The sequence below is a fragment of the Saimiri boliviensis genome, chromosome 16 (genome assembly GCF_048565385.1).
Source record: "Saimiri boliviensis isolate mSaiBol1 chromosome 16, mSaiBol1.pri, whole genome shotgun sequence".
Classification (NCBI taxonomy): domain Eukaryota; kingdom Metazoa; phylum Chordata; class Mammalia; order Primates; family Cebidae; genus Saimiri; species Saimiri boliviensis.
The window spans coordinates 68,375,575-68,593,114 of record NC_133464.1 but is presented as its reverse complement, the minus strand read 5'-3'; the positions used below and the strand labels follow the sequence as shown (position 1 = coordinate 68,593,114).

General features: G+C 39.5%; 3 protein-coding genes, 1 non-coding gene and 2 pseudogenes across 15 annotated transcripts; 2 read left to right on the top strand and 4 right to left on the bottom strand.

Annotated features, from left to right (window-relative positions):
* Positions 1-37,780: 37,780 nt before the first annotated feature.
* On the bottom strand, positions 37,781-47,518 carry LOC141581651 (protein SGT1 homolog). 2 transcript variants are annotated; one of them, XR_012514419.1, is made up of 4 exons: positions 47,058-47,309; positions 46,763-46,974; positions 45,884-46,002; positions 37,781-39,221 (listed from the first exon to the last, which is right to left on the bottom strand). XR_012514419.1 is itself a non-coding variant. In XM_074387806.1 (4 exons), the coding sequence occupies exons 1-3, from the start codon at positions 47,093-47,095 to the stop codon at positions 45,979-45,981; spliced, it is 270 nt and encodes an 89-aa protein (XP_074243907.1). In that variant the 5' UTR covers positions 47,096-47,518; the 3' UTR covers positions 37,781-39,221; positions 45,884-45,978. The 2 variants fall into 2 exon arrangements, 1 of the variants encoding a protein (XP_074243907.1); XM_074387806.1 differs by having other exon boundaries at positions 46,763-46,970; positions 47,058-47,518.
* A 12,669-nt stretch (positions 47,519-60,187) lies between these two features.
* On the bottom strand, positions 60,188-166,397 carry ELF1 (E74 like ETS transcription factor 1). 10 transcript variants are annotated; one of them, XM_074387799.1, is made up of 11 exons: positions 141,596-145,265; positions 129,022-129,223; positions 125,301-125,452; positions 100,283-100,581; positions 76,483-76,663; positions 73,269-73,376; positions 71,806-71,973; positions 69,152-69,235; positions 67,918-68,110; positions 65,816-66,265; positions 60,188-62,149 (listed from the first exon to the last, which is right to left on the bottom strand). In XM_074387799.1, exons 4-11 carry the CDS (start codon positions 100,352-100,354, stop codon positions 61,546-61,548), a joined length of 1,860 nt encoding a protein of 619 aa, XP_074243900.1. In that variant the 5' UTR covers positions 100,355-100,581; positions 125,301-125,452; positions 129,022-129,223; positions 141,596-145,265; the 3' UTR covers positions 60,188-61,545. The 10 variants fall into 10 exon arrangements, with proteins under 10 accessions (XP_074243900.1, XP_074243906.1, XP_074243903.1 ...); XM_074387805.1 differs by lacking the exons at positions 125,301-125,452; positions 129,022-129,223 and adding an exon at positions 98,328-98,361 and having other exon boundaries at positions 141,596-145,267; XM_074387802.1 differs by lacking the exon at positions 125,301-125,452.
* On the bottom strand, positions 108,928-125,293 carry LOC141581650 (regulator of G-protein signaling 17 pseudogene; annotated as a pseudogene).
* LOC101029377 (large ribosomal subunit protein uL23 pseudogene) lies at positions 109,359-109,900 on the top strand (annotated as a pseudogene). The gene has a single exon (XR_012514418.1). The product of XR_012514418.1 is annotated as a large ribosomal subunit protein uL23 pseudogene (transcript).
* TRNAE-UUC (transfer RNA glutamic acid (anticodon UUC)) lies at positions 165,612-165,683 on the bottom strand. The gene has a single exon. It is a non-coding gene; the product is annotated as a tRNA-Glu (tRNA).
* Positions 166,398-166,422: 25 nt separating the features above from the next.
* Positions 166,423-188,693, top strand: WBP4 (WW domain binding protein 4). The gene is made up of 10 exons (XM_039473149.2): positions 166,423-166,564; positions 167,519-167,591; positions 170,173-170,235; positions 170,321-170,444; positions 175,597-175,773; positions 178,196-178,242; positions 179,444-179,519; positions 182,103-182,296; positions 185,410-185,573; positions 187,433-188,693. Coding segments are annotated over exons 1-10 (1,131 nt in total). The 5' UTR covers positions 166,423-166,562; the 3' UTR covers positions 187,644-188,693.
* The last annotated feature ends 28,847 nt before the right edge of the window (positions 188,694-217,540 follow it).

The following is a 217,540-nucleotide window of genomic DNA, read 5'->3' as shown; positions in this document are numbered from 1 at the left end:
AAATCACTCATTTGGGAAGATGTTAAAAGGAACTAGTAACAACAGCCAAACTTATTTTATTTAAATGTATAAAATTAATTCCAAATATTTAAAAAATTGGTGAATATATTTGTAATCTTAGGATAGTAAAGAACTTTGAGAATAACACAAACAGCATTAGTCATTAAAGTACCAATTATATTTGAACACATGAAGCTTATTATAAAGTTCTATATAAGGTTGCTATATTTTACCTTAAACATCAAATGGAAAAACTTGTTAGAGATTTGCCACATAAAACTGACATGTGACCAATTTATTTGAACAACAAAATTTCTTGAATCTAAAAAATAAGGTAAATATGACTTAGCTCAAGATTTAATGGAAATGGAAAAACTTGTTAGAGATTTGCCACATAAAACTGACATGTGACCAATTTATTTGAACAACAAAATTTCTTGAATCTAAAAAATAAGGTAAATATGACTTAGCTCAAGATTTAACTTTTTAGAATTTTAGAATCGATGTCCAGAAAACTATTTTCCCATGAATAATTCTGAGACTGAATTTCACAAATCTGAATTCCTCCCATCCCCAATATATATTATGACATCACTTTTCATTGTTGGCTCCAGCACAGATTTCTGATGTCATTGAGATCAGTGCAAAGGATTTAAAGGCAACTAAAATAGTAAGAAACAACATAAATTCATACACTATTTTTTTTTTTGGTTCAAATTTGCTATGATTGCATTACAAATCACAGTGTGCTGTCCCTTAAAAATTCTCATATAAATCTGTTATTTGGACCCTGGTACTTCATTTTTCTCTAGAATGAAGTTATTATATGTTGGTAATAAAAATTGTTTAGGACTTTCCAAGAAGTTTAATGAATCAAGATTTAAATACAAGCCTTTATTACTGAACCTGATCATCACGTGTGACAGCAAATGGAACTTAAATTTACTTCCAATTCATGTTCCATTTGTGCGCACACATTGTTCTTGCCCAGTTTGATTTCCTAATTCTCAAGTCCTTCCACCACCTTCATGCTTTTCATGAGTCACAGATACCTTTTCTTCCCCTCAAATGGGATCAAGTGACCAAACCTGAGGCAGGGGCTCCATCCAATGTGATGATGGCTTTGGGTTTGGGGCACAAGCTCTGTAGGGTGAGGGACAGACACAGGGTCTCTTAGCTCCTTTCCTTTTCCTAGGGCTCCTCTGCTGCCTGTCCAACACTACCACCGTGTTTCTCTAAGTAGGATTCTCTCCTCCCTTGGATCGCTGTTGACAGAGTCTCACACACAGGCTTTCTGATAGTTTCCTAAGGGCTTTGACTACTAATTACTAAGGGTCACAAACAAACTTTGAGTACCAAGTGTCTCTCTTCTGACCTGATCTTATATTTTCCACTTAGGTTCAAAAACAATGTTACCTAAAGATGCTGATGGTCTCATGGAAAGCTCTTATTGCCACTGATGCTCCCTGTATTTTCTACCTGTTAGATCAGTCAACTCACCCATTGTTGTCAGAACATACAGTAGAAGCCGTTGATGAATCCATAATTCTACCAAAGAGTGAAAAAACACATACAAAAAATAAAGTCAGATATTTTGGAAGGCAATCAGGATGTTAATCTCAACAGTATTTCAGGACACGAAAAATTAAATCAGAGGAATTTTGACAAGAACTAAAGAAACAATTTCAGGGTCCAGCACTAGTACTTCTGAGACAGGGTGTGTATGTGTAAGAAAGGACACAGAAAAAATAAAGAAAATGTCAGAATAATGAATGTTCCTATATAAATGACTAGTTTGTGAACTGAAAGTAGATTATATGTTCAGAATGATTCTGTTTTCTTTTGGTCTGGATTCATTTTTTTAAGTTACGTGGCTATATTTTACAAAATCAAGGCTTCCAAAATCTTCTAAACCAGTAGCTGCAGATAGGACCATATGAGGATCAAGCCTTGGGTGCCATCTCTAAGAATACATTGCAGGCCACACTCATTTTTTATTCTGTTTATGCAAGGGTGGGCTGTCTCCAAAACACTTTAGCTATTCTGCAGTAGGAGTAGAAATATCAAAGCTCTCAGTCTACCACCTTGTGTTCCAGAGATGTGTCCCAAGCACATGAACATGAACCAGGGCAACCCAAGGCAGAGCTGCATTTCTGGGAGTTTTTCTCTGTAAGCCCTGGACCTGCTTACCTGTAGGCCAGACTGCTTCAGAGGCCACTGCCGCTCAGAAGAGCCTGGGGTCAGTTCAGCCGAAAGAATGACACAAGTCTCAGGTCTTGTGTCATCGGTACAAGTTTCTCTAAGAAGGAGAAATTTATTCAAGATCCTGTTAGCAGTTTTTATCTCCTGCTGCCTTTCGAGGTTATGGCTTTTCCTTTTTCTATTTTTTAATTTCTGAAAACCAAGTTTGTTAAATCAAATCTTTACCCAATTCCTGGCAAGTAACAAGGTTACTGCTATTTGGCCCTATACCCACTAGGTGTCCTCCAGTACTATGAGGATAAGGGGACTGTGTGACGTCCCTGGGAGGGAAAAGGAATGTCAATTAGTGATCTCTGCAGCTGGGTATAAGCAAACTTTCCTGTCTATGGGCCCCAGAGACTTCCATCTAGTTCCCCCACCAAAACTTTACATGATTCTAATTCTCCTGATGAGGATAAGAGGGCATTATTAGCCAACAGAGAGGGCAGAGCCTGGGATGGGACTCCCTTGCTCAGAGACCCTCACCTCTAGGTCTTTAGCTTACCTTGTATTGAGAACCAGTATTGGGATAAGAACTCTGTGTCCATGGCATCCCGAAACAGAATCCTGGTGCTCTTGAGATTCTCGCAGAGTGGGGAATAGAACAAGCTGGGTTGAAGACTGCAGAGACTTAAAAACAGATGCTCTTCCATCACACACACAGATACTCATTAAAGATGAGGGAGAAGGGCATGGGGTAGAGGAGAATGTACCAAAACCAAAGACCCCAGGGTAATAACCTCAGAGCAGAGATTCTCTCTCCAGTTATTTTTTTCTTTTTTATGTAATGGAGGGGTTTCTTCTTATTTACCCTGATGAAGACGGTTACATCAAGGGTTCAGCTTCCTTTGTGGATTAGAGAGGATAACCAGAGGGCTCAATGTTTTCTAGACAATATTAAATTTGACTAGAATTGGCAAAGTTGATAGGACTGTGAGAAAACGAATAGTTGTACATTTAAAATACACTAATATTCTAGCTAGAAGAGAGAATTTTGAGTGTTTTTAAAGCAAAGAAATGGTAAATGTTTAAGGCAATGGATATGCTAATTACCATAATTTGATCATGATACAATGTATAAATGTACTGAAACATCACATTGTACCTCATAAATATGTGCAATTTATTGTGTCAACTAAAATTTTGATAAGAAAAAATAAACTTCAATTGTAAGAAAAAAACCCAACTTTTAAAAAATGTACAAAATATGTGAACAGATACTTAACTAATAAAGATTTGCAACTGGCAAATAAGCAAATGAAAAGATGGTCATCATCACTAGCTATTAGAGGATTGCAGATTAAAACTACAATAAGAAACCACTAGATATCTATTAGAGTATCTAAAATTAGAAAGATGGAGGGTTGACAGAGATAAACTCTCGTACAATGCCAGGAATGTAAAATGCTAGATCCACTTTGGAAAAGAGTTTTGACAGTTTCTTAAGAAGTTAATTAGGTCATTTTGTTCCTAGTTCAACATGTAGAGAACTTGGAAGTCATCACTCCCATCTTCACAACAGGAAAAAAGATAATCAAACTGAAAATCAACAACTTTTCTTAGATCTGTCAGAGAATAGAGGTCACAGGGCAAATCACTTGCTCAAAAACTAGAGAAATGGGTGACTACAGAAAATCACAGTTTACCTGACAGCAGAAGCCACTAGAGCCAGTAATTGGAAGGAACACTTAAATGGCAATCAACAAATTACTGGTGGCTGAGTGTGGACTAGCTTGCGAGTTAAAAACTTGCCGGAGTCCCGTTTTGGGGACCCCTTAAACCAGGTGTCCCCAAACTACGGCCCGCGAGCCACATGCAGCCCCCTGAGGCCAATTTATCCAGCCCCCCGCCGCACTTCAGGAAGGGGCACCTCTTTCATTGGTGGTCAGTGAGAGGAGCACAGTATGTGGCGGCCCTCCAACGGTCTGAGGGACAGTGAACTGGCCCCCTGTGTAAAAAGTTTGGGGACGCCTGCCTTAAACTTTCATGAATTTTACTTCCAGGAACCTACCAGGTTCTCATGATGAAGGCTGAAGAAAATTTCCTCAGGCTTTTTAGGCAAGGAAAAGGGAAAAGCAACCATTTCAAAATATGCCCTAACTGGGGGACAGAGAGAATGAATGGGTATAGCAACCATTTTGAAGTATGCCCACAGCATTCTGTTCTCTGTGTAAAAGGCCTGCCCTAAAGAAAGACTGCTTTATCAGGGTCTTGTCTGACACAGGGGAAAAGCAACAAGACAACTCTAAACCCCTCTAGTTTTCCTGTCCCACAAAAAGAGAAAGGGAAAAAAAGAAATAATTACTAATTCAATAGCATAAAAATTCACGCCTATGTTTTTGTCTAAGAGTATAGTTTGGGATCTTCACTTAGATATTTTCTATTGGAGGTTAATTTTTCTGTATGATGTGAGGAAGAGATCTACCTTCATTCATCTGTATGTGGATCTCCAGCTGTCCCAGCACCTCTTGCTGAAGAGACTGTTCTTCTCCACTGGATGGTCTCGGTACCCTTGTGGAAAATCAACTGACTTCAAATGTATGGATTTACTTCTGGACTCTCAATTCTATTCCATTGATCTACATGTCTATCCTTATTCTAGTACTATTTTAACCACTATAGCTTTATCGTAAGTTTTAAAATAATAAAGTGTGGACTCTGCAACTTCATTGTTCTTCAAGATTGTTTTGGTTATTCAGAGTCCCTTGCATTTTCCTTTTTTTTTTTTGAGACGGAGTTTCGCTCTTGTTACCCAGGCTGGAGTGCAATGGCGTGATTTCGGCTCACCGCAACCTCTGCCTCCTGGGTTCAGGCAATTCTCCTGCCTCAGCCTCCTGAGTAGCTGGGATTACAGGCACACGCTGCCATGCCCAGCTAATTTTTTGTATTTTTAGTAGAGACGGGGTTTCACCATGTTGACCAGGATGGTCTCGATCTCTTGACCTCGTGATCCACCCACCTCGGCCTCCCAAAGTGCTGGGATTACACGCTTAAGCCACCGCACCCGGCCCGTCCCTTGCAGTTTCAAACAAATTTTAGGATCTACAAGTCAATTTCAGCAAAAGAAAAGCTAGGATTTTGATAGGAATTGAGCTGATTATGTAGATCAATTTGTGGAGTACTGTCATCTTAACAGTTTTTCTTCATTCAGTGAGTACTGGATGTGTATCCATTTATTTAGGTCTTAATCACTTTCAATAATATTTTGTAGTCTTACATTTCTTTTGTTTTATTCTTACTTATTCAGTGCTGTGATAAATAAAACTAGTTTCTTAATTTCATTTCAGGATACTCATTGCTAGTATTTCTAAATACAACCAGTTTTTGTACATTGATCTTGTACCTTTGGTGAACTAAATTGTTAACTTCAGCAGGTTTGTTGTTGTGGATTCCTTAGACATTTTACATACAAGATTATCTGCAAAAAATAGTTTTGCTTTTTTCATTCCAATCTAGATGCTTTTTTTTTTTCTTTGTTTTGCCTTGTTTTGTTTTGGGTTCAATTATCCTGACTAGAACCTCCAGTACAATGTCGAATAGAAAAAGCAAGAGCAGGCATCCTTGTCTTTTTCCTCATCTTAGGAGAAAAACTTTAAGACTTTCACCACTAAGTTTAATGTTTGCTGATGTTTTTTCATAATCTTTACTAGATTACCTAAAGGTTTTTTTTGTTGTTGTTACTGTTATTTACTTAGGGTATTTACCATATTTTTTAGTTCTTTTCTTTTTTTCTTGATCAGTCTAGCTAAGCTATCAATTTTGTTGATTTTTTCAAATAACTTGGTTTTGTTTATTTTCTCTATTGTTTTTCTGCTTGCTATTTATTTTCACTCTAACATTTATTATATCCTGGCTTTACATGCTTTGATTTGTTTGCTCTTCTTTTTCATGTTTCTTTAGATGGAAAGTTATGTTATTGAATAAGATCTTTCTTCCTTTCTAACATAAGAATTTACATCTATAGGGCCAGGCGCGGTGGCTCAAGCCTGTAATCCCAGCACTTTGGGAGGCCGAGGCAGGTGGATCATGAGGTCGAGAGATCGAGACCATCCTGGTCAACATGGTGAAACCCCATCTCTACTAAAAATACAAAAAACTAGCTGGGCGTGGTGGCGCGTGCCTGTAATCCCAGCTACTTAGGAGGCTGAGGCAGGAGAATTGCCTGAGCCCAGGAGGCGGAGATTGCGGTGAGCCGAGATCGTGCCATTGCACTCCAGCCTGGGTAACGAGCAAAACTCCATCTTAAAAAAAAAAAAAAGAAAGAAAAAAGAAAAAAAAAGAAAAGAATTTACATCTATAAATTTCCCTTTACGCACCGTATTAGTTGCATTCCTTAAGTTTTGTGATGTGGAGTTGTTGTTTTCATTCATCTCAAAATATGTTCTGATTTCTCTTAGATTTATTCTTTGTCCAACTGATTATTTAAGAGTATACTGTTTCATTTCCATATATTTGTGAATTTCCCAAATTTCCTTCTCTTTCTATTCTAACTTTGTTTTATTGCAGTTGAGAATATACTTTGTATTATTTAAATATTTTAAAAGTTATTGAGAGTTGTTTTATTGCCTAGTATATGGTCTTTCCTGGAGAACGTTCCATATGAACTTATAAAGAATGTATACTCTGTTGTTGTTGGATGGACTATGCTATAGATATCTGTTAAATCTAGTTGGTTTATGGTATTATTCAAGTCTTATATTTTATTATGGATTGGCTGCCCAATTGTCTAGCTATTATCGAAAGTGGGGAATTGAAGTGCTCAGCTATTGCTGAATTTTTTCTTCCTTCAAGTCTGTCAATGTTTTCTTCATGTATTTTAGGACTCTGTTACATGTTTTTGATGGACTGATCCTTTTATTATTATAAAATTCCTTTGTTGCTAATAAAAATTTTTGCCTTTAAGTCTATTTTTTTCTGATTTCATATCATGATTCCATCTCTTTCTCAGCTCTTTATTTCCTGCGGATTTGAGTTACTACCTATTATTCTTTCATTTCAGCCTGAATGACTCCCATTAGTATTTCTTACAGAGATATCTTCAAGCAACAAATTTTTTTAGTTTTGTTTACCAAAGAATGTCTTATGATACTTAACGTCTTATGTTTTTCCTTCAGTGTTGAAGGGTATTTTTGCTAGAAACAGAACTCTTGATTAATAAGTCTCATTAGACCCTTAGTAGCCATCTTGATTATCACACCAACTGACATGGCATCACAGGGGTTGGTTATCACACCAACTGTCATGGCATCACAAAGTAACCCTTATTTCACTTCATAATTGCCCCAATATGCAACAGCAATTACCCTGGCAATTTGGATATACCAGAGAGAAGCCATAATATGTTTCCTTTAAGTGAAAAGATGAAACTCTCTGACATTTTAAGAAAAGAAAAATATTACAGGCTGAGGTTGCTAAGATTTACAGTAAGGACAAATCTTCTACCCATAAAATTGTGAAAAAGAACAAAGAAGTTTCTGCTAGTTTTGCTGTCATACCTCAAGCTGCAAAAGTTACAGCTACCATGCATAAGTGCTTAGTTGAGATGGAAAAGACATTAAATTTGTAGGCAGAAGACATGAACAAAAATGTCTTCTCTAAGCAATTAGGTTTGGTACTCTCAGCATTATTTTTTTGTTTTGTTTACATTTTTGTTAGCATATTGTGTATCTCAATTTATCTGTGCCTCAGGTAGCCATGATATTCAGTAATTGCCTCTAATTGTCTTCAACAAATATCCCCTGAACAAAGGCTGAGGGAACTCCAAGTCAGGCCAATAAAGATAGTCTTGTGAGTGGGGTATTCCTGGGACCTCTTAGTCAGGTCAGACAATGATGTTTCTCTGGGAATAAGGCTTTCAATGAGTCCCAACCCCTTTTTGTTCCTTTCTATGGCTCCCAGGAGCTTGTTTTTCACCAAGATTGTAGGACATTGACTTTCAAGGCTACCATGGATCTGGGAGGATGTAATAAGCATAGAGCAAATAAGAACACTACAAAGCTCAATATTCTCACCAAAATTCACCAACATTCCTGAATAAATGCTCCAAGGTTGCAGCAAGTCTTTGGATATTTTCCAGAATTCTGAAAAAGTTGCTTCTATTTTTCCCAGTTGATTTTATGAAGAAAGAAATTTTTGAAGGTTCCTAGCTTGCCATTTTTACTGACATCACTTCCAAATACACTTTTGTTGTTGTTGTTGTTGTTGTTGTTGTTGTTGTTTTTGAGACAGAGTCTCACTCTGTTGCTCAGACTGGAGTGCAGTAGGGTGATCTCAGCTCACTGCAACCTCTGGCTTCAAGTTCAAGCAATTCTCCTGTCTCAGCCTCCTCAGTAGCTAGGATTACAGGTGTGCACCACCATGCCTGGCTAACTTTTATATTTTTAGTAGAGATGGGGTTTCACCAAGTTGGCCAGTCAGGTCTCGAACTCCTGAATTCAGGGTATCCTCCCACCTTGGCCTCCCAAAGTGTTGGGATTACAGGTGTGAGCCACTATACCTGGCCCCAAATACACTTTAAATACATTTCTGAACTCACAAAATTGTGAAGAAAATACAAAATGATTATACACACACACACACACACACACACACACACACACACACACATACATACACACAATCTATAGGAGAAACTAATGTCAAAACTAAAGTCATCAGTCAACATAGAAGCCAGAGATGCCCTGGAAGTATGCCAAAATGAAAAACCTAGAGCTTTGTTAGTTAACATTTTGGCTCCCTTAGGTAGTAAATCAAAATTGGGCAATCAATAGGAAAATTAAAATACTTTTGTTTTAAAAAGCTGGGAATGAGATGTCAGTAGGGGACTCTGAAATGCTCTGACACATACTGACTGAGAATCTAGAATTTTTTCGGATTGACTAGTAGTATTTGAACTGACAAAGTAGGGAACTGAATCTGAGAACTCTACATAAATCCAGGCACCAAAATCAGCTATATATTTAGCAGAAAAGACAAAGTTTGAAGGATATGACAAGTGAACCAATAAACAAATCAGTCTCTGCAGGCAGTAGTTTAAAACATCAATAACTTGATTAGGCTTCCCTAATGTTTTCTAATCAGCTTTACTCTCATGCTGGAATGTGAATTTATACCATACTCATAGTCCAAGAAACCTCAAACCAATAAATCAAACTAGAATGGTTTCTGATTGGTACTACTTCCAGAGCCAAGCAGAAACCGAGCAAATCATCTCAATTTTGGTCTCTCAGGATATCCAAAGTTAAAGTTTAGACAAATGTGAGCTATCTATAAAATTTAACAAAGAGTTGAAGGGTCAAACTACTATAAGCAGGAGTCAACAGAAACCATAAAAAGAAGAACAAGACATAGAAAAATACAAATATTAAAATTATAACAAACTTTATACTCAGGAAGTAGGTTGAAAAGTATGTTTAAAGTGAAAAGATAGAGATCAACACTACAGGGAGCATTACAAAGGGCCATTCGTCCACTCTGGAACTTCAAAGTAGGAAGTCTCATGATAATTTTGTTTTAGGTAGTCTGCCTTTCAGTGGTAAGGAGAGAGGGGCCACACTAAAGTGTCAAGGATCACTTTAGAGGCTACGACAAAGCTTAGGTGAGAGATATTAATGGCCTGAAAACCAGGGTGGTAGTAAGAATTGAGAGGAGAGACAGATTTGAGAAACAGCAGAAAAAGTTAGCACAACTTGTAATTGACTAGCTATGTAGAGGACAGCCAAAGCAATCCCATGAAAAAGATGAAGCTGGAGGTGCACGCTACCCGACTTCAAAACATCTACAAGGCTACAGTGACCAAAACAGCATGGCAGTGGTACAAAAACAGACACATAGGCCAATGGAACAGGTTAGAGAACCCAGAAGCAAAGCTGCGTAGCTACAACCATCTGATCTTCGACAAAGCCAACAAAAACAAGCAATGGAAAAAGGACTCCCTACTCAACAAATGGTGCTGGGAGAACTGACTAGCCATATGCAGAAGACTGAAATTGAACCCCTTCCTTTCACTACAAACAAAAATCAACCCATGATGAACAAAAGACTTAAATGTAAAACCTAAAACTATAAAATTCCTAGAAGATGCCGGGCATGGTGGCTCACACCTGTAATCTTAGTCTGAGGCAGGCAGATCATGAGGTCAGGAGTTTGAGACCAGCCTGGCCAACATGGTGAAAACATTTAGTAGATATACTAAATATCTACTAAAAATATAAAAATTAGATGGGCATGGTGGTACACGCCTATGCATGGGCATGGTGGTGCATTCCAGCTACTGGGGAGGTTGAGGCAGGAGAATCACTTGAAGCCAGGAGGTGGATGTTGCAGTGAGCCGTGATCATGCCACTGTACTCCAGCCTGGGTGGCAGAACAAGACTCTGCTTCAAAACAAACAAACAAACAAAAAACTACGAACTCTCTGGAAGATAACCTAGGAAATACCATTCTGACATAGGACCTTGCAAAGATTTCATGAAGATGCTGAAAACAATTGCAACAAAAACAAAAACAGGCCAGTAGAAACCAATTAAACTAAAGAAGAGCTTCTGCACAGCAAAACAAACTATCAACAGACTAAACAGACAGCCTACAGAATAGGAAAAACTTTTTGCAAATTATGCATCTGACAAAGGTCTAATACCCAGAATCTATAAGGAACTTAAACAAATCTACAAGCAAAAAACAACCTCATTAAAAAAAAGAGGAGAGCAAAGGACATGAACAGACACTTCTCAAAAGAAGACATACACACAGCTAACAAACATGATAAAATGCTCAACATCAGTAATCACTAGAGAAATGCAAATCAAAACTACAATGAGATACCATCTCATAATAGTCAGAATGGCTATTCTTAAAAAGCTAAAAAATAGAAACTGGCAAAGTTGCAGAGGAAAGGGAATGCTTATACACTACAGGTGGGTATGTTAATTAGTTCAGCCATTACGGAAAGCAGTTTGGTGATTTCTCAAAGACCTAGGGAATTACCCTGCGACACAGCAATCCTGTTACTGAGAATATACTCAAAGGAATATAAATCATTCTACCATAAAGACACATGCACGCATATGTTCTTCACAGTACTATTAACAATAGCAAAGACACAGATTTAACCTAGGTGCCTGTCAAGGAATGGTGAACTGAATAAAAAAATGTGGCACACGGACGCGCACGGTGGCTCATGCCTATAATCCCAGCACTTTGGGAGGCTGAGACAGGTGGATCACGAGGTCAAGAGATCGAGACCATCCTGGTCAACATGGTGAAACCCCGTCTCTACTAAAAATACAAAAATTAGCTGGGCATGGTGGTGCACGCCTGTAGTCCCAGTTTCTCGGGAGGCTGAGGCAGGAGAATTGCCTGAACCCAGGAGGCGGAGGTTGTGGTGAGCCGAGATCGCGCCATTGCACTCCAGCCTGGGTAACGAGCGAAACTCCGTCTCAAAAAAAAGAAAAAAAACGTGGCACACATATACCATGGGATACTATGCAGCCATAAATTTTAAAAAAGCAAGATCATGTCCTTTGCAGCAATACAGATGGAGATGGAGGCCATCCAGCTATAGCTTAAAAATTATTCTAAGCAAAAAAAAAAAAAAAAAATTATTCTAAGCAAACTAACACAGGAACAGCCAACCAAATACCACATGTTCTAACTTTTAAGTGGGAGTTAAACATTGAGTACACATGGACATAATTATGGAAACAACAGACAATTGGGGCTTACTTGAGGGTGGAGATTGGGAGGAGGGTGAGTACCAAAAAACTACCTATAAGCTACTATGATTATCTGAGTGACAAAATAATCTGTACATCAAACCCCCATGACACACAACTTACATATATATAACAAACCTGCACATGTATCCTTGAACCTAAAATTAAAATTAAAAATTAAATAAAACATGCACACGAAAAAACAAACTGGATTTAGGCATGTCTACTTGTATATAAAAATTGAGCTACTGGCACAGTTATGAACCAACTGAATTATATCTCAATAGATCAAAATGGCTTTTTTTTGAGATGGAGTCTTGCTCTGATGTCCAGGCTGGAGTACAACGGCATGATCTTGGCTCACTGCAGCCTCTGCCTCCTGGGTTCAAGTGATTCTCTTGCCTCAGCCTCTTGAGTAGCTGAGATTACTGGTGCCCACTACCACACCTGGCTAAGTTTTACATTTTTAATAGAGATGGAGTTTGGCCATGTTGGCCAGGCTGGCCACAAACTCCTGACCTCAGGTGATTCACCTACCTCAGCCTCCCAAAGGGCTGGCATTACAGGGGTGAGCCACCACGCCCAGCCCAGATTTAGGATTTTACATGAAAATTATCACTGTTGGAAAACCAACGGATTATATGTCAGACGGATCCCAGGAGATGTGTGAGGACTGACACAACGTGGAATAAACATTAAAAAAAAAAAGCTTCAACAACAGACTAGTTCAAGCAGTATAACAAACTTCAGAATGTGAAGACAGATCTTTTAAAATAACTCCATCAGACAAAAATCAAGAAAAAAGGAATGAACAGAGCCTACATGACATATAAGACACCATAAAGCAATCAAACATTTGAATTTTCAGTGTCCCAGAAGGCAAAAAGCAAACCAAGGGGATAGAAAAGCTATTTAACAAAGTACTAAAACTTTCCAAGTCTAGCAAGAGATTTAGACATGCAGATAGAAGAAGCACAGATATCCCCAAACAGATAGAATTCAAAAAGATATTCTCTATGGCACATTATAATCAAATTTTCAAAAATGAAAGACAGAAAATTCTAAAAACAGCAAGAGAAAAATGTCTAGTCACTTATAAGGGAAGCTCTATCAGACTAACAGTTGATTTCTCAGAATAAGCCTTACGGGCCAAGAAAGAATGGGGTGGTATATTTTAAGTTTAGAAAGAAAAAACTGTGCCGGGCGCGGTGGCTCAAGCCTGTAATCCCAGCACTTTGGGAGGCCGAGGCAGGTGGATCATGAGGTCAAGAGATCGAGATCATCCTGGTCAACATGGTGAAACCCCGTCTCTACTAAAAATACAAAAAATCAGCAGGGCATGGTGGCACATGCCTGTAATCCCAGCTACTCAGGAGGCTGAGGCAGGAGAATTGCCTAAACCCAGGAGGAGGAGGTTGCGGTGAGCCAAGATCACACCATTGCCCTCCAGCCTGGGTAACAAGAGCGAAACTCCATCTCAAAAAAAAGAAAAGAAAGAAAAAAACCATCAGCCAAGGATACTACATCCAGAAAAGTTATCCTTCATAAATGGAGATAAAATAATGTCTTGCCCAGAAAAGCAAAAGCTGAGCAACTTCATCACCGCTAGACCAGCTATATAAGAAATGTGTAAGGGAATCCTATACCTGGAAGCAAAAGGGTATCTAGCATCATGGAAACACATGAAAGTATAAAACCCACTAGTAGAGCAAGCACACAAATAAGAAAAACAATCCAAAGGTTATCACTAAAGAAAACCACCAATCCACAATGATAAACAATAAGAGAGAAAGGAACAAAGGATATATAAAGCAACCAGAAATCAATTAACAAAATGACAGGAGCCAGTTGCAGTGGCTCACACCTGTAATCCCAGCACTTTGGGAGGCTGAGGCGGGCAGATCACCTGAGGTCAGGAGTTTGAGACCAGCCTGACCAACATGGTGAAACCCCGTCTTTAAAAAAAATAAAAAGTAAAATGACAGGAATAACCCTCACATATCGAATATAGTCTTCAATATAAATGGATTAAACTTTCCATTGAAAAGATAGACTGGCTGAAAGGATTTTAAAAATAAACATGACCCAAATATATGCTGCCTACAAGAAACTCACCTCACCTGTGAAGACATAAAGACTGAAAGGAAAGAAGTGGAAAAAGATAATCTGTGCAAAAGAAAACCAAAAGTGAGCAGGAGTAGCTATACTTATATCAGATAAAACAGACTTTGAAAACAGTAAAAAGAGACAAGGATGATCATTATATAATGACATGGGGATACATTATTAAGTGGATGTAACAGTTCTAAACATATATGCACTCGATACTGGGATACCCAGATATATAAAGCAAATACCATTATATCTAAAGGGAGAGATAGACTCCAGTACAACAATAGATGAGTACTTCAACACTCCACTCAGCATTATACAGATAATCTAGACAGAAAATTAACAAAGAAACACTGATTTTAAACTGTACTTTAGACCAAATAGACCTAACAGACATTTATAGAACATGTCTTTCAACAGTTACAGGATACACATACTTCTTCATCAGCACATGGAATATTCTCCAAGTTAGATCATATGTTAGGACATAGAATAAGTCTCAACAATTTTTTAAAAATCAAAATCATGTCAAGTATCCTCTCAGACTACAGTGAAATAGGATAGGAAATCAGTAACAAAGAAATTTTGGAATCTGTACAAATACATGGAAATTAAACAACATACTCCTGAATGACCTTTAGGTTAAGGAAGAAATTAAAGAGGATATCAAAAAACGTCTTGAAACAGGCCAGGTGTGGTGGCTCATGCATGTAATTCCAGCACTTTGAGAGGCCAAGGTGGGTGGCTCGCTTGAGCACAGGAGTTTGAGACTGCCCTGGGCAACATAGTGAGATTCTGTGTCTACAGAAAAATATGACGGTTAGCCAGGCATGCTAGTGCACGCCTGTAATCCCAGCTACTCGGAAGGCTCAGGAAGAAGGATCGCTTGAACTCAGGAGGTGGAGGTTGCAGTGAGCCAAGACAGCACCATTGCATTCCAACCTGAGCAACAGAGAGAGATCTTGTCTCAAAAAATAAAATGTCTTGAAACAAATGAAAATTGAAACACTACATACCAAAACCTATGGGATACAACAAAAGCAGTGCTAGGAAGGAAGTTTATAGCAATAAACACCTATATTTTAAAAGCAGAAAGATTTCAAATAAACAAACTGATGCACCCCAAAGAACTAGAAAAGCAAGAACAAAACAAACCCCAAATTTGTAGGACAGACATAATAAAGATCAGAGCAGAACTAAATGAAATAGATTTTAAAAACAATATAAAGAATCAATGAAATAAAAAATTTGTTTTTGAAAAGGTAAACAAAATCGATAAACTGTTAGCTAGATTAACCAAGGCGGGGGTGGGGGGAAGATGGCCCAAAGAAACAAAATCCAAGATGAAAAAGAAGACACTGCCAGGCACCGTGGCTCATGCCTGTAATCCCAGCATTTTGAAAGGCTGAGGCAGGTGGACTGCTTGAGCTCAGGAGTACAAGACCAGCCTGGGCAACAAGGCAAAACTCCAACTCTAAAAACAACACAAATATTAGCTGGGTATGGTAGCATACGCTTGGACTCCCACTACTCACCAGTCTGAAGTGGGAAGATTGCTGCGGTCCAGGAGGTTCAGGCTGCAGTGAGTCATGATCACACCACTGCACTCCAGCCTGGGTGACAGAGCAAGACCCTATGTCAAAAAAATTAACAAATAAAAGTAGACATTACAGCTGAAAGAAATACCAAAAGTCATCAGACACTATTATGAACAACTATATATTAATAAACTAGAAAACTTAGAGGAAATGCATAAATTCCTTGACACATACAAGCTCCCATGATTGAATCAGGAACAAACAGAAAGCCTGAACAGACAAATCATGAATAATGAAATTGAATTCATAGTAAAAAGTATCCCAATGGTGAAAAGCTCAGGACCCAATGGCTTCACTGCTAATGATTTCACTACCAAATTCTACCAAACTTACAAAGACAAAATAACACCAATTCTCCTCAAAGTATTCCAGAAAATTGAAAAGGAAGGAATTCTTCCTCATTCTACTAGGCTAGCAGTACCCTGATACCAAGACCAGATAAAGAATGCAACAACAAAAAAGATAGCTACACTCTAATATCCCTGATAAACATAGATGTAAAAATCCTCAATAAAATACTAACCAACTGAATCCAACAGTACATCAAAAAGACAACATACCAGGATCAAGTAGGATTTGTCCCAAAAATGCAAAGGTGGTTCCACATACACAGATCAACAAAGATGACATATCACATCAATAGAATAAAGGATAAAAACCCTATGCCATGCGCGGTGGCTCAAGCCTGTAATCCCAGCACTTTGGGAGGCCGAGGCGGGTGGATCACGAGGTCAAGAGATCGAGACCATCCTGGTCAACATGGTGAAACCCCATCTCTACTAAAAATACAAAAAACTAGCTGGGTGTGGTGGCATGTGCCTGTAATCCCAGCTACTCAGGAGGCTGAGGCAGGAGAATTGCCTGAGCCCAGGAGGCGGAGGTTGTGGTGAGCCGAGATCGCGCCATTGCACTCCAGCCTGGGTAACAAGAGTGAAACCCCGTCTCAAAAAAAAAAAAAAAACCCTATGATCATTTCAAGAGATGCAGTCTGATAAAATTCAAAATCTCTTCATGATAAAAACTCTCAACAAACTAGGCACTGAAGGGGTATATTAACACCTTGACATAATAAAGGCTATATACGACAAACCCACAGTTAACAGCATACTATCATAGCTTTCAGCTTTTCCTCTAAAAACTGGAACAAAACAAGGATCTCTATTTTCACCACTCCTATTCAACACAGTACTGGAAGTCTTAGCCAGTGCAATCAGGCAATAGAAACAAAAGGCATCCAAATTCGAAAAGAGAAAGTAAAATTGTTCCTCTTTGCACATCTGCACATGATCTTGTATCTAGAAAAATGTAGACTCCACCAAAAACTCTTTGATTGGATAAATAAGTTCAATAAAATTGTAGGATATAGCCGGCCATGGAGGTTCATGCCTGTAATCCTAGCACTTTAGGAGGCCAAGGCAGGAGGAACACTTAAGGTCAGGAGTTCAAGACCAGCCTGACCAATATGATGAAACCCTGTCTCTACTAAAAACAGAAAAATTAGCTGTGCATAGTGGCATGTGCCTGTAGCCAGGAGCTACTCGGGAGGCTGAAACAGGAGAATTGCTTGAACCCAGGAGGCGGAGGTTGCAGTGAGCTGAGATTGAGCCACTGCACTCCAGCCTAGGCTACAGAATAACACTCCATCTCAAAAGAAAAAAAAAAAAAAAAGTTTTAGTATACAAAATCAACATACAAAAATTAGTAGCATTTCTATATGCCAATAATAAACTAGCTGAGAAAGAAATCAACAGGAAATCCCATTTATAATAGCTACAAGAAAATAAAATACCTAGAAAAAGAATTTAACCAAGTAAGTGAAAAACCTTTACAATGAAAACTAAAGAACATTGATGAAAGAAATTGAAGAGGATATAAAGAAATGGAAAGACAATCCATGTTCATAGATCAGAAAAAATTAATATTGCTAAAATGACCATACAACCCAAAGCAATCTACAGATTCAATGAAATCCCTATCAAAATACCAATGTAATTTTTCACAAAGTAATCCTAAAATTCATATGGAAAAAATCCTAAAATTCATATGGCACCAAAAAAGAGCTCGAATAGCCAAAGCAATCCTAAGTAAAAAGAAAGCTGGAGACATTATACTATCTGACTTCAACATCTTATTACAAGGCTCTAGTGACCAAAATAGCATGGTATTGGTATCAAAACACATATAAAATGAAACAAAATAGAAAACACAGAAGTAGATCCATACATTTACAGCCAACTGATTTTCAACATGGTGTCAAGGACATTTAATGGGGAAAGGACATTCTCTTCAATAAATGGTCCTGGGAAAATTGGATATCCATATGCAAAAGAATGCAACTAACTCCTACCTTTCACTATGTACAAAAATCAACTCAAGATAGATTAAAAGCCGGCGCCGTGGCTCACACCTGTAATTCCAGCACTTTGGGAGGCCGAGGCAGGTGGATCACAAGGTCAAGAGATTGAGACCATCTTGGGCAACACGGTGAAACCCCATCTTTACTAAAAATACAAAAATTAGCCGGGCGTTTGGCACGTGCCTGTAGTCCCAGCTATTTGGGAGGCTGAGGCGGAATAATCACTTGAACCTGGGAGGCAGAGGCTGCAGTGAGCCGAGACTGTGCCACTGTGCTCCAGCCTGGCAGCAGAGCAAGACTCCGTCTCAAAAAAAAAAAAAAAAAAAAAAAAAAAAAAAAAAAAAAACAAAAAAACGTGATTAAAGACTTAAACATAAGGCCTGAAACCTTAAAACTAGTAGAAGATAACATAGGAGCCGCATTTCAGGATACTGGTAAACATTTTATGGCTAAGACTTCAAAAGCACAGGCAACAAAAAAGTAGACAAACTAGACTATATTAAACTAAAAAGCTGCTACACATCAGAGTAAACAATGGAGTGAAGAGACAACCTGTTGAATGGAAGAAAATATTTGCAAACTATTCATCCAACCAAGAATTAAATCCAGAATACACAAGGAACTCAAACACCTCAACAGTAAAAAATAATAATAATTCCATTTAAAAGTGGGCAAAGGGTCAGGCATGATGGCTTTTGCCTGTAATTCTAACACTTTGGGAGGCTTATGCAGGTGGACCACTTGAGACCAGGAGTTTGAGACTAGCCTGGGCAACACAGCAAAACCCCATTTCTACAAAAAAATACAAAAATTAGGCTGGGTCTGGTGACTCACGCCTGAAATCCCAGCACTTAGGAAGGCCAAGGCGGTAGGATCGCTTCAGCCCAAGAGTTCAAGACCAGCCTAGGCAACATAGTGAGACCTCATCTCTACCAAAAATTTAAAAAATGAGGTGAGATGATCACTTGAGCCCAGGAGGTTGAGGCTACAATGAGCAGTGATTGCACCACTGCACTCCCATCCGCATCTCAGAAACACATGTGTGCGCACATACACACACACATTAGCTGGCCATAGTGGCACGTGCCTGAGATCTCAGCTACTCCAGAGGCTGAGGCAGGAGAATCATCAAGCCCAGGAAGTGGAGGCTGCAGAGTGACTCATGGTTGCGCCACTGCACTCCAGCCTGGGCAACAGAGCAAAACCCTGACACCAATCAATCAATCAAGAGTGGCCAAAGGACATAAATAGATATTTCTCCAAAGAAGACATACAGGTATATGAAAAAATGCTCAATGTCACTAACCATAGGGAAATGCAAATTAAAACTACAATGAGGTATCATCTTCACCCAGTGAGAAAGGCTATGATTAAAAAGACAAAATAGGCCGCACATGGTGGCTCACACCTGTAATCCCAGCACTTTGGGAGGCCGAGGCGGGCAGATCACCGGAGGTCAGCAGTTCAAGACCAGCCTGACCAAAATGAAGAAACCCCGTCTCTCCTAAAAATACAAAAAAAAAAAAAAATTATCCAGGTGTGGTGGGGCATGCCTATAATCACAGCTACTTGGGATGCTTAAGCAGAAGAATCGCTTGAACCTGGGAGGTGGAAGTATAACAGAGGAAACCTGGGCCTTAGATTCCAACCCCCCACCCAAGCCACGACAGCCAGTGCCTAGTGGAGGTTCAACAAACAGTAGTCTGTATTATTACCGTTTTATTACCAGTCTCTCCGTGGAGTTCCAGGAAGGAGGGGTTCCACACCTCGTCAGGGACCAGTTCCCGAGCGGGGGCTCCGAGCACCCTATGGAGGCGGTGGTGCAAGGGCCCACGGGGGGCTCTGAGGCTCCTCCCGGGCCTTGTGGGCCTTCACAGAAATGGCAGGGCATTGGCACAAGCTCTTGAGGCTGCACAGCCTGAAAGGTCCCTCGGGCATCCAGAAAGCTCGCCTGACACTCATCGGTGAGGTTAGGCCCCAGCTCATCTCCATGGAGGTGGAATTCCGTTTCCGTGGACGAAGCCGACCGAAGCGGCCATTTTGAAGCCTGAGCAGAGCTCCCGTCAGGCCCTGCGCCGGCGTGGGCCCCGCCCTGGCGCCAGGCTCGCTGGGCAGGATCTCCTCAGAGGTCCCTGTGGTGGACAGTTCTTTCAAAATACCAGGGAGGGGCCGCGCACGGTGGCTCTCTCCTGTAATCCCAGCACTTTGGGAGGCCTAGGAGAGTGGATCACTTGAGGTCAGGAGTTTGAGGCCAGCCTGGCCAACATGGTGAAACACCCTCTCTACTAAAAATACCAAAATTAGCTGGGTGTGGTGGCGACACCTGTGGTCCCAGCTACTAGGGAGGCTGAGGCAGAAGAATTACTTGAACCTGGGAGGCAGAGGTTGCAGTGAGCCGACGTGGCGCCATTGCACTCCAGCCTGGGCAACAAGGGCCAAACTCGGTTTCAAATAAGATAAAATAAAAGAGAGAAAAGAATGTATGGAATACAAATTTTACTGAAGCTGTGATGCTGTAAAGGTCCCATCTAATGGTTTCTAGTTCATCTGTGAAGCGGGGCAAATTTTTGAGGATAATTGAGAAGCTATTCAATTGATAATTGAAATAGTCTTGAGTAGGATTAAAGAGAAGGTTGACTAAGGAAGTCTCCGTGAGGCAAGTAGCTTTCTGTGTTTTATCTTAAGTACAATACCTAACACCTGGCAGGTACTTAATACATATGGATTGAATGAAGTGAATGAATAAATAATTTCCACATGGCCATGGAGCTGATGTTAGTGTTGACCAGGAGTTTATTGTGGTGGCATTAGTAACCTCATTGTTCTATGACCAAAAAAGGCTGTACCATTCATTTCCTAAGGGGTAGGTCTGGAAGAGGCAGAGTTGGGATTTTGCCGGACGGGAATGATGAAAAGGGAATGGGGTGGAGATATTTAAGATGTAAGTTAGGGCCAGGCCGGTGGTTCATACCTGTAATCCCAGCACTTTGGGAGGCCGAGGCGTGGATCACCTGAGGTCGGGATTTCAAGACCAACCTGACCAACATGGAGAAAACCTGCCTGTCTCTACTAAAAATACAAAATTAGCCCAGCATGGTGGCGCATGCCTGTAGCCCAGCTACTCAGGAGGCTGAGGCAGGAGAATTGCTTGAACCTGGGAGACGGAGGTTGCAGTGATCTGAGATCATGCCAGTGCACTACAGCCTGGGCAACAAGAGAAAAACTCCGTCTCAGGAAAAAAAAAAAAAAAAAAGATGTAAGTTAGGTGGCAGGTCTTAAAATTTTCCACAGACAGGGAGAAAATGAATACAAGTGATTGCTGATGGGCAGAGAGTAAATGAGAAGGATAGGTTGAAGATTCTGACCTTGTTTAACAATTGGCACATTAAGAAGATAGGCTGGAAAGACTGGGGGTTGAGATTAAAGGATGAGATGTCAGACCATCATTTGAGAAGACAAAGCTGTTCCAGGTAATAAGGTCTAAGAGTATCCATAACTGAGTTGGAATGGATTTAAGTATTCTGAGATGAGGAGGTCTATTCATTGAAAGGCAAGGTGATTGGATGGTCCAATCACATGGGTGTTGAGATATCTGAGAAATTTTCATTCTCTTCAAGACCCAATCCCTGGGACATACCCCAGCCCTACTCCCCTTACAGGACCTACACAGGATTTGCATTCACACTTCATTCTAAGCTCCAGAGCCTGAAGGGACAATGGTATGACTCTGGGCCAGAAGACAGGAGCAGGGCAGTGAGAGAAGAATGCAGTGGACGTCCGTTTTATTTTTATTTTGACACCCAGCATTTATTCTCCCTTCTGGAAATGGTATCTCTATTGTCCTCCAGGAAGTAGTACAGTGAGAATTACTCCTCTTCCTCAGTCTCAGTCTGTGTGCAGACTTAGAAAGACTTACACTCTTTCTTATTACATTCCTACACCATGGGTAGCTATGTGATTCAGGCCTGGCAAAAGGATCCTTCCATTTCTCTACCCCCAGTGCTTGGCTAATAAATGGGTATGTGACTCAACTGGAGCTGGTGAGGCACAATAAGATTTTTGCATGGACTCTGGAGTAAGGCATCACATTTTCAGCTGCATTTGAAGCTGGGAAGATAGTGCCCTGAACTTGCAGGCAGCCATCCTACCACCATATAAAACCTGAGAATGAAACCAGCACAGAAGACAGGGAGCCAAGAAATGGAGACATACTGAATCCTGATGATGTCAGTTGCACCCTGTATTAATCTTGCTGCCTAAAGCCAGTCTGTATAGAGACTTTTCAGTTACATGAGTCAATATATTCCCTTTTGTGTTTAGCTAAGTTGAATTGTATTCTACATCACTAAATCCAAATTATTCCTCACAGTGCTAGGGGGGTTCTCCATTCCTGGCTCCTGCTTCTGAGTTAGCTCACTAAATGTGTGTTAATTTCTCTGTGCCTCAGTTTTTCTTTCTGTCAAAGGGATTGAACAATATATAGAGTTGTAAGATTAACTCGTTAATAAATTTTAAAATATGAATCTGCTCTATAATATTGAGGCAAAAGAAACTTCACATTAATCTTTCTAAATCAAATCTGGCTTTTGCCCTTGGTGATGAGGGTGGGCAGACATCGTTTATCAGTCATTATTGGAGACATTTTTCCCTCTTTAGCATAGTGTATCTTTTCCAAAAAGACTGAGGAAAGAGCCTCTAGTCTTCAATTCATTATGGTTGACCCCAAAGTTTCCAAATTCACAAAATATAGTAATTTCCTTGGCCAGGTACAGTGACTCACACCTATAATCCCCTCACTGTGGGAGGCCAAGGCGGCTGGATCACTTGGGCCCAGCAGTTCAAAACTAGCCTAAGCAACATAGTAAGACCCTCAGCTCTACAAAAAGAAATAAATTTAAATTTAAAAAATTTTTAAATATAGTAATTTCCTGAATTCAGGAATGAGAATCTGAGTTAGGAATTCCTAAAATCATAAATTGTTCTATAATTTTATAAAATTTTGTTTGTATATGTTTAATAAAGTAAGAAATGTTAAGCTTAGTAAGATTTCAAAAATAACTGTGGGCTGGGTGTGGTGGCTCACGCCTCTAATGCCAGCACTTTGGGAGGCTGAGGTGGGCAGATCACCTAAGGCCGGAGTTCAAGACCAGCCTGGCCAACATGGTGAAACCCCGTCTCTACTAAAAATATAAAAAAATTAGCCAGGTGTGGTGGTAGGCACCTGTAATCTCAGCTACTCAAAAGGCTGAAGCAAGAGAATTGCTTGAACCTGGGAGGCAGAGGTTGCAGTGAGCCAGGGTTGTACCACTGCACTCTAGCCTGGGCAACAGAGTGAGACTGTCTCGAAATAAAATAACTGTGGCTTATAACAAATATTTAAACAATAAATAATTGTGTGAACAGCACTCATGAAATCATCTGTCAAAATTGCCAATGTAAGGCCAGGTGTGGTGGTTCACGTCTGTAATCCAAGCACTTTGGGAGGCCAAGGAAGGCAGATCACTTGAGGTCAGGAGTTCAAGACCAGCCTGGGCTACAGGGTGAAATCCTATCTCTAATGAAAAAAAAATACAAAAATTTAGCTGGGCGTAGTGGCAGACACCTGTAATCCCAGCTACTCAAGAGGCTGAGGCAGGAGAATGGCTTGAACTTGGGAGGTGGAGGTTGCAGTGAGCCGAGATTGTGCCTCTGCACTGCAACCTGGTCAACAAGAGTGAAACTCTGTCTCAAACAAAACAAAACAAAACACAAATTGCCAATTTAAGTACTTGTTTACTTCTAAAACTTGTGTTTTTGGCAATGTCACTCTTGGGATTTGCGTAACAAATAGTGTGTGTATAAATTTACTAATTTTTATTTTATTTATAAGAACAACTCACTCTTAGCAGATAGGGGCATGAACTCTTCCTTATAACAGCTATAAACAAAGACTGTTTAAATCATGACTACTCCTATAGTAAGTAGGTAAAGAAGGAATACCTAGGAGAGAAATTATTCCTCCAGTTCTTGCTAGCTCAGACTTCCTCCCATGCTAAATTATTGTTATGGCTCCTCCTTAAGTTTTCATGATTGTCTGCCACTCAGTCCCCAGTAGAAAGAACAGAACTTGAATCTCAGAGACAGTGATCACAAGTCCCTGAACTGCTACTTGGCTTCCCCAATAAAAACTCAAACTTGGCCAGGTGCGGTGGCTCACGCCTGTAATCCCAGCACTTTGGGAGGCTTAAGGCAGGTGGATCACTTGAGTTCAGGAGTTTGAGACCAGCCTGGCCAACACAGTGAAACTCCATCTCTACTAAAAATACAAAAATTAGCCCGGTGCGGTGGCACGTGGCTATAGTCCCAGCTACTCAGGAGGCTGAAGCAGGAGAATTGCTTGAACCTGGGAGATGGAGGTTGCAGTGAGCCGAGATCATGCCATTGTACTCCAGCCTGGGGATGTTTCAAGACTCTCTCAAAAAAATTAATTAATTGAATATAAATAAAAACTTGTTCTTGTAATCCAAGGCAACTGATAGGCTCATTTAGGCTCTGGTTTCCAGTGACAATGAGTGCTAGATGATAAGCCTGAAAGAGAAGAGCCCCTCTGACTGTCTGGGCCCCTGCCCTAAGCCTGCAAACTCAGGTTTGGTTCTCACTGATAATCACTGCCATTCACCACTGGTGATTAACTCAATCATCACTCTGGAGATTCCAAAGACTTTAGGAGCTGTGTGTCAGGAATTAAGGACAAGGACCAAATATTTATTTATTATATAATAATGTTAATAGCCAAAAATTTCAACACCCTTCATCGAATTCTCTCATCTTTCACCACTGAGTTCTGATGCCATGAAAATTTATATTTTCATATATTATTGGGACACTTCCTAGGCTCTCTTCCACTTCATTAGCTTTTACATCTATCTCTGCACTAGTCACACACTGTTTAACTTTTTCATGATTATTTAAATCTGGTAGAAGTTTCCCACTTTAGTGCTTTGTTTTTAAACATGCTTTTCCTCATGAATTTTAAGATTAGCTTTGTTTAGTATGCTTAAAAAAATCCTCTTGAATTTTTATTGGAATTGCATCAAGTTTATAGATTAATTTGGGGAGAACTGACATCTTTATGATTACATAACGATTATGTTGTTATATAACGATTATGTTATTTTTAATAATGCTACTTTTTAAATTATGTTTTCTGGTTTCTGGTATATAGGAATGCAATCTTTAAAAAAAACTTTAAATTTAAAAAAAAATTTAACTGAGTTTGTTAAAAAAAAAAAATTAAACAATTCTAACTATTATCACCACCAGTGTATCACAAAAGCACTTCCATGTATTAAGACAAGCAGGAGCATCATGCCCAGATACCCCATTCCATTCCATTATCACCAGGATTCTTTAACATATATATATATTCTTCTCTGAACATTAAGAAAAGGGATTCACGGCCTGGCATGGTGGCTCACACCTGTAATCCCAGCATTTTGGGAGGCTGAGGTGGGCAGATCACAAGGTCAGGAGTTTGAGACTGGCTTAGTCAATATGGTGAAACCCTGTCTCTACTAAAAATACAAAAATTAGCCAGGTGTGGTAGCCTGTAATCCCAGCTACTCAGGAGACTGAGGCAGGAGAATCGCTTGAACCTGAGAGGCGGAGGTTGCAATGGGCCGATATTACACCACTGTACTCCAGCCTGGGAGACAGTGGGAGACTCCATCTTTAAAAAAAAAAAACAAAAAAACCAGGGGGGATTCACTTTGAAACTTCGCAAATTTTAGTAGGTGAAGAGAAAAGGAGACTATTTTGTTTCTAAGACATACATTTTTATTTCTCACAATTCCAGGCTTTCACATTTTATATTGTATAATATAGAAAAATTACTCTGACTAAAAATAGGAATACAACATTTCCACAAGGGCAAATTTACCTCAAAAGACTGAGAATTCTAATTCTTAAAGAGAATAAAAATTAATGCCAGATGTGGTGGCTCACACCTGTACTCCCAACACTTAAGGATGCCAGGGCAGGTGGATCATGAGGTCAGGAGTTCGAGACTAGCCTGCTCAGAATGGTGAAACCCCTGTCTCTACTAAAAATACAAAAAATTAGCCAGACATGGTGGCATGTGCCTGTAGTCCCAGCTACTTGGGGAGGCTGAGGCAGAAGAATTGCTTGAACCCAGCATGCAGAGTTTGCAGTGAGCCAGTTTCATGCCACTGCACTCCAGCCTGGGTGACGGAACAAGACTTCGTCTCAAAAAAAAAAAAATTAATTTTTAAAATGAGTATTTCACAATACAAGTGACACTAAAGTCACGGTTCTGAGACTGTGACCAGAGAACAGTGTCATGAAATTAGCAAGATGAAATTTAAAGTATTATAGTGTCTTAATTTCTAAAAAATTAATAGGCTCACATGAAAGGTGATATTCAGTAAAAGGTAGAAATAACGATCAGAGATACTGAAAAAAATATGAATCCTGGCTTGGAAAAACATATTAGATATTACAATGCAAAATAGGTAAGAAATACTATTTCATTAATTTCAGGGTTTTACCTCTTTCTCTTCCTACTTTCATTGCAAATTATATATCACTCAAATTAATAACAGTTAACTGCTGACTATACATGTATATGCAACATGCATTCAACCTTGAAGGTGGGAAAGAAAAGAGAATTCTCAAAAGCATAGAAATCACCTTTTTAAGCTACAAATTTTACAGAAGCTCTAATACTAAGCAGATTCTCCCCAGCAAAGTGAATCTGTTCTCAGTTTACAAAGGTCCAAGATATCTGAATACATGAAAAGCAAATTATTCTAGTACTGCTCTCTCTCAGTGTCCATAAAGCCTCAGTAACCCCCCGATTTTATTTTCAGTATGCTAATATTGTCTCCCTCTACTACATAAAGAAGGAAATCGAATGATTTTTATGCTTATTTCCCTTAAGACATAATTAAGAAAATGTCTTTTGTTTTCCCCCAGATAATTTTTTTTTTTTTTTGAGACCGAGTCTCACGCTGTTGCCCAGGCTGGAGTGCAGTGGCGCGATCTCCACTCACTGCAACCTCTGCCTCCCGCATTGAAGTGATTCTCCTGCCTCAGCCATCCAAGTAGCTGGGATTACAGGCACCCACCACCACGCCCAGCTAATTTTTGTATTTTTTTGGTAGAGACGGGGTTTCACTATGTTGGCCAGGCTGGTCTACAAACTCCTGACCTCGTGATCTGCCCACCTCAGCCTACCAAAGTGCTGCGATTACAGGCGTGAGCCACCGCGCCCTGCCCCAAATAGTTTTGTTAGTAGTCTAACAAGATCGTGTGTGTGCGTGTGTGTGTGTGCGTGTGTGTGTGTGTGTAATGTATAAAATATGGAGATTCTAGGGTAGGGACAAGAAAAATAATCATCCTTTAGAAGAAACCTTTAGAATCTAAGTTCTTCAATTCAAAACTTAGAAAAAACTAAGCAAAGACGCACTAGTTTGGTTGGGAGTCAGAAGTGTATGTATGTCTCCTGGGCCAGGCTGAGCAATTTAGTTAACTAGGTAAATTTAGGAAAATATTTAGAGCCCATTAACCTCAGATTTTTTTTCCACTTGCAAAACTAAGAATAAAAATACTCTGCCAATGTCACAGGACTAAAACAGAACCCAATTTTGATTCATTCACTGAACTAAGCACCCACTGTGCAATGCACACGGCAAGGGCTGCCAGGTTTAGCAAATAAAAATACAGTACAGAATAATAGAAAATTAGGCCAGGTACGGTGGTGGCAATCCCAGCACTTTGGGAGGCTGAGGTAGGTGAATCACTTGGGGTCAGAAATTTGAGTCTAACCTGGCCAACGTGGTGAAACCCTGTCTCTACTAAAAATATAAAAATTAGTTGCGTGTGGTGGCGCATGCCTGTAATCCCAGCTACTCAGGAGGCTGAGACAGGAGAATCACTTGAACCAGGATGGCAGAGGTTGCAGTGAGCCAAGATTGGGCCACTGCAGTCCAGCCTGGGCGACAGAGTGAGACTCTCTCAAAAAAAAAAAAAAAAAAAAAGTATTCCTTGTTTATCAGAAACACAAACTTAATTGAGCATGCTGTACTTTATCTGGGAACCCTAACTGGGGCATATACAAAAATACAAATAAGACATGCTTCAGATCCTCAAAGACTTACATAGAAATGGGGGATATAAAATGTATATATAAATGAACTACTATACAATGAAGAAAAGTAGTTACTTAGCATTTAAAGAGGAAAGGGGAAGAAAAGGCAAATTGAGAACATAGTAAGTAGGGTGAAAGAATGGTTAAAATCAACAAATGCAAGATTCAAAACAGAAAAAAGAATTAGAGATAAGAGTGCCTAATTACATTCTCAACTCTAGCCACGCAGATCTGTGTATTTACGACACAGGGTATTCTTCCACCAGTCTATGAAATGGCTCAGTAATACAAATTCTTAAGTCATTTATCATTCATTCACACTCAATTTAAATTAGTTCAAATGGAGATGCATTAGCAAGCTCTTGATAGATAGGTACCAAAAATATCAAATTCATAATTTTTGGAACTATCTCTCAAATCTACCTGGAGTTTTGTGCTTGATTACTGAAAATTATTTTATTAAACAAATTCTACACTATGTAGATAGGACCACAGACAGACCAAAATCCTGAAAAGGGCCAGGCACGGTGGCTCACGCCTGTAATCTCAGCATTTTTGGAGGCTGAGGTGGGTGGATTTGAGGTCAGGATTTCGAGACTAGCCTGGCCAACATGGTGAAAACCTGTCTCTACTAAAAATACAAAAATTACCCAGGCATGGTGGCACACGCCTATTATTACCCCACCTACTCAGGAGGCTGAGGCAGGAGAATCGCTTGAACCTATAGGTGGAAGTTGCAGTGAGCTGAGATCGTGCTGCTGCACTCCAGCCTGGGCAACAGCAATACTCTGTCTCAAAAAAAAAAAAAAAAAAAAAAAAAAAATCCAGATAAGATTTCATCCATTTTCTCACTTTCTATTGTCCCAAGCAGCTCTTTCATAAATCTGCCTTATAATTAACCAGCTCTGTTCTTGACAATCTTTAAATAAATAAATCTGCAGATCTTTTTAACTAGATTCAAAAAACGACTTCACTTTGCACTTCCTGCTCCAATCCTCTAAAGTTGTCTCCTTTCTGCAGGCCCAGTTACCATTCTTCATGACACAGGTCAACCCTGATCCTATTCCACAATAGGAAACCTCACATGTCCTTAGAACTTCAACTTAATAAATAGTAACACAGTATGCTGCAAGACTTATATAAAAATGGAGTAGTGGCCGGGCGCTGTGGCCCACACCTGTATTCCCAGTACTTTGGGAGGCCGAGGTGGGCAGATCACTTAAGGTCAGGAATTCAAGACCAGACTGGCCAAAAATGGCAAAATCCCATCTCTGCTAAAAATATAAAAAATCAACCAGGCATGGTGGTGCGTACCTGTAGTCCCAGCTACTTGAGAAACTGAGGCAGGAGAATCACTTGAACCCAGGAGGTGGAGGTTGCAGTGAGCTGGGATTGCAACACTGCATTCTAGCCTGGGCAACAGAGCAAGACTCTGTCTCAAAAGTAAGTAAATAAATAAAGCAGTAGTAACGGAAAAAGTCTACCTATATCATTTATTCCCCTTAGCTAATTTATCATTATACCTCATATAATTTTACAGCTAGGACTCCAGAGCTCATTTGGTTCACAGCCCTCCTTTCAAAGGTACTGAAAATTGTCATAGTCATTTTGTGCCTAGACTAAATTCACAGGGCAAGCAAAGATCCAGAGTCAGATTTCTTGATTATCAGTTCAGTACTCTGCTTACTAAATTACACTATTGTCTACTTTTTTTTTTTTTAATTGAGGCAGAGTCTCTCTCTGTCACCCAGACTGGAGTGCAGTGGTGTGATCTAGCTCACAGCAACTTCTACCTCTTGGGCTCAAGTGATTCTCCTGCCTCAGCCTCCCAAGTAGCTGGGATTACAGGCACATATCACCACACCTGGCTAATTACTGTATTTTTAGTAGAGACAGGGTTTCACCATGTTGGCCAGGTTGGTCTTGAACTCCTGACCTCAGGTGATCTGCCCGCCTTGGCCTCCCAAAGTGCTGGAATTACAGGCATGAGCCACCTGTAATTCTATCTACAAATTTTGAATGATATAGTTAAATATTCTCTGAATATTAATTCTATTGTATATCTTTCTTTTTGAAAATATAAAGAAATCTAAACTTAGTTACTTAAACTATAATTTAAATTATCCATTGTTCTCTCATTATAAAGTAACCTAAAATTCAGCTTAATTAAAAAACACAACAAAAAAGCAGATTCATCTTTATAGTAGTTTGTATTTTCAACTGTATGAGGTAAGATGAGAAAAGTATTTGTACGTCAAAACAGACCAAACTGACAAGTTCAAGAGAAGAGACATTGTCAGTATCAAATCTTAAAAACAGGCCGGGCGCGGTGGCTCAAGCCTGTAATCCCAGCACTTTGGGAGGCCGAGGCGGGTGGATCACGAGGTCAAGAGATCGAGACCATCCTGGTCAACATGGTGAATCCCCGTCTCTACTAAAAATACAAAAAATTAGCTGGGCATGGTGGCGTGTGCCTGTAATCCCAGCTACTCAGGAGGCTGAGGCAGGAGAATTGCCTGAACCCAGGAGGCGGAGGTTGCGGTGAGCCGAGATCGCGCCATTACACTCCAGCCTGGGCAACAAGAGCGAAACTCCGTCTCAAAAAAAAAAAAAAAAAAAAAAAAAAATCTTAAAAACAATCTGATTATTATATCTATCTTTTTAAAAAAAAAAACAAACAACTCTTTATGAAAAGCACTATATCTGTATTAGTAAGTGCACAAATACCACATAAGCTAAGTGGATTTTTATACTTTACTGTGCAAGAATTTGAGAGGTAAAATAACCCTGGTAGCAAAAAATTATCATTCTTAATTTCTGTCCCTTTTAATTTATAATATATGTGGCTCAAAGGATCTACAATCTTATATATGTATGGATGATTAGTTCATGAGTATTTCTCTAATTCTGAAAATATTACTAGTAACAACTCTTTTCAATTGTCTTATCTTTGTTGAAAGTACTTTCAGTGTGCTCTGTTCTGGTATCATAGAATGAAGGAGCTTCAGTTTCAAATTGTAATCCTCTCCAAAGGAAGTTTAAGTAACGCAGACAAATAATGAGCACAAAATTAGCATCGCATTTTGTAAATTTAAATAATTAAGGGTAAACAAGTTACACAAAATAATTACAGAACTTCAATAATGTTACAAATTATTTTAAACACTATTTATGGAATATTAGATTTAAGATCCTCATAAGGTTCTCAAAGATTTAAGAACCTTTTTTTCATTTGGTATCCTTCATATGAATTCTTATATACATCAATAAATAGCAGAAAAGAATACATTTCATAATATTTATCCTACATTTAACCACATCTATTTAACATTTATATCTCAAGAAAACAAAATATACAAGCAAAAATGATATATAACAAAAAGCTATTCATGTGCAAAACATACAGTTCTATCACTACCTCTTTTAAAAATTATCTATCGCAAGTTTCTCTACTAAATGGTAAGAAAGAAAGTTATTAAAAGTCATACTCGGCCAGGCGCGGTGGCTCACGCCTGTAATCCCAGCACTTTGGGAGGCCGAGGCGGGTGGATCACCAGGTCAAGAGATCGAGACCATCCTGGTCAACATGGTGAAACCCCGTCTCTACTAAAAATACAAAAAATTAGCTGGGCATGGTGGCGTGTGCCTGTAATCCCAGCTACTCAGGAGGCTGAGGCAGGAGAATTGCCTGAACCCAGGAGGCAGAGGTTGCAGTGAGCCGAGATTGTGCCATTGCCCTCCAGCCTGGGTAACAAGAGTGAAACTCCGCCTCAAAAAAATAAAATAAAATAAAAAGTCATACTCATGGGGCTAGGTGCCATGGTTCACACCTGTAATCCCAGCTCTTTTGGAGGCCAAGACAGGTGGATGACTTGAGCTCAGGAGTTTGAGACCCCACTGGCCAATATGGCAAAAGCCCATCTCTATGAAAATACAAAAATTGGCTAAGCCCGGTTGTGTGTCCCTCTAGTTCCAGTTATTCGGGAGGCTGAGGCAGGAGCACTGCATCAACCCAGGAGGTGGAGGTTGCAGTGAGCTGAGAAGGCACCACCACACTCCAGCCTGGGCAACAGAGCAAGACTGTCTCAAAAGAAAAAAAAAAAGTCATGTAAATTTAACATGGTTACTCAATTCTAAGACATGTGTGATCACAAAAGTAACCAGACCGTTTTCATGAAGTATATCATACAAGAAAAATCAAATCACGTTATCTTACTAATATAACCAAGTTCTGCTTTGTATTTCAAATCAAAAGAAAAAATGCACATCCAGCTATAACCTACAGCCTACATTTTCTTATCTCAAAGCAATGGCTTCAGATTTTACTAAGCATTTTCTACATCATCTCAGAAAGAAATGGCATTTACCTGATAAACTGTTATAGATTATTCTGTAATATGATTAATTCGCAAATAATAGTAATCAACATTAAAAATGATTCAAAGACTAATGACCTCTTTTTCTGAAAATTCCATATTTATATCATTCTGAAAATTCTTGATCATAAGTGTAATCACTACTTGAGATTCTGTTTGATACTGGTCATAACTGTTAAAAAAAAAAAAAAGTTTCTTATTTCTTTCTTTCCTTCCTTCCTTCCTGTCCTATCTATTTTTTTTTTCAAGGAAAGTTCACACTTCTCATTTCCTTCTTTTCCTCTCTCCTTATCTTTCCCCTTTCTTTTCCTTTCCTTTTCCCCGCTGCAACCTCTGTCTCCCAGGTTCAAGCAATTCTCCTGCCTCAGCCTCCCAAGTAGCTGGGGCTACAGGCTCATGCCACCAGGCCCGGCTAGTTTCTTTTGTTTTCTTTTCATATTTTTAGTAGAGACAGGATTTCACCATGTTAGCCAGGAAGATTTCAATCTTATGACCTTGTGATCCGCCCGCCTCAGCCTCCAAAAGTGCTGGGATGACAGGCATAAGCCACCGCGCCCGGCCCACTCCTAATTTTCCTTTTGTTTAGTTTTCTTTTCTTTTTTCTTTTTTGAGATGGGAGTCTTGCCGTATCGCCCAGGCTGGAGTGCAGCTGTGCGATCTTGGCTCACTGCAACCTCCGCCTCTCAGGTTCAAGCAATTCTCCTGCCTCAGCCTCCCAAGTAGCTGGGATTACAGGCGTGGGTCACCATGCTGGGCAGATTTTCTTAAAGCTGTTGTCAAAACAAAAATTTGCCTGATAAACAACAAGAGCTCCACCTTGAGAAACAAAACAATAAAACAGCTATTGCTTCACAGAAACAACTTTATATAGTACAGTTTTTTATGATCTGTATTAATGGGGGGAAAAAAACAGTAAGGCAGATGATGCTCAAACCTTTCCAGTGGACTTAAATACTTACATGATTTTCTGGGTTCTGACTCGTGTCTGTAGCACTGTTGTGGTTACTCTAATATTAAATATTAAAGATGTCATTTACTTTAAACAGCTAACATTTGTATGCCATCAACAGTTTCACACTCTCCTTTCATCCAAATACTAAAGATAAAATAAACACTTAAATTCCTGTTTTACAGATGAGAAAACTTAAGCACAGAAAGGTGAAGCAATAAGCCAGATAGAATTAAAATAATATAAAGTTTAACTAATTGTGTCAGGCACATTATGTACAATACCTTCCTTCAATCTTTAGATGCATGAGAAGACTAATGAATCTAGATGACCTCAGGTGATCCATCCACCTCAACCTCCCAAAGTGCTAGCATTACAAAGGAGTGAGCCATGTGCACCTTTTGCACTGAAAGCTTTAGAAATGTAAGAATTCTCACTTTCAAATTAGACTAGATTGAAAGTGCCCCGAGAGCAGAGCTCTTTATCTATTCTACCACTATTACTTTCCCAGGACCAAGCACAGTGCTTGGCACACGTATATTAAGTTGGATGTTGGATTTTTGTTTTGTTTTCTGTTTCAGACAGAATCTCACTGTTACCCAGGTTAGAATGCAGTGATGCAGCCTCTACTCATGCCACCACTACTTCCCAGGTTCAAGCCATTCTCCTGCCTCAGCCTCCCAAGGAGCTGGGAGGTGTGCACCACCATGCCTGGCTAATTTCTGTATTTTTCATAGAGACAGGCTTTCACCATGTTAACCAAGCTGGTCTCAAACTTCTGACCTCAGGTGATCTACCCACCTCAGCCTCCCAAAATGCTAGTATTACAGAGGAGTGAGTCACTGTGTCTGGCCAGATTTTTTTATGTCCCAAACACCTTAATTATTATTTGATGGTTATGTGCCCTAGCTCTGCTGCTGCCACCAGGGCAAATCAAAGTTCCTTATCTATTGGGTACTTGGAGTTTCATCCTGTATCTCCCCATGATGACCACTAATACATTATTTTTTAACATTTCGCAGCCATTTTACGTAATTATATCAAAAAGCACCTTGATTAAAGAAATGAAATTTAAGAGTCTCAGTTTCCCTTTGCAATTCAGTAAGGATGCAAAGCTCCAAATCAATGGCTTGTGTTTCTTTCTGAGAATATAAGCTGTACACAGGCTAATTATAGTTATAGTTATAGTTCTGAGAATATAAGCTGTACACAGGCTAATTAATAAGTAAAAATAAAGTCAAAGACTTGCTAGTTGCTTATTCATTATTATAACTGCCGCACTCAGCAATATTAACTTCCAACTCATGAAGAATGTTCCTATGAAAAATTTACTCCAAATATTAAAGGCAGGGAAAGTTACAATTCTGTTAAGCCTAATACTAATTTATTTACCTACGTAGTAACATCAATTTAACTGGAAGAGACTCCTTAACATATGGAAAGCTAACATAATACGAAACCAAGTAAGGCAACTTTAAAGATTAGAAATGATTTGAATTTAACTTAAGTATAAATATTAATCCTTAAACAGCTTTAAAATTAGTTTTACATAGGCTGCAACACAATTTTCAAAAACAAAGTAACACTTAAAATCACATGGTAAGGATTTGTTTAAACTACAGGGCTTTTCCCCCTTTAGACGTATTTATCATTCATTGTCTTATGAAAAAGAAATACTTGATTTTTGACTGATGAATCCATTGGGATGCAGATTGATTCTATCAAGTTGAAAGAAAAAGATACTTACAAGTCAGTTTAGCACTGATATATTAAAATGCATGTTATTAATTTACCCAACACTGCAGTGATTTTGATATGAAATAACTACATGAAAACTCTTCAAAGCATGGTAACTGTAATTGTTAAATAATACTAGTCTTTGCAAAACAATTAGAATGTTCAGCATTTAAAATATTTTATTAGTTTCAATTAAAAAAGAGATTTTTTCCCTCTAAAATAACAGAACTTTAAATAACAGAAAACTTCTAAAAGTGTGATTACAAAATGCATGTTATTAATTTACCCAACACTGCGTGATTTTGATATGAAATAACTACATGAAAACTCTTCAAAGCATGGTAAGTATAATTGTTAAATAATACTAGTCTTTGCAAAACAATTAGAATGTTCAGCATTTAAAAAATTTTATTAGTTTCAATTAAAAAAGAGATTTTTTCCCTCTAAAATAACAGAACTTTAAATAACAGAAAACTTCTAAAAGTGTGATTACAAAATGTTACTTATATAAAATGGCCAGTTCTAAGATTCAGCAACTCAAAAATAAAATTAAATTAAAATAAATAAGTAAAAATTGGGCTGGGCGCGGTGGCTCAAGCCTGTAATCCCAGCACTTTGGGAGGCCGAGGTGGGTGGATCACGAGTTCAAGAGATCGAGACCATCCTGGTCAACATGGTGAAACCCTGTCTCTACTAAAAATACAAAAAATTAGCTGGGCATGGTGGCGCGTGCCTGTAATCCCAGCTACTCAGGAGGCTGAGGCAGGAGAATTGCCTGAACCTAGGAGGCGGAGGTTGCGGTGAGCGGAGATCGCGCCATTGCACACTCCAGCCTGGGTAACAAGAGCGAAACTCTGTCTCAAAAAAAAAAAAAAAAAAAAAAAGTAAAAATTGTGTTATTGTTTTTGTTTTTCAGACAGAGTATCGCTTTGTTGCCCAGACTGGAGTGCAGTCGCATGATCTTGGCTCACTGCAACCTCTGCCTCCCAGGCTCCAGGGATTCTCCTGCCTCAGCCTCCTGAGTAGCTGGGATTACAGGCGCCTGGTGAATTTTTGTATATTTTAGAGAGGCAGGATTTCATTATGTTGGCCAGACTGGTCTCGAACTCCTGACCCCAACTGATCTGCCCAGCCTCAGCCTCCCAAAGTGCTGAGATTACAGGTGTGAGCCACCGGACCCAGCCTAAAAAGCGTTTTAAAGAAATAGAATATATTAGCAGGCTTGGTGGGGTGGTATGCGCCTATAGTCCCAACTACTTGGGAACCTGAGGTAGGAAGACTGCTTGAGCCCAGAAATTTGAGGCTGCAGTAAGCTACGATGGGACTACTCCACTCCAGCCTATATAACAGAACAAGGCCTGTCTTAAAAAATTTAAAAAATTAGAAGTTACTTCTATTCTGGGAGGCTGAGGCAGGAGAATTACTTGAACCTGGGAGGTGGAGCTTGCAGTGGGAGGCTGAGGCAGGAGAATTGCTTGAACCCAGGAGGCAGAGGTTGCAGTGAGCTGAGATTGCGCCACTGTACTCCAGCCTGGCACCTGGTGACAGAGCGAGACTCTGTTTCAAAAAAAAAAAAAAAAAAAAGTTACTTCTATTCAACTCCATCATAATTTTTAATACTGAAACGACTTGAAGGTCTTCATGTCCAAAACAATAAACATTACACTGAATTAGGGATAAACATTTCCAATTTTCCTTAACTTTTGTCTTAGCTTATCATAAAAAGCCCTGCAAGTGATTCAAACTGTTGGACCTAAATAAATGTGGTAAGGTTTTAGTAAGGAACAGATAAATAATCATCTTGACCACCAAATCAATTTTAACCACACACTAAATTCATTGAAATAGCCTAATAATTTTCATGACTAGAAACTTCTATATGTATCAAAAAATGATTTTATTTCAGTTCCTAGAGGAACCAGTACTTAAATGGAATTGCTTAATATTTAACTGACAGCTCAATCTGAGTCCTGTCTCAAATATTTTTGGTACTTGAAATTTAATATAAGTAAATAAAAACATGAAAAATGAAAACTCTGGACTTACCACCTCAGATTCTGAGCCTATTAAAACATAAAAAGAAAGTGTTTTCAGGTAACAGTATATTTATAGGCAAAGTTATTTATATGATTTCTTTTTTTTTTTGAGACAGAGTTTCCCTCTCTTGCCCAGGCTGGAGTGCAGTGGCATGATCTCAGCTCACTGCAACCTCTACCTCCTCAGTTCAAGTGATTCTCTTGCCTCAGCCTCCTGAGTAGCTGGGATTACCAGCATGCATCACAAAGCCCAGCTAATTTTGTATTTTTAGTAGTGACAGGGTTTCACCAAGTTGGCCAGGCTGGTCTCAAACTCCTCACTTCAGGTGATCCTCCTGCCTCGGCCTCCCAAAGTGCTGGGATTACAGGCATAAGCCACTGAGCCCGGCCTTATTTATATGATTTCTATTGCACAAACATACTGATTAAGCAAGCCAATTCTCCATACCTTTCAACCAAAGAAAAGTGGCTACATTTTGCCTCCTGAATTGAATTCATTTTAGATTCCTTTGTAATTTCTTTTTTTTTTTTTTTTTTTGAGACAGAGTTCTGTTCTGTGGCCAGGCTGTAGTGCAGTGGCATAATCTCAGCTCACTACAACCTCTACCTCCCAGGTTCAAGTGATTCTCCTGCCTCAGCCTCCTGAGTAAGTGGGACTACAGGTGTGTGCCACCACACCCAGCTAATTTTTGTATTTTTTTAGTAGGTACAGGGTTTCACCATATTATCCAGGATGTTCTTGATCTCCTGACCTTGTGATCTGCCCGACTTGACCTCTCAAAGTGCTGGGATTAAAGATGGGTTTTCATCAGTTATTTACAGATCCTAATAAATACACACAGAATACGAATCAGTTTTAGATTTCTAAGTTTTTGAGTTGGTAGAAACACCAAATGGTTTTAAATTAGGAAAAGCTAATCCAAGACAGAATTCAAATAAATATTACTCTTGTACCTTCCTTTCGGCTTAACATTTAGCTTCCTTCTTAAAGCTCTTCAGGAAGTGAATAAAGCTGTGTCACAAAATTCATCTCTTTTTCTCATTAGCATCATCTATATAATTTGATTGGGTGCAGTGGCTCATGCCTATAATCCTAGTACTTTGGGAGGCTGAAGTGAGAGGTCAGGAGTTTGAGACCAGCCTGGCCAATATGGTGAATCCCCATCTCTGCTAAAAATACAAATTTAGCCAGGCATGGTGGCATATGCCTATAGTCCCAGCTACCAGGAGGCTGAGGCAGGAGAATTGCTTGAACCTGGGAGGCAGAGGCTGCAGTGAGCTGAGATTGTGCCACTGCACTCCAGCCTAGGCAACAAAAGCAAAATTCTGTCTTAAAAAAAAAAAAAGACATTCAGTTTTTCCCTCTCCAGATTCTTTACCTGAATAATTTTTTAAAGTAACACAATACAAAAATACAGTATTTCTTAATATAGATTAATAGGGTCTTGCTATGTTGTCTAGGCTGGACTCAAACTCCTGAGCTCATGTGATCCTCCTGCTCTGGCCTCACAAAGTGCTGGGATTACAGATGTGAGCCACCATGCCTGGCCACATTCTTTTTAATAAAAAAATACAAACAAGAGCATTTCATTTTAATACTCTGTCAAATAGTAAATATGATACTATTCTTTATCATCCTACCCAATAAGTATGAATGAAATCTATATACTGAAGGAAAAAGAGACATCCATAAAATTTAAATAGGTGTTGCTCAACATGCATGTCACACTTTGAGCTACTTTACCTTACATGAAAGGCCAATTTAAAAATCCTCAAAGACAACCTTTATTTGATTAATTTATCATGAGTAAAATGTATAAGTAACTTATTAAAAAGGGGCAATATACTTTGTAAGAAAAATTAGCATAGTAATTTCCAAGAATGTGGCAAGCAATAAGCTCTTTGACAATAACATTGTGCATCATCTGGTTTCTGTTCCAACGTCTTAGTCAGCTCCTATAAAAACAAACATGTTGAGTGTCAGTAAAAGTTTTTAAAAAGCCATCAAATTCTAATTAAAACATAATTTTTAAACAAATAACTTATTATCAGAAACTATTTGGAAGAAAGATAACAGGGATGTAATCTTGGAGTTTTTCCTAAGAGGATCTTCCCTTCTCCTGCCCCACCTCCCAAAAGTAGAAAATCTAATGTAGTATCTCTGTACTGTAAAGCATTTAGCTCCTGGACTATAGAACTCAATAAATGGCAATTATTATCACCTCACATATTCTGAAGAGTTTAACTGATATACATTAACCATTACAGATTTTTTCCTTCAATTTGGAGAAGATTCAAATACCATATAGATTTGAGATTCCAGAAAATGTGAAGCTGTCCAATAAAAAAAGACTAAAAGTTAAATCTAGAGCTCAGGGAGGTTAAGACAATCAATACATAAACGTTCAAGCTAACCGGGCCCTTTTACCCTCTATCAATAGCACACAACGCTAATAAAATGCAATTAAACATTCTGTTCCAATACAGAATGTTTAGCCCAAATACAATCTAATAGATAGCTATATCAACTGATCAAGAGTTAACATTAGAGAGATTAAAACTTTTTCACGCGGTACAGTCATAACCTATAGGTGTGGAAGCTGGAAAAATAATGATGTAAGAGATTACACAATTAGGGAAATCAAGGCTAAGTCCAAGAACACTTTTATTTTCTGCCAACTATCTACAAACTCTAGGGATTTGGTAGTTTTCTTAAATGGGACAATTATTTCAATAGCCACATGTGTCACTGACTTGGCTTTAACCTAGCAGCATAATTCTGACAAAGCAATGAATACAGATGCCCCCTCAACGCACATGGGGTTACTTCAATCAACACAAAGTGTGGCTCAAACTAAGGGAGCAAAGAAGCTGTAAGATGCGACTTCAAGGGCCTCACTGTGTGCCTTGCAGGCTGTTATAAGGAATTTGGACCTAAGGTGTAATGGAAAGTTCATTGTTAGTAGGAGAGAGATATGGTCCAATTTATTTTTTTAAAATGTCATTCTGGTTGCTGCATGGTGAATACAATACAACAAATCAGGACTGGAAACGGAGACTTCTTAGGAAACTACTACATTAAGTCTAGGCTAGAAAAGGATGTTAGCCACAGAGGTGATGAAGAGAAATACAATGAGCTGGAATATATTAGAACCAGCAAGACTTACTAATGGGTTGAACAAGTGAGATAAGAGAAACTGAAGATCACCCCAGGGTTTTGGGCTTACTTAGATATATATCTGGCATCTAGTAAGCACTCAATCGAAAGTATTGATTTCTCTCCTTGCAGACTTTTTTCAGCCTTTTCCATATCTCTACTTCGACTGCATCACCTTTGCCACAAAATATAAAAATATATGCCTCTTGGCCGGGCACAGTGGCTCAAGCCTGTAATCCCAGCACTTTGGGAGGCTGAGGTGGGTGGATCACAAGGTCAAGAGATCGAGACCATCCTTGTCAACATAGTGAAACCCCATCTCTACTAAAAATACAAAAAATTCGCTGGGCATGGTGGCACGTGCCGGTAATCCCAGCTACTCAGGAGGCTGAGGCAGGAGAATTGCCTGAACCCAGGAGGCGGAGGCTGCAGTGAGCTGAGATCGCACCATTGCACTCCAGCCTGGGTAACAAGAGCGAAACTCCGTCTCAAAAAATAATAATAATGTTTTCCACGGGCTCAGTACTTAGACTTCCTCCCCTTTTAGAAACATTCTTTGACTCTAAGTAGTATCAGGGGCTTCACATACATCTTGTTTTTTGTTTTTTTTTTTTAAGACAAAATTTCCCTCTTGTTGCCCAGGCTGGAGTGCAATGGCGTCATCTTGGCTCACCACAACCTCCACCTCCCAGGTTGAAGCGATTCTCCTGCCTCAGCCTCCTGAGTAGCTGGGATTACAGACATGCACCACCACATCCAGCTAATTTTTTGTATTTAGTAGAGATGGAATTTCACTATGTTGGTCAGGCTGGTCTCAAACTGACCTCAGATGATCCACCAGCCTCAGTCTCCCAAAGTGCTGGGATTACAGGTGTGCACCACTGTACCCGGCCCGCACACATCTTGAATCATGCTAATGACTCAAGTCTATCTTGGGTGCCTAGACAGTGCTTCTGAGCAACATCAGCATAGTTTTCTCTAGACTTCACTCGAAATGTCCCAGAGGCAATTTATGTACAAATATTCAAAATCTAACACTACTTCTTCTCTTCAAATCTATTCCCCCATGCTGAACACAATCTGCAAAGTGCTATCACCCTAAGTGCTATATAAGTGAATGGCACCAATTCCTACTACATTCCCCCAGCTAGAAACTCGGGAGTCATCCCTTATATTCCAATTATCACCAAGACCAGTGCATTTTACATGAAACAACTCCCCTCCATGCCCTCAACCACCGCCCTACATGAAGATACTCATCTTTGACCTGTTCTGTACCATAATCTTCCTTTTATCCACTATCTCTTGTGCCTCATCCAATTCATTATCTACTCTGCTTTTAAAGTAGCTTTTGTAATTCAGAAAATTTCATTTCCTTCCTCCAAATTCTTTACAGATCTCCATGATCACATGATAATACCAAAAACAATCTGCGAGATTTAATGCCTTTGATGGCCTGGCCTCTCTCCACTTGTTTAGCCTTTGTCTCCTAGCACTTTCCTCCTCACATTTTATGTTCTAATACTACTGAACAACTTATATTATTCCCAAACAGAACAGTTATGTAGTCTTTACCATGTGCCTGGCACTGTACTAAGCAAATAATACACGGTACCTCACTTATCTTCATAATAACTCTTTCAAGTAGGCCCTATTTGTTCCCATTGGACAGATGAGAAATCTGCTCTCGAGTGATAACAGGAAGCTTACTGAAGCTACACAGTTATCATGAAACCAAAATTCTGACCCAAGAGTCTCTGACTCCAGAGCCTGGGCTCTTAACCACCATGCATACTGGGACTTGAACGATTCTCAGAATTCACACATTTTCTCTCTATACTGAACTGCGACCTCCTCTGTAAAGTGTTTAACTCCCTCAGTAAGATTCTATTCTGCCACACTCTTTTATATACAACTCCATTACAGTAATTACCTTATATTTTAACCATCTGTTGACTTGTCTTTCCAGTAGACTGATAACTCACTCATTGCAGTTTTCTCATCTTTAGATTCCTGATTTCCAGTACAAGAATCACTACTAATGTCCATTCTTTGTCGTTGAACAAAAAATGTGAAACAGCATATGTGATAAGAATATTTTATTCCTGGCCGGGCGCGGTGGCTCAAGCCTGTAATCCCAGCACTTTGGGAGGCCGAGGCGGGTGGATCACGAGGTCGAGAGATCGAGACCATCCTGGTCAACAAGGTGAAACCCCGTCTCTACTAAAAATACAAAAAATTAGCTGGGCATGGTGGTGCGTGCCTGTAATCCCAGCTACTTAGGAGGCTGAGGCAGGAGAATTGCCTGAGCCCAGGAGGCGGAGGTTGCGGTGAGCCGAGATCGCGCCATTGCACTCCAGCCTGGGTAACAAGAGCGAAACTCCGTCTCAAAAAAAAAAAAAAAAAAAAGAATATTTTATTCCTAAGTGGATGACTTTATATAAAATGTATACATTTTAACTCACACAATACCAAGTGACCTAAATCCCAAATGGCTGTTAAAGTGACCCTTGGGAAAAATCCAAGAGAAATACACTCACATTCATCATGAAGGTTTTAGCCTCACTTATCAATACCAATTTAAAAGTTTACATTGACCTGTTCATCTTTGTGAGGTCATCTCACAGTTTACAAAGACCATTTCTTCTTGACACAGCTGGTTGTTATCGTGATCATCCTTCCCACAACCAAGGTTTCTGATTCTGGGTCTGTGATGGGTCCTGAGAATTTTCTAGGGGCAGGCATGGTGGCTCGCGCTTGTAATTACAGCACTTTGTGAGGCTGAGGTGAGTGGATCATTTGAGGCCAGGAGTTTGTTACCAGCCTGTACAACATGGTGAAACCCTATCTCTACTAAAAATATTATCAGCTGGGTGTGGTGGCACATGCCTGTAATCCCAGCTACTTGGGAGGCTGAGGCAGGAGAATCGCTTGAACCTGGGAGGCAGACACTGGAGTGAGCTAAGATTGTGCCACTGCACTCCAGCCTGGGTGACAGAGTGAGACTCAGTCTCAAATAAAGAAATAAATATATAAGTATTTGCGTTTCTAACAAGTTGATGCTGCAGCTCATCTGGAGACCACCGTGGAAGACCACTGTTCTACAGCACTAGACTAACATTTGGAAAACCTGTGCCCTGAGGCCCCCCTTCTGCCTGTAACTGGTGTGTCTCTATGACCAATCATTTGGATTTACTTGGGTCTCAGTTTTCTTTTTAAGAAACAGGGTCTCTTTTTGTTGCCTATGCTGGTCTTGAACTGCTGGTCCTCTAACTCTTGGTCTCAAGTGATCCTCGCATGTCAGCCTCCCAAAGTGGTAGGATTACAGGCGTGAGCCACCATACTCCACCAGGTCTGCTTTCTTATGTACACTGTGAAAAGGAAGGGTAAGAAGTCCTGGACTACATGAGTCATAAAGACTTTTTTTTTTTTGAGATGGAGTCTTGCTCTCTTACCAAGGTGGTAGTGCAATGGTGTGATCTCGGCTCACTGCAACCTCCGACTCCTGGGTTCAAGTGATTCTCCTGCCTCAGCCTCCCAAGTAGCTGGGATTACAGGCACCTGCCTACACACCCAGCTAATTTTGTGTATTTTTAATAGAGACGGGGTTTTACTATGTTGGCCAAGCTGGTTTCAAACTCCTGACCTCAGATGATCCACCCACCTTGGCTTCCCAAAGTGCTGGGATTACAGACGTGAGCCACCATGCCTGGTCCATAAGGACTTTTAATAAGAATGTGCACTTCTAATGAATTGCCAGGTGATGCTGATACTGCTGGTCCAAGAGCCATACATTAAAAACCAAGGTACTAGAGGTAACCACATATCTATTCTATGCAATTCTACTCCTAGGTATATACAATCAAAGAAAGAAATGCATGTGTTCACCAAAATACAGAAGCTTTATTTATGCTAGCTAATAACTAGAAATAAGCCAGATGTCCAGTTAGAATAAATTGCACTATATTTACATTTATACAACATATGTTCATACAATTATACAATGGAATACTACACAGCAATGCAAAAGAACTACTCCCTCACACAATATGGATGCATACTCATGTAATGACTAAAGCAAAACTAGACTGCCTACACTGAACAAACCACCTACTACATGATTCTGTTTATGAGTAAAGAACAAGCAAAACGAACTGATGGTGATGGAAATCAAAACAGGAGTCAGCGGAACAGTCCAAAGAATTGTTAGCTGGAAAGGAGCATGAAGGAGCCTTATGAATGGAGATGCTCTATATCTTGATCTGGATGGTGTACACATACCTAAAACTTATCAAAGTGTAGACCTAAAATCTGTGTTATTTACATATCTCATATATGTCTCAATAAAAAATTTAAGGCTGGGCATGGTCATGCCTGTAATCCGAGCACTTTGGGAGGCTGAGGCAGCAGATCACCTGAGATCAGGAGTTTGAGACTAGCCTGGCCAACATGGCAAAACCCTGTCTCTACTAAAAAGTACAAAAACTAGCTGGGCGTGGTGGTGTGTGCCTGTAATCCCAGCTACTTGGGAGGTTGAGACAGGAGAAATCGCTTGAACCTGGGAGGCGGAGGTTGCTGTGAGCCAAGATCGTGCTATTGCACTCCAGCCTGGGCAACACAGTAAGACTCCGTCTCAAAAAAAAAAAAAAAAAAATTAAGATGTAAAATAAGATGGAAAGCGACAATGAAGTTCATTTTATTGATATTCTTTAAAAGCAACTTTTTTAAGTTGCCTGGCTTTCTTTTTTTGTATTTTTGGTAGAGGCAGGGTTTCACCATGTTGGCCAGGCTGCTCTCAAACTCCTTATCTCAAGGGATCCACCCTCCTCGGCCTCCCAAAGTGCTGGGATTACAAACATGAGCCACCATGCCCAGCCTAAAAGCAACTTTTATATAAACTGGATTTCCAAAGGAAGCACTAGGCCTAACATGGCACTTAAGAAAGTAAATTCAAAGTAATCAGTATCTAATATAAGGAATTATAAAGGAAAAATTCTCACTGCTTCTTGTAACATTATCCCAAAACGGATCCCAGGAAATCTTATTGCTGGTATCTAAAGGTCTATATATTTAGATTCAAAAAGCATACCTGGACCCTAAAAGACCTTACAGGACCTGCCTCCTCATCTCCTGTGCAAGCTTATCTCTTAATCAAACGAGCCCTCTAATAAAAAGCCTTGCTGCTCCATATACAGGCTAACTTCATCTCTGCACTGGCTCTCGGTCCTGCCGGGAATGGTCTTTCCCCAGAGCTTCCAGGCTAATTCTCTTGTTTCTTCAGGTCTCCGTTCAAAGACCACCTCAACGGGGGCTCTAGTGGTACATTCCTTATAAAAGTCATAGCTAGAAAAGATGCTGTCTTGCCTCAAATTGTTAACCTTACTTACGTTAGATTATAATAACAAAACAGGGTTTCCTTGTTTCTGTGCTTTAAATAAAGCAAACAACAACAACAACAAACCTGGTTAAATTCTGTGACCCACAGCATCATTTATCTTTAGGCTCTTCTTTAACTCTTATTACTTAACTCTTGCTCTTTTACATTCCTTTACAGCTTCACAGTTCGTCTTCACTGCACACCTACAAGAAATGATTTCTGAGTTGGCTAAGTATGTAACTAAGACTAACACATAGCAATCAGCGCCTTTGCACACAGCAACTCCTAAAACATTTTTTGATTAATTAACAAATGAGTGAATCATGAACTGTGACAAGACATCTGGAAAGTTTCGGGGACGTGAGGGAAAAGGTTTTTGTTCCAGTAGACTGACTTCAGGCCGACACTTTTACATAAGAATGGCAAGAATGGGCCGGGCGCGGTGGCTCAAGCCTGTAATCCCAGCACTTTGGGAGGCCGAGGCGGGTGGATCACGAGGTCAAGAGATTGAGACCATCCTGGTCAACATGGTGAAACCCCGTCTCTACTAAAAATACAAAAAATTAGCTGGGCATGGTGGCACGTGCCTGTAATCCCAGCTACTCAGGAGGCTGAGGCAGGAGAATTGCCTGAACCCAGGAGGCGGAGGTTGCGGTGAGCCGAGATCGCGCCATTGCACTCCAGCCTGGGTAACAAGAGCGAAACTCCGTCTCCAAAAAAAAAAAAAAAAAAAAAAAGAATGGCAAGAATGATTGTCAAACGAAAAAGTTAATTTCATAGAGCCCAGAGTCCCCTTTTCTCTGCTAGTCATAAATGCCATTTAAAAAAAAAAAAAAATCCTTTCAGCCCAACTACAGATGCCAACCATGCTCCCAAGAAATAGAGAAGGTTTTTCTCAGGAGCTGTAGGAATGCAAGAGTCTGGAAATGGAAAGGGCAAGATAGGAAAGAGTAACGCGGCTACCGTGGGACAGAGAACGGAGACCGAGAATCTCAGTACTGGGGCTGAGACGCAGCATCGACAGGAGCCTGGGTCCCAATCAGGCGGTGCGGGAAGGAGGCGGCTCAGCCGGGAGTGGAGGAAGCAGAAATAGGCTCTCTCATCTCTAACGTCACCTGGCGGGGGAGGGGGGTCCTCGTCGATGAGCGCATCCGAGAAGTTCTGGAAAAACCTGTCTGGAAAACAACAACTTCAGCAGACTCCACTAGCCAAGGAAAGGGAGATAAAATAAATAGCAAAAGGAAAGAAAAACACGCACCTCTGGGACGTTGCGGGTCCTGCTGCAGCCGTCGCCATCCCTCGCAGTCATTTTGCTGCCGCCAGAGCTTCTACTATCACGCTGATCAGCTCCGCTACCGCCCAAGGGGGAAAATCCGGCAGAAACACCAACCGACTTTCCCTCCTAAGTAACCAACGAGCAGCCACGCCGCGTGCCGCTAGCGCGACGGGAGGGACACGCGGGCGCGGGGCCGGCTGGGACGGTGGAGGACTGAGTTCTCCCAGCCTGCACCTCGGCCCGGGACCTGCGCTCCCAGCCCCGCCCCTCGCAGCCATGGTTACGGAAGCCTTGGCCCACGCTTTCTACCCCTCTTCCACCGCGCCCAGGCCCGCGGGGGCTCCCACAGTCTCCAGGAGCGGTAGCTCAGAAGCACTTTGATAACACACTGTTATCCCTCAGGAACGAGCAGCGGTTAGGGGCGTTCGCCTGTCCGTTAGTAACCCAAGCTACTTCGAGCTCCGTTTTCCCTAGGTTTTATCATGGCTGCCACAGGTAGCCGAGCCCTTTCGCCTCCGTGATGTCACTGGCGGCTGCGTGGTCGTTTCAGGGAACGGAGGCCTGGGTGGCGCCTGGATTCCCGTGATCGTTGCGCTGGGACTCAAAAAGGGCTGGCTCGCTGGAAGTGGTTCTGAGCTAACAGCCGCTAAAAGCCTTCTGGTTCCTGGGGAAATGCAAAGGACTTAGAATAGCCAAATCAGCTTTGGAAAATAACAGAGTTGGAGAGATAACACTACCTGATTTCAAGACCTGTCAACCCTGTGGTACTGGCACAAAAGTAGACTGATTAATGGAACAGAGAATCCATAAATGGATACCTACCATATGTGGACAGATGATTTTTTAAAAAGGTCCAAAGGTTATTCAGTGGAGAAAATATAGTTGAAAATGATAGACTTTTCAATAAATTGGGTACGCATATGCCAAAAAGTAAGCTTCAATGCATATCTTGTACCATATGCAAAAATTAACTCAAAATGGCTTATGGACCTACAACTATAAAACTTCTGGAAGAGGCGGGGCGGGGTGGCTCATGCCTGTAATCCTAGATCTTTGGGAGGCCGAGGCAGGCAGATCAACTGAGGTCAGGAGTTCAAGACCAGCCTGACCAACATAGGGAAACCCCGTCTCTACTAAAAACACAAAAAGAAGTGGGGCGTGGTGATGTGTGCCTGTAGTCCCAGCTACTCGGGAGGCTGAGGCGGATAATGTCTTGAACCTGGGAGGTGGATGTAACAGTGAGCTGAGATCACACCACTGCCCTCCAGTCTGGGCAACAGAGCGAGACTCTGTCTCAAAAAAAAAAAAAAAAAGAACTTCTAGAAGAAAGAAAATCTTTGTGACTTCAGGTTAGGCAAAGATTTCTTAGATGCCACACGGAAAGCGTGATTCATAAAATAAGAAATTTATAAATTAGACTTCACCAAAATTTAAAAGATTCTACATTATGAAAATATTTATAATCATGTATCTGATGAAGTGCTTGTATCCAGAATATATGAAGATATTTCAAAATTCAGCAGTTATAAGTCATTAGGGAACTAGAAATTAAAACCAAAACCATATAGCACTACACAACCATTTAAACGGCTAAAATGAGAAAGACTGACCACGATGGCAAGGATATAGAGCAACTGGAAGACTCATACACCAAGGAACATAAAAAGGCACAACCATAAAATGACTTGGCCAGACCGCTGCTACCCAATTAGCACCCAATAGACATGAAATACCATGTTCATGCGATGTTTGCACAGGAATGACTGTTTATAGCAGTTTCAATGGATAGGAATTGAAAACTAGAGGCCGGATGCAGTGGCTCACACCTGTAATCCCAGCACTTTGGGAGGCCAAGACAGGCAGATCACCTGAGGGTCAGGAGTTCAAGACCAGCCTGGCCAACATGGCAAAACCATGTCTCTACTAAAAAAAGTCGCTGGTCATGGTGGTGGGCACCTATAATCCTAACTACTCAGGAGGCTGAGTAGTTTGAACCTGGGAGGCTTGTTTTAAAGACAGGGTCTCACTCTGTTGCCAAGGTTGGGCACAATAACAGCTCGAACCTGGGAGGCAGAGGTTGCAGTGAGCAGAGATTGCACCACTGCAGTCCATCCTGGGCGATGGAGAGAGAGTCTTTCTCAAAAATAAATAAATAAATAAATAAATAAATAAATAAAGATATTTGAAAACTGGCAACAACCCAAATGTACATCAATAGGTGAATGGATAAACAGTGCTGCAGCCATGCAATGGAATACTAGTCAGCAATAAAAGGAATGAAGTATTGCTACACACTACAACATGGATGAATCTCAAAATTATTATGCTAAGTGAAAGAAATCAGACAAAATAATACATATGGTATAATTTCATTTCTATAAAATCCTGGAAAAATTTAAAAACATCTGTATGACAGACAACAGATCAGTGGTTTACTGTGTGGGGGTCCAGAGATTGGAAAGCAAGGAGGAATTTCAAGTATAAAAGGCAACAAGGAGACATTTTGGGGTACAAGGCATGTTCACCATCTTGATTACAGTGATGATTTTATGAGTGTAGACATATCTAAAACTTCAAAGTACACTTTAAATATGTGTGGTTTGCTGGATGTCCGTTAGAGCTCTATAAAGCTATTTTTTTAAAAACTGGTTTAGAGCTATAAATAAGAATTGATGGTCATCAGCATATGGATGGTGGTAAGCAACATGAGAACATGGGCATGAAACCAGACAAGGAGGGTGGGCGCAGTGGCTCACACTTGTAATCAGCACTTTGGGAGGCTAAGACAGAAGCATTCCTTGAGACCAGCCTGGGCAACATGGTAAAACCCTGTCTCTACAAGAAAAAATTAGCTGGTGGTAGTGGTGGTACATGCCTGTAATCCTAGCTATTCCTGAGGCTGAGATGGGAGGATTGCTTGAGCCCAGGAGGTTGAGCCTGCAGTGAGCTGTTATTGTGCCCAACCTTGGCAACAGAGTGAGATCCTGTCTTTAAAACAAAACGAAACAAAACAACAACAACAAAAAGAGACTGGGTGTGTTGGCTCATGCCTGTAATCCCAGCATTTTGGGAGGCTGAGGCGGTTGGATCACCTGAGGGTCAGGGTTTGAGACCATACTGGCCAACATGGTGAAAACCCAAAATAAAAAAGAGTTAGCTGGGTATGGTGGCCTGTGCCTGTATCCCCAGCTACTTGGGGGGCTGAGGCAGGAGAATAGCTTGAATCCAGGAGGCAGATATTGCAATGAGCTGAGATTGCGCCACTGCACTCCAGCCTGGTGATAGAGCGAGACTTGTCTCAAAAAGAAATGAAGAAGAAAAAAACAAGGAGAATATGTAGTTTTCTCATTAATAAATATCAAGTACCTACTGTGTATAGATATTATGCTAGGGACTGGGGATACTAAAATGGCTGCAATCTTGGTGCTTAATAATCTAGTGTTGGAGTCATACATATCAACAGGCATTAATTATAATGTTATATATGGCCAGGCGCGGTGGCTCAAGCCTGTAATCCCAGCACTTTGGGAGGCCAAGGCGGGTGGATCACGAGGTCGAGAGATCGAGACCATCCTGGTCAACATGGTGAAACCCCGTCTCTACTAAAAATACAAAAAATTAGCTGGGCATGGTGGCACGTGCCTGTAATCCCAGCTACTCAGGAGGCTGAGGCAAGAGAATTGCTTGAACTCAGGAGGCGGAGGTTGCGGTGAGCCGAGATCGTGCCATTGCACTCCAGCCTGGGTAACAAGAGCGAAACTCCGTCTCAAAATAATAATAATAATAATAATAATAATGTTATATATGTCCAAATGGGAGAGATTAAAGAGGAAGCAATGTCTCAGTTGAAGCCTGAAGAACATGCAGGAGTTAACCAGCATGAGATAAACTGGGCAAAGCAGAGGGGCCTGGAAAGCAGAGCTAACAGCGATTTAGGAAGTAGAGCTTCAAGGCTGTTCATTTGGAAAAGCCCCTTCAAACCTTCTAATTTGTTGTTAGAATTTTGAATGTATTTTCCCTAAATAAATCCCTTCCCCACTTCCACAACCCCACCAAACTGTGTAAGTTTTGGCCCCACAAAAATTGGATTTGCCCTTAAGTAGGTCTTTCTTTTGGACTACTTAGAATTTAGCCCCTTCTTACGTTTGGGGAATTCCTTGAGTCTTCCCACTGAAACAGTCTCTCTCTATGAAGGCTGAAAATGCCAAACAACTTAAGGTGAACTTGCTTTTTCATCTTCCCTTGGAGTAAAAGGCATGAGCACTTAACCTAGGCTCTGCCAATCACGTACTTTAAAATTGGTAGCTAGTTAACAGCAAGAAATCAAGGCAGGACCTTAGTGCATCCTCTCCACGTGCAGTAGCACATACGTCAAGAACAAACTCCCGACACAGCAGATAGTGTTACAGAGTGTGTCAGTGTTTGGCAACAGTGGCTACAATTTCCTCACCCAACCAGTTATGCAGTAGAGTTCTGGGGTTTATTCCTAGCTGTGTGGCTCAGATTGATACTCATTTTCTAGTACTTTTTGGCCATTCTGCGAGTGGCAGAATATTTTTCTAATACAATTTATCTTATGCTGAAAAGCAGAATCCATCTCTGTTACTTCTGACTAAGAATCCAAACTGATAGACAACTGAGTATTTAGAAGTGGAATGCCCACTGCAGACCCAGAATGGTGTGTAACGGGCCAGGTGGGAAAGGCAGGATGGAGGGCATTGAGACACAAGTGTTTCAGGCTGGGAAAATAGTGACTGAGGCAGGACATCAAGCTCGCACCATCAAGAAATGTACTCTAGGCCTGGTACGGTGGCTCACGCCTGTAATCCCAGCACTTTGGGAAGCTGAGGTGGGTGGATCACCTGAGATCTGGAGTTCCAGACCAGGCTGGCCAAAATGGTGAAACCCCATCTCTATTAAAAAATGCAAAAAAGGCCGGGCGCAGTGGCTCAAGCCTGTAATCCCAGCACTTTGGGAGGCCGAGGTGGGTGGATCACAAGGTCAAGAGATCAAGACCATCCTGGTCAACAAGGTGAAACCCCGTCTCTACTAAAAATACAAAAAGTTAGGTGGGCATGCCTATAATCCCAGGTACTCAGGAGGCTGAGACAGGAGAATTGCCTGAACCCAGGAGGCAGAGGGTGCGGTGAGCCGAGATCGCGCCATTGCACTCCAGCCTGGGTAACAGGAGCGAAACTCCGTCTCAAAAAACAAAAACAAAAACAAATGCTGGGCATAGTGATGGGCGCCTATAATTCCAGCTGCTTGGGAGGCTGAGGCAGGAGAATTGCTTGAACTTGGGAGGCGGAGGTTGCAGTGAGCCGAGATCGTGCCATTGCACTCAAGCCTGGGAGATGGTGCAAGACTCTGTCTCAAAAAACAAAATAGAACAAAATAAAGAAATACACTCTAAGGCTGGGCACAGTGGCTCACACCTGTAGTCCCAGCAGTTTAGGAGGCTGAGGTGGGTAGACTGAGGTCAGGAGTTTGAAACCAGCCTGGCCAATATGGTGAAACCCTGTATTTACTAAAAATACAAAGATTAGCCAGGCATGATGGTGTGTGCCTGTCGTCCCAGCTATTTGGGAGGCTGAGGCAGGAGAATCTCTTGAACCCAGGAGGTGGAGGTTGCAGTGAGCCAAGATTGTGCCACTGCACTTCAGCCTGGGCAACAGAGCAAGACTCTGTATTTAAAAGAAAGAAGAAAGAAAGAGAGAGAGAGATAGAAAGAAAGAGAAAGGGAGAGAGAGAGGGAGGGAAGGAGGGTAGGAGGGAGGGAGGAAAGAGGAAGGAAGGAAGAAAGGAAGGGAGGGAGGGAGGGAGGGAAGGAGTAGGCTTTAGAGTATTCTTCCCAGTGCTCTTATCAGATGTGGCTGTAGAGGACAAGACACCAGAGAGCCACAGCCACCAGTTGAAAAAGAAGACCGCATATCATACCAGAGATCTTAGACATGAAGCTGGATAGAGTATCCAGATGAGACTCTGGCTGATTTTCTTTGGGAAATAAATACATTTTTCATATGGACATGAGCATTTTTAAGTGTATGTATAGGAAGATGGATGTATATATGTAACAGTAGGATAATTCATTCTTCCCTTCCCTTCTTCCTTGCTAAGGAGCCCGTTTTTTTTTTTTTTTTTTTTTTTTTGAGACGGAGTTTCGCTCTTGTTACCCAGGCTGGAGGCTGGAGTGCAATGGTGCGATCTCGGCTCACCACAACCTCCGCCTCCTGGGTTCAGGCAATTCTCCTGCCTCAGCCTCCTGAGTAGCTGGGATTACAGGCACGCACCACCATGCCCAGCTGATTTTTTGTATTTTTAGTAGAGACGGGGTTTCACCATGTTGACCAGGATGGTCTCGATCTGTTGACCTCGTGATCCACCTGCCTCAGCCTCCCAAAGTGCTGGGATTACAGGCTTGAGCCACCGCGCCCGGCTGGAGCCCCAGTTTTGATTCTCCAGCACATAATTAAGTGATTTATAGTAATCCCACATGATCGGCCAACAATATGGTTTAGGAAGGGGTGACTAATTACGACTAATCTAGCCAATGAGCCATGCATGAGATGTCTGCTCAGGGCTTCCGGGAAAGGTCTCTTTATTGATCAGCAGAAACACAGAATAAATTGCTGCAGCTACCTTTAGGAAGAACCATCCTGGAAGACCAAACCGGTATCCCAAGGAAAGTGAAAGCAGAAGGATGGAGAAACCTGGTTCCTCAGTGTTACCAGTGAGCTCCTGGATTAACCAACCCAGAAGCCTCTAAATTCCAGACGTTTTGTCTTGTATAATTTAATAATTTTGAGTAATTGAAAGCATCCTTATTCTAATCGATATTATGTCTTGGAGAGCAGAATTTGATGATCAGGCTGATGAGATAAAGAAGTGAGGCCACGCAGGGCCTCAACTCCGTCCTCAACTCCGTCTGAGATGAAAGAACCACCAAAGGCTTGACATCATAGATTGATACTCCTATTGCCCTGGGGAGAACAGATTGGAAGGGGACAAGGTGAAAACAGAGAATAAGAACAGTGACCTTTAGATAAAATTTGGGGGGACTCCAATCTTTGAAAAAGTCTCTGGAGCAGCCCAAGGGGAACATTAGAAAATTATTCTTCACATGATAAAAGGGGGAAGTATTATAGAAGCAGGAGGATAGGGGAGTTGGGCACTTCAGATTGGGCAAAACTGAAGGCAACAGAGAGTTTAAAGGAAAAGAGAGTTATGAAAGGTTATCAATTGCTGGAGAGGACCAGGAATGGAGGGAAGGATGGAATTTGGCAATATAGAGACTAGTTACTCTTAGTGACCTTTGTAACAATAATTTTAGGGTAATAAGGCAAATGCAATACTACAGAGGGTTAAAGCATAAACGGAAAGTGAGGAAGGCAGCAGGTGGATAGGTTAGGGATAGTGACAGTAGCATCACAGGTCCTTCCTTAATAAACAAGTTTGAGTCAACGATTTGGTGTGGAGAGGCCTAGTACGGACAGCCATGTTCTGCTCAGGAGTTGGTGACTTGGTTTTGTTAGGACTAGAGAGAGTCAAGACATAATGTAATGACAGAGCCATGGAAGTGGACGATCTTGTCAAAGGAGCATGTGCAGTGGGAAGAGAGCCAAGAGTGAAATCTTAAGAAATACCAGCACATAAGGCAGAGCTCCCCAACTAATATATCATCAATGGGTTATGGGTGTGCCCAAAACATTGATCCCTTTATTCTGAATGGATGGTGAGAGCCACTGGCTGGTCACATGCAGCAGCAGTAAGCAGTTTCATTCGTTAATCCTAGTGTGTCTCTGGAGGGTAGACATTACACCCTTTCAACTCTGTACGAGTTCCATGACTATGTGAAGCCATACTTGATACCCTACTCAGTAGGTGTTGGTTGAATGAATAAATGTAGAGCAACCCTGAGGGATAAGCTAAAAAGGATAGGCTGGGGCTAGACCAATGATTCTTAAACTTCAAAGTGTACATTAAGATTACCTAGTGCTTTTCAAACTTGAATGTCTATATTATTTCTGATTCATTATGTCTGGAGCAGGGTCTGGAGTTCTGTATTTCTAAAATGTTTCCAGAAGATGCTGATGCTAATTTAGGACTACTCTGAGTAGCAAGAAATAAACAATACGAGTTGAAAATGCAAATTGTATAGGTTTCCCATGAGATGCCAATTCAGTAGGTATGGGGTGGAACCAAAGAATTTGCATTTTAAGAAAAACATCAGCATTGCCGGGCGCGGTGGCTCAAGCCTGTAATCCCAGCACTTTGGGAGGCCGAGGCGGGTGGATCACGAGGTCAAGAGATCGAGACCATCCCGGCCAACATAGTGAAACCCCGTCTCTACTAAAAATACAAAAAATTAGCTGGGCATGGTGGCACGTGCCTGTAATCCCAGCTACTCAGGAGGCTGAGACAGGAGAATTGCCTGAACCCAGGAGGCGGAGGCTGCGGTGAGCCGAGATCGTGCCATTGCACTCCAGCCTGGGTAACAAGAGCGAAACTCTGTCTCAAAAAAAAAAAAAAAAAAAAAAAAAACATCAGCAGGGTGCAAGGGCTCACACCTGTAATCAGCATTTTGGGAGATCCCTTGAGCCCAGGAGTTGGAGACCAGGCTAGGCAACATGGCAAAAACTTCTTTCTATAAAAATACAAAAAAAAAAAAAAAAAAAAAAAGTTAGCTGGGCATGGTGCATGTTGTGGTCCCAGCTACTCGGGAGGCTAAAGTAAGAGGATTGCTTGAGCCCCAGGAGGCAGTGGTAGCAGCAAGCCAAGATTGTGCCACTGCACTCCAGCCTGGGTGACAGAGCGAGGCACTATCTCAAAGAAGGAAAAAAAAAAAAAGAGTAACATTAACTCTGAAATAGTTGGCCTAGGAACCCAGTTTGATGGAGGAATTTGAATGTTAAGCATTTTGGATTTTATTCCACAGGTAGAAAGGTATCAAGGAATATCTTTCTTTGGAATATCATATGGAATATATAATGTTCCATATGTGAACATTATATATTCCCAAGGGATATTTTTATTTGATTTTTTTGAGACAGGGTCTCATTCTGTCACCCAGGCTGGAGTGAGTGGTGTAATCACAGCTCACGGCAACCTCAACCTCCCAGGCTCAAGAGATCTCCAACTTCAGCCTCCCAAATAGCTGGGACTACAGGCTCTTGCCACCATGCACTGCAAATATTTTTACTTTTTCTGGAGATGGGGTCTCACTAGGTTGCCCAAGCTGCCAAGGAATACTTTAGAAGGACAATTCTGTAAGTAGGTGCATGATTGTGGTAAGATAAAGACATTTGTTTTGCTTTTTATCCCTAATTCCTGACACAGCTTCTAAAACCCTTGGCATTTAGAAGGGGTGATAGGAGCATCTTTTGTTACATACCAAGGCCCTTTCAACCATACCTGAGTTTATGCTAATAAGGTGGACACTTCATGGGTTCCCAGATAGTTTCAGGATGGGAAATGATTTCCAGAGGAAGCAACCACGTAATTAGAGTTGGAACTGTCAGTCCCACCCCCAGGGAGTAGAGAGGGTGTGGAGATTGAGTTCAGTCACCAGTGGCCAATGATTTAATCAGGCATGCCTACGTAATAAAAGCTGAATTAAGAAACTCTTAAATGGTGTTTGGAGACCATCTGGGTTGGTAAACACTTGGAGGTGCTCGGAGGGTGGCACCTTGTGAGAGGGGAGAGCAGCTCTGTTCACTTCCTCTCTCACTGTTACTTCTGCATCTCTTTCATTTGGCTGTTGATGAGTTGTATTCTTTATAATAAACTGACAAGAATGTAATCCAGTAAACTGGTTCCCTGAGTTTTGTTTGCTCTTCTAGCAAATTATCCAACCTGAGCAGATTGGGGTTCATGGGAACCCCTGATTTATAGCCAGTTGGTCAAAAGTACAAGTGGAAACCTGGAACGTGCAGGTGACATCTGAAGGAGGGACAGTTTTAAGAGACTAAGCCCCTTAACCTGTGGCGTCTGTGCTAACTCCAAGTGGTTAGGGTCAGAATTGAACTGAATTGTAGGACAAGGACACCCGGTTGGTGTCAGAACTGGGTGTGGGTGTGAAAAAAAATCCCACGCTTTTGATGTCAGAAGTGTCAGTAAAAACAGTTCATATTGATAAACTAAGAGTTCACAAGCAGGAAGTCACTTGAGAGGCTACAGCCTGTTTTGTTCATTGACTTATCTCCAGCACAGAGAATACTGCCTGGCCTAGAATACACACTCATATATTGTTTAAATGAATAAACTGTGGCAAGAATAACACAGAAAAGACTAAAACTAGGATGGTAGCTATAGATATAAAAAAGGAATATATGGACACATGACATTCTAATGGGGAAAAATAGGTTCCTTAGTAGCTGGTACTTAGTTCCAGTGATTCTGGACCAAAATACTAATTAAGACTTTGAAGTTTTAAAGTTCTTACTACATGACTTTCTTCCTTTCTTTTTTTTTGGACATAGCATCTCACTCTGTCAACTAGACTGGAGTGTCGTGGCACAATCATGGCTCATTGCAGCCTCCATCTCCCTGCCTCAAGTGATCCTCCTGCCTCAGCCTACCAAGTAGCTGAGATCACAGGAGTGCATCACCACACTTGGTTAATTTTTAAAATTTTTGTAGAGATGACATCTCACTATGTTGCCGAGGCTGGTCTTAAACTCCTGGGCTCAAGTGATCCTCCCTCCTCGGCCTCCCAAATTGCTGAGATGACAGGTGACAGCCAAGGCACCCGGACTTCTTTTCCCTCTTTAAAATTTCAGTGTTCATGGTAATTGTACACTATGTCAATAACTTTAAATAATAGTGTCTCTAAAAATTCTTTATTATTATTTTTGAGATGGAGTCTCACTCTGTTGCCCAGGCTGGAGTGCAGTGACGTGGTCTTGGCTGACTGCAACCTCTGCCTCCTGGCTTCAAATGATTCTCCTGTCTCAGCTCCCAAGTAGCTGGAATTAGAGGCGCCTGCCACCATGCCTGGTGAATTTTTAGTAGAGATGCGGTTTCACTATGTTGGCCAGGCTGGTCTCCTGACCTTGTGATTCACCCACCTAGGGCTCCCAAAGTACTGGGATTACAGGTGTGAGCCACCATGCCCAGCCTAAAAATTCTTATGCTATACCTTTTAAAGTAAAAAAACAAAAACAAAAACAAAAACTAAAAAACTACATACAATTTAAATGGTGTTACTAATTGTTATAAATAAAAAGTTTATCTGGTATCCCCTATGATAAGGATAACTGATTCAAAAATAGTGTAAGATCCTTAATTTTTAACAACCATTATGTACTGTATGCTATGGCTGGAACGTTTGTTCCCTCCAAAACTCATGTTGAAATTTAATTGCCAAAGTAAAGGTATTGGGAGGTGGGGCCTCGTAAGAGGTGATTAGGCCAGGAGGGCCCCACCTTCATGGATTGGTTTAACGCCTTAATAAAAAGTCTCATGCCTGTAATCCTAGCACTTTGGGAGGCTGAGGCAGGTGGATTACCTGAGGTTGGGAGTTCAAGACCAGACTGACCAACATGGAGAAACCCCATCTCTACTAAAAATACAAAATTAGCCAGGCATGGTGGTACATGCCTGTAATCCCAGCTACTCAAGAGGCTGAGGCAGGAGAACCACTTGAACTCCATTTGAACTCCGGAGGCAGAGGTTGCACTGCATTGAGCCAGTGCACTCTAGCCTGGGCAACAAGAGTGAAACTCTCTCTCAAAAATAAATTAAGTAAATAAATAAATAAATAAATAAAAAGGCTTTTGGAAGTGGAAGGGGTTGGGGGGGGGGCTCGCTTTGCTTTTCTGTCTTTGCCTTTGAAGACAAAGTGTTCTTTCCCTCCAGAGGACACAGTGTTCAAGCACTGTTTGGAATGAAAATCGCCAAACCTGCTGGTGCATTGCTATTGGACTTCACAGACTCCAGATCTGTCGGCAACTGAATTTCTGTTCAATACAAATTAGCCAGTCTTGGCTGGGCAAGGTGGCTCACACTTGTAATCCCAGCACTTAGGGAGGCAGAGGTGGGCAGATCAAAAGGTCAGGAGTTTGAAACCAGCCTGGCCAATACGGTGAAACCTTGTCTCTATTAAAATGCAAAAAATTAGCTGGGTGTGGTGGCAGACGCCTGTAATTCCAGCTACTTAGGAGCCTGAGGCAGGAGAATCACTTGAACTCGGGAGGCGGAGGTTGCAGTGAGCCTGGGTGACAGAGCGAGACTCTGTCTCAAAAAAAACAAAGAAACAAACAAAAAAAATTATCCAGTCTCAGGTATTGTTATAGCAGCAACTAAGAAAATGAAATGAGACACTGATAGTCACTATGTGGTGAAAAACCACAAAACTAACTTATCTAGTTAAAAGGTTTTATTTAACTGGATTTTGGTATACTAATATAATGTTATACGGCCTTTAAAATCACATTTTGGAAGAATATTCACAAACATGAAGAAATGAGTAAGTGAAAGTTACTTCTGGATATAGGGCTATTGGATTATAGATATTTTAATTTTCTTACATTTTTATAGTTTCCCAAGTTTAACTATTTACTGACCTAGTTTCTAACTAGAAAACTGGTTTTCAAAAGTCTGTTTAGGCAGGGTGCAGTGGCTCATGCCTGTAATCAAGAATTAGAGACCAGCCTGGCCAACAGGGTGAAAGCCCATCTCTACTAAAAACACAAAAAATTAGCTGGGCATGGTAGTGGGTGTCTGTAATCCCAGCTACTAGGAAGGGTGAGGCAGGAGAAGCTTGAACCGGGGAGGCGGAGGTTGCAGTGAGCCAAGATCGAGCCACTGCACTCCAGCCTGGGCGACAGAACTGAGACTCCGTCACACACATACAAAAATAATAAATAAAAATAAAAACAAAAGTGTGTTTAATATTATTGCTGGGAATATTTTATTGTTTTCTATTTCTAATTTATGCAACTTGGTAATCCATTGTTTGATAATTAGAAACTGCCATTTGGCCAGACAGAAAGGAAAAGTGAAAGGATGATATCCTTTCTGACTAATGGAGTTTATTTATAAAACATTCAGTAATGCTAGCAATATGCTCTGTACACTTATTCTTTCAAGAAACTTTCGCCTGAAAACAGAAACACTGAGAATTTTTACATGATTTATTTAATAATAAACCAATTAAAGATACAAAAATGTTTAGAGGATTCCAAAATTTAAATTTTTGTTTAAATACAAATTCACTCTGTAATATGAAAACATAACATTAGACCTCTAAACATAATTTTTTCATCTACAAAAATTTGTTATGCTAGAAAATTTGCAGAAGACAATTTTTCTTGTGACATTAAATGTACATTATCTACAGTTGAAAAAGTAATGTAAAAACATCTCATTTCAGAAACTTGGATATATATGTTATCTTTGTATGCAACCCCCCCCAAATCCACCCCCAATAAAAAAACAATCCAACATATAAAGCAATTATGCTTTTATAATTGACTACTCAGCCAGATTAGCCCAAGGCTCAAGTTGCTTTCTTGGCCCTTAAGAGCCTTGACTCTCTCAAAATAGCAGTATTCTGTTTAGCACTTAGCAATGTAAGTTTGCTAATGAACTGCAAATGGCACAGTGGTCTAGAGTTAGTAAACAAACTATTTAGGAATAATTTATGGCTGATCTTACCCAAAACAGATGAATAAATTTTGTTCAGCCACTTATTTTTCAGCAACATTTTAGCTATTTTTACATTAGAAAATAACCTGATTTTTTAATTGACATAACTTGAAAATATAGGTATTAGAATTTAAAAAATTAGAACTAGAAGAGAAAGTGGAGATCGTCTACTCTAGTCCAATACATCTCTTCCTTTTATGAGAAGAACTAAGGCCCCAAAAGGTCAAGGTGACATAACTGGTTAGTGGGAGTGCCATTCATAGGCTGATGCTTTGACACTATCCTCCTTCTACAACAGGTCAGTCATACCAGCGGCACCTCCAATTTTTCATGTCATTTCACATATTCATCGTTCACATAGTGTAGCAAACTAAAGTCAGTCTAAGTGACATCATAATTTTAACAAAGCATAAAATAGGTTTTTTGCATTTGAAAGAGTCAAGACTTATAAAAGTGGAATGAAAATAGTTCCTATATAAATTTCCTGTTGCCTTATATTTAAGTTCTGTATTTACAAAAGAATCAGAAAACCTAATACAATGTAAAATTAGAAAAGAAACTTTAAAAATGCTTATGATATAACTGAAAAAAGATCTCAAAAGAATGTCTTCATAGTGTAAAATGCCTGTTCCTTCACGATTGAATTCTGAAACATTTAGAGAACTAACAGAAACACTTGAGTTTTCCTCCCTCATCTACTAAAGTCAAAATTAACAATGATAAAAGTAGGAACCTCAGTAGAATTTATCTTAGAATCAATCAGTTTGCATACAACTGAAATGTTCAATTAAAAAACAATTATTCTTAAGCTTTGGTAGATTAACTAAAAAGAGTTGGGTTCCAGCAGTTCATTTTGTTTCATAGCTACCTGAGAAGTAAATCCATTAGAACTGGACACTACCATCACATAAGGCTGTGGCTGCTGCTCCGTTTTCTCAGTGTCCTCTTTTAAATGATCTTCAGACTCCTTTTTCTCTACTTCCTGTGTAAGAGTTTTTGTTTCTTGAGTTTTGATAACTGAAGTGATTACAGTGCCAGGTGGGTGAGCAACCAGCTGTGAACTTCGAGGAGAAAAGGTCACCACAGGTGCAGTAGCACTGAAGGATGGAGATGAAGCCATACTGACGGTTCCATTGCAAATGGTCTGAACATTGCTAGTAAGGACTTGCTGTACCTGGGCAGGGCCCAAGACAATTGAAGGAGGAGAGCCTGACTTTTGTGACTGCAGCATGACATTTTCTTTCAGTACTGTCATGGGCTGTGATGATGGAATGGCTTGTAAAATAAACTTCTGAGATCCAGTACCTGCTGATGGATCTGTGCTGGCTATCACTGTTGTCAGTGGCACTGTCTGGAGTGTTACTGTATGCAACTGCTGATTTCTAGGAGACACAACCACTGGAACTTGGGTTGGAGCCTGTATAGTCCTATTAAGATTATGAAATTAAAGTGAGACAATTAGCATATTCTATGGCATTTAAAACTTTACACTTGAAAGTCATTTGACAAAATACAGTTATACGTTTCAAAATACTACTTCCCATATTTTCAACACCACATGACCAACGTCGTGCCAGACTCTGTATTAAACATTACATACAGAGATGCCTAACACAAAACTCTCAGGCCATTCACTATGATACCATCTGCTGAGTGCTATGGAAGAAAGGTCTGTACATAGTGCCACATTAACACAAATGAGGAGCTAATTTTGTTGGGGAAGGAGAAGGATATTAAAATGTTCGGCAAGGAAGTTTGCATAAACTTCTTAAAATTAGGAATTTGAAAGCAAATCTGTTTGATTCATTCCTTTTTTTTTTTTTTTTTTAAGATGGAGTTTTACTCTTGTTGCCCGGGCTGGAGTGCAGTGGTGTGATGATCTCGGCTAACTGCAACCTCCACTTCCCGGGTTCAAGCCATTCTCCTGCCAGCCTCCCAAGTAGCTGGGATTACAGGCATGTGCCACCATGCCTGGCTGATTTTTGTATTTTTAATTGAGATGGGGTTTTGCCATGTTGGTCAGGCTGGTCTCAAAGTCCTGACCTCAGGTGATCCACCCACTTCGGCCTCCCAAGTGCTGAGATTATAGGCGTGAGCCACTGTGCCCAGCCTACTAGTTTAATATTTGAGAGACAATGTTATCAACAGACTCATCCACACTAATTACCAAACTTACCAACCTGTTTTTACATATAAAGGGGGAAAATCCTTAATTAATGAAAACAAAAAACCCACCTCAGTCTTAAACATGTGACAGAATTCTTTTTTTTTTTTTTTTTTTTTTTTTTGTTAGACAGAGTTTCGCTCTTGTTACCCAGGTTGGAGTGCAATGGTGCGATCTCGGCTCACCGCAACCTCCGCCTCCTGGGCTCAGGCAATTCTCCTGCCTCAGCCTCCTGAGTAGCTGGGATTACAGGCACGCGCCACCATGTCCAGCTAATTTTTTGTATTTTTATTAGAGACGGGGTTTCAACATGTTGACCAGGATGGTCTCGATCTCTCGACCTCGTGATCCACCCGCCTCGGCCTCCCAAAGTGCTGGGATTACAGGCTTGAGCCACCGCGCCCGGCAAACATGTGACAGAATTCTTAGAATTTTACTAGCTCACATTTCATGTCATATTTTATTTATTTATTTTATTTTATTTTTTTTTAGAAAGACGGGTTTTCAGCATGTCGGTCAGGCTGGTCTTGAACTCCTGACCTCAGGTGATCTGCCTGCCTTGGCCTCCAAAGTGCTTGGATTACAGGCGTGAGCCACTATGCCCGGCCTCATGTCATATTTATGTGAAACAAGCTATGATTATAATTAGCCTGTGAGCGTTCTTGGGCTGGCAGAGAAAATATGGCTAAGTTTTGGAAAAATAAATAGAAAAAACATGTTTCAGCAGTTTTCCAGGTTCAAATAATTTTTACAAATTTTGGTTATAAAGCTACAGTTTAATATAAAATGCTTTAATGCAAAATCTAGTTTATGTAGGTTGTTAATCCCACTCATTGAAGAAAGACAAAGTTACACAAATGATATTATGAGTCAATCTAATTTTAGAAGTTCACAGCTCTGAAATTTATAGTTATGGTTATTGTTAACATAGTATAAAAAATGCCATTGAAAAATCTCAGCATCTGGATGTCAACTGTTTCCTCTGAATTCTGTAAAGTTATTTAATGAAAGATATTTGCTGCTATTTCAAACAGCTAACAGCTAAATTAGTCTCCATAAACCAAGCATTAAATATTACCACTAAATTATTAAAGCTACATTTTGAAAGTTAGTTATATTTCTCATATGTGAGAAATAAAATCGTAGAGGAGAAAAACAAATTGGCTTGATGGAAAGATGAAACAAAGACCCAGCGCAATTCAGGAGAGGTTCAAAAGAAGTGGGAATACAGATACAGGATGACTAGAGCTTGCCCATTGAAGCAGGATATGGAGTACCAAACTTAGATAACCACCCAAGGCTAATGTAGAGTATTATGCAGATAACTGATACTCAGAGTAATATGACATCTAATACAATATCTACAATTTAGTATCTTTCAAAGCTAGAGGTTTTTTGTTTTTATTTTATTCTCACAGTCTAAAAAGAATATTTTGAATACAGATGCTAAAAAATTCCATAGAATCAGCTGTGGTCATTGTAGGTCTCCTACCAACACAAATGCAAACAACAAACAGCCTAGAAACCAAAGGGAGAAACCACCCACTCCCAACTAGACACTCAGTCATCACGTGTAACCCATAGGGCCTAGAGAAATATAAAACATTAAGGGGAGAATACAGCCAGTAAGAGTTAAATAAGTACCCACTGAGTATCCCAAATCTGAAAATCTGAAATCCAAGATGTTCCAAAATATGAAACTTTTTGAGTGCCAATTTGATGCTGAAAGGAAATGCACACTGGAGCATTTTGGATCTCAAGATTTTTGGATTGGGACACTGTGCCAGGTAAGTATAATGCAATGATTTAAAATCTGAAAATATTCGAAATCCAAAATATTCCTGGTCCCAGGCATTTTAGATAAGGGCTACTCAAGATACACTCCTTTAATAACAGTTAAAGATGTATCACCCAATTAAAAATTTAAAAGTCATCTTTGCACTCATTGCAAATCAACTGAAGATTTAAGAGAACTGTATTTTCCCAAGGTCAAACATTTTAAATTGACTATACAAAGAAGACTGAATCATCTAAGTCGTCTGTCTTGATTCTAGGCAATGTTATCTTACGTCAAGATCAATTGAACAACAACTCCACATTTATATTCTGGAATATAAAAATGTAAGACTAAATTTTGCTAATAAAAGTAATCAAATAATAATTTTTGTTGGCTTTGAAAGGCCTGCTAGATTTTATAATTCATGTTCTAGAAATTCATGACAGTATAAACAGAAAAATGCTACAAATATCCATATAATTTTCTGCCTTCCTCCCACAGCCCCATTCTAAATCAGCTGAGACTAGTCCTAAATTTTTTCAGATGATCAGTCTAAGGAAGACAGGTTCTCTCAGTTAATTTGTTGTTTAGCATCTTTTGCTGAAGCAAATCTGATTTAACTAAAAAAAAAAAAAAAAAAAAAAACTACAAACTACTTTTCCACCTTCTGCCATTGCCACTCTAAAAGCCTGAAAAAGAGGACCTTCGATTCTTGGCCTCCCCTTCTGTTTGAACTGTAGAATTGTTCCAAGATAGGATCTTCCAAGGAATAATGTTTATAGCTTGGAACTCTGTGCACTCTGAATGTCCTATGTTGAAATTTTGGTGCTTCTGACTTGGCTTGATTAAAGATTTGAAACCATTCCCTGGATTTTCTCACATCAGATAATTTCTTATATGGATCAATCCAGTTATACCAAGGTACAGTGAACTATACTTAAACTGACAGAATAATGTCAAAATGTAAATATAAGGGACTAGTGGCGTAATCAGAGGACTGACATAATATATACTGCCCCTAAAAAATCTGGGAACCAAGAGCTCTATCTTGAAATTTATCTACTTCTGTTTTCATTTCTGAATTTTGATCCACTTAACATATAATGCCTCTGGTCAGAAACATATTGAAGATTAGTAGTTTGGTTTTCTCACCTAATACTCTGAACGGAAGAATTTATAGTTTCATCCTGCACGTTACTGGTTCTAGCTGCTTCTCCCTCTGGGACAGCCTGTACTGGCTGTACTACATGAACAGTCCGGAAGAGCTGGGTAGGATACGGAGCCTGTGTGGGCTGCACTGTCCTCAAAACTTCTGATGGCTGTGCAACTTCCACAGGATCTTTGGGTTTTGCAGCTTTAGAATTCCCTGGTTTTAGAACTGTAGTGGCTCCTCCTTTTACCCCTGGACTTGAAGATACTCTCGACCGGCTGGCTTGACTCCTACTTGAAGTGGTTGTTGAAGATAGTGATGGATCTGAAGACTCTATGCTGGAACTTGGATCCTCATCATTTATATATATAAGATCTTTTGGCATTTCTTTAAACTGATACACCAAGCGCTGACCTTCCACTTTTGCCAGAATACCCCTTTGGTAATAGTACCTATTCAAAGCAGACAATTTCATCAATATTTTATTCAATCAAACATCAATTAAAATAATATTCAACAAAATCAAATTTCCCTAATCATAAACAAAACTTTAAAGTTGGAATCAAACTAATGAGAAAAGAATTTCTAAATAAAGGGCATTTATTTCACATAAGATACACATACATTTATGAACAGAGAAGTCCTTATTACCAACTAAATCTAAAACTAACGCTGACTGGGGGACTGCTGATAGAGTATTTGGAAACTTCTGGTCTTTCACTTTTCTTCCTCTGTCTTTCTGCTAACTTACTTACTTAATTGTTTAGAGACAGAGTCTTGCTCTGCTGCCCAGGCTGGAGTGCAGAGGTATGATCATGGCTCACTGCAGCCTTGAATTCCTAGTTTTAAGTGATCTTTCCACCTCAGCCTCCTGAGTAGCTGGGTCCACAGGCGCATGCTACCACATGTGGCTAATTTCTGCATTTTTTTGTAGAGACTAGATTTTGGCATGTTGCCCAGGCTGGTCTGGAACTTTCTAGGCTCAAACAATCCTCCCTTCTCAGCCTCCCAAAATGCTGGGATTATAGAAGGCAAGCCACCACAGTTGGCCCCTTTCTGCTAACTTGTCAGGATAATCAAAACTATGAAAAACCTCAAGAAATGGTTTCTCCTCCACAGCTTCCTAGAAATGTTCCTACTAGGCAAATCCTATCAGTTTAAATTTGATTCAGTAAATTTAAATTGGCAAATTTATCATTTTAAATTTGGTTCAGTAAATTTAAATTGGCAAATTTATCATTTTAAATTTGATTCAGTAAATTTAATTGACTTGAGTGTAAAATTTAATGATGTGCAATAGAAGTGACCCAACTTTTGTCATCCAGTTTAATAAAATCAGTAACCTAAAAAAGTATGTTAAAAAAAACAAAAAACTGTAAAGGGTTCTAGTTTAAGACTGCCAAATTTTATACCTATATCTATCTATTTTTATATATATACACACCATAAAAGTCACTCCGATCATTCTTATTTTTAATAAGTCTTTCTGAAATACATGCATATCTTAAACAATAAATGACAGAGTCACCGAAAAACAAACTAAAAGTGAGCTTAACAATAAAATGGTACTCTTGCTCAAAATTTTCACGATGTCTAGTAGTAGTCTTGATGCACTAATTTATTCTACCATAATAACTAACATATCATACCTGAAGTTCATGTTTGAAAATGTAACCTCTTTTTTTTTTTTTTTGAGACAGGGTCTCACTCTGGTTGCTCAAGCTGGAGTTCAGTGGCGAAATCTCAATCATTGCAGCCTTAAACCCTGGGTTCAAGTGATTCTCCCACCTCAGCAGGCCGAGTAGCTGGGACCACAGGTGCACGCCACCATGCCTGGCTAATTTTTTGTATTTTTAGTAGAGACAGGGTTTTGCCACATTGCCCAGGCTGGTCTTAAACTCCTGGACTCAAGCAATCCACCGGCCTCAGCCTCCCAAAGTGCTGGCATTATAGGTGTGAGCCACTGTGCCTGGCTGAAAATGTACCCTCTTATTACGTACTTGCATTACCACTATTGGTACTTGCAGACTTGAACCTTGATATATTTTTCTAGTATTTAGGAAACGATATTCTTAACACAATAAAATACCAAAACTTCAAATACCTGAGTGCTCTTCCCATGGTTTCATAATTCATATCAGGTTTGTTTTTGTGCTTCCCCCACAACCTGGACACTGCTTTAGAATCCACCAATTTAAAAATGCCTTTCTCACGCTGGGTCCATTTGATGTATTTAGGACAAGTAGCCTTGTCCTGGAGCAGCGCCAGTAAAAACTCCCAAAGATAAATTGTGTTTCCTGAAACAAAAACAATTTCTTTCTAAATGACCAAACTTTCATTTAAAAGAACACAATAAAAGACAACTGAAAGTCTTAGAAGTACCATTCATATTTATATAAAAATATTACATATTTTAGTATTGGTGACATAATTTAGTTAGCATGAGTGATACAATGGTCATAATTCTTTTTTTTTTTTTTTTTGAGACGGAGTTTCGCTCTTGTTACCCAGGCTGGAGTGCAATGGCGCGATCTCGGCTCACCGCAACCTCCACCTCCTGGGTTCAGGCAATTCTCCTGCCTCAGCCTCCTGAGTAGCTGGGATTACAGGCACGTGCCACCACGCCCAGCTAATTTTTTGTATTTTTAGTAGAGACGGGGTTTCACCATGTTGACCAGGATGGTCTCGATCTCTTGACCTCGTGATCCACCCGCCTCGGCCTCCCAAAGTGCTGGGATTACAGGCTTGAGCCACCGCGCCTGGCCAATGGTCATAATTCTTAACATCTAAAAAAGATCTTTTTATTAGTCCCATATAAAATGTGTGAACAAAGCAATCTTGTCATAAGATTTGTGATGATTCAGGAGAAAGTACTCTGAGATCATTTTTTTCTGTCTCTTTGCGAACCATCATATAGAAGAAACATGAGAGTTTGTATGAAACCTTTCAACAGTTGCTCTCTTTATACTTCATATAAAGGTCAGCCATAAGTTTTCTTCAAATTCGGGCAACAGTTACAAAAATGCTAGAATTTCAAGACAGCATATTAAAGGGTCTGTGAACTGAAAATCTAACCTGGTTAAACTCTTTCAAGAGTCTCATTAGTAAATGAATAGATTATGTTGACAGGTAAGTGAAAATCACTCAAATGAGCTTCTTGGTCTATTTTATTATCAGTTTCTTTACAGAATTTGGCAAATGTATCTAATAAGCATGTGGCAGCAATAAGATCCATTTCAGTAGATCAGAAAGCGTGTGGTTTCTAGTTATAATAGGCAGACACTACAAAGCAATCTGTTATTTGACCTAAATTACACAGAAATCACAATAGCACTTACCCTTTCCATCTTTGTTTTTCTTCTTTACAGATATATTTGGTGTAGTGGCTGGGGAATCTGGTCGTGGTGGTTTAGTTTTTCTCCCTGAAATAAAAACAGCTCTGCATAAATATTTGCCTTCAAAAGTGAGAGAAAATGGATAATTTAGCTGTTTTGTCATTTATCCTAAATTTCAAGTGCTAAATGTTTTATATATGAGTCACATATACTGGTTTCTTAAAATCCTGTTTACTAAAAGGAAAACAACTTTAATAAAACTTGGACATTAATGCAGGTTAAACCATAAACACATTTATGTAAGAAATGATACCTCTGACACCTCTGTTTATACCTGTAAAGATGAAATTAATTTAAAATATATAACAGCTTGATTTTGAAGTACCCACATTGATAGTGCTTTCTTAAACTTTTGAAGAATGCTCTTGACATTGTTAGAACTTGGGCTCCAAAAATAAGCCATACAGCTTTGTAGACCTATTGATTATACAAGCTTTTTAAGGTAGGAGAAGCGGATTTTCAGTTTTTTTCTCTGATAAAGCCATGTTGAAGGTGAACTAACATTTTGGGATCACAGAATACATGAGGAAGACACTTTCTGAGTGAGAAGCAGCAGACATTGGAAACCCTAGTATTCTCTAAGAATCAAATATAACAGAATTATTAAATATAAACTTTATGTGAGTATTAGAGTTTTTAAAGCAGAAGAACAAAAAACATGGTCAAAGAATAAGGCTATTAAAAAAGACTAGGTGGGAACTTCCTCTTCTGGTCAAGAGAGAATAACAGAACATAAGATTTATACTCCCACCTGAACAATTGAAAACACAGAAAAATTATGAAACAATGGTACTGAAGAAATTGGACATCGGTCAACAAAAGTCAGTCACCCCCGAGAGACAGGAAATAAATGAGGCAAGTCCTATGATTGCCCCACCTTAATACATGGAGAAAAGAAAATTTGGAAAGCAGTCAGTTTCTGAAAAATATTTAATGTATACTTAACATGTGATCCAGCCATTCCGCTACTAAGTATTTACTCAAAAGAAGTTAAACCAGAATTTCTCCACTCAGAGCCCTGGCTGAATGGGACCTAAGCTTCCTTGACATCCGTCTCTGCCAATAGGTGGACTTTTTCCCCTAAGAGGGTATATCCCTTCAAGGGTCCCAGTTACATGCTGAGGTCTCTGTCCAGTACTCCATCTTGCATAGCCCAACACCTAAGCTTCTGCCTCAACACTGGCAATAAAACCAAGCCCCTAGGCATATCCTTCTCAGTCCTTCTGAGCTGCCGCAGTCTCGGCTCATGTTTAATGTTTTTATTTTCCTCTTCATTTTCGACTCTTGGAATTTCCCTTACTTTCACATGAACTTAGGTTTCTGGGTGGGTGGTGATGCTACTAACCAAGATATTATACTCAAAATACTAAACAAGCATGAATAGAATCAGAAGGCAATAAAATGGAAAAGGTGTCAGACTTTAGAATGCAAGTGTGGTGGTCCTAACGGGCAAAAAGTTAAAAATTCCCATTCAATACATCCTAACATATTCCTCTTCAATTACTTACCAGCTGATTTCCAACCTATTGTATGTTTCCAACTGGAGTCTTATGCTGGAATCACCAGTACAGACTAAACTATACCCCCTGGGAGGAAGCCAACTAGCCCTTACCCTCAAGCTCTTTATGAGCTTGGATAAGATGATTTGGATAACAATTTGAGGCTTTAAAAAGTTGGAAAATCCCTTTTCTGTAAGATAGATCAAATCTTTTAAAAGTATAAAATAATTTAATTAAAAAAATTTTTTTTTTGAGACAGAGTTTCACTCTTGTTGCCCAGGCTAGAGTGCAATGGTGTGGTCCCAGCTCACTGCAACCTCTGTCTCCTGGGTTCAAGTGATTCTCCTGCCTTATCTTCCCAAGTAGCTGGAAGTACAGGCATGTGCCATCATGCCCAGCTATTTTTTGTATTTTTAGTAGAGATGGGGTTTCACCATGTTGGCCAGGCTGGTCTCCAACTCCTGACCTCAAGTAATCCACTCACCTTTGCCTCCCAAAGTGCTGCGATTACAGGTTTGAGCCACCACGCCTGGCCCAATAATTTTTTCAAAGAAATGACTCTACTATGAAGAAACACCTCTTTTTCTTGTTTGTTTATTCATTTATTTATTTTTATTTCTTAGAGATAGAGTCTCACCCTGTTGCCCAGGCTGGAATGCAGTGGCATGATCTCAGTTGGCTGAAACCTGGAATTCCTGAGCTCAAGGGATATCCTCCCATCTTGGCCTCCGAAATATCTAGGACTACAGGTACCCACTGTGCCCAGTTATTTTTTAAAAATTTTTGTCTTTTTGTGTGTGTGTGCCCAGCTGATTTTTTTACATTTTTTGTAGAGATGAGGTCTTGCTTTGCTGCCCAAGCAGGTCTCAAACTCCTGGCCTCAAGCAATCTTCCCATCTTGGCCTCCTAAAGTGCTGGAATTACAGGCATGAATCTCTATGTGTGGCCAAGAAATACCCTGTAATTTCCATTTTGTGCCTTCAGTGTTTTGCTTATGTAAGTTTTAACTGCTGCAGAAATGAACTACGTAGAATAAAAATGGTACCTAGACTTCACATCAAGACTTGACTGTGTGCCCTAAATGAAGTAACCACCTACCTTTCTTTCTCTTAGGCTGTTCTGGTGATGATGCTCCCGGTGAGTCTGCATATTTTTCTTGTACCTGTTGTGTTTCCATCACTTCAGGAATCCCATCTAATGTGACGGATACATGGGTGACTGGGGCAACAACCATGTCATCTTCAGGTGAACTAAATATATTATTATCTAATGAAAAAAATCAACTAATTATAATCTACTGTGTATTATGAGTAAAAAATGACTGATAAAATGTCTTGTTTCTATTATGACTAGAAGATTAAAGTAGAAATAAAATGTTGAAATCTATTCCTGCTTTTTACTTTCTCTTCCCTAAATCAAGTACCCTAAACCAGCCCAGGCATGGTTGAGCTATTTCAACGTCTTTCTTACTTGACTTCCTATTACCAGCCTATCTTATCTCTCCTCTTCATTATTCATACAGCTGTGAAAGTTATTTTGTGAAACCTAAGTCTGACTTGACCATACTCGTCTACACAAAAACTTTACACCCTGAAAATTAGGCCAAAAAAAAAAAAAAATTGACGTATTTTTCCGTAGTTCATAGGGGAAAAAAAACCCATAAGCACAACTGATCTCTGTAGCATGCCTTACAAAGTTTCTGTAACTTAGCTCAAAACCTACCTTTTCTATCTTATTTCCTACCCACCATAAAGCTTATATTTCAACCACACCAAAACATTTTGATCTCAAATATTTCATTCATTTTTTTAAAAACAGATTTGTGTCTTGTATCTTTGGCTCAGTTCCTTCTAGCCTGAGTGCCCTTTCATGTCTCTTCTACCTAGTAAAAGCTTATTTGTCATTTACAGCCCAGGTCAGAATACTCCTTCAATGAAGCCAGTCTCTGAGATTCTCAGCTATAATACTCACTGCTTCTAGGGCAATTTGCTTTCACTCTTGCGGCCTTTAGTTTTGGCTTTGTAGTTATTGACATTAAGTACCTGTCTTCAAAATTCAACTGTAAGCTTGAGGAAGGAAACAATATCTGCTCATTTGTATCTCATGTTACTGCCTAATTATTGCTGCTGTGAATATAGCAAATATTCAATATTTTGGACTGATTTAGTAATAATTTATGAATCTGCTTGCTTTCTTGTCAGAAAAGTCCACAGAACATGAATTTTAAAGCAGATCAATAATGTGGCAGTGAATTTTACGCCATGATGTGTTAGTAAAATTTTATTTGGGCCCTTGATACTCTAATACTTTCATCAATATGTTAAGAGAAGAAATTTAGCATGATCTACTGTTTGATAACTAATAAACTACTTTTTTGTTGTTCCTAAAGGCTTCATTCTCAAATTAAAATGTCACCTTTTAACTGTATGTTTTTGCAAAGGTACCTCAATTCCTACTATACCTTAAAAATGTGCTTGTAACAAAAAATATATATAACATCATTTCTAATCTCTTGATTTTACTATCTAATAGAGAAAGACGGCAAGAGTAACTTTACACACTCATTCGTTTTTCATCCAGCATAGGGCCAGGAGAATCCATATTGAGGAGTGCCTCAGCAGCCTCAATAGTTTCAATTGTTTCATCCCCATCATGACAAGAAGCTTCAACTGCAACACATTTAAAGAGAAAATTAAATTAGCCACAAGACATCTGTTACTCTGAAATTCACACACTGCTTATCTCTAGAACTAGAATACAATTATTTAATATTTTAGCTTACATAAACTATAAACATATAAAATTATACTAAACCTGGCCAGGTGCAGTAGCTCATGCCTGTAATCCCACATTTTGGGAGGTCGAGACAAACGGATTGCTTGAGGTCAGAAGTTTGAGACCAGCCTGGTCAACATAGCGAAACTGCGTCTCTACTAAAAATACAAAAAAATTGGGCCGGGCGCGGTGGCTCAAGCCTGTAATCCCAGCACTTTGGGAGGCCAAGGCAGGTGGATCACGAGTTCAAGAGATCGAGACCATCCTGGTCAACATGGTGAAACCCCGTCTCTACTAAAAATACAAAAAATTAGCTGGGCATTGTGGCGCATGTCTGTAATCCCAGCTACTCGGGAGGTTGAGGCAGGAGAATTGCCTGAACCCAGGAGGCGGAGGTTGTGGTGAGCCGAGATCGCGCCATCGCACTCCAGCCTGGGTAACAAGAGCAGAACTCCATCTCAAAAAAAAAAAAAAAAAAAAAAAAAAAAAATTAGCTGGGCATAGTGGCACACACCTATAGTCCCAGCTACAGGCTGAAACAGGAGAACTGCTTGGACCTGGAAGGTGGAGGTTGCAATAAGCCAAGATCACGCCACTGCACTCCAGCTTGGGTGACAGCAAGACTCCGTCTCAAAAAAAAAAAAAAAAAAAAAAAAAAAACTACACTAAAAAAATATCAATATTTCCTTAATATTAAATAGCCAACTAGCATATAAATTTCCAATTGTCTTTAAAAAAATCATAAATGGGGTGGTACAAGGACAAACAAGACAATTTTTTGTTTAAATAAAATTAAGTCTGCATATTTCGATTGACTGACAACATTTCTTAACTTTCTTTTCATTTCTGAGTTGCCATTCATCTCCCTAGTTTTTTTTACTTTGCAATTTATTTGTTGAAGAAATCAGGCTGTGTATTCATGTAGGGCTTCCCATAGTTTGGACTTTGCCAACTGTATTCCTTTTGTGTAGGTTAACATGTTTTTCTATATTCCCTGTAATTGAGTAGTCCTATCTAGAAGCTTGATAAAATTCAAGTTTATTTTTTTTTTGCCAAGACAAAAAAAAAAAAAAATTATGTATTCTGATGACAGCTCAAAATACAATCTAATATAAGACTCAAATTTCACAAAATCATTAAATCTTTTTGGTTTGGCTTTTTTTTTTTTTTTTTTTTTTGAGGCAACTTGTTACCCAGGCTGGAGTGCAATGGCATGATCTTGGCTCACTGCAACCTCCGCCTCCTGGGTTCAAGCAATTCTCCTGCCTCAGCCTCCCAAGTAGCTGGGACTTCAGGCACACACCACAATGCCCAGCTAATTTTTTGTATTTTTAGTAGAGACAGGGTTTCACCATATTAACCAGGATGGTCTCGATCTTGTGATCCACCCACCTCAGCCTCCCAAAGTGTTGGGATTATAGGCGTGAGCCACGGCGCCCAGCCTGGTTTTGCTTTTTTTTGAGACAAGGTCTTACCCTGTCTCCCAGGCTAGGGTGCAGTGGCTCAATTTTAGCTCACTGCAACCATAAACTCCTAGGCTCAAGCAATCCTGCAAACTCAGCCTCCCGAGTAGCTAGGACTACAGGCTCAGGCCACCATGCCCAGCTAATTTTTAGAATTTTTTGTAGAGACAGGGTCCTGCTATGTTGCTCATGGTGGTCTTGAATTCCTGGTCTCAAGGAATATTAACACTTTATCTACCCTATAAGATGTAAATAGTTTTATCTATTTGTCATGTGCCTGTTTATTTCAGTTATATTGGTTTTCAACATAAATTGATCAAGTTTTCAATATTTGTTATCCAAGTCAATCCATCCTTTTCTCTTAATTTTTATCCTTAGAAAATCCTTTGTTACTTTAAAATCAAATGTCTTCTAAAGTTTTAAAAGATGGCTTTACTTGTTATATTAAAATTTAAAATCAGTCTGGGATTTAGTCGTGATGTTCTGGAGCATGATTAAGGTGGGAATCTAACCTTTTTTCTCCCCCACCAGATGGATACAGTCATTCTTCCTTTCCCTTGATTTAAAATGTTACTATATCATATATTAACTTCCTAAATAGACCAGAACTTACCTTTAGACTTACTATTTGGTTATAAGGCATTTGTTACATGCTAAGGTAAAGCTGAGAACAAGGCAGGCCCAGTACTTGCCACCATGAAATTTACAGATATACCTCAACATACCTATTTCAGATAAACTTTCTTTTATGAATAAAGATGCAAATATTTGCTTCCAAATAGTTTTCTCAAATATTCACAACATCCCTGGCCAAGATATATGAATGTAAATGCACAAAAAGAGAAAGCATGTACAAATTTCGAAGTGATGAAAGTATCAATACTACAATCTCACATTGTGTGGCCTACTCTTTGAGTTTAAAATGTCTTACTAGTTCTGACTGAACTAGAAAAGAAATCTACATTTGGGTCATGGCCCACTATTTCGCTTCCCGTGGAAGTGGTAAGAAAAGAATATTCCTCTCTCTTTCCCTACAAACAACTCATTTTGTTCACAGGAATATGGAGGGAGGCACATAAGAAAGTATTCAGGTGAGCTGAGTGGGGTGGTGCATGACCGTTGTCCCAGTTACTCGGGAGAGGCTGATGCAGGGGAATCATTTGAGCCCTGAAGTTCAAGTGAGGGCTCAATGATTCCCCTGCATCTTACCTGGGCAATACAGTAACACCCCTATCTCTATTAAAAAAAAAAAATGCTCAGTGAAGACTTGATGAATTGAGTAGACCTGGTGCCTTTTACACATGCCTCCTGTTTTATCACATTCATCTCAGTATATTTAGGAAAGAAGAAATAGGAGACGACAAAGTCCAGCAGATGAAACAGAAAATGTAATTTTCTTCTCCATGTAGGGTTCTAGCTTCTGCAAGTAATAAAGTTCAAAACCAAGTTAGGGGTGTTTTATGCCCCACAACCTCAGGATGAGGACACCGACTAAAGTGTGGTGCAGCAAGGTCCTATTGGGTGGAGACACACGCACCTGTAAGGGTGATGTCATCATCATCGTCGTCTATGATTTCTTCTTCAGCAACATCCAGTGAACTCTCAGTAATCATGTCATTGGGCTCTTCCACGCAGGCTAGACCGGCATAACTATTGAGAATATCAGCACCAGGAACATGTTCCACAATTACAGCAGGAAAAATAGCTGGATCACCAAGCTAGGAGGTGTCAGGGAGAGGTAAATGAAAACAAAAGATTAACACAGTTTTGTTTTTGTTAAATACTGCTCAAAACTATTTTATACTAGCCAATCAATTTAGTTTTTAGATCATCAGGCTGTATCTCTACAATCCTTCTAGGCTTTAGGTAATTATATCTATTGCAACCAAATAAACCTTCATTACTAATACTGTGTTTTAACCACTAAGTTTTCATTGGGTAATCCTATAAAAGTACTTTTAATGACATTAAAATTTAAAAATGAGTAAGATATGATTAACGCAAAAGCATAAACCAAGAAGTAACATACAAATAAAATGTTAATTAAATAAAATCTCAGTAAAAGTTTCTTTGGCAAAATAAAAAAACAATCTGTGAGCTTAATATTACATTGTCACTTGGCACAAAGGCCATGTTTTAATAACAGCTTTTGACTTAAGTGTGAAAATTAACCTTCATTTTCCATTATTGTCCTTTTCAAGTACGGCTATATTAAGAGTATAAATTATTACTACTAATGACTAGTTATAACATCACAGAATTTTAGAAAGGACCCTTACAATTTAATGTAAGTCATATAGATGAGTAATGTAATCTAGTGAGGGTTAACAACGTACTTAAAAATCAGTTAATTAATGGCAAAACTCATTAAACTACTATCTCCTTTACCATTCTGAAATCATCTCAGACTTATAAAAGTTGCAAAAACAGCACAAAGAATTCCCATACAACCTTCACCCATATTCCCTCAGTTCTAACATTTAATCACATCTATTTATCATTTTCTTCCTATATGATTATTTTCTGATGTGTTCGAAAGCATTAGACATATTGCTTCTTTAACCCTAAATATTTTGTGTTAATTTCCTAGATATAAAAATGCTACCTAATCCAAAGAAAGCATAATTATCAAAACCAGGAAAATAACATTAATGTAGTATTATTATCTAATCTTTAGACATTATTCAAATTTCCAGTTGTCCCACTGTTGTCCACTTATTTATTTATTTATTAAGTTCTGGGGTACATTGTGCAGATCAGTCAGGTTTGTTACATAGGTATACACATGCCGTGGTAGTGGTTTGCTGCATCCATCACCCCTGTCATCTACATTAGGTATTTCTCCCAATGCTATCCCTCCCCAACTCCCTGCTATTCCTCCCAGTGTGTGATGTTCCCCTCCCTGTGTCCATGTGTTCTCATTGTTCAACACCCACCTATGAGTGAGAACATGTGATGTCTGGTTTTCTGTTCTTGTGTCAGTCTGCTGAGAATGATGGTTTCCAGCTTCATCCATGTCCCTGCAAAGGACATGAACTCATCCTATTTTATGGCTGCATAGTATTCTGTGGTGTATATGTGCCATATTTTCTTTATCCAGTCTATCATTGATGGGCATTTGGGTTGGTTCCAAGTCTTTGCTATTGTGAACAGTTCTGCAATAAACATACACGTGCATGTGTCTTTGTAATAGAATGATTTATAATCCTTTGGGTATATACCCAGTAATGGGATTGCTGGGTCAAATGGTATTTCTAGTTCTAGATCCTTGAGGAATCTCCACAGTCTTCCACAATGGTTGAATTAATTTACACTCCCACCAACAGTGTAAAAGTATTCTTATTCCTTCCACATCCTCTCCAACATCTGTTGTCTTCTAATTTTTTAATGACCGCCATTCTAACTGGCGTGAGGTTGTATCTCATTGTGGTTTTGATTTGCATTTATCTAATGACCAGTGATGACAAGCTTTTTTTCATATGTTTGTTGGCTGCATAAATGTCTTCTTTTGAAAAGTGTCTCTTCATATCCTTCGACCACTTTTTTTTTTCTTGTAAATTTGTTTAAGTTCTTTGTAGACTCTGGATATTAGCCTTTTGTCAGATGGGTAGACTGCAAAAATTTTTTCTGTTGGTTGCCGGTTCACTCTAAGGATAGTTTCTTTAGCTGTGCAGGAGCTCTTTAGTTTAATAGATCTCATTTGTCTATTTTGGCTTTTGTTGCCACTGCTTTTGGTGTTTTAATATGAAGTCCTTGCCCGTGCCTATGTCCTGGATGGTACTGCCTAGGTTTTCTTCTAGACTTTTATGGTGTTAGGTCTCATGGTTAAATCTTTAATCCATCTAGAGTTAATTTTTATATAAGGTGTAAGGAAGGGATCCAGTTTCAGCTTTTGCATATGGCTAGCCAGTTTTTCCAACACCATTTATTATCTAGGGAATGCTTTCCGAAATAAAGCGTATTTGAATAGGAAGAGAGGATGCTAAATTGTTCCTGTCTGCAGATGACATGATTGTTTATTTAGAAAGCCCCATCGTCTCAGCCCAAAATCTCCTTAAGCTGATAAGCAACTTCAGCAAAGTCTCAGGATGAAAGTCCAGTTTCATCCAGGTCCCTGTAAAATCGCAAGTATTCTTATACACCAGTAATAGACAAACAGCCAAATCATAAGTGAACTGCCATTCACAATTGCTACAAAGAGAATAAAATACCTAGGAATACAACTAACAAGAGATGTGAAGGACCTCTTCAAGGAGAACTACAAACCACTGCTCACGGAAATAAGAGAGAACACAAACAGATGGAGAAACATTCCACGCTCATGAATAGGAAGAATCAATATCATGAAAATGGCCACACTGCCCAAAACAATTTATAGATTCAATGTTATCCCCATTAAGCTACCAATGACTTTCTTCACAGAACTGGAAAAAACCACCTTAAACTTCATATGGAACCAAAAGAGAGCCCACATAGCCAAGACAATCCTAAGCAAAAAAAAAAAAAAAAAAAAAAAAAAAGCTGGAGGCATCATGCTACCTGACTTCAAACTATATTACAAGACTACTATAATCAAAACAGCATAGTACTGGTACCAAAACAGGGATATAAACCAATGGAACAGAACAGAGGCCTTAGAAGGAACACCACACAACTACAACCATCTGATCTTTGACAAACCTGACTAATGTCCCTTTAAAAAGTTAAAAAAAATTTTTTTTGGTTGTAGGTTTCATTTAGTAAATATCATGTTTCTTAATAAACCCTTTGACTTGAAACAGTTTCATCTCCTTTAAGAAGTTCTTTGATCTTTGTCTTTCACAATCTTGACACTTTTGAAGAGTACAGGTCATCTGTTTTGTAGAATGTCCACCCATCTGGGTTTGTGTATTTCCTTATAATTAGATTCAGTTTGCCTTTTTGGTAGAAATACTAAAGAAATAATATTATGTCCTTTCAAATATGTCAGGGGGGGTCTAAAATATCTATCTGTTCCCCCACTGCTAGAGATATTAATTTTTAATATATATTTACATTCATATTATTTATTGAGACAGGATCTTGCTCTGCTGCCTAGGCTGGACTCAAACTCCCGAGCTCAAGTGATCCTCCCACATTTGCCTCCCAAATAGCCGGGACTGCAGGTGCATGCCTCTGTGGTTGGCTTAATTTTGCTCACTTAGTATTAAGGTAGTGTCTACCAGGTTTCTCTATTAATCTTGGCTCACTGTAATCTCTGCCTCCCACGTTCAAGCTATCTTCTTAAATGTAAGAAAAAGTTCCTGCTCATAGATAATAATGCCAGGCACCTTGGTATTTTCCTTAAATAAGCCTGCTATATTTAAAATATTATTTATGGTTTTATTATAACTAAGCAGCCTCAGTCTTTCAAAATTAATGTTTACAGAGCTACACACAGGTTAGATATTACTTCTATCATAAGGATTTAATTACCTAAATTAAATATGTATCATAGATACTAAATATCCTTGCCCTCAAGAATGCTCTGTTCTGAAATTTATGGTTAATAACCCCAAAACACATTTGGATCGTTTTATTTCAAAATGTTTCTTCCTGTTTCAGAAAAGAGGAAGCTAGCTAGAAAAGTAACTGGCTGTTCAAACACTAAAACAAATTTTAAAACAGAAACTGGGAGGAAGTTCAAAAATTATACTATAGAACTCAGGCACAGGTGGCATGTGCCTTTAGTCCCAGCTACCTGGAAGGCTGAAATAGATGGATGGCTTGAGCCTAGGAGTTCAAGGCTGTAGTGTGCCATAATCACATCTGTGAATAGCTACCGACTTCGGCCTGGGCAACATAGCAAAACCCTGTCACTAAAAAAAAGAAACAAGAAAAAAAATTATACTGTAACTCACACAAATACACTTCACACATAATAGAGAAAATACATAAAATGTCCAAAGCAAAGTACAGCCTTCCCTTTCCCTTTTGTTGACAGGTAAATTGTAGAGATGTAATCCAACCTAGCATGAACACGCACTTGTTCAAACACTTTTCCTTTTCTTCTCTTCTAAAGAGCTCAGTTAAGCTCCTGGTCTTCTAACAAAGCTTAGCCCAGAGTTAAGCACTTTTATGCTGCAAAAATCCTATGTACAAGGGAGGAACAGGGCACATCACTTCATCCACTGATAGTAAGGTCGCCTACCAAGTCAGAAACAGGCATGTAAAATGCAATTCACAGGAGCAGTTCTCACCCAAATGAAACCAAAATATTCTTCCCTATCCAAATCTATTTGGCTCCTGCAGCTTGGGTAGAGTGTGCTAATGTGTGCATTAGGTAAGAGGCTTGAATCTGTTTACACAAAATACATCTAGGTAACACCTCTCAGGTGACTAGAAAGACTCTTCCCCCTCTACTACCATACATAGAAGGAAAATGCACACTCTTGAAACTCCAGCTGCTGATCTGGGCTCATGATAAACTGCTTTGTAAACTGGACTGACTAGTAACTAGCTAAAGTCTGAGTCACCAAGAACCTAAGAATTCTATAACCACACATTCTACGATTCCTTCCAGAGAACTGGTTCCCAACCTCTTAAATAAAGAAATAGTAAAATTTCAAATGCTGAATTTTTCTAGGTTTATATTTTTTAAATAAGTAAAATATTGGGACTTATATTAGTTTGCTATGGCTGCTGCAATAAAGTACCACAAACTGGGTCTCTTAGCAGAAACGTATCGTCTCACAGTTCCGGAGGCCGTAAGTCTGAAATCAAGGTATTGGCAGGGCTGGTTCCTATTGCAGACTGTTGGGGAAGAATCTGTTCCAGGCCTCTGTCTTTGGCTTGTAGATGGCTGATCTTCAGGTTTACATGGGTTCTATGTCCAAATCCAAGCCCACCCCGGCCCTCAACCTTTTTTTAAACTGAGACAGTGTGGAGTGCAGTGGTGTGATCTCACCCTTCCCTGTGTTGCCCAGGCTGGAGTATAGTGACGCAGTCTCAGCTCATTGCAACCTTAGCCTCCTGGGCTCAAGTGATCCTTCCATCTCAGCCTCCCAAGTAGCTGTGACTACAGGAACGCGCTATCATGCCTGGCTAATTTTTAGATCTTTTGTACAGATGGGGTTTCTCCATATTGCCTAGACTGGTCTCAAACTCCTGAGTTCAAGCAATCCACCCAACTCGTCCTCCTAAAGTGCTGGGATTACAGGTGTGAGCCATGGCACGCAGCCCAAATTTCACCTTTTTATAAGGACACCAGGAAGTGGAGTAAGGGCTCCTCTCTACTGTAGTATAACTGCTTTACTAATTATATCTGCCATGATCCTATTTCCAAATAGGTTACACTCTGAGGCTGGAAATTCGATATGTGAATTGGAGTGTGTGTGTACACATGCACAATTCAACCAATAACAGAACTTAATTTAATTTGCTTTAAGTCTATCATCTGACGATTTGCTCCCTCTGCCTGAAGTAACTTCTATAAACTAGTCTTTTCATTGTTTCCAAATTGAGATTGGATATTATTCTTCAGGTTCCTTTGTTGAAGATCATAAAATCTTACCCACCTCAGTTATTTCTACACAACTTCAAACAGATCGTTTCCCAAGATTTATTTTAAAAATGGCTTCATTGGCCAGGGGCTGTAGCTCACACCTGTAATCCCAGCATTTTGGGAGCCGAGGAGGGCAGATTACAATGTCAGGAGATCGAGACCATCCTGGCTAACACGGTGAAACTCTGTCTCTACTAAAAATATAAAAAAATTGGCCGGGTGTGGTGGTACACACTTGTAGTCCCAGCTACTCAGGAGGCTGAGGCAGGACAATTGCTTGAACCTGGGAGGGGAGGCTGCAGTGAGCTGAGATCGTGCCACTGTACTCCAGCCTGAGCGACAGAGCAAGACTCCATCTCAAAAAACAAAACAACAACAACAAAAAAAACGGGCTTCAGGAAGATCACAGATATTCATAAAATAGCCACACTCCTAATAGTTAGCAATACGATGTTACCTGCTTTTAAGAAATGAAAGTGTCGGCTGGGCGCAGTGGCTCACAACTGTAATCCCAGCACTTTGGGAGGTCGAGGAAGGTAGATCACCTGAGGTTTGGAGTTTGAGACCACCCTGGTCAACATGGAGAAACCTCATCTCTACTAAAAAATATAAAAATTAGCTGGGCATGGTGGTGTGCGCCTGTAATCCTCGCTACTCAGGAGACTGAGGCACGAGAAGCTTAAACCTGGTAGGCGGAGGTTATAGTGAGCCAAGATTATGCCACTGTACCCCAGCCTGAATGACAGAGCGAGACTTCATCTCAAGGAAAACAAACAAACAAAAAAAGAAATGAAGGTTTCAATGCTTCTTTGACACCTTAACAAAAACATTACATTCCACTTGACTGTAAAAAATGACCTCCCAAACACTTCTAAAATCTCTCATCATTTAAATAATTAAATTAAGCATCTTTCCTATCTTTTATTTGAATCAGGAAATCTAATTAAATTCTACCAGTGCTTATCAATTTTCACTGTACACGTGGAGAAACATTTAAGAATATCAATATTTGATCCCACATAGGATAAAATAAATCAGACTATTTGGGAGTGTGACCAGAGCCTGATATTAAAGCTCCCCAGGTGGGTGCAATTTGCATCCAGGCTGCAGGACCACTGCTCTGAAGAATGACAACATTCAAAACTGCATTCCCTCAGTTGAGTTAGCTCTAATTATTCTTGCCAAGATCTGAGATATTAGTAATCCAAACAATTATATTTTTATATTATTAGATCTTTTGCTGTTTGTCACTTGCAGATTATTTTCCCCTTTGGCTTTGGAATAGAACCAAAATAAACCACAAACCATGGGGACAAGAGAGGGAAGATCTCCTGGAATTAAAATCTATCAAAGATCAGAGTTTCCAAAGCTTCAATATCTAATAGAAAATTAAACTGTAGCGATAAAGTGATTTTCAATTGTTTTGTAACTTTCTGGAAGGTCTTAATAGCTCCCAAGTGATTTCCCCTTTCTATTAATTATAGAATTTAGGATATATGTTGAAAGCAAAATTTTAGCAAACATTTTTGCAGCAATAATAATATTCAAACCAGTTTTAGCAGAAGAGAGTCAGGCAGTTCCCCAAATTTCAACACTGTCTACAATACAGTTTCCACTTATTGTGGTTGATCACGTATGTGGCAATACCATCAAGTTAAAAAGAGAAGGCAAGTGACCAATGTAAGCAGTACAGTATGTGACTCCCCTAACTGGGCTTGCTTGTTCCTTCAATATACCACAACAATCCAAGGTCCTACATGGATATTTCAGAAATTATGAATCATTCTTCCAACTTTATTAATAATTTTGTTCATCAGGGTTTTGGGTATCAAAAAGAACAAAAACTTTCATATAACTTGTTTGCCAAGTTTCTCTAACAGCAGAACTCAATCTGGTAGATGCTGATTGTGAAACATCCTGTCAAAATCCTCTATAAAATAGCTTAAAATGAAATATCTATGAAATATTTTCCCAAAATAAAAAGCAAGTTAAATTTAGTCTTTAGCATTTCTCCAAGAGCGGACACTACTCTTTAAAGGCAGGTGCAGTACATAATGGGCACACCTTCAAGTAGTTCATGCAGTGTCTTTGCACTGAGGCAAGAAAACACTGAGAGGGGTCTGGAGCCTTACTCCTCCCGTGAGTCTTCAATGGCTCCCCTGGCTCCAAAGCCTCTCCAATAAACATACAAATTAAACACTGCACTTGCTGTGAAAACACATCTTTGAGACACATTCCTGTGCCCTGCCTTTGAATCAGACTGAAGCCCCAAGGCCTTATCTTGTGAAGACACTGCTTTGAGAACTTCTGAATTATTCTTGAAATGACTTCCTTTTACATTTGGTTTAAAAAAACAAAAACCCAGCACCTCGTTCTATTACAACATGATCTGGCAATACTTTACCATGTAGCAAATGTACTACATATACACATGATGAACAGGGTGTAACAGTAAAAACTCAGATTCTTATTTAAGGTGGGACTCCACCATGGCCTCGGTATTTGAACTCAGGAAAGTTATCCAGCCTCTCTAAGCTCTAGTTTCTGCGTCTATCCAAAATAATAATATCTTCTGGAGTTGTTTTAAGAATAACGTGTAAATAAATCATTTGTTATAACGCATGGCATATAGTAAGCAATAAATAAAATGTTTTGATGATTAAAGCCCTTCAACATTTGATATGGACAGAAATAAACACTCTCAAAAATGGACTTACTACAATCTCATATGTACAGGCATGGTTTTGTTTTTATTTTTTTTTAGACGGTCTTGCTCTGTTGCCTAGGCTAGAGTGCAGTGGTGTGATCACGACTCACTGCAGCCATGAACTCCTGGGCTCATGCAATACTCCTGCCTCAGACTCCCAAGTAGCTGGGATTATAGGCGCATGGCACCATGTCTGGCTAATTTTTAAATTCTGGTAGAGATGAGTGTTGCCCAGGCTGGTCTTGAACTCCTAGGCTCAAGCAATCCCCTCTCACGTTGGCCTCCCAAAGTGCTGGGATTACAGGTGTGAGCCACTGTGCCTGGTCTTTTTGTTTATCAATTTTTTTTTTTTGCTTTATTTATTATTTATTTTGCTTTCTTTGACCTTTAGGCTCTGTTGGGACTTGATTTGTTTTATTTTTAACGAGAATAGTCTTTTTGGAACATCAGTGAACAAACCTTAACCAACTACACTTAGCAACAACATTTAGCTTCAACTAAAAGCAAATGTTGATACATACATGTGTTCGCTTTGGGAAAATCCATGAACTGTATGCTCACTACCTATGACTATATTTATATTTATACTACAATAAGAAGTTTAAAAAGAAGAGGTCCACCTCTTGTGAGAAACAAAACTTCAAAACATCTTCACAATACTATGATGGTATTCCTTCATTATCTCATATAAACCATGATAAAATTAAAGGAAGTCTCTGCACACAGTGCATCTACATAGATAAACACACAAAAAACTAGGGTGACTGATAAAGAAAATGAAAAGTTGAAATCCTTTCAAAAAATCCCCATGGCACATTTTTAATAATTATCTTTGGGAATAAATGATATGGAACATATTCATATTCCAAGAGTATAAAACATCACTGCTTCCTTTCTATATAGTGCCCCTCCTCAATGGTTTTCACTGTTACTAATTTCCAAAGTGTATTTTAAATGATTTCAGGAATTGATGTATTACACAAAACAAGCTAGGATTGTGCAATAGATCTCCAAGGCCCAGTACAAAGTTTTCTGCGAAGAATTCTTCACAGCCAAATTCTCCACATACTTTAAAAAATCTGCCACTATAACAGTTCCAAATATTTCTGTTGATTAACTCAAGCTCCCTATAAACACTTTCTATTCTTTTTTTTTTTTTTTTCTTTCAAGACAGGGTCTTGCTCTGTTGCCCAGGCTGGAGTGCAGTGGCACAATCACAGCTCACTGTAGCCTTGACCTCTGGGGCTCAAGCAATCCTCCCACCTCAGGTGTGTGCCACCACACCCAGCTAATTTTTGTGTTCTTTGTAGAGACAGGGTTTTGTCATATTGTCCAGGCTGGTCTCGAACTCCGGGGCATAAACAATCTGTCTGCCTCAGCCTCCCAAAATGCTGGGATTACAGATGTGAGCCACAACACCCAGGCGTTTATTCTTTACCATAAAATAAAAAGCAGTTTTAGCAACCAGGTAGAAAAGTCTATGTAGTTGTAGTTGCCACTGCTCAACACACTGATATAAATTATAAGAACAAGGCCGGGCACGGTGGCTCAAGCCTGTAATCCCAGCACTTTGGGAGGCCGAGGCGGGTGGATCACGAGGTCAAGAGATCGAGACCATCCTGGTCAACATGGTGAAACCCCGTCTCTACTAAAAATACAAAAAAATCAACTGGGCATGGTGGTGCGTGCCTGTAATCCCAGCTACTCAGGAGGCTGAGGCAGGAGAATGGCCTGAACCCAGGAGGCGGAGGTTGCGGTGAGCCGAGATCGCGCCATTGCACTCCAGCCTGGGTAACAAGAGCGAAACTCCGTCTCAAAAAAAAAAAAAAAATTATAAGAACATCATAGTTTTACTGACTACAGGTGTAGTACATGAATTTAGTTCTTAAAAATGTAATACATAAGTGTATTTGGGAAAAGTTAAAAAAAAATTATACTAATCCTTGATATAATCAATATAAAAGACAATTTACTTAACAGTCTTCCATATTCTCTTTTTCCTTTATGGTTCTTTTTTTCTCTTATACCCTAGCATAATTGTTAAGCGTTTGGGCTCTCTCAAGTCAGAGAGTCAATTTCAAATCAAGTGTCACTTTACAGTTGTGCGTTTCTAGGTAACATGCATTCCTTCAACCTCTTTGATTTCTCATTTACATGTTTTTCTTACTTGTAAAATGGGGATAACAAGACTTGTCACACCATACAGGCTTATATAGATAAAAACATAAAATGCATATCATGGCCAGGGCCTGGCAAGGGTAAGAGACAATAAATGTTCATTCATTATTAAACAACATATTCCTTTTTAGACTAGCCTAGTGTTTATATGGTGTGTATGCACATTCTGCCAGGTTTTGGGATCAGTGTTACGTCAACTTTGTAAAAATTGATTGGGAAACTCTATCTGAAGTCAAACTATTTAAATTAGTTCATTAAATTTTTTAAGACAAGGTCTCTGTCAGTGAGACTCCAGGCTAGAGTGCAGTGGCACAATCATCATTCACTGCAGCCTCTACCTCCTAGGCTTAAAATCCTCCCACTTCTGCTCTCCAAGTAGCTGAGACCAGAGATACACGCCATCACATCACACTAATTTTTAAATGTTTTTTGTAGAGATAGGGTCTTACGATGTTGCCGGGGCTGGTAAAGTTGAAAAATAACTTACCCATGAAACTATTTGGGCCTATTGGTTTCGTGTACGTGGCTATTGTTCCCTGGCAATTTCCTCAGTTTTTTTTCATTGTTACTGGCACATTTTCATTCAAAGAAAAAAAAACTACATTATTACCATTCCGAAAACATAAAATATTCCAATGCACGAGCTCAAAATCAAATCCCTATACTCTTCTGCATTATTCCACCATCCCTTAAAATATAAACAAACAAATCAAGTATTGTCAAGATTAAGGAGGAAATTAATGACAGCTAAAAGACAAATTATCCTCTAGTTAATACTCCAAAAGAGTGTTAGTAAATCAGAACTGGAATCCAGACTTATTTAGTAATTCAGCTAGGTTACTTTGAACAGTGATTATTCTGGATGCCTTTGTAACCCTGCCCTACAAGTCTATCACAGGTGAAAGATACGAATACAGGTCTTCTAGTCAGAAATAAATTCAAGATAACATTATATTATAGAAAATGGGAAGAATACATTCTCCATCATACAGTGACTTATAAGAATCCACTACAGACCTGTACAAGACGTTAGGCAGTCTAATCTTCACACTGTATTCAAGACTAAGGCAAGTCATGTGTTCTTGGCACAGAGGTTAACATCCCAAGCAGCATCTTTGGATGTTAACCTCTGTGCCAAGAACACATACGTTTCTCTATAGCCTCCTCATTTCCCAGTGGCATTTATTCTCCAATATCGTATTTTTTTTTTTTTTTTTCAGACAGAGTCTCGAGCTGTTGCCCATGCTGGAGTGCAATGGCACAATCTCAGCTCATTGGAACCTCTGCTTCCTGGGTTTAAGCAATTCTCCTGCCTCAGCCTCCCAAGTAGCTGAAATAACAGGTGCCTGCCACCATGTCCTGCTAATTTTTTTTTGTATTTTTAATAGAGACAAGGTTTCACGATCTTGGCCAGGCTGGTCTTAAACATCCAATATCCTAATTTTTATGGTTTATGTACCTGCTATAAATGGCACATAGATAAACATGTGGCTTAATTAAGGGGAAAAAATGATTCATGTGTCTGGTCCTTGACACAGTACTTTGAACTAAAAAAACTCACTACAGCACTGTGTAAAAAGTGTTCTCTAGTCTCTGTCTTTGGGAGTTCTTCAATATAATAAACTATAAAATAGAATAAAGTGGTACTCCTAATGTGGTGATGATGACGGAAGCAGCTGCTATGTTAAGAGCATTATATGGCTTTATCCACTTAATTCCCACAACAGTAGGCTATGTATTATTAAAACTTTCTAGTGAACCAGCCAGGAAGAGCTGAAATCTGAACCCAGGCAATCTAACTCCAGAGTTCATAAGTTTAACCACCACCAGTACAGGATCCTATAGGTACAACACTTAGAATGCATTACTAAGTCATAATCAAAGTCTCATCTATATTAATGCTTGTATAAAAAATACATATATAAATTGATAGTTCTTTTCTAAATGAACACTGTCTATAGACCTACAGCTGAAATAAATTTGTTTTACTTTTCTCCTTTTTGAGACAGGGTCTCATCTGTCACCCTGGCTACAGTGCAGTGGCAGGATCACAACTCACTGCAGCCCCCACCTCCCAGGCTCAACTGATCTTCCCACCTCAGCCTCCTCAGTAGATGGGACCACAGGCAGGCACCAAAACACCTGGAGATATACATATATATGCATATTTTAAATAGAAATGCAGTCTCCCTATGTTGCCCAAGCTTGTCTCAAACTCCTGGGCTCAAGCGATCTTACCACCTTGGCTTCCCAAAGTGTTGGGATTACAGGCATGAGCCACTACGCCTGGCCGCTTCTGTTGGCTCCAGTCAGAAGGAGTGTTTCTGAAAAATCCCAGCTTCTCTCTTGCACAGCACCATCAAAAACATAAAGGTCTAAGTAAAATGGTCTTTTCTCCAGAATTCCCCAAGATAACGTTTGAGGTTCCATTAAAAACCCCTGTAGAGTTGTTTTTAACAAAGTCAAATCCTATTGTAACTGTGTCATAAAAATTGGCTTTCTTTAGTCTTTGCCTAGATTTCTCTTTTTGTAGCCAGGATAAATTACAATTTGTCCATGCATGTCAAAAACTAAGAGGCAATGAGAATAATCTGTTTTTTTTTTTTTGTTTGTTTTTTGTGTTTTTTTTTTTACTGGAATGCCCACTTTAAAAGCTTAATAGTATTGGTAGATTGTCTGTGTGCAGCTATATGTGAACAGAATTAGTTAAGAAGTAAAGAAACAGGTAGATTTGGGGGGTGGTGTGCAGTAAATTTTAACCAGGTATAAATGTTTACTTACGAACTAAGTAGATTAGTAAACACCACAGTAGTCACTACCAGTTTGTTAAGTGTTTTAAACATGAAAATTCTGTATAACTCAAAGATTTTAAATAAAATCATAAAGGGGGAATTTCTGCTACTGGAAGACGGACTTTGACAAGAATCTTATACAGTATGTACATAGCAAAGAATAAAATGAGGCAAGGCATCCTTGAATAAAGGCAGTTTAGCTACAACAGAGCCTCCACCAGAATGGAAAATTCATGCTACCTGCTCACAGGTATGAGGGAAACTAGTGGTACTCCAAAAAAACTGAACAATGCCAGAGCAAACTAGGTCAAAACAAATGTTAAGGGAAAATACTCCCTTATAGTATAAGTCTACCAGATTTTTAAAATCCCAAGTCACAAGTTTATTGGCTTACTCTAAAATCAAGCCAGCCATTCTAGATTATCGAAGGAAAATTGAAAACAGAGCAAAACAAAACAATCTGAATGAATTTGTGTAATTGGTATGCAAGTCCCCAAAATAATTTTCATCATCTCACTTACCCAATTGGGTAACAGAGATTATCCAGTGGAAGACAAGAGCTATTAAAGCTTTTTCTTGATTTATCTCATGTCGTTAATATGAGGACTGTGGAACCAACGGCAACTGCTTTAACTATTGACTACTTCCACGTGCCATGCTATAGGTAAATGCATTCCATAAACGTTTAATGTTCATAACCTTGGGAGGTAATTCTGTCATTTTGGTGAAAGAAATAAAGCTCAGTGACATTTAAAAACTTGTCTAAAGTCACACAGCTACAGCAAGGTTCCCAAATTGAAGTTTTTTTATGCCATATCACACAGACTCTTGACTGATAAACATCAATTTTCATGATTAAATAGCATATCAAAGTTGCAGGCAGTGGTCTGAACACATACTAATTAGTCACTGTTTAAATAATCATCTCTCACCCAAGTCTTTAAATAATAAATTATTTTCAAGTGTGTGCACTGAGATAGGACAGGGGAAGGAGGAGATTACAGTTAGTTGGGCCTCCCAGTAGCTCCACGGAACAATGGAAGTTTGTTCTAAATGTTCCCGTTTTTATTTTGCACATGCACGCGCACGCGCGCAGACACACACACACACACACACACACACACACACACACACACTCTTTTCATCAGTACTCTATGTTGAAAATGATCCTTTTTTTAAAAAAAGACCAGTAACACTACCTGTTTATATAACTGCCTATCTTTTATATGCTATGTGTTAACTGAAATGGAAAGACAAAAATCTTCAAGGTCACATAACAAAACTAAGACACATCAAAGGTGTCAAATGTTAGAGAGAAATTTTTTTAAAAAGTTATATTTAGAAGCAACAGAGGTACTAACTTCCTTTTTTCAACTCAGCAAGGCTATTCTACTTTTTTAACCCAGCAAGGTTAGGTGATTGATTTTCTGAAAGAAGTTGCCAACTCTATTTCCAACAAGAAACTGATCAACACAAACCTCATTTAAAAAATAGCATTCTCTGAAAACGTGTGCAGAATGGATAAAATGTGGTACATCCTTATGATAAAATATTATCTACAGTAATAAAAAGAATGGAGTAGTGATACATGGCACACCACAGATTAACCTTCATAACAGGATGCCAAAGTAAAAGAAACCAGTCACAAGACAGCACATATTCTATGATTCCACTTATTATATCTGAATTGTCCAGAAGAGGCAAACATACAGAGACAGAAAGTGGATTAGTAGTTCCCAGGGGCTAGGAAGAGTGGGGAAGAACAGGCCATGATGGCTAACAGGTACAGATTTCCCTTTGGTGTGATAAACATGACCTAAAATTGATTATGGAGATAGACATGCAATTCTGTACAAACTAAAAACCATTGATTTTTACACTTTAAGTAGATGGATTATATGGTATGTGAACTACATTGCAATAAAGCTGATTTTTTTTTTAAAGGTATGCCAGGTTTAGCTGGGCATGGTGGCACGTGCCTGTAATCCCAGCTACTCAGGAGGCTGAGGCAGGAGAATTGCTTGAATCCAGGAAGCGGAGGTTGCGGTGAGCCGAGATGGTGCCACTGCACTCCAGCCTGGGTAACAAGAGCGAAACTCCGTCTCAAAAAAAAAAAAAAAAAGGTATGCCAGGCATAAGAACCACCTACCTGCAATTATACTAACAAATTAGCTAGAATTAGTAACACTTTTTGGCCAAAATCATAAATGCAGAATATAGTAAATCTTCCACATTTTAAACTACTTTTCGCCACTTACATGTTGCAGTGGCTAGCATTATTCAATTAGTGGTTGAAGGCACAGGCTGGGTTACATTTCCTACCTTTATCACTTAGTAGCTATGAAATTACAGGCAAGTTACTTCCCTTCTCTGAGCCTCACTTGACTCTTTTGTAGTGAGAATTACGAGCACTTACTTCTTAAGATCGTTGTAAAAAATTAAATAGGGCAATTCCTATAAAGCACAGTGCATGGGCAAGATGCTCAGTAAACAGTAGCTACTAAAATTCATCACTGAAAGTTTCTGGAGCCCATCTGGTTCATGTCCTACCCTATACAATGATCTCATCTTATTCATTTAAGGACATTATCCCTGGGCCTCTGTGGAATGGCTGGGGAGCAGTTAAAGGAAGATTTTGCAAAAAAAGAGTAGTAAGTTCCTACTCTCCACACTGACTCCTCTTTCATAACAACTATCAGCTTCCTTGCTGCCAAGAATGGGTGAGGAGATAAGCCAAATGTTAGACCACAGGCAGGGCTGTCCCTTCACTTAACCTGAAGTGGGCCTCAGCCCTCAGCAAAGCCAGATCTCCCCCAGAAGGCAATCAGGCTTGTACCTGCAGGCTCTAAGACATAACTCCTTTGATAAAGGCTTTTTCAAGTGTGCTGAAAAGAAACAAGCAACCTCTGTATGTTAGTTTCAAAATGGCCAAGCTTATAATGGATGTCTTAAGTCCAATATGACAAGATCTAAAAAGAAGGCAACCCAAGCAGACAGAACGTGAAATTTCAGGCAAATAACAGAGGATCCACTGAGTCCTTACACCAATCAATAGCCACATTCCAGCGTCCTGCCCTTCACATCACTGGTGCTGAGTAAGTTACACATTAAACACTATGAACTCATTCCTTTTACCTTACTTTATGAGGTATACCTAATCTCTGACCTAACAGAATCCTATCATTCTAGTTGAAACACGGCAGGTTGGTGTGACTTATCCTCTTAGGTACAGGAAAGAGTACATAAGGAAAGAGGAAAGCTCTATATGAATGTTAGTTTCTCTGATTTTTTTTAGAAAAACAATTTCAATATACAACAGAGTAGACAGAAAAACAAGAGCATCCACAGGCCTACAACCAGATTTAATGTGAACAACTGTCATTTAATGATTTATGTACAATTTCAATGACAATCTTCAAAAGTTATTTGAAGTGTCTTCCACTAAAGGTACATCAGAATGTTCCAGATACTTTAGAAAACGGATTCTATGAACATCTGTTTCTGGTCTTAGAACTGTAACGACATGGCTACACTGTCCCTGTACCCAATGAGAATGTGGTCAACAGGTCCTGGGAAAATGTATTCTGTAGTCAAGATATCATCCTCTTATCATTCAGAGATCTTCTGATATGATAAGGACCATAAGTGAACACATATATATCCCAGATCATCTACCAACAGGTAAGTTATATCTATTTTATAGAAGAGATCACTTATTCCACAGATTTTAAAAAGAAAAAAAAAATAAGGCTGGGTGCGGTGGCTCAAGCCTGTAATCCCAGCACTTCGGGAGGCCGAGGCGGGTGGATCACGAGGTCAAGAGATCGAGACCATCCTGGTCAACATGGTGAAACCCCGTCTCCACTAAAAATATAAAAAATTAGCTGGGCATGGTGGCGCGTGCCTGTAATCCCAGCTACTCAGGAGGCTGAGGCAGGAGAATTGCCTGAACCCAGGAGGCGGAGGTTGCGGTGAGCCGAGATTGCGCCATTGCACTCCAGCCTGGGTAACAAGAGTGAAACTCTGTCTCAAAAAAAAAAAAAAAAAGAAAAAAAAATATTTCAGAGAATGCAATGATATTAAATGCTTTGGTAATATTAAGGAAAAAAAAGACAATCTCTTTCTTCAAATAATTTAGCACTTATTTGGGAAAATTAGTAATGTATATATGAAAATTTAACATGGCAAATGTGAGACTGATAAGCAGCATAGAAATAACAGGATAAAGTTGTTAATTCTTGAAGGAATGATTTCAGGATGAGTTCCTGGAAAAAGGACATTTTGTTCTAAAATCTTGAAAGATTATTAGACTTAAACATGCAACAGGTATGAATGTGGGAGATCATTTCTGTGCAAACAGAGGGGAAGCAGGAAAGCATTTTGGAAAATTACATAGTGTGAAACAGGAACACTGTAAAAAGCTTCTAACTGTAAGTTAAGATGTTTGGACAGATAATGAAGTCAAGAGAATCCGTTAAAGGTTTTGGTACACTCTGCTGCTCTGGAACACCTCTTCTTCTTCATCTGTCAGATAAATTCTAGAGATGCAGTTCAACGTCCATGGTGATGCATTCCCAAAGTTACAATGCAGTCAGTGGCTCCATTCTCAGTATCCACAGCACTTTGCATTTATCTCTATTATATTGAATAGTGCTTCCCAAACACTGCATGAAAAAAATCACTGGGCAGCTTGTATAAAAGACAGCAAAGCACTGTTACTCTTGTTTTTTTTTTTTTTTTTTTTTTGAGATGGAGCTTCGCTCTTGTTGCACAGGTTGGAGTACAATAGCGCAATCTTGGCTCACCGCAACCTCTGTCTCCAAGGTTCATTCGATTCTTTTGCCTCAACCTCCCGAGTAGCTAGGATTACAGGCATATGCCAACACGCCTGGCTAATTCTGTATTTTTAGTAGAGATGGGGTTTCTCCATGTTGGTCAGGCTGGTCTTGAACTCCCAACCTCAGGTGATCTGCCCGCCTTGGCCTCCCATTGCGGCCTCCCAAAGTGTTGGAATTACAGGCGTGAGCCACTGCGTCCGGCCAGCACTGTTACTCTCTGAGCTTCAGGAGTTAGCAGTCAGAAGAAGCCAATTTACACAGGGAAGTGCTAACACTACTACTGGTTAGACAGGGAAGTGCTAACACTACTACTGGTCGTAGAACTGCAGTAACATGGCTACATTGTCCCTGCACCCAATGACAATGTGGACAATCTTATATTGTGATGAGAGTCTATACAAATTTGTTGTTCCACGTGTTCATTTTCTCCTTGTCACCAAACTTCTCTCTAGACTTAAGTCTATTAAGCATAAATGATTTGCCAGAAATTCTACTTTTAAAACCAATGACTGAAAAAAATACAGTTTTTTTTTCATATAACATGTCAAAATTATTAAATAAACTTCTGGAACATTCTTTAGAAACTTGTATCCATAGACTTCTGCTTGCTTCTTATTCTCACACATTCACCGCGCTAACACGCTTGTTAAGGTCAAACCAAAGCACCATTGCATAAAAGGATATTGTACTCAATACTGATGGTGTTGCTCTACTACGGAAGTGCTTCATTCTCAGCTGCAAATATTCCCAGTTTAGAAGAGACAGCAAGAACAGAGTTTTAAATTGTCATCATCAACAGCATTGATATTTCCTTTCCAACACCCCCCCATGACCCGTGCCATCTCCACTCAAGAGTGCCAAGCAATTCTGAAAAAGAATATGAACTGAATATGGGAAAATGATCAAAATGCTGGCAACCATATTAATAGTGTCAGTTTCTTTAGACTAATATAACAACTTAGGCCATAACTGAAAACAAAAAATACGTTCTAATCTGGTGCCTTCAAACAGTAATTTTATAAACAGCCAAAATGGAATATATTATTTTAAAAGTCATAAATCCTTTTTAACTTTAAAAAGTTAAAATCCCAGCAAGATTTTAATTTAGCTTAACAAGCTAACTCTAAAATTAATTCAAAATCCTATTCCAATTTGGGGGGAGGAGGATATCCTATCGGATATCAAATCTATAAAATGATTCTAATGAAAACAATGTGATACTGGCACAATATAAAAACAGTTCAAGGAAGGAGAATACACTAGGAAGTTCAAAACTGAAGCCTGTACACAGGGTAATTCAGTATTAACAAAGGCAGCCGTTTAAGTGTGAAAAACATAAAACATTCAATAAATGGTGAAGGGTTAACACCACTATTTGGGGGAGTAGGGAAGGAATCTTCAGATCATGAATATCTCACATCATACAAAAATAAACTTCAGATAGACTGAGGAGCGAAAAATATGAAAGATACTAGAAGAAAATGCAAAGAGAATATATACTAATTTTAGAAGTGAGGAAAGCTTTCCTAAGCAGCAGGCAAAAAAGCCCCCCAAATATTATTAATTTGTAATATTGATATATTTTATTAAAAACATTTAAAATTTCTACACAGCACAAGATATCACATTGTTAAAAGATAGCACTAGACTGGGAGAAAATATCAATGATTCTCATGTAATAACCATAATATTTAAAGCACTCCCACCGGGCAAAACGATGTATTAGTAAGTAAATCAAAGAAAATTCTAATTGAGAATAAATAAAATTTATAAATAATAAACTACCTCACCACTAGTAGTCAAGGAAATGCAAATCAAAACAGTAAAATGTCATTTCCACCCTAAAGACTGGCTCCCCCCACCAAAAAAAAGATTTCTGTTGATAACAGTTTGGGAAATACACTATTAGTAGTAGTAGAAACTAATACAGTCCCTCTCTTCCTCACTAACTTTTACTTTAGATTCGGAGGGCATCTGTGCCAGTTTGTTATATGGGCAAATTGCTTGTTACATGAGACCTGAGGTATGATGGATCCCATCACCCAGGCAGTGAGCACAGTACCCAATAGTTACTTTTTCAACCCTTGCCTGCTTCCCTCCTTCCCCATCTAGTAGTCCCCCGTGTCTACTGTTTCCATTTTTATGTCCACGTAACACAGCCTTTTAATAGAATTATCTGTGTTTATATTTTTAGTAAGCTCAGTAATTGTTTTTAAGTAACCCTACAGATACAATCATGTAAGTGTATGAAGATACACACACACACACACACAAATGACAAAATGATAGTACTCAGTAAATATTAGCTATTAGCCAGAGATGTTTCTAAGAGCTTTAGAAACATCAACTCACTTAATTCTCAGAGCAATCCTATAATTTAAGTTCCATAATTTTCATCCCCATTTTGCAGACAAGGAAACCAAGGCACAGAAAGGCTGAGTAACTCGCCCAAAGTCACAGAGATAGCACTCATCGGAATCAGGATTCAACCGAGGCATTTTGACTTCAGTACCTGAGCTCTTAACCATCACTACCACTAGGTAGATCTACTGCCTTCTAAACAAGGATGTTCACTGCAATACTGTACATCATGGCAAAATGCTGGTAACAGCCATGATCAGCAACTGTAAAATAGACAATGGGCTGCTCATCATGTAAAATAGTAAATGATGTAGAATCAACACACCCACAAATATTTACAATACATTAAGTGAAAACAAATGAGACACAAAGAAGTAGCATAACTTCATTCTTGTCTTAAAAGCAACCTCTGTATGCAGTTTTGTATGTATGTCTATTGTTCATTTGTTCAGACAATTGTTTAAAAAAATCACACACAAAATATTAATACTTAATACTAGTTTCTTCTGGGAAGGAGAACAGGATTAGGGAGTAAGAGTGAAGAGAGGTTTTCACTGGTTATTTATGTATCGTTGTGTTAGGTGACTTCTTTTATTAATATAAATGGCAAGTTATTGCTTTTCTATTAAAAACAAATTAAGCTAATAAGCAAACAGAAAGGCAGAGCCCCAGGTGGGATAAGATGCTAATATCATCAACAGCACTGATCTACTCTCCTCTAAAGCAATTACATTTCCTATGCTGATGGCCACAGACTGAAGACGCCAAACCTCAATAAGAATTTTAAACATTTCGATGTTGATTATAACACAGTAAGACTGTCACACGTTATTGCAAGAATATATAAAACATCATTAGTGAGAAATAAACTGGCTGAGTTCAAATTGTGGCTCTACTATTTAATAGCTGTATGATTCCAGGAAAGTGATTTAACCTCTTGATATCTCAATTTCCTCATTATAAAATGGAGATATTAGTATTTACCTTATATGGTTAATACTTGTAAAATCCTTATTACCTGCACAAAATATAGATTCATTTTGTTAGACAAAAATAACTTAAGAAAATGCATATATATACAAGCCGATGTTAAGCTAACAGTACCATCTCCCTTTCCAAAGACATAAATAACCTCTGCAAAACAAACTAAATGTATCACACATAGTAAGTGTATAAGTGTTGTTGTGCAAAACTGTTTTTTGTTTTTTTTTTTTGAGACTGAGTCTCACTCTGTCACCTAGACTGGAGTGCAGTGACATGATCTTGGCTTACTGCAACCTCCGCCTCCCGGGTTCAAGCAATTCTCCTGCCTCAGCCTCCTGAGTAGCTGGGACTACAGGTGCAAACCACCACGCCTGGCTAATTTTTTTATTTTTTAGTAGAGATGGGGTTTCAACATGTTGGCCAAGATGGTCTCAATCTCCTGAACACAGGATCCACCCTCCTTGACCTCTCAATGTGCTGGAATTACAGGCATGAGCCACTTTGCCTGGCCTGCAGAACTTTTTTTAGGCTATGCAGACATATGTATGAATGTGGTACCATAATGTAAAATTCACTTCTCATGGTCCAAAGAATATCGCTATATTCTTTGAGCATATCGGTGAGTGGCTTAGGGCTCTGTCCTCTGCTGCTGCATCCCAAGATCAAATCTCACATGAAGCCTGGCATCTATAACAGCGTCTTTCACTTAAGAGGGCTGCAAAGTAAACACTCTGTTCCAACCTTAATATATGCACAAACATCCTGTCTTAGAACAAATTCAAAACACCTTTCTTCCTAAAGTATCTTTTCTATTGTCTCTAGATTAAATCCATTTCACTATTAATATATTTTTACTAGAGACCAAGCAATCCTCTCCCTGAAACTTTTATTCTCCCTAGTCAAAGCTCATCCTGATGTTAAGGCAACTTAATCTAAATCCTCACTGTTTGTAGGTTTATTTATAAACTTTTCGTTCTGTCACTTCAATGGACAACACACCTAAAAAAATTTTAATTTTATACAAATCATTAAATTCACTCTGCCAAAAGTAAGAATTTTATTATTTGTAGTAACTACATTTCCAGACTAAAGGCATTACATATTATTATTGGCCTATTAAAATTAGGTGTTTAGTATTAGGCTTATTTCAGTAATAAATCAACTTTAAGCTGGTTCCCAAAATATTTTTCCTAGTACCCTGCCTGAGTCTCTCCAACACATACACTCTTTCTCCCGTATCATGTCTGATATTCCCCATATAACTTGTTTAAAAAAGAAGTTAATTGTACTCTAGCCTTGTTCCAGTTCGTGTGTGTGTGTGTGTTGGGGAGAAGGGGGAAGGAGACTAAAATTAATCTTAGATCTTTTACTCAGTATCTCCTAGATCTTTTTTATATACTGAAAACAGTAATTTGCACATCTTGTATAAATTCACTGAAAGCCAATTTAGAAATTCTTCAGTTCAATCCTCTAGTTCTACGGATGATGAAATCTAGATCTAGAGAAGTTAAGTAACTTCCTCAGAGTCACATGCTTTGGACTGAAATGTATGATTATGTGACCGCTAACACTGTCCCATCTACTTGAAGAAGTGGCCCACGATTACGAACATTAATTAACCACATACATTAAATGGTGGTATATTCCCTAGAACTTTTCAAAGTACTTACAAATAATTACTTAAGGCATTTAGTGTTAAGTCTCATTTTACAGAAAAACAAGCTAAATCCTAAAAGTATTACTTCCTTGTTACTATATCAAAGTAAGGATAAGATTTATTCTTAATGAATTAACTGGTACTTAAAACACAGTATCGTACTTCCTCCAAATATTTCATTTCTCAATTTTTACTTTAATAAAGTTTCTCTTACTGTCTTTTTAAAAAATAATTTTCTGATACTAATATTAAAATCATAATACATTCATTAAAATAAAATTTTCTCTGGATCTCATACCTGTCGTTCATCCTCCATGACGTTACTAGCAAATTCAAATACGAGGTCGTTCTGTTGGACAACAGCAGCCATAATAAAGCATTCCCCTTAGAGCCACATGAGAAAAATTCCAAACAGGTTCATGTATCAGGCAGCAAAATCCAGTGACCAATTTGGGTAAAAACCCTCAGCTCTGTCTGTGAAGTTACTGTATACTCAAGTTTTCTTTAGGGAAGGTGCTTCAGTTTTCTTGGTTCATTGATATTCTAGTCAAATTCAGACAATTTTTCTGAAATGTTTCTTCTCTCAAGCTTCTTGGCCTAAAAAAAGAAAAGCTTAAATTAGTTATGAAAAAGCAATCCCCACTTAGAATATAATAACTGATACAGAGGGCAGTATCGCCAAAGCATTTTTTTGTTAGTAATATTTTTAAATAAAATCAACATGACTAATGAACATATTGCTCTTTTTAAAAAGTTACATATTTTCTTTGAAGACTTTGCTCCTGCTAAGATCATCTCACACTACTGAAAATTATGCCTCTCTCCCCCAATCCCCAGTTAAACTACTGTTAAAATACTCAATTTTTTAAAAAAAGCCTACCAAAAAAACCCAACAATAATAATGAGGGTTGTCATCGCAATAAAGGATATATAAACAATTTCCTTCTTTTTACCAACTCAGCAGAGCACATACACAGAAACTGCTACCCCATGAGTAATTTCATAACGTATATATATTTTTTCACCTTTAATAGAGGATTTATATAAGGATTTAAAATCTAATACATTTAAAGTTTAGTAAGAACTATTTTTAAATCTTTTAAAAATAAGCAGAAATTAAAGCCCACTCTTTCTGTTCTTTAAAAAGGCTTCTGATAAGTAGAATGTTTTAAAAATTACCATGCTAAAGTCTGTCTTCAGTGGCTTCTTTTTTAATGCACTGAAATGTATTCTTATCTCTAGCATAGGCTTGCAAGCAACAGGAAGGAAACAGCACTTGACCACGTCATGGCAAATTAGAACATGCAAAGAACTGCACTTTACAATAGTAGAAAAACAGAAACGCAACTTAGCAGTGAAAACAATTTCACAACGAAGACAGAAAGGCTTTTAAAATATTGACCAAAGATGTTTGCCTATTTTTTAAAAAAGTTATAAATACTAACAGAAGGAAAAGGAAAAAATTCTTTAGGTGTTTATCACAATCTTATTAAATTTTCATCAAATGATTATGGCCATAACGGGGCAGGAAAAGACAAAGATATAAAAATAATCACATTAAGTAACATCTAGTTCTTTGAACTACCATTTATAATTTTAATACAAACACTTTAAAAAAGAAGTTGACTCCAAGGAAAGGATGGCCAGTAATTTCCTAATAATTTAAAGAGCCAAGTTTGAGGATGAAGCTGACCTGGTGAATCGGTTTCCCTGAAAATGTAAATCCAGCTAGTATGTGCTAGCCAAATCACTTAATCATTTCCTAATTTCTGTAAAGCAAGTCCCTATGTGTTCTGGGCTTTCACGGCCACCATGTATGATTGTGATTTTCCCAGTAGGAACTCAAAATAAAGTAAGAATTAAGAATCCAAGTTAGATGATATTTCTACTTACTACACCAAATTCCAATCCAGCAAATTTCCCACTCTCATCCACTCCCTTTTAACAGCAAGTTCAACTCCAAATGTATTTTTAGCACATTCAGGTGGTTTCTGAGCAATGTACCATATCTTTGAGAGAAAAAAAGTGTTTTGATCTAAAGTGATCACTGATAAGACATATCTGGCCTTATACAGGTATTATTTACAATACCTTTTTCCTTAAATTATTATCCAACCCAATTCCTCTATAGCAGGCCTGCCTAATGTTCCTCCACACGAACTATTCAATCTTGCCTCTTTTCTCAACTTCTGTTATTTCCCATGCCTGCAAAACACACCCACTTCTACTTGCCAGCATTCAATCCCATCTTTTCCGCTCAGTACTCAAGCCCCATTTATTTCACAAAGCCTCCCAACACCTCTGCCTCAAACTATAAGGGCTGCGCCCTTCAAAAACACAACAATTACTGCCCATACAACCAATCTAGGATTCACTGCAGTACACTGTCTCAAATTTGAAAACTGTGTCCCCTTAACTCAAGTGAATACATGTTTGAGTGCCAATTATTTGCAAGGCAATGTGCCAAGCACCAGACAATTGAAGCAAAACCTCTTCTTGGGAAATAACCTTTGTCTAAAATTTCTTCTGTATTTCCCAAACCTGTGTGCCCAGAGTGATGACAAAAAGGATTACACTGATAAGATACTGTTTTAAATATCTTATCAGGTCAGGCATGGTGGCTTACAGCTCTAACACCAGAATTTTGGGAGGCTGGTAGGGAAGAAGTCACTTGAGACTAGGAGTTTGAGACTAGTCAGGGCAACATAGCAAGACCTCATCTCCACAAAAAAACAAAAAATTAGCCAGCTGTGTTGGTGTGTGTGCACTTGTGATCCTAGATACTCAGGAGGTTAAGGCAGGAGGCTCGCGTGAGCCCAGAAGTTCAAGGCTGTACTGAGCCACGATTGCCACTGCACTCCAGCTTGCGTTACACAGTGAGAGTCTGTGTTTAATAAATAAATATCATTAGATATTTAAACTATTTCTACAAATATCCTTTATTTAAAAAAAGAATAACTGACATATTCCTGATAAAGAGGAAACTATTATTGTAAGTTTGAAAAGTCATAGTACGAAAATATAACCAGAATCAAGGGATGTTTGCTGATACAGAAGTTTCTCTGTAAAAGATTAGGTTCCAAAAGGCTATTTCAAAACCCATTTGTTCATAAATGCAAAATGACATTGTCCCAATGGCCAATGTGAATACATCTATGGAAATTTAAGTTTTACTTTCTTTTTGACTGCTATCATGTGCTTTTTTGTATCAGCACTTCCACACTGCTACTGTGCTTTAAGAGTTGTCTTTCAGAAATCTCAAAAATCAGAATAAGCAATCAATATACCCACACCTCATAGTATTAAAAACCAACAGTAATAAATCAAAACTGAAAATGGCTCCCCACAATCACAAGCCGCTTATTGAGGCAGAAAAAGACACCTTTGCTCCCATGTAGCTTTTGCTCATTTCTATAGAGAAGTCCATAAACTGAAAATGTGTTAAGTAAAGAAAAGCATTTTATTGGCTTAATCATGTCTTTGAGGCTCTGTCATCTTTTCTGCTCCTCTTCCTCTCCCCTGTGTACTTATATACCCTACAGCAGCAAGGAGATTCTTGAGAATACATTTTCTGATACCTGATCCAGAGGGAACACCTGTAGATATCAAAGATACTTAAATTACAAAGCTCAGGTATCTTACAATTTTCTTCAGTTATAGACAAGACTGAAGATCTAAATTAATGATTCCATTTTTCATTAGTAAACTGGGGTGGCCAAGTTCTTACAGTCTACAAGAAAAACAGAACTAAAACTAGAATTCTTGTTTCCTAAATCAGGACTCTCTAAAACTATACAGCCAGGCCTCTAAATCCACCAAAGTCCGTTCTGCTATAACAGTTTATAATACATATTAAGTAAATATATATGTCAAAAAAATTTTAAATCTCCATCTCTAGGTTCAGCTTCTGAGCTCCAAATCCAGTCACCAAATTGTCTATCAGACAAGCCTACATCAGTGCCCCTTGAAGTCAGTGTGTAAAAAACGTGTCCAAAACTAACTACATCATCTAATTCTTCAAATATGCTCTTAGATGGGAAAAATATATGGGCGCTCAGATTAGAAAGAGGGCATCCAGGCAGGCATCTATCAGATAAAAAATCTCAGGCTGGCTCAAATGTCTCTTAATTGGGTCAGGACCATATTTTATTCTCCAAGGAGACATGCCACAGGAACACTTATCAACAAGGTTCCTAACCTCTCATCCCCAAAACAAGCTTTGTAGTTAAGGTAAAATAGTAACACAAAGCAGTTCAGAGAACAGGCTCTGGAGTCAGACTGCTTGGGTGCCAATCTTCTGCAGTGTGTCCTTGGACAAATTACTTACTTGGTGTCTCAGTCTCCTCATTCCATAATATAGGTAGTATCAGTCTCAAGTTTCCTCCTTCTGTAAAATGGATAAAGTAAATAATACCAAAACCTAGAGCTATTTTGTGAAGATTAGATGCAAAAATGCATGTGCAGAATACTTGACACATAATGTGCACTGAATTAACATTAGCTTCCTTAGCGCTGTAAGTATATGCAAGAGATATGTGTAACAGGTGCATGCCAGGTTAACTAATTATTCCTTAAGTCTCATTTCTGTACTCCTTGGAAGTCTCCATTACCACAGCTATTTGCTAGACTCCAACAAAAAGAACATCATAACCCATCATCAACAATAGTATAATTCCATTCCAGTGCTTAAAAGTTAGGCGTGTTTTTAATAAATCTGTCTCTTCAAGGCCAGGACTTCACTCTGGCAAGCTTCCCTAACACAGAGTCCCATTATGCTCCATTCCAAACAAAGTGACTTCACTGACTGTAAACACAAAACCCACAGCCACATTACTAGCTACTATAACCAATTCAAATGGTTACTTTTTGTTTAATCTATTATAAAAGATTTCAGGTGCTAAAAAAAAAGTGATAGTCAAAATTGATCACTGATTCAATGTAAACTTAAGATTCCTTTAAAGGGGTTTTTAGACACAAGGATATTAAACTCATGAATTCATAAATATATTTTTAAAGAATCGTTACTCTCCTTTTAGGTTACTCTGGTACCAGCTGTTTATGGTGAAAATTAATAAATAGACCAGGCACAGTGGCTCACAACTGTAATCCCAGCACTTTTGAAAGGCCAAGGCGGGTGGATTACCTGAGGTCAGGAGTTCGAGACCAGCCTGACCAACATGGCAAAACCCTGTCTCTATTAAAATACAAAAATATTTAGCTGGGCATGGTGGTGGGCATCTGTAATCGCAATACTTGGGAGGCTGAGGCAGGACAACTGCTTGAACCCGGGAGGTGGGAGTTGCTGTGAGCTGAGATATGCCACTGCACTCCAGTCTAGGCGACAGAGCAAGACTCCGTCTAAAAAGAAAAAAGAGAAGAATAAGAAAGAAAATTAATAAAGAGAATCAATCAAACAAGCAAAAATATTTTAGATCAGACAATTCTGGGATAAAGATGATGAAATATACCAGCTTAGAGCAATGAGGTGATTGAATGACTTCTCTAATGAAGTATGTAATTCAGACTGTGTGTGTGATTATGTATATATATGCATGTTTGTAGGTTGGCAGCATCTAAAAAACTGGAATGCTACAGTAACTCTAGATACCAAGTAACTGAACGGAAAGAACTTTCACAAGATGTGGTAACCTAATAAAGGGCCCTTTTCAATATATACAGATAGCCATTATGAGAAATGCAACATATTTGGAAAAACCATTAGAAGAAACACAACAGAAATGAAAGAAAACAGAACAAGAAAAGTGAGAGAAGAGAAGCTATACAAAGTAGAAACGAGAAACAAGCAATAAATCCATAAACTGTAATGACTGAATTCCTGTGTGATGGACCATAATTTGGCCTTTTAAAAAATCTGTTTTCTATTACAATATAGTAGAATGTCTGTATTAGCTCCCAGCAGAAACGAAAAGTCAGTGGTATAAAGATAAATTCCACAGTCTTCCAAAGTTTGCCAATTCTCAATCTAAAAAGGGTGAAATCACAGGATCTTAGAGCTGAAAAAGATCTAAGGATTACCTTGGACAACATATTCACTAAAAAGATGAAAGAATTTAGGACTAGAGCATTCTGATTTGTCCAATGACACACAGCCAGTTAGTGGCAAAGAAAGCAAAAAAAGCCCAGACTTCCTACCGGTACCTTTACATCTATATTAATAGAACTTAATTAATATTTTTTCCTTAGCAGAATATCTGGAAAAATAAGATATCCTTTAGACAAATACCTAGCAAAAGTACCTTACCATACCCCAGGACGATTGTTAATTAAAATGCTTTTATATATTATGCAACCTCTTGATACTTGGGATAAATCATTTTCAACCATATTTTTAACTGAAACAACTGGTGCAGAGGGTTTGTAATTTTCCTATTTATTGCTTTAAATCTTAAAATTTTACTATTATCTCCCAAATTAATTATATCATATCATCTTGCCTCACATTTTCACTCAGTTTAAAAAGTAAAAAGGAAATATGTATAAGCCTTTTTAGGGACTAACACAACTTAATAACTCATTAAAATACTACAAGATAGATTTGTAGTGACATTTTTCTTTCTAGTTCTTTTTTTTTTCTTTTTGAGCCAGAGTCTTGCTCCATTGCTCTATCGCTCAGGAGTGCACTGGCATGATCTCAGCTCACTGCAACCTCTGCCAGGGTTCAAGCAATTCTCATGCCTTACCTTCCTGAGTAGCTAGGACTATAGGGGTATACCATCACATCTGGCTAATTTTTGTACTTTCAGTTGAGACGGTGTCTCACTATGTTGCCCAAGCTGGTCTCGAACTCCTGAGCTCAAGCAATCTGCTGGCCTCAGCCTCCCAAAGTGCTGGCATTACAGAGTTAGCCACTGTGCCCAGTCTTTCTAGTTATTTCAAACACAGTAGCATTGCTAGAATTTACATTAAAATATGTGGATATGGAAAAAACAATAAAGAAACATCCCAGGCCGGGCGCGGTGGCTCAAGCCTGTAATCCCAGCACTTTGGGAGGCCGAGGCAGGTGGATCACGAGGTCAAGAGATCGAGACCATCCTGGTCAACGTGGTGAAACCCCGCCTCTACTAAAAATACAAAAATTAGCTGGGCATGGTGGTGCACGCCTGTAGTCCCAGCTACTCGGGAGGCTGAGGCAGGAGAATTGCTTGAACCCAGGAGATGGAGGTTGCGGTGAGCCGAGATCGCACCATTGCACTCCAGCCTGGATAACAAGAGTGAAACTCCAGGCCGGGCGCGGTGGCTCAAGCCTGTAATCCCAGCACTTTGGGAGGCCGAGGCGGGTGGATCACAAGGTCAAGAGATCGAGACCATCCTGGTCAACATAGTGAAACCCCGTCTCTACTAAAAATACAAAAAATTAGCTGGGCATGGTTGTGCGTGCCTGTAATCCCAGCTACTCAGGAGGCTGAGACAGGAGAATTGCCTGAACCCAGGAGGCGGAGGTTGCGGTGAGCCGAGATCGCGCCATTGCACTCCAGCCTGGGTAACAAGAGCAAAACTCCAGCTCAAAAAAAAAAAAAAAAAAAAAAGAGTGAAACTCCGTCTCAAAAAAAAAAGAAACATCCCAAAATGCAGGTATACTTGGGAGTATTGATTTGAACTTTGATTGATTTGGAAAGATTAGAACTTTCCCAAAAAAGAGTAGTCATACTCTCTCAGTTCCTGCTGAGTTCCTATTTCTCTGAATACACAAAATTGAAGGGAAAAAACACAAGTTAATGTCACAAGGCAAACAAACCATTGCATTTTGCATTCAGTGTTCTCATAATTGAAAAGGAAAAGGTTTAATTTAAAATTTTCATTTAAATTTTTTCAAATATTCAACAAATTTAAGAAGGTTGAGAGAAAGTTTAAAACTGTGTTTCTGCAATCTAAACAGGTACCATATATTTACTATATTTTAGGTAGCTATGCAAGATAGCTACTTAATATTAAGCATTCTTTTATTTTTAATTATTTTTTCAATGTTGAATTATTTATTAATTCAAAACATTTTAAGAAAGTCAGCATAGCCGGGCACGGTGGCTCAAGCCTGTAATCCCAGCACTTTGGGAGGCCGAGGCGGGTGGATCACGAGGTCAAGAGATCGAGACCATCCTGGTCAACATGGTGAAACCCTGTCTCTACTAAAAATACAAAAAATTAGCTGGGCATGGTGGTGCGTGCCTGTAATCCCAGCTACTCAGGAGGCTGAGGCAGGAGAATTGCCTGAACCCAGGAGGCGGAGGTTGCGGTGAGCCGAGATCGTGCCATTGCACTCCAGCCTGGGTAACAAGAGCGAAATTCCGTCTCAAAAAAAAAAAAAGAAAAAAAAAAAAGAAAATCAGCATAATGCATATGGATTTTACAATAACATCCATAGGTTTCTATAATACAGTAAAATGAAAACGGCTGTATTTTGATTTACTTTGAAAACTCAAAGAGAGATATCTAGGTTTGAGACTTCTGAATTATTTTATATTACTGTCATGCTCAAATTCTATTACATGGTGAAAATTCTAGCATTTTTCCAGAAGTATATTACTGTACATAGGTAAAATGAGAAAACTGATTATAGGAATGGGGAATAAAAAAAAACAGAAAAACTTAAATTGGAGGAAACATAATCTGGATTTATCCATTCAATTTATGAGTATCCACCATTATTCTGGCATTGCAAAATAATCAAGTGTGGTGCCTCTTAAGTTGTATTCATGCATTCAAAACTTCTTTATTGTCCACCAATAAATACTGGTGGAGTACAATATATGGATATCGATTATTAAGTATGATGAACACGATAGTAAAAAATTATACACGTTCGATATGTAAAAACAATACCAAACACATTGAAATTATTTTTAATATTTAGCAAGTATTTAAAAGTCATATACAAGAATGTATTTATGACAAGTCGGTTAAAGCTGGTGGGAAATATATCAGGTCTTTTATATTATTTCAATATTCAGTGTTCATTGATTAGTGGAGGGCAATATAAAAATGAACTAAGCAAAATGGTTAGTTTAAATTTAAATTTAGATTACCTCTTATGACAATTAGTAAGACTAATCTTTAATATCCAAAGTATGTGGAGGATTACTGTAATTAATTACGCAGGTAGTTCAAGGGAAAAATTCACTTTCATCTCTATTAGGTGAATATTCATGCTAGGTGAATATTCATGCTAAGACAGGTGAATATTTAGGCTGTCTTTTGGAGTTTTATTTTTCCATGTCACTATAGTTTCTTTATAGTATTTATTAGTAATCACTTAGTGGAACCTAATATTAGTGTTGAGGAATCTGCTCAGAATTTGTCTGACTCAATGTAAATGTCCAGATAATTTACCTTCAATATAATCTCTTTAAAAATGTGTTACTTGCCCTTTTCGCAAGATGGCGCCGAAAGCGAAGAAGGAAGCTCCTGCCCCGCCTAAAGCCGAAGCCAAAGCGAAGGCTTTAAAGGCCAAGAAAGCAGTGTTGAAAGGTGTCCACAGCCACAAAAAAAAGAAGATCCGCATGTCACCCACCTTCCGGCGGCCCAAGACACTGCGACTCCGGAGGCAGCCCAAATATCCTCGGAAGAGCGCCCCCAGGAGAAACAAACTGGACCACTATGCTATCATCAAGTTTCCGCTGACCACTGAGTCTGCCATGAAGAAGATAGAAGACAACACCACACTTGTGTTCATTGTGGATGTTAAAGCCAACAAGCACCAGATCAAACAGGCTGTGAAGAAGCTCTATGACATTGATGTGGCCAAGGTCAACACCCTGATTCGGCCTGATGGAGAGAAGAAGGCATATGTTCGACTGGCTCCTGATTACGATGCTTTGGATGTTGCCAACAAAATTGGGATCATCTAAATGGAGTCCAGCTGGCTAATTCTAAATATATGTATATCTTTTCACCATAAAAAAAAAAAATGTGTTACTTTACAGAGGAGAAGCATAATAGATAAAGTGATAAAGGTTAACATGAACAGCTAAGAGTAGCCTAAAGTTTGAGAAACTGTCACAGCTAAGAGGAGTCCTGATGATGGCATGTAACTTTGATATTATGTGATAAATAGAGGTGAAAGTGGCACTTTACCTTTGTGTTCTTCCAAAAACCAAAAACCCGTGTCTAGTCATGAGAAAAACATCAGACAAATCCCCACAGAGGGACATTCCACAAACTACCAGTTTATTTCTCAAAACTGTCATTGAAAGCAAGGAAACTGTCACAGTCAAGAGAAGCCTAAGGAAGCATGACAACTAAATATAATGTGGTAGCCTGAATGGGACCCTGGGACAGAAAAAGGACATTAGGTTAAAAACTAAGGAAATCTGAATAAAGTATGAACTTAATGATCAACATTAGTTCATTAATTTTGATAGATGTCCCACAGGTATATATGGGACCTCTCTATTTGCAGTTTTTCTATAAATCTAAAACTAAAATAAAAGGTTTAATGGACACATTACTATTTTAAACTTTATTTTTATTTTAAACATTTTATATTTTCTTAGAATCAGGGGTCTCACTTTGTTGCACAGACATGTCTGGAACTCCTGGGCTTAAGTGATCCTCCCGCCTTAGCCTCCTAAAGCGCTGGGATTATAGGTGTGAACCACCATCACTGCCTTTTATTAAGTTTTTATTTTCGTTGTAAAATTGTTAAAGAAAATCATACTACCTTAACATTAAAAAGTGTTTTCTGTCAATCTCTCATAACTTAGCCTTAGCCCTGTAACTCATTTATATATTTAACAAATAACTTGATATTATTTTTTCCTTGGGAATGTTGTTTTATTTCCTTTGGAAATAGCATTTTCAAATGATTTCTCTTATTTAAACTTAAATTTTAACTTACAATTGTATATGATCTATCTACATCATTGAGAGAAACATTTCTACAGATTTGAGGTGATGGTGAACTGAAAGTAGTGAATTGGGATCACATTATTGAGCAAAGCAATAACACTGATATAGTGTTCCAACTTAAAATATGATTGTATGTTTTGATGAATAGCTAAATCAGATGTTTAATGTATGTTTTGGAAAACAATAGGGAAAAGTGCATTAAAATGACATTTAATACAAGCATAAAATAACAATTATTGAGTTGAAGAACTTTGATAAAATACTAATGTATGTCATGCTTTATTCTTTTCATGTTTATTTAATGCTCATAGCCATCCTGATAATTAAGTATTTTATCTGTCATTTGCAGATGGGGAAATGAACTCAGAGAAGATAAACGATTTGCCCAATGTCACATGAGACAGAAATGTAACTTGAAATCAAATTTGTAATTTTAAGTTCTTGATGTTTTTACACTATGCTCCCTAAGTGAATCCATGGACATACATTTCCATTAGTAAGCACTGTATGTAGCATTCTTTTCATACAGCAATAAGAGCTACATCTTTAGAAAGGAAATGTATCCAAGCTTAGGACAGAAACACAATGTTTATTATACTAAAATCTTTATTTCTAATTATTTAAAAGCTGTAATACAGTGACAGCAGTTAGGTATAAGTCAACAGTTTTAAAATTCTGAAATTTCTGAAATGAGATTTAATATAAGAAATGAGGGGGAAATGAATTTCACATTGCATATATGACATATTAAAAAATATATTTGGTTATTGTCATCAATGCTTGATAGTGTTCCTTTTCCCTACTCATCTTAGAGCTTTTGTCGTAGGAATAAAATCAGTTCCCAACTGGGACCTTCTATCAGTTAGGGCAACATTTTGCCTTTTGAAGTGTTTTCATTAGATTCAAAGTCTTGAACATCCCCTTGAATTCATCAGAAAATATGTCACTTAGGTCTGGAGAGGACTATACGTGTGAGGATCGGGATCCAACAGATGTCTACTGATTATCTCTCTAACTCTAGAATCAAGACTGACCTCTTTTGGTGATAATATAGAAATGTAATCTTCATATATCATTCTCGCCTTTTCTTCAATTACTTTTTTGTTCTGCTCTTTAAGTCTTCACAGGCAAGCCAGAAAAGTAGGTTCTCTTCGCTGTATTCCGTTTGGAGGAACTCTGAAAAGGTTTCTTCCTGCTGGGGCCTTCATCATCTTGTCAAAATTTTGAGACCAGGACAAGATTCCTCTGCAGGGGGGTTTTGGCATTCCTCTAGGACTTGATACTCTCCATTTCCGTAGTGCATGTGGGTCTTCCCGCATTTTCCCCTCTCTTCGTCCCTAACAGCGAGGCAGGAGCAGCTGCAACAACGGCACCAACAAAAGCTAACGAGTGTTGTTGGGCCTCTGGTTTCCAGGCGCTTGAGACACACAGCAGGTGTTCCTTCATTTTGGGATTCCTGCCTTTTTCGCATTTCAGCTACTTCAGGACCCAACTGGCCTGTCACCTGGAGGTGGGCAGCACACCGATGGGCCCAGTTTGCGGGGGGTGGGGGGTGGGGGCTCCGCGGCTCAGTCCTCTAGTGGAGCTGGTTTGCTGCATCCGCCCAACTTCAGCACCCAGTGGGCAAAGAGCAAGCACCAAGAGAGCAAGGAGCTAATTTTTATTTATTTTTTAGGGACAGTGTCTCGTTATTGCCCAGGCTGGAGTGCAGTGGCATGATCCTTGCTCACTATGGCCTCGAACTCCTGGCCTCAAGCGATCCTCCCACTGCAGGCCCTGAGTAGCTGGGGCTATAGGTGTACACTACCATACCTGGCTAATTTTTCATAATTTCCTTTGTAGAGAAGGGGTCTCACCATCTTATCCAGGCTGATCTCAAACTTCAGAGCTCAAGCAATCCTCCCACCTTGGCCTCCCAAAGTGCTGGGATTATACAGGCCTGAGCCACTGCATCTGGCCAGGTTCTTTAGCTTCAATTAGGTGTTTTTTTTAATTGAGGGGGAGTAAGCAGAGGGAAGTACTGAGGACTTTATCAAAAGTATAGTTTTATTTTCATGTAATTAAGCACAAATCGATGATTTTTGTATAGAATGTCTCAGTAAGGCTTCTGGTGACGTAAGCAAACCTGACACAGGTCTTGGCTACTTGTTCAAGCTCACATTAGCTTCAACTGTGATAATAATAACAATAAAAATCAATACGATCAAACTAAACAGACTGACTTCTCTATGTATTTGCCTTTTTGCTGACACCCAGGTGAATAGTTCCAGGATTCTGAAGGCAGGGCCACAATTACTCACTACCCAAACCTGAAATTCCAGTTCTTTCACATAGTTCTTCACTTCCTATCATTGGCCACTTGGGCTAACCTGGTATCAGAATACACTCAGGCAGCATTTATAGCACCCGGCAAAACAGCCAAACAGACTGAATACCTAGACCTGTCCATACCTGCGGTCTCAAGTTTAACTCTTTTTTTGAGCATGTTCTGAAAACAACAGAATTCAAAATCAAAAGAGAAATACTGGCCGGGTATGGTGGCTCACATCTGTAATCCCAAGACTTTGGGAAGCCAAGGAGGGCAGATCACTTGAGGTCAGGAGTTCAGGACCAGCCTGGCCTACATGGTGAAACCTCACCTCTACTAAAAATACAAAAATTACCCAGGTGTGGTAGGGCACCTGCAATCCCAGCTACTCAGAGGCTGAGGCACAAGAATCACTTGAACCCGGGAGGTGGAGATTGCAGCGGGCTGAGATTATGCCACTGCACTCCAGCCTGGACGACAAAGTGAGACTCCGTCTCTGAAATAAATAAACGAGAAATATCTTAACAGTTGTCACATACTGTTTTAATTCTGTTCATTAAAAAGTAAACACAACCATGCTAAAATGTCTTTCTCAGCAAAACCTGTTCAGGCAGTTAAAAAAATTTCTCTCTCCAACAAACAAGACTTAACTTGCAAGGAAATTCTGTTTCTTTTCTGTGGCCCTTTATTCTCCTCGTTAATATTTCCATTTTCTTAGAAAAGACATGCTCTAATGCCATGGTTCCCCCATCTGAGAATACAGCAGATTCCCACTAGTAACAGTGTTTCATGCTGGCACTAATTGGGGGTGAAAAGCCAGGTAAATGCTGTTTCAAAGTTCCCCAGGAGATTGTGCTATATGACCCACCTCCCCCACCTCCAATTCGCACACAGCATAACTCTCTCTTCTGGTAGAAACGTATTCTTTTATAAGAAGTTTCACTCTTACATGGAGGCACATCATCAACTGAAAGCAAAACTTAAAGGCCATCTAAATCACTTCATGCTCATGTACTGCATTATGAGGTGATACGCTCTTTCACTCACTTATTTGATGGGCCCTTATTACCTCTATTCTAGCCCGACTCCTGTGGCTCTTCAGCCTGGAGTAGAAGTTATTTACCTAAAGTGAAAAGATGATCAACTTACTTCTCTGACAACTAATTAATGGCTTCCATAACCTACAGGCAAAACTCCAAATCTATTAACAAGGCTAAAAAAGCTCCTCATGATGTGGCAAAGGTATGAGGAAATGGTAGTCAGATTTATAAGACAGGATGTCTGAATACCTGAACTGGAGGAGTGAATGGAAATATTCTATGCATCAAGCTTAAAAGTACACCTATAACCTATAGTAATCAAGACAGTAAGGTACTGATGAAAGAACAAAATAGATCAATGGAACAGAACAGACAGCATAGATAATGGCACCACATTAATACAGTCAACCATCTTTGTCAAAGGACAAAAGCAATACAATGGAGAAAAGACAGTCTTTTCAACCAACAGTGGTAGAAAAACTGGACATCCATATGCAAAAACCAAAAAGAATCTAGACACAGATCTTATACCGTTCACAAATATTAACTCAAAATGGATCTTTAAGCCTAAATGGAAAATGGAAAACAATACAATTCCTAGAATATAGCACAGGAGAAAAATCTAGATGAACGTGGGTCTGTTGATGGCCTTTTAAGATACCAAACACAGGATGCACGAAAGAAGGAAATGATAAGCTGGACTTCATCAAAATTAAAAATTTTTGCTCTTTACAAACCACAGATGAAAGGACTGTTATCTAAAATATACAAGGACCTCTCAAAACTCAGGGAAAATAGCCTGATTTTAAAATGGGCCAGCTGGGTGCGGCAGTTCATGCCTGTAATCCCAGCACTTTGGGAGACTGAGGTGGGTGGGTCACCTGAGGTCGGGAGTTCAAGACCAGCCTGACCAACATGAAGAAACCCTGTCTCTACTAAAAATAAAAAATTAGCCAGGCGTGGTGGCACATGCCTATAATCCCAGCTACTCAGGAGGCCAGGGCAGGAGAACTGGCTGAATCTGGGAGGCGGAGGTTGCGGTGAGTGCCACGGCCCTCCAGCCTGGGCAGCAAGAGTGAAACTCCATCTCAAAAATAAAGAAAAAAATACAATGGGCCAAATACCTTAACAGACACCTTAGCAAAGAAGCTATACAGACTAGCATATGAAAAGATGCTCCACATCATCTGTCATTGGGGAAATACAAACTAAAATGACAATGAGGTGCCACTACAAACCTATTAGAATGGCCAAAATCCAGAACACCGACAACACCAAAAGCTGACGAGGATGTGGAACAACAGGAATTCTCACTCACTGCTGGTGGGAAAGCAAAATGGTACACTTTGGAAGACAGTTTGGCAGTTTCTTACAAAACTAAAGATACTCTGATATCACAGAGCTGTGCTCCTTGGTATTTACCCAAAGGAAGTAAAAACTTATGTCCACACATAACCTGCACATGGATGTTTATAGCAGCTTTATTCATAATTGACAAAACTTGTAAGCAACCAAGATGTCCTTCAGTAGGTGAATTAATAAACTGTGGTGCATCCACATAATGAAATACTAATCAGCACTAAAGAGAAATAAGCTGTCAAGCCACAAAAAGACATGTGGAAACTTAAATGCTTGTTACTAAGTGACATTTGCCCAAATCCACAAAATGTACACCACAAGTGAGCCCTAATGTAAACGATGAACATCCAGTGACAATGTGTCAGTGTAGGCTCATCAACTGTGACAAGTGCACTGCTCTGGTGCAGACACTGATTAGCAGGAGGCTGGTAATGGGGAGGTTATGCATGTGCAGGGGCAGGAGATGTATGAGAAATCTTTTACTTTCCTCTCAATTTTACTGTGAATCTAAAATGGCTCTAAAAAAAGTCTTTATAATTTTTTAAAAAGTATAGCTACAACACGATTTTATTACTCTTCCCTATCATCTCAAAAACAATGTTCCAGCATTTCTGCATTTTATAGTTCCCCCACTTCCCCATTCCATTATTAAAGAAGCCAAAGTCAGCCCTGACTTAATCCCACCAAGAACTCAACAAATACTACCTTTTTCTAGGCTTTCTGTCTGTACTCACTGCCACAGAATCAGACCTTTCCGACTATTCTCTGACAATCACAACCTTTTGTTCCTGTGACATTTTAGGATCCTCTTTCAAGTCACAGTGCAACCAGGTATTAGGACATAATCTTAAGGGAAATAAACATTTCCAACTTTTCCCAAGTTACCAACCCATTTGAAAGACTTTAAGATTCCTTGTGCACAAAACTTCCTGCTCCCCGTGTGGAAAAACAAAACAAAACAAACAAAAAAAACCCCTGAATAATCTCTTTTGACAGTCTACCTCTTTTCTTTTTTATTATTTTAATCTCTCTCTTTTTTTTTTTTTTTTTTTTGAGATGGGGTCTTGATCTGTTGCCCAGGCTGGTCTCAAACTCCCAGGCTCAAATGTTCCTCCCACCTTGGCCTCCTAAAGTGCTGGGATTACAGGTGTGAGCCACCACACTCAATTTCCTTTTTTCCTTTAAATGGTATAAAACTATTTTAGATCAGCTTGGATATCATAAAAGAGTTCTGATGTTTCATTTCAGGATCTTTAAAATGGGATTCTTCCTATAACCATTTTTATAACTGTCTGGCAATTACCTAAGCTTCTAAACTAAAACGAAACCAAAAAAAACAAGAAGCAGGCAGGGCGCAGTGGCTCATGCCTGTAATCCCAGCACTTTGGGAGGCCAAGCTGGGCAGATCACTTGAGCCTAGGAGTTTGAGACCAGCCTGAGCAAAAAGGTGAAACCTCATCTCTACAAAAATACAAAATTGGCTGGGTGTGGTGATGTGAGCCTGCTGCAGTCCCACCTACTCGGGAGATTAAGGCGGGAGGATCACTTCAGCATAGGAGGCGGAGGTTGCAATGAGCCAAGATAGCATCACTGTACTCCAGCCTGCGAGACAGAGAGACCCATCTCAAAAACAAAAACAAAAACAAAAAATGAAGCAGCAAAACCATAAGATGAGAAATAAAAATGTGGAAGGGCATGGGCTTAGTACTGTGAGATATATACGGTCATTTGCCACATAACAACATTCTGGTGAACAGTGGAGCAGATAGGGAAATCAGATGATAATGCCATGTTTTTACTGCACCTTTTCTATGAGTGTTTAAATACACAAATACTTGCCATTGTGTTAAAATTACCTATAATATTCAGTACAGTAACATACTGTACAGGTTTGCAGCCTAGAAGCAACAGGCTATACCATATAGCCTAGATGTATAGAAGGCTACACCACCTAGGTTTGTGTAGGTACATTCTGTGATTTTTTTTTGCAAAAGGACAAAATCACCTAATGATCCATTTCTCGGAATGTATCCCAGTCATCAACTGATGTATGCCTGTACTTAGTATTTATAAATTATACATTAATTTTATATTTTACTATTGTGCCAATCTTAGAAGCAAACTTTACCACTAATAAGTAAAACATATACAGAATAAAGATTTATACTTTAATCTTCCATAATAAAATTTCTCAATAAATTTTTAAATCATTTGAGGCCATTTCAGTTACTGTTAACTGAAGTACATCAAATACCCTAGCATTAGGTTTTCTCTAATAGAAAACAGTTTTATGGAGGCCAAGGCAGGCAGATCACTTGAGGCCAGGAGTTCAAGATCAGCTGGCCAACGTGGCAAAACCCCGTCTCTACTAAAAAATACAAAAATTAGCCATACAGAGTGGTGCACACCTGTAGTCCCACGTACTCAGAAAGCTGAGGCACTTTAGCCTGGGAGACAGAGCAAGACTCCATCTCAAAGACAAAAAGGAATAGTTTAGTTATGCTTATTTAAGGCATATCTAGAACTAATCAAAAGATCCTAAATATCTAATTTTAGAGGCACTTCTGCTATTACTGATTAACTTTGTGGTAAAAAGTTAAGTATTTATTGAATTTCCCCTAGGCTCAGCACTGTGGAAAATGTAAAGATAATACATGGCTCTTGGTCCCATGAAATTTACAATCTAGTACAGAAAACAAGACCAAGAGGAAAAACTAAATGCCCCAAGGTTGTATTAAGTGCTAAAAAAGCTGGACAGTATTTCAGAAGAGGAGATGGTCAAACAGGTAAAGAAAACACTTCACAGATGACGTGGGAACTGCACAAGGAAGGTAGGAGTTGGAGAGACTAAAGGGGAACGGAGAAGATAGTAAAACATACTGCGGTACGTGAATGCCAACACAAAAGAATGCAGAGACTCAAAAATGACCAAAGTTTAGAGATTGTTAACAGCCTGATTAAGTAAGAGCTGTTAACTCTTTTCACAATGGGAAATAAAAAGGCAGGCAGTGGAATTCAGGCATGATTTGAGAAGTAAAACAGTTCCTGGAGGTTATCAAACTGGGCTGCAACAACAGGGTGTGATCTATGACTACAAAGCCCAATGCAAGTCATGTAAGTAAGATACGGCAATCACCACCGAAAAATGATGACAGTTTAAACAAACATTCCACAGCTTGACTGCTACATTGAAAACTTCCCATCACTAATGCGTATACTGCCCTCCTACATTCTTCATTAATTACTTAAAACAGAGATTCTCAACAGTGGTTTTTATTCTGCTCAGGGTGTGGGAAAATTCTTTTTTTTTTTTTTTTTTTTTTTTTTTTTTTTTTAAGGAGTTCCACTCTTGTTGCCCAGGCTGGAGTGCAGTGGTGCGATCTTGGCTCACCGCAACCTCTGCCTCCCAGGTTCAAGCCATTCTCCTGCTTCAGCCCGCCAAGGAGCTGGGATTACAGGCACGCACCACGACTCCTGGCTAATTTTTTGTGTGTTGTTAGTAGAGGCAGGGTTTCTCCATGCTGGTCATGGTGGTCTGACCTCAGGTGATCTGCCTGCCTCGGCCTCTCAAAGTGCTGAGATTACACGCATGAGCCACCGAACCTGGCCTAAAATTCTTTAAATCACTTAATTTATATCATGTTTTTGTTCTTCACCTAAGAATTGGAAGAGGGGAGAAATAGGAAAATAAGATTTTTAAAAATGTAGACCAAATACCACATAACCTTCTTACAAATTATTCCACTGAACATCAAAACTATCTATGATTCACTTGAACATCAGTCTAACTTTGAAATATATGAACGGTTGCATCTTTGGATGACTATATCTTGGTCAGTTAGTATTAAGTATTTTGCATGATGATGCTGGCTTATTCAATGAAGAAAGATGCGATATAAATAACAGATCCGCCTTTCTTTCTTTGTCACTGAAATAGAGACTATCACTAGCATTCACAAAATCTTTATTTTCTTACAAGATGACATTCGGAAGATGCTTCTGTGAAAATATTTAGTTGACCAAATGAGGCTGCACTGAACCTGGCTTTGTTTTGTTTTGAGACAGTCTTACTCTGTTTGACAGGCTAAGCACAATGTCACCATCTAGGCTGACTGTGACCTCTGCCTGCTAGGCTCCAATGATTCTCCTGCCTCATGCTCTGGAGTAGCTGGGACTACAGGTGTGCCACCATACCCGGCTAATTTTTGTATTTTTAGTAGAGACAGGGTTTCACCATTTTGGCCAGGCTGGTTTTGAACTCCTGACCACAAGTGATGCACTTGCTTAGGCCTCCCAAAGTGTTGGTCAAACTTGGCTCTTTATTAGAGGTGTTTTCTGCTTTACGGATTAGGTTTTCTGCTTTACTCTTAGAAAGTTCAAGAATTCAAAGTTGTCTTAGTAGATTTAACAGGCACTTACTAGATTTTAAAAAATACTATAAAGTACTATAAAATACATCAGGAATTGTACAGTATCACAATAAAGCTTATTTATATTATTATTTGTTAGTGATAGCTAATGTCTAATAAGTTCTTTATGGTTTACAAAGTAAAACATATACGGTATACTGCTTTTTATTTAATCCTTAAACATCTCTAATAAACTACTGATGTCTCTGCATAGATACAAAAATCTGACACGTCCTCAAGGAGATTAGGAAAGAGATGATGCCGGGTGCGGTGGCTCAAGCCTGTAATCCCAGCACTTTGGGAGGCCGAGGCGGGTGGATCACGAGGTCAAGAGATTGAGACCATCCTGGTCAACATGGTGAAACCCCGTCTCTACTAAAAATACAAAAAATTAGCTGGGCGTGGTGGCGCGTGCCTGTAATCCCAGATACTTAGGAGGCTGAGGCAGGAGAATTGCCTGAACCCAGGAGGCGGAGGTTGCGGTGAGCCGAGATCGCGCCATTGCACTCCAGCCTGGGTAACAAGAGCGAAACTCCGTCTCAAAAAAAAAAAAAGAAAAAAGAAAAAAGGAAAGAGATGATAATAATAAATCACAAAATAAATAATTAGATACTACTCAAAGCAGTCTACATATTCAATGCAATCTGTATCAAAATATCAAAGACATTCTTCACAGAAATAGGAGAAACAATTGTTTTTAAATTTATATGGAGGCTGGGCATGGTGGCTCGTGCCTGTAATCCCTGCACTTTGAGATGCCAAGATGGGAGGATCGTTTGAGACCAACTCAGGCAACATAGTGAGACCCCCATCTCCCTTTTTTAAATATGATACTTTTTTTAAAATTTGAAAAAATTTTATATGAAACCATAAAAGATTTCAAATAGCAAATAACAAAGCTGGAAGCACCACACTACAAGACTTCAAGATATACTACAAAGCTATTATAACCAAAACAGCATGGTTGGCATAAGAACATACATACAATGTGTGAGACCCTGTTCTAAGTGCTGGGAATACAGCAGTGAACAAACCAACCAAAATTTCTGCCCTTATAGGGCTTAGAATCTAGTGATTTTAATCACAACATTCTCTTCTCCCTCAAAATATTCTGCTTTAAAAATGTGAAGCCAGGTGCAGTGGCACGCTCCCATAGCAGGGGGATAAAGCAGGAAGACCACTTCGGCCCAACAGTTCAAGCCCAACACCATGCCCTGAGATCACACAGCCACTCATTCCAGCCAGGGCAAAACAGCAAGACTTTGTTTCAAAAAAAAAGTTGGGGTGGGACTGTCAGGCAATATACGCTGTTATCTTAAAACCCATGAATAGAAACTTATGTTTCTCTCCTTTAATATCTAACTCCTAGTCACACTCCAATTCCTGACAACTAGACACAGAAAATGTGACCTCTCCTGTACTAAGAAGGGTTATAAAAGTTGTGGGGAAAAGTTTTTTTGCTTGTTTGTTTTTTGTTCTTACCTTTCAGAGACAATCTGTGAGTGCATAAGGTGAGGGGAAGGCAAAATCTTGGGAGGAAATAGATAAAGATAAATCCCAAAGCAGACTGTTCCAGGTAAAGCTGATTTACTTGGGGGTAACCTCAAGGCCTTCATTTTGATTTAATTTGATTTTGAGCCAACTGAAATATGACAACAAATAAAAGTGTACTGGGATTTTATAAAACATCCTTGGAGGAAATACCTTGGAGAAGAAGAACTAATTCTTTCTCTATTGTCTTTTCCTATATAATAATAGTAGATGGCCTTCAGAAATCGTATCAGGGCCAGGTGCAGTGGCTCATGCCTGAAATCCCAGTACTTTGGGAGGCCAAAGTGGGAGGATCATTTGAGGCCAGGAGTTTGAGACCAGCCTGAGCAATATGGCGAGATCCCATTTCCACAGAAAGTAAAAATTAGCTGGGCATGGTGGGATGCGCTGGTTGTCCCAGCTACTTGGGAGGCTGAGGTGAGAGCCATGATGGTGCCACTGCACTCCACCGAGTGACAGAGCAAGACCTTATCTCAAAAAACAAAACAAAAAAAACAAAAAAGCAAGTCTCATTTCAAAAAAAAAGAAAGAAATCAGTGTTGTCTATATTCTTTAGGACAAGCACTCTTTAGGGACCTATCTGCTGGAGAAGGGTAGGAAAGCAACAAGTGGCTAAGAAGACTTTCCCTACAGGCGATCACTATCTATCAACTAAGGCAAATGCAAGTCACCGTAATATGTATGCTATAGCAGAAATGGGCACAAAGTTCATTCTCCCATGTAATTCAGTAATTATTTACTATATCCTGTCTCTAAGATTATAAGCTTGAAAAAAAAGACACATAATAAATTTTTTCATAAGTTATTAATAAACACAATTTAAAAGAATATTAAGTACAGTGTGTGTTAAAAAGTCAAACTAGGTCGAGATTAAAGGACATTTTATTTTCTTAATAAAAATTTTTGCTTACTAAAAATTCTTCATTAAGACGGTAAAATATGTGTTTTCTACATTTGTTTTAGCATTCTATAGAATTTCACAGGATGCGCTTGCTTCTCAGAACCAACTGGTGGTTAGCTAAGCTTCACTGACTATCCTCAAAGTGACATACATACATGTATTTTTCTGATTCAAACTTAGAAATACATCAACACCCCCCAACAGCACAAAAAAGGGAGGTCTCACATGTAAAAGGACACTCGAAACCTTAGAAACGATTTTTCACATGTCTAAGTTTTAAAAAACAAAATAACTATTTGGTTATTCTAAAACTCCTTAAAAATTAAACTCATATAGCTTGGTAATTTTTCCTTCAATCTTTAAAAACTTAAATCCTTAGATTTGACTTTGATCAATTAGATTTAATTGTTTTAAAAATACAGTAACTTCTATCAATTTTCAGCCGGAAAGACTGTTAATATGGAAACTTTATAAGACATTCCTGGAATGGGCAGATCTAAGCTAAAGTCCTACTTGTGAAAATTATTGCTCTGTTGACAAGACCACTGCAATTTATAACCCTCCAATCACCGAAGAACAAAAAATTTGGTGACAAAAGAAAATAATATAGGGAGAAGCAAAAAGTAGTAAAGAGAATTATTCTTTCCATTTATTCAGTGGAGATATCAAGACTAGAATGAAGGTCTAGACATTTTTTTCCAGATTAAAGCCAAAAGTGAGAGATTTTTGATGCTTAGCAATCTAAAATAATTAAGCTCTACACTTTTAAATGGACCAATATATTATCTCCACTTCTGACTAGGATGAAAACACTAATACTTTCACTAAGATATTTCATTTCCATAAACAGCAAAAACAAACTGGGGGTGGGTAGGACTGAAGCAGGCAATAACTTTTATAATAAAATTATTTCTTAAAAATAAACCATAAAGACAACTTGTAGAAAAGATGCACATTATAGTTCTTTAGCCAGCTTATGATTCTAGAAAAAAGAAAATAAATATCAGGCATGTATTTATTCTTCCAACAAGTATTTATGAAATCTATATGCTATGTACTGGCTAAATAAAAATAAAGATAAATAAGATATGATCCTTGACCCAAAGTGGTTCAATAGCTAAAAAGAAAAAATGTAAACAGATAACTACAAAACAATGTAAATAAACGGGTCAACCGAAAGATGATGGAATAGAAAAGAATAAATCCCTGTGAGAACCTGAAAAAACTTCCTAAGAAGTGACATGTGGGCTATTTCTTTAGAAATAAGTAACATCTATTTTTTCTAAGGAGAGAGAACATGATAGGAAAAGGGGTGGGGGATATTCTAGGAAGAATAAGCAGAGGTGACCCTAAAAGTTAAAATGACTGAGAAATAGGTAGAATGGTAATTTAATGAAAACAAACCTTTTCCCTAATATTAGGAATATAGGATCTGGCATCAGAACACCTGCATTCAAGTTGTAGTTTTGTCATTTACTAACTGTATTTACCAACTGTATTTAGTTACAGAGAGAAGTCAACCTCTATAACTTTCCATTTATCTTTCATTTTGAAGTTGTACCAAGGATTTACTTCGTAAACTACAAAATGCTTTGAAAGTTTTACAGAATCCTGATATAATAATATATAAAAGTTAATAATTAGATACTAAAATTTCAAGATCAAAATATTAATCTAACATTTTACAGTGAATTTATACAAATACATACAAATTCAAATGCCAATTTTTTTATTGCCTAAAAAACGTCACAAAAGTAAATACCTTTTAAATATGTAAAAGATATATGTACCTATTAGGTGCTATAGCAAACATCTAATTGCCACATGATGCATACGATCCATATAATACCAAACAAGCCTACAATGTCCTTCGAATCAACAAGTGACAAAAGTTTAATGAAACAAGCTTTTTGCTTAACTGGTCTCCCCAGTGGCAAATTAAAGCAGCAATTGTACATCTGTGTCTCTGTTCCTCTCGTCGTGGTTTAACTGACAGGAAGCAGAGAGTAAGATATGGCACACAAATGTCAAGCATTTCCTGCCTTCTCTGTTACATCTTTATGTCTTGTTTTATAAATAGTTCAATAGTTTGTATGAAAATATATCGAAGTACAGTAGCAGAAACAAATGGTGAAGAGTGTTTATGAAAACAGAGCCAATAGAAAAGGATTCCAGTGTTGGGATCTAAGATTCAATATGCACACAAAGACTCATTTACAGTCTTTTGAAGAAGTATTCTTAGGAGCAAACACCACACAAACTAAGATTTGAAAACCACATGACTGAGTAAAAAACCAAGTGTCTAAACAACAGAACAAGCCCTCAAACTATTTTACTCAACTGTTCACAGAAGTAACGCTTGTCCACCTTGATATAAGGTCCCCCACACTCCTGCTGCTATACCTATTAAAAAAAAAAAAAAAACTACCACAAAAAAAAACCACACACACACACACAAAACCTTTAAGCAACTATCAACAGAGCAGGACTGATAACTTGCACCTTTGATCTTTGGTCATTTTTACTATAGCTTCTTATCAGCACTCTCCTGGATTAAAATTTGTATCCCCCAACCAAACTAGCTCTACTCCCTTCTCATTTCCTATATGCCAAACTTGGCTCATGTTATTTACTCATATATATTCAACTATACACAAGCCAGATAGAACTCTGTTCTCCACAGGTCAATCCTGCCTCCTTAAGTCATGTTAAGCAGACTTCCAGTTAATTGTAACTAAGGGGTGTTCACTTTTCATCATGCCAAGCTGCCTCCCAAACTAATAATCCTTAATAAATTCAATTCATTACTCACATGATTCATATTCTATATCATAAACTTGGGCAAAATGAAGCTATCTTATCCATTCATATTGGTCAATATTTACCTAAGTTATAATAAGCATAAGCTGCCGCAATCACAATTCCACCAGGGGTTAGTGCTATTCCATTCCAGGTCAATGTCCAAAACGACTCTTCATATTTTACTGCACGTTAAGTCCGTCTTGAGCTTCCTGTGACCTCTCCTTCCTAAACAGAACTGAACATAAACCTAATAATCAGCTGTAAGCATGGTAGTAGGCTCCTGAAATAACATTTATTAAATGAGTGGCTTGGAAAAAACAATTTCATTTTCACCCAGTATTTTTCAACCAGAAGGATCTAGCTCATTCTTTATAGGAGTCTAAGAGTTATCAGTGCCTTCCTAGCATATCTTTAGTACATCTCTGCTCTCACTTGTAAATATATTAGATAAATTGTCCCCATTATCTAGGGAATAAGAAGTAAGTGTTCCCTGAACCATGAAGCAAGAATGAAGGAAATCATCCATTTCCTTATACATTGGCTCCCCTGCCCTATCCTCTGGCTCTGATGCTTAGTGAAATAATCCTAAATTGGGACAGGGTGGGGAGGGAGTGGAGAGAGTGGAGGAGTCTCAGAGCAGCTGTGGAGAACCTAGTGTCCATCACCTACCCAACAATCAAACACAGTTAACGACGTGTAACTGTTCTGTTCTACCAAGGGCAGATAAGTGTTATATCTTCCTTTCAGTTTATTCTTAAGACTAACAGGTTGTAAATTATCATATAACAATATGCAAGTTTTTCTCTGATCTATTAGATCAAAAGATCAGACACAATGTCCAGTTTGCAATGCTCATACCATGAAAACATTTTGAATAAAATAATTTATACAATATATCTTGCGTCTAAATACAAACTGTTTTTAAGTTGGCCTTCAAACTAAAACACATATAACATTAATTTGAATTAATTATTCAAACTTAAATATAAAATCTTCAAGTTATTTTTCCTTATAATTTAGTATATATGTACATTTTGTGTAGTATTTTTTTTTTTTTTTTGAGACGGAGTTTCGCTCTTGTTACCCAGGCTGGAGTGCAATGGCGCGATCTCGGCTCACCGCAACCTCCGCCTCCTGGGCTCAGGCAATTCTCCTGCCTCAGCCTCCTAAGTAGCTGGGATTACAGGCACGCGCCACCACGCCCAGCTAGTTTTTTTGTATTTTTAGTAGAGACGGGGTTTCACCAAGTTGACCAGGATGGTCTCGATCTCTTGACCTCGTGATCCACCCGCCTTGGCCTCCCAAAGTGCTGGGATTACAGGCTTGATCCACCGCGCCCGGCCTCATTTTGTGTAGTATTTTTAAAAACTTTATATACATAGCATACAGTATACACTCTTCCAGCATACTTTAACAAGTTTATCTAAAACATTAAATTCTGAATAAACACAATGGCTATTTGGAAAGGAATTTTAAACATCAAACCCTCCCTAGAACTTGGTGCTTAGAAAAATGTTAAACCTTACTCAAGACAAGTCATGATTATTACTAGGCATCCATTATAACAAAGAGAAATAACTCAGATACACAAAGCAGCCTATCTTCAATGATGTGGCTCACAAAGTGTTCCTCCCTGCTGCAGAGTACAGATAATACACCTCAGGAACACCCTGTGTGGAAGAGGTCTTAGCAGGAAGCCTGAGGGGCTCAACTCAACAGTCTCCTTCTAACCTACTTATAACTCACTTTTAAAATTCAGGCTGAAGCTAAATAATATGCAGTAACTGAAAGCTCTTTCAATTAAGAACACAAACAGGAAAAAGTAAATCAGAAAATGCCTAAAGAGGAACTGAGTCTACTGGAGGAACTTCATTTGATTTCACATATTATTATTATAATAAAGCATCTAAAAATGATTGATACCATTGCCAACTCCTTTTACTATTATTTAAAAATAAAGCTGCTGTACAAACATCCCTTAGCCTACTGGAGAAGAGAGTAACTGCCGCCTTCTGCCTTTCAACTTCCCTTTTCTTAATGACAAAGGAGTCAACTAAATGGAAGCACTGAGGCTCAGAACCAACGCCTTCGCTTTCTTTGAAGAATGTTGATTTCCTCATGAGAGAGGTGACCAAAACAGAAAAATATTGTGTTATAAGCTTATATTTAACATGAACTTTAGTAAAATTATATTTTTGCCACATAATTGTGTGGCTATACCATCATTTATTTAATTGACTCCTCATTTTTAGGCATTTGTATTATTTCTAATGTTGCACTATTAACGGTAATTCACAAAATGTAATCCCCAGACCCACAAAAGATCCAGAGACCCTTTCAGGGGGCTCCCAAGATCACAACTCTTTTCATAATAATGCCAAGGTATTATCTGACTTTTCCACTGTGTTGACAATTGCACCGATGATGCAAAAGCAAAGATGGATGAAACTGTGAGTGCCTCTACCCTGACCATGGCTATACCCTTAAGCTACACAAGTCTACTCCTTATTACTGGGCACTCACGTTTTAAAAAGGCAGCTTCACTTAAGAATGTCTTTGGGCCGGGCGCGGTGGCTCAAGCCTGTAATCCCAGCACTTTGGGAGGCCGAGGCGGGTGGATCACGAGGTCAAGAGATCGAGACCATCCTGGTCAACATGGTGAAACCCCATCTCTACTAAAAATACTAAAAAAAATTAGCTGGGCATGGTGGCGTGTGCCTGTAATCCCAGCTACTCAGGAGGCTGAGGCAGGAGAATTGCCTGAACCCAGAAGGCGGAGGTTGCAGTGAGCCGAGATTGCGCCATTGCACTCCAGCCTGGGCAACAAGAGCGAAACTCCATCTCAAAAAAAAAAAAAAAAGAATGTCTTTGAAGAAGAGTAAAAATGATTTATGTTCTTGAATCTCAACCATTAAATACGTATCTTTTTAATATTCTGATTGATAAAATGGGAAGTATAAATAAAGCACTACTTCTGGCAAACATAGAAATAGCATCGTTGTCTTGAGGAGAAGCATTTATGCTTTTATTCTTTGATCTGTGAGGTGAACTAGTTGCTGCTTTCATGAAATATCATTTTTAATTAAAAGAACTGGTCGGGCGCGGTGGCTCAAGCCTGTAATCCCAGCACTTTGGGAGGCCAAGGCGGGTGGATCATGAGGTCAAGAGATCGAGACCATCCTGGTCAACATGGTGAAACCCTGTCTCTACTAAAAAATACAAAAAATTGGCTGGGCATGGTGGTGCGTGCCTGTAATCCCAGCTACTCAGGAGGCTGAGGCAGGAGAATTGCCTGAACCCAGGAGGCGGAGGTTGCGGTGAGCCGAGATCGTGCCATTGCACTCCAGCCTGGGTAACAAGAGCGAAACTCCGTCTAAACAAAACAAAACAAAACAAAACAAAACAAAAAGGAACTAATTATTATTCAGAATTGGATATCTAGCAGCAATTTTTCCAAAGATGAATAAAGCAAGCCCATGACTTCAAGGTAAAGAACCAAAAGCAATTGTCGCCAATTATAAAATGCAAGCTTTCAACTGAAAATCAGAATTTTGGAAAACTTGTATTTATCTGCCACTTTGACTCCGTTGGCTTCTCAAAACACTTAAAAGGCTTTTCTGATGAGTTTGGTGTGATTTTGATATTATGTCAACATTTGGAATACCCAAATAACTCACACATGATGTTACAAAATATTGCTTAGGTTAAAAAAAAATCAATGCATTCAAAGTACAAGACAGACCATAAGGATTTTAATGTTCCAAAAAGTTCATTTATAGGTTTTCAAAATTTCATTGTACTGACCTTTAAAAGAAACTAGGATTTGTTGATGAGCTTTGGTGTAGTATCAAAGAATATCCAGAATTATCTCAATTGGCCACTAAAATACATCTACTTTTTGCAATTACACATTTGTGTAAGACTGAATTGTCTTCATATTCTTCAACAAAAGCAACATATTCCAACATATTTCATGCAGAAGTAGATATGAGAACATAGCTGTCTTCTGTGAAGACAAAAATAAAAGATTTGCATTCTTCTCCGTACAGCTTTTGTTTTGGAAAACATATTTGTCTTTTTTGTACTGTGTTTTGGTTTTTTTTTTTTTTTAAACAGGGTCCTGCTGTGTTGCCCAGGTTGGACTTGAACTCCTGGGCTCAAGCAAGCCTCCTCCCTCAGCTTCTCAAGTAGCTGGACTATAGGCTTGGGTCACCGTACCTGGCTCAAACTTGTCTTTTATAAAAATAATTATGTTAACATGTAATGGGCTTATCATTTTTAAATAAATAAATTAATTTGTTCAAGTTTGTTTTTTAATTTCTAACAGTTATCATGAATCAAAGCTCTTTGGGAGCCTCAATTTTAATAGTATAAAGACAATATAAAGAGCATAAGGTTTGAAAAAAAAGTATAAGGTTTGAGAACTGCTACACAATCACAACCAAGGATTCACATATCCTTATAACGAAATCTTTGGTTCCATCCTTAAATTTTCTTCAGGATACCTACCAAGAACTGGATTCTATCAAAAGGCACGTAGATTTGCAAAGCATTTGATATAACAATGTCATCTGCCCTGCAGAAGATTTTTCCAGTTTATACTGTTAGCAAACAGAATACCTGCATAGACATTCAATGCCATTTGCAACAACCCACAAGACTGGAGCTACTGTCAAACAAAGGGGGGTTATTTCACTTTAATTTGCATTCCTTTGCTAGAAGGTTTAATATTTTAATTTCAAATGTAATAATTTAATATTCTTCCCAATTTTAAAGAATTGGTTATTCTTTGTGGAAAGGGCTAGGAGATACAAGCAAATTAATGGTAAACGTGATAGTCTATGATTTTTCTCATTGGGAAGAAGGAACTTCAATTTATTGTTTTTACTCTAGTTGTTTTGGCTTAGAAAGCTGTTTTTTTTTTTTTTTAACTTCAGTTTAATAATATAAAACTCTATTTAAGAATAATATTTAAGTTACTGGTTGCCATAGCACAGCAGTTCTCAAACTTTTTGGTGTCAAGATCCCTTTATATACTTAAAATCTATTGAGGACCACAAAAACCTTCTGTTTTCATAGGTCGTATTTATCAATACATAAATTTTTACTTATAGGCTATTGTTATTTATTATATGCCCTTTAAAGGAGTCTTTTCTCAGAATAGCATATTGAAAAAAAACTCTCTGAGATAATTGTTTTTTCCTTGGTAAAAAATAATGCTGTTAAATACCTATGTTTTGGGCCAAGTATGGTGGCTCATACCTGTAATCCCAACACTTTGGGAGGCCAAGGTAAGAGGATTGATTGAGCCCAGGAGTTTGAGACCAGCCTGGGCAACAGAGCTAGACCTTGTAGCTAACAATAAAAAGAAAGAAAGAAAGAAAATAAACAGAAAGGAAGATATTTGTGTGGCATAGTGATATGCACCTGTGATTCTACATGGGAGGCTGAGGCAGAGGATTGCTTGAGCCCAGGAGTTTGAGGCTACAGTGAGCTATGACTCTACCATTGTACTCCAGCCTAGGCAAGAGAGCTACACCCCTATCTTTAAAAAAAAAAAAAAAAAAAAAGGCATACATATAGGTGTGGGGTGTATGTGTGTGTGGTGTGTGCTACATGTGATCTACTAAGGCAAGGTATACTTTCCTTGCCTTAGTAAATCACATGCAGCACACTGAAAACCACTAGTTTATAATTTTCTCTAATACTTACATACATTATAATAAATTTTTAAATGGAAGTGAATTAGTGCAATATATGCATATATTTATGAAATTTTTATATTTTGGTTCATTGTTATATCCCAACATCAAGAATATGTAACAGAAAATAACTGTTGAATGAATCAATAATAATACAGATCAAAAGATATATAATAAAAATTTAAGAGACATCTGAACTACATGACTTTAAAGGAACCCTCAAGACAAGGAAATCTTAAGACTTCTATTTCCATTTGTTCTTTGCCCATGCCACTGCTTATACATACATTGTGGGAAATATTTCAGAAAAGAGAGCCAAGGGATGATGAAAGTAAAAACCTGGGTTAAGATCTATGTTTTCACTTTTTATAGCAATTCCCACATTTACATTGTTAAATTTTGAAAGCTTTACCTGAAGAGTTTATATCTGGTTTACAACAACAACAACAACAACAAAAATCACTAAAGATGCAGGAATTGCTATTATTACAGTAAGAATTCTAAGGAAGCTACATGAAACACTGGTCAGGAAGCAACATGAAACATTGAATATGCCAATAAATCTTGTTAGATACAACAATTTATTAGCTACTTAAAAGTTCATGGGTGTTAATACTGTATTAATTATTTTATGAATCTTTTCATATTGAAATGTGTTTTTGAAAAATATTTGAATGTGGGATAATTCTAAAGATGAAACCTAACTAAATTACTTCTGGGTAACTAGAACTCCAATTTGTTCAATTTGTTAATGGATCCCAACTGGAAATTACCATTTATCCATCCAGAAGTATGCCTAAATCTTCTTAGTTACTTGGGACAGACACACAGTTTTATAACACTTACATTGCTAATTCCCTTCAGTGAAATAGGCAGTTAACTTTTTTTTTTTTTTTTTGATACAGGGCCTTACTTTGTCGCCCACACTGGAGTGCAGTGGCACAAACATGGCTCACTAAAGCCTTGACCTCCTGGACTCAAGCGATCCTCCCCCTCTCATCTCCCCAAGTAGCTGGGACTACAGGCATGCACCACCATGCTGGGCTTAGTTTTGTATTTTTAGTAGAGACGGGGATTTCACCATATTTTGCAGACTGTTCTTAAACTCCTGGGCTCAATCGATCCACCTGCCTTGGCCTCCCAAAGTGCTGGGATTACAGGCTTGAGCCACCATGCTTGGCCCCATTTTTAACTGATGCAGAGTTTTTGTTTTTTCAGATAGGAGGGTCTTACTATGGGCAACATAGTAAGACTCATATCTCAAACTCCTGGGCTCATGCATTCTTTCCACCTCAAGTTCCCAAGTAGCTGGGACTACAGGTGCATGTCTGTGCTCCTGGCTCAGATGCAAAGTTTATTTACAACTTTTTTTTAAAGTCAACTTTTACTACCAAATTAAACATTATTTCTCAAGATACCTATAAATGTGGGGCAAAAATAAACTATAGCTTACAGATAATAATGTATTATGAGGCTGGGAGTGGTAGCTCATGCCTGTAATCCCAGCACTTTGGGAGGCTGAGGTGGGCGGATCACTTGAGGTCAGGAGTTCAAGACCAGCCTGGCCAACAAAGCAAAACCATCTCTACTAAAAAAGTACAAAAATAAATTAGCTGGGGGCAGTGGTGGGCACCTATAATCCCAGCTACTCAGGAGGCTGAGGCAGGAGAATTGCTTGAACCTGAGAGCCGGAAGTTGCAGTGAGCTGAGATTGTGCCACTGCACTCAGCCTGGGTGACAGAGCAAGACTCCATCTCAAAATAAAAAAAAAATTATGAAACAGTTCCACCAAAGAGGAAGAAGAGAATACATTTGTCTATCTACCACCTAGCTTTACATTAACATTTTGCCATAGTTTGTTTATGTTGTTTTTTTTTTTTAAAGAAAAAAAGGTCATCTACAGTTAAAGCCTCCAATATCCCTCTCCAGTTTCATTTTATCCCTTGTTTGACTCTTCTAAGTTTGCTTTTCTTTCCTACTGGTTTTTTTTTTTTTCCTTTTTTTTTTTTAAGAGATACTTGTTCTGTCACCCAGGCTGAAGAACAGTTGTACAATCGTATTTTACTGCAGCCTTAACTCCTGGGCTCAAGCAATCCTCCTGCCTCAGCTTATCGAGTAGCTGGAACTACAGGAGTGTGACACCACGCCTGGCCAATTCAAAAAAAGATTTCTTTTCTACTTGTGGAGACAAGGTCTTGCTATGTTGCCCAGGCTGGTCTCAAATTCCTGGCCTCAAGTGATCCTCCCACTTAAGCTTTCCAAAGTGCTCAAATTATAGGCATAAGCTACAGTGCCCACTCCTCAACTATTCTAAAATCGATTTCTTCCCTGTTACATATTTTTACAACTTTACTAAATATGTATCAATATGGTAGGATTGCTTTTATATGAATAATTGGGAACATGTATTTATTCTATCAAAATTTATTTTTTATTGAAATTTATGTTTGAAATAACTGAACTCTAGTTAATAAACGACAAGCATACTGAACTGCTTTAAGGGTCAAATACATTGATGTCTACAGCTTACTCCGAAATGCATCAAATGCCCATCTGTTTAGGGTCCTGGAGGATTTTATACCCCAGGGGAATACACCATAGATAGATTATGAATGGGTAAAAAGTCATCACTGGCAGGTAACTGTTCCTAGGAAAGATAATGAGGAACTCTAAATTACATTAAACTATCCATCCTCTCCGTACTCGCTGCAAGGCCTTCACATCCCTCTATGTGAAGATACTGCCCTAGTGAACCTCTAAATTTATGGTCCAGGGAACCATGTACAAGTGTTCCCAAGCTGAAATAATCTAATGCCATCAACAAAAGAGAATAAATACATTATGGTATAGACAAACAGTGGAATACTATATTGCAATTAAAAGTAAGATAAACCATGGAGCTGAATGAAAGCAGCAAAGTCACTACAGAATACATGGTGTGATTCATGTGTTTAAAGTTCAAAGATGTAAAACTATAAAGAAAAGATTATCACAAAAGTCAGGATAGTAGTTTTGTTTTTTTATTTTTTGAGGCTGAGTTTCACTCTTGTTACCCAGGCTGGAGTGCAATGGTGCGATCTCGGCTCACCACAACCTCCGCCTCCTGGGTTCAGGCAATTCTCCTGCCTCAGCCTCCTGAGTAGCTGGGATTATAGGCACGTGCCACCATGCCCAGCTAATTTTTTGTATTTTTAGTAGAGACGGGGTTTCACCATGTTGACCAGGATGGTCTCGATCTCTTGACCTTGTGATCCACCCACCTCGGCCTCCCAAAGTGCTGGGATTACAGGCTTGAGCCACAGCGCCCGGCCAATAGTAGTTATTTTTTAAAGGAAAAAAATATGAATAGGAGTGGGTAATAGACATACTCTATTTTTCTTAACCTGGTTGTTTCTCAAGATACTCATAAATGTGAGGCAACACAGTTTAAATAAAATTATAAAATGTTTATGCATGTTGTAACACTTTATAATTTTATTTAAGCTCTATATGTTTTACATATTCTCCTACATGCACATTTCATTTTTAAAGAAAAAAGAATGAATTGCCCCATTACAATACTAAACTTCCATTTAGTATTTTCATATAAAAAATAAGATGTACATACATTATTAACAGACACTTTTCAAAAGAAGACATATATGAGGCCAAGAAAAATATGAAAAAATGCTCATCATCACTGGTCATTAGAGAAATGCAAATCAAAACCACATTGAGATACCCTCCCATGCCAGTTAGAATGGCGATCGTTAAAAAGTCTAGAGACAACAGATGCTGGGAGGATGTGGAGAAATAGGAACGCTTTTACGCTGTTGGTGGGAGTGTAAATTAAGTTAAATCATTGTGGAAGAGAGTGTGGTGATTTCTCAAGGATCTAGAAATAGAAATTCCATTTGACTCAGCAATCCCATTACTGGGTGTATATCCAAAGAACTATAAAGCGTTCTACTATAAAGACACATGCACACATATGTTCACTGCAGCCCTATGTACAATGGCAAAGACCTGGAACCAAGCCAACTGCCCATCAATGATAGACTGGACCAAAAAAAAATGTGACACATACACACCATGGAATACTACGCAGCCATAAAAAAGTATGAGTTTGTGTCCTTTCTAGGGACTTGGATGAATCTGGAAACCATCATTCTCAGCAAACTGACACAAGAACAGAAAACCAAACACTGCATGTTCTCACTCATAGGTGGGTGTTGAACAATGAGAACACACGGACTGAGGGAAAGGAGCATCACACAACTGGGGGCTGTTGTGGGGGATCTGGGGGGACAGTGGGGGGTGAGGAGGGATAAAATGGGGAGAAATGCCAGATATAGTCAAAGGGGGAATAGAGGCAGCAAACCACCTGGTTATGTATGCACCTATGCAACAACCCTGCATGACCCACACAATGTACCCCAGAACCTAAAGTAAAATTTAAAAACATAGGCCAGGCGCGGTGGCTCAAGCCTGTAATCCCAGCACTTTGGGAGGCCGAGGTGGGTGGATCACGAGGTCGAGAGATCGAGACCATCCTGGTCAACATGGTGAAACCCCGTCTCTACTAAAAATACAAAACATTAGCTGGGCATGGTGGCGCGTGCCTGTAATCCCAGCTACTCAGGAGGCTGAGGCAGGAGAATTGCTTGAACCCAGGAGGCGGAGGTTGCAGTGAGCCGAGATCGTGCCATTGCACTCCAGCCTGGGTAACAAGAGCGAAACTCCGTCTCAAAAAAAAAAAAATTTTTTTAAATAAAAATAATAAGATGTACATAAATTATTAAATCAATACCTCTTTTTATTATAAAATTTATAGTTTTACTATTTATAGGATGTTTTCTAAACCCAGAAGCTAATTTTCTTCAATTATATTTAGATTTTTTAAAATTGTACCATATAACAGCAAACATAACGATCACTATATGACAGGGCACCTATTAATATTGCAGCGTGTAAAGTCATACTGGTGCCTGCTACTTTGAAGAGCTTTCAATATAGAGAGTAGAACACAGGACAAGGACAAATCACATGAAAACACAAACTTAAAAAATAAAAATAACTTCTCTAAGTGGTTACCTTTGGGCAGAAGGACTGAGAGCAAGAAGAGGTAGAGGAGGGAGGCTGCTTTTCCTTACAGACCTATCAATTACATTTTGAATGGTGTGCCTATATCACTTTGATAACTTTTTAATATAAAAATTGTTAAACCAATCTTCATACAAACTATAAAAGGCAAGAGGGCTCTCACTATAAGGATATTAATAGCTGGAAGTGAAGGAATCAAAACGTTTCTACATAGAAAATATATATCCAAAGCTCAGCTGCATAATTTCTCGCTTTCTGACAACAAAGCAAATAGCACACAATGAGTTATTTTTCTCATATAATAACTTAGGGTGCTTAGAACCATGACCAGAAAAGACATTTGTAGTACTGCTCAACAGCCATTTTTATTATAGTATACAGCTCATCTGACAAGACACAAAATACTCTTTTGTAGGTTTTCCATACTAATGGAAGAAAGATTGTTCAGATGGTTGAAAACTGTCCTAATCGTTGGAGTTGACTCAATAATGTTACTAATTTAATTTTAACCATTTATATGAAGCAGCTCCTAAGTAAAGGAGCAAAATATTCTGGCTAATTTTTTTTTTGGAGATGGAGTCTTGCTCTTGTTGCCCAGGCTGGAGTGCAGTGGTGAGATCTCAGCTAACTGCAACCCCCACCTCCTAGGTTCAAGCAATTCTCCTGCCTCAGTCTCCTGAGTAGCTGGGATTACAGGCATGCACCACCATGCCTGGCTAATTTTTCTATTTTTAAAAATAGAGACAGGACTTCTCCATGTTGGTTAGGCTGGTCTGGAACTCCTGATCTCACATGATCAGCCCACCTTGGCTTCCCAAAGTGCTGGGATTACAGGCATGAGCCACCGTGCCTGGCCTATTCCAGCTAATTGACGGAAGCAGTGATTATCTTCAAACAGTTCAACTGAGGGGACTTTTCTTCCCATTTATACAGATCGGTAAATACCTAACAATGTCCCATTAGATGAGATGTAATATTAGGCAAAACCTACAAACATGCAATCAATGCATGCAAACAAGCATTATATGGTTAAAAAAAAGTTATGTCCTCCCTGACTTAAACAAGTACATACTATCACATTGGTCTTTAAGTCCCTGCCCCCCACCAACAAAAAAAAGAAAAGAAAAATATTACAAATAATAAGTGTATGTCTCAAGAGAGAAGAGCTTTCAAAAGACTGAAAATGCCACCCTAAATCGGTAAGGTGATGTTTTCCTAGAGCCCCAGGAATAAGGGGATGAAGAGGGAAACCAAGAAGCAACAAGTGGAACTAAAACAACATTGAAAGAGTTCACTGAGAAATAAAAATAGGTTAATTACATTAAAAAAAACAAAAATTACTTTATTATGGACAATACGGCAGTAGGTTCGGGAGTGGATCAGAGAAAAAGAAAGTGGGCCCGCCCTATAGTTGAACAACACATAGCACAAAAAAAAAAAAAGGACTAGAGAAAGGGATAACTGGGATGGGAAAGGCGCCTAAATGGGTTCTAATACTGAGAATAAAGTACCCTAGTTGCTTTCCTTCCTTTCTAGAGGCTATGGGCTTCAAAAGAGCATTGATGCCTAACACTTCCAAATATTTAAATGCAAAATAACAAATTCCTCTTCATATCCTTAAACTTGTAAACTCTCTTTCTGAAAGTGTGGTGTATAAACACCTCCTTCATGATCATCTAGGGTACATAGTAAAAAAATGCTGATTGTTTAAGCAAATGCTAGACTTAATGAATCAGAATTGCTGAGTTAAAACTGGATGACTCTTTGTTAAACCAAAGGCTGACAATTACAGCTTTAAAGGTCATACTATCACATAGATGTTATTTTTTTCTTTGAATGGCTACAACATGCAGACACCAGTCAGAGAGCCACACACTTTTCAAAGATGTGTGATCTTTGGCTGGAAGCAGTGGCTCATGCCTGTTAATGCCAGCACTTTGGGAGGCTGAAGTGGGTGGATCATGAGGTCAGGAGTTCAAGACCAGCCTGACCAACATGAAGAAACCCCATGTTGGTTTTGTAATTTTGGAAAAATACAAAATTAGCCGGGTGTGGTGGCACATGCCTAGAATCCCAGCTACTTGGGAGGCTAAGGCAGGAGAATTGCTAGAACCTGGGAGGCAGAGATTACAGTGAGCTGAGATCATGCCATTGCACTCCAGCCCGGCAACAAGGGCAGAACTCCACCTCACAAAAAATAAAAAATAAAAAAAAAAGATGTGCGTCTTTAACTTCAGAAATATGGCTAACTGAATTTGTCATATAAGATAGCTAAAAAGAATAGCCAAAGGTTTAATACAACAAATAATACCTGTCTACTTGTATGTGCTTGGTACTTTGTCAAAGGTTGAAAAAGACAGAAAAACAGAACAAAACCTCTCTTCTCTCAAACAGTTTATATTCTTATTCTTATTGATGAAGACACTCTTCTTCACATAGATAAATGCTGCCTTCAACATTCATCATTCCTTCAGGATAAACTCTCCTGAATATTTTAAGTTTCTGTCATCCTTAATTTACCTAGTCAGTGATTGGTTCTATTTTTTACTTACTTTGCTTGTTAACAAGCCCTGTTTTCCCAACAAGAAGTGACGTTTATGAGGATAAAGCCCATGTTTCTAGCCTTTATTGCTTTTTGTCACTCAGGACAATGATGGCCACACTGTGGAGGATTTGATATTGAACTAAGCTAGGGCACTCAGAAATTCTGGAGATTGAGCAGTTATGCATAAACTAATTTTAAAAATCCAAATATCAGACCTAGAAAATTTCCAACCGTGCCAGTAAAACACACCAAAAAGTCAACAGACAAAAGATTTTGTATATACCAACAATTCTCTTCTCTGAAAGGAGGAGGAAAAGATATGACAAAGACAAATAAAATGAGATTATTACCTTCTAATAAGGTCAAATTTAAGGTAAGTATAATGTTAAAGCTTAGATACCTCTGGATTTTGTAAATTCACATGCAAAGTTTTACATACACATACTTTAGTACAACAAGGTATCACATTAAACAATATTTGCCCTCCTAAAATAATGAGGCAAAACTAAAGCAGAAATAAAACTGTCTTTTTATGTAGAGGCTCAAATTAAATTCCCAACTTCATCTAAAGCTGTCTTAAATAAGCAATGTCATGAACAAAAAAATTCTAACAGTGAAAAACAAAAAGTTGTAGAAATAAAATGAATGCCTCATCTTTCTGATGAAAAATAAAACTAACCACATTGTCAAAATCATGGGTTGATCCATTTGGTTGCAACTTATCACCAAGATTATCACCAAACATCTTAATTAAGGTTTTATTTACTCTTAAGGAAATACAGAGCATTTCAAACAAAGCATCACTTGTGGACTGGCACAAGCAGTTCCAGACTGGGAAGCCCAGTCACGGACGTACTGCGTGACCCAGAGAAAATCACAGGACCTCTGTGGGCCACTGTTTCTTCACCTATAAAAGTGAGGTAGTTGGACAACCTTCAGTCACTTTCAGCGTTAAAATTCTATAAATTGGTAATTCTAAATTTAATTCTGACGACTCGGTTCAAACTTACATTCAACCTTATGGAAGCAAAAAAGTGGGGAGGCAATTACTTCTTAAGTTTTTCTGGTCTTTTCTTGCTTCTCTCCTCCCCCCGCCCTTTTCCCTTCTCCTTGAAGCCCCACTTCAGTCTTTATCACATAAGAAAATATATGAAAAATATCTATTTTATTTAAACTGTACCAGCTTCTTAATTTTAAGAAATCAAATTCTGGCCGGGCGTGGTGGCTCAAGCCTGTAATCCTAGCACTTTGGGAGGCCGAGGCGGGTGGATCACAAGGTCAAGAGATCAAGACCATCCTGGTCAACATGGTGAAACCCCGTCTCTACTAAAAATACAAAAAATTAGCTGGGCATGGTGGTGCGTGCCTGTAATCCCAGCTACTCAGGAGGTTGAGGCAGGAGAATTGCTTGAACCCAGGAGGCAGAGGTTGCGGTGAGCCGAGATCGCACCATTGCACTCCAGCCTGGGTAACAAGAGCGAAACTCCGTCTCAAAAAATAAAAAAATAAAAAATAAAAAATAAAATCAAATTCCTCTACTTCTCTTTATTAAATAAGATCTTAATTATGCCGCCTATTTATGTGTCTCTTGATTTTTCTCTTACAGATCACCACCTTTAAAAATTAAAAAAAAAAAAACAAAATAGAAAAGTCTTCATTAGATTTTTCACACAGACCAGACTAGAAGTAAATACAGCCTTTGCTTACTCAAAGGCTGACTAAACCAGCAATATGCAAACAAAGATGATAGCAAATGGCTCAGCTGAATTGGTAAAATGTCCGCTGTGCCTTTCTTGTAAGGCCGCAAAATTGAGATCTGTTAATATCAACAATTCTTAGAAAAGAGTAAGAAATAATAACTGATTGCCTTTCTATCTTCCCTTTAATATGACAGGCCTTCAAGCAATTAGAAAATGTATAGCAAATTCTCAAAGGACTAGCTAAATATTATTTTGATCAGTAAGAAATGATTTGGCAAGTTTTATATCCAAAAACCTTATTTTTTGGAATAATTGCATATTCTGATTTTATCTTCATAAATACGTTTCAGAAGTAAAATACTACTGCACTCAGCTTTACCGAAAGCCTAGAACTTTAAGGTACACCAGGATGTATACTCGCCAGCCAAAATCTCATAACTACAATGACAAGTACTTCAGGTACAGAATGAGCAATCTTTTCATTTACAGAAGGTTTTTAATTCAAAGCAAGCACATTTTAAGAACAGTAATACAGAAGGAAGGCCAGTACTCATCACTTTTTCTTTTTATACAAAATTGAAATAACTATGTTTCCTTACAAGACAGCTTTAATTCTAAGGTTGTTACTCAGAACAAGTTTCTAGTGTGAATTATAATGAATCATTCTAGTCTTTCTTCCTCTCTATTTAATATGCACTTTTACTTATTATCTACATAATCTAATATTCACTTTTACTTATTATCTAAATAACCATTCATTTTACTTAAAACTTCTATTTGGTTTCCAAAATGAAATGTTTAATATAATTTCACTAACTTTAAAAATCAGAGAGAGGGGGAAAAAAAAAACAAGAGAATAGTCAATAAGCAACACCTATGACTGAGTTGTCCCAAAACTTCACCCTTAGCTAAAATGCCAAAACAAAGCCACTGCCCCCAGATTTTTAACATCCATATCACACAGGAATAATACGGTTTACTTAACTGGAACTTCAACCCCCCAAAATACAATTAGATTTTTAAAATTAAAATTTGACCTTAGTTTGCTATGTGGTATTAAAAAAACAAAACAAAACAAACACCTCTTTTATTCTTAAATTACACAGAAAAGAAAAAAATCAAACAAGGCATACAAAATGCTTTAACAAGAAGATCTAAAACTTTCCAGAATTTCAGTGCTTTGTTTCCCCCTAGTAATTAAGTTCAATCAGGCATGTGACTGACTGCACACATTTTATCAGAGAGTTAAAGAACACATTCAGCCATGTTCTTTCACAGGTAAGAACGACCCTCTGTTTATCAGCTGAAGAAACAGCCAGAAGCAAACATACAAAATCATAACAAGTTACCTTCAAGTATCCTTTCTCTGTAGATATCGCCTTTTGGGCTTGAGAATAAAAAGCAATCCGACAAGTTTTAGTTGTTAAAATGGCTCCTGTAGATTGGGGAAGTGGTGTCTGTGCTTCAGCTTATGAGTCATACATGAAACCAAGTGTTTCTAAGGGAGGCACGCCCATGTTGCTGTGGACCCAATTATTCTGCTAGGTCAAACATGCAAATCTGTAGGTAAAAACGGTATAGGAAAGTGGGGAAGAAGACTGAAGGAGCAAGATCTACCTTGATTACACCATTACTAAGCTCATATTAATTGTCATAATTTAAAACTAACAATAAAATAGAGTAAGAATCTACAAGGGAGCAAAATTAAAAACTATATATTGTTCTAAAATATAAAAATCTCAATTTTTAAAAGTTATTTTACTATATCAAATAAAACTGTGAAAGGAAAGAAGTATGAGAGGGGATGGAAGGGAGATGGCAAACTCTGTGGTTCTTAATGTAACAATGGACTAGTGAGTGTAATCTGGCTACTCATTAACCCTTATATGAAAGAGATATACTGCTATGTAATCTGGAAAGGCTCAGCAAACTACAAAGCCAGATGCAGATCTGTAAGTTCACTAAACAGATAAAATCCACTAGAAAATTCAAAGTTCAGTGGAAACATACGTGTGAATTACACTGGTTTACAGAATTTTTTAAAACCCACACCCCAATGTTAGAAAGGAATTTAAAGTCCAACAGAGCAAAATGATTTTAAATAAATTGCAAGCTTGATAAAACCCTCTTAAAAAATTATCAGTACGGTCATAGTTCATAACTCTATTACTTCCAAATGAGAGCCACAGTTTGATTTATCTTTCAAGCAAAATTTTCCACGTGTATTTCAAGACTCTCTTGTGCCAAGCAACCTGTTACAGCTCCACTGCACTTGCACAAGGCCGGCCTAAGGGGCCAACAACTGTGTCCAGTGAAGCGCTGCCTTCCAAGTCACAATACATCAGACAAAGTGCCTAAGCCACTGAAATATTACTATATATTACTATACCTACTTATCCTGGTCTCTGGATGAATACTTAATAATTTTTTCTAAGAGCTTAAATTAATCAAAATGGTTTGAAAGCACTAAGTACTTCCAAAGCGCTTGAAAGGATGAATGCGACTCAATACATAGCCTTCATCCTAGTATCTTACAAAAAGTACACAGGATTTAGCAAGGTTTTCTCCCTTTAGTTAATTAGTTGAGTGTTTATTCTGGCTTACCAGAGGCACAGATGATAGCACAAGCTGTCACTGACTTAGGAACTTTACAAACTACTGCAAAACAGCAATGATTGTGAAATGACTTTCTGCCCATTAAGTGTCTATTTATTCCTTACACTGAACATTGCTTGGTTTATCGTTTTACTGAAAAATAATCTCCATGGTTTTACAAATTGCTAATTAAAAATTTGTTTAAAAGAAATACAGATTACGTTTTCTCCTGTCAGATGTCATATTTAGCTTACTTTAGCTCATTTGCAAAAAATGACTATTCCGAGCCCATGCACCAAGAAACAAGGGCCTCTGAGTAGTCATAGGAGATTCACTTGTTCACTGGAAAGTTCCCCCCAAGTAATTTTCCATATCTGAAATTTATTTTAGATAATATTAATGTAAACCTAACAATTTATCTTCTTTTGGCTAATTAGAAATAAAACTTACAACAGGTAAAAGAGGGCAACAGTATTATAAAAGGTGAAAGAGCTGATAATGACATGACAAAAAAAAAACCACCTTATAAAACATAAAACTAAAAATAAATTTAACTTTAAAAGTACTCAGATCTGAAGCCATTACATAAAGTCAGTAAGTTGCAATATATTCCCTAAGTATATCACCATACGCCAAGTGTCTCCAAGTCAGCATTAGCGTAAGACAGGCCTTCAAAAGACAAAGTGAGTATTATTAAATCTGTGAGATGTTTTATGAAGAACAGATACCTAAAAGGATAAGCTTCTGCTATTCAGAAAACCCATTTATAGAAAGCACCTCATTACTTAATAATGGCAAATATTCCAAACATAATTTAAATGAAGTACTCCGGTCACCAGTAATGTGAAAAGACTTAAAGGGGAAATAATTACACCTCTTCAAAAGAAACAAATATCTTAGCTGTTCCTAAGGAGATGACTCCAGAGTTGCCATTACAATATTATCCCTTTGCACAGGAGTGTCCCCATTAGCATTATTCTAACACCTACAGGAATTGGATCCTTTTCCATTCACAGCCCTCAGAAGTCAATCTCTGCATATGAGAGTATCAAAAGCAAAAAATAAAAAAATAAAAAAATAAATAGGCAAACAGTTTGGCACAGGTTCTAGTCAATCTACTTGGGTTCAAATCCCAGCTCTGCTACCTATTAGCCTGGTAATCTTGGGCAATTACTTAACAACCCTGCATTGTAACTTATTTAGCTATAATTTAGCCTAATAGAATCTACCATACAGATTATGAGGATTAAAATAAGTCCACATACTGCTATCCAGACTACAAAAAGCACTTTCACAACTCAAAAATAGGAAAACAATCACTTTTTTAAATGGTCAAATCTGAATAGACACTTCACAAAAGAAGTAATACAGATGGCATAAAAAGTACATGAAAAGATTTCAGCATCAATACTCAATAGGGAAATGCAAATTAATGTGACAATAATACAGTGAAACAAACAAACAAACAAAAAACACCGATAATACCAAGTGTTGATGAGGACACAGAGCAACTACAACTCTCATACATTGCTGGTGGAAATGTAAAAGTTTAGCCACTTTAGAAGACAGTTTAGCAGTTTCTATAAACATACGCTTATCACATGATCCAGTAATCCCGTTCCCAGGCATTTACCCAAGAGCAATGAAGATCCATGACCATTTTAAAACTTCTATGCAAATACATATAGTAGTTTTATTCATTCACCAAACATTGAAAACCCAAGTAATGTCCATCAATGGGTGCACGGATATATCCATATACTGAAATGCTACTCAGCAACAAAAAAGGTCTGAATTTCTGATATATATGACAACATGGATGAGCCTAAAACCATTAGGCTGAACAAAATAAGACAGACTCTATGACTTCATATGATTCCATTTATATGACATAATGGAAAAGGCAAAACAAAAGGCACAGAAATCCTATCAGTTCTGAGGGAAGGGGGATGACTACAAAGGAAGACAAGGAACTGTTTAGGGTGACAGAAACATTCCGTATCTTGATTGTGGTACTGGTATATGACTTATATAAGTTGTCAAAATTCATAGAGCTATAAAACTAAATAGGGCAAACTGTACTGTATATAAACCATACCTCAATAAACCTGACTTTAAAAAAAAGAAATCCAGGCCAGGAGCTGTGGCTCATGCGTGTAATCCCAGCACTTTGGGAGGCCGAGGTAGGTGGATCACTGAAGGCCAGGAGTTTGAGACCAAGCTGGCCCACATGGTGAAACTGTGTCTCTACTAAAAATACAGAAATTAGCTGGGTGTGGTTGTAGACACATGTAATCTCAGCTACTCGGGAGGTGGAGGCAGGAGAATCGCTTGAACATGGGAGGCAGAGGATGAAGCGAGCCAAGATTGTGCTACTGCACACTCCAGCTTGGGTGACTGAAAAAGACTCCATTAAAAAAAAAAAAGAAGAAAGAAAGGAAAGGAAAGGAAGGGAGGAAGAGAGGAAGAGAGAGAGAGAGAGAGAGAGAGAGAGAGAGAGAAGGAGAGAAAGAAAAAGAAAAAGAAAGAAAGAAAGGAAGGAGGGAGGGAGGGAAGGAGTCAATCTAGTTCAGGTATATGAAATACACTTACGTACTGTGGGTATGTTTATTTATAAAATTAGATATGGATCAAGTCAGTATATACCTTACTATAAAGCTTTCATGTGTGTTTGTGGAACTGTCAACATGTATATGTGAACTACTAGCTGAGAGAGACTGAGTCAACTAAATTTATTAAATGCCAACTAAACTTCAGATACTATTTATTTCCTCCACTAAAACACAATTTATGAAAAGAATTTATTGTGTGAGCTGGGGCTCATTTTTCCTTTTTATTGTTACCTCTTTTCTTTGAACTCAAATCTGGAAACTTCTAGTACAAAAATATAGAATATTCTAATTTCCACATCCAGGAAACTTGGGCTACAAAATGCTTTGTTTGAATCCATCCCACAGGTTGGGAGCTAACACGCTATCACTATCAGAGACGAAAAAAAAAGATCACACCATTAAAATGACAAATGACCAAAATAAATGTTCTCCATTATTTAAATATAAAAATAAAATTTTAAAGACTGAGATTGTTACAAATCTTTCAATCACAATTTATTTTGTTGATGGTAATGCCTCTAAAAAGTGTGATCCCAGGTTCCAAGAATTGTGTAGAATTTCTAAATGTGAGCTTAAATGTAAAACATATTTTCTATTTTCTATCACCAGCTTTTTTAAACCCAATCCTCCTTCCCACTTCTGCACAGACGGGTAACTAGGTGGTACTTTTTACCATTCATAAAAAGCAGGCCTCTTAGACAAGAGTCTATGTATTTTCAGGGGCTTATCAAAGGCAAAAGGGGCCATGGCTTCTGTCTGCACTATATTTTCATCACCTAGGACAGGGCCCTAAACTCAGCAGAAACTCGGAGACGCAAATTAGCAACTTTCCTAAAACTGCTCACTGAGGGGAAAAATACATAATTATCAGGATTTTAGTACACACTGAAATATCTTTAAAGGCATGTCTGGCCCTATGACTTGATCACCTTTCTCCTCAAGATACCATACGGATCCATTATATCAATGACATGACGCGCACTGGACCTAATGAGCAACGAGTAGCAACTACTCTAGGCTTAGTGACAACACATCACATGTCAGGGGGTAGGAAATAAATCTGACTAAAATTCAAGGGACTTCCACTTCGGTGTAATGTCTAGGGGTCTATTGGTATGAGGCATGTATGTCATAATATCTCTTCCAGGGTAAAGGATAAATTGTTGCATCTGGCCTCTCTTACTACCAAGAAAAAGGCACAAGACTTAACTCGCTTATTTAGATTCTGGAGGCAACACATTCCTCACCTGAGTGTGTTACTCCAGCCAATTACCAAGTGATCAGAGAAGCTGCTAGTTTTGGGTGGGGCTCAGAATAGAAGGCTCTGTAACAAATCTGCTGTGCAAGCTGCTCTGACACTTGGGCCATATGACCCAGCAGACCAATGGTACTTGAGGTATCAGTGGCTGGCAGGCTCCTCTCTATAGGTGAATCACAGCACAGGCCTGTAGGATTTTGGAGCAAGACGTTGCCATCATCTGCAGATAGTACTTCCCTTTTGAGAGACAGCGCTTGGCCTGCTACTGGACCTTCAGTAGAAACTGAACATTGACCATGGGCCATCAAGTTACCATGGAATCTACTTGCTTATCATGAAGTGGGTGTTACCTGACCCACTCCAAACCATAAAACTGGGCGTGCATAGCAGCATTCCATCATCAAATGGGATAACATCAAATGGGTAACATATATGTGATTGGGCCTGTGCATGTCCTAAAGGCACAACTACATGAAGTGGCCCAAATGCCTATGGTTCCTGGTACTACACTGCCTTTTCTCACCCAGATTGCACCTATGGCCTCATGAGGAATAGTTACCATCAGCTGACAGAGCCTTGTTTACAGATGGTTCTGCATGATATGTGAGCACGACCCTATCAGACAACTGCAGCGCTACAGCGCCTTCTCTGGAACATCCAGTTGTGAAATCTTCCTGGTAGGCAGAACTTAGGGTAGCACAGCCAGTTGTGCACTTTGCAGTGAAGGAGAAAACGGTCAGACGTGTGATTATACATCAATGCACGGGCTGTCGACAATGGTATGGCACGATGCTCAAGGACTTGGAAGGAATACAACTGGAAAACTGGTGACAAATTTGGGGGAAGAACAGATCACTCCTAACTGAGCAAAGAATGTGAAGATATTTGTCTCATGTGAATGCTCGGCAGAGGAGGGTTTTAATAATCAAGTGGATAGCATGACCTGTTTTGTGGATACTAGTCAGCCATTTTCCCCAGCCACATGTCATTGCCCAGGGGGCTTATCCTGGACATGCTGGCAGGGATGGAGGTTATTCACAAGCTCAGCAACATGGACTTCTGCTCACTTCAGCTCACCTGGATATGACTACTGCTGAGTGCCCAATCTGCCAGCAACAGAGACCAGCATTGAGCCCCCAGCATGGCACCATTTCCTGGGGTGATCAGCCAGCTACATGGTGGCCAGTTGACGTTAGGCTGCTTCCATCACAGAAGGGGCAGCAGTTTGTTCTTACTACAATAGACACTCTAGATACAAATTTGCCTTCCCTGCATGCAATGCTTCTTCCAAAACTACCATTCATGGACTCACAGAATGCCTTACCTACCATCATGGCATTCTACACAGCATTGCTTCTGACCATGGAACTTATCTCAGAGCCAAAAAAGTGTAGTAATGGGCTCAAGCTCACAGAATTAATTGGTCTTACTATGTTCCCTACCACGCTGAAGCAGCTAGCTTTACAGGATGGTAAAAGCGTCCTTAGAAGACGCAGTTACATTGTCAGCTAGATGATAATATCTTGCAGGTCAAGGGCTAAGTTCTCCAGAAGGCTGTATATATTCTGAGTTAGCATCTACTACATGGTACTGTTTTTCCCACAGACAGGATGCACAGGTTCAGGAAACAAGAAATACAAATAGGAATGGAACCTATTCACCATTACCCTTAGTGACCCACTAGCAAAATTTTTGCTTCCTGTTCCCACGGCTTTATGCTCTGTTGGCCTAGACATCTTAGTTCCAGAGAGAGGAACGCTTCCACCAGGAAACATAGCAGTATTTCCATGGAACTGGAGTCAAAACTACCATGCAGCCACTTTGGGGCTCCTCATGCCTCTGAGTCAACACGGCTGGGGGTGATTAATCCACACTAGGAATGGGAAGTTGGACTACTAACTCACAGTGCAGGTAAAGAAGAGTATGTCTGGAATACAGGAGATCCCTTGGGGCATCTCTTAGTATTATCACACACTGTAATTAAGGTCAATGGGAAACTATAACACCCAATCCAGAAAGGTATACTAATAGCCCAGACCCTTTAAGAATGAAGCTTTGGGTCACTCAACCAAATAAAGAATCACGACCAGCTAAGGCGTTTGCTGAAGGCAAAGAATACAGAATGCGGATATACAAGAAGGTAGTTATCAATGCCAGCTATACCCACGTGACTAGTTAGGGAAATGAGGATTTTAACTGTCCGTGACTATGTTCTCCCTGTTTTGTTCAGAATACATTTGTTGTGTATATATACATAGATAGAACAAAGCAAATACCTGTGTGCTCTTTTCTCTTCTTCCTTTATTATGTAAAATAAGATGTATTTACTTTATGTCAGTATTTATTGTTGATTTTACATCATAGAATTAAATTGTGGAATTAATTGAGAACATTCAAGAACGTAACCTCTTCTGGGGAGAAATTAGTGCATTTTCAGTTGTATGCAGGGTAGTTGTACCGTTTCAGGCAGAACTACGATCTTGTAAGTGTGTCTATTTGGCAATTAAGCATGGTTTAAGGAGATGCACATGGGTGCCATACAGGTGCCAAGTTGACAAGGGGTGGACTTGTGATGGTTAATTTCAGGTGTCAACTTTACTGAATCAAGGAATACCCAGATGACTGGCAGAGTATTATTTCTGGGCATGTCTGTGAGGGTGAGGGTGTTTCCAGACAGACTGGCATTTCTTTTTTATTTTTTTGAAACAGAGTCTCGCTCTGTTGTCCAGGTCTGAGTGCAGTGGCCTGATCACAACTCACTACAGCCTCAACCTCCCAGGCTCAGGTGACTGATCCTCCCACCTTAGCCTCCAGAGTAGCTGGGACTACAGGCACGCACCACCATGCCTGGCTAATTTTTATATTTTCTGTAGAGATGAGGTTTCGTCATGTTGCCCAGGCTGGTCTTGAACTTCTGGGCTCAAGTAATCTATCTGCCTCAGCCTCCCAAAGTCCAAGGATTACAGGCATGAGCCAACATGCTCGGGGAGATGAGCATTTCAATCATGGGACTCCATAGGAAAAATAGGCCCTCATCCAATGTGGGTGGGCACCATCAATTGGCTAAGGACCTGGACAGAACCCTGAAGCAGAGGAAAGGCAAATTCTCTCTTTCTTGGAGCTGGGGCACCCTTCTTCTCCAGCAACTGGAAAGATTGTAGTTACCAAACGGAGACAGGAAAGAGGATAAATGGCAATGGTCTGAGGTAGAGAAATATCGGAGTTTAGTTCTGAACACATTAAGTTTCAGATGCTCACTAGTTATCAGACTAGAGACACCAAGTTGGATATGCAGTCCTGGAATTGAATACATAGTCCCAAAGCCTGGGTTAGAGGTGTGGGCTACAGATAATAAAGTTGGGAATCATTTATATAGATATAGATATAGATATACACACACACACATACACACACGTATACATATATATATATATATATATATATATATATATATGTATATATGATATTAAAGCTATAGGTTAGAAAAGTAACAATGACAGACTCTTGGGACACTCCATCATTTAGAAGTAGAAAAGATGAGGCATAACTAACAGAGAGGGATAAAGAGGAGTACTCAGAAACGTAGAAAGAAAACAAGACATGTGTGTTTCCAAGAAGAAGGAATGAGCAACTGTGCCAAATGCTGATGGCAGATCAAGTTAGATGAGGTCTGAGAAAAAAATGACAGTTGAATTTGTCAATACGGAGGTCACTATTGGTTTTGAAAGAAAAGTTTTCATGGTATAGCAAAATAAAAACAATTAAAAAACGGATTAAAGTATAAGAGAGAATAGGGGGTGATAAACTGAAAACAGAAAGTAATTTGGGGTCAGGTGTGGTGGCTCACGTCTGTAAACCCAACACTTTGGGAGGCTAAGGTAGGAGGATCACTTGAGCTCACAAGTTTAAGACCAGCCTGGGCAACATAGTGAGAACCTGTCTCTACGAAAAATAAAAATTAGCTAGGCTTGGTGGCGTGTACCTGTGGTCCCAGCTACTGGAGTGGCCGAGGCAGGAAGATTGCTTGAGCCCAGGAGATTGAGGCTGCAGTGAACCGTGATCATGCCACTGTACTGCAGCCTGGGTAGGAGTGAGACTCTGTCTCAGGCACATAAAAAGAAAGTAATTTTGTTGTAAAAGGGTCAAGAGAAAGCTTTTTGATTTGGGTCTTCTTTGTTGTTGTTGTTGTTTTGCTAGGGAGGGAGATAGAGAAGTGAGGAGCCTGTTTAAGAAAAGTTGTCTCTGGCTAGGCATGGTGGCTCATGCCTATAATTCTATCACTTTGTGGGGGCTGAGGCAGGTGAATCACTTGAGTCCAGGAGTTCAACACTAGCCTGGGCAACATGATGAAACCCCATTTCTACAAAAAATGAAAGAAATGAGCCAGGCATGGTGGTGTATGCCTGTGCTCCCAGCTACTCGGGTGGCTAAGGTAGGAGGATCCTGAAGCCAAGAGGTTGAGGCTGCAGTGAGCAATGATAGCATCATTGCTCTCCAGCCTGGGTGAAAGACTGAGGAAAAAGAAAAAGATAAAGAAAAAAGAAAAGCAGTACCTTTACTATCTGTAACATTTCATTTTGTATTACTGTCAATTTTACACAGGTCTGTTTCTACACTGATAAACCAGTAAGCTACCTGGGAGCAAGAACTATTATCATGCAACTTCTACGACTAACTATAACTGTGGACAAGTTATTTCACACTACTATGGGATCGCACTTTCCGTTTTTTATAAAATATTGGGACAATCTAGAGACCTGATAATTTTGAAGATCCATTCCAGTTATGACATTTGATTTTATAGCCTCTCCAAGTTCTCAGAATAGTATTTGCAGAACTGAGAACAAAAATCAAACTAAGGCTACATTTAAAACAAGTCTCCTCATCAAATTGTTATGTAATTTGTTAAGGTAACACGTCAAGGTACCAGATACCCAGAATAACATCAAAGTTTCATAAAATCCATAAAAATTTAACCACATATATTATACTCACTAACAAAAGGTAGAAATACTACACCAACATTCTAGAAACATTCTTTTAAAAATTTAACCACATATATTATACTCACTAACAAAAGGTAGAAATACTACACCAACATTCTAGAAACATTCTTTTAATCTTATAGCACTAGAATATTTCAGCAAATGGGCTGTTAGCACACAAGTTCAAAAAGGGTCATCTTAAATACACCAAAATTTTAGTTCTTTCAAAAAAAAAAAAAAAGACAACTATCTTTGTCATTACTAAAATTTAAAGCAATTATCACAGAAGGCAACCCTCTTATTTTAAATTAGGCTGATTTGGACTGCCTCTCTATTTTTAATGGATATTTATTAGTTGTCTGTAAAACAAAAATTCTATTTACAAGGAGATTAAGAAAAAACAGGGCCGGACACCGTGGCTCATGCCTGTAATCCCAGCACTGAGGTGAAAGGATCACACTATGTTACTCAGGCCAGTCTCAAATTCTGGCCTCAAGCAATTCTCCCACCTCAATCTGCTAACATGCTGGGATTACAGGCGTGAGCTGCCAGCCCAGCTGAAGATATTTTAATTCAAGTTTTTCCTTTAAAAAAAAAAAGAGGCCCGGCGCGGTGGCTCAAGCCTGTAATCCTAGCACTTTGGGAGGCCGAGGCAGGTGGATCACGAGGTCGAGAGATCGAGACCATCCTGGTCAACATGGTGAAACCCTGTCTCTACTAAAAATACAAAAAAAATTAGCTGGGCATGGTGGCGCATGCCTGTAATCCCAGCTACTCAGGAGGCTGAGGCAGGAGAATTGCCTGAACCCTGGAGGCGGAGGTTGCGGTGAGCCGAGATCGCGCCATTGCACTCCAGCCTGGGTAATAAGAGCAAAACTCCGTCTCAAAAAAAAAAAAAAGAAAGAAAAGAAAAAAGAACCCGAATTGGCACCCCGTGACACACTGCGACCCCAACTACTATTCATTCTCAGTCCCTGCTTTTCATAGCCAAATTTCCTCAAAGCTGTGTGTACACCTAACGCCATTTCTTCATCTCGCCACTCATTCTTCAACCCAGCCTAATCTAACTTCATCCTGACCCTATTATGCCACTAAATCTAATTAAGTCAATGACCTCCCAGGGCTAAATCCAATGAACACTTTCAGAACTTGTTTTGTTAGGCCTATCACTTGAAACACTGCTTTGGCTTCTCTGATAACACTCTCTCCTGATTGTGCCCCAGTTCTGGACTACTCTTTCTCAGTTTTCTCTGCCCCACCTCCTCACCACTTACCACTGGAGGTCCTAAAAGCTCAACATCCTCTTCTTACTCCACACGCTCCCAAGGCAAGTATCAATTTCTAGGGCTTCAAACTACCAGGTCAGAGTATCAAGGTGAAAATCACTTATCCTTAATTACCCTTGACAATTCCCTGAAATTCGCCCTTTAAGTACACTTTACCATATATGAACAGGCCACAGTGGCGGCCAATACACAATCCCCTCCAACCTTCATGCACCATACTAAACAGGCAGTTTGTAGTTAAAGACCCACTGTACAAATAAGTTCTTCATTTTTCTTGCTCCTATGCCATTCCACCCCCATACTCCCTCATTTATAACCCATCAATATCTGCCCACTCTGCTAAAGATAAAACTAAAAATATTTAACATGGCCTAGCCTAGAATGTCTTATATGATTTGACACCTGGCAGCCTCATCTCCCATCACATCTCACTTTTTACATTACAGCCCCCCAGGCCTTTAATTTCCCAAAGCATATGCTTTCTTTCTTGCAGAGCCCTCCAGGCCTTTAATTTCCCAAAGCATATGCTTGCTTTCTTGCAGAGCATTTGCAAAATGTACTCCCTCAATCTCCTCTCTCTTCCATTTCCCCCTTTTCTCCTAGTGAAGGCTTACTCATCCTTTGGGTCTTTACCAAAACATCATGTCCTTAAGAGAAGCCTTCTCAATCCAACCCTACCCCACATCTTGTTGGGGGTCTCCCTGCCATACAGGTACACGTAAGCAAACTTTTTACTTGCTCAATCAACGTCTGTCTCTCCCACTGAACTGTAAGCTTCATGAGGATCTTGTCAGCTTTTATTATTGTTTTATCCCAGCACCTAACACTCACATATTGGTGAAATAAGAAACTTCATCATTATAGATGCTTTTTACACTCATAAATAATGTGCATACAGTATCCAAATACAAATTGATTTTTTTTTCTTTTTTTTGAGACGGAATTTCACTCGTTACCCAGGCTGGAGTGCAATGGCACAATCTCGGCTTACCACAACCTCCGCCTCCTGGGTTCAAGCAATTCTCCTGCCTCAGCCTCCTGAGCAGCTGGGACTACAGGCACGCGCCACCATGCCCAGCTAATTTTTGTATTTTTAGTAGAGACGGGGTTTCACCATGTTGACCAGGATAGTCTCAATCTCTTGACCTCGTGATCCACCCACCTCAGCCTCCCAAAGTGCTGGGATTACAGGCATGAGCCACCTCGCCCGGCCTTGAAATTTGTTTTTTAAAATTAATTGGCATAAAGTAGAACGAAATGTATCATCTTAATCATTTTTAAGTATACAGCTCAACAGTCTTAAGTATATTCATGCTGTGGTGCAACAAAACTCTCATCTTGCAAAGCTAAAACTCTATATCCATTAAACAATAACCTCCTGGCTGGGCGCGATGGCTTACACCTGTAATCCCAGCACTTCGGGAGGCCAAGGCAGGCGGATCACCAGGTCAGGAGTTCAACACCAGACTGGCCAGCAGGGTGAAACCCAGTCTTTAAAAAAAAAAACAGAAATTAGAAACTAGGCCAGGCATGGTGGCTCACACCTGTAATCCCAGCACTGTGGGAGGCCAAGGCAAGCAGATGACTTGAGCCCAGAAGTTCAAGACATACCTGGGCAACATAGCAAGATCCTGTCTCTTTAAAAACAAAACAAAACAAAACAAAAAACAACAACAAAAAATAATCTTCCATCCTCCCTTACCCCCTGTTCCTGGCAACCACCATTCTACTCACGTCTCTATGAGACTATTCTAGGTACCTTATACAAGGTGAATCATACCGTATGTCTTCTTTGTGACTGGCTTATTTCACTTAGCATAATGCCTTCAAGGTTCATCACGTAGCATGTGTCCGAATTTCCCCCCTTCTTTTTTTTTTTTTTTTTTTTGAGACGGAGTTTTGCTCTTGTCACCCAGGCTGGAGTGCAATGGCGCGATCTCGGCTCACCGCAACCTCCGCCTCCTGGGTTCAGGCAATTCTCCTGCCTCAGCCTCCTGAGTAGCTGGGATTACAGGCACGCACCACCATGCCCAGCTAATTTTTTGTATTTTTAGTAGAGACGGGGTTTCACCATGTTGACCAGGATGGTCTAGATCTCTCGACCTCGTGATCCACCCGCCTCGGCCTCCCAAAGTGCTGAGATTACAAGCTTGAGCCACCGCGCCCGGCCATTTCCCCCCTTCTTAAGGCTAAATCACATTCTACTGTATGTCCACCCACATTTTATTCATCCATTCATCCACTGATTGATCTTTGGGTTGCTTCCACCTTTTGGTGACATAACTATTTATTATCGTAATGATGCTAAGAACAAGGGTGTACAAATATCTCTGAGATCTTGCTTTCAGTTATTTTGAGTATATATCAAGAAGTAGAATTGCTGGATCATATGATATCATATGATCACATGATAATTCTCTTCCAAAAATTTTTTTTTGAGACGGAGTCTCACTCTGTTGCCCAAAATTTACAGGATAGTTGTTAGTGCAGTGGTGCGATCTCAGCTCACTGCAACCTCCACATCCTGATTCAAGTGATTCTTCTGCTTAGCCTCCCAAGTAGCTGAAACTACAAGCACCCCCACAACATGTCCAGATATTTTTTGTATTTTTTAGTAGAGACCGGGTTTCACCATATTAGCCAGGCTGGTCTCAAACTACTGACCTCATGAGCCTACTGCCTCAGCTTCCCAAATGCTGGGATTACAGGCATGAGCCACTCCCATCTTCTTTTCCATTGTGGTCAGACCATTTCACATCCCTACCAACACAGGAATTCTTGTACTTAAGAGTTTCAATTTCTTCACATCCTTACCAATACCTGTTGTTATATTGTTTTGTTTTGATACAGAACTCATTCTAATGAATATCAAGCTGTGAATTATTTTATATATAACTTTATGTGCCTTCATTTTCCTACAAATTTGTGATAAAAAGCCATCAAAAAATATGTTTCATAAACAAACAACGTTCTAGAAGATATTGGCCATGCAAAAGAAAATAACAGTCTTTCAAAGCATCATTTTAAGGAACAGTAAAATTGTAGTTCATGTGAAATGGTATAAAAACAAAGGAAAACAAAAGAAAGGCATTTTCACTCATACCTGAAGTTCTCTGATGCCTCCTGCCTGCTTAGAGCTCTGAATTTCTTAAGCTTATGTTTTGCTTCCCTTCAGGATACTCCTCTTCACTAACCACCCCGACTCCCCACTCATGTACTGGGAAACCTTCTCCTACTCTCTTTGCCTGTGGTTGTACCCTTCCTATTTCAGCTCTGTGCACCTCGGCATTAGAGGGTATCAATGATAAACACAGATGTTTGGACAGCTGGGGTAAATGAATCCCATTACAACCTTGAAGAGTTGAATTAAATGTTTGATTAAAACTGAAAATGAAACACACACACACACACACACACACACACACACCTGAAAACATTTAAAAAGCTTCACACAGAGCAACATATCAACACATCCTAAATCAGAAATGTATCCTAGTCTCTGGACTCCGAATTCAAAAGACTTTAATAAAATTTAAACTAAAAATAAAGATTTAAGACAATCTAGAATGACTCTGGATCAAAAAGTCACTAGGCTAGGCACCTTCCCAGAAAATTAAAATAAAGCACAAACATGTTTTAAATCAAAGGTATGTATTTAATAGTAATTAGTCTGCATTCAAAAATAAAAGATATTTTAAACTTTGCATACGCACAAAATTTACAGAATAGTTGTCATTGCTTTTTCAAAGTTCAAGTTATCTATGTTAGAATTACTTTTTTTGAGACGGAGTCTCACTCAGTCTGTCGCCCAGGCTAGAGTGCAATGGTGTAATATCGACTCACTGCAACCTACACTTTCCAGGTTGCAGTGATTCTCCTGACTCATTCTCCAAGTAGCTGGGATTACAGGTGTGCACCACCATGCCCAGCTAATTTTTGTATTTTTAGAAGAGACAGGGTTTCACCATGTTGGCCAGATTGGTCTCGAACTCCTGACCTCAAGTGATCTGCCCACCTCAGCCTCCCCAAGTGCTAGGATTATAGGTGTGAGACACTGCACCTGGACAGAATTACTTTTCAAAGAACAAAATGTTTCAGTATTTACACTTGTGAAAATGAACCCAGGCGTGAACATTTCTGTTAATCCTAAAATAGTAATCATTAAGTACAAAAATCTAGACAGCTATTTAATGATAAAGTTTCTTAAGTGTTGGTTAAGTGTTTTAAACTAAAAATTTATTTATATAAGTTCATCGTCATTTACAGTTTTAAAAAGGATATCATAGCAAAGCCATTACAGAAGGTTAGAAAACAAATATAACTTTAACTTTATTGACTCTTCAAATACCTAGGCAAAGAGTGAACAGACTACCAAGTGTTTTGAAAGTTATTTTCCTTGGCCGGGCACAATGGCTCACGCCTGTAATCCCAGCACTTTAGAAGGCCAAGGCGGGAGGATCGCTTAAGCCCAGAATTTAGAGGTTGCAGTGAGCCATGATCATGACACAGCACTCCAGCCTGGAAGACAGAGCAAGACCCTGTCTTAATGAATAAATAAATAAGTAAATATGTAAAAATAAAATTTAAGAAAGTTACTTTTATTAAACTGTATCTAAATAATACTACCGTAATCTAAATACTCTAAGTCAGGCGTCCCCAAACTTTTTACACAGGGGGGACAGTTCACTGTCCCTCAGACCGTTGGAGGGCCGCCACATACTGTGCTCCTCTCACTGATCACCAATGAAAAGAGGTGCCCCTTCCTGAAGTGCAGTGGGGGGCCGGATAAATGGTCTCAGGGGGCCGCAGTTTGGGGACGCCTGATATAAGTTATATGGCAATGTACCTACACAAACATGTGCACTTTCATCATAATCTACTTCACTTACAATTACAGTATTGTTTGTAGAATATAAGATATACATGTTAGCAAAAAAAATAATTTTGAAAAGTTATCCACAATTCCATATATTTACCTTGAAAAAGTTAAATAAAACCAAACACTTGAAGTTTATTGCATTTGTCACACTATATTTTTCAAAACAACTGACTCAGAGAAATATTTAAATAATTAAAATAATCAGGCACGGTGGCTCACACCTGTAATCCCAGCACTTTGGGAGGCTGAGTCAGGCGGATCACTTGAGGTCAAGAGTTCGAGACCAACCTGGCCAATATGGTAAAACTCCATCTCTACTAAAAATACAAAAATTAGCCAGGCATGGTGCACGCCTGTAATCCCAGCTACCTGAGAGGCTGAGGCATGAGAATCACTTGAACCCAAGAGACAGAGGTTGCAGTGAGCTGAGATGGTGCTACTACTGCACTCCAGCCTGGGCGACAGAGTGAGACTCCATCTCCAAAAAAAAAAAAAAAGAAATTAAAATAATTAACATTATATTTGACAATTAGTACATTACCAAAATGTAAGGTCCTTATGGTAAAGTATCAGGTCCCCATGGTGAAGTATCAGTGGCAAGGGGGTCAGTCAAATTCATCTGTTCTCCACACTGTGGATATCACCTTCTTAAAAAAGGCACAATTGCTGACCTCAGAAAGCTGCTTCGGCCCACTTCTGCTTTACTGGTGACACAAATTTCAAGCCCTAAATGGCTACCCCGCCCCTTCTGACACCTCTGGGAATTCAAGTGTGTTAAGATATTTATAACATTATTGACTGTAAACAGCTCATCTCTTGGGAAAGTTTTATTTGGTCATGAGTCCAAAACTGAACCATTTCCTGAGTTGCAGTGAGCAAATAAGTATTTCACAATCGTCATTTCATTTTGATTTAAGCTAGTTTATGCAACTACCAAACTAGTATAATTTGTGAGCAGAGTGTCCTAAATAAGTAGCATAATATAACCCCAACTCATCTGTATAAATATAATTAAGGCAATCCATCCAAAACAAAGAGAATTTTTAACAATTAAAACCAAATCCCCAAAAATCGAGGTAAGAAGGCCACTTTCACTTAGCCAAAAAAGGATGTGGGGAGACGTTTGATATATTTCTCAAAAAATATAACTCTCAAGGATAATACCATACATATTATAAAATGGGATGGAAAAAAAATCAGTACAACAGAAGGGATAAAAGACCATTTCACAACAGGCCTACATGCCACAATATTTTAAAAACTAATCCTTTTACATGACATTTCTGAAACGAAGAATCATCTAAAAAGCATTCTTGAATCATTGCAGCTTTTTAAAACTATTGATTGCATTTTAGTTTCCCTTTATTTAAAAGCCTCAGAAAAAGTTCAGAAAACAAACTAATTTCAAACTTTCTGTTTAAGGAGCATCACTGCATGCACCAACGTGGAAGAACCAAAGCCAGTTCTAAAACAGTAAATCACAAATGAATGAAACTTTTCTGTAATTCTTGATGGTTTTAGTCCTGATATTTTGTCCACAGGGTGGCGGTCTCACAGTATTAACTTGTTCATGGATTAAATGCACAATTTCAGTGTTCAAAAGCCACAGACACATACAGGTATGCAATAAATTTACTACCTGGCTAACCCTAAGAGTAAAAACTGCCAGTCCCCTCCAATAAAATCTGCTTCAAAATTTCTCTATTGTTTTTAGAAGCATGTACTTTCTGAAGTCGTAGATTTTTCCTTCAGTGTTATTTCTTACATCTGATCTTTTCTATTCTGCAGCCACCATCCTATTTAAGGAGAGAGGAGAAGCAAGGAGAGCCGTTAGGAGATTATTACTGGACTGCAGGAAGTCCTTGACTTTTATCAAGGCCTAATGGAGAGGGAACAGAAAAGGGGCAGTGGGGATGGAGACCACAGACATAACCCTTCCATCCTCCAGCTCAACCTGCACGTTACAGCCAAATTTGTTTCATTAAAGCATTCCTCATATTACCAGAAATCTCTTTTCCCAACTAAATAAACTCCTTAACTCCAAATCCGAGGGGCTTCCAAAGTCTCCTTGTCAGGGGGCTTGGTAAAATAAACTGCTTTGCTTTAAACAGACCTTGTCGCTTCTTTTTTCATTCATTAGTTCAAATGTTTTCTGAACGTTTGCCAGGTGCCAAGCCCTGCTTCAAGTCTGATGATACAGAGGAAAACACATCAAAGCCCCCTGCTCCAAAGTCACACTCCTGACAGTACAGTCTGTGAGCAGGAGGAGGATATGTCCCCAGATACTGCCAGCTCTCTGTAGGTAAGAGATATGGTTCTTCCTAAGTATGAGCCATTGGAAGCACACTAGGCGTCGGGAGGACAGTAAAAAGACATTGTCCACTACAGACCCTTATCTATTTTCGCAGCCTTATTTCCCATTCCTATCCTACTTGTACCCCCAGCTCCGTTAAAATGTGCTAGTTAACTGTAGGCGTGCCTCTGCTCCTGCCTGTTTCCTCTCAATGCCTTGTCCCCATCCCCATCTCTACCAGCAGAAGCCTTATCAGCCTTCAAAAATTATCTCGAATGCTGCCTCCTACAGGCAGCCTTTCCTCATTCCCCTCACACAAACTCAGATACCATCAAACACTTATGACCCTTGGCTTAGTCCCCTCTGAGCATTTATCACACTATGTACTGTATGTACCTGTATACTTATCCACCCTCCTCCATCAGTTATTTAGTGAGCACCTGCCACATTACTGGAACTATCTAGGAGCTGAAGTTTCCCTGTTAAATTATTCTATAACTATTTTTATTTTCTAGACAGAGAGTCTTGCCCCGTTGCCCAGGCTGGAGTTCAGTGGTGCAGTCACAGCACACTGCAGCCTTGACCTCCTGGGTTCAAGCACTCCTACCACTTCGGTCTCCCAAGGATCTGGGACTACAGGGATGCACCACCACATCGGCTGATTTTTGTTTTTTGTTTTTTTTGGTTTTTTTTTTTGGTAGAGATGAAGTTTCACCATGTTGCCCAGGCTGCTGTTATTCTAAAATATGTAATATCCAAATGATAAATGTAAAATCTAGAGATAAAATCTTCTGTTATGGTTTTTATTGCTTCAATCATTTTTAAAGAGTTTGGTTGAGATATAACTTACATATCATGAAGTTTACCCATTTAAAGTACACAATTCAATGTTATTTAGTGCATTCATAAAGTTATAAAACTATCACTGTAATCTATTTTAGGACTTTTAATCTCCCTAAATTTACTATCCACATTGGCAGTCACCTCATCCCAAACCTCCCTATCCTCTCTAAGCCAAGGCAACCACTAATCTACCCTCTTTGTCTATAGATTTGCTTATTTTGGATATTTATATAAATGGAATAAAAATATGGTCTTTCATGCCTGGCTCCTTTACTTAGTATAATGTTCCTGTGATTCAGGACCTCATCCTTTGTATTGCCAAATAGTCCATTGTGTGGATACACTATATTTTATTTATTCACTCATCAAGTGAGGGACATTTAGTGTTCTACTTTTTTCTTATAAATAATGCTGCTATAAACATTAGTGTACAAGGTTTGGTGCAGGCATGTTTTCATTTCTACTGAGTACATACCTAGGAGTGGAAATAACTAGGTCATGTGGTAACTGTTTACATTTTGAGGAACTGCCAAACTGTTTTCCAAAGCAACTACACCATTCGACATTTCCAGCAGCAGTGTATGAGAGTTCCAACTTCTTTACTATTGTTTGAATCTTTATCATCAAACAAGAACGATCTCACTATGTGACATTCTTGCCCTCATGGAACTTACACTGATAGAAAAAGACAAGAAATAAACAAAAACCAATAAACAGGTTAATTTCAAGATACTAAGAAAATGAAAAAATGGCATAAAGCAACCAGAAAGTAACCAAGGAAGAGGGAGTCTCAAGGTAAGGTGGTCAGAAAAGATCTCTCTGAGAAGGTAATGTTGACCTGAGAGGTACAGAACTACCGGGGGAAATTCCCAGGCAAAGGAAAAAGGCAAATAACCAAACTCTGAGACAAGTATATGTTTGGCATGGCAAAAAGGAAGCCTATGTACCCAACATACAATGAAGAGGCAGAAAAGATAGGACATGAGGTTAGGAAGGTAAGGTCCAGATAATGTTGGACCTCAGAAACCATGATAAGGTCTTTGGATTTTACCTGAAACGCAGTAATTGTTTTGAAATCTACTTCTTCAAATACCAGCGTTCATCTCTGCAAACATTTATTGAACTTTCATATATCTTCTTCTTTTTTTTTTTTTTTTTTAAGAGACATGGTCCTGGGGTCTTGCTCTGTTGCCTGGAGTGTGGGGGCGCCATCACAGCTCGCTGCCGCCTTTAACTCCTGGGCTCAATGGCTCCTCCCATCTTAGCCTTGCAAGCAGCTAGGACTACAGGCATGTGGCATCACATCTGGCTAACTTTTTAATTTTATTTTTAGAGACAGGCTCTTGTTATGTTGTCTAGGCTCTTTCGTTTTTTTTTTGTTTGTTTCCTCAAGATGCTGTCTCACTCTATGTCCAAGGCTGGAGAGCAGTGGCACGATTCTGAGATTCTGGTTTACTGCAATCTCTGCCTCCCTGGCTCAAGCAATCTTCCCACCTCAGCCTCCTGAATAGCTGACACAGGTGCAGCACGGGCCACCAGAGCTGGCTAATTTTATGTATTTTTGGTAGAGATGGGATTTTGCCACGTTGCACCCCCGCCTCAGCCTACCAAAGTGCTGGGATTACAGACGTGAGCCACCACGCCCTGCCTCTTTCACATATCTTCTGATTACACCTAACAGTAGCAAATACTACAGAGGTTATTTGGATAGATCCACAGCACTCAGTGTCACTAATTTGTGGCACAAGAGAGAACACCTAAAATATGACTGCCAATGGCACAAACTTAAGAATGAATCCTCACAAATTGATCACCTAGCCTTAATCAATTTAAGGTATATGCCTTACTGATAGTTAATGAGCAGCTCTGTCTTCAAATACCAAGGTCACTTTCAATAAAGCAAGACAAATCATTCTCATACTTTAAGCCTAGATTTCATTCCTGTAAAGTGAATTCTAATTAACTGATTGCTTTTTTCCATTAATTACAAATTAATATTGGGTTTTTCAAGAGACAGAAATGGTTTAAAAATTTTTGTGACATAAAATGTCACTCCTTGATAAAAGAACCTGTTACCTAGTCAAATTTTATCAAGTTAAAATTCCTTTCTACATTCCCGGCTTGATGGCCCATGGCTCTCCCTGCAGGCACTCTTGTGTTCCTGCCAAACCTACTGCTTGCCAGCCTCATACCTGTCCCCCTACCTCAGCTTTAGGATTCACATTCCCTACCAGAAGAAATCCAACCAGTTCTTCAAGGTCCAGGGCAAGCTCTCTCCCATCCATGTCTCTCCAGCCCTTTCCCTTGAGCCGAACTGATTCCTCAGTTCAGTTACTCCAGCAGCACTTCTACAACTCAGATGTTCCCTTCACCTATTATATGTGATACACAACTACACAAAAGGTAAATCTGTGTTTTATACAAAGATAACCCAACTTCTTCCTTTGTTGTCACCCCCAGGTATATAGTATAACTATATGCAATTACTGAGTGCACAGTTGAAAGTAACATCCATTTTAGCACCATTTGGTACTGTGTGATAAACTCATTACAAAATGCAAAGTCGAGGTGAGGCGTAATGGCTCACACATGTAATCCGAGCACTTTGGGAGGCCAAGTCAGGTGGATCACCTGAGGTTGGGGGTTCGAGACCAGCCTGGCCAACATGGTGAACACTGTCTCTACTCAAAATACAAAAATTAGCTGGGTGTGGTGGCGGATGCCTGTAATCCCAGCTACTTGGGAGGTAGAGCCGCGAGACTAGCTTGAACCCGGGAGGCGGAGGTTGCAGTGAGCGGAGTTCCTGCACTCCAGCCTGGGTTACATACAGAGCAAGAGTCGGTATCAAAAAAAAAAAAAAAAAAAAAAAAAGGCAAGGTCAAAAGTTAAGCCCTCTCTCTGGGGACAATTAAGGCAGAGTTATCTTTCCTTCTTCCCAACTTTGCAACTACTGTAATTCTTTAATAACTGCTTCTTAATAATGACATGCTATTACTTATTTACATGAAACTTCCACTTTCATTATCTATTGAAGAATCGCTCAACAATTCTTGCAGCGCTATTTAAAATTTGTGAGTTATATGTATTATCAAAACTGTATGGCTCTAAAGCCAGATAACAGAGAAGGTGGAAAGTCTCATCACACAGCTAATCAGAGACCAAAACATTATTCCATTCAGTATTCTATTCACTAGTTAACATGAAGAACCCGAACATCAGTAACTTCAAAAGACTCTGGTAGTGCTTGGTGTGTAGCAGACACACAAATATAAATATTTGAATTAATGAAGATGATTTAAAATACTTAGGCTTTTTCTTTTTTTAACAAGGTAAGCCTAATTAATCCTTAATCACGCAGATCACATTAACAAATTTATTGTACAGTTAAAGGTACAAAATAGTCTGGGAACACACATACTAACAACCAAAACATCTGCTCTCAGTAATGGCACTGACCAGAAACCCATCTGCAAGTCACTTTTTCCTTCTTCGTTTGTTCCCAGAGGCCCATAGACTACACATTATAGCTGACCCTATTTTCTAATTTCAGCTTGCATTTAAGATAACGCTTTTGTTTCATTTACAGCTCACATGCTGCTGACACAGCTGCCCCTTTTGTAATAAACACAGGGCTTCTATATTTAAAAATACAGTGAAACTTTGTTTTAAGGTCCCCTCCCCAGTCTCCGGCCAATTTTCTTTCCCAAGCCCCACCTCCACCCCAGGATTTTTTTTTTTTTTAATTTTTTTTTAATCAACGGCGCTCAAAACGTAGACCCTTTGGAAAGTCGATTTACTTATTTAAAGCTATTTCATCATAGCGAAATTTTTCTTCTCCATAGCTCGTGGTGTGTGTGTTTTTAAAGGAAAAGAAAAAAGATTCTCGTTCCCAAAGGCCTTTTTTCGAGGGTACTTTCCGTAACTGCGACCAGCGCCCGGAATGTCAAGTCGGGACGACCTCGCGGGAGGGCCTCCAGCTTGCCCCGGCCCAGTGGGTGGAGACGCGGGCGCACGCGCGGCGGAAAGGGGCGCACCGCAGCTGCGTGGCCGGGAAAGCGCGCCCCCCCAGGAGGCCGCGGAAGGCACGCTGTGTTCTGGGGGGAACTCGTAAATATCGGGTGGACAGAGCCCACTACAGCTACCGGCCGGGGCGCTGGCTCTGGGGTGCCCAGCGCAGGGGGCCACCTCGCCCAGCCTCGGAAGAGTTGCCTGGGCGGCCGAGGAGGGTGTGGGCCGGAGGGGGGCGCAGGGAGGAGATAACGCAAGGCCGGAGTTAATCATCACCTCCGGAGCGTCTGGAAAACTACGTGCCGGAGGGGCGGGGGAACAGCCACGGGTAAAGTGAAACTCCCTCGGGGCCCACCATCCCAGCGAGCCCGAGGCGGGAGTGAGAGGGACCCGGGGCGCAAACCCTTCTCCTGCACGCACCGCGCGGCATTCGAGGCTCCAAAAGCCGCATCCCTGCTCGCGGAGCCACTAACAACTACAGTAATGCTCCTTTTCTACAGACTTACCCAGATAGGGGAACAAGAAAGGAGATAGAACCGAGATTTTTAGAAGTCAGCCCTCCAAACCAATCCTTTAAAAATAATAATACAAAACATCAACGCAGCGTTCCCATACCGGGAGTCGAACCCGGGCCGCCTGGGTGAAAACCAGGAATCCTAACCGCTAGACCATATGGGAAGTGCTGCTAGGACAGCCGCCGTCACCCACCTGACAAGCGTAAGCGCCTCTGTCGTCTTCGCCGCTCCGCTGGACACCGCCGCTTCCCACCGCCGCCTCTGCGCCACTGGAGCCGCCGCCGCCGCTCCCGCCGCTGCTATCCACGCGCTGGCGAGTTAGGGAACCAGCTCCGACCGAGCGCGCGAACCTCGCGGGGAAGGGGAAGGGAGAGGAGAGAAGGAGCGGGCGCTCCGCCAGGGCAGCAAAGTTTGAGGCGAAGCCTAGCGACTCGCAGTCCCGGACCCCGCTGTTTCACCTCTTTTTTTTTTTTTTTTTTAACTCCGCCAGAGGACCCCGACCCACAGGTCCCAGTTGCTCCGCCGGTCAAAGTGCGTGAGGACTAGTTGGCAAAGTTGAGAGCGGCGACGTCTCTGGGAACAGCTGTTTGCGTTCGGGGCGGAGGCGGCGCGCGAGCTCCCTGGCCTCGAGCCAGCGACCCTAGACGGAGAGTGGAGGTTCTGGGTCCCAGGGGAGGACACAGACACAGCGGGATGGCGCCGCGACTTGAGGCTTGAGACCCTGTCCTTCAGCTCAGGTCCCGTCGCGCTTTTGCCCCTTCCCGATGACCTCAACCCCTTTATACCGACCCCACCTCTTTGGAGCCGGGAGTACCGCCCCTGTAGGGGGAGGGGAGAGGAGGAGATTTCGAACGCGGATTGAGTCGTGTGAGCAGCCGTAGTTGGGAGCGGCGGAACGCTGATCCCGGGGACGGTGGGAGGTGTCCGGGTCGGAGGGAGGTTCGGGTGGGTCTCCCGCGGCTGGCGGAGCCCGACTTGTCCCGCTGGGAGAGCGCGAGTCTGAGTGGAACGCCGGACAACGTGCAGAGCGGGCGGCGCAGTCATGTGAGTTGGGTCTCAGAGCCTGAACAACGAGGTGTTGTTTCTCTAGGCGGCCCTTTCTCACCCGGGTCTTCCCCTCCGCTCCTCCCCTCCCGCCCTTCGGCCGGGGGCGTGACGCACGCGGTCTTAACTCGCTCGGGACCGGCCCCAGACCTGCAGGGCGGGTTCTCTGGGCGGGGTGCAAATGGTATCTCGCCGAGCGCCCTAGGGCATGGGGGACGGTCTCCGGGGGAGGCCGGCGGCCGGTTCAGGGGGCTGGTTGGACGGCCGCGGGCGAAGCTCCCTCCACGGTGCTCTCGGCGGTCGCACGCGCCCCTTTGGGTGCCGAAGCCCCTGCACCCTAGAGTCTTGTGAAACTAGGGTTGGGCTGCGGCCTCCCGCGCCTACTGGAAGCGGCCAGCCCTGGATAGCGTAACGATTTTTTTTTTTTCTTTTTGGTCCGCGATCTGCGAGGTCCCGTGGCTTTTCCAATTCTCTCTTGCCTTGAGGCTCAAGAACAGTTGTTTTAACCGATAGTCTTGGAGGACCTACAGTCTACCCGCAGAGTAGTCTTGTACGTTCTTTTGGTGGGAATAACTTGGTTTAAGGCAAACTTTATGAGTTTCCTTAGGTTTCCATTACAGCAACCTCCCCCAAAGCCAGAAACGAACAGAAGGGATAAATGTTTTGTAAGATGTTCCTTAGTTTTTCATAAGGATGACCGTAACAAGTGAGAAATTTTTGAAAGCCGTCTTATTTAAGGGAATCTTGTAATGAATCAGATACAGACTTTTCTTATCGCTGTTGGCAACAGAATTTCCATTGACTATTCCAACCAGGTACATAATAAAACAATTATATAACAAGACAAGATTCAGTAGCAGGCACATATATTTCAAGCTTTAAAAAAAATGTAAAGCATGCAGAATTTTACTTTTTAAGTTTTAAATGAACTTAGACTTGTTTTCTCCTTTTCAGGGCGGACTACTGGAAGTCACAGCCAAAGAAATTCTGTGATTACTGCAAGTGCTGGATAGCAGACAATAGGCCTGTATGATCATTCCGCTATTAGAGATTCAAATAATAATTGTGTTGAATGAAGTGCCTTTTTTGATGTAAACTCACTTCACAAAGCACTTTTTGTACATTGCTTTTGCTTTTTCAAAACATCAAAAGATTTCTGCCTTCTTGGTCCCTTGTGAAAGCTGTGAGCCTTCTTCCTTTTCATCACCCTAAAGTTGATTACGTATTAAGTGAAATTATTTCTCTGTAGCTTTTCGGGAAATGGAGAATGAGTAGGTCATCTCATTCATGTTTATGCAGAACCTACATTATAATGGTGGTGTTCATAATACTGTCATACACAAAGAATTGCGGAAAGCCCTAGTTTTTCTTGCATATTTTCTGCTCTAGAACTAATCAGATGTATTTAATGCAGAGTTGCATATCCTTAGATGGCTAAATTTTGAAAGAACACCATATTCCCTTTCTCATGAAACAGAAAGTAACAACTCTGTTATGTGTGATATTAGGCTATCTCATAGTTGAGATCCAGTGTTGAAGGTTTAAAGTAAAAAGCACACCACTGATTTTTCTCCCCTCTCTTGCATATCTGCAAGGTGTTTGGGATTTGGATTTTTTTTTTTAATGTTTTGATGTTTTTGGATAGTTGCTATAAGTTCTTGACTGTCTTGTTTTACCTAGTTACTTATGAATAAATACCATGAATTTTTAAAACCACACAGATCACTTAAAGTTTCTCTTTGTTGTTGGTACCCAGGCTGTAAAATGAATTTTGTGAGTTATCCAGAGTAAGTAATCACTTCTAGTGTAGTGTCTTCATCTTCTTGAACCACTAATACACATTGACTTAACCTTTAATTAGAAACAAAATTAATTTTGAATGGTCCTTTAATATTCTTTGTGTAATCAACTTTAGGAAACTCAATATATGAAAAATAGAGGACGATTGTCTGCTTTACAAGTCATACTTTAAAGATGTATTCACAGTAGTATTTTAGAATAACTCAGTTAATGCATCGTATGAGATTTGATTGACAGAACTTATTTTACAGAGCTTACCGGGAATTTCTTACTGCATTTAACCAGAGACCTGTAATTTAGGGAGCATTTCTGATTGTTTATAAATAGATAATTGGGCTTACCTGCCCCATCCCCAATCATCCAGTTGCCATTACTCTCCATAGGTTATCTTTTTTTTTTCATTTTCTTGTCTGTCCTTCCATTGTTTCTATATGCATGTAGACACAATTTCTTATTCCAGCATACGTAAAAGGTAATATACTGTATATATTGTTCTGCACTATCGTTTTAAAAAATAAAACAGTATGTAACTGGAGCTCTCTCTGTATCTATACATAAAGAGCTTCTTTTTCTCTATTACAGTAGCCTATGAGAATGTACCATAGTTTAACCCAGGCATCCCCAAATTATAGGAGGCTATTTATCTAGCCCCCGCCCCGCCGCACTTCAGGAAGGGGCACCTCTTTCATTGGTGGTCAGTGAGAGGAGCACAATATGTGGCGGCCCTCCAACAGTCTGAGGGACAGTGAACTAGCCCCCTGTGTGAAAAGTTTGGGGACGCCTGGTTTAACCAGTCAGTCCCCTATAGATGGATACCGTATTGTTAATAGTGCTGTAGTCAGTAAGCTTGTATATATCATTGTTTTGCACATGTGCGGTTATATCTATAGAATAAATTACCAGAAATGAGACTGCTATGTCAAAGGGTAAACATATTTGTGGCCTTGATAGATATTGCCAAATTGTTCTCCATAGAAGTATATTTTGAACCATTACCATATTGTATAAAAGTGTTTGCTTATGATTTATGAGAAATCTTAAAATAAGTACTTTTCTCCCAATTTTGAGGAATAAAGCAATAAAATCATTGTTCTCTATGTCCTTCCTTGTGGCAAATAGAGCTATAAAATTCTAAAGGCTTTTGATATTGAAAGTTGTTTTAAGATTTTTTTTCCCAAGCCTTTCAGCTTCATGTCCTGTTTGAGTCCTCATTACAATCATAGTCACTAGATTAGTCATCACAGGTACCTTGTATTTTTCTCCATTAATAAGGTCATCATGGTTTATTTTAAGAACCAAAGGGAAAAAAAAAAAGAAATTATATAACTCAATTAAAAAAAAAAAAAAAGAAATGATATAACTCAATTAAAAAAAGCAATGATATAACTCAATTAAAAAAAAGAAATGATATAACTCAATAAAAAAAAAGAAATGATATAACTCAATTAAAAAAAAGAAATGATATAACTCAATTAAAAAAAGAAATGATATAACTCAATTAAAAAAAAGAAATATAACTCAATTAAAAAAATGATATAACTCAATTAAAAAAAAAAAAGAAATGATATAACTCAATTAAAAAAAAAAAAGAACCAAAGGAAACCTAGTCAGAGGACATAAAAATAAACCACGTAGTTCCCTAGCATCATTTGATTAAAAGGCCAATTTGCATTAAATTAACATTTTCATCTTTTCTGCCATTCATTTTAATTTTTTCATGTTTATGAGAAAATTGTTTATGATGTTTACTATGAATTTTATGATGTTTATGTAGTTTTCTTTTTGTTTTCTCTTTTTTCCTTTCCAAGAGTGTTGAATTTCATGAAAGAGGAAAGAATCATAAGGAAAATGTGGCAAAAAGGATCAGTGAGGTAATTTAGATTGTTTCTTTGCTAATTTTCCTATGCAAATGTCAGTCCTTTATCTCACTTTTACTGTTATGTATGTCTTATATAGATTAAACAGAAAAGCCTGGATAAGGCAAAGGAAGAAGAAAAGGCATCAAAGGAGTTTGCTGCAATGGAGGCAGCTGCCCTGAAAGCATACCAAGAGGATTTGAAAAGGCTTGGCTTAGAGTCAGGTAAAAAAAAAAAAAAAAAAAAGCAGCCAGCGTGTTTTAAAAGTAACATCAGAGGTCATGCTAAGTAAGCTTTGATTGTTTCCATAAAGAGGTTATAAACTCAGAGTATACTCTTAGTGTTTTCATTATGCATCATACATAGTCCTGTTTAGACTATGGAAGTTTGCTCATGCGCTTCTGTTGTACTTTTAATGTTTCATGTTTTAACACCTTCATTCATAGCAGCCACACTAATTTTGTGAACACCTAATCCTAGTTTTATCCTAGGTAAGTGGTTCATTTCAGAGACACTGAGTTTTTTAGGTATTCTGGTTATTTGGCTAAAAGACACTATGCATTTAAAAATAGATCTTAGGCTGGGCACGGTGGCTCAAGCCTGTAATCCCAGCACTTTGGGAGGCCGAGGCGGGTGGATCACGAGGTCGAGAGATCGAGACCATCTTGGTCAACATGGTGAAACCCCGTCTCTACTAAAAAATACAAAAAATTAGCTGGGCATGGTGGCGCATGCCTGTAATCCCAGCTACTCAGGAGGCTGAGGCAGGAGAATTGCCTGAGCCCAGGAGGCGGAGGTTGTGGTGAGCCGAGATCCGCGCCATTGCACTCCAGCCTGGGTAACAAGAGCGAAACTCCATCTCAAAAAAAAAAAAATAGATCTTAGGTTATAATTACAGTTCACTGTGTCCATATGGTCAAAATTGTGAGTCTTGTATATTTATATGGGTGAATATGTAGTGAGTTAGACTTTTGTGAACAATTAGCAGATTTTACTACTAGAAGGAAGTTGCAGATGAAAGACATTATTTAACTAGACAATCTTGTCATTGAATTTAGGCTTTAAACTGGGAATGTTTTATGAGTAATTCTTCTGTATCAAATTCATTTTCCTTAAGCCAAGCATATAGCAGATCTCAGTTCATCTTGCGTAGTGGTTGCAATGGTCAACCTGTAATGGTATTTTTCTAATAAAAATGATTTTCAATTAAGGTATTAAGCAGAGTACCAGTTAAGTTAATTGGCATTGTCTTCATTAAATAAGAACAGTTGTAGCCAGACTTTAAAATATTATCCTGAGACATGGGTAATTAAAAGATGTTTGGTTCTTTGAAGATGAAGCCATATGTTCCTTTTGAGAGGAAAAAGGATTTATGCATTCCTGGAGAATTAGCAGTAGGTGAAGAAGTTCAGCTGTCGTCAATTACATGCATTGAGAGAGTCCATTATGCTGCCCTTTGAGTAAATAAATTTTACCATTTTATATTTAAATGGATGTTTCCTATTTAAAAATATGTATATATGTACATATGCATATATATATATATATATATATATATAATATATATATGTTTTGTTTTTTTTTTCTTTTTTTTTGGAGCTAGAGTCTCACTCTGTCACTCAGGCTGGAATGCAGTGGCATGATCTCGGCTCACTGCAACCTCTACCTCTGGGTTAAAGTGATTCTCCTGCCTCAGCCTCCAGAGTAGTTGGGACTACAGGCACCCACCATCATGCCCAGCTAATTTTTTGTGGTTTTGGTAGTTATGGGGTTTCATTCACTGTGTTAGCCAGGATGATCTCGATCTCCTGATCTCATTATCTGTCTACCTTGGCCTTTATTTATTTATTTATTTATTTATTTATTTATTTATTGAGATGGAGTTTTGCTCTTGTTACCCAGGCTGGAGTGCAATGGCGCGATCTCGGCTCACCGCAACCTCTGTCTCCTGGGTTCAAGCAATTCTCCTGCCTCAGCCTCCCGAGTAGCTGGGACTACAGGCATGCGCCACCATGCCCAGTTAATTTTTGTATTTTTAGTAGAGACGGGGTTTCGCCATGTTGACCAGGATGGTCTTGAGCTCTTGACCTCGTGATCCACCTGTCTCAGCCTCCCAAAGTGCTGGGATTATAGGCGTGAGCCACCGCACCCGGCCTGCTATTTATTTATTTATTTTTTGAGACGGAGTCTTGCTCTGTCGCCGGGCTGGAGTGCAGTGGCATGATGTCAGCTCACTGCAACCTCTGCCTCCCAGGTTCAAGCAGTTCCCCTGCGTCAGCCCCCCAAGTAGCTGGGACTACAGGTGCATGCCACCACACCTGGCTAGTTTTTTATGTTTTGGTAGAGACACGGTTTCACCATGTTGGCTAGGATGGTCTCCATCTCCTGAGCTAGTGATCTTGTGATCTGCCTGCCTCAGGCTCCCAAAGTGCTGAGATTACAGGTGTGAGCCACCACGCCCAGCTTTTCCTATTACATATTATCATAGCGTTGTTTTTCCAGATAGGATGTATATTCCTTTAAAAGTACAGCAGCCGGGCGTGGTGGCTTAAGCCTGTAATCCCAGCACTTTGGGAGGCCGAGGCGGGTGGATCACGAGGTCGAGAGATCGAGACCATCCTGGTTAACATGGTGAAACCCCGTCTCTACTAAAAATACAAAACATTAGCTGGGCATGGTGGCGCGTGCCTGTAATCCCAGCTACTCGGGAGGCTGAGGCAGGAGAATTGCCTGAGCCCAGGAGGCAGAGGTTGCGATGAGCCGAGATCCGCGCCATTGCACTCCAGCCTGGGTAACAAGAGCGAAACTCCATCTCAAAAAAAAAAAAAAAAAGTACAACAATGCAGTACAAAGAAAGGAGTTTTTAAAAACTCACTAACTGTTAAGATTTTTTGCAGACCTCTTTTCTAGATTTCTTTTTAAATTACGTATTTTGTGCTGTGATCCATTTACAGGTTGTTTTATTTTTTCCCTCAACGATATGTCAAATGTATCTTTTCTTTTAAATAATTAGGGAGATACATCATTTTTACATGGTAATTAAGAACACAAACTTTGGAGTCAAACAATTTTTTCTTGCTAGTTATGATTTTAGATTAAAACTAAGTAACATTATGGTATAAATTGCTTAAGTGACCACACATAACAAATGTTTAATGAACAGTAGCCACTGTTATTTTGTCTCTATACTATAATTTATTTAATTTTTTCCTGGTTAACATTGGTTAGCTTAGAATTTTTCAGTGTGGTAAAGAGGGTAGCATTAAGCATCTTTATGCACGTATCTTTTTACACTAATTTGTCTCTGTAGGTTCAGTTTCTAGAAGTGATATTACAGTATCAGTGTGAATATATTTTATATTGATAGCTAATACCACATTGTCTCCAGAAATGGACTGATTCACATTTTCACTAGAACAAAAATGAGATTATTAACCTGTGTTACAAGTAATTACCCAATCTATTGGGAAGTAAAGCCATAAAAACTAATTTTTTTTCTTCTTCTTTTTTTTTGAGACAGGTCTCACTCTGTCACCTGGCTGAAGTGCAGTGGGACAATCATGGCTCACTGTAGCCTCCACCTCCTGGGCTCCAGTGATCTTCCCACCTCAGCTCACCACAAGTCCCAGCTATTTTTTAGTAGAAACAGGGTCTCGCCATGTTGCCCAGGCTGGTCTGGAACTCCTGGGCTCAAGCAGTCCACCTGCCTGGGCCTCCGAAAGTGCTGGGATTACAACCGTGAGCCACTGCCCCTCATCAAAACAACCCATTTTTTTCAAACCATTGTAAATACCCGATCTGTCAGACTAATACTGGATTTGATCATTCTTTTCAGTACTTACTGAACTTTTGCAAAACAAAACAAAAAATTTCTTTGAATATTAGCAAAAGTAAAGGTTAATTGGTTAGGTGTCGTGGCTCATGCCTGTAATCCCAGCAGTTTGGGACATTGGAGTGGGAGGATTGCTTGATCCCAGGAGTCAAGACCAACCTGGGCAACATGGTGAGACCCCACTTCTACTACAGAATAAAAATAAAAAATTAACTGGGCATGGTGGTGCATACCTGTAGTCCCAGCTACTTGGGAGTTTATTTTATTTTATTTTATTTTGAGACGGAGTCTCACTCTGTCACCCAAGCTGGAGTGCAATGGTGTGCTCTCGGCTCACCGTAACCTCCGCCTCCCGGGTTCAAGCAGTTCTGCCTCAGCCTCCCAGCTAGCTGGGATTACAGGTACGTGTCACCATGCCTGGTTAATTTTTGTATTTTTAAGTAGTGACTGGATTTTACCATGTTGGTCAGGCTGGTCTTGAACCCCTGACCTCATGATCTGCCCACCTCAGCCTCCCAAAATGCTGGGATTACAGGAGTGAGCCACCGTACCCAGCTGCTACTTGGGAGTTTAAGGTGGGGAAGATTGCTTGAGCTGGAGAGTTCAAGGATCCTACTGTGGGCCATGATTACACTACTGTACTCCAGCCTGGACAAGATAAGAAAAAAAAAGTAAATTTTAATTCTCTGAATTCCCTTTGTAATTTTTGTCCATTTTTTCTATTAGAATGTTTGGTTCGTAAAGGATCTTTGTTTGGAATATTAGCCCTTTGCCATATTTATTGTAAATATTTTTTCATTTGTCATATTTTTTCTTTTTATTTTATCATACAGAATATTTCAATTTTTATGTAGTCAAATTTAACATTATTTTACTTTGTGTTTTTTTCATAACTATCTTTGACATGGTTTTTGTATTGGTATAAAAAACAGGAAAGGGAGCAGGGAGTGGGTAACAGCTTTACTTTTTTACCATATAATTAACCAGTTATTCTAAAATCTTTCTTTTTAAACATGCTTTATTTCCATTTTTTAATACATTTTTTTATTTTTACAGATTTAGGGAGTGCAAGTGCAGATTTCTCATATGCATATATTGCATAGTGATGCAATCTGGACTTTTAGTATACCCATCGCCTGAATAGTGAACATTATACCCAATAGGTGATTTGAAAACCTCTTTTTTTAAATGATCTATTTTTTCTCCTCTGATATGAAATACCAGCCAACCAGTTGGGTCTGTATCTGTACTATTCTGTTTCAATCATGTTTGCCTATTTCTATGTCAGTTTCACAATGCTGGATATTTTTTTAGCCATATTTTAGAATAAGTTTTAATACCTGGTAGAACTAAATTCTCCTTATTCTTTTTATTATAGTTTTCCTATCCTTGCATGTTTGGTTTTCCACATACTTTATAGTAGTGTGTCAAGTTCTCAAATGAATCTTACCAGGTTTTTGATTGGAATAACATTAATGTTTTATGCCAGCAACAAAAAAAATAATGAAGTTACTATGCCTGCTTTACCCTTCTCTCTTCTCTAGAAATTTCAGAGCCAAGCATGACACCAGTAACCAGCACTATCCCACCCACCTCTGTATCAAATCAACAGAAAGAAAAGAAAGAAAAGAAGAAAAGAAAAAAAGATCCTTTAAAGGGCAGATGGGTAGAAGGCATAACCTCTGAGGGTTACCATTACTATTATGATCTTATCTCAGGAGGTAAGTCATTTAGGCATAAGACGGGTAAAGAACAGTCCCACTAGTAGAACAGAACGATTTGTTTTATGTTAGAGTTTTTATATAATATTGGAACACTTTAAATAATGAAAGACCGATCGGTTTTTCATTTTTGCCCCGAAAGTGAGAAAACTATGTGCCCTTTGGAAAGGTACCCTTCTCATAGTAACTGTCAGACTTAGTCAGAGCCTTTAATAATGGCTTTCTTAGAAATAAATTATAGCTTTATATTTTCTCAATAGAACCTTATAAAAGTATGAACTACATGGAAATAAAGAATTTTGTATAGAAATAAGGAATTTCAAATCCAGTAAACAAAGTCTGGGGTACTTAAAATATTTTACAGTAGAGATTTTTTTCTAGGAGCCAGTAACTGATTTCTTTTTTCTGTAGCTGTCTTGATTGATTTGATATTGTTTACTGAAAAATGGCGTTGTGTATTTTATTGGAAACTAATATCCAACAGAAAAATACTGAGTGCCATGGCCAGACAATGGCTCATGCCTGTAATCCCAGCACTTTGGGAGGCCAAGGCGGGAGGATCACTTGAGGTCAGGAGTTCGAGACCAGCCTGACCAACCTGGTGAAACTGCATCTGTACTAAAAATACAAAATTAGCCAGGAGTGGTGGCACACAGCTGTAATTGCAGCTGTGTAGGAGACTGAGGCAGGAGAATCGATTGAAGCCAGGAGGCGGAGGTTGCAGTGAGCCAACATCACGCCATTGCACTCCTGCCTGGGCAACAAGAGCAAAAGTCCATTTCAAGAAAAAAAAATACAGTGTCGTTTTACAGTAACAATATCAAAAACATCTTTTGTTTTTCCTAAAAACTAAATGTATTTGGGTTTTTTACTCCATATACATTTTAGAATAAATCAGTGCATTTATTCCATGTTTATGTAGCATCTTACTCTCCAGAGTCATAAAATTTAGCGACAGAAATAAATAACCTTGATATAAGGAAGAATTTTAAAGTGTTATAATAAAAGTGTAATTAAGATTATATGGGAACTCAAAATAATGTGAAATTCATTGTGATTATGTAGCTTTGAGAGATTATCACAGGAATTACTTTTGAGCTGATCTCTAAATTAAGATAAGGATATCAGGAATGATGCCTTACACGCTATTGTATCCCTAGCACCTAATATAGTGCCTAGCACGGTGCAGACTTCTTTAATGCATGTTTTGATTAAAAGAGACTTCAGTAGATTATTAAGAGGTATAGAACCTAGACAGAAAATATGAACCAGAAAAAGGTTTGAAAGTATTGTGAAATAGTCATGTGGTGGAGGTAAAACATGCACTTCTTTGAAGATGTCTTAGCAGAGTAACACTGAAAGGTTGATAGGGCTGGGAGAATGATGGTGCCATTGACTTAAATATGAGATACAGGAAAAATAAGTTTAATGGGGACAATAATGAATTAGATATGTTGGATATGTTGAATTTGAGGTACCTACAGAATATTCATGTGACAATTTTTGATAGCTAACTGATGGTTACAGTCTGGAGCTGAACAAGATTGAGTCTGTGATGTAGATAATATGATAACCTTTAGGAGTATATGAAATCACAAGCAGAGAGAATAGAGCTAGAAGTAAAGGTGAGTGATACACGTATTAAAGGAATGGATAGAAGGAAAGCCCGCAAAAGGTTAATAATGCTAGGAAGGTAGGAAATAAGATCAGAGAGTTAATCATGAAGAAAACCTTGGGTTACAATGTTACTGTAATGACTATTATGATTAGGTTCATAATTAGCTTTGAACTGTGTATAAATAGTAATCTCTTAGAGTTTGCACTGAGCTTTAAGTGACACGCATATTGTACTTTAGCAATGAAGATACCATAAGTGATTATGTACTAATAATTAGAAGCCTTTCTCAGATTTACTTAGAAACTATTATTTTTCTCCCTTCCAGTGTTTATTGCTTGCTTGCTTTGTTCAACCTCCTACTATATATACTCTTCCTCTCCATGATACTTGGTTTAAATTTCTGCATACTAGTTGTTTCTCTTGAGTCCTTAATCAAGATTGTCTCAATCTCCCTTGCCCCAAGATACCAAAGCCTATCTCTTTCCTTTGAAACTTATCAAACCTGAATTTTATAAAACCTTTAAGAATAGCCCTGCCTGACTCTAAAATTCCTGTGGAAGTTCCAGTAACTTCTGATCCCTCATTCTGTCCTTTCTTCTTTATTACACAGCATTCACATGTATTCTCTGCACAGTATTGGGATGTATGGTTTTTTTTTTTAATTTTTCAAATATGTTTTAAACTGTAGGCTTGTAGTGTTTTATGCATAATGACTGTCTTTTAAATTTTGTCCAAGTTTCATTTTTCGGAAAGTATTTTTTTAAAGCAAAAAGATTTTATAAATGCAATATATTTTGCTTTAAGCATCTCAGTGGGAGAAACCTGAAGGATTTCAAGGAAACTTAAAAAAGGTAACTGAAGCATATTAATAGTGTTTTCGCTTTATTCCTTAAAGTGATTGGTTTCTTGGGTTTTTGTAGAGTTTTGTTAAGCAACTTTACTTACAAATACCCCACTCCCTCCACCCCCAAACTGTGTCCTTTTTCTCCTATAATGCTTTTGTTAGAAAGCTGGGTAGAGATGAAATAGTGGTATCTGGCCGGGCACAGTGGCTCACGCCTGTAATCCCAACACTTTGGGAGGCCGAGGCGGGCGGATCATGAGGTCAGGAGTTCAAGAACAACCTAGCCAAGATGGTAAAACCCTATCTCTACTAAAAACTACAGAAAAATTAGCCAGGTGTGGTGGTAGGCGCCTGTAATCCCAGCTACTTGGGAGGCTGAGGCAGGAAAATCACTTGAACCCAGGCAGCAGAGGTTGCTGTGAGCTGAGATCGTGCCATTGCACTCCAGCCTGGATGACAGGGTAAGACTCCATCTCAAAAAAGAAAAAGAATGATACCTATCCAAAAACTGTATTCAGGGCAAATATTAGTTGGTTTGCAGTCTGTTGCCATTCACATATCCCTGGTCCATTTGGAGATAATTGTTCCTGGCTTTCAAAGGTGAGGTATTCTTTCCTTGAAAGTTGGCTCAGGATTAGCAAAAACCAAACTTCCTGGTCATGATTAATACTACCACCTCTAATACCCAGGTGTATTAGTCAGTTCTTGCATTACTATAAAGAAATACTTGTGAAACTAGGTAATTGATAAAAGAGGTTTAATGGGCTCACAGTTATGCAGGCTATACAGGAAGCATGGTGGCATCAACTTCTGAGGAGGCTTCAGGAGACAAAATCATGGCAGAGGCCAGGGAAAAACAGTCACATCTTACATGGCCAGACCAGGAACAAGGGGTTAGCAGGGAGGTGCCACACACTTTTCAATGACTAGATCTCAGGGGAACTTGCTCACTATTTCGACAGTAGCACCAAGGGTGGATGGTGTTAAAACCATGAGAAACCGCCCCTATGATCCAGTCACCTCCCACCAGGCCCCATCTCCAAGATGGGGGATTACGATTCTACATGAGATTTGGGTGGGGATGCAGATGGAGATCATATCACCAGGTGTCTAGAGGAGAGGAAAGGGTGGCTGACTCTCCCTGAGTTATTCAGTAGAAGATCATCATGGTTATTCTCAGTTTATGCTGGATTTTTTCCTCCTATTAGACAGCAGTGAAGACCATTTGGGTAGAAGGTTTAAGTGAAGATGGTTTTACCTATTATTATAATACAGAAACAGGAGGTAAGTATTACCTTTTATTAACTATTTAAAATTGTACCTGAAGCTGCTTATTGGCCTGCTGATAAATCATCTGAACTTGGAGATTTTAGTATATGATAAACATATTTGTATAGCAAGCATGAATTATTTTTTGTAATTTAAAAACAATACAGTAGAAAAGCAAAAAGATTTCAATTTGTATTATATTGTGCTGTTTACCAATGTTCTCAGTTGATACCACATACATAAACTTAAAAATAGAATCCCTTTAGCTTTCTCTGACATTACTGTTTTTATCATAATTATTTTAGAAATATAATCATTACCTTGGAAGGTAGCTTAGAGATCATCTAGTTCAACTTGCCTTTTCCTTTTAAAAAATAAAACTGTGGCTGGGCGCAGTGGCATACACTGGTAATCCCAGCACTTTGGGAGGCTGAGACAGGTGGATCACCTGAGGTCAGGAGTTTGTGACCAGCCAGACTAAAATGGTGAAACCCCATCTCTACTAAATAGAAAGAAATTAGCCAGGTGTGGTGATGTGTGCCTGTAATCCAAGCTACTTGGGAGTCTGAGACAGGAGAATTCCTTGTGCTCGGGAAGCAGAGGTTGCAGTGTGCTAAGATCATGCTGTTGCACTCTAGCCTGGGCAACAAGAGGGAAACTCCGTCTTAAAATAATAAAACTGAAGCTTTTTAGCAGTAGGTAACAAATTAGTAAAAGTGAAAACTTAACGGCATTTTAGTTGCATAAATATTTGTGAAGCATGCATAATCTTGTCTAATTGTTATCTAAGACTTTCAAATTAATATTTCATCTAATTTAACATCATAAACTGCAGTTAAATTTATCAGAACATCTAGAACATTAATTTAACTTTAAGAGAGGTTTGTTTTTGGTTTTTTAATTCCTGTTATCATTAGCTCATTGCATAGCATTAAACTTTTAGGAAGAAAAGTCCCTTTTAACCTCCAAGTAGATATCTAGCCTGCCCAGTTACAGCAGTGTTTATATTCCAGTACAATTAAAGTTTGGGATTTTTGTACATGTAAAATAGTGTAGTGATATAATATAGCTTTAGAGCTAGACAGATCTGAGTTTAGTGCACGGTTTCTTTCTTTACCAATGACATGACTGTGGGCAAGTCACTGAGTCGATAGTCACTCTTCAGTGAAATAGAATAAACATGTGTGTTCTGTAAGATCATGAATGCCATATGTCTATGAAGTTCCAGAAACAGTGCTTGGCACATAGTAGGTGCTTAAAAAATTATTTATTGAGCGGGGTGCAGTGGCTGACTCCTGTAATCCCAGCACTTTGGGAACTCAAGTGAGGGGCGGATCATTTGAGGTCAGGAACTCATGATGGGCCTGGGCTACATGGTGAAACCCTGTCTCTACTAAAAATACAAAACTTAGCTGGGCATGGTGGTGCAACTGGGAGGCTGAGGCAGAAAAACTCACTAGACCCCAGAAGGAGGAGGTTGCAGTGAGTTGAGATTACGCCAAATAAATAAATAAAATAATTTCTTTAAAGTTCTATTGTTACTTGTGTGAAATGTGGATAAGGAAAAGTAATGTTTTTCTTAACCCTGCTGAGAACTCTGTATTAAGGTGCTTTATATATTGATTTGCCTTGAATGATTTTGGTTTATTCCTCAACCAGAATAATTATTAATATCAGCCTCTTTCACTCTTAATACTCTGCCAGTTGAACAATTGTTCACTTTTTTATTAAACTACAAAGTAATTAGAAATAGGGAATTAACTACAAAGTAATTAGAAATACTATTGTTTTACTAAAAGCCAAATGAACCACTGGATGGCAGTAAAGTTCAATCAGTTGAGATTCCCATTCCCCGCCCTCCCCACCAAACCACCATATAAAAACAAGAACTTAATATTCACTTAGTGCTTCACAATATAATTTCACTCTATGACAGTCTTAGGATTTTTTTTTTTTTAATAACTGGGACAGGGTTTTGCCCTGTCACCCAGACTGGATTGCAGTGGCATGAACATGATTCATTGTAGCCTGTATTTCCTGGGCTCAAGCAGTCTTCCCACCTCAGCCTCCTGAGTAGCTGGGACTATAGGAACATGCCATGATGCCCACTAATTTTTAAATTTTTTATAGAGACATATCTTGCTATGTTGCCCAGGCTGGTCTCAAACTCCTGGGTTCAAGCAATCCTCCTACCCTGGCCTTTCAGAGTGTTGAGATTATAGGCATGAGCCACTGTGCCGGGCCAGTAAATCTTTGTGATAGGTAAGTTTCAGGAAATCTCTTGTATGCTCATTATCAATATGTTTCCTGAAATTGGTGTCAGGTAAATTGTGAACTGTTAGAAATGTCACCTAGTTCTTAGGTCTCTCATTCCATTGGAGTTACAGTTTATACATCTAGGTAATCCAGTGTGTTTGAAATCAATTTCTGAAAGATATAAGAGCAAGAGATTTGGGAACTCTTTTTTATTATCTTCTTGATCAAGAGGTAGTATGAAATACGTACAGTATTGTCATTTAATAATTGTAAGTGATAAGAAGTGTTACATTGAAATTACATCTGAATAGAATTGATAACTAAATAACCTGTGTTGAGCAGAATCGAGATGGGAGAAACCTGATGATTTCATTCCACACACTAGTGATCTGCCTTCTACTAAGGTCAATGAAAAGTCCCTTGGCACCCTAGATGAATCCAAATCATCAGAGTCGCCTAGTGATTCCGATGGGGAACAGGAAGCAGAAGAACGAGAGGTCTCTACAGAGACAGAAAAGCCAAAAATAAAGTTTAAGGTAGGTTTTTAAAATTTATCTTCACATCAGTTTTTCTTTTTTGAAATAGAGTTTTGCTCTGTCGTGCAGGCTGGTGTGCAGGGGCGCGATCTCAGCTCACTGCAATCTCCACCTTCCTAGTTCAAGCAATTCACCATGCCTAGCTAACTTTTTGTATTTTTAGTAGAGACAGGGTTCCACCATGTTAGCCAGGATGGTCTTGATTTCCTGACCTTGTGATCCGCCTGCCTCGCCTCCCAGAGTGCTGGGATTACAGGCATAAGCCACCCACCATGCCTGGCTGATAACAACTTTTGAAAAGCTCTACAGACCTTAATTCTTCTGGTAGAACATAGATACTAAGTCAAGACATATTTTGGCAACTGGATAAATAAAATCAGGAACACTCAGAGCCCATGAGTCAAAGCAGAGAAGACACAGTATAGCATTGAGCAATGGTTGAGATTGTTGGCCTGAGAAATGAAGGAAAATCAAAGCTTTCCTACATAACCCAGGGTGCACTTAGGATCTTGTCATTGCCTGCAGTTTCTCTACCAACTTCATAAATCTTGATGAAACTTAGAGCAAGAGATATGTTCAGTTGGCCGGGCGCGGTGGCTCAAGCCTGTAATCCCAGCACTTTGGGAGGCCGAGGCGGGTGGATCACGAGGTCGAGAGATCGAGACCATCCTGGTCAACAAGGTGAAACCCCGTCTCTACTAAAAATACAAAAAGTTACTGGGCATGGTGGTGCGTGCCTGTAATCCCAGCTACTTAGGAGGCTGAGGCAGGAGAATTGCCTGAGCCCAGGAGGCGGAGGTTGCGGTGAGCCGAGATCGCGCCATTGCACTCCAGCCTGGGTAACAAGAGCGAAACTCCGTCTCAAAAAAAAAAAAAAAAAAAAAAAAAAACAAAAAAAAGAGATATGTTCAGTTTACAGAGAAGCAGCAGCAAAACCTTCATTGTAGTTGCCATTTCACGGTGATTATAGCCAGCCAGATTTAGGTAATCCAGTATCCAGTTTAGGATAGAAATAATTAATTTATTCTATCAAAATGAATGTGTTCCAACAACAACAAAAAAAAAACTACAGGCCAATATCCTTGCTGAACATAGTTGCAAAAATCTACAACAAAATACTGGCAAACTGAATCCAGCAGTACATCAGACAGATTAAAACACTATGATCAAAGGATGCTTTATTCCAGGGATGCAAGGATTGTTCAAAATATTCAAATGAATAAATGTGATTAACCACATGAACAGAATTAAAAACAACTATATTATCAGCTCAATAGATAAAAAGCATCTGATAAAATCCAGCATCCTTTCACGATAAATACCTTCAGCAAACTAGGCACAGAAGGACGATACCTCACAATAGAAAAATAATAAAAGCCATATATGGGGCCAGGCACGGTGGCTCAAGCCTGTAATTCCAGCACTTTGGGAGGCCGAGGTGGGCAGATCACCTGAGGCCAGGAGTTTGAGACCAGCGTGGCCAATGTTGTAAAACCCTGTCTCTACTAAAAAAGCAAAAATTAGCTGAGTGTGGTGGCATGTGCCTGTAGTCCCAGCTACTCAGGAGGCTGAGGCAGGAGAATCACTAGAACCCGTGAGGCAGAGATTGCAGTGAGCCGAGATCACGCTGCTGCACTTCAGCCTGGGTGACAGAGTGAGACTCCGTCTCAAAAAAAAAAAAGTCGGAAAACAACAGATATTGGCAAGGATGCAGAGAAAAGGAAACACTTTTACACTGTTACTGGGAATGTATATTAGTATAAACTTTATAGAGAACTTTTCTCGGATAACTAAAAGCAGAACTGTTAATTCAATCCAGCAGTCTCACTTCTGAATATCTACCCAAAGGAAAATAAATCATTACATAAAAAATACACCTGTACTTTTACATTTATTGCTGCATTGTTCACAATTGCAAAAACTTGAAATCAACCTAAATGTCCATCAGTGGAGGATTTGATCAAGAAAATGCAGTATATGTACACACCATGGAATACTGCTCAGCCATAAAAAATGAAATCATACCTTTTGCAGCTATGTAAATGGAACTGGAGGCCATTAACCTAAGTGAAATAGAAAGTCAAATACTACATGTTAGTGGGAGCTAACCAGTGAGCACATAATGGACATACAGAATAGACTAATAGAAGGTAGAGGCCATAAAAGGTGGGAGGGTGGGAGGGAGGTGAGTTGAAAATTTTTCTGTTTGGTTCATTCACTGTTTGGGTGATAGGTACACTAAAAGCCCAGACTTCACCATGACATAGTATATACATGTAAGAAATCTGCACTTGTACTCCCTAAATTATTTATTTTATTTTATTTTATTTTATTTTATTTTTTTATTTTTGAGACGGAGTTTCGCTCTTGTTACCCAGGCTAGAGTGCAATGGCGTGATCTTGGCTCACCGCAACCTCCGCCTCCTGGGTTCAGGCAGTTCTCCTGCCTCAGCCTCCTGAGTAGCTGGGATTACAGGCATGCGCCACCATGCCCAGCTAATTTTTTTTTTTTGTATTTTTAGTAGAGACAGGGTTTCACCATGTTGACCAGGATGGTCTCGATCTCTTGACCTCGTGATCCACCCACCTCGACCTCCCAAGGTGCTGAGATTACAGGCTTGAGCCACCGCGCCCAGCCCCTAAATGATTTTTTAAATGATAAAGTAGGAAAGGGAAAAAAATATGTTCATTAAAAAAATTTAAAAATACAGATAAACAAGGACAAACTGCGTATAATCTTGCCAACTCCCAGAAAAGTTTAAGAGAGGCACAATTATAAAGAGAGTCACTATTGGATATGCAAGTCAAATAAGAAAGCAAAAAGAAGTTAAGAAGCCCTGTTTATATGTCCTTAATTGTAGAACTGAAGACATTGATATGATAATTTAGGGAGCCTTTTCATGATATATCAACATTTCAGATGTCTTGGAAAACATAATCAAGCATTAAAGTTCTTCTTTGCATATTTATTGTGTTACGTGCAAATTTACATTGAGTTAGTGAATTACTGTTAATGAATCTAGAAACAATACCGTTAAAAGCCTTAGTTAAGTTTTATTTTCCTCCTGATAGTTTTGGTTGAACTGTATTATTTCTTGGCTTTTACATTGCAGGAAAAAAATAAAAATGGTGATGGAGGAAGTGATCCAGAAACAGAAAAAGAAAAAACTATTCAGAAGCAGAATGTATTAGGTTCAAATGAAGAAAAACCCAAAACTCTTAAGAAATCAAACCCATATGGAGAATGGCAAGAAATTAAACAAGAGGTTGAGTCTCAGTAAGTACCTGGAACTTTAATCCCACTGTTATTACAAGTGATTTTGTATCCCAGTACTTCCATAAATTGTAGTAAGTAATTTCAAGGATGCTGTGCTTATTAACAGTATAGATTGACTGGGTGAGGTGGATCACCTGAGGTCAGGAGTTTGAGACCAGCCTGGGCAAAATGGCAAAACTTCCTCTATACCAAAACAAACAAACAAACAAAAAAAAAAAACATTTAAACACTTAGCAGGGAATGGTGGCACGCACCATGGTCCCAGCTACTAGAGAGGCTGAGTAGGGAGGATCACTTATACCCAGGATGTTGAGACTGCAGTGAGCCATGTTCACACCACTACATTTCAGCCTGGGCAACAGAGTGGGACCTTGTCTCAAAAAAAAAAAAAAAAAAAAAAATTTTTTTTTTTTTCTGTAAAATCTTGGTAAACAATGTTGCAGCAACTCTTAAGTAATTACTAAGCAAAGTACGTTTCTATAGGATTCAGTGTTGCTATTTAGTTTTATAATTTAAAACAGCCTCTGATAACTAATAGCTAAGAAGGTCCTTGCTAGCCAGGCAAGTGCAGTGGCCCACGCCTATAATCCCAGTACCTTGGGAGGCTGAGGCAGGAGGTTCACTTGAGCCCAGGAGTTGGAGGCTGCTGTGATCTATGATGGCATCACTGCACTACAGTCTGGGAGAAACAGCAAGACCCTGTCTTAAAAAGAAAAAGAAGATCCTTGGAATAAACTGCTTTCTGCAGAACACGATTCTCCAAATAGGATGATACGTGGTTTTCAACAGGTTTTATGCTCTCAGCTACTTAGAGTTAAACCTGACCATCTTTCTGGTCCATGTTCCAAAATCTCACAGAGGGAACTGACGGGTGTGATGTGACTAACTTGCTTTTTCATGGACCTGTTGACTGTCTGGGGACTACAATACCGTGATAAACCCTTTTTAATCAGGTGCTGATCTCAGGACCACTCAACTAATTATGTATAACTAATCATGTAGATAGTCGAAGGGCTAGTTCTTAGAAAAGGAGTGTTAGGCATACAGCTCCATTCAGCCTTCTACACAAGGAAAATGAGATCTTGACTCACTGCAACCTCTGTCTCCCAGGCTGAGGTAATCATCTCACCTCAGCCTCTTGAGTAGCTGGGACTATTAGGCATATGCCACCATGCCCAGATAATTTTTTTTTTGTAGCAATGGGGTTTCACCATGTTGCCCAGGCACATCTCGAACTCCTGAGCTCAAGTGATCCTCCTGCCTCGGCCTCCCAAAGTGCTGGGATTATAAGCGTGGGCCACTGCATCCAGCCCCCTTATCCCTTTTTTTTTTTTTTTTTTTTTTTTGGACGGAGTTTCGCTCTTGTTACCCAGGCTGGAGTGCAATGGCGCGGTCTCAGCTCACCGCAGCCTCCACCTCCTGGGTTCAAGCAATTCTCCTGCCTCAGCCTCCTGAGTAGCTGGGATTACAGGCACGCACCACCATGCCCAGCTAATTTTTTGTATTTTTCATAGAGACGGGGGTTTCACCATGTTGACCAGGATGGTCTCAATCCCTTGACCTCGTGATCCCCCTCCTCGGCCTCCCAAAGTGCTGGCCCAAGCATTTTCTTAGATAATGCATCCTTGGTGCAACAGGAGCAAATTAATAGATAGAACTTCTCCTGGTATGTATCCACCTGAATAAGTGCTCAGTATCTTAAATAATATTGTAAAGTCAGTATTTTAGAATAGTTCCTACTTCAAAATGAGCAACTTCTAATGTATTATCATTAGAAAGGTGATCTTGGGGCATTGGTTATATGAAAACATTTGTCTTACCCTGTCAATTACTGATTTTTTATTAACTCTGTGTTCCAGTGAGGAGGTAGATTTGGAACTTCCAAGCACTGAAAATGAATATGTATCAACTTCAGAAGCTGATGGTGGTGGAGAGCCCAAAGTGGTATTTAAAGAAAAAACAGTCACTTCTCTTGGAGTTGTGGCAGATGGAGTGGCCCCAGTCTTCAAAAAGAGAAGAACAGAAAATGGAAAATCTAGAAATTTAAGGCAACGAGGTGATGATCAATAGTTGCAAGAGAGCTTTTTGTATATGCTTTTAGGACAGAATGGAGATTTATACCTCTAAAGTTTATCTGTGTGTGTTTGTAAGTACTTTGATGCTAAAAATTTAGATTTATTCTAAATGTATTTTATGTGAATTAAAATAAATCTTTTTTCATGTGAAATTTATTTTGGTTCCTAAAATGGAAGCCTATCACATTGCATTGTAATACAGTGTATTATGTTCAGTGTCTAAAAATTGCTAATTATGTCATAATTTAAGATGCTATGTATCTGTTATATAAAACATGGAGAAACAGGGCCTTTATTGCATTTATATTCATATGAACATACTTATCAACTGCACTAAAAATGCATTACTTTTGCACAATGATGTTAACTGTTGTCCAACAAATAAGTACGAGAAGATTCACAGCCCAGTGATGATTTGGTTCTGAGGCTGATGTTAGAAGGCTGATGTAAAAAATGCATATTGGCTTACCTTACTCAACTTAAGGTCAAAGGCCAACAACCAGGAGCAGCTCAGGTACTTCGGATGTGCTTAATATGGAGTGAAAACTGGGCCAGAGATGGAAATGTATATTTGCCCCAGTTCACTTCAAAGCAGCAAATGTTTAAGCAAAGTTCAAAAAAAAGCTTTGAACCAGGCGTTGTGTTAGGAATCCAGGGATAAAGATGAATGAAATATATTTCTATTCTTCAGGAGTTCACATTCTAGCATATTCCTTTTTTCCCCCAGTCATGTGCTCTTTTTAACAGCCTTGTATGTACTAGAAAAGATTTTTTAAGGTTTATGTAAGGTCTCTGGCTTCAGTAAAAGTTTTTAGTTTTAAATTAGTAATTTCTCACTTTCTGTCTGATTAAAATTTCCTAAAAAGTAAAATTTTCTTATTTAATCCACTTAGTAGTTACCTCTCTTTTACTTTTCAAATTCATAAAATTATATTTCTCATAAACTGTATAGTATTTAACTTTTGGTAGTTAATACTTGTCTTTTTAAGATTACTAGTGTACATGTAAAAAAGAATAGCTTATTAAAAACTTTGTCAAAGAATAAGTTTTGTTTTTATTTTAATTCCAATCAGAGTCATCTTAGCATTAGTGAGGTAGTATTTAGAGATTTGTCTTTGCATTTTTTGAGTCTACTTTTTGAGTATTTTATGAACGTGAAAAGCTAAACTTTCCCTTTCATTAGGAAGAGATTTTATAATTCTTGGTAGCCCATTTGTCATCTAGCTGAGCAGTGCATTTTGGGACTTCACTTTTCTCAGTTGAAAAAAATTAATGGACTGTAAATGGAATGCTCCTATACTTTAACCCACATTTAAACAATCTGGTTTTAAGGATTGCTCAGAAGAGACGATAATAACAAACAGCAATATTTTAGTAAGTCAAGTCATGAAAAATAGTAATATTCTGTCTGCTTTGGAGGAATAGAGAGCATATCAGCTTTCAACTGTCTTGGATGTTTTTATAAGTATTTGATATTTCTATTACCTTTATATATATATATGTATATGTACATACATATATATGTATGTCTGAAAGTAATTTTTAAAATAAATATGAAAATCCAAATAATAGAGAAATAAGTTTTAAAACATCTCAGTAATCTCTCCCCCTTCATGACCACTGTGGGATTTTTCCATTTTTTTCAGTGTTAACACTAGGTATATGGGTAACCCTAATGACATCTGGACCTGTGAGGTCCACTCTCTGGATGAAACCATTTCAAAGAAACATGATCCAGACAACCAAAAGTAGTTTTTTTGTTAGTTTGTTTTTAAATGCAGTTTTTAAACATTCCAAGAACTGAACTAGGAGAATCAACCCTACCAGATATTTATGTGTTAAAAATCTGTAAGATACAATCAAGACAGGGAATGGTGGCTCATGCCTGCAATCCCAGAACTTTGGGAGGCCAAGGCAGTGAGATTGCTTGAGACCAGCTTGGGCAATATGGCAAAACCACATCTTTACTTTAAAAAATACGAAAAATTAGCTTGACATGGTGGCATGCGTCTGTGGTCCCAGCTACTCAGGAGGCTGAGGTGGGAGAATCACATGGTCCCAAGAAGTCAAGGCTACCTGTGAGTCATGATCATGCCACTGCACTCCAGCCTGGGCAGCAAGAGTGAGACTGTTTCAAAAATAAAATACTTGCTCATGTTTAGGCACATTGTATATAAACTAGAGTTTGTTTCTGGATTTCTTTTCACACTGATTTAATTACTATTATAGTCTGTTTTAACTTCTGGTAGAGCACATATCCTTCTATTCATAGTTGAACTACTTTTTCAAGATGTTCATAGTAAATATCTTCTCATGATATCAGATAACTTTTTGTCAAGTTGTCTTCTCTACTCCCCTCAAAACAACTTCTAATTTCGTGCCACACTTACTGAATTGATAATTGCCATCTTTCTGACATTCTCCCCAGCTGTCAACGCGTGTCTTTTCATTTAGTCACTTCTTTTATGTCTTTCTGAAGTTACGTAGTTTCCTCCATATGGGCACTGTACATTTCTTGAAATGTAAGCTCTCAGGGGCCAGGCACAGTGGCTCATACCTGTAATCCAAGCACTTTGGGAGGCTGAGGTGGGCGGATCACAAGGTCAGGAGTTTCAGACTAGCCTGACCAATATGGTGAAACGCCTTCTCTACTAAAAAAAAAATCAGCCAGCTGTGGTGGTGTGCACCTGTAGTCCCAGCTACTTGGGAGGCCAAGGCAGGAAAATCGCTTGAACCCGGCAGGTGGAGGTTGGAGTGAGCTGAGATTGTACCACTGACTCCAGCCTGTGCAACAGAGTGAGACTGTCTCCGAAAAAAACAAAACAACAAAAAAATATAGAAATGTAAGCTTCTGAGGGCAAGAGCTTTGTTTTGTTCACTATTTGGTGCCTAGCATATGAAACAGTGCCTGGAACATCATAAGCACTTAGTATTTCTTACACAGATGTCAGATTAGCAAAAGTCAAATAATTTGATAATATTGGTGAAGATACGGGAAAATTGGTCATCTCATACACTGCTAGTATTTTTTTTTTTTTTTTTTTTTTTTTTTTTGAGACGGAGTTTCGCTCTTGTTACCCAGGCTGGAGTGCAATGGCGCGATCTCGACTCACCGCAACCTCCGCCTCCTGGGTTCAGGCAATTCTCCTGCCTCAGCCTCCTGAGTAGCTGGGATTACAGGCACGCGCCACCATGCCCAGCTAATTTTTTGTATTTTTAGTAGAGACGGGGTTTCACCATGTTGACCAGGTTGGTCTCGATCTCTCGACCTTGTGATCCACCCGCCTCAGCCTTCCAAAGTGCTGGGATTACAGGCTTGAGCCACCGCGCCCGGCTACACTGCTAGTATTAATATGTATTTTTAAATTTCCTGTACTTTGATACTTTGACATCTTAAAAAGCTTGTTGGGGCCGGGCGCGGTGGCTCAAGCCTGTAATCCCAGCACTTTGGAAGGCTGAGGCGGGTGGATCACAAGGTCGAGAGATCGAGACCAACCTGGTCAACATGGTGAAACCCCGTCTCTACTAAAAATACAAAAAATTAGCTGGGCATGGTGGCGCGTGCCTGTAATCCCAGCTACTCAGGAGGCTGAGGCAGGAGAATTGCCTGAACCCAGGAGGCGGAGGTTGCGGTGAGTCGAGATCGCGCCATTGCACTCCAGCCTGGGTAACAAGAGCGAAACTCCGTCTCAAAAAAAAAAAAAGCTTGTTGGCCAGGAAGTGGGTGCCCCTCCCAGGGCCAGCCCCTTAGAGATAACTGAGGGCTCCCTAGAGTGCTCTTTCATATGCAAACCGCCTAATCCCTAATCTATAGCCCTGCCCACTTGATCTAATTCACACGTCAGGCCAGTATTTCCCCTGCCCTGAGTCATCCCAGGGCCAGGTACCAGGCAACTAGAGACCACCCCCATAGCCAGCCCAAAGCCTGCCTGAATTATATTAGCCAGTCCTAAACAGTTTACTTTGCTCTGCTTTGACTTTCCCATGGAAACCCCAATGAAGGCTCTGGCCTAGACTTTCCCCTCTACTCTGTCTTACATTACATAACCGAAACTTGGTGCTTCCTCTGAGGCCCTCCATGACACATGATGACCCCTTCTTTAGAACCTGTGAGTATAATAAACGTCCCTCCAAGCCTCAATGTCATTTCCTTCTGTGGCCAAACTGACTTTGCCATACCATATCCAGTATTTCCATTCTTAGAATTGTATAAATTGATATAACCTCTTTAGAGAGCAATTTTTCAATAGATCAAAACTTAAAAGCACCTATCTGTTGACCTTGCTATACCACTTGCAGAAATATTTCCAATAGATACTCTCTCACATGTGAGAGATGATATGCTAAGTCTGACAACTGTGACATTATTTCTAAATCAAATTGGAAACAACCTTAAGGTCTATCGATGGTTAAATTATGCTACATCTAGTCAGTGCAATGGTGTACAGCTGTGAAAGGAACCTTGTATGTACTTACATGGATTGATCTCTAAGATACATTATTAGGTCAAAAAAAGCAAAATCCAGAAAAGGAAAAATAGTACATTGGTTAAAATAGAAGTTCTAGTACCAACCACTGCCATTCCCTCTTTTGCTACCTAGCAGCTTTTACGATTGGGCAAGTTATTCCATCTCTGTATGTCTGCCTTTTCTTATTTGTAAAACAGTAAGTGTACCTACCTCCCAGCTTTGTTTTAAGCAGTGAATAACTTAATGTGTATTTAAAGCACTGGCTTTTAAAGCACTGACAATACCTATAACATAGCGACAACTCAAAATCTTAGCTAGTATCATGTAGCTAAGGCATTGTCTTAGCTGTGACACAGACATCATCACATAGCAACAACTCAAAGTCTTGGTATCATTTAAGTAAAAAAAAAAAAATAGACAAAACATAAAATAACTCTAAAAAGCATCTAATTTCTAGCCATTCGCTGAAACACTGTCACCTAGCAACGACTCAAAATCTTGGTACCATTTATGTTAAAAAAAAAAAAATAGACAAAACGTAAAATAAAAACACTAAAGAGCATCTAATTTCTAGCCATTAGCTAGAACACTGTCACCTAGCAACAACTCAAAATCTTGGTGCCATTTATGTTAAAAAAAAAAAATAGACAAAACATAAAATGAAAACACTAAAGAGCATCTAATTTCTAGCCATTAGCACCGTGACTCATTCCTTTTCGTCTTCCCAATACTCTCATCCTACACAACTCCAAAGTCCACTTATTGCAATTTAGATTTCTCTAAATTGCTTGATATATACTGTGTGATTTCTTTTGTAACCAAACAAAGCTCTTGATTTTTTTACTGTCAGGCTAAAATAGCTTAAAATTAATTCACTAGAGATGGATGATGTGATGGTTATACAACAGTGTGAATGTACTTAATGTCACTCGACAGGGCACTTAAAAATTGTTAAGGCCAGCACAGTGGCTCATGCCTGTAATCTCAGCACTTGGGAAGGCTGAAGTGGGAGGATTTCACAACCAGCCTGGGCAACATAAAAACAACAACAAAATATATGTATACATATGTATCTGTATGCATGTATGTGCATGCATATATATAAAGTAGTTAATTTGATATATCTTTTACCACCAAAAAAGAAAAAGAGCACTCAATTTGCAAATTGTATTGTAAACATCACTTCTGCCTTACTAAATCATAAAAGAGCTTGTAAAAACTACTTTCAGCCAACCTCCTGTATTTATTAAATAATTTTTGTTTGTTTTTGAGATAGGATCTCACTCTCACCCAGGCCAGGATATAGTGGCATGATCATGGTTCACTGCAACCTGTACCTACTGGGCTCAAGTGATTTTCCTATCTCCACCTTCCAAGTATCTGGAACTACAGGCATGCCACCACACCTGGCTGGGTTTTTTTTCTTTTTTTCTGTAGAGACGAGTGTCACACTTTGTTGCCCAGGCTGGTCCTGAACTTCTGAGCTAAAGCAATCCTCCTGCCTCAGCCTCCAAAAATGCTGGGATTATATGCATGAGCCATCATGCCCAGCCTAGTACTTTTTTTTTTAATAGTAAACTCACTAGCCTACTTTAAACTCTCTTTACTTCGAGCCTAGAATACTACTGCACTCCTAACTTTTTCTGTTCTAGCCCATCTTCACAGAACCAACAGAATAATTTTCCATGGTAATCCTCTGCGAATTTCCCTCCTCCACAAATCTCAGTATCTCAAATCTATTAGTATTTAAGACTTCCATCTCATTTCTCAAAACAGCCTACTTATCTGTCTATGTTGAAAATATTACTTTTTTTTTTTTTTTTTTTTTTTGAGAGTCTCATTCTGTTTTCCAGGCTGGAGTGCAGTGGCACCATCTCAGCTCACTGCAACCTCAGCCTCCTGGGTTCAAGCAATTCTCCTGTCCCAGCTTCCCAAAGCTGAGACTACAGGCACGCACCATCATGCCTGGCTAATTTTTGTAATTTTAGTAGAAACAGGGTTTCACCATGTTGGCCAGGCTGGTCTCAAAGACCTCTGAAAACATTACATTCTAATTATAGCAAATTTATAAAAATTTTTTTTAAAGAAGGAAGACATAAATGGGAATCATATATCCCCATTAACTGGTAAAATTCATCAGGGAACCATATGGTCTGGTACTTTTTTTTTTTTTTTGGAAGACTACTAATTATTGATTCAATTTCATTAATAGATATAGGCCTATTCGGAGGATCTATTTCTCATATAAGTTTTGGTAATTTGTGCCTCAAAGAATTGGTTCGTTTCATCTAAGTTATCAAGTTTGTGCGCATAGAGTTGTTCATAATACTCCTTTATTGTCCTTTTAATGTCCATGGATAGTAGTGACAACCTCTCTTTTATTTTTTTATTTTATTTTGTTTTTTTATAGTTTAAACAGAAAATATTTACTCAGAATCTCGCTCTGTCACCAGGCGCCAGGCTGGAGTGCAGTGGCGCGATCTCGTCTCACTGCAACCTCTGCCTCCCAGGTTCAAGCAATTCTCCTGCCTCAGCCTCCCGAGTAACTGGGACTACAGGCCGGCACCACCATGCCCAGCTAATTTTTGTATTTTTTAGTAGAGACGAGGTTTCACCATGTTGGCCAGGATGGTCTCAATCTCTTGATCTCATGATCCGCCCGCCTCGGTCTCCCAAAGTGCTGGAATTACAGGCGTGAGCCACCGCGGCCGGCCCTCTCTTTTATTTCTAATAAAATATTAGTAATTTGTTTCCTTTTTTATGGTTAGCCTGCATGAGATTTATCAATTTGATTGAACTTTACAAAGAATGAGCTTTGGTTTTTGTAGATATGCTCTTGATTTTCTATTTTTAATTTCATTGATTTCTGCTCTAATTTTTTTCCGTTCTTCTGCTTGTTTTAGGTTATTGTTTCTCTAGTTCCTAAGTTAGAAGGTTAAATGATTGATTTCAGGTCCTTCTTTTTTTTCTAGCACTTTCATTCAGTCCTTTAAATTTCCCTTTAAGGACTGCTTTCACTGCATCACACAAGTCTTAAGTTGTATTTTCATTTTTGTTTGATCCAGAACATTTTAATATTTCTTGAGACTTCTTTTTTTACCCATGAAGTTCCCAGATATTTGGGAATTTTCAGCTTTCTGTTAGGATTTCTAATGTAATTCCATTGTGATCTAAGAGCATGCTGTACTTGATTTCTATTCTTTGAAATTTGTAAGGTTTTGTAGCCCAGAATGTGGCATATTTTGATGAATGTCCAGTGTGAATATGAGAAGAATGAGTATTCTGCTGTTGTTACATGAAGTACTTTTAAGTGCCAATTAGATCCAGTTAACTGATGGGGCTATTCAGTTTAACTGTGTTCTTACTGATTTTCTGCCTGCTGGATCTGTCAACTACTGATAGAGGGTAATGAAGTGTATTTTACATGATTCCATTTTCTTTCCTCTCTTAGCATATAAATTATGCCTCATTTTAAAATTTATTTAGTGGTTACCATAGAGTTTGCAATATGTACTTACAGCAAATCTAAATCCTTTTCCAAATACCTATACCACTTCACAATTCCTCTCATCTCTTTGAACATTGTTGCCATTGATTTTACTTATCCATAAGCTAAAATCACCCATTACATTGGTGCAATTATTCCTGTGAACACTTGTCTACTAGATCAATTAAGAATAATAAAAATAAAATAGTGTGCCAGGTGCACTAGTCCCCACCTGTAGTCCCCATTACTTGGGAGGCTAAGGCAGAAGTATTGCTTCAGCCCAAAAGATCAGCAACAACCTGGGCAACAGAGTGAAAGTCCATATCTAAAAAAAGTTTTAAATTAAAAAAAAAAACAAAACAAAACATATTTTAGGGCCAAGGAGAAAATAGCAGATAGGAGGCAGGACTAATTTGCAGCCCCCACTTGGAGGAACAGAACAGTGTGTGGAGACTCACACTGTGAACTTTTCCTCCAAGAACTGCCACAGGAACATACCAGGAAAACCAAAAGAATTCACAGACCCTTTGAAAGAAGCGGCTTACCACTGCAAACTCCGTGAGACAGCTGAAAAGCTGTGAGTGCCCAAAGTGTGAGAGGGGGAATGTTTACCTCCAAACACACATCCTCACTGGAGAACCCAAAAATCCTGACAGGAGAATGATTTAACCTTACGTACAGCTAAAACAAATTTAGAGTCAAGCGAAATACAAAAGTGTTAACAGGTAGTTAGATACGCATGAGCAGGGCAAGAGACAGCTTTTCCCCCACCCACTAGGCATGTCAGGTGGTGGTTCGGCAATTATCACATTGCCTCTCTAAAAGTGATAAACTGGCAGCTAGTGCCAGGGAGAGGCCATTTCCTGATGGGCCTCACTTGTTGCACTAATGTGTTAATTGAATGCAGATGCCAGGAAGACACAACTTCCCAAGCATGTGCATTAAGAGACAAAATGGCAGAGTATGACCTTCCGGGGGCGTAGCACCAGAAAAGGGAGGAAGGCTTCAAATGGGCATGTGTACAACTTCTAAACACACTGTGCATGCTCACCTCCCAAGGGTAAGGAGCGCACTGTGCATGTGGACAGCCCACCCCAAAGGAAGAATCATGGGAAAGGAGCCAGCCTATAAAGTCCTAGGATCAAGGTTAAACATTGCACTCGACCTTCATGTGCTCGCTTGGATTTCTTCCAAGCATACCTTTCTTTCTTTCCTGCTCTAAAGCCTTTTAAGATAAACTTCCACTCCTATTCTGAAACTGGCCTTGATCTCCTTTTCTGCCTTATGCCCCTGTCAAATTGTTTCTTCTGAGGAGGCAAGAATAGAGGTTGCTGCAGACCCGTACAGATTTGCCACTGGTAACTCAGATAACTTCCACCAGCAACAAAAGTAGAAGCAGCAGCAGGAAGAGCCCTGTAGGGACTCCCAATTCCCAAGGAAGCCCGGGGAAGCCATTTCTGACTTTATCTCATAAGGGTCCCTGGAGGGGACTGCCAGTGAAATTGTGGAAAGACCACAAGGAGAAGGAAACGTCCACCTGAACTTTGTGATGATTTTGACTGAGCAGAATCTGGGGAAGGGGGCAAACCGGAAGTGCCTTGGGAGGGGCAAAGCCTAAAAGCCCTGATGCTTTATCAGCAGGGAGGCTTGTAGTCTGGGGCAAGACCTTAGCACTGCTCACTGGCTCCCTGGGTATAAATTCAGTGCTGTTGGTGGGCCACAATGAAAGTGAGACTGGTTTTTCTGGTTGCATGGAGCTGGGTGAGGCCTGTCACTGCTGGCTTTCCCCCACTTTCCTGGAGACCTGTATGACACAGCAGAGGCAGCCATAACCCCCCTGGGAACATAACTCCATTGGCCTGATAACCACATTCCAGTCCCCTATTGGGGCTGCAGCAAGCCCTGCCCGAGGAGAGTCTGAGCTCAGACATGCCTAATCCTGTCCCCACCTGATGGTTTTTCTCTTCCCATTCTAGTAGCCAAAAACAAAAGACATAATCTCTTGGGAGCTATGTCTATGCCTATTGCCTGAGAAAACTGAGGACTTATCCAGGTGATATTAGCGCAAGCTTGTAGCCTCCCTATACTACTGTAGCTGATGCTGTCTTGAAAGCACCACCCCCTCACTGGAGGCCAATCAACTCAATCATTACAGCAACTCATAAAACAACCCTACCCCAAGAAAGGAGAAAACAACAGCTAATTTCACTACCTGTAACATCCTGGTTAACCAGAGCTCCCAAGTCTGGCCACAGGAAAGATTCACTGCCAGCACAACCAGTATTTGAACAAAAACCAGTGCACTAAACTACAATCAAGTGTTACTGGTGGCACATATAGCCAAGTCTTACAGCACCAAATATGTTACCAGTGACAAATATCGGAGTTTCATGGCACCAATTATGTTGCTGGTTGAAGGTATCTAAGTTACCAATTGTAGAGTCTGACCCATAGACCTTGACCCAGCAATGGATAAACAAATGCACTCAGACACTGATATCCAGTGAAAGAATGGGCTAGGGGTCCAGGCCACTCACAGTCACCAAGGAGGGCGCTGTGAAGAGTCAGCAGCTGGGCCCCCACCAGCCGGCCCCATGGGCCTTTACTTAATAGAGATTTAATGACAAAGGCCGAAAGCAAACTCCATTTGTGGGTATTTAACTTTGCCGACCTGACCTCCTCACCCGGTCGAGTGAGAGCAGTCATGCTCCCATGGATGTTCAAAGGTTGGTCTTAGGACCACATGAGAAACAAGTTCTTTAGATAAATTCGCCTACATTCCCTTGTTATCTACTTTAGGCTATTAGCCCAAGGTAAGGGGATCAGGCTGCCTTCAGCCATAAACTCCTCCCAAGGCTTTTGCAAAAACCTCCTGGCCTTCCAAGAAGGTTCGTGTCCTTTTCCTACAATTGCTCCCACCACCCTAACTCCTACAATCAATGGCGAATCCATAAAGGTCTGCAGCAACCTCAATTTTTGCATCCTTAGAAGAAACAATTTGACTGAGGGGCATAAGGCAGAAAAAGAGACCGCGGCAAGTTTCAGTACAGGAGTGGGTTTATTTTAAAAGGCTTTAGAACAGTGGGAACTAAGCTATGAGGATGTAAAGGCATAAGAATGATATAACGGACTTTGGGGATTCAGTGGGAAAGGGTGGGAGGGGGATGAGGGGTAAGAGGTGACACACTGGGTACAGAACTGCTTGGGTGATAGGTGCACCAAAGTCTCCAAAATCACCACTGAAGAACTGTCCATGTAACCAAACACCACCTGTTCCCCAAAAAAACTATTGAGAAAAAAAAGATCATTAAAACATGTATTTTACATTTATTCCTTCTCTGATAGTCTTCCTATCTTTATGTACATCCAAGTTCCTGACCTGTATCATTTTTCCTTTCTCTGAATAACTTCTCTTAAACATTTCTTGCAAGTCAGGTCTACTGTGACAAATTCCCTCAGTGCTTGTCTAAGAAAATACTTCTCCTGCACTTTATTTTAGAGATGAGGTCACTCTGTCACCAAGGCTGGAGTGCAGAGGTACCATCATGGCTTTCACGATCCTCCCACCTCAGCTTCCAAGGTAGTTGGCACTACAGGTCCATACCACCATGCCCAGGTAATTTTTTTGATTTTCAGTAGAGACAAGGTCTTGAACTCCAGGGTTCAAGTGATCCCCCACCTTGGCCTCCCCAAGTGCTGCGATTATAGGACTAAGCCACTGTGCCTGGCCTCTTCTCCACTTTTGAAGGATAATTCTACAAGATACTGTAAACCAAAAAGTATCTGAGACAGGTCTCAATTAGTTTAGAAGTTTATTTTGCCAAGGTTAAGAATGTCCCTGGAAGAAATAAACACGGAACCACAGAAACAGTTTTTGGTCTATGCCTTTCTCCAAAGATGATTTCGAGGGCTTTGATATTTAAAGTAGGGTGGGTGTAGTGGCTCATACCCGAAATCCTGTCACTTTGGGAGGCTGAGGCAGGTGAATCACCTGAGGTCAGGAGTTTGAGTCCAGCCTGACCAACATGGTGAAACCTCATCTCTACTAAAAATACAAAAACAAAACTAAATAGTAGACTTAATTAAACTAAAAAGCTCTGCACAGAAGAAGAAATAATCAGCAGAGTAAACAACCTGCAGAGTGGGAGAAAGTCTTCACAAACTACACATCTGACAAAGGACTAATATCCAGAATCTACAAGGAACAAATCAGCAAGAAATAAACAATCCCATTAAAAAGTGAGCTAAGGACATGAATAGACAATTCTCAAAAGAAGATATACAAATGGCCAATAAACATCAAAAAGTGCTCAATGTCACTAATGATCAGGGAAATGCAAATCAAAACTACAATGTGATACCACCTTACTTCTGCAAGAATGGCCATAATTTAAAAAATCAATGTGGGCCAGGTGCAGGTCCCAGCACTTTGGGAGGCCAAGGTGGGTGGATCACAAGGTCAGGGTTCACCAGCCTGGCCAATATGGTGAAACCCCATCTTTACTAAAAATACAAAAATTAACTGGGCATGGTGGCAGGCACCTGCAATTCAGCTACTCAGGAGGCTGAGGCAGGAGAATCATTTGAACCTGGGAGGCAGAGGTTGCAGTGGGCTGAGATTGTGCTATTGCACTCCAGTCTGGGAGACAGGGCAAGGCTCCGTCTCACAAGAAAAAAAAAAAAATCAGTGTGGTGAAAAAAGAACACTTCTGAAACATACAAAAAATTAGCCGGGCATGGTGGTGTGCGCCTATACTACCAGCTACTCAGCAGGCTGAGGCAGAAGAATTGCCTGAGCCCAGGAGTTAGAGGTTGCAGTGGGCTGAGATCGCGCTGTCTCACTCCAGCCTGATGACAGAGCCAGACTCTGTCTCAAAAAACAAAACAAAAAACAAACAAAACAAAAAACCAGCCAGACTCTTAGTTGATTCTTTTCTGGATCAAGAAAAACACCCGGAAAGGAAAGGGGATGCTCTACAAAATGTAGTTTTCCTTACAGGAGACAGCTTTGCAGGGCTATTTCAAGATACCGCAAAGAAACATATTTGGGGTTAAAATATTTTGATTTCCTTCTTCATCTGTCGTGTGATGTTATGCCAGAATCAGTTTGGAAAGTACGCCATGTTGTATAGGATTAATTAAAACTGCTGGGATGAGACTTTACGGTTTGTAGTGTGACTTCCCTGGCTCCTTAGGAATTTGGGCAGGAGAAGAAAAAGGTCAGGCCAGGTATGGTGGCTCATGCCTGTCATCCTAGCACTTTGAAAGGCCACAGTGTGTAGATCATTTGAGGTCAGGAGTTTGAGACCAACCTGACCAACATGGTGAAACCTCCTCGCTAGTAAAAATACAAAAAGTAACCGCATGTGGTGCGTGCACCTGTAATCCCAGCTACTTGGGAGGCTGAGACAGGAGAATTGCTTCTGTCTGGGAGGCAAAGGTTGCAGTGAGCCAAGATCGTGCCACTGCACTCCAGGCTGGGTGACGGTGCAAGACTCAGTCTCAAAAAGAGCAGGAAGGAAGGAAGGAGGGAAGGAAGGAAGGAGAAGGGAAGGAAAAAGGGAAGGAAGGAAAGAAAAGAGAAAGAAAGAGAAAGGAAGGAAGGAAGGAGAAGGGAATGAAAGAGGGAAGGAAGAAAGGAAAGAAAGAAACAAACAAACAAACAATCAGGTCAGAGTTTAGTCCTCAGTCCCATCTCTTGGGTAAAATCATTTTGTGGACTGCATGTGCAGGCCAGCATCCAGCAGGAGGTTCCAAGGCAGGAGACTCATTCCTAGAGTCATCTACTTGGGGGCAGTAGTTTCAATATTAGCAATCTGGATCATGGGGGAAGGATACAGTCTGACCTGATATAAATAATACCTAACTGTTTAGGAGGCAAGACAGAGTCAGGCCCTAGGGTTCAGTCTGAATAAACATCCCAGATCACATCTATTTTGTGATGTATCATGATCTGGGTCTTCAATTGTGTGTGTGTGTGTGTGTGTGTGTGTGTGTGTGTGTGTGTGTGTGTTTTCTTTTCCTGAATCTGGTATAACATTTACAAGAGATATACAATGATAATATAGCAACAAACATTATAAAAATTGTGAAGATTAGTCATCCAAGAGAGTTACAGGTAGAATCAGAGTGCTGTAAACAACTTAACCAGCCAAAAGGTCTCCTGCAGGCATCATCAGACTTTTTGATCAGACTGACAATGTTTTTACCTTCCTTATCAAGGGCCACTTAAACCTTATGAGAAATCTTATTTGAGGATCATAGGACCGACATCAAATCAGCATCCAATAGATTTAATTTCTCTTCTGGCCAATTGGTCTCTGATATGGTGTAGGGTCTGTGTCTCCACCCAAAAAATTGTTGAAGGCGGGGCATGCTCGGAGTTGATTGGGTAATGGGGGCGGATTTCCCCTTTCGTGCTATTCTTGTGATAGTGAGTGAGTGATCACAAGATCTGCTTGTTTAAATGTGTGTAGCACCTCCTCTTCTCTCTCTTCCTCCTGCTCTGGCCATGTAAGATGTGCTTGTTTCCTCTTCGCCTTCCACAATGATTATAAATTTCCCAAGGCTTTCCTGGCCATGCTTTCTGTACAGCCTGTGGCACAGTGAGTCAATTAAACCTCCTTTCTTTATTTTTTAAATGTTATTTATTTATTTTGAGACAGAGTTTCGCTCTTGTTGCCCAGGCTGGAGTGCAATGGCACAACCTCAGCTCACGGCAACCTCCTCCTTCTGGGTTCAAGCGATTCTCCCGCCTCAATCTCCTGAGCAGCTGAGATTACAGGTGCATGCCACCAAGCCTAGCTAATTTTTGTATTTTTACTAGAGATGAGTTTTACCATGTTGGCAAGGCTGGTATCAAACTCCTGACCTCAGGTGATCCACCTGCTTCAGTCTCCCATAGTGCTGGGATTAAAGGTGTGAGCCACTGAGCCTGGCCTAAACCTCCTTCTTTATAAATTACCCAGTCTCAGGTATGTATGTATGTATGTGTTTAGAGACAGAGTCTTGCTCTCTTGCTCACACTGAAGTGCAGTGGCATGATCTCGGCTCACTGAAGCTCTGCCTCCTGGATTCAAGCGATTCTCCTGCCTCAACCTCCTGAGTAACTGAGATTACAGGCACCACCACCATACCCAGCTGATTTTTGTATTTTTAGTAGAGATAGGATTTCACCATATTTGCCAGGCTGGTCTCAAACTCCTGAGCTCAAGTGATCCACCCTCTTTGGCCTCCCAAAGTGCTGGGGTTACAGGCATGAGCCACCATGCCCAGCCAGTTATTTCTTTACAGCAGTGTGAGAATAGACTAGTAGTCTCCATTGGTATAACATTCTGAGGAGAGTATAAATCCAATTAGAGAAACATCTGGTCCTTAATGTCTAAATTGTCATAAGACTTGTTAATAGACAAATGGATTTCTCCCACCGTTTTTGTATTGCCCCTCTGGCACTTGGGATACAAAAGGAGGTTTTGTTGCAGGAGAAGTCATGTAACTCTATTGTGTCATTTTGTTGTCCCTTCCAACAAAAATGGCTCTTTCCATCTACCAAATGTTATGTGCCATGGTGATGGATATTAGCAGTGAAGTTTGGGAAAAATCAGCGTTTCAAGTGGTTTGAAGGCATTCTTCTTTTCAGTTCTCACAATCTGAGAGGGAGGTGGGATGCCATGTGTTATTGTTACAGGTAGTTAGGCATGAGTGGGGCAGGAGAGGGCTTTTCCCCACTCCCCAGGAATGTCAGGCAATCATCAGTGATGGCTGGAAAATTATCACATTGCCTTTCTAAAATGATAATTTGGCAGCTGACACCAGGGAGAGACAATCTCCTGATGTTCTACAGCTACCACGGTAAAGTGTTAATTAAATACTGATACGAAGCAGAGGCAACTTCCCAGTCATGCACATTAAGAGACAAAATGGCAGAGTATGACTTTCAGGGACCCTCCACCGGAAAAAGGAAGGAAGGCTCAGATCGGCATGCATACAACTTCCTAAATACACTGCACGTGCTCACTTCCCAAGGCTAAGATGGGCACTGTGTATGTGTACTGCCCACCCTCAGGGAAGAATCATGGGAAGTGGGCCACGCTGTAACATCCTAGGATCACGGTTAAACACCACACTTGTCTTTTGAGCTGCCTGCTTGGGTCTCTTCTATGTGTACTTTCCTTCCTTGCTTTCCTGTTCTAAAGCCTTTCTCTTTTTTTTCCTCTCTTTTTTCTTTCAACTTTTAAGTTTTGGGGTACATGTGGAGGATGTGAAGCTTTGTTACATAGGTAAATATGTGCCATGGTGATTTACTGCACAGATCAACACATAACCCAGGTTATTACGCCCAACATCCATTAGCTGTTTTTCCTGATGTTCTCCCTCCCCACAATCCTTCCCAACAGGTGCCTAGTCTGTGTTGTTTCCCCAATGTGTCCATGCATTCTCATAAATCAGCTCTTACTTATAAGTGAGAATATATGGTGTTTGGTTTTCTGTTCCTTCATTAGTTTGATGAGAATAATGGCTTCCAACTCCACTCATGTCCCTGCAAAGAACATCATCTTATTCCTTTTTACGGCTGCGTAGTATTCCATGGTGTATATGTACCACATTTTCTTTAGTCCATCCATCATTGATAGGCATTTAGGTTGATTGCATGACTTTGCTATTGTAAATAGTGCTGCAATGAACATATGTGTGCATCTATCTTTGTAATAGAATGATTTATGTTCATTTGGGTATATACCCAGTAATGGGATTGCTGGGTCAAATGGTATTTCTGCCTCCAGGTCTTTGAGGAATTGCCACACTGTCTTCCACATTGTTGAATTAATGTAAATTCCCACCAACAGTGTAAAAGTGTTCCTATTTCTCTACAGCTTTGCCAGCATCTATTGTTTCTTGACTTTTTTTTTCCTAAGATGGAGTCTTGCTCTGTCACCCAGACTGGGGTGCAGTGGCGTGATCTTAGCTCACTGCAATCTTCGCCATTGGGTTAAAGCAATTCTCCTGCCTCAGTCTCTTGAGTAGCTGGGATTACAGGTGCCCGCCACTGTGCCCAGTTAATTTTTTTTTTTTTGTATTTTTAGTGGAGACAGGGTTTCACTGTGTTGGCCAGGCTGGTCTTGAACTCCTGACCTCCTGATCCATCTGCCTTGGCCTCCCAAAGTGCTGGGATTACAGACGTGAGCCACCGTGCCTGGTCATTTCTTGACTTTTGAATAATCACCATTCTGACTGCTGCAAGATGTTATCTCATTGTGGTTTTGATTTACATTTCTCTAATGATCAGTGATGTTGAGCTTTTTTTCATGTTTGCTGGCTGCATGGATGTCTTCTTTTGAGAAGTGTCCATTCATGTCCTTTGCCCACCTTTTTCTTTCTTTCTTTTTTTTTGAGATGGAGTATCAATCTGTTACCAGGCTGGAGTGCAGTGGCACAATCTTGGCTCACTGCAGCCTCCACCTCCTGGGTTCAAGCAATTCTCCTGCCTCAGCCTCCCAGGTAGCTGGAATTACAGGCATGTACCACCATGCCCAGCTAATTTTTGTATTTTTAGTAGGGATGGGGTTTCGCCATGTTGGCCAGGGTGGTCTCAAACTCCTGACCTCAAGTGATCTGCCCTCTTTGGCCTCCCAAAGTGCCGAGATTAGAGGCATGAGCCACCATGCCTGGCCTTTTGCCCACTTTTTAATGGGATTTTTTTTTTCGTGTAGATTTGTTTAAGTCTCTTGTAGACTCTGGATATTAGATGTTAGACAGATTGCAACAAATTTATCCCATTCTGTAGATTGTCTGTTCACTCTGGTGATCCTTTCTTTTGCTATGCAGAAGCTCTTTAGTTTAATTAGATCTCATTTGTCAATTTTTGCTTTAGTTGCAATTATTTTTGGCATTTTTGTAATGAAATCTTTGCCCATGCCTATATCCTGAATGACAGTGCCTAGATTTTTTCTAGTTTTGGGTTTTACATTTAAGTCTTTAACCCATCTTTTTTTTTTTTTTTGAGACAGAGTTTCACTCTTGTTACCCAGGCTGGAGTGCAATGGCACGATCTCGGCTCACCGCAACCTCCGCCTCCTGGGTTCAGGCAATTCTCCTGCCTCAGCCTCCTGAGTAGCTGGAATTACAGGCACGTGCCACCACGCCCAGCTAATTTTTTGTATTTTCAGTAGAGACGGGGTTTCACCGTGTTGACCAGGATGGTCTCGATCTCTTGACCTCGTGATCCACCCGCCTCGGCCTCCCAAAGTGCTGGGATTACAGGCGTGAGCCACTGTGCCCGGCCTTTAACCCATCTTGAGTTAGTTTTTGTATATGGTGTAAGGAAGGGTTCCAGTTTCAATTTTCTGCTTATGACTTAGCCAGTTCTTCCAGCACCATTTATCAAATAGGGAATCCTTTCCCATTGCTTGTTTTGGTCAGGTTTGTTGAAGATCAGATTTTTGTAGGTGTGCAGTCTTATTTCTAGGTTCTCTATTCTGTTCCATCAGTCTGTCTGTTCTTGTACCAGTACCATGCTGTTTTGGTTACTGTAGTCTTGTTGCATAGTTTGAAGTCAGGTAGCATGATGCTCCAGCTTTGTTCTTTTTGCTTAGGATTGACATAGTTATTCAAGCTCTTTTTGGGTTCCATATAAATTTTAAAATAGTTTTTTCTAATTCTGTAAAGAATGTCAATGGTAATTTAATGGGAATAGCATTGACTCTATAAATTACTTTGAGCAGTATGGCTATTTTCATATTGATTCTTCCTATCCATAAGCATGGAATGTTTCCCCATTTGTTTTTATCCCTTCTGATTTATCTGAGCAGTGGCTTGTAGTTGTCCTTGAAGAGGTTCTTCACTTCTTTGTCAGCTGTATTCCTAAGTATTTTATTCTTTTTATAGCATTTGTGAATGGGACTTCATTCATGATATGGCTCTCTGCTTGTCTGTTGTTGGCATATAGGAATGCTAGCCGTATTTTCTGCCTTCTTACTTGTACGTGTCAAGGAAGCTATTTTTTTTCTTTAGAGAGACAGAGTTTTACTTTTGTTGGCCAGGCTGTAGTGCAATGGTGCAATCTCGGCTCACTGGAATCTCTGCCTCCTGGTTCAAGAGATTCTCCTGCCTCAGCCTCTCAAGTAGGTGGGATTACAGGCATGGGCCACCACACCTTTTTTTTTTTTTTTTTTTTTTTTTTTTTTTTGGTATTTTTAGTAAAGACCGGGGTTCTCCATGTTTGTCAGGTTGGTCTTGTACTCTTGACTTCAGGTGATCCACCCACCACAGCCTCCCAAAGTGCTGGGATTACAGGTGTAAACCACCACATCCAGCAATGCTAGCGATTTTGCACATTAATTTTCTATGCTGAGAGTTTGCTGAAGTTGTTTATCAGTTTAAAAAGCTTTTTGGCTGGGACTATGGGGTTTTCTAATTATAAGATCATGTCATCTGCAAACAAAGATAATCTGGCTTCCTCTCTTCCTATTTGAATACGCTTTATTTATTTCTCTTACATGATTGTCTTGGCCAGGACTTCCAATACTGTGTTGGATAGGAGTGGCGAGAGAGGGTATTCTTGTCTTGTGCCGGTTTTCAAGGGGAATGCTTCCGGCTTCTAAAGCCTTTTAAAATAAACTTCCACTCCTGTTCTGAAACTTGCCTCAGTCTCTTTTTCTGCTTTATGCTCCTCAGTCAAATTATTTCTTCTGAGGAGGCAAGATTGAGGTTGCTGCAGCCGTGTATGGATTTGCTGCTGTAACTCAGACACCAACCAGTAACATTAACATTAGCTAAAATAGTCCACCTGGTTCCCATGAAGAGTATTCTTGTATTATTGACAACATTCCCAATGCCTGCCACGTGACAACAGAATACTTTTGAGCCTCATTCAGCTTTGGTGCCTGTGCTTTGAGAAGGCAGTATTTGAGGTCACACCATCCAAAAATTTTCATAAATTTGAGGGAACACATACTCTCTATAGGTGTTTGGAGTGTGCCTCAGCATTGAGGATTGTAGGCCACTGCTTCATAGTACCTAAGATTCCATTTATAAAAACAGACATGAGCCCTTATTGGGTTAGAGTACAGGATTGTTTCCACCTTTGCATTTGGGAGTATGTTTTCATGTTTGGTCTGGTTTCTTCTATCCATTTGATGAGTGCTAGATTATCTTTTAGGGCACCTTCCCATCCTTTTTTCTTGTCTGTAGGGCTGTTGGGCCCCACAGGGGCATGGGGTGTCCCTTATGCTGTGCTGAGGTGCAGGATCCAAGAATTAAAGAGACAGGACACTGAAGAACTGTTGAAGATCATCTGGACTTGGGGGCCATGCTACCTATAAGTGGAGACAGCGAGGCCCCAAATGCACAGAAGTGTCTGTATTTATTAGGTACAGGCAGGGGGAAGGGTCATGAGGTCATCATCTAGAGGTTTAGTGATAGGGCATACATAATCACATGAGTCTCAAGCGAGGGGGCCACCCCATTATGTCACCTGGGCAGAGAGGTGGGCCGTGCACAGTAGTAGAGGGTCATGTACCGAAAAGGGGTCCACCGCCATTAGGTCACTGAGGCAAGGAGGTGGGCTGTGTGCAACAGGTGTTGTGTACAACACTTCTTATCTGGGGACTGGAGACTTCAAAGGATTTCTAATAGAAGGATACTGTAAGCCAATGCAGTGGGAGCTGACAGACTTGTGCTCTTAAGATATTTATTGGAGGATGATTTGAGCTAGCACAGAAGCAGGAAAAGACTGACAGGGTGTATAGCCACCGTGACTGGTCACACCAGAGGGGCTCTTCTCCCTCGGTTACTTCCAGGATCTCAGGCCTGAGGCCTACTTTCCACAGGAACTGGATGCAAGGTACTACAACTCCTTTATCAGGAGGAGAGGCTCTTGCCGTACAGCATATGCTCTTTCAGGCAGGGATGCCACCGCCTGGGTCTTTGGTTCTTGTCCTGGTCTGGCTATTTTCCCATGTACTGCTTCCGTTCTTTGACTGCTCTAGGCATTCCTCCTACTATAAACTACTATATGGTTATACAGAAGGATTATATAAATCAGCACTAAATGTGTCAGTACAGCTCCGACTACAATACCTATATGATTATAGAGAAAGATTATATAGAATTAAGTGTGCTAGATGTAAGTATTAAGTATGATTGTATAAGCTAGATATAAATAAGCAGTGAGTTATACTTCAGGCACTAATTGTGCCTGGGGTCTGCACAGTTCTCCTTCCTCGGTGCCCATGGGGGGTGTTACCCACACTTGTCTTGGAATAGCATTCCTTTTATGTGGCCTATTTTTTACAGATAATTTTTCTCTAAGGAATGCCTCTCTTCATTAGCCACAAACTCAGCTTACCCCAATATACCTAGCCTAGCTTCAATTTTTCCAATGAGGTCGTGTTTTAGTCTTTTGGGTGGCCAATTTTGATGTACCCAGAAATGCTGTTGCCATAATATGCTAATGGAATTAGCATATTGGATAAATGAAGTCAATCCAGAATCGTTAGGTGTCCCAAACAATTGTGAGGTGGGTGGAGGTCTACCAAAGTGATGGGATCACAGGCATGAGCCACTGCATCTGGCCAAGTTTTTCGTTTGTTTGTTTGTTTTGTTTTATTTTTGAGACACAGTTTTCCCCTGTTGCCTAGGCTAGAGTACAGTGGCATAATCTTGGTTCACTGTAACCTCCACCTCCCAGGTTCAAGCAATTCTCTTACCTCAGCCTTCTGATAAGCTGGGACTATGGGAATGCACCACAACACCCAGCTAATTTTTTTTGTATTTTCTTAGTAGAGAAGGGGTTTCACCATGTTGGCCAGAGTGGTCTGGAACCCCTGACCTCTAGTGATCCACCCACCTTATCCTCCCAAAGTACTGGGATTACAGTCAACAGCCACTGTGCCTGGCCATCCAGCCAAGTTTTTCTTATATAGGGTTCTTGTCAATGTAAAGACTAAACTAAGCTGTGTCTATGTGCAGACGGGTAGACAGCATGGCAAAATTTATTTTATTGATTTAATGAAAACGATTCTTGACCTTTTAGTGTGTAAGTACTTTAAAGCAGAACTATAATTATTGTGAAAGAATATATTGTTATAAGGATTGGGACATCTGGACTTTCTGTGGTAGGAGTTTGTCCTTACAGGCATTAGCAAGCTGCTTTCTTAGTTATAAACATCTCAAGATCTCAAGACCATGGGTCATCACTGGCACAGAATGTGCCTTGCTAGTTTTAAGATGGGGTTGACTTTTAAATGGTGTCATTGGCTCTCCTAGGCTCTTGCTTCCCTAATAGGAGGACTGCTTGAGGTCAGGAGTTTGAGGCCATCCTGGGCAAAATATCGATACCTTGTCACTACAAAAAAAAAAAAAATTTAGCTAGGTGTGGCAGCGTGTGCTTGTGGTCCTGGCTACTTGAAGGGTGAGGCAGGAGGATTGCTTGACCCGAGGTGTTGGAGACTGCAGTGAGATATGATTGTGGCACTGCACTTCAGCCTCAGTGACAGAATGAGACACTGTTTCCCTCTTTTTTTTGGCTTCATATTTTGTAATATTTTATTTGAGCACTGAAAAATTCTAGAAGTTTCATAAATATAAGTAGTCTCATTTTACAGATTAAAAATTTGAGAGTGAAATATTAGGTGACTTGCTTGAGGCCAAAAAGCTGTCAAGATACAGAATAGAGAGTGAACATATATTTCAGGACTCGAGATTTTCTTCATGTTTTACATTGGTGGGGCTCAAATTTATCCAAATGATAAACCCTCTAAGTGTTATGGTGTCCCTTGAGAAACATCTACTTAATTCACAAGACTACATTATATGTACATAATATGAGGATCATGAGAACATATGTCCATGTCAAAAACTGTCTCCTAAAAGAAATATGAACCATTACCTTTGTCTACCAGATGAGGGAAAGTAAAAAAAAAAAAATTTTTTTTAAAGAAATATGAACCATTTATGTTTTTCCATGAATATTCATATAGCAACTAATAAGCAATTTACAACAACCCTATGAGACAGATACTTGTATTAACCTCATTTTGCAGATAATGGCATAGAGAAGTTAAGTCACTGGCCCAGTGTCACACAGCAAGAGGTAAAGATGAACCTCCACCTCAGGCTGTCTGACTCTAGAACCCATGATCTTTAAGCATTATTCCATCATTTTATCATCAATAAGGAGGAACAAAAACATAAAAGAGATTCAAGAAGAAACAAAGGGAAGATTACACATTAGTTTGTATGTGTGTTTGTGTGTGTGAGACCCTGTTTCAAAAAAAAAAAGAATTTGTCGAAAGGCAGCCACATGCAAGATTGATTGGAAGGGCAAAAAACCACCTCAGAAAATGTGAAAGAATGAAAATTTCTCCAGCAGCCAGAACTAAAGCAAAACTCAAGTTAGAGCAAATATCAATAAGTCTGATAACTCATTTCCAGGAGGAATGGGTGAAATGGTACCATTATAGATTGCTGGTGGTAGCATAAATGGGCAAAACTTCTCCAGAAAGCACTTTTGTAATACCTTGTCAAAATTCCAAATGCCAAATGTACACACCTTTTGAGAAATGTATTCTAAAAGTATTTTGACATAGATGTGAAATAATATAAGTACAAGAGTATTCACAACAGTACTGTTTGTAATGCCAAAAGATTATAAGTCACCTAAATGTCCACCAACGGAAATTGACTGGATTATGTACATTTGTACAATGTCTATTCTGAAGGTTAAAAAAAAAAGGGAGCATATCCTTGTACTGATATGGCACATGGTACATAGCATTAAAAGCAGTTTCTATATGTAAAATATAGATGTATTTTATATATGTACAAAATTATACATATGTATATTAGAAATAAAATTATAAGCCCTCAACTGACTAAATGGACCCCCTCTTGGCCAAGGAGACACCAGAGAAACCTTAAAAATGAGTTCCTGGCCATGACAGGAAAGGATGTCAGACAGGCCTCATTACATCTCCTCCCTTTTGGAATTTAGACACAACTGACTAGCAATAATGTTACAACAGATATCAAAAGACTGACAGAACAAACTCTGTGGCAATAAAATACCAAGTTTTTTTTTTTTTTTTTGAGATGGAGTTTCGCTCTTGTTACCCAGGCTGGAGTGCAATGGCGCGATCTCGGCTCATTGCAACCTCCGCCTCCTGGGTTCAGGCAATTCTCCTGCCTCAGCCTCCTGAGTAGCTGGGATTACAGGCACGTGCCACCATGCCCAGCTAATTTTTTGTATTTTTAGTAGAGACAGGGTTTCACCAGGTTGACCAGGATGGTCTCGATCTCTTGACCTCGCGATCCACCCGCCTCGGCCTCCCAAAGTGCTGGGATTACAGGCTTGAGCCACCGCGCCCGGCCAAAATACCAAGTTTTAAACAGGACCTAAAGCCATGCAAGGCAAGGGTTAGGTCACAGCTGCAGGCCATCAGTCTTGCTAAGCAGGTCATTTTGACCCAGTATATTGAGGCTGGCTGTCACCACTGGACTATGACACAGCATCTTTATCTTAATTTCAACGTTACTTTCTGCTAACTCTAAGGTTTTAGACAAAGCTTTGTTCCTTTAACTAATTGCAAATTTAAAAAATCTCTGAACCCACTATGACCTGTACGCCCCCACTTCAATATATCCCACATTTTTGGGCTAGTGTATAACCTTCATGTATTGATTTATGGTTTTGCCTGTAACTTTTGCTTCCCTGAATTGTATAAAACAAAGTTACATTCTTGAATTCCTGACCTCCAGTGATCTGCCTCCTTAGGCCTCTTATAATGCTGGGATTACAGGCATGAGCCACCACACACGGCCATAGATAAAGTTACATTCTGACTGCCTCAGGATAAGTATCCCTAGTGTAAAACAAATCATGAAAACGTAGGTGGATTAGAGCATAGTCTGAAATTCCACAAGTAACAGAAGGTAAACCTAAATCCAGATGGGTAAATTGAACTCATGTGTACGGTGGTTATGGCAGTGGCTGCTGCCATCATGTCTGCTGCAGCAGGGAAGTGCAGCTGGGGCTCCACACTCCTTGGAACAAGTGGGAGCCCCACCCATTCTGAGTTGGGATGGGGGCTCCCTGTGCAGCTGTAGCTGCTTAAAGCACAGTTGCAGACCCAGGCCTCCTGCTCTACGGAGCAGGCACGAGCCCCACCATCTAGGGCAGTGCTAAAGCCGCCCAAAATGCACCAATGGAGTCTCCCTTTATTCTTGGAGTGGCTGGGAACAGAGAACGGATATCTGCCCTCCCAGGTGTAGCTGCAGCCATGGCAACTGTGTCTGCAGACCTGGGCCTCTAGATCCAGAAGGCAGGCAGGAGCTAGGGACAAACAGGACCTCCACCCCCTCCCACACATCCCTATCCCAACCCTCCTATTTTCCACCCTCCCCCCTCCACCGCCCTCCAACTCCCTACTCCCCTCCCTCCCCACCCCCACCCCTCCCCCCTGCCCGCCCATCCCTGCAGGCTCAGCGGTGTCTGCTTCCACTGCCTGGCCTCTCTCCACTCCCCACACCTTCTCTGATCTTAGAGCAGGGTTGGAACCAAGCCCCAGGATCATGAATGGCAGCAGGAGGCAGAGTCCTGGGCAGGTGGGTGAGGTACCCAGTAAGGCCCCACCCTCAGGAGGCTGAGACAGGATCACATTAGCCCAGGAGTTTGGAATTACGGTGACCTATGATTGTGCCACTGCACACTAGCCTGGGTGACAGAGCAAGATACTGTCTTATAAAAAATAAATTTAAAAAATTAAAGTTAAAAAAGGAGAGGCATAACACCAAAGCACAAACAATGAAAGCAAAATATATCGGACTTTATCAAAATAAAAAACGTTTGTGCCTCAAAGAACACAGTAAAGAAAGTAAAAATGCACAGTGTATTAGTCTGCTGGGCCTGCCATAACAAAATGTAACTATCTGGATGGCCTAAATAACAGAAAGTTATTTCCTCAGAGTTCTGGAGGCTGGAAGCTCAAGATCAAGGTACCAGCAGGTGTGGTTTCTTCTGAGGCCTTTCTCCTTGGCTTGCAGATGGCCACCTTCTCTCTGTGGCCTTTCTACTTTCTCTCTGTGGCCATCTCCTCATGTGGCCTTTCCTCTGTACCAGTGCATTCCTGGTGTTTCTTTGTGTCCTAATCTCCTCTTCTTTTATTTTGTTTTTGAAATGGAGTCTCCCTCTTTTGCCCAGGCTGGAGTGAAGTAGCATGATCTTGGCTTACTGCATCCTCTGCCTGCTGGGTTCAAGCAATTCTCCTGCCTCAGCCTTCTGGGTAGCTGGGATTACAGGTGCCTGCCACCATGCCTGGCTAATTTTTGTATTTTTAGTAGAGATGGGGTTTCATCATGTTGGCCAGGTTGGTCTTGAACTCCTGATCTCAGGTGATAGACCTGCCTTGGCCTCCCAAAGTGCTGGGATTACAGGTGGGCGTGAACCACTGCACCCGGCCTCCTTCTCCTCTTCTTTTTTTTTTCAATGGAGGAGAGCTTTCTCTGTTGCCCGATGCCTCGAACACGTAGCCTTGCCTCCTCAAGAGCCAGGACAACTGACCTGAGCAACCGTGGCACCCTTATGGCTTCATTTTAACTTAATTACCTCCTTAAAGGTATCTTCTAATATAGTCACATATATACTGGGGGTTAGGGTTTCCTTCACATATGTACTAGGGGTTAGGGTTTCACTTCTACAAATTGTAGATTAGTGGTTGCCTTGGTTTGAGGGAGAGGCATGAAGCTGAGAAGAAATGGACAGTGACTGCTAATGGGTACGGGGTTTCTTTTGGGAGTGATGAAAAAAACTGTTTAATTAATTGTCATGTAAACCTGACAAAAACAAGCAGTGGGGAAAGGATTCCCTGTTTAATAAATGGTGTTGAGAAAACTGGCTAGCCATGTGCAGAATGCTGAAACTGGACCCCTTCCTGACACCTTACACTGAAATTAACTCCAGATGGATTAAAGACTTAAACATAAGACCTAACACCATAGAAAACCTAGAAGAAAACCTAGGCAAAACCATTCAGGACATAGGCGTAGGCAAGGACTTCATGACTAAAACACCAAAAGCAATGGCAACGAAAGCCAAAATAGACAAATGGGACCTAATCAAACTCCACAACTTCTGCACAGCAAAAGAAATAATTATTAGAGTGAATCAGCAACCAACAGAATGGGAAAAACTTTTTGCAATCTACCCATCTGACAAAGCGCTAATATCCAACATCTACAAAGAACTAAAATAGATTTACAAGAAAAAAACAAGCCCATTCAAAAGTGGGCAAAGGATATGAACAGACACTTTACAAAAGAAGACACATATGAGGCCAACAAACATGAAAAAATACTCATCATCACTGGTCATTAGAGAAATGCAAATCAAAACTACATTGAGATACCATCTCACGCTAGTTAGAATGGCAATCATTAAAAAATCATGTAAACGGCCAGGCGCGGTGGCTCAAGCTTGTAATCCCAGCACTTTGGGAGGCCAAGGCGGGTGGATCACGAGGTCGAGAGATCGAGACCATCCTGGTCAACATGGTGAAACCCCGTCTCTACTAAAAATACAAAAAATTAGCTGGGCATGGTGGCACGTGCCTGTAATCCCAGCTACTCAGGAGGCTGAGGCAGGAGAATTGCCTGAACCCAGGAGGTGGAGGTTGCGGTGAGCTGAGATCGCGCCATTGCACTCCAGCCTGGGTAACAAGAGTGAAACTTCGTCTCAAAAAAAAAAAAAAAAAAAAAAAAAAATCATGTAAACTCCATAAACTCCCCTTAGGTATCTACTATTACAAAATAAACTCTGCCTTTTAAAAACTATATACATGGCTGATGGATTGGCTCAGATAAACCCTGTTAATTGAAATAATGATGAGTGTTCTATGATGACCTAACCCAGTTTAATAAAACCCTTGTAGCCAAGTGTGGTGGCATGCACCTGAAATCCCAGCTACTTGGGAGGCTGAGGCAGGAGGATCCCTTGAGTCTAGGAGGAAGTGCACTATGCTGATTGGTTGTCTGCACTAAGTTTGGCATCAATACCGTGATCTTGCAAGAGCAGGAGACTACCAGGTTGCCTAAGGAGTAATGAACTGGCCCAGCTCAGAAATGAAGCAAGTCAAACCTCCCATGCTGATTAGTAGTGGAACTGCACCTGTGAATAGCTACTGCAATCCCGCCTAGTCAACACAAGACCCCATCTCTTAAAAAAAAAATAATTAAAAACAATTAGGCTCAGCATGATAGCTCATACATGTGATTCCAGTACTCTGGGAAACTGAAACAGTAGTTTGGGATCAGCCTGGGCAACATAGTGAGACCCCGCCTCTACCAAAAAAACCCAAAAACAAAACAAAAACAAAAATTAGCTCACTATGGTGGCCTATACCTGTAGTTCCAGCTATTTGGGAGGCTGAGGTGAGAGGATCCTCTGAACCCAGGAGTTCAAGCCTTCAGTGAGCTACGATTGTGCCACTGCACTCCAGCCTGGGCAGCAGAGTGATACTTTGTTGCCAAACAATTTTTTAAATTAATTTAAAAACATTTCTTAAAAACTCTTCTTAGTTCCTGCCCTAAAATGTGAGTGGAGGGATGGGGGTGGGCAAATACCTGATTTGGGGTCTTTTTCAGAGCAAGTCTCAATTTTAGAAAACTATTACCATTTTGCTAATTTAACATGAAATTTAAGCAATAGGCAACTAAGAGAAAAAGAGGAAATGTTTAGGCTGTAACAGAGGTTTTCAGAGTTTGTTTTGTAGCGATTAGCTTTCAAAATTCCTTTAACAACTTGGACTGAAAACCTGACTAAATTTATGAGTGCTGGTGGAAAGGTGGAGAAACTTGCAGGAAACAAACTGTTGGGAGTGGAGGTGTGTATCACATTGCTTTGTTCGCCCCCCTGCCCCAGCTTTTATTGCTTTAAACAGATTTGTGTTTCCATTCTAATTCCCCACCATGTTCATAAAAGAGAAAAACATATAGTGTGAGAAATGTGTTATTTATAATAACATCATTATTCTGTGATTAAAAACACTGCGTGTTTTTGGTTTTCTGGCAGAATATGCACATCAGAAACAACCTGTAGTTCTGGAAGCCTCTGGGTTGCTATAACAACCAGATAAAGCAGTTTAATAATAGCTCTACTGCAAAGCTGGAAAATTGACAAAAAGATGAGAGCTATAAATGCAGGTGTTTGTCATATAAATGTGAACAAGCACCAAACACATTTATTTCTTCAATGAATATTCATTGGGTGCCAATGCTGCACCTGGTACTTATTGCTAGGAACTTTGAAAAAGATAGAAATGGTCCCTGCTATGATGACGTATACATTCTTCTTTTTTTGGTGACTATAGGTACAGATGCCTGGCTAATTTTTGGATTTTTAGTAGAGATAGGGTTTTGCCATCTTAGCCAGGCTGGTCTTGAACTCCTGGACTCAAGCCATCTACTGCCTTGGCCTCCCAAAGTGCTAGGATTACAGGTGTGAGCCACTGCACCCAGCCTCATATATATTCTAATGGAGGAGACACATAATAAAGAATGAATAGATCAATAAACTGAATACTTGCAGTGTGTGAGAAGAGCCTACTGTAAAGCAAGCAATGAGATCGTGATACCAAACAAGTACTAACTAGTGTAAAATATGGCGAAGAGTCTGTTCACAGCATATAGAAAAAATCCTGTCTTCATGGTGGCTTACACCTGTAATCCCAACACTTTTGGAGGTCAAGGTGATCACCTGAGGTCAGGAGCGAGACCAGCCCAGCCATGATGGTGAAACCCATCTGTACTAAAAATATAAAAATAAGCCAGGTGTGGTGGTGGGCAATCTGAAATCTGGAATCTCAGCTACTTGGAAGGCTAAGGCAGGAGAATTGCTTGAACCTGGGAGGCAGAGGTTGCAGTGAGCTGAGATCACGACACTGTACT

What these genes read in the sequence shown, in the direction of transcription:
- LOC141581651 (XM_074387806.1), bottom strand. Translation starts at nt 47,095, where the DNA reads ATGGCGACGGCTGCAGCAGGACCCGCAACGTCCCAGAG. An exon ending in GGACCCGCAACGTCCCAGAG is followed by an intron (nt 46,971 to 47,057) that starts GTGCGTGTTTTT and finishes TTTTCCAGACAG; the next exon opens with GTTTTTCCAGAACTTCTCGG. An exon ending in TCTCCGTTCTCTGTCCCACG is followed by an intron (nt 46,003 to 46,762) that starts GTAGCCGCGTTA and finishes CATTTCTTGTAG; the next exon opens with GTGTGCAGTGAAGACGAACT.
- ELF1 (XM_010344938.3), bottom strand. Translation starts at nt 100,354, where the DNA reads ATGGCTGCTGTTGTCCAACAGAACGACCTCGTATTTGAATTTGCTAGT. An exon ending in TCATGGAGGATGAACGACAG is followed by an intron (nt 76,664 to 100,282) that starts GTATGAGATCCA and finishes GACACCTCCTAG; the next exon opens with CTTGGTGATCCAGCTATTTT. An exon ending in ACCATGGGAAGAGCACTCAG is followed by an intron (nt 66,266 to 67,917) that starts GTATTTGAAGTT and finishes TGCTTTGAATAG; the next exon opens with GTACTATTACCAAAGGGGTA.
- WBP4 (XM_039473149.2), top strand. An exon ending in AAGGCTTGGCTTAGAGTCAG is followed by an intron (nt 170,445 to 175,596) that starts GTAAAAAAAAAA and finishes TCTCTTCTCTAG; the next exon opens with AAATTTCAGAGCCAAGCATG. An exon ending in TTCAAGGAAACTTAAAAAAG is followed by an intron (nt 178,243 to 179,443) that starts GTAACTGAAGCA and finishes TCCTCCTATTAG; the next exon opens with ACAGCAGTGAAGACCATTTG.